The sequence below is a fragment of the Geotrypetes seraphini genome, chromosome 5, assembly GCF_902459505.1.
Source record: "Geotrypetes seraphini chromosome 5, aGeoSer1.1, whole genome shotgun sequence".
NCBI lineage: Eukaryota > Metazoa > Chordata > Amphibia > Gymnophiona > Dermophiidae > Geotrypetes > Geotrypetes seraphini.
In genome coordinates, this window is record NC_047088.1 from 70,801,890 (window position 1) to 71,090,247 (window position 288,358).

Consider the following 288,358-nt stretch of genomic DNA (forward strand, 5'->3'; position numbering starts at 1 on the left):
TTTCCTAATCATGTCCAACTGTGCATACACCTGAAATTCTTAATGAAAGTGGTTTTGGATTTCTACCTGAATAAGAATATAATTCTGCCATCCTTTTTCCCTCCTCCACATACCTTACTAGCGGAACAACGCCCTCATACTTTAGACTGCAGAAGAGCACTACTGTTATCTTCTGAGAAACTGCTTTTCATCACTTACAACTGACCATCTGGGTCAACTAGCTTGTAGGTGAACCATCTCCATGCAAATTTTCTGTCATATCAAATTCTGCTACCAAAGAAAAGATCAACAATTTGCTGGCTGGATTGGCACACAGTTTGTGCTGCAGCTTCTTCAGCGGCAAACCTCAGATTAAACTCGCTGCAGGACATTTTTTTTTTTTTTTTAAATGTGGAACGCTTCACGAATTTGCGTGTCATCCTTGCGCAGGGGCCATGCTAATCTTCTCTGTATCGTTCCAATTTTAGTATATGTGCTGCCGAAGCAAGCACGCAGGACATTTGCAAAGCAGCAACCTGGTCCTCTGCTCATGCTTTCAGTAAGCTTTTCTGCTTGGACCGGGGCCCAGCATAAGAGATTAAGTTTTGGACAGTCTGTCTTACACAATTTAATTTGTTCCTTGTATTATCACCGTCACCCTAATATACATTATAGCTTGGGACTCACCAACAAGTGTGCCTGCATCTTCCCTGCTTATCTCTGAAGAAAGAGGGCTCTCCGTAGCAGGGGAGTGCAGCCACACTTAACCCTTCCACCATCCCCACGGAGGCAAGGGGAGGAGCCTTAGGCAGGAGTGCCTGCACATGCCCAGTAAGCCAAAAGCTTACTGTAGCTAGGGGAGTGCACTGATGCACAGGATCAGTCTAGGACTTCACCAAGTGTGGCTGGTTTCAAGTTTATTAAAATATTTTTTAGACCGCTTATTCTGCTGTCTATGGAGAATCCATGTTATAGGTAAGCAACTTTGCTATCTATTCCTCCTCATACTAGGACTGAGTTGGCCATACCTCCCTCTGGCATGCCTTTATCCACAGTTATGGAGAGGCCAGTTGTAAACAATTGATGACTTGATGTCTCTTTAGGTCTGGTCTGTCTTCAGGCCCTGGTCATACTACTTGCTTATACTTTGCAGATCTGGAGAATCAGAACTTAAGGCATTGCTTCTCAATGCTATCCTGGAAGCACAAGGAGCTAATCAAGATATTGGGATTAATAATAATAATTTTATTCTTATATACCGCCATACCAAAAAAGTTCTAGGTGGTTCACAACAAGGTGAGTTAATACATGGGATACAGATAAAATACAAATTAGAATAATGCACTTAAAAACAGATGAAGAGAGAAAGCATTTACAATATAATGCAGAAAATACTGGCATTGCAGGGAAAGAAGTAATACATAGAACAGATAAAATACATCAAGTTGAATATAAGGAACTTGATTAAAAAAATGAAGCAGAATGCATCAAGATACCAGCCCAATGAATATGTGCAAGAGCTTTGCATATAAGGAAGGAATTTAAACCTTTAAGCACTGGTGCTGAGAATCAAATGTTCAAGTCTGAGCAAACCCAAAAGTAAAAGTACATGTTGTCTCTCTTGTTTTATATGCTTAACTATAAGTCTTCTTGTGAAAAAAAATTGAAAAGCTTATATTTAAAGGTGCAGAAGAACAGTGCTGATGTGTGCGCATGCCCAGGTTTGTCTGGGCATGGGCACAAGAATTTAATGTTAAGTGCAGCTCATGTGCACATTTGCTAGGCATTTCCTCTCCCCTTTGGTCTCAAGGTGTACATATGATTTGCATGTCATTAGCAAAAGGGATTGGGAGGAATTTGATATACCACTTAATGTATTAAGTGGTTCACAGTCAGGTACTCAAGCACTGAGCATTGGGGAGCAAATTTTTTTGCACTGTTCCTGCAGTATGGGGCAGGTGCTGTTTGCTTTAGCATCAGAGCTTCGAGCATGGAGTATCAAAGCGTGATTTGGGGTGCCAATAAACAATGCTTTTTTCGGCCTGTGGTGCCTTGGAGACATCTGCTGGGCACTCTAAAAATTACTGTGTGTGTGTGTGTGCCACTCTAGAAATTAGTGTGTCTGTATTTTTAAATCCTAAATAAGAAAAATTCTCCCACCTGAGGTTTTGCATTGGATGTACCAACCATTTGATTTCTAACTCCTGGTGTTCTAATTGGCTTCTTTCACACTGGCAATACAAACATTTTGCTTCATGAATTAATTTAGCAGGTAATGTTCTGATTTGGATTTCTTTTTCATTACTGAGAAGAGATAATTTGGGGGGGAAGTGGATAAACTGTTTTGGTTGCCATGGTAGCTCATATGAGTGCATGGGAATAAAAACCAATAAATAAAACCTAATATAAGTGAGATTTTTTTTTCCGTTCATTGAACTAACAATATGTTTGTTGACTAGCTTTGAGTCATTTAAAAAGATATCACCACATATAGAAGTATATTTTTAGTATGTTGATAATAATTTGTCTTGTGGTCGTCTTCCCCCCCCCTCTTCAAACTGCCATAGGCCCCTTCTAGTGTGATAATTCAGAAGCCTCACAGCTGAAAGTAGAATGATATGGAGGGAGGGGCATGACAGGATTTAGAACTGATAAGGATAGCCAGTGCCTATGAACAGAGCCAGCCTGCTTCCCAAAGCTCTGAGCCCTATCATCACTGGGTACATATTTGGAGCCAGCCCAACAAGCCACAAACTGAGATAACTGTTGTGTGCTTCTAGTAAAGGATGAAGGACTCCTGAGGAAGGCATTATCAGCCAAAACATGGACCATGTTGGGTCCTGCTACACATTCTACTGTGTATAATTTTTTTTTTTTTTACTGTTAAAATTTTAATAAAAAACATAATTTATATTTTCTTATACTAAAAACTCACCAATACTTTGTTTCACACTTGTTCCTAGTAAAGCCACAATTGCTAGTGACTCTTTTGTCAACACATTGGGCATGCTGAGAATTAGAGTGAAAGGGCTTATTAAATTCTGTTACTCAAGTCAGCCTTTTGTTTTGTTCCAAAATCTTTATGGACCCTGAAGGTTATGTTATGACACTAGAGTGGTAAGAAATTCAATTTAATTGAACTATAAAATGTTGGTATCTCTAGTGTGTTAAAGGATGGGAATTAAACTCTGCTGAGTAAGATGTGTTGTATGGAATTTAATAATGTATATCCAGGAGGAATAAAAGCAAAGTGAAGAAGTTTAACAGCAAATGTTTCATTACAAAGTTCCTGTGCAATCTTTACAAACTGTGTGAATGTAGTTTTCTGGTGTGGCAGTGATGAATTCCCCAATACACAGTGGCCATTGCAGAACTCTGAGTTCACCAGGGCTGTATTGGCTTATAATATGGTGATTCTGTATTTAAATCAGTAGAGCAAAGTATTTTCTCAGTTACTACTACTACCGTGTTTCCCTGAAAATAAGACATTGTCTTATATTAACTTTGGGGCCCAAACAACACACTAGGCCTTATTTTAAGGGATGTCTTATTTTTCCCTGGTGCCCTATACCTTACCTGAAGGTGCTGCAGTAGAGATGACTGACTGAGACAGAGACTAGAGCAGGGGTGTCCAATGTCGGTCCTCGAGGGCCGCAATCCAGTCGGGTTTTCAGGATTTCCCCAATGAATATGCATTGAAAGCAGTGCATGCAAATAGATCTCATGCATATTCATTGGGGAAATCCTGAAAACCCGACTGGATTGCGGCCCTCGAGGACCGACATTGGACACCCCTGGACTAGAGAGTTGCGTGGGGACAGAAATCAAACCCATCCCTGCTGGAATCAAATCCATCCCCGCCCTGAGAAGATGCTGTGAACCTTTTCATAAATTGACCTCGCAACAACCCAATTGCTGTATATAATATAGGTTTATTAGCAGTAGACAAAAGTCAGCTTTCATGGAACAATAAAGTACAGCACATTGAGCCAATGGTTAACATATGGAGTGGCCTGCTCTGATATGTATCCATCCTGAAGCTTAGGCCAGCTGGTATGCTACTTATATACTTTAGTTCAGTAACTTAAAGTAACACCTAGTTACGGATTATATGCTCACTTTTTATTGGGTTGACACATCTAACGTATCTATTGATTGTATAGTCTGCATATTTATCTCGGAGCCGTACTAAAGCATGATGTCACCTAGTGTCAAATCTGACATGCCTCCCTATTTTCCTTGACAATGCATTCTTAATACTAAGTTCAATAATTTCTGAGAGTGGGCCTCCTCCCTTCCTGAGCTTGATTGTTGATTGTCAGCATTTCTGATAACTTTTGGTAGGACAATTTGTTTGGGTTTGTCTTCTGGAAAGTTCTGAAACATTCAGTGCTGCTACCGTCAGCAGATATGTGCCAGTTTCTGGGGCAAAGTTGAATCTTTTACATAGGCTTCTTGTCTCTTGCTGACAGGGAGAGAGATGATTGTTCAGAAACTTGAATTCATAAGCACACTGTCTCTCTTAAAAATATCATCAGGGGGTCTCTTAGGGGTCTTCACATTCATTCTTATGATGGTCTTATTCCCTATTCTTCCTCATCCCCTCTTGAAGCCTAAGGAGGCTTCACCAATCTAGATCAAGGTATAGATAAGGTTATTGTTCCTACAAAGTCGACCACATCGAGAAGGGGGAAAGGAGGAAGGGCCATTATTCAGGAATCAAGCTTAGTAAGATTAAGAAGACAATTGTCACTACCACCCCCAATCTAATAGGATACCAGCTTCATGAGGACTCAGGATAAATCTTGCATATAATAATAATACATGAAAGCAAAAGAAAACAATCAAAAAACATTACGCATAGAAATAGTTAACCAGAAAAATATCTGGAAAATTCTGACATTGATTGCACATTTGATATTTAAGGGCTTCATCTTGTCATAAGGCCACCCCTCTAGAATAAATCAACGAAACTTTTAACTGCAAGCTTGATTATTTCCAGGTCGGTTGAGGTGAGAGATAATCAGGGTATAGATATGGGAGTCTAAACAGAATGAAAAATACATAACAAGGTTTCCCCCCCCCCCCCCCACTGAAAGATGCAATCAGACAAAGCACACGAATCTTGCAATAGGTTTGTTGCTATCATACTATTGCAAACACATGATAATATACATAAACTAACACTGCATAAGTCCAGGAAAAACAACTCAAACTTTAAAGTTCTGTCTTTTGAATTTCACTCTGCCATTTTAGGCCGATGATCTCGGTGGCAATAGTAAATTAGACAATCGGACCTTTTTATGGTGGCTAATGAAGAAAAGTCTCAGTGCGGTGTGTCAATCCATGTTAGGCCGCAGTACTCGGCTATGGACAGTCTTTCCAGAAATCAGGCAGTTGTTAAAGTCTCTTTCTTTGTACCCTAGTCTTCTCTATGTGGGAGAACTTGCCCCTCCTCTGGATACTCTGTAAATGGAAGTCCTCAACAAATGTTAAAAAGATGATTGTATTAAAGAGCAAAAGTGCAAACAGCAAAATTAATTCATCATAGCTATCCTCATCATATTTGAATATGTGCCTCACAGTTGTATAGTAATGTCTCAAAATTTAGCACCTTAAATCTTTTCCAATTGTAAGCAGACTCAACAGACATGCCACCACCAGCCATATGTGATTTGGAAAGGCTGTGTATATCACTAGTGGCATATATTCAACATCTGTGCTGTTTTTATTTTCATTTAAAATTTTTATATATATTATATAATTTAATTCTTGTCTAAAATACTACCATCTTGGTTAGTATGAACAATTAAATTCATATATGAAGCCAAAATCATTTAGCTTGACGTCATATCTTTAGTTAATGCTACAATACAAAACTCTTGAATACATTGGCAGTGGTCACATTTGTAAAGGCCATAGTCTAGCCTAGGGGTAGGCAATTCTGGTCCTTGAGAGCCGGAGCCAGGTCAGGTTTTCAGAATATCTACCATGAATATGTATGAGATGGATTTGAATGCACTGCCTCCATGAGATGCAAATCTATCTCATGCATATTTATTCTGGATATCCTGAAAACCTGACCTGGCTCTGGCTCTCGAGGACCGGAATTGCCTACCCCTGGTCTAGACAATTATGGCATTTACATGTTTATATGGGCTCTAATAGCATCCCAATAACGTTCATTGGTAATTTGTACACATAAATTCTTATTGCTTTACAAATCTTTCATTTGATAACAAGGCGGTACAAGGAAGAAAAAGTGTATCACATGCTTACTTATAAGAGAGGGATAATTTCAAAACATATGGGAGACTCGTAAAAATAGAACAGACCAGGAAATAAATGTTCCCAAGTGAGCAAGGATAGGAAGAAAAAATCTCCTTCAACATTTCAGGCCCAAGGACATACACACTCCCTCCCTATGACCAAAAATTCTCATTTCTTCCATTCCCCTTGTACACAACTATCTCTCTTTCCCTCTCACTGACACACCCACACCCAATTCTCCCTGACAGTGGAGGGAAGGCTTTGCGTCAGTCATGTGCAGATTAGCCATTGTTAGAAACAGGATACAGGGCTACATGGACCTTCAGTCTGCCCCAGTATGGCTATTCTTGTGTTCTTTTAAGAACTCTGTAGTATTAAATATTGCACATATGCATATGGATGGACAGTACTGTTGCAGTAACCTCATTAGGCATTCACATTCCTCACACCATACAAATAAAGAAAAAGATTTTCACATGCATCAGATTGATTCCATCTACATTCTGTCACTTTTATTTTATTTTTTTCTCTCTCTGTTACTCCCCCACCTCCATCTGTTTTCCTTCTCTTCTTTTCAAAGTCCTAGGGTCCCAGAGAGCAATGTAGGAGCAAGATGAGATGCTCTGTCACACTCCACCCCCTACCCTAAATGCTCTTCCAACAGGCATAGCCTGTCTTTGTTTCCAATCTCGGTGATTTATTATTTTGCTGCCGGCTTCTATGGAAATTTTTTTCTCCTTATTAGTATCTCAATAATTTAAGTTCAGCTCAGAAATTTCCTGGAATGACAGATTATGAAAACATATTATGGCTAAGACAAGAAACACTCAAAATCACAAAATAATATTATTCGTAACAATATGAGCCTTCTTTAACATACTGTTGCTTCTATATTACATGTTCTCTGTTTCTCTTAACTCTCCTCTCTTAATCTTTATTCCATTTGTTTTGCTGACTCTCCTAAAGACAGTTTCTTTCTGCCTGTTTTTCTTCCCTCATTCCCACTTTCCCTCTCTCTCTTCATTTTTCTCATTTCAAACAACCTCCCTGCTTTAAATATGCTGCCTGCTTTGTACCCATAAGATGTTCACTCAGCATGTTCAAAGTAAGAAAAGGCACCTGTTTCCTCTGAATCGTACATGCTCTGGTGTACTCCTCTCTTACTTTGCATCCGGATTCAGAGACCAGAATAAACGGTCAGTAAGCAGGGCATTTCATCATGAATCCCACATTTTCTTCAGAGCTCTATAATTCATACATCTCAACCGGATCTTGAACAGAGGGCAAGGTTTCATCTAAGGTTACCTTTGTTTGCAGAATAATCTCTCTGTGCAAGGCCTCCACGTTTCAAGCATGTCAGTTGGAGATTTGCAGTGTGTCCATCCGCATCTCTCTTGCTCTCTCCTCGCACGCTTCCAACTTCTTCCAGCCTGCACGCGGCACGTGACTGACACGACATCGGGGAAAGACTTCCGGTTGGCTATGTGTGCGTGCTGCAGGCAGGAAAAAAAAGATAAGCCTCGTCTGGACTTGAGCTGCCTCCAACCCCGCGGGATGCCCGAGACCACGAGAGGCATCCCCACGACCCGAGTGGGCGTCCCCAAGGGATCCCTGGTGTCCCCATTCAGCTCTCTAACAGAGATTGACTGAGAGCAAGTGGACTCTAGGACCCTGAGGCATCCACCAGGAGCCCCGTTTCAGGCCGTGCTGCAGCTGCTATAAGCAACTGATAAAATTGCTTGTTCTGCTCCCTGTCAGTAGTGGAGACAACTGGGACAAAATGCAGGTTAGAGGGACATTCAGCAGCCACAAGGAAGCTTCTGTGCGGCTGCTGCAGCTGATCAATAGCTTTTCTTGCTTTGTCAGCTGCGGAGACAACTGGGACAAAATGCACGTTGGAGAGACGTTCAGCAGCCAAAGGGAAACTTTTTTGTGCGGCTGCTGTAATTACTTTTCCTGCTCCCTAGCGGTGGCGGAGATAACTTCTGGGACAAGCACAGATTGGAGGGGGCCGAGTCACGCTTCTTCGTAACTAGGGCTTATTTCCAGGGTAGGTCATAATTTCAGGGAAACACGGTATTATTAATTATTTTTATAGTGCTACCAGACATGCGCAGTGCTATATAGAGTCACAAAGAAGACAGTCCCTCCAGCTCAAAAAAAGCTTACAATATAAACAAACGAGACAGACAAACAGGATGACATGGATACAGTTAAGGCAGGGGTCTCAAAGTCCCTTCGTGAGGGCCCCAATCCAGTCGGGTTTTCAGGATTTCCCCAATGAATATGCATGAGATCTATGTGCATGCACTGCATTCAATTCATATTCATTGGGGAAATCCTGAAAACCCGACTGGATTGCGGCCCTCAATGAGGGGTTTTGAGATCCCTGAGTTAAGGGAACCTTTGTTGCCAAACCATTTTTTGTCACCGTTTAAAAATGTTTAGTGTGTACTTCTATAAAGGGTGCCAAAAGTTAAGTAAAGCACGCAAAACACTAATTCTTCTATTTTTTAAAAAAATCTTTATTGATTTTCAAACTACAAATGCACAATAAATGATTCATGTATTTGTACATTATATAATAAGCGCAACAAACCTTACAACTATTACTGCACAAAGAAATTTCCCCCCCTCCTCCCAGTTACTAAACACATTAAATCAAAACCTTCATGAAACTATTCATACATTCCTATATCAATACTATTCCCATTCCCCCACCCCCCACAGGATGTTTATGTTTATATGTCCACAAACTGAAAAATTATTCCTCTTTGCGATATTTAGCCAATAGTTCCCAAACATCCATAAAATTCTTTAATCATCTCTGTTGTATGGCCATGCAACACTCCATTTTATATGTATAACACAGGGATTCCCACCAGAATGTGTAGTTCAACCTATCCCAGTTTTTCCAATTTCTTAAAATAAGCTGCATGGCAACCCCTGTCATTACTAATAGAAGCTTGTTATTTCTCATTGATAATTGGCTTTTAGCTCTCATAAGAGTACTAAATAAAATAGTATCATAAGATAAAGCCAACAAATTCTTCTAACAGTATATGGGCGCTCAGATTCCATGTTAAAATACTAGCTCTTATAAACTAACATTTTGTCAGTTACACATGGAATCCTTAAATGTACTGCATCCCCAATAGCCTAAATTTTGACACAGATATAGTACTGAAACTGTTCTGATCATACTTAGTGAGTTACATTCTCGTTTAGAAAAAAGTGATGTAGCTCTTCTTGTATCATTAGATTTGTCTGCATTCAACCTGGTAAATTAGAACATAAGCGTTGCCATATTGGGACATACCAAAAGATCTTCAAGCCCAGTATCCTGTTTCCAACAGTGGCCAACCCCGGTCACAAGTACCTGGCAAGACCGCAAAGAGTAAAACAGATTTTATGCTGTTTATCCTAAGAATAAACAGTGGATTCCCCCCAAGCCATCTTAATAATGGCTTGTGGACATGTAGGAAGAGAGATGCTAGGGCGTGGGGGGAGGGTAGGAAAGGAGATAGAGATGCCAGACCAGAAAAATGGAGAGGGGGGTGAAGCTGAGATGAATCATGTACAAAGGAGAGTAGGGGGACAAGATAGACAGTTTATTGAAGGGAAATAGAAAGAGGGAAGATGCCTTATGGAAAAGGAGAGGGCGGACACTGGATGGAGAGGGCAGACAGTGGATGGAAGTAAGAGAATGATGAGGAAAGCAGAAACCAGACGATAAAGGTAGAAAAAAAATTTCTGATTGATTGATTTATTTTTGCTTTAGGCTAAAGTATTATTGTAGCTGTGTTGATAATCATTTATTAATAGAAATAAGGTGATACTGTTTATTGGACTAATTTTAATACATTTTTTACTAAGGCAGAGACCATAACTCCTTTCCTCAGGTCAGGACAGGGATACTGTAACAGCAGTATAGTTTACTGACTTGAAGAAAGAGGTTTTAACCTCTCAAAGCTAATTGAGAAATATATTAGTCCAATAAAAGGGCGGGCACTAAATTTTCTTCCCGCCATGCCCCATGCCTCCTACCCAAATGCAAAATATAAATTGGTGGGCTTCCCAAAGCCCTGCCAGCTGAAGATCTCTTCCTCTAAGTAGAAGGGGGGATGTTGCCAGAGGTGATTGGAGGTTGCATAGAAGAAAAACTACACTGGCACTGGTATGGTAATCTTTGTTGTTTGTTTTGAATTTTAAAATAAAAGAAATAAAGTGGAAATAAAGAAGTAAATAAATGGGGGTGGGGCAGGGGATGTGGAAGGGGGTGGGGCATGCGGGTGGGATGGGACAAGGGACCCAGTGGATGTGTGTGCCTAGGGGCCTTTGATGAATTAATCCTGCCCTAGTAACCACCCAATCAACATCCAAGCTTGGAGATGGATCATTACATTACATTAGTGATTTCTATTCCGCCATTACCTTGCGGTTCAAGGTGGATTACATCCAAACTAAAACAAAATTACATTCAAAATCTGAAGGAATAGAATAAGCGATGACATAGAATTTTTAAGGTAATATATATTGGGTAAAGAGTTACCAAAGGGAAGTGGAGGTCTTTAGGAGATAATAATAGGGTGAAATTATGGGTTTTAGATAACATTTGGTAGATAAAAGAGTATTAGAGAGATCTAAGGGTAAATAGAGTGTTGGATATTGGGTTGGGATTGGTTGTGCTGGATAGGTTTTATGCGTTTTTTGAAGAGTATGGTTTTAATGTCTCTCCTGTAGACTTTGTAGTCTGTAGTCGAAGATAACAGTGGTGATTTGTCTGCCCATTTTAGCTGCTTTGGAGGCTATTAGGTTATCCAAAAGAAAACCATATATTGTGTGTCCACTGGAATAGTACCATGCAAAATGTCTTCCAAGAGTGACAGTACCAAAGTCCAGTACAATTGTGCCTTGGGACAGGCCTATCAAATGAGCAGAAAAGAGCCTGACTGACCATAGTTCTGCCAGCAATGGTCAAAGCCAGGCACAAAAAGCTTATGGAGCCACTCTGGACTTTAATGCAACTGATCGAGCATCTTGTATCCATTAAATTTGTTGTAATAGACACCTTTAATAAATTGCAATAAACACTTTCTTGCTGCTTAGTAGTTAAAGATTATCTCCCTCAACACCTGCTCCCACTTTTGTTCAGATGGTCAGTTTGCAAAACTATTATGACTTTATACAAATAGGATATGAGCCCTTGACTTACCCCCATCTGAAACATTTTTACTATGGTAAAGTTTCCTCCTCTCCATTGTAGAAGCAATGTGATTGTCATTAAGGACCTGATTCTATATATCATGCCAAAAATCAGCGCTGACTAGAACAGCACTTAAAGTGATTCTACAAGGTGTGCATACCCCTTATAGAATCGTGCATAACTTTTAGGCACACCCATTTAAACCAGCAAAAACCAGGCCTAAATGCCTGTGCCTAAGTTGTAGGTGAATTAAGCATATTCTATAACAATGTGCATAACTTTTAAGAATGCTCACGATTCGCCCATGCTTTTTTTCAAATTTGCTCACTAGAATTGGTGCATTCTTTTTATAGAATTGAGCTTTCCAAGTTGTGTATAATTTTTAATTAGTGTTAATTATGAAGTGTTAATTGCTAATTATTGGCACCAATTAGACCAATTAAGTTGTGCACACAAACTGGCTTTATATATCAATTTGTGTGCAAAGTTTAAGGCACCATGGGTTAGATCAGACATAGGCAACTACGGTCCTCGAGGACTGGAGTTGCCCATGTCTGGGCTAGATGCACTAAAGTCAGCGATTGTCGCTAAACCTATTTTCACAGCCTTAGTGACGACCGCTGTTACTGATTCGATGCACAAAACGGCCCACTATGTGTTTTTCCCTCAATTGCCCATTTTTGGATCCACCCATGCAAATTGGCTATTTTCCATGGGGTTTTAGCTAAGTGATTGATGCACTATCGGTAACTGTGTTACTGGCAGATCTGCCTGGGGTGTTTGTTTTTTTTTTCCCAGTAGCACAGATATTTTGTGTGTGTTACACATGCAAAATATCTGTCCCATAAAAAAATAAAAAAAGTCCCCCACCATCAATTTCGGCCCTCCCCAATGACCCCTGCCAAATGCGGCATCCCTGAGCCATTCCTCACCCAAACAAATGACGGGAAGGATACCCAATTCCTCCTGCCATGCAGAATGCCCCCACGCCAGGCACCTGTTTGTTGGAAATTTTTTATTTTTTCTATTTTTAATTTTGTAAATCACATTGGATTTGGATACTGCGATTATATCAAATATTTTAAATAAACTTGAAACCCTGGAGCCACTGAACCTCCCAAAAAAATGGCAGGAGGGATGCCCACTCTGTCCTGTCACTGGATACACCCTCACCCACCTTCCTGTACCTTTTTAAAATGGAAGCAGGAAGCCTGCCTGTCTAAATGCCTTCCCCGTGTATCATGTGATGCATGGGGAGGGGCCAAAGGCCCTGATTGGTTCAGATGCCTAAGGCCCCTCCCAAGGGGTGGGGCCATAGGCATCTGAGTCAGTCAGACTTTAGGCACCTCACTCTGTATCCAGGATACTGGAGGAGAATGAGCCTAAGGCCATTATTGACTTGACCAATTAGCTTGACCAATCAGGGCTTTAGGCTCCTCCCTCAGTATCTTGGATAAAGAGGGAGGTGCCTAAGGCCTGACTGACTCAGATGCCTATGGCCCTACCCCTTGGGAGGAGCCTTAGCCTCTGAACCAATCAAGGCCTTTGGACCTTCCCTGTGCATCACATGATGCACCGGGAATGCATTTAGACTGGCGGGCCTGCAGCAGGAGCCTGAGAGTGGGCTTCCTGCTTCATTTTATAAAAGGTACGGGGGAGGTTTGGGGGGTGGGGGGCAGAAGGTGTCAGGAGGGAGTGGGCATCCCTCCTGCCAGGGTAGGATTCAAAAGAAATACTTGTAACCTTGGACAAAGTCCAAATAAAGAAACGACTGCAAATTAAACAAAATAGTTTATTTAGGTCTGCAATGTACCTGTACAAACAGGTAAAAACAGTTTATTAGTATGTGCTATGTACATGCTTAAAGATTCAGATACTATCTTCTATGAATGGCTTCTTGACTATTTCTACAGTACCAACCTGGAGTTTAATTCCTGCTGCTAAAAATACAATTTCTTAAGTCAAGCCTAATCAGTTTCAGTCCTTGAGGTCCACAAACAAGCCAGGTTTTCAGAATAGCCACAATGAATAATCATGAGAGAAATTTGCATACCAAGGAGGCAGTGCATGCAAATTTCTCTCATGCATCTTCAGTGTGGATGTCCTGAAAACCTGGTTTGCCTGTGGCTATCGAGTACCAGAACTGAGTAGCCCTTTCTTTAAGTGATCATATTTGTGGCAGCAGGAATTAATCTAAGGTAATTACCTAGGCTGATTTCATAACTGTCCTGTATGGAAGCAGAGGGCAGATGATTCAGTATCCAAAAAGAAATCTCTGAAATTTGTATAATAACCTCCCTTCTACTTGCTGGGCTATTGTTGCATGCTTTCTTACCCCTTCTGGTCATGCAGGCTGGCACAGTAAATGATCTGATGCCCATAGGAATTGAATGGGCGTTGGAGTACTCAGTTGTGCGGCTTTGTAAAAGGGGGCCTTAATGCCCTGCCTTGGTTTCTTTCTTTTAAAGAAACCTGCTTCTCTTTCTGCACTTGCTCATATTTTCATCCTTGGGCAATTTCTTGGAGTTTTGGTGAGGGTTGTGGACATGATGGAATTTTCTTGCTTTCCATATTTTGGAGTTGGGTGCATACGTTTAATTTAAATCAAGTTTTATACACCCAAACATTCCATTCTTGAATCAAAAAGCCTAAGTCCCTAACAAAAATGTTAAATAAAACGGGGGACAGAGTTGATCCTTGTCACATTTCACCTTTCTCCATTAACATCCACCTTTATAGCTGTAATCATTTAAGAGTTTACCTTCTGGGCCTAACCTTGCCAATTTATTCATCCGTATTGCATGATGTAATCAGTCTTCAGTGCTTATCTCAAACATGAGACTCACTAGTAACAAAAATATGTAACAACCAAGGAAAAATAGTATGTGGATGCCTTAAACACAGTTGTAAGAGAAAATTTCTGTACAAGAAATTATGATTGAGTTTCTGGGAAGAATCACTCATAGATCCAACCTAGTGCCCTTCCTCCCCCCTTGAAGAAATGGTACAGCCTTAAGGACAAAAGGCCTTTCCTGTGGCATAACACACATTTTAAAGGAAGAGTTTGAATATCTAACTGGAATCAGTCCAGGCCACTATAGTGATCCTGTATCACTGATCCAAGCTTAATGCAAGTGATTATCAATGCTGCAAAGGCAGAGAGGACTTCTTCAGTAGGTTAGGGTCCACGGTGGTCTCCAAATTTCCCTTCAGTTCCCCTGTAACTATAATCAGAGAACTTTGAAACAAAGGGAATCGTCTGCTTGTCAGAGGACGGTGGTGTTCCTTTATGCCTATCAGGCAGACTCTTCAAGAGATAAGCTATGAAAATGTTCCTTGGTGTTGCTCATGTCGGGGTCTTCCCGGCCATTCTCCAGGCTTTCTGAGCCCTCATAGCAGCCAGAGTCCCGGGGGATATCCGTGTTGGGATCCATCATTGAAGATTGTGGCTCAGAACTGCTGTTTCTTCCTTCTTCAGTTTCACTCCCAGCTAAAATGAGCAAACAGAGTGAAATAGGATGAGAAACAAGGTTGTCCATTTCTAAATGCAAAGATTCTTGGAGCTAGATACAATTTATGACAGCAGCAAAATGCCAAGAAAGAAATAAAGACCATCATTTTCACAGACTAATTTAACTAATAATGCAACAGATAAAGAGGTAACAACATAATGTAATAAAGGAAATAGTTGACTACCTCCTACTAATTCTAGATAACTAGAATTATCAGGATGTACTGTATATACTCCAATATAAACTGAGATTTTTGGGCTCTAAAAATGGCCCAATAATGGGGGGTGTCTCGGTTTATATTCGAGTCTTTACTCGAGTACTTCTCTAACTACTGTAGTTTAAAAAAATATCAAAATTTAAACCTAGCGAGGGTCTAGCTGTGAGGAATAGAGTTGCAGATCAGGGGCAGGCACGACATGCAGGCAGGCAGCTGATTCCTTCTGGCAGCGGCCGCAGTGGTCCTCCATGCTGTTTACCGGCCACCAGGAGGAGGGGAGAATGAGGTGTCAGCAGCGCGTCTGGATTGCAAGCAGCCCTGCCTTCGGTCCTAGTCCTGCAAAATTGGCAATAATGAAGCCAGATGCCCCGGGGGAGGGGGGCCTTCCCTTCTGCCAAATTGCTATAGGTTCTGCCAGTCTCGATCCCACCTCTATGAGCGTCAGGAGCAGTGCAAAGCATTCAGCATGTTGGCCTGCACTAAAAACTGCTATCGCTGTTCTGTTAAGGGGGGGGGGAAGGGATTTGTTAAATAACATAACCTCTAAATTGTTAATAGAGGGCTCCCTTTCTCAAACCGTGAGCCGGTGAGGTAAATGCTCTGATGCTCACTCAATTCCTATGAACATTGGAGCAATAACCTCGCTGGCTTGTGATTAAAAGATTTCCTGCGGTTGGATAAAAGCCAGCGATAGTGAGCCTAATATTATATACCTTGACAACTGGCACTTCTGTAGTATATTAATGCATTATTGCCTGTAAGCATTCATGTATTTTTCTTTCTTCTTCTTTTACATTGTTGATTGTAGTTTTCTGTGTAGGTGATGATTTATATTATTGATATAATACTATATTTCTCTTGACTCCTTTACACCTGTTTATTATTGTATGTTTCTTAAAAAAAAAAACCAACAACTTTTGAACTAAAAGAATGTAGTTGGGGACTAAAAAGGCAGGACTAATGTAGTCTTTCTAGAGAAATGGATTCACTGGGCAGTTCTGACCAGCTAAACATGTTCACTGTGCTAAACCTAAAGCTCTGCAGGTTTTGTGTGACTATCCTGCAGCCAAAGTTCTGCATTTATTAATGTCATCTTTTAAAGTCTCTATAAAAACTAAGGCCCCTATAATACCAAGAAATTTGCTCCATTAAGCAAATTTTGGGGTCCTTTTACTAAGGATTGCTAGCCGATTTAGTGCGCGCTAAATGCTAACGTGTCTATTATATTCTATGGACGCATTGGCGATTAGCGTCTGGTAATTAGCGCTTGTTAAATCGGCTAGCGCGCCTTAGTAAAAGAGGTGGTTTAAGAAAAACAGAGCTTTATGCAACCAGTGGCTTTGAGGCACCCGAAGATGGCCTTAAAATTTGTTTTTTTTTTTTTTTTTTTTAAATTATTCATTTTTTAATCTTACAAGTGTACAAATAATAAAACTTTTAAAATTAAATACATCACTTGGATTTCTTTCTAGTATAACATCAAATAAATAAATTTATTCCCTTCCCACCCACCCTTTCCTTTAGCATTCAATCAAAAATATACAAATATAAATATTCTTTACGATTGATTAAACCTATAGTAAAACTTTAATTCACCCTCCTCCCCCCATTTGCAAATATACTTTCAATAGAAAATGGTGTCAACTCATTACAGTAAGTCGTCAATGGCCCCCAGATATTTTTAAAATTATTATAATACCCTTTTTGAATAGCAATTATGCTTTCCATTTTATAAATGTGACATAACGAATTCCACCAGAAGGTATAATTTAATCTACTGCAGTTTTTCCAATTACTTGTGATATTTTGAATGGCAACCCCTGTCATAATCACTAAAAGTTTATTGTTGTTTGATGAAATCTGACTTGTTCTCATTGATGTACCGAATAGAATCGTATCATATGATAATGCTGCATGATTATTTTCTGATCAAGCACAATCAAATTCATGGGGGAACCTTCAATTTGCACAATTTTTCCAACTTTAGATTTTCCTGGACACCCTTACTGAATAATCAGGACGTAGCACTCCAGAGATCTATCTCCAGTGCTGTTCCTTAACTCAGTGGTTCTCAAACCATTCCTTGGGACACTCTCAGCCAGACAGGTTTTCAGGATAGCCACAAGGAATATGTACGACAGAGATCTGCAAACCTATCTAATATATACGCATTGTGGATAGCTTGAAAAACTGGCTGGATGAACTTCAGAAGCACTACCTTAACTAGTTACCAATTACGACAGTGTTTCTCAACTCAGTCCTGGAGTACTCCCTTGCCAGTCAGGTTTTCAGGATATCTACAATGATTATACATAAACTTGATTTGTATACATTGCCTCCATTATATGCAGATTTCTTTCATGCATATTCATTATGGATATCCTGAAAACCTGACTGGCAAGGGAGTACTTTAGGACTGAGTTGAGAAACACTGAATTACGAGACCACAAAGCGTAACCATCTGCGGCACTTCCTACCTCTTCTAATCTCAGATGGAGTCTGTGCCGGTAATTAAACTCAACAACAAAATATATCCTCAAATTTGAATATTATGTTTATTTTCACTACCGCTTCATTGCCATTTTGCACACGCTGGTGCAGGTTTTTCAGTGGTTGTGCACCTCCAACTTTTATTATTAGGTTTAGGTTTTTTTTATTTTTATATATACCGCCTACCAAGGTTATCTAAGCGGTTTTACAATCAGGTAGGTACTCAAGCATTTTCCCTATCTGTTCCGGTGGGCTCACAATCTATCTAACGTACCTGGGGCTATGGAGGACTGAGTGACTTGCCCACAAGGAGCAGCACAAGGTTTGAACCCACAACCCCAGAGTGCTGAGGCTATAGCTTCAACCACTGCGCCACAGTATTATATAGGTCTAGATTTTTTTTTTTTTTTTGCATTGGGTATAATAATATTGTTAGTAATCAGGCATCCAGCTTTGCACTGTATGTAGAGCAGTGGTTCCCAACCCTATCCTGGAGGACCAACAGCCAATCAGATTTTCAGGATAGCCCTAATGAGTATGCATGCAGCAGATTTGCATGCCTGTCACCTCCATTATATGCAATATAATATAATATAATATATTACATGCATTTTCATTAGGGCTATCCTGAAAACCTGACTGGTTGGTGGTCCTCCAGGACAGGGTTGGGAACCACTGCTGTAGAGCAGTGTTTCTCAACTCGGTCCTGGAGTACCCCCTTTCCAGTCAGGTTTTCAGGATATCCACAGTGAATTTGCATAAACTTGATTTGCATACATTGCCTCCATTATATGCAAATGTATTTCATGCATATTCATTGTGGATATCTTGAAAACCTGACTGGCAAGGGGGTACTCCAGGACCGAGTTGAGAAACACTGCGTAGAGCACAAACCAGTTAGTAATTGGCTGAGTGAACACTGATAACTGTTATGAAATGAAGTTTGGCTTTTGTGTACTAGCTGGTTTTCCAGGGTCTGATTCAGGATCTCACATGATAGGGCGGGGGGGGGGGGGGGGGAAAAGGAAAGAAAAATTGGTTTGGCTCTTACTGTCGTAATCTAGCAATAGTTCTGCTGCAGTGAGGAGCTTGGCTCGTTGCTGTGGGTCTGTGATGTTCAGCTCATTTAGATGGGTTGTAGTTAGCTCCTTGAAGTCTTCTAAGGTCTGGTACCCATTCACCAAGAAGGTAGAAGTGTGCTCCTATGAGTATCAGAGATGAAAAAGACAAGGTGACAGATGATGCCGATTGAACAAGCATTGTTTTTTCTCCATTACATCTTTGGAAGGTGCGAGTTTGCTTCTCTTAGAGATGCAAAATGTGTACTGGATCAGACTGTCTTTAATCACTCACCACTTTAAACTCCACACTCAACCGAATACTTGTTGAATGGACTAATACTTTTTAAATGGACATTCAGAATCCACCTTTTCATAATAGAACTGATGGTGTTAAGTGGTACTCTTCATCATTCCATCATTCTATTAGGATTATTAACCTTTTTAAAAAAAACTTTTTGTTATTTATTATAAATTAGAATAACTTATCTTTTATAGTTCCTTATCGGTTCCCCTTCCCGATGCGTTTCGCATTTCTTTTTCAAGGTCGGGGGAACAAAAGTTAAGAGTAAACTTTTTCCATTTCACTGCTTCCGCTCGCTATCAGGTTCCCCTGACCTTGAAAAAGAAATGCGAAACGCGTCGGGAAGGGGAACCAATAAGGAACTATAAAAGATAAAAGATAAGTTATTCTAATTTATAATAAATAACAAAAAGTTTTTAAAAAAAGGTTAATAATCCTAATAGAATGATGGAATGATGAAGAGTACCACTTAACACCATCAGTTCTATTATGAAAAGGTGGATTCTGAATGTCCATTTAAAAAGTATTAGTCCATTCAACAAGTATTCGGTTGAGTGTAGAGTTTAAAGTGGGGAAAGATTTATTTACTTGAATGGTGAGTCAGCTAAGTGTGGTTTAATCACTCACATCAGCTAGCTTGCCAGCAGTTTATTATTACCATGGTATCTTGTTAGACTGGAGGGACTTTGAGATCCTTGTGTTAGAGTCATAGGGTTACTACATGGCTCCAGAAAAAGGAGGTCGGATAGAGACATATGAGTTTTACTTCCATGAAAGCAATGGAAGTAAAACCCGGGTGTCTCAATCCATCCTCCTTTTTCTGGAGCCATATGGTAACCCTAGTAAGGCGTGATCTCAGCGCCACAAAATCTGAACATGAATGCCATTGAGCGATGAGCTCCTGCTATTCATCTGACAGCAAGCAGCCCTGTTAAAGTCCACCACCAGCATTGAACCTGGATATTCAAGGCCGGGCCATATCTGGTCACTGGCATTAAATATCTGTTTTATTTTGGGTTTTTTTTTAAGCCAGCTAGTGCATACCCGGTTAACTCAATATTCAGAGGTAACCAGCAATTCGTTAGCACATAAAGATAGGACTGCAATTTTGCAATTTTATTTATACACTAACACTGACAGGTTAGCTCTGAAAATTGGGAGCTCACTGGACTCTGCCCTCAAAATGCTCCTGACATTGGCAGTTTGCCCTTTGGCACTAACTATAACCTGTTAAATGCCACTGAAAATCACCAGTTAGTCAGTGACAAGCAAGTTTAAAAAGTTGGTGGCCATTCTCGGCTGGTTATCTTGTGCTGTGCCAGAAGGTGGCAATAATAAAGGCACATAATAAAGAGGGTTAACTCTCTTATACATTGTTTCAGTTGTTATTTCTATGAGGGGCCACTGAAAAGTTTTTAGCCTAACTAAGAAGAGACTGATGTGGAGCCATGAAACTTACAAATTATTCCATACTTTTCTTGACACTTTTTGTTTCAATGAGGCAAGTATATCTAGTAAATGGGCAACCATGCCATTGTGACATCATCGATGAAGTTGGCTCTTAGGCATTGGTGGAATGAGGCATTGTGACATCACAATACAAGGGGCAGCTGAAAAGTTCTCAGTCCAACCAAGAAGAGAATGATGTGGAGCCATGAAACTTACAAGTTATTCCACACTTTTCATGAAAAAACGTGGAATAACTTGTAAGTTTCATGGCTCCACATCATTCTCTTCTTGGTTAGACTGAGAACTTTTCAGTGGCCTCTCATATAGCATCAAATGATAATTCATTAGCTGACCTGACTGTGCAGAATACCCTGGCCAGGCACTGCCATATTGGGTTTGTGGCTCACCTGCAAGCTGATGCGCTCCAGCAGTTCCTGTAATGTCTTGGCTTTTGGTCGCTTGTTCCTGCCGTGCACCCGGGATTTCTTGGGACGTTCTGTCTCCTCAGGCAGGATTTCTACATAGATAAACTTGAATGATCCCATCTTATTGTTTAAAATTCCCGTCCATGTGCCTACCACAGGCTTCTCTATGATATCTATGACATCACCTTTCTGTTCAGTGAAAAGAAAAAAAAAATATGGTGAAAATTATGAGAAATAATTTCAAGGCCTGCTGTGGATTATTGGATCCTCTAGTTATGTACTTATGTACCGAATGACATTAAGAGCAGGATGCACAAAGCTCTGATAACCTAGTAAAAAATATTAGGTTGAGAGTGATTTTGTTTTGCTGGGCTATGCTTAGCACAAGTAGCATCCAAGTTAAATGCATGCTATTTATGCTGAGTAGCCCTGTAAAAGGGGGAGGAACTGTGCCTGGTGCCTGCGCAGAAGAACTAAGCAGTAGACACAGCTCTTCGGCGCAGACCCAGTACAGCACCCAATTGTCGGAGCTTGTGTTTATTGTTTGTTTTAACACTCCATTATGGACACCACTGTTGTGTGTCTGTTATGTGAGTATGTATCCTTCGCCTAATAGCTGTGTTCCGACTATAGGCATGGGACAGACACTCACACAACAGACACACAAACAGCTACCAGTAGCTCCAGACCTTCCAGAAATTTGACCCAGTAAGAAGTGGGCATTCCCTTCTGTGCATTACAAGGAGTGCTCATTTTAATATTAATGAGCTGCCTGTAATGCATTTGCATAGAGTTCTTGGTGGCTGCTACCGTGATTGGTAAAAGCCCCCGAGAACTCTTTTGTACAACTAGTCTCCTCTACAAGGCAAACATTTGAGCATCGGAGTCATCTTACTCCTGCTCTGTTTTTTTGGGAAGGTCCATTGAAGGGTCCATTTTAAATGTGCAAGTGTGGCTTTGTTGCTATGCACCATTCTAGCTACCAGGATCAGTCGCTGCAGGCTTCCCCTTCTTTTTTTTTTCATTTCTTTTTATTTTGAGGGGGGGGGGACTTCTTACAGTAGTTCCATGGGCCACAAGAGTACAGGCCTATAGGATCTTAGTGACCTCTTGGTCATCTTTTGTGTGTTTATTGGGGGAGGGGGAGTTGGGGTTTGGGGGGTTTTGCTGGTAGGGTGGGGTTGGGGAGCTGAGGGGGGATTGCTGCTTCTGTTTTATTGTCTATTCAACTACGTTGTATTGTTGGATGCTGGTTCTTTTGATTTTGTTATGTTCCTTGCTGTCTCTTGCTTGGTATTCTCAATAAAAAAGATTTGAACATAAATGTGCAAGTGTCTATATGGGATTTTTAAGAGTCTATATGGGATTTTTAAGAGTCTATATGGGAGTCTATATGGGATTTTCTCCCCATTGTTTCCTCTTTCTTTCAGTTCTTATCATTTTCAGTCTATAAGGAATATACATAAATTTCAACTAAGGTTTCCTGCCATTAAAGGGATTCAAACTTTAGGTAGGCTTTCACATTCTTTGCCATTCACTATGGTTAAAATTTGCAATGATCTTCCTTCAGTTATTAGAATTCACTCTTCATTGACCTGCTTTATAAAAACATATCTATTCACAAAATTTCTCACGGATAATTGTTAAAAATCCCTTGCTGACAATTTGCTGACATTTACTGATTCTCCCTTCATTATTATTCCTCATCTATGGTCTTAACATTATGTAGTTAACCGGTCTGAGTCCCTCTGGGAATGACCCGATATATAAGAATAAAGATTAGATTGGAAAATTAACAAAGAAAACACAATGCAACTCCCCCAACCATAGATTTACGAGACGTCCGGATTTACCCAGACAATTCCTCTTTTTAGAGGACTGTCCAGGCATCTGGATGGCTTTTCAAAACCCGGCACTTTGGGTTCTGAAAAGCAGTTGATCTCGAGGCTGAGTCTGGAGTGCGTCTGCGCATGCATAGATGCGACGCGGTGATGTCACATGCATGCGTGCAACATCATGTCACATCTGTGAATGCGCAGATGCACTCCAGACTCGGCCTGAAGAAATGAGGTTTGCATGGGACTGGGGTTTGGGGGACGGAACAGGGGCAGAACGGGGCAGGGCCACACATTCTCTTTTTCCAGATGCAAAATCTGGTAACCCTACCCAACCACCTGGGGTTATGCAAACACATTACATTGCCTATATTACAAATAAGTTGAGATTTCATTCAAAATTATAATTTAGCATTTTGACAATACTAATCTAAAGGATCCCAAACTTTTTTAAACATTGAGAAACTCCTTTTAATTGTGGCGGCAGCCTGAGACATGCAACATTCCACCAAACAGTATTATACTTCCACTTAGATAATGTAGAGGGTAGAGGGTGCAAATATAAGAGACACCATCAACAACTGCTATCATATCAAGCAGCCATATGGGGTAAAGACCTAGAAAAATTAATTATGCACACAAACAACTATGAAGAATTCAGGAAACACCTAAAAACTTACCTATTCTTGAAATACCTAGGTAACGAACCGGAACATCAACCCCCCTCGTAACATCACCACATACCTGAACGTGCAAACTGCTAACCCCAACCCCTATTCGCTAAATATGAACACTCTATGAACTTACGGAATATTTCTACTTCTGTGTAAACAACTTGGCACTTCCTGGCCTTGCAACACACAAACTGACGTTAACATTATTAATGTTATCAGATGTACACTGCTATATTCTCTAATTCGTTGTACGAGATATACACTGCTATACTCTTTAATTAGCTGTTCGTAAAGTTTCTCTTGATTGTATTTACAGTTTCTTTTATTGTAAACCGCCTAGAAGTCGCAAGATTGTTGGCGGTATATAAGAATAAAGTTATTATTATTATTATTATTATAATGTAGTCCATAATGCTATAGCCAAAAGTACATCAAACAATCTAGCCCTTTCTTTCTTTATTAGATGAGATAAAGTAGCCGATCTCCAAATAACCATTTTATCTCATCTGAGGTTCTGCTATCATGAGGTGTCCCTCAGGGCTCAGCCTTATCTGCAACTCTGTTCAACATCTATCTCTCTCTTTTAGGAAAATCATTGGATGAGATGAGTGTTTCTTATAGAATATATGCTGATGATGTTCAATTTTTTTGCAGGATTAAGGAATGGGGGGGGGGGGGAATGACCCTTAAGCTAAATGCATATATGGATAAGATTAATGATTGGATGTATGGTAGCGGATTTACATTGAATATTGATAAAACGGAAATAATGATTGCGAGAGATCAGAAGAAGCACCTATGGCCTCGAGAGGTTCAATTGCATGAGCACCTGATTGTGATCAGAGAGGAGATTGAGGTGTTAGTCTCGATGCAAAATTAACATTGAAATCTCAGGTGGCGAGAGTTGTTCAGCTTGCATATTTTATGATGTGAAAGTTATCTCAATTGAAGAATGTATTATCTACTTGGGATTTTAAACAATGGTTTTGTCAAAGCTTCTAATGGCATCTACTTGGGGATGTCATCTGTCTGTATGAAAGCATTGCAGATTGTTCAGAGCTGGGTATGCTACTATCTTGACGGGGACATCCCATTTGGAACACATTTCTACAATTTTAAAGAAGCTTCATTGGTTGCTGATTTGCTTCTGTTTACAATTCAAAATTCTGAAATTTGTTCACAAGGGGATTTATGCCACTTTACCTGACTATCTGCTAAAGCAGGGGTAGGGAACTCCGGTCCTCGAAAGCCATATTCCAGTCGGGTTTTCAGGATTTCCCCAATGAATATGCATTGAAAGCAGTGCATGCAAATAGATCTCATGCATATTCATTGGGGAAATCCTGAAAACCCGACTGGAATACGGCTCTCGAGGACCGGAGTTCCCTACCCCTGCACTAAAGTGTTTGATATTGTGTAGGCTGACTAGATCGAGATCAGAAAATTGTTTACTATTGGATGATAAACGGGAGGAAGTGAGATATATTAATACAATTAAGTCTTGTTTCTCTATTGCAGGCCCAGTCTTATGGAATGAAATATCAGTACCTTTACAATTTTGTAGAGATGTGTTGCAGTTTAGAAAATTGCTAAAAACACATTTCTTTGTTCAAGCTTTCTATTGATACATGAATGTTTTATTCGCTTTGTAAGATGGAATTCTTTCTTGAAAAGAATGTATGATCAAGATTTTTAATTCTGTTTTATTTTTGGTATTTTTGTTTTATATAGCTGAGAGATATGTTATGGTTTTAATATTATGCATGCTTATTGTAAGCCACTTAGGGCTCCTTTTACAAAGGTGCGCTAGCATTTTTAGTGCATGCACCAGATTAGCACATGCTATAGTGCGCGCTGACCAAAAAACTACCGCCTGCTCAAGAGGAGGCGGTAATGGCTAGTGCGCGGGGAATTTTAACGCACGCTATTCTGCGCGTTAAGGCCCTAACACACCTTTGTAAAGGAGCCTTAGGCATTAAGCAGATTATAAATATGTTAAATAAAAATAAATAGCTCAAATCAGGCCAACTTTCTAATACACTAGTAATCCGCTCCTACAGTGGAACCCAAAACTATATATGAGACAAATGCCCACAGCAGACCTAAAAGACCAGCAACTATTATAACCATTAACATTCAATTTTGTGACTTCTGAAGGGGTCCACAAAGCCCAATGGTCTACAGCAGTGATTCCCAACCCTGTCCTGGAGGAACACCAGGCCAATCGGGTTTTCAGGCTAGCCCTAATGAATATGCATGAGAGAGATTTGCATATGATGGAAGTGATAGGCATGCAAATTTGCTTCATGCATATTCATTAGGGCTAGCCTGAAAACCCGATTGGCCTGGTGTTCCTCCAGGACAGGGTTGGGAACCACTGTTCTACAGCAAGGGTAGGGAACTCCGGTCCTCGAGAGCCGTAATCCAGTCAGGTTTTCAGGATTTCCGCAATGAATATGCATGAGATCTATTTGCATGCACTGCTTTCAATGCATATTCATTGGGGAAATCGAGGACCGGAGTTCCCTATCCCTGGTCTACAGCATAGCACCAGAATACTTTACAATGGAATAAGAAAATGCAGGATGACTGGGGGGACCTGCAAAGGAAGTAGCGGTATTAGACCCACTGGGAAACAGCGATCACAACATGATCCAGTGCAGACTAGAACTGGGATCATCCAGGGTGAAAAGAACCACAACAACAGCGCTCAACTTCAGAAAAGGGAATTATGATGCAATGAGGAAAATGGTGGGGAAGAAACTCAACGGCAGCACAAGGAAGGTAGAGTCCGTAGAAAGCGCCTGGACCCTGCTCAAGCGTACGGTGCACGAAGCACAGAACCTGTACGTCCCCAGGTTCAGAAAAGAGTGCAAGAAAAATCGAATAAAGAACCCAGCATGGATAACGGCAGCTGTAAAAAAGGCGATCAGTAACAAGAAAGCATCGTTCAAAAAATGGAAACAGGATCAAACGCAGGCCAACCAAAAGGAACACAAGGAAAGCCAGAAGGAGTGCCACCGAGTGGTTAGGAGAGCAAAGAGGGAATATGAAGAGAGACTAGCGGGAGAGGCAAAAAATTTCAAATCATTCTTCAGGTACGTAAAGGGGAAGCAACCAGCGAGGGAGGAAGTGGGGCCCTTGGATGATGGGGATAGAAAGGGAGTAGTGAGGGAGGAAAAAGAAATAGCTGACAAGTTAAATGACTTCTTTACGTCGGTCTTCACGAGGGAGGACACATCCAACATTCCGGAACCAGAGGAAGTAGAAAATGGAGATCAAGATAACAAGCTGGTCAAATTAGAGGTGAGCCAGGAGGATGTCCTCAGGCAGATAGACAAGCTAAAGAGCGACAAGTCGCCAGGTCCGGATGGCATTCACCCAAGGGTGCTCAAGGAATTAAGGAATGAAATAGCAGAGACACTTCAGCAAATATGCAACCTATCCCTAAAAACTGGAGAGATCCCGGAGGACTGGAAAATAGCTAATGTCACGCCCATCTTCAAGAAGGGTTCTAGGGGCGACCCGGGAAACTATAGGCCGGTAAGCCTCACATCGGTCCCGGGAAAGATGATGGAGGCACTGATTAAGGACAGCATCTGTGACCATATCGAAAAAAATGGACAGCTAAGGTCGAGCCAGCATGGGTTCTGCAAGGGTAGGTCGTGCCTCACAAACTTGTTGTACTTCTTTGAGGGGGTAAACAACCAGGTGGACAAAGGAGAACCCATAGACATAATTTACCTAGACTTCCAGAAAGCCTTCGATAAGGTACCACATGAGCGGTTGCTCAGGAAGCTATGGAACCATGGGGTGCACGGGGAGGTCCACCGATGGATCAAAAACTGGCTGGCAGACAGGAAGCAGAGGGTTGGTGTAAAGGGCCATTACTCGGACTGGCAAGGGGTCACGAGCGGGGTTCCTCAAGGATCGGTGCTGGGACCGCTCCTGTTTAACATATTCATTGACGACCTGGAGGCGGGAACAAAATGCGAGGTCATCAAATTTGCAGATGACACCAAACTATTCAGCAAGGTTGAAACCACGGTTGACTGCGAGAATCTCCAAAGGGATCTTACGACATTGGAAGAATGGGCGAAAAAGTGGCAAATGAGCTTCAATGTAGGGAAATGCAAGGTCATGCATATAGGGAGAAGGAACCCGATGTTCACTTACAAAATGGGGGGATCAATGCTAGGGGTCAGTAATCTGGAAAGAGACTTGGGAGTGATGGTAGACACGACATTGAAGGCGTCGGCACAATGCGCCACAGCCTCGAGGAAAGCAAACCAAATGTTAGGTATCATTAAGAAGGGTATCTCGACCAGAACGAAGGAAGTCATCCTGCCACTGTACCGGGCTATGGTGCGCCCGCATCTGGAATACTGTGTACAGTACTGGTCACCGTACCTCAAAAAGGACATGGCAATGCTTGAGGGAGTCCAGAGAAGAGCAACTAAACTGATTAAGGGTATGGAAAACCTTACATACACTGACAGACTGAAGAAGCTGGGGCTGTTCTCCCTGGAAAAGCGGAGACTCAGAGGAGATATGATAGAGACCTTCAAGATCCTGAGGGGCATCGAAAAGGTTGACAAAGACAGATTTTTCAATTTGAAAGAAACCACAAGAACAAGGGGTCACTCGATGAAATTGAAGGGGGACAGGTTTAAAACAAACGCAAGGAAGTACTTTTTCACACAGAGGGTGGTGGACACATGGAACACCCTTCCGGAGGCCGTGATAAGAAATAGCACAGTACAGGGTTTCAAGGATGACCTGGATAGGTTCCTGGAAGACAAAGGGATTGAGGGGTACAGATAAGAGCAGTGGAAGGTTTAGAGATAACTGTAGAGGTAGGCAATAAAATTAGTCAGGGACCGCTGACCAGGCAATATGCCTGATGGGCCGCCGCGTGAGCGGACCGCTGGGCTGGATGGACCTCTGGTCTGCCCCGGCGGAGGCGACTACTTATGTACTTATGTACTTATTTAAGGCCACAAGCTTGGAATAAAACATTGTCCATGTCTTTTGGTTATCCAGAGTTGGAGAATCTTTTCAAAAGGTTATTTATTTAAAAATGTGTTTGAACCTTAAAAATTCTGCTAGCAAGAGGCCAATTTTAAAACAAGAGGCAAGTTAGAGGCCAATTTTAACGTCATTTTAGGTATTCTAACTGATTTTGTCCCTCCCTAATGTTATTATCTTACATGTGTTCCTTCCCCTTTTTCCCTTGTTACCATGAGTTTGTTAACTGTCGTCCTATGTCTTTAATTGTTTAAACATACTGTACATATGTCCTTCCTTTTTTTTAAAAAAAAGAATTGTACACTGCTTAGAAAGTTTGATAAGTGGTCAAATCAAATTTTAAATAAACTCGAAACTATGCAAATCAATCTCAGGCATATTCATTGTGGATATCCTGTAAACCTAACTGGCAAGGGGGTACTCCAGGACTGACCTGGGAAACACTGTATGAAGAATGCACATGCGCTGTGTATATGTACACTAGGATGCCACTAGGTCCTTCTAGTACTGCCATATATTCTTCGTGGCTGAAGTCATGCTCTGCCATGGTCCAGAGAAGAGCGACTAAGATGGTTAAAGGGTTGGAGGAGTTGCCATACAGTTAAAGATCAGAGAAACTGGGCCTTTTCTCTCTCGAAAAGAGGAGATTGAGAGGGGACATGATCGAAACATTCAAGGTACTGAAGGGAATAGACTTAGTAGATAAGGACAGGTTGTTCACCCTCTCCAAGGTAGGGAGAACGAGAGGGCACTATAAAATTGAAAGGGGATAGATTCCGTACGAACATAAGGAAGTTCTTCTTCACCCAGAGAGTGGTAGAAAACTGGAACGCTCTTCTGGAGTCTGTCATAGGGGTAAACACCCTCCAGGGATTCAAGACAAAGTTAGACAAAGTTAGAACCGGAACGTACGCAGGTAGCGCTAGTCTCAGTTAGGGCGCTGGTCTTTGACCAGAGGGCCGCCGCGTGAGCAGACTGCTGGGCATGATGGACTATTGGTCTAGCCTAGCAGCGGCAATTCTTATGTTCTTAACACTTTGTGCACCTCTGATTTTTCTTCTCTCAAAGCCGCTGGCAAGGAATTCCCGATTAGGGGGGCCGTGACAGAAAAAATAGTAGATCACCTCATATTAATAAATCTCAAAGATGGAACGGACAGTAGATTTTGATCATTAGACCTTAAAGATCTTGAGGGCGTGTAAGGGATAAGAACTCTGCCTATGAATGAGGGAGGTTTGGTCAATTGAACTTTAAACGTTTATAGGGGGTACTGAGGGAGGTGCTGGGGTGTTGCATAAGTATAGACAGCTCACCAGGTCGTGCAGGTGCAAGGCCGGAGGGTTAGGACTTTGATGGGAAGATAGGACTTCGATGAGAAACCTAGGGGGCAAGGGGGCCCCTTCTGGTGATTCAGGCAGGTCATGACCTGTTGGGCCGCCGCGGGGGGCGGACTGCTGGGCGGGATGGATCTGTGGTCTGACCCGGCAGAGGCACCGCTTATGTTCTTATAGTGCTATTTTTATGTAATTCTATGACTGACTGGCAGCCAGTGCGCGCTCTTCAAAAGGGGTGTTTGACATGATCCAATTTTTTTGATTGAGTAATCATTTTTATTGCAGTGTTTTGGATTATCTGAAGCTGTCATAATTCTTTTCATGTGATGCCCTTGTACAGGGAATTACAATCGATCTTTGAGATTACTAGGGAGTGCATCAGAGTGGTTAGAGAGAGGCAAACAACAGCTCCATTGTATACAAATTGCAAATCTCTTCCATGCGTATTCATTGTGGATATCCTGAAAACCTGGCTCGCAAGGGGGTACTCCAGGACTGACTTGGGAAACATTGCTTTATCACTTGGTGTAAGCGTGGATAACAACTTCCACAGAGGCAGATATTTTGTAACTCGGTGCTGGAGCTAAAGTTTAGGAAAGCTAGAGACCTGCGTTCTGATTACACTAACTGTAGCAATCATCGTTAGCAATTAAGGCAGCACTTATAAAGTGCCAAATATAGGACTCCTTTTACGAAGGTGCGCTAGCGGTTTTAGAGCACGCACCGGATTAGCTAGCCGAAAATCTTCCGCCTGCTCAAAAGGAGGCGGTAGCGGCTAGCGTGCGTGGCAATTTAGCGCGCACTATTCCGCGCATTAAGCCCCTAGCGCACCTTCGTAAAAGGAGCCCATAGTCTGCCAAATATGGCAGATTTATTGACATACAAACTTCCTCTGCAATTGTCTCTTTGCTTGGACAAAAAATATGCCATTTTCCACTTGCTTCCTCTTAAAAACTCTCTTTTCCCCAGTGCATTTCATTTGATATTAAGATATCATCCTTTATTGCTCTACCCGGAGCAATGGACAGTATAACACTGGAGTATTTCCATTTAGTTTGGAATTTTCCCAATTTCTAATATGTCTTATTCCTAACTAATTTTTTGCAACTCTCTCAACTATTTATCTTCAGACATACTATCTTAGCTCTGTTGTTATTTTCTTGTTTTCATCATCTGCACTTTCTTCATAATTTTCACAGCCATCTTGGTGTGGCATCCGGAACTGGGTGTAGTACTTTAGAGGCCCTTCCATTGTGGGGTAGAATGGAAAATTTATTCCATTTACATCACACAGACTTTGCTGCTTTGGATCATTGTTATTATATGAGGGGCTGCCGTAAAGTTCTCAGCCCAGCCAACAAAGTTGGGGCAGTCTCCATCGAGGGCTGTACACCTAGTCCAACAATTTTTTACTTTTTTCACTCCATATTTTTCCGATGGAACAAAAAAAGTGGAAAATCACAGGACTAAGTGTGTGGAGGGGCATAATCAAAAGGGACGTCTAAGTCTGTTTTCGTCTAAGTTGCAAGTTGTCCAAAGTAAAAAAACAGCCTTTTCGAAAAATATGTCCAAAATTTTTTTCTTTCGAAAATCGTCTAATTATACATCCTGAAGATCTGATTGTCCAAGTCACTAAATCGTCCATCTTTATACGACATTTTCGTCCAATTTTTCATCCAAGTCAAAACGCCTAGAACAAGCCCTGTTGGACATGGGAGGGGTCTACATAGTGATGGACTGAACATCCAGACATGGCACCTAAATAGTGGATACCTTACAGGGCACTGCTGTGAACTTCACAAAAAGGGTGCCTTGTCTTCTCCTCACTACAGCTTCCTTATAGGTTATGGTGAGTCCCCCAAACCACCTCCAGAATCCCCTAGACCCACTTATCTACTACCCCAATAGCCCTTATGGCTTCAGGAGCCACTTATATGCCAGCACAAAAGGGTTTTAGGGGTGTATAGGGGAGTGCACATGTTTCATTATCAATGCAGTGATTACAGTGGCTTATGGGCATGGGTCCTCCTTTGCATGAGTCCCTAACCCACCCCCAGGATGGCTTAAGCCGCCTCTGTGCTGGATGACTAGGTTTTCCTATGCCCGGCTGCCAGGTGATGATGGTCTGGAGGCTGAATTTTAAAGGTGTGATTAATATTTTTATGGGGGTGGAGGGGGGGGGTTGGTGATCACTGGGGTAGTGTATGGGGGTCTGTTTTATGTGTTTGCAGTGCTTATCTGGTGACTTTAGGTGGGTTTTTGTGACTTAGACCATGTTTTAGTTCCGTCGATCCTCGGCTGTATAACTTTCTGTTATACATGCTGTATGACTAAGTCTAAGCTGGCCCACGTCTCACCCAACTCCCGTCCTCGACACTCCTCCTGAAACGCCCCATTTAGCTTTGGTCGTTCAGCGGCACTATGAAGGCCTATGTCATTTTTAAATATGTCCAAAACCCGGTTTTAGTATCAGCACTTGGACGTTTTTGAGTTATGGTCGTCCAAGTGCTGACTTAGTCTGGATTTTGGACGTTTTTCTCTTTCGATTATGAGCCTCATGGCCTTCGACAGGGACTGCCCCAACTTTGTTGGCTGGACTAAAAACTTTTCAGCGGCTCCTTGTATCAGAGCTGTATTGAGCAATGGAGATTTAGGACTCCTACAAAGATTTGATGTAGGCATCTGGAAAATTTACTTTTATAGGCAGAAAGTCAATCTTCTTCCTTTCCAGCAGCTTGTAAGCAATGGTCAGTGTACATGACACACTCGGTACTTACCCTGAGTTTGAGAGAATCCTTATCATAGGGGCTTGGTGTGAAGTCTGTATGAACACGAGCTCTACCGCAGAATGGCCCTGTATATGGAGGGATGGTGTCTTCAAGCCTCATGCTGTCCCTATTACTCATCATATATGATGGACTGTATACCTCGCTACCTGTGGGAAAATTCAGAATGGTAGATATTAACTGAAGAAAATTATTTATAATGCCATTGTCTTTAGAATTGGAAATGAGATATCTGTGTACTTTTCCAAGTTATAAAGCATTTACCAAAATATGAGGCTCAAAGTGGATAGACTGAAGAGTATCAGAAGGAAATATTTATTCACCGAAAAGGTAGTGGATGCATGGAAAGAACCTCCCAGTAAATGTTACAGAGATCAAAGCTTTAGTAGAGTTAAAGAAAGCTTGAGGCAAGCACAGAGAATCCTTTGACATTCAATGTGGAAGTAAAGCCTCAGATCTGGATACACTGTGCCTTACTGACTCCACATGGGCTTGGAAATTCTTACTGCCGTCATGATCCAAGTTTTTATCACATTCTACACATATGTTGGGTTTGTGTGCCTTTAGCCTCCAGAATGTACAGTACAGTAAAACCTTGGTTTGTGAGCATAATTCGTTCCAGAAGCATGCTTGTAATCCAAAGCACTCATATATCAAATCGAATTTCCCTATAGGAAATAATGGAAACTCAGATGATTCGTTCTACAACCCAAAAACTTTAATACAAAATACTATGTGCACTTGTATTGCAAGACCTCACTCATTTAGAACAGTCACCACACTCCTGCAGCGTCGGAGAGAGTAGAACCATCGGCTCAGTTGTGATGTGTGTATACTGTATGTACTCATATTGCAAGATATTGCTTATATACCAAGTCAAAATTTATTCAAATGTTTTGCAAAACACTTGCAAACCAAGTTACTTGCAATCCAAGGTTTTACTGTATATGCAAATATGCGATATTCACCAAATGTGTACAAATTCATCTACGTATCTGAAACATGCCATCACTCCATTCTTTAAGGGTGGGAGAGCTGGATATGGTGAAGGGCAGCAAGGATGCAGTCTCTCTTGCATGGCATTTATTTATTTATCTATACCGTTCTCCCAGGAGAGCTCAGAATGGTTTACATGAATTTATTCCTTGTCTGTGCCGGTGGGCTCACAATTTATCTAATGTACCTGGGGCAATGGGGGGATTAAATGACTTGCCCAGGGTCACAAGGAATAGCGTTGGTTTGAACTCACAACCCCAGGGTGCTGAGGTTGTAGCTTTAACCACTGCTCCACACTCTCCCCTAGGGGAGAAGGTAAAAAGGATCCCCCCAGGAACTCATTCAGATAGTAGTATTGTGATCAGTGTGCTCTTGATCCACAAAACAACAGGTTTTGCATTGTGCTCTGTCTAATCACAAAGCTTGGCTTAGCCTTTTTTTTCTTTTTTTATTAATAGAAATAGAAGTACTCATTTTGCCATATAGATATGGGAATTTGATTTGAAAAGGTGAATAATTAAACCTGAGTTTAAGGCAAGAAACAATTCAGGTATAGGCTCATTCCAATTATTCCGAAAGCATCTGAAAACCTGGCTTTTCTCCAAAATGTAAAGCTATCTATCCTCTTCATAACCTCTAATTTCTTATTATGTCCTTCCCTCATTTATTGAATTACCTGTAAACCGTGTCGAGCTCTATCTTTATGGAGATGATGCGATATACAAACTTAAGGTTTAGTTTAGTTTAAATAGAATGTAACTGATTAATCTTCTATCTTTTGTTACTCATAAAGGTGAATGAGTGAAGTATCTAGTAAGTTCTTTTACAAAATTGAATGAGAACATACTGGTGCCAATTTTCAGCTGGCACAGTGAATGGCTTAAGTTAAGTACTGGTACTTAATCCATATATTTAGTGTCACTTTCCATATAGGTATTGAATAAATATATTGGTCAATGACCCTACTGGCACTATCCATTTTGGAATAGTTGGGAAGCAGGAATAGGACCTGGCAGATTTTCATGGTCTGTGCCTCAAAATTTACAGGGAGAGAGAGATTATGTGGCTCAAAAAAAAAATAAAAAAAAATCCAACTACCATCATAAGTTGCCACTTGAATATCCATGTGCCGATTTGAGAAGCTGACTTTCTGGACATTTAGCGAGGCGATTTGTCCGCTGTGCAACAAGAGGTCTAGGGGTATGTTGGGAAGTGTGTTATGGGCATGCTTTGGGGGCACTTAACATAGACGTCTTGCAGCAATAATTGAACCTTTCCCAACACATCCTGGATGGAACTTAGACGTTCAGAGCTAGACCTATTTTAGAAGCGTCTAAGTGCTACAAAGGAACCCAAACTAACCAGATGACCAATGGATACATGAAGGTATGACCCCCCCCCACACTCTCCCACTGATCACTGAACCCCTCCCACTCCCTAAAAAACTCTGAATGAAAAAGTACATACCTGTCTCTAGAACAGCAGTACTTGTTATGGGAAAGCACAGGTGTCTTAAGAAACTTGGTGAATGGGCTAGTGAACCACAGAGAGGAGGACCCAGGCCCATGAACCACTCTAACCACTACATTTATGGTGGGAAGTGTGAGGCCATCAAAACCCTACTCTACTGCTATATAGGTGCCACCTGCAGCCATAAGAGGTACTGTGATAGTAGACAGGTGGGTCTAGTAGGTTTTGGGGGGGCTTACCATAAATTATAAGTGGGTTATGGTGAAATGTACTTCTGTGAAGTTCACAGCAGTGTCCTCTAAGGTATTCTACTGCTCTGTTAGCATGTCTGTGTGGCCACAAGGATGGCCGTTCCCATATCCAAATGGTCTGGATTTGGATGTTTTCAACTTAGATGGTTCTTTGGTTGAAAATGGGGTATAAAGTTGGGCTTCCAAAGGGCTAGATGTCCTGTTGGCCAAGATGTTCAATTAGGCATCTTTCTAGCTTTCGCCGTCACCTTTTCAACCTGTTTGACCACCTTAAGATCATCACAGAGTGTGGTGGACACATGGAACGCGCTTCCGGAAGTTGTGATAGGTCAAAGCACATTACAGGGGTTCAAGGAAGGTTTGGATAGGTTCCTAAAGGATAAGGGGATTGAGGGGTACAGATAGAAGTAGAGGTAGGTTATAGAAATGGTCAGGAACCACTTCACAGGTCATGGACCTGATGGGCCACCGCGGGAGCGGACCGCTGGGCACGATGGACCTCTGGTCTGACCCATTGGAGGCAACTTCTTATGTTCTTATGTGATGATCTTAAGGAGGCCAAACAGGTTAAAAAGGTGACGGCGAAAGCTAGAAGGATGCTAGGGTGCATAGGGAGAGGTATGGCCAGTAGGAAAAGGAGGTGTTGATGCCCTTGTATAAGACTTTGGTGAGACCTCATTTAGAATATTGTGTACAATTCTGGAGGCCGCACCTTCAAAAAGATATAAAAAGAATGGAGTCAGTCCAGAGGAAGGCTAACATAACATAGTAACATAACATAGTAGATGACGGCAGATAAAGACCCGAATGGTCCATCCAATCTGCCTGATTCAATTTAAATTTTTTAATTTTTTCTTCTTAGCTATTTCTGAGCAAGAATCCAAAGCTCTACCCGGTACTGTGCTTGGGTTCCAACTGCTGAAATCTCAGTTAAAACCTACTCCAGCCCATCTAAACCCTCCCAGCCATTGAAGCCCTCTCCAGCCCATCCTCCCCCAAATGGCCTTATATAGACACAGACTGTGCAAGTCTGCCCAGTACTGGCTACTAAAATGGTGTGTGGTCTTCATCATAAGGCGTATGGGGACAGAGTTAAAGATCTCAATCTGTATACTTTGGAGGAAAGGCGGGAGAGGGGAGATATGATAAGAGATGTTTAAATACCTACGTAATGTAAATATGCACGAGTCAAGTCTCTTTCATTCGAAAGGAAACTCTACAATGAGAGGGCATAGGATGAAGTTAAGAGGTGATAGGCTCCGGAGTAATCCAAAGAAATACTTTTTTACAGAAAGGGTGGTAGATGCATGGAACAGTCGCCTAGAAGAGGTGGTGGAGACAGAGACTGTGTTTGAATTCAAAAGGGCCTGGGATAGACATGTGGGATCTCTCATACATATAGCGGCTGAATATCTCTGCTAACTAAATAAATTTTAAAGTCACCCTTGCCCCATTCTAACCCAGCCCACAATTATATAGTTATCATTGGACTGTAACATGTTCTAAATGGCCCAATACTATCTGGATAATTTTTTACAGTAAATTATGTGGATAAGCCAATTATGTATTTACCAGATGCTAGCAAAACATATAATGGGATTTGAATATCAGCCTGATTGTGAATAAAGAGAACAGTAAAACTGAGAAGCTGATGATCACAGAAGGTTCTGGACTGAACTTGAACTGAACTGGTGCAACTTCATCTGGAGTATTGCGTTCAATTCTGGTCTCCTTATCTAAAGAAAAATATAGTGGCGCTAGAAAAGGTTCAAAGAAGAGCGACCAAGATGGTAAAGGGGATGGAACTCCTCTCGTATGAGGAAAGACTAAAATGGTTAGGGCTCTTCAACTTGGAAAAGAGACGGCTGAGGGGAGATATGATTGGAGTCTACAAAATCCTGAGTGGAGTAGAACAGGTACAAGTTGATCGATTTATCACTCTGTCAAAAATTACAAAGACTAGGGGACACTCGATTAAGTTACAGGGAAATACTTTTAAAACCAATAGGAGGAAATATTTTTTCACTCAAAGAATAGTTATGCTCTGGATTGCATTGCCAGAGGTTGTGGTAAAAGCAGATAGCGTAGCTGGTTTTAAGAAAGGTTTGGACAAGTTCCTGGAGAAAAGTCCATAGTCTGTTATTGAGAAAGACACGGGGGAAGTCACTGCTTGCCCTGTATCGGTAGCATGGAATATTGCTACACCTTAGGTTTTGGCCAGGTACTAGTGACCTGGATTGGCCATCATGAGAATGGGCTACTGGGCTTGATGGACCATGGGTCTGACTGAGTAAGGCTATTCTTATGTTCTTATGCTCTTAATAATATGAATTTATTTCACTGTATAACTCTTTTGAAGAAAACCTGCTAGAGTACGCCATTTCCAATCCCCATTTTCCTTCTCAAACTCGTGTCACTGCTGCCAAATTTATATTCCTAGATGTTGGAGGACAGAGCTGGCTCTTAGCATTGCTTTTTCTACTCACCCGCAGATGTCTGTCTGCTCAAGGGACTGTGCAGGCTCTCATCTGACTCTATGAAATACAAAGGCATCTTCTCAAGGCTGTCATCCGGAGAGACTGGTGATGAGGAGCCTTGCTCAGTGCATGAGTCCTGCAAAGAAAGATTAACAACAAAAGATACTATTGTAACATACACAAATACACACATACATTTATATTCTCTTCTTGTTTTTGCATCTGCTTATCCTTTTTGAGTAAACTGTATGGAAACAATGAGGCCTATTTTCCAAACTAACACTTCTGAGGGTGTTCAAAATTTGTAACATTTATTCAGTTGGTGTTAGCACCCTTGTGTTGAGCCAAAAGCTTCCTAGTTCACATATGGGATATATATAAATGAGCTGTGCCACCTACAAATGCATACAAGATCATAGGGGGCCATTTTTGAAAAGGATTCTTTGGGACATTGCTGAAACAAGGCTGCCCTGTGAACTTCTAAAAGCTAAGTTACTCAGCATTTCATATTCTGCTCTTTTCACTGGTTTTCAGCATTATATCTGCTTAATTTCTCTACTCCTCCCTGTTTCTTACTAAAAAAAAATATAAAAAAGCACAAAAAAATAAATCCTTCTCTTTCCTCTGTTAAATCTTATTTCCTCTTCCTGCATTTTTGTTTAAAATACTGTGTTTTAGGTGGTATAGAGCCTATATTTCTGGTGCCTGTGGCTCAGGGTGACTAAAGTAGGGAAAATCCTGTTATAAATCCTGTGTTTTAGGGTAGCACTGATAGAACCTGCATTTTTGTTTAAAATACTGTGTTTTAGGTGGTATAGAGCCTATATTTCTGGTCACTTCACAACCAATCAAGTCACTTCACAACCAATCAAGATGACCTTTATTCTATGCAATCACTGTGGTGCTTTAATTCCAAGACATACTATTTGGAGGCTTAAGGCTTGCCCCATCTGTCTTCAACTTGCCAGTATTAAGGAGGAGCTCTGCAAACTTAAACAGGAATTGAATACAATTAAAGCAGCTTCCATCACTCCACAAAATCATACCAACTTACCACCTCTACCTCAAAGAATAAAACAGCCCAGGAATAAATGGGTCACAGTAGGCTCAGGAAGATTGCGACATATAACACAGAAACATCCACCTTCACTAATATTACCTCTACAGAATTCCTTCGCTCCACTAGTGCACTGCGATACTCAGGAAAACAGAAGGGAGGTGGGACTTGAACCAATGAAGGAAACTCAAGAGAACAAGAGCACCCTAAGTACAAATAAAAAAGCCAAAAACAGAAAACTATTACTGTTGGGGGATTCCATCATCAGAGGCATTAACCTTGGAACACAGGGCAAGGAGACCAAAATAGTGAAATGTCTTCCAGGATCCTCAGCTACCAGGAGTTCCAGGCAAATACTGACTATAATTAAGGAAGAAACTAAGGATTTTAACACTGATGTTGTTATCCATCTGGGAACAAATGACCTGGCCAACAACTCCACACTTGCAGCACAGAAAGCTTTTCGGGAGCTTGGTGAGGGCGTGAAACCTTTTGTAAAGACTTTAGCTTTTTCTGAAATACTGCCTGCATATGGAAAAGGAGAGCAAAGAGTGAAAAACACAGAGGACTTTAATAGATGGCTCAGAGCCTGGTGTCATCAAGAAGGCTTCAGGTACATAGGAGGATGGGGAAATACATGGAAGGACAAGAAGCTATATTACACTGATGGGCTACATATTACTACAGCAGGAAAAAGAAACCTTGCAGAGAAATTTAGACAATATTTTTCTAGGCATTTAAACTAGAAGGTGGGGGTAGTGTATGTACGAAGGACAATTATAGAGACCACCCCCGTCAAAAGAAAAGATGTGATAGTAGTAAAGGCTGCAACATAAGCAATATCAGCAACTCATTTCTTAGTATTGCAACAGAAAGTGAAACGACACAAAAATCCATACGAAAAAGGAGATTATCGCTGAAAAATAGCTGGAAAGCGATGACCACAAATGCTCGCAGTCTAAGCAACAAAGTTCATGATCTGCAAGCCCTGATATTAGAGGCAGATCTAGATATTGTTGCTATCACAGAGACATGGTTCAGTGAATCACATGGATGGGATGCAAACATACCGGGATATAATCTTTTTAGGAAGGACAGAGATGATCATAAAGGTGGAGGAGTAGCTCTCTATGTAAAGATCAATATCCAAGCGACCGAAATGCAAGGGACCTGGGAAGAGGAAGAAGCGATATGGATTGCTCTGAAAAGAGAAGATGGAACTTCTATCTACGTGGGTGTAGTTTACAGACCTCCGACTCAATCGCAGCAAATTGATAAGGATCTGATTGTGGATATCCAAAAGTTTGGAAGGAAAGAGGAGGTTCTGCTGTTGGGAGATTTCAACCTGCCGGATGCGGACTGGAATGTTCCGTCTGCGGAATCGGAAAGAAGTAGAGAGATTGTGGATGCCTTTCAAGAGGCTCTGCTCAGACAAATGGTGACGGAACCCACAAGGGAAAAAGCGATATTGGATCTGGTCCTCACAAATGGAGAGAGTATCTCTAATGTTCGAGTGGGTGCTCACCTGGGTAGTAGCGATCATCAAACGGTTTGGTTTGATATAACGGCTAAAGTGGAGAGCGGCCGCACGATACTTAAAGTCCTAGATTTCAAACGTACGGACTTTAATGCAATGGGAAAGTACCTGAAGAAAGAGCTGTTAGGATGGGAGGACATAAGAGAAGTGGAAAGACAGTGGTCTAAGCTGAAAGGAGCGATAAAAATGGCTACGGACCTTTATGTGAAGAAAATCAATAAAAACAAGAGTAAAAGGAAGCCGATATGGTTCTCCAACCTAGTGGCTGAGAAAATAAAGGCGAAAGAGTTGGCGTTCATGAAATATAAAAAAACCCAAGAAGAGGAGAGCAGAAAGGACTACAGGGTGAAACTGAAAGAAGCCAAGAGAGAGATACGTTTGGCGAAGGCACAGGCGGAAGAACAAATGGCTAAAAATGTAAAACAGGGAGATAAAAATTTTTTCAGATATATTAGTGAAATGAGGAAGATAAAAAATGGAATTGCTAGGCTAAAAGATACTGGGAACAAATATGTGGAGAGTGATGAGGAGAAAGCAAATGTGCTAAACAAATACTTCTGTTCTGTGTTCACAGAAGAAAATCCTGGAGAAGGACCGAGATTGTCTGGCAAAGTTACACGAGAAAATGGAGTAGATTTTGCGCCGTTCACGGAGGAGGGTGTTTATGAGCAACTTGAAAAACTGAAGATGGACAAAGCGATGGGACCAGACGGGATCCATCCCAGGATACTAAGGGAGCTCAGAGAGGTTCTGGCGAGTCCTATTAAAGACTTGTTCAACAAATCTCTGGAGACGGGAGTGAATCCTGGGGATTGGAGGAGAGCGGATGTGGTCCCTATTCATAAAAGTGGTCACAGGGATGAAGCAGGAAACTACAGGCCGGTGAGCCTCACTTCAGTTGTTGGAAAAATAACGGAAGTGTTGCTGAAAGAAAGGATAGTGTATTTCCTTGAATCTAATGGGTTACAGGATCCGAGGCAACATGGCTTTACAAAAGGTAAATCGTCCCAAACGAACCTGATTGAATTTTTTGATTGGGTAACCAGAGAGCTGGATCGAGGACATATGCTAGATGTAATTTACTTGGATTTCAGAAAAGCCTTTGATACAGTTCCTCATAGGAGGCTGTTGAACAAATTTGAAGGGCTGAAGTTAGGACCCAAAGTGGTGAACTGGGTCAGAAACTGGCTGTCGGACAGACGCCAGAGGGTGGTGGTTAATGGAAGTCGCTCGAAGGAAGGAAAGGTGACTAGTGGAGTCCCTCAGGGTTCGGTGCTGGGGCCAATCCTGTTCAATATGTATGTAAGTGACATTGCTGAAGGGTTAGAAGGAAAAGTGTGCCTTTTTGCAGATGATACCAAGATTTGTAACAGAGTAGACACCGAAGCGGGAGTGGAGAATATGAAAAACATAGAAACATAGAAACATAGAAGATGACGGCAGAAAAGGGCCACAGCCCATCAAGTCTGCCCACCTCAACAACCCTACCCCCTTGAATTTACCCCCCTAGAGATCCCACATGTGTATCCCATTTCCTTTTAAAATCCTTCACGCTGCTGGCCTGAATCACCTGAGGTGGAAGTTCATTCCAACGATCGACCACCCTTTCGGTGAAGAAGAACTTCCTGGTGTCGCCATGAAATTTCCCACCCCTGATTTTCAGCGGATGGCCTCTTGTAGCAGAGGGGCCTTTAAAAAAGAAGATATCATCTTCCACCTCAATACGGCCGGTGATATATTTAAACGTCTCTATCATGTCTCCTCTCTCTCTACGTTCTTCAAGTGAATATAGCTGCAATTTATTCAGCCTTTCTTCATACGGGAGGTCTTTGAGTCCCGAGACCATTTTGGTGGCCATTCTTTGAACTGATCTGCAAAAGTTAGAGGAATGGTCTAATGCCTGGCAACTAAAATTCAATGCAAAGAAATGCAGAGTAATGCATTTGGGGATTAATAATAGGAAGGAACCGTATATGCTGGGAGGAGAGAAGCTGATATGCACGGACGGGGAGAGGGACCTTGGGGTGATAGTGTCCGAAGATCTAAAGGCGAAAAAACAGTGTGACAAGGCAGTGGCTGCTGCCAGAAGGATTCTGGGCTGTATAAAGAGAGGCGTAGTCAGTAGAAGGAAGAAGGTGTTGATGCCCCTGTACAGGTCATTGGTGAGGCCCCACTTGGAGTATTGTGTTCAGTTTTGGAGACCGTATCTGGCGAAAGACGTAAGAAGACTTGAGGCGGTCCAGAGGAGGGCGACGAAAATGATAGGAGGCTTGCGCCAGAAGACGTATGAGGAGAGACTGGAAGCCCTGAATATGTATACCCTAGAGGAAAGGAGAGACAGGGGAGATATGATTCAGACGTTCAAATACTTAAAGGGTATTAACGTAGAACAAAATCTTTTCCAGAGAAAGGAAAATGGTAAAACCAGAGGACATAATTTGAGGTTGAGGGGTGGTAGATTCAGGGGCAATGTTAGGAAATTCTACTTTACGGAGAGAGTGGTGGATGCCTGGAATGCGCTCCCGAGAGAGGTGGTGGAGAGTAAAACTGTGACTGAGTTCAAAGAAGCGTGGGATGAACACAGAAGATTTAGAATCAGAAAATAATATTAAAGATTGAACTAGGCCAGTTACTGGGCAGACTTGTACGGTCTGTGTCTGTGTATGGCCGTTTGGAGGAGGATGGGCAGGGGAGGGTTTCAATGGCTGGGAGGGTGTAGATGGGCTGGAGTAAGTCTTAACAGAGATTTTGGCAGTTGGAACTCAAGCACAGTACCGGGTAAAGCTTTGGATTCTCGCCCAGAAATAGCTAAGAAGAAAAAAAAAAAAAATTTAAATTGAATCAGGTTGGGCAGACTGGATGGACCATTCGGGTCTTTATCTGCCGTCATATGTTACTATATGGATATCTAAGTCTGATTTGGATGTTTCCTGCTAAACATCCAAAATTGGAAGCACAGTAAGTCCATTTCAGAAGCTTAACTGCTAGATGTCTAAAAATATATATATATTTTTTTGAAAATTGTCTACTTGGACATCTAAGCCAACAGGATGTCCAACCCTTAGGATGCCTAACTTTATACCCCATTTTTGACCAAAGAAAATGTCCAAATCCAGACCATTTGGATGTGGGAAGGGCCAGCATTGTGATGAACTGACCACACAGACATGCCAACTGAGCAGTGGGACACCTTAGAGGGCACTGCTGTGAACTTCACTTAAAAAGTACCAGAAGTATATCTCACTATATACTCCTTATAATTTATGCAGAGCCCTCCCCCCAAAAAAAAATCACTTTATTCATTAGTTTTCTATACCGTTTTCCCAAGGGAGCCCAGAATGGTTTACATTAATTTATTCAGGTACTCTAGCATTTTTCCCTGTCTGTCCCAGCAAGCTCACAATCTATCTAATGTACATGGGGCAACAAGGGGATTAAGTGACTTGCCCAGGGTCAGAAGGAGCAGTGTGGATTTGAACTCACAACCTCAGGGTGCTGAGGCTGTAACTGTAACCACTGCCCCACACTCTTCACTAGAACCACCTGTCTACCACTCCAATAGCCCTTCATAGCTATAGGTGGCACCTATGTGGCAGTAGAGTAGGATTTTGATAGGTTTTAGTGGGCTCGCATTTTCCACCATAAATGTAATGGTTAGAGTGGCTTATGGGTCTGGGTCCTCCTCTCAATGGTTCACTAGCCCAGGGGTAGGCAATTCTGGTCCGCCAGAGCCAGGTCAGGTTTTCAGGATATTCACAATGAATATGTATGAGATGGATTTGCATGCATTGCCTCCTTGAGATGCAAATCTATCTCATGCATATTTATTGTGGATATCCTGAAAACCTGACCTGACTCTGGCTCTCGAGGATCGGAATTGCCTACCCCTGCACTAGCCTATCCACTAGGTAGGCTCTAGTAGGCCAGTGGTTCCCAACTCTGTCCTGGAGGAACACCAGGCCAATTGGGTTTTCAGGCTAGCCCTAATGAATATGCATGAAGCAAATTTGCATGCCTATCACTTCCATCATATGCAAATCTCTCTCATGCATATTCATTAGGGCTAGCCTGAAAACCCGATTGGCCTGGTGTTCCTCTAGGACAGGGTTGGAAATCACTGTACTAGGCTTTCCCAAATTAAGTGCTGCTGTTCTAGAGACAGGTTGTGGGATGAGAGGAGATTAGTGAACAGTTAGGGAGTGTGGGGTGTCATCCCTTAATGTATCCAGTGGTCATTTGGTCAATTTGTGTACCTTTGTGGCATTTAGACACTTCTAAAACAGATCTAGCTCTGAACATTTAAGCTCCATCCAGGACATCTTGGAAAAGGTTCAAGGTGTCCAAGTTAAGCCTGCCCATAACATGCCCGTTGGAATTCTGGATGAACAGCAGGAAAAATGTCTCACTAGAAGTCCAATAAAAGGGTTTTGATTATTAGCACTTGGACATTCCGGCAAATAGAACATCCATGTGCTGACTTAGGCGGTTGTTTGGACATTTTAGTGTTTTGATTTTGAGCCTCATATTCATATATATATCTGTATTATTTCTCAAGCTAATGCAAACACTTACCTGCTTTTATCTTTGCAATGAAAATTCCTTCAATAAATTTAAAAACAAATCTCAAAACATTTCTATTTAAAGATGCCTACCAATACGAGAGAAATAAGTGAAAGAAAAAAAAAAAGCTTTTAAGAAGCGATATCCCTGTTTCCCTCTTGTTACTTCCCAGCCCTCTACACTCCCTTTTATTTTTATTTATAACTAGCTGATGCCCCGGCGTTGCACGGGTATTTAATTATAGCAATAACACTGTAAATGGATTCAAATAAAGATACTTTATAGTGGTGAATGAAATTATTTTTTTACAGCTTTATAAAAAGTACAATATTCAAATTATAATGTGAAATATTTGACAAAATGAATACAATACAACTAACACAAAACTTGATTATAAACAACATTTTTAGTTTCACCTCCAGGAGCAAGAACATATAAATTCTTGGGTGAAGAGACCCCCAGAACATATCACCCCAGTTAGTGAGGGATCTACATACCAAGTTTCGTTCAAATCGGTCAAGCCGTTTTAGATTTACTGTGAGAATGGCAGCTGTTTACATTTTTTCCATTGACATGAATGGGTGAAATCTGATGTTCTGTTTGTAGCTCCGCCCATGTGTGCAGGTGGGCCGCGAGACCCCCAGGACATATCACCCCAGGTAGTTGGAATTACTGTGAGAATGGCAGCTTTTTACATTTTTTTCCATTGACATGAATGGGTGAAATCTGATTTTCAGTTTGTAGCTCCGCCCACGTGTGCAGGTGGGCCGCGAGACCCCCAGAACATATCACCCCAGGTAGTGAGGGATCTGCATACCAAGTTTCGTTCAAATCGGTCAAGCCGTTTTTGAATTACTGTGAGAATGGCAGCGTTTTACTTTCTTTCCATTGACATGAATGGGTGAAATCTGATGTTCTGTTTGTAGCTCCGCCCACGTGTGCAGGTGGGCCGCGAGACCCCCAGAACATATCACCCCAGGTAGTGAGGGATCTGCATACCAAGTTTCGGTCAAATCGGTCAAGCCGTTTTTGAATTACTGTGAGAATGGCAGCTCTTTACATTTTTTTCCATTGACATGAATGGGTGAAATCTGATTTTCTGTTTGTAGCTCTGCCCATGTGTGCAGGTGGGCCGCGAGACCCCCAGAACATATCACCCCAGGTAGTGAGGGATCTGCATACCAAGTTTCGGTCAAATCGGTCAAGCCGTTTTTGAATTACTGTGAGAATGGCAGCTCTTTACATTTTTTCCATTGACATGAATGGGTGAAATCTGATTTTCTGTTTGTAGCTCCGCCCACATGTGCAGGTGGGCCGCGAGACCCCCAGAACATATCACCCCAGGTAGTGAGGGATCTGCATACCAAGTTTCGTTCAAATCGGTCCCACAGCTTTTTACATTTTTTCCATTGACTTGAATGGGTGAAATCAGATTTTCTGTTTGTAGCTCCGCCCACGTGTGCAGGTGGGCCGCGAGACCCCCAGAACATATCACCCCAGGTAGTGAGGGATCTGCATACCAAGTTTCGTTCAAATCGGTCAAGCCGTTTTTGAATTACTGTGAGAATGGCAGCGTTTTACTTTCTTTCCATTGACATGAATGGGTGAAATCTGATGTTCTGTTTGTAGCTCCGCCCACGTGTGCAGGTGGGCCGCGAGACCCCCAGAACATATCACCCCAGGTAGTGAGGGATCTGCATACCAAGTTTCGGTCAAATCGGTCAAGCCGTTTTTGAATTACTGTGAGAATGGCAGCTCTTTACATTTTTTCCATTGACATGAATGGGTGAAATCTGATTTTCTGTTTGTAGCTCTGCCCATGTGTGCAGGTGGGCCGCGAGACCCCCAGAACATATCACCCCAGGTAGTGAGGGATCTGCATACCAAGTTTCGGTCAAATCGGTCAAGCCGTTTTTGAATTACTGTGAGAATGGCAGCTCTTTACATTTTTTCCATTGACATGAATGGGTGAAATCTGATTTTCTGTTTGTAGCTCCGCCCACATGTGCAGGTGGGCCGCGAGACCCCCAGAACATATCACCCCAGGTAGTGAGGGATCTGCATACCAAGTTTCGTTCAAATCGGTCCCACAGCTTTTTACATTTTTTCCATTGACTTGAATGGGTGAAATCTGATTTTCTGTTTGTAGCTCCGCCCACGTGTGCAGGTGGGCCGCGAGACCCCCAGAACATATCACCCCAGGTAGTGAGGGATCTGCATATCAAGTTTCGTTCAAATCGGTCCCACAGCTTTTTACATTTTTTCCATTGACTTGAATGGGTGAAATCAGATTTTCTGTTTGTAGCTCCGCCCACGTGTGCAGGTGGGCCGCGAGACCCCCAGAACATATCATCCCAGGTAGTGAGGGATCTGCATACCAAGTTTCGTTCAAATCAGTCAAGCCGTTTTTGCGTGATCGCGGCACATACACACACACATACACACATACATACCTCCGATTTTATATATATAGATTGTAATTAAAACTTCCCTATCCCCCAAAACCTCTTGTTTCTAATCAGTCTTAATTTGTCATAGTATTAAGTTTACCCTCTTCTTATTTTATCTCACCTAAATAAAAAATTCTATTAGACTTTTTAAATTTTTAATATTGTAAACCATCCAGATACCAACTGTTACATCGATTAAAATTCTTAGTCACTATTGACCATAAACTTACATACCATGATCAAATAAGTTCCATTGTAAAATCCTGTTTTTATAGATTACGTATGATTCATTCCGTATCAAAATTTCTTGAGCCCAAATCGTTAAACATACTAATCTACTCTAATTATTTCTAAACTTGACTACTGTAATTCCTTATTTATGGGAATTACACAAAAGGAAAAAAAGGCATCTGCAGATAATCCATAACAAAGCCATTAAACTTATCTCAAATGCCCAAAAATTTGACCATGTCACGCCGCTCTTAGAAAAGGCACTTTGGCTACCAATAACTCATAGAATCTCATTAAAGATAATACTGTTATCATTTAAAACACTATCATCAAAAGAGCCACAATTAATAGACAAACTACCTATCCCTTACATGCCTTCCTGTTCCTTTGGTCTATTGACCAACACTTAGGGGTCCTTTTACAAAGGCGCGGTAGCGGTTTAACACGTGGAATACCGCGTGTTAAACCGCCTGCCGCGCTAGTACCTAACGCCTTCATTGACAAGGCATTAGGATTTTAGGCTGCCGCGGGGGTGAGCGCATGATGAAATGTCCGACGTGCTAACCCCCATAGCGCGCCTTGATAAAAGGAGCCCTTAGGGCTCCTTTTACTAAGCTGTGCTAATGTTTTTAGCGCACGCTAAAGATTAGCACGCGCTAACCCCGCACTGCACAAAAATACTAACGCCAGCTCTATGGAGGCGTTAGCGTGTAGCGCGCATGCTAAAACCGCTAGCGCAGCTTAGTAAAAGAAGCCCTTACTGACCATCCCGTTGTTAAAGAAAATAGGTACGCAAAGTCAAGATATTTTCTCTGTTACCACTCCTCAACTTTGGAACAACTTATCAAAATATTTAAGAGAAGAAAAAAAATTTAGACTGTTTCAAAGGCAACTTGAAGTGTTTTTTTTTATATAAGGATGTCTATAATTTATAATACGCTATCGACAGATACTTCATTTCTCTTCATTTAGTCCACTCCTAAGTGTTCTTCCCTTAAATGTTCCCTTTTCTCTAAGGATTGTATTTCTTCCCTTCCTCTCCTTTTGTACCAGTTAGTCAGCATTTTTGTATTTTTAAATTTTGTTATAGTATTTTAATTTGTATGGAACCCAATTTAAACTATCCTTACAGAGAGGGAAAGAAGAACCATAAATCGAAATCCTAGAGACAGGCTTAAACTGACAGAAGATAGGAGGGGTGAAAACGGTTTAGGAGATGGGCCAAGAATTTTAGCTCTCACCGTTTCTTCAGCTAGTGTTTTTACCGCCATCTTTCCCATCTTCCTGTTCATAGTTCGAGAAATCACAGCTCTCCACTTTTTGCTCAGCTTCACTCCTCCACTCCTGCTTGGTTCTTCAGCAGCTGGAATTCCTGCCTCATTTTCTGATATCTGCAGCATAATTAAAGATGATAACATTAAAGTCAGTTTTATTTCTAGGTGTTCAAATTCCTGAATTACAACTGGAGATCCTGAAGCCGAAACTGTCATATGGTTAGAAACATAGAAACATGATGGCAGATAAAGGCCAAATGGCACATCCAGTCTGCCCATCTGCAGTAACCATTATCTAATCCTCTCTCTAATAGATCCCACATGCCTATCCCAGGCTTTCTTGAAATCAGACACAGTCTCTGTCTCCACCACCTCTACCGGGAGACTGTTCCACACATCTACCACCCTTTCTGTAAAAAAGTATTTCTTTAGATTACTCTTGAGCTATCACCTCTTGACTTCATCCTATGCCCTCTCATTCCAGAACTTCCTTTCACATGAAAGAGACTCTACTCATGTGCATTTATACCACGTAGGTATTTAAACGTCTCTATCATACCTCTGCTCTCCTGCCTTTCCTCCAAAATATATAGATTGAGATCTTTAAGTCTGTCCCCATACGCCTAATGATAAAGACTACTTCCCCTGAACCGCAGTCTTAGCAGTTCATGTGTACTTCCTTCTTTCTGCTATTCGGTGTTTGCATCCCAAAAGTGTTCATATTGTTTTGTTTTCTGTGCCATTTATGGCTATTTTCATTTTGGTAGGGTTTTACTTTTTTATTTGCCATTTTGGAAGCAATATTGTTATTAGTTCACACTCTTTCCTAATAGTGCACACGTGTGTGCACTAATTCACTATCTCTCCCTTTTACAAAAGTGTAGTGCGGCTTTTAGCACCGGCTGTGGCAGTAACAGCTCCAATGCTCATAGAATTCCTATGAGCGTCGGAGCTGTTATCACTGTGGCTGGCACTAAAAGCCATCCTACGCTTTTATAAAAAGGGGGGTATAGTATGTATTCTTTTGGAAGTGTGCAAACTATTTACGACAGGGAAAACTCCTAAATTTTGTGGGTTTTCCCATCATTTCAGGCAAAAAAATGACATATTAAATACCTTTAACATTTCCAATTTCTTGCTAATCTATATGTCAGTCTCAGGATAATCAGAATTCAAAAGTTCCCAAGTATGACTTGCTCATATTTTTGTGAGTTTGTTCATATCTGGGTACCCAAGGTCATTATCCTTACTTTCAGTAGACTTCTTCCTAATATAAGTCTCATTAGGCCTCACTCCTTGGAGCTGCCTGGCACTGCTGTTTTAACTTTAAAGCTCCCCCTCTGTGCATTTCATCTGTGTATGCTGTCTTAACATAGAAACATAGAACATGAGGGCAGAAAAGGGCCACGGCCCATCTAGTCTGCCCACACTAATGGCCCACCCTCTAACTACCTCCATGAAGAGATCCCACATGCCAATCCCATCTTTTCTTAAAATCTGGCACGCTGCTGGCCTCAATTACCTGTTGTGGAAGATTATTCCAGCGATCAACCACCCTTTCGGTGAAGAAATATTTTCTGGTGTCGCCGTGAAATTTCCCACCCCTGATTTTCAACGGATGCCCTCTTGTTGCCGTGGGTCCTTTAAGGAAAAAGAGATCCTCTTCCACCTCGATACGGCCTGTGACATATTTGAACGTCTCGATCATGTCTCCCCTCTCTCTGCGTTTCTCGAGTGAGTACAGCTGCAACTTACCCAGTCGTTCCTCTTAGACAGTATGTTTCAGAAAAGTAGGGACTGTCTAAGATGTGTATCAATTACAATTAATGCTTCTCTCCAGCCCCATTTTTCTCAATCCCTTAAACAATTGCAAGCCTGACTCTTCTATAAATGTTATTTCTCAGCACCCATATGACCAGCTCTTCCTACTGATCTACGCATAAGGTGAATGAAAGATTCACTTTTGATGGATTTATTTTGTACTGTTTAGAAGATGGTTGAATGTGGGGTTACCAAATAATCGGATTTACCCAGGCATGTCCTTTTTTTAGAGAACTGTCTAGGCGTCTGGACAGCTCTTCAAAACCCAACACTTAGTCTGAGTTTTGAAAAACATTGAGCTTGGGGGTCACGTCTGGAGGGCATCTGCACAAGCGTGGATGCGATGCTTTGACATCACACATATGTATGCATGTGTGTGATGTCATCATGTTTCATCCACACATGTGCAGATGCGGACCCAAAGAGACAAGGTTTGTGTTGGGCTCAAGTTTGGGGGCGGAATGAGGCAGAGGCAGGGTGGGGCCACATGTCCTCTTTTTGGGGAGAAAAAAATATGGTAACCCTAGTTGAATGAATTTTGAGTGCTTGTGAGAGATGTACAAATGGACAAGCCTTATGGGTGGATCAGCAGGAAGGGGTTCTTTCCTTTAAGAGGCTTAAAGTTAAAACCTAATACAGTGGTACCTTGGATTACGAGCATAATCCGTTCCAGGAGCATGCTCGTAATCCAAAATGCTCGTTTATCAAAGTGAGTTTCCCCATAGGAAATAATGGAAACTCGCTTTGATGCGTTCCCCCCCCCCCCCCCCGAGAACCGGCATTGCTCCCCTCGAAGGCCCCCCCTGCAATCCGGCACCCCCCGCCACTATCCGACCCCCCCGACACGATCCAACATCCCCCCGACACAATTGGGCACCCCCCGCCGCTTCTTACCCTCATCTGGGCACTCTAGAAGATCGGACTCCTCGTCTGCTGGGCCTTGAGCATCTGAGCATGCTCAAGGCCTGCGAGTTCACGTTCACGTTCATGTATTGTGAGTAGAGACAGGAGTCAGCACCTGCTGAGGGTCACTATGACTGGCAGAGCTAAGCCTCAGAGTCTGTATCTTAAGAAGACTGATACTGTTCCGAGAACCTGTCTTTGGGACACACCCAACCAGTCAGGTATTTAGCATACCTACAGTGAATATGCAAGAGATAAATTTGCATGCATTACCTCTATTGTAAGCAAATCTAACTCATACATATTCATAGTGGATATCCTGAAATTCTGACTAGCTGAGTGTGTCCTGAGGACCGAGTTGAGATGACTAGATCACACTTTCAAAGAAACTGGTTGCATCTGCTTTAAACTCCAGCAAGAGTCCTCATTGATCTGTCTTCCATGTTGGGTTTGGAAACCTACCAGTTCATATTCGGCACACAGCAGTCAGCAGTTTTTTGTAAAGCTGAATGCCATGAGCCAAATTAGCCCTGGATATTCAATGCTAGGCTATTTCAGGGCACCTGCGTTGAATATCTGTGCTAATTCATGATATAAAAGCCAACAGAGATAGGGTTTACCCAGACATGTCCTCATTTTAGGGTGACGGGACTAAATCGCGCGAGACAATGGCACGCCGACAACTGAGCACAGACAACTGAGCGCAAGGTTGACGGTGCGCCGAAGAAAAGCACTATTTTAAAGTGCTCCAACAGGGGGTGTGGGGGGGGGGAATCCCCCCACTTTACTTAACAGACATTGCGCTGCCGTTGTGGGGGGGTTTGGGGGGTTGTAACCCCCCACATTATAATTAAAACTGAACTTTTTCCCTAAAAAACAGGCAAAAAGTTCAGTTTCAAGTATAATGAGGGGGGTTACAACCTCCCAACCCCCCCCAACGCCAGTGCGATGTCTGTTAAGTAAAATAGGGGGGTTCCCCACCAACACCCCCCGTCGGAACCCTTTAAAATAGTGCCTTTCTTCGGCGCGCTGTCAACCTTGCGCTCAGTTGTCGGCGCTCAGTTGTCGGCGCGCCGTTGTCTCGCGCGATTTTGTCTATGAACCCATTTTAGAGAACATGTACAGGCATCTGGACGGTTTTGAATGCTTCCAGCTCAGGGCCACATCAGGAGGGCACCTGCACCTCTACGGATGCAACACGGTGACATGATGAGCATGTGTGCATGCATGTGATGTCATCACATCACACCTGCGCCTGTGCAGATGCCCTCCCCATGTGGCTCTGAGGACAAAAACAGAATGAGGGGGATGGGGCTGGGGGGGGCGAGGCTGGGGCCGAACGGGGCACGACTTGGGTAGAACGGGGCAGGGCTGGGTAGAACTAGGCCTGGGGGCAGGGCCAAGGGTCTGGATTTTATAATAGTAAAATCTGGTAACCCAAACAAGAGATAATGTGAATCCCAGCTGAATAACAGCTGGGACCCACATAAGTGTTGTGTCAAAGAGAATCTGTTGATGTAGTGAATAATTTCAGAGATCTCTCATGCTTGAACTGGGAAATGTTCAATTTTTATGCTCATCACAGCTTTGTAAGAGCACCATATATTCAAATGTGCATTTAAAGAAGACTGTAAATAATGTTTTATTGTAAATAAAATTCTGACCCATTTTAGCACCATTGATTTGGATTCTGACTACAGGAATTAGTGCTGCCGCAGATCATGCTTCACTTTGAGTATGTTGAAAAGAACACTTACTCTGGAGAAAAACACCACTTTAAATGAGATGGCCGTATGGCGGGAAAGATATCCAATCAGGTTGTTTGCCTTAGTTGGCTGACAAGTATATGAAACTGGAACTGATGACAGACGCTGTCAAAGAATGAAAATTTGTGGAGCGAAGCAACTATCTTTGAGAAGAGGATAATGAGGAGCGTGTGGTGCAGTGGTTGGAGCTACAGCCTCAGCACCCTGGGTTTGTGGGTTCAAACCCTACGATGCTCCTTGTGACCCTGAGCAAGTCACTCAGTCCTCCATAACCCCGGGTACGCTAGATAGATTTTGAGCCCACCGGGACAGATAGGGAAAATACTTGAGTACCTGATTGTAAAACCGCTTAGATAACCTTGATAGGCGGTATATAAAAACCTAATAAACTTGAACTTGATAATAAGCATTTATTCTATTTACACTTCTCCCTCCGTATTCGCTGCGATAGGGGATTAACAGAACCGCAAATATAGAAAAACCGCGAATAACTTTTTCATATGTTATTCGCTGTTTTCTATTAAAAACCATTGTGAATATAGTGAAACCGCAAATCACATGGTGGGAGACCTGGTCTGTTCCTGTAGGAGAGTTAAAACACGATGAAGAAAGTGCTGGGAATCAGCGATTTTCTCTGTAAAAGCTTGGAATCAGTGATTTTTCTATGCAAGCTGATATAATTTTAGCAGGGGGGGGGGAGGAGGGGGAGAGGAGCCAGCAAGCTAAAACCCATGAATAATCGAAACTGCGATTGCTGAAACTGCGAATACGGAGGGTGAAGTGTAATCATTTAGTTTTGAGTTAGCATCTTTATTACAGTTGAATAAGAGAAATATTTCCTCTGTGCTCCTAAATATATCTTAGATTAATAATTGTTTCTCTTATAGTTTATGATATCAGGAGCTTCAACCCTGAAGAAAAACTATTGAAACATGGACATGTCGGTAGAGGCGCTCCCTGATTTCAGCTATGCATATGCCCACCCACTCGCTTGTCATCCTTAAGGTTGCCAATCTGCCTGATTGAAACATGATGCTTGAACCACAGGGTTCTGTATCTATGGAGTCCTGTGCAGTTCAAATATTTTCAGTTTGAAATGCAAAGGCCCCTGTTGAAACAGGTTGTTTGAACCATGCAAGGTTCCATAATACAGAACCCTACAGTAGAGGTCTGCATGGGAACGGGGATTGCGGGAATCCCGTGGGTCCCGCGGGAATTCCCCCTAACCCATGGGACTCCCATGGGGACCCCTCTTTGGCCCACAGTACTCCCACGGGGACCCCCCTCTAGCCAACAGGACTCCTACGGAGATGGAAGACTTTGGAAGCAGGGTTCGTCCATATAATATAATGGACACGTCAGCCTTAGTAAAAGAGGGGGTTTATAAGATAATTACCGGAACAGAAAACAAAAAAAGGGTTCCACCAAAGAGATTCCACAAGGAAAACAGCAGCACAAACACTAAAGAAACTGTGGAATTGATGATCCTGTCAGAAGTAATTGCTGCTTTTATGGGGATGGGCGGGGATGGAGATAATTCCTTGCGGGGACGGGTGGGGATGGAGAGGATCCTGACGGGGACGGGTGGGGACGGAGAGGATCCTGGCGGGGACGGGTGGGGTTGGGTGGGATTTCTGTCCCCCCGCAACTCTCTACTCTACAGTTCAAACAGATCACATTTTGATTAAACAGTAGGCAGCATTGGAAGAAGGACCAGAAGGAGACAGGAAGCTTCTGTACATGCAGTGGTGTAGCGAGGGTGAGTGGCACTCAGGTGGTGGTGCCCCTCCCCTGCCCTCTTCTCTGTCCCCCACTCCCCTGTGCCGCGTGTGCCCCTTCCTTTCTCCCATACCTCTTTAATTTTCCTCCACATGAGCAGCATCATGAACATGCTGCCCGCGTCGGTGTCGGCTCTCCCTCCGATGTCACTTCCGGTGCTTAGGAAGTGCTATCAGAGGGCGATCTGACACCAACACGGGCAGCAAGTTCATGATTCTGCTGGCACCAGGATTATTAAAGAGGTAAGGTGGAAGGGAAGGGCGCAAGCATGCGGCAGGGGGGTCGGGAAGGAGCAGGGGAAGGTAGAGGAGGACAGGTGCCGACATCCCCACCAAGACGGCACCTGAGGTGGACTGCCTCCCCCTTTACTATGCCACTGTATGCATGACTGCTGCTTTTGGTTGGGGTGGCAAGCCATTATTTTTGGGGTTCTTGCCATTGCATGCCACTCCATAGCCAATGCCTACGTCACTCTCTAAGCCAGGGGTAGGGAACTCTGGTCCTCGAGAGCCGTATTCCAGTTGGGTTTTCAGGATTTCCCCAATGAATCTGCATGAGATCTATTTGCATGCACTGCTTTCAATGCATATTCATTGGGGAAATCCTGAAAACCCGACTGGAATACGGCTCTCGAGGACCGGAGTTCCCTACCCCTGCTCTAAGCCTTTCTGATAGAATTCAGAACCTAATGTAAAGTGAACTGCAGGGTTAGCTCAGTACAGTGATAGCACAGAAATGTGATCTTCCTTTCTTCCTTCTCAGGGGCCTAGATAAGAAATCTAAGACCATCTGTTGCCTTAGTCTTTAATTTCTTTTCTGTAAACAATGGGGTTCCATTAGTGACAAGATTTCTTTTGTATTATTATTAACCTTACTACCAACAGGCTCAGCAGAACTATTATTGGAAACTCATCTCTAGTTCCCCTTTTTTGCATTGCTTAGACTCACAATAGCTTGTGATAATGAGCCAGCTGTGACCTTTTCCTTTAGGGCCGGACCCTCCCACCTACCCTCCAGCTGTCTGTGTTAGCTGGCTCTGTGCTTTGATCTCACTAACACGCTAATAACCCCTCTGTTGAAAAGAGAGACTGTTTCTTTAAATTATATCATTCTGATTTATATTTGATTCATTCTCAGGAGCACGCTGCCTCAATTGCTATTGTCCTTAGGTGAGTTCTGTGGTCTGTGTTGCTTTCCACTGGCCGGGTAGGCACCTCAGCTTTATGTGTCTCAAGGCTGGATTCTTAAAATCTACCGTGCCTTTAATGATGGTCGCTAAATCGATTCCAGCTAGTTTAGTATGACAGTATTTTACCACGCAATTATCAGAATGACTCACTCTGGTCTTTTCTGAACTTCCTAGCAACTTTCAACTCTGCCATGCAAATGTATTACAATGAGGTCATAAATATTAAAATGGACTCATTAATATTTAAATGAGCACTCTGGGCAAGTCTCCATCATCCGGTTGATTCTTCATGTGCGGCATTAGCTTTTGACGACCAAAAATTACCAGCTGGTCCAGAGGTGCCAGTACAGTGAAAAATTGCAAGAGGATCTTGGGAGACTGGGTATCAAAATTTCAGATGACATTTATCATGAGCGAGTGCTGCAAAGTGATGGAAAGATGAACCCAAACTATAGCTATGTGATGCAGGGTTCCACGTTATGAGCCACTGCCCAGGAAAAGGATCTAGGTGTCATTGTTGAGGATATGTTGAAACCCTCAGCTCAGTGTGTGGTGGTAGCTAAGAAAGCAAATAGAATGTTAGGAATTATCAGGAAAGGAATGCACAACAAAGATGAAATTGTTATAATGCCTTTGTATCACTCTACGGTAGAGCTTCACCTTGAATACTGTGTGTAATTCTGGTCACAGTATCACAAAAAAGATATAGCGGAATTAGAAAATGTATAGAGAAGCGTGATAAAAATGATAAAAGGGTGGGATGCCTTCCATATGAGGAAAGGCTAAAGTGGCTAGGGATCTTCAGCTTGGAGAAGAGATGGGTCAGTGAAGATATGGTAGAGGTCTCTAAAATATTGTGTAGAGTGGAAAGGGTAGATGTGAATCGCTTGTTGAAGTTACTAAGTAGTAGATTTAAAACAAACCAGAGAAAATATTTCTTCACACAATATATAATTAAATTCTGGAATTTGTTGCCGGAAAATGTAGCGAAATTAGTTCAGCTTAACAGGGTTTAAAAAAAGGTTTGCATAATATCCTAAAAGGTAAGTCCATAAGCCATTAATGAGATGGCTTGCAAAAATCCACTGTTTGTTCCTAGAATAAGCAGCATAATTTTTTTTTTTTACTCCTTGGGATCTTGCTAGGTGCTTGTGACCTGGATTGGCCACTGTTGGAAACAGGATACTGGACTTTATGGACCTTTGGTCTGTCCCAGTATGGCAATTCTTATGTTCTTATAACATTGGCAATCAGGACAGTGCTTATTTGGCTGATCCCAAAGAACCTGTCTAAAACAAAGGGGCAATGAAAGTGTCCTATATTCTATTGGTGAGAACTCCAAAACAGGAGGAGTACACTTTAGGAGGGGAATTCTGAAAGTATAAAAGGGAGAGCCCAGCTTTAAAATTAAGGCCTGCTAGCTTTAGCTGCCGACTCTGACCACATTGAGCTAGGGAAAGCATTCCAACCTTAGGCCCAGTTGAAATATAGGTAGTCCCCAAGTTACAGACACCTGACTTAAGTACGACCCATACTTAAGAACGCGGTTGTGGCCTTGTTAGATTCACTGAGCAGTAATTCCAGTGGCATAGACTCCTACACTTCTCCTGTAGCAGATTCAGGAATGATGCATGCTATAGGGTTACCAGACATCCGGATTTCACTGGACATGTCCTTCTTTTCGAGGAAATGTCCGGGGGTCTGGATGGCTTTTCAAAACCTGCCATTTTGTCTGGGTTATGTAAAGCTTCCAGGTAGCAGTGACGTCAGGATGGCACCTGCGTATACGCGGATGCAACGCAGTGACGTTATACACATGCGTGCATGCATGTGACATCATTGTGTCGCACCAGTGCATGTGGAGATGCCCTCCCAACATGTGACCCAGGGGGTGGGGCTGGTAGGCGGGGCTGTGGATAGAATGGGGTGTGACTCAGGTGGATGGGGCGGGCCATAGGTCCAGATTTTTGTTCCTGAAAATCTGGTAACTCTAGCATGCCACATTAAGAAAGTGTGTGGTTGTACATGCTGTACCTTAGAGGGAGCATTGGTAGGGACAGTTGGCCCTTTTGTCAGCTGGGAGCAGAGGTAAGAAGCAAGAATCTGAAAATCTACAAGTTCTGAGTTGCATACAATTTTGACTTAAGCACAGCTTTAAAACATAACTCGTTCTTAACCTGGGGCTGCCTGTAATTACTTTATAGCCATTTGGGGAGCAGTTCTTGCTACCCAGCAGTTTAGAGAAGCCACAGAAGAAATCTGAGACGTGTACAGTAGAGAATGACACGGTGACAAAATTCATCACCGTTCCCGTCTCCGCGGATAACCGCGGGAAATAATCCCATGTCATTTTTTTGTGTCTATCTCAACCTCAGTCCTTCTACACCAGCATTCTTCAAAGCAAAGCTTGCGGGTCAGTAGCTGTGCCAATTCATACTCTGATTCTTATGTGAGCCAAGGATAATGAAGCCATTGTGATATCACTGATGTAATTGGTTCTTAGGCACTGGTGGAATGAGGCATTATGACATCACAATATCTGCTCTGGATACCAGAGACTGTCATTCTTTAGTGTCTATTTCAACCTCGGTCTTTCTACACTAGCATTCTTCAAAGCAAAGCTTGCAGGTCAGTGGCTGTGGCCATTCATACTCTGATTCTTCCCTCTTTCCTTAAAGAATGACATGAAGATGGTTTACCGCGGTTATCCGCGGGGACGGGAACGGTGATGAATTTTGTCACCATGTCATTCTCTAGTGTACTGAATCATCTAAGGTGACACTGTTAGTTCACCCTTTCTACCTTGTATCCAAAAGAAAGTGTAACGTTTGTTTTTAGACCCTCAGAGACGCCACCAGAAGATCACATTATCATATCCTCTGGCTTTACGCACCTGATCCTCATCGGGTCAATATATGGTGTGTGTCCATCTCTAATTTTTATCTATTTTTAACTTTTTTTAATTTTAGTTCATTCTAAAACAATAAATAGTTTTAAAGAATATTATTATATGTAGATCAAATACTTAGCTTCGCTGGTGGTTGTTGGTTAGCAAGGGATTAAAGAGCCTTAAAGGCTTAAAGGCTCTTTAATCCCTTGCTAACCAACAACCACCAGTGAAGCTAAGTATTTGATCTACATATAATAATATTCTTTAAAACTATTTATTGTTTTAGAATGAACTAAAATTAAAAAAAGTTAAAAATAGATAAAAATTAGAGATGGACACACACCATATATTGACCCGATGAGGATCAGGTGCGTAAAGCCAGAGGATATGATAATGTGATCTTCTGGTGGCGTCTCTGAGGGTCTAAAAACAAACATTACACTTTCTTTTGGATACAAGGTAGAAAGGGTGAACTAACAGTGTCACCTTAGATGATTCAGTGATATTTCCTTGTAAAAATAACAGATTTGTATACTAGCCAGATATACCAAAAAAATTCTCTAGTGTACAGCAAGCAAAATTGTCACCCAGATAGGGTTTCCAGATTTCCTCTATATAAAAAGAGGACACCTAGCCCTGCCCTGTTCTGGCCCCAGCCTTGCCCCGCCTCCACACAAACTTCATGTCTCCTTCCCCGAGTTCAGGACCACGTCCGGAGGGCGTCTGCGCATGTGCGGATGTCGAAATGACAATGTCATGCATGCGCATGTGATGTCATCACGTCGACATCCACGCGTGCACAGACACACCCTCCAGACGCGGCCCAAGCTTGTCGGGTTTTGGAAATCCCTCCGAGCAGCAGGACAGTCCTGTATAAAGAGGACATGTCCAGATGTTCCCAGATGTCTGGTAACCCTACACCCAAACCTCTGCTCTGTATCGAGTGAAGTGGGAATCGGAGAAACCATGTCACTCCAATTTCCAGACCAAGGGAAAATAAGAAGTAGAAAATGACACGGTGACAAAATTCATCACCGTTCCCGTCCCCGCAGATAACTGCGGGAAACCATCTTCATGTCATTCTTTAAGGAGAGAGGGAAGAATCAGAGTATGAATGGCCACAACCACTGACCCGCAAGCTTTGCTTTGAAGAATGCCGGTGTAGAAGGACTGAGGTTGAGATAGACACTACAGAATGATAGTCTCTGGTATCCAGAGCAGATATTGTGATGTCATAATGCCTCATTTCACCAGTGCCTAAGAACCAATCACATCAGTGATGTCACAATGACTTCATTATCCTTGGCTCACATAAGAATCAGAGTATGAATTGGCACAGCCACTGACCCACAAGCTTTGCTTTGAAGAATGCTGATGTAGAAGGACCGAGGTTGAAATAGACACTAAAAAATGACATGGGATTATTTCCCGCGGTTATCCGCGGGGACGGGAACAGTGATGAATTTTGTCACGTGTCATTCTCTAATAAGAAGGCTGTGCTAACGAACTTATTTCTTTTTTTTATTGTTTGGGCACTCTAAAGTTCCAGTTCTCTTTGAAGGTTAGGAGATAGGAAACTACTACAGCTTTTATGGCTGCAGCCTTACAACTGGGAGATGAAAGACTTCCCATATCCTGCATGTCTACCAGGGCACCTGCTTGCCTGACATCCTTTTGGGATCTGCAGAAGTGTAAGTCTGTTCCAATTTAACATCCTGGGTAGAAGCTGACCAAATTTTGCTTTTGGTTTTGGTTAAGGTGCCCAGTGGCGTAGTGAGAGGGAGAGGCCACCCAGGGCGGTGGCACCTCCCCCCACTCCTTCCCCCTGCTGCACGCGCTTGCGTGCTCCTTCCCTTTCCCCGTACCTCTTTAACTTTTCTGGTGTGAGCAGCGTCCCCAACTGGCTGCCCACATCGGCGTTGGCTCTCTCTGACGTCATGTCCTAGACACGGGACCTAGACGTGATGACCGAGAGAGAGCCGACGCTGGCGCAAGCAGCAGGTTGATGCTCATGCTGGCGACAAGCTAGAGGTATAGTGGGGGCAAGTGAAGGCATATGCGGTGGGGGGAGGAGCGGGAAGAAGCGGGGGTCGGAGAAGAGGAGGGATGCTGGCGCACCCACCAAGAAGGCACTTGGGGTGGACCGCCTCCCCCTTACTAGGCCACTGACGGTGCCAAAACCAGCCCCAAATCCTTTTTCTGCCTGATTTCAGTTTTGGCCAACAGACTATAGGTATGGTTTTGATTTCAGAAGAAACTATCCCCCTCTTTGACAAAAGTGCACTATGCTTCTAAGTGCGTGTTAAACATGCACTAAACGCTAACACATGCATGTTATCCTATGGACGTGTTAGCAGTTAGCACACGCATTGATTTAGCGTGTGCTAAAACCATGCTGAAATGCTTAGCGCGCCTTTGTATAAGAGGGCCTATGTGTTTTTGTCGGAAATTGAAAATTTGTGCTTTGTTTCCCTCCTTCCCTTCTGAACAAGAGTTGCCTTCCCTCCTCCCCTCCCCCCATCTGTAGGTGCTTCCCTAAGATCTATCTTACAATCCCTGGTGGTCTAAGGGTGTAATTAGGTCAAGAGTTATCTTCATTCGCTCCTGCCCATGCTGGTTCTGTTCTTAAAATGGCTGCCATGACCTCTAGTGGCAATGTGCTTTTTTATTTTGGATTGTGCATCAGGCTGGTATAATGCCTACAGCATTTGGACTCTTTTACTCTATTTTAGTAAGAAACTAAATCCTGCAATGATATCATCTGGTTTTAGGGCAGATAAGAGGGGAACTCTAATTTATTTGTATCAAATCTTTAGAGATGATGGAACTTTACCAACCTGTTCTCAATTAAGTACTGATTACAGATGGCCCCATATAGATATTTATTCATATCTTCAATTACAATTTTATGTGTCTTCCTTAACTTCCAAATTTTTAAATTCAAAAGTTTTTGAGACTTTGTCTGAGGTATTTTGGTTGGAGGCCCAGTTAATAGTACCTTTAAAATATTTTAGGTACTTGATGCTGGAATTTTCTTCTAGCATAGATTATGACAAAGTAACTCAAGCTTGGAATGCTGAACTGAAAATCAATTTACAGGGTACATACCTCAAAAGATTTTTATCTTTATTACATGGTCTTCTATCTGACATTTCTTATTTTGAAATGGGTTACAAGTTTCTTTTTCGTATGTATATGGCGCCTTGGAGAGCCTATAGAGCAACAATTGTTTCTGTAGGCTCTTGTTTAAAATGTGATCATCCTAAGGCGACATTATCACATATGTTTTGGGAATGCTCTTTGATATCTCATTTTTTATCAGAATTTTTTTATAGGGTTAGTAATATGTGGCATGTTAAATGGCATTGTAATAGTTATAGCCTATTTTGGCTTTTTGACGTACAACATCCAGTGCATAGTAACATAGTAGATGACGGCAGATAATGACCCAAATGGTCCATCCAGTCTGCCCAATCTGATTCAATTTAAATATTTTCTTCTTAGCTATTTCTGGGTAAGAATCCAAAGCTCTACCCAGTACCATGCCCGGGTTCCAACTGCTGAAATCTCCATCAAAACCCACTCCAGCCCATCTACACCCTCCCAGCCATTGAAGCCCTCTCCAGCCCATCCTCTCCCAAATGGCCATATACAGACACACAGACCATGCAAGTCTGCCCAGTACTGGCCTTAGTTCAATATGTAATACTAGTCTTATAGCCTGTTACATTAACGGGTGCTAGAATATATGTGTGTGTGTTTCTCTTTATTTCTTTTTCTCTCTCTCTCTCCTTATCCGCTTTCTTTCTTTCTTTTTCCTTGGCTGTCCATCACCACCCCTTGCCTGCTCCCCCTGTCCATTCTCCCTTCCTTTTACCTCCCCTGTGTCCACCACCACCCCTTCACAGCTCTCCTTATGCAGCAGCAGCCCTTCTCCCTTTGTTTTACCTCCCCCCTGTCCAGCAGCACCTTTCCCTTCCCCCATACCAGTTCCCTGTGCACCTGCCCCTGTGTCTTTCTTCTTGTCTTTCTGCCTCCCTTCCTCCCTCTGTCTGTGTGTCCAAAGCAGCATTCCCTCCCCCTCTATTTCCCTCCCCCCACACCAGTTCCCTGTGCACCTGCCCCTGTGTCTTTCTTCTTGTCTTTTTGTCTTCCTTCCTCCCTCTGTCTGTGTGTCCAAAGCAGCATTCCCTCCCCCTCCATTTCCCTCCCCCCACACCAGTTCCCTGTGCACCTGCCCCTGTGTCTTTCTTCTTGTCTTTCTGTCTCCCTTCCTCCCTCTGTCTGTATGTGCAAAGCAGCATTCCCTCCCCCCACACCAGTTCCCTGTGCACCTGCCCCTGTGTCTTTCTGTCTCCCTTCCTCCCTCTGTTTGTCTGTCCAAAGCAGCATTCCCTCCCCCTTCCATTTCCCTCCCCCCACACCAGTTCCCTGTGCAGCAGCATTATTGTTTCCTCTACCCCCTTTCCCTTCCCACAGTAGCGACTACAAACGCGGGCCTGAGTCCTTTGGTGGCCCCCCCCTTCCCTTCCCTTCCCGCGGGTCCGACTACACATGGCGATTCAAGCAGCGTGTCCAGCAGTCTTCACATGCTGCTTCGGGTCCTTCTACTGGCCTGATTTACTCTGGCACGTCCGGAGCAAATCAGGGCAGTAGAAGGGCCCAACGCAGCGTGTGAAGACTGCTGGACACGCTGCTGAAATCGCCAGTCGGGGCCGCGGTAAGGGAAGGGGGGGGCGGCAAAGGACTTGGGTGCCGGGCAGCGGAAATCTTCTTCTACCTTGCCTCTCCTCCACCGTCGGGAGTCAGCGCCAGGAGCTTTAACGGCTGGTAGTTCCGCATTGAAAGAATCCCGCGCCTCTTTGAAAACTGTCACGCTGCTGGAGGCGACGGAGAGGGCAGGGTGTGAGCCGCGCATGCGCACTTCCTAGCTACAGCTCACAGAAAACGGACGCACGCTTAGGAAGTGCGCATGCGCGGCTTACCATTTTATTAAATTAAATTAGTTTCTGATTCTAGATCCTCTGTGTTCATCCCAGGCTTCTTTGAACTCAGTCACAGTTTTACTCTCCACCACCTCTCTCGGGAGCGCATTCCAGGCATCCACCACCCTCTCCGTAAAGTAGAATTTAACTAACATTGCTCTTGAATCTACCACCCCTCAACCTCAAATTATGTCCTCTGCTTTTACCATTTTCCTTTCTCTGGAAAAGATTTTGTTCTACGTTAATACCCTTCAAGTATTTGAATGTCTGAATCATATCTCCCCTGTTCCTCCTTTCCTCTAGGTTATACATATTCAGGGCTTCCAGTCTCTTCTCATATGTCTTCTGGCGCAAGCCTCCTATCATTTTTGTCACCCTCCTCTGGACCGCTTCAAGTCTTCTTACGTCCTTCGCCAGATACGGTCTCCAAAATTGGACACAATACTCCAAGTGGGGCCTCACCAATAACCTGTACAGGGGCATCAACACCTTCTTCCTTCTACTGGCTACGCCTCTCTTTATGCAGCCCAGCATCCTTCTGGCAGCAGCCATCCCCTTGTCACACTGTTTTTTCACCTTTAGATCTTCAGTCACTATCACCCTAAGGTTCCTCTCCCCGTCCGTGCATATCAGCTTCTCACCTCCCAGCAAATACAGTTCCTTCCGATTATTAATCCTCAAATGCATTACTCTGCATTTCTTTGCATTGAATTTTAGTTGCCAGGCATTAGACCATTCCTCTAACTTTTGCAGATTCTTTTTCATATTTTTCACTCCCTCTTCGGTACCTAAGGGGGTTAAAGATTTTTTGAAAAGGGTAATTCTCTCTGGATTGAAAGCTATTCTTTATTCATGGATAGGGCCTACAGGACCGAATTATGGTCATTGGAGAGCACGAATGATATATTTGGTGCTTATGGAGGCTATGTCTGTTTCTGACTGGGATACGAAACAAAGTAGGATTTTACTTGTTATTTGGAAACCATTCTTAGAAACATTGACTCCAACTGCTCGTAGTCGTGTTCTCTTATGTAGACCTTAAAAATGTATTTATTTTTTTATATGCAGTCCTGGAAGAAAGGGTGGGTAGTTCAAATTATAATCATAATTAGTCTTTATTTATTTTTTGTTATCCTATTTATATGCTTATTTAATCGGGAAATTGGGTGGGTGGTGAACAAGGAGTTTGTAAAGTATACAGTGGTAGTTGAAATTGAAATTGTTTCAGTTTATTCTTGATTGCTTATTTATATAACTATATCCATTTGTATTTCCACTCTTCATATTACTTGTATTTTCTCATGTTCAATAAAAATGATTTCACCGTTTAGTAAGAATCTATATCATGCTTGTCCTTTAACTAAATACAAAACAGATAATATCTCAATGCTAGTTTTTCTTGTTATTCATGTACAGTTTGAATAAGCATTCAAATCTGGTAATCTTCATCTTTTCTACATGTTCTCACAAGGGTCCTGTCTCAGAGGAGGATGAACTACATCTGCATTGACTTGGGATCCTAAACATGTCAGACTTGAGAAGTACTTGTTAAAATGGCTCTCCCAGTTGTTTTAAATCTACTACTTAATTATTTATTTAAAAAAATGTATATACTGCCTAAGTTCTAAACAATTTCCAAGCAGTAAACATTCATAAAATTAAATGGTTTTTCAGCCATCTTGTCAACATACTTAGTAGCTTCATCGCATGCCCCCTAGTCCTAGTATTTTTTGAAGTGAACAAGCCCAACCAACCTACTTCCTAAATTCTGAGCATTATTTTCCCACTGTAGCTGAAAAGAATGTTACCTTTGCAGAAACGAAATTGTATTTTTGACATTGTTTCAGATCATTGATTGAACCACATCCCCGTCATTCTTTTCTTGGTTGGGCTGAGAACTTTTCAGCACCCCCTTGTATTTCAGTTTAAGGAAGTTTGCTAAGATGAAATGTTAACACACTGTTCACATTCAGCCAATCAAAGTAGAGAATTTATGAAGTGTCTGTAATTGTAGAAGGATGAACCAATCACAGATAAGAAATTTTATAGACTGTAGGCTTAATAGACTTCCAGACTCCCACCTGCCACTTCACCTGTGAATACCTTAATGCTTCAGCCTTTGGGATTATAGCTCTTTTAGCTGTTTTAGTAGTTTATTGTTCAAGTTCCCTGTTGGTTAAGCCTCTTAGGATGACATACTTAAGGATTCTCGTCACTGGCTTGGTAGTGAGACACTATGAACTATGCCCATGATTATGTAAGAGGCTCATTCTGAACAGGAGACAGATGACATTTCCTGAGAAATCATGATGTTGAAATGGTCCTTCTTGTACATAACAGACAAGCTGACTTCCGCACTTATTAGGAAAAATGCTCAGGACCCCACTGTCAAGAGCTCCTCTTACTGTATACAAGACTCATGAGAGGTACTGAAACCTTTTATTGGAGCACATTATCTAAATCGGTGTTTCTCAACTCAGTCCTGGAGTATCCCCTTGCCAGTCAAGTTTTCAGGATATCCACAATGAATATGCATGAACTTGATTTGCATATGTGGCCTCCATTATATGCAAATTTATTTCATGCATATTCATTGTGAATATCCTGAAAACTTAACTGACAAAGGGGTACTCCAGGACCGAGTTGAGAAACACTGATCTAAATCATTGGTGTAGCTAGGACTGAATGGATCCTAAGTAGAAAAATTAAGCTAGACCTCTATAATATTTATTCCAAGGTACTGGGAACTGGAGGGGGTGGGGGTAAAGTGGAACCCCTTTAGATCTTGGGTAACCAAACCCTGCCAAAAAATGCACAGTCCAAACCTCTATAGAAAATTTGTCCTAATAAAGCAGCACTAATGTCCAGGACTCAAATAGAAACAACTCCACCTATAGAAAAAGGTAGTACCCTATAATATTATTATACTTCCTGCTATAAAAACAGAACAGGTCAGACTGCTATACGTAGAAGCTAAACAGTAGTAGAATACTGCACTTTCATCACATATGCAAAACACAGACTGACCCTCAGAAATAGTAAACAAGGACTACGGATCAGTAACATAACTGAAATCATCAAGAAGTCAGACTCTGCATGTACGGCAATACTAAAGAAATAGAAACTGAAATGCAAGCCATCAGAGAAGCATATTTCCCAGAGCTGACACATTTCAATTAATAAATTCAGAATAAAACATTTCTTTTCTATCTTTGTCACCTAGGCATTTTATTTTTCTATTTGTTTTGGTTCAAATGTCTGTTTTCTGTTTTTCCTCTATTTTTCCTAACTTTTTCCAGAGTCTACTGTGCATTTGACATGTTTTCTCTCTCCTTGTCTACTATCCATATTGCTACTGTGTTCCTTATCTGTCCTATCCAGCATCTACCCTCTGTACCCTTGTCCACATGCCCCCATCAAGTTTAGCATCTGTCTTCTCAGTATCTCTATCCTTTCTCCTCTGTCTAGAATCAACCCTCAGTTTCCCTATCCCTTCCCTGTATCCAGCATCAACCCTCATTGCCCCACCCTAGAACTAGTCTCTCTCTCCCTCCCTCCTTTGGTCTAGTGTCTCCCCCCCTCCTCTGGTGTCTTTATAGCTTTTCCCTCTGCTCCCTCCCAGTCCAACATTCATCACCCTCTTTCCTCCCTCCACAGTCTCTTCCTCTCTTTCCTCACCTATAGAATCTAGCATCTCTCTCTCATTCACCCCCCCCCCACTAATCTGCTGCCCACTACAGGAAACTGCATCTGAGGAGGCAAGATATGGCAGCTGGAAGACAAAGGGACTGGCTAGAACAAGTGTATCTTTAATTTCTGCAATTGCTGATGATCCATTCTGATTTTGCAGGGTTATGAGGGAGGAGGTAAAAGATTTAGAGGGAAAAACACTGGACCTGTGGGAAGGGTGGGAAGGGAAAGAGAGTGCATGACCCACAGAAGCTAAGAGCAAGGAGCCAGGAGCAAATTCAAAGAGGAGTGGCACAGCAGGCAGAGAGTTACAATAATCCAGCCTTGACATAACCAGAGAATGTAAAAGAATCTTCACAGAGTTTTGACTTAACATAGACCTTATAGAATGAATTTGGCAAAGTCTAAAAAAAGAGGAAGAGACAACACCAGAAATGTGCGAGTGAAATGATAATAGAAACATAGAAACATGATGGCAGATAAAGGCCAAATGGCCCATCCAGTCTGCCCATCTGCAGTAACCATTATCTCCTCCTCTCCCTATTGGTTAAGGCTCTTTATACCTGCATTGTGATGTCATAGAGCTTTATCCTATATAATAAAACGTTAGTGGTGCATGCGCTTTTAAAAAAGCGTGATCCCTGCCGCTGTGGTGTGTGATCCGTGTCCGTGTTCCATTTTAGAACCCGGCCAGGGATCACTCTGGCCACTCCCCTCCTTCCGCCCTCACTCACCAACCCGAAGCAAGCTCGAACACACCTCCCGCCCTCACCTCACCAACCCGAAGCAAGTTCGAACACACCTCCCGCCCTCGCTCACCGCTGCTGCCACTGCCGCTGATCCTCCTCTTCGGGGCAGCCTGCGATCGTGGCCGGCTTTGGCAGGCCTTGGGGGCTGCTTTACGGTCTCGGTGGCACGTTCCCTCTGACGCACGGGATCGCGTCGGAGGGAAGCGTGCTTCCGGGTTGGGGAGCGGCCTGCGAGGTTCGCTGGGGCCGACCACCACGATCGCGGCCTGCTTTGAAGAGGAGCAGGCCAGAAGATGCCGGGATGGAGGGAGGGTAAGCAGGGGGATCAATACAGGGGCCAGAGGGAGAGGGAAAGGGAGCTGCTTTGGGGGGAGGGGTGTAATGAGGGGAGACAGAAGGGGCCATGGAGAGATAGGGAAAGGGGGCTGCTTTGGGGAGGAGGTGTGCTGGGGACAGACAGTTTTGCTCTGGGGGAAGATAGGGGCCATGGAGAGACAGGGAGAGGGAAAGGGGGCTGCTTTGGGGGAGGGGTGTGCTGGGGGAGACAGAAGAGGCCATGGAGAGATAGGGAGAGGGAAAGGGGGCTGCTTTGGGGGGTGGTGTGCTGGGGACAGACAGTTTTGCTCTGGGGGGAAGACAGAAGGGGCCATGGAGAGAGAGGGAGAGGGAAAGTGGGCTGCTTTGGGGAAGGGGTGTGCTGGGGGGAGACAGAAGGGGCTATGGGGAGATAGGGAGATGGAAAGGGGGCTGCTTTGGGTGGGAGGTGTGTTGGGAACAGACAGCTTTGCTCTGGGGGAAGACAGGAGGGGCCATGGAGAGACAGGGAGAGGGAAAGGGTGCTGCTTTGTGGGGAGGGGTGTGCTTAGGGCAAACAGCTTTGCTCTGGAGGGGAAGACAGAAGAGGGCCATGGAGAGACAGTTAGGGAGAGGGAAAGGGGGCTGCTTTGGGGGGAGGTGTGTGCTGGGGGCAGACAGCTTTGCTCGGAGGGGGGGGGGACAGAAGGAAACAGACAGCGGCCAAGGAAAGAGAGATAAAGAAACACAGACAGACAGACATCTATTCTAGCACCCGTTAATGTAACGAGCTTAAAGACTAGTGGTTATATAAACATAGAAACATGATGGCAGATAAAGGTCAAATAGCCCATCCAGTCTGCCCATCCGCAGTAACCATTATTTCTTTCACTTTCTGAGAGATCCCACGTGCCTATCCTTCTTGAAATCAGACACAGCCTATAATTACACCAAGAATTTTAATTGATGTAGAGTACAACAAAGTTGTACCCTTTAAACTGAAACTTGGGAGCTGACAAATGAATAAAGTCAGACTTGTGTGCAGACTGGGGAGGATGGGCTAAAAAATGAAATAAATAAATAAATTTAATCCAAAGCTATAGAGAGAAACACATAAATAAAACACGGTGCAGTTTTAGACAACGCAGTAAAAAATATGCAAAAGGTGTTTTTATTATTTTTGTACAAAGGGCTGCTGAAAAGTTCTCAGCCCAACCAACAATGCTGGGGCAGTCTCCATTGAGGACTATATACTTACCCCCTCTTTTACAAAACTGCGATAGCAGTTTCTAGCGTGGGGAGCTGCGCTGCTCCCGACACTCATAGGAACTCAATGAGTGTCGGGAGCAGCGCGGGCCATTCAGCGCGGCTCCCCGCGCTAGAAACTGCTATCGCAGTTTCTTAAAAGAAGGCCTTAGTTCAGCAATTTTCTACTTTTTTCATTCTGTATTTTTCCAAATTCCTATGAGCGTCGGAGCATTTACCTTGCCAGCCCACGGTAGAAATCTCTACTGCCATTTAGTAAAAGGAGCCCTAAACCTTTGATTTACCCAAGTACAAAATAAGTACTTGCAACCTGGGTTGGCCATTGTTAGAAACAGGATACTGGACTTGATAGACCTTTGGTCTGTCCCAGTATGGCAACTCTTATGTTCTTACGTATCTAATATAATAAAACGCTAGGCCGCGCATGCGCATTTCCTATGTGTGCGCCGGTTTTCCGTGAGCTGTAGCGACACATAGGAAGTGCGCATGCGCGTGAAACTATCTCTCTCCCTCCCCCGAGGTGGATGACACCGAACCAGTTCTGACACCGCACTGGAGGGGGGGGGAGGCTAAATATTTATTCCGCCGGCCCTCTCAGCTTTTACCGCGTCTGCCAGACAGTTGGGATAGAGGACTTCAGCACGGGACCGCAGCCACCCGCTGATCGCATCCAGAAGCCCGCTCCGCTCCTGCAACAGCGGAAGGCCCCGAGCCCGAGTCAGCTTGCGCCGCCTTCAAAATTAAAAATAAATGGCCCCACACCGCCTCCCTGCTCGCACAGACCTCCATCAAGCAAAAACAGCACTACTGGCCAAAGTTTATTTTAAAGTTTAAAGCCACTGCGGCGGCTCCTATCATGAGGCTTCCGACACAGGCAGTGATAGTGCGAGGAGCTGCCGCAGCGGCTTTAAACATTAAAATAAACTTTGGCCGGTAGTGCTGTTTTTGCTTGATGGAGGTCTGCGCGCTCCTACGGCAGTACGGCTAGCATGAGGGCGCCTCTGGCCGAGAGCTACGTGGCGCACCGGGTGGGCGACGGCGATACGCTGCAGGGCATCGCACTCAAGTACGGAGTGACGGTAAGGCGCGTTAGACCAAATAACCCACCCGGAGGCACTTCCCCCGCGGTGAGGGAGCCCTGTGGAGGTCCTAGACAGCCCAACTTCAAATTATTGACAGAGGCTTCCTAGCCTACAAACACACCGAAGTGGCCTGTTAACAGAGAGAGATCCTGGCTTTGCCTGTGGGTTTTATTTTATTTAAGATGCTTATAAACAGTCTTCCAGGGTAACTACAAAGGTAGAAGTAGACTTGGTTATCCAAGTCATCAACCCCCCCCCAACTCCTCCCCCTCACAAAAAGGCTGGTGTTAACTTTTGTAAGATCAATCTGTTTCTTGAAACATTGCCTTTCAATGGCAGGAGTCATATGTCTCAGATGCAGGAATGTCAGAGCTAATTTGCTTTAGTTAGGTTGGGGGAAGAAAAACAGACCAGTGACTGGATAACTGGGGGCAAAACTATTCTCTGAAAATATAAAGGAAAGGTACCAAATTTGATGTGGTTAAAGCTGCTGCCTCAGCACTGTGAGGTTCTAGAGAATGACACGGTGACAGAATTTGTCCCCATCCCTGCGGATAACCGCTATAAACCATCTGCATTCTTTCAGGAGAGAGGGAAGAATCAAGAGTATAAATGGACACAACCACTGACCCTCAAGTCTTGCATTGAAGAATGCTGGTGTAAAAGGACTGAAGTTGACATAAACACTAAAGAATGGCATGGGATGGTTTCCCACGGTTATGTGTGGGGACGGTGGCAGTGACGGAATCTGTCACCGTGTCATTCTCTAGATTAGAACCTCACAGTGCTGAGGCAGAGAGAAACAATGACAGATGGGGCCAGAGAGACAGACAGAAAAAAAGACAGACATCTATTCTAGCATCCGTTAATGTAACGGGCTTTGAAGGAGGTGGTGATGGACAGGGGGGAGGTAAAACAAAGGGAGAAGAGCTGCTGCTGGATAAGGTGAGCAGTGATGGGATGGTGGAGGACACAGGGGAGGTAAAAGGAAGGGATAATGGACGGGGAGTAGAATACAGAAAGCGCTAAGGAGAGAGAAAAAGAAATAAAGACAGACACACACACATATATTCTAGCACCCGTTAATGTAACGGGCTATAAGACTAGTATACTATATAAACTGCTTTGACTGTAACTACAGAAAGGCAGTATATCCAATCTCTTTTCATTTCCCTGGCATCATATAGAACTGCTTCTTTGGGATAGGCATGGTAAAAAAAAAAAAGTGCCAACTGCCCTAGTTATGATTTCAGTGTTCATTCCTGGAGCAGTGTAAGTGCAGATCTGGCCACCTTGTTGGACAGAATATTTTTATGTGTTTCATTATGAGTGTTGAAGCATCTCCTTTGGCTTCCTATACAGCAAAGGGTACAATATGAAGTACAGTACTCCCCCGATATTCACGGGGGTTCCGTTCTGGGAACCCCCCGCGAATATAAAAAAAACCCGCGAATACAGTTTTTCATCTGGGGAGGCAGGAGAGGGCAGCTGGAGCGGCAGGAGAAGCCAGCTGGAGCACCAGCGAGTGAAGGAAATCACTCGCAGTATGCTCCGACTGCCTCTTCCTGTACTAAAGCTCTTCCTGTACACCAATCAGGAGCTGTTTTGACATGCAGTGTATTGTCTTTTAAATAAACACTGATCAACAAGCATTTTGCTACTGGAGTTCTGTTACCTGTACCTTAACAAGGGCCACATGCTGACTAAATCTGAAAACAGTTTTTTTCTATCACATCCTGTTTTTAAGTTATGCATTAGTTTGTGTTTATATAAGTTATGTCATAATGCTGCCATGAAGAGTCGGTATTTTACTGTTTCTGTAACACAATATTGCATTTTAGGACAGCTCATTGATCACATACAGTATACCAGTAATTTGAAAGTTTATACTAAAAAGTGATTGTGCTGTTTTTTGTTTTTTTCTTCCTGTGAATTTTTATATTTTGTTTGGTTTTATCTAAGATATTATAATTATTATGAACAGACGAGGTTGTGTTAACCGTCCAGATAATTTCTGTTATGTTCTCAGACAATTTACTGCACAAGGTCAGCGAAAGAATCTGTCCAGTAGACTTCAAAGTGCGTACAAGTGTTATTTTGGCTGTAAAGTTGGCGACCAAGATAAAGCGTGGGTGTGTGCTGCATTGTCTACTATTCTGGATTAACACTGTGGCTGAATGGGAAATGGAAGAAGATGCCTTTCACTGTACCCATGTTGTGGCATGAACCAACAAATCATCATTCAGACTGTTATTTTTGCATGACAAAAATTGCTAGATTCACAAAGAAAAATAAATCAAAAATTGTGTATCCTGATTGCCCGTCAGCAATTAAACCCGTTCCTCATGACTCGGAGAATCCAGTTCCAATTCCTCCTTCCACATCTGCAGCACAATGTGCCGAAAGTTCAGATGAAGAATGTGCCTCTGTTGCTGTGGAGGAAGTGTATGAGCCTGAAGTGGATGAAAAACAACCTCACCTGCTAACTCAAGAAGATCTTAATGATCTGGTTAGAGACTTGTCACTGTCAAAGGGGAAAGCAGAATTGTTGGGTTCAAGGCTGAAGCAATGGAATATTTTAAGGGAGAACACCAAAATATCTTTTTTCTGTGATCGTCACACCATCCTGGCTTGTGCCGATATGGCAAACTGTCTAAAAAAAAAAAAAGTAACGTGTACCTCTGAAAGCTGATGTGCTAGCTGAATTTCAATTACAGATCTGAAATCAGCATCATTAAATTAAGCAAGAACACTTCTTAAGTTCTCAGTAGCAAAGAAAAACTTTTTTGTTTGTTGACCAGTGTAATTTTCCCCTTCCTTTACAAAGCCGCGCTAGTGTTTTTAGCACTGGCCGCGACAGTAACAGCTCAGACGCTCACAGAAATTCTATGAGCATCAGAGCTGTTACCGTCGTGGCCGGCGCTAGAAACGCTAGCGTGGCTTTGTAAAGGAGGGGGTTTGTATGTTGACTGTAAAGTGTAGTTACTTACCTGTAACGTAGGTTCTCTGTGGACAGCAGGATAGTCAGCCACATATGGGGTGTTGTCCCAACACCTCCCAATTTGCGGATAAGCTCTCCAATAGCTCAGAGAGTTTTTTTTTTTTTTTTCCTCTGAGCATGTGCAGTGCCCGGGCCCCACTGGGCATGCCCGAGCCCTACCCATTTTCACCTGCTTCCCCCTAATCCCCAGGATGTTCCTAGCTGTGGCCGGGTCGGCCGTATGGGGAGGCGGTTGGGTTGTGTGGCTGACTATCCTGCTGTCCATGGAGAACCTACGTTACAGGTAAGTAACTACACTTTCTCCTAGGACAAGCAGGATGAGTCAGCCACATATGGGTGACTCCCTAGCCGAAGGATGTACCGACTGGACCTGCGCCTTAGCGCTTTGTGCATCCCTCGCCTGGCTGTGGAGGCCGAGCCGGGCAGGGTAATCAGGCAAAGCAGGTAAAGTTGTGGAAACAAGGTTTTAGATAAAGTGCTGTGTTAACTGAGCAATAATACTCACAGAACAGTGAACTGGTCAATGACAATCAATGAACAGTGAGAAACCAACTGGTCCAAAGTGACAATTCGTACTTGCATGTGAGAATTCATACTTACCTATTCCACATTCAGTCTAGACAGGAGTGCTGGAAGACCTACTTAACTCACAGAACAGCGAAACTGGTCAATGACAATCAATGAACAGTGAGAAAACCAACTGGTCAACAGTGACAATTCTTAACTGGTCAACAGTGACAATTCGTACTTGCATATGAGAATTCATACTTGCCTATTCCACATTCAGACTAGACAGGAGTGCTGGAAGACCTACTTAACTCACAGAACGGCGAAAACTGGTCAATGACTATCAATGAACAGTGAGAAAACCAACTGGTCAACGGTGACAATTCATAACTGGTCAATAGTGACAATTCGTACTTGCATATGAGAATTCATACTTGCCTATTCCACATTCAGACTAGACAGGATTGCTGGAAGACCTACTTAACTCACAGAACAGTGAAATTGGTCAATGTCAATCAATGAACAGTGAGAAACCAACTGGTCAACAGTGACAAATCGTACTTGCATGTGAGAATTCATACTTGCCTATTCCACATTCAGTCTAGAAGGAGTGCTGGAAGACCTACTTAATCAATATCTATAACACCCTACTTGAACAGTGTTTGTCGATATTTATAACACCCTACTTGATCAGTGTTTGTCAAGGCTGTGCTAGTGGTTGCTGTCCCTCCCGGGAGGGAACCTGTGCTTGGTGAAGGTGTGCATGGAGGACCAAGTGGCTGCATCGCAGATGTCCCCTATTGGTGTGTGGTGCAGATGTACCGTTGTGTTGGCTATGGTTCTGCGCTGGTGGGCGTTGGCTCCCACCTGCGGTTGATGCTGCGCTTTTCTATAGGTGAAGGGGATGCACTCTTATATCCAGCGCGCGCGCCTGCGTTTGGTGGCCGGAAGTCCTGGTCTGTTTTGGTCGTAGGAGACGAACAATTGAGGCTTGTCTAATCTGCTGCATAGTCAGGGCCTGCACACAGTCCAGGAGGTGTTGCTGAGGTGGCAGTGTGCCTCCCTGTGGGGAGATGTAGAGTGCCGGGAGGCATGCTGAAGCCGCCTTCGGCAAGAATCGGGGGTGGGTTCTGGGTACCACCCTGTTCTCATGAGGGAGTGTGTCGGTAGACACGATGGTCAGGGTTTTCCCAGCCAGGAATACGGGATCTGCCTCCCCCAAAGGTTTGAAGGGGTCGAGGTGAGATGATGCGGCACCAAGTTGAGGTCCCATCCGGGCGGTGGTGGTCTGACCGGTGGGTGCAGATTGGACAGTCCCTTCATGAAATTTTGTGATTACTGGATACCTCGACACTGGTTTGCTGTCTAGGCCAGCGTGGTATGCCGTGATTGCACTTAGGTGGACCTTGATGGAAGTGGGTTTTAGGTCCCCCTGAGATAAGCTCAGTATGTACTGCAGGATGTCCAGTATGGGGCAGTTGTAGGGGTCTCGCTGCGTGTCTGTGCACTGGTAGCGGAACCTTCTCCCTTTCAACCCATAGCGTTTTCTGGTTGAAGGTCTTCTGGCTGCCATAAGAGTGTGCTCCACGTCTTGTGGTAGATTCATCCTCTCATCATCCATGCAGTCAGGGCTAAGGAACGCAGGTCGTGGTGGAGGGGGTAATGAGAACTGCACTGATCTGGAGCGGGGAGAGGTGGGTGAACCGCTATCCCTTGCCGGAACGGGAACCCTGGTTGCAGGAGCCCGATCAGGGCAATCATGATCACCGTTGCTCTGTCCTGAAGAATCTTCTGCAGGACTTAGGGTGTTCCAACTCACAGACAGACCGTCGGGGCTGAGATGGCGATGGGTTGATCTCTTTGCGCAGAAGGTCGAGTATTTTGAGTTCGGTTCGGTTGCAAACAGGTCGATGCCCGGTGTGCCCCAGGTGCTGAAGATCTTCTTCATCGCCGCTGGGTTGAGACACCACTCATCGGGATTCAGCTGGTGGCTGAGTCTTTCTGCCAGGTCGTTCTGCTCCCACAGGAGGTAAGTTGCCTGGATGGTGCATTGAATGGAGTTGGAGAACTCCCACATGTGGCAAGCTTCCTTGCATAGCGAGGTTGACCCTGTCCCTCCCTGTTTGCTGATATAGTGCGAGGCCACCTGGTTTTCTGTTTGGGTGAGGATTGCCCTGCCTGTTTGAAGGTTTCGAGGGCATTCCCTAAGGCCCTGAGCTCCAGTGGGTGGGTGGTCAGAGGTTGGGTACACTGGTCCCAGTGATGTCTGAGGTGCCCTTTCAGGGATCACATGAGTAGTCTGGTGTGCTGCACAACAAAGACCGGAGCGTGCTGATGATGAGCTGCTGGCAGGGATGCACTGGGCCAGGGATGTCATGGCGTCGATCTGGTAGTCCCGTAGGACGGCCTTGGTCTGCGTGGTGTCGATGACTGCCCAGATGAACGATATCCCCTGGGTGGGTTTCAGGTGGGGTTTCATGTAGTTGATGAGGAACCCCAGTTCTTGGAGGAGGGTTATGGTGGTTGACGGGGCTGCCAGCTGTCGAGATAAGATAGGACGTGCACCCCTTGAAGGCGAGGATGTGCCACTGCCACACACTTTGTGAACGCTCTTGGAGTCGTTGAGAGTCCAAGGGGCAGGACCTTGTACTGGAGGCGTCTGTCTTGGCTTTAGAAGCGACGATGCCTCCTGTGGGCTGGGTGCATGGGATACTAGCCAATACTCGGGCTGTAACAGGGCCAAGACTGTACCCAGAGAGTGCATCTGGACCTTGTGTATGCATCTGTTGAGCTTACAGAGATGTAGGGACGAGCGTTGTCCTTGTCCATGCTGACGCGGGGGTTCCTGGAGTAGAAACCCCTTGGTGATTTCCTCTGTTCGTCACCGCCTCTATTGATTCTGCCGAAGCAGGTCCTCTCCTTGCTGCAGGAAAGTTGGGTCGTCAGATGGAGGGTGCCCCGCCCACTCGGGGGGGGGGGGGGCGGTAGTGGAGACGAATTTGGAATCCCTGCTTGATGATGCTGAGGGCCCACTGGTCGATGGTGATCCTGGGCCAAGCCTTCGCAGACAATCTGATCCTGCTGGGCCGGAGGGTGGTCAAGGTTCTGTTTTTGTCTTGGGGAGAGGGCTGCCCTTGGATGCCCCTGCCCCTCGGGCGGTGCTTGTTTGCGTAGCAGTTATGTTACTGTTGCGAGCGCTGGGGCACAGACTGCTGCCAGTGTGGACTGGCTCAGTTGTGAGCTGGAGTCTCTATTTTATTTTATTTATTTATTTCCTCTCACTGGCCTCCTGATAAAGCCACATCTGGAACTGGAGCGCAGCGATTCGTGCGCTCAACATTGCGCCCTCGAAGGTCTTTTTCCCCGTCAATCCCAGTCTCCTTGATGTTGGTTGCCCTGAGGAGGGAGTCAGCAAAATCTCGTCTCTGCAGTCCAGGAGGTTCTTGTGGACTGGAATCGCCACTGCCTGCGTGAAGTACTGGTACTGGTAGTTCAGGCCTTGTAGTACTCTGTCTTGGGTACTTGTTGTCCACCCACATGGATCTTGAGAAAGGCTGTGAGTTTCTGGAGGGACTTGGGGTGAGTCCTCGTTTGTGGGTTTTTGTTTTTTTTTTTTAGTAAATATTTATTTATTTTTGTGGATGGTGACTCGGGGCGTGGCTGGAGGCTGGTGTGTAGCTTGTTCCTCCGTTGCTTGGGTGCATGGCATGCTGCTGAACCGCGCCATGTTGTTGTGCGTGGCTCCCTCTAAAGGGGGGCATTGTGGGGAGTGTAGCCCGCTGAGAGAGGAGTGGGTCAGCAGGAGGATTAACTGTGGCTGCTGGTCCCACTCCTGGTGGTTCGCAGGTTCATGTGCTGCTCCACTTGACTGGTTGGGTGGCTCCATGTACCCCACCGCCCTTCTCTGTCCTTCTTGAGAGGGGGGAGAGCCTGCAGAGAGGGGGCAGGATGCACCCCTTCATCTGTGCCAGTGCTCCTGGCTGCGTTTCCCACTGTGCCTGGAGGCAGAGAAAGAGGAGTGATAATGCCTCTTGAGTGGGCTTCTCCTGCTGTACTGCCTATTGTATATTAAACTGTACAGCGCTGCATATGCCTTTCAGTGCTATAGAAATCATGAATAGTACAGAGTCCCTCATGCTAGCTGGAAAAGCACTCTGCCTAGGTTTTATGAAGAGCAAACAGCTTTTTAGACTGAGGAGTTTCAAACCCCCACCCTTGGAAAGGCATGGTCTGGCATGTCGCATCTCTGAAGATATCAGCACCCTGCTGAGAAAGGCAGACTCCTCGTTCCCAACCTGAGAGGGGGAGGGGGGCGGGGTGGGAAAGGTGTGAATTGTAGACTCTGCAGGACCCCAAGAGGGAAAGAAACATCGAGGTTTTTTTTTTTTTTTTTTTTCAGCATGTCCTTTATAAGCTGAACTCTGGGGCAGCATGTCTCCTACTGGGGGGAGAGGTCTGCAGGTCCCCTCCAAGGGAAAGAAGCATGGGAGATTCTTTCTCCTTAAATTCAGATTGGGAGGAGGGTGGGGCAGAGCCCTCGGGGCTGCAACAGATTATCAGAGGTTTTCCCAAAAACAAGCAGATAGGACTTACCTTTGAACCCCAATCGGCTCCCTTCAGAGGCTGGCTTTAAGAGGCAGCATGCCGTCTGGAGGGTGAAAGCCCCGATCTGTTGCTTGCAGAGGCTGTGGATTTACGCAGCAGCATGCAAGACTCCTATCGGCTGCCCTGCAGAGGATGGCTGCATGGCAACATGCAGGGATTCCTGGAGAGATCTCTCGGTCTGGCGAGACTCCTATCGGCTGCCCTGCAGAGGCTGGTTCTAAGCGGCAACATGCAGGGACTCCGGGAGATATTTCTCTACCAGGCCAAGTGCAGGCGGGGGGATTAGCTGAGCCAGGGCATCCTGGAGGCTCCTTGCCACTGTAGCATGTGGATCCCCCGCTGCTGCATTCTGATGAGGATGGCTGCTGGAGGAAGATTCTCGGGCCTCACTTCTCTTCATGCCCTGCGGAGGCTGGCTGTAAGCAGCAACATGCAGGAACTCCTGGAGAGATCTCTTGGTCTGGTGAGACTCCTATCGGCTTCCTGCAGGGGCCGACGGCTAGCGACAGCATGCAGGACCTCCGGGAGAGATTTCTCGACCGGGCAAGTTGCAGTTGGGGGGGTTGACTGAGCCAGGACGTCCTGGAGGCTCCTCACCAGATTCGTCTGTGGATCCCCCGCTGCTACGCTCCGATGAGGATGGCTGCTGGAGGAAGATTCTCGGGCCTCACTTCTCTTCAAGAAGTCTCTCAGTGCCCTCTTCCTTAGCTTGCGTGCCCGTGGAGACAGACGGACGCAGTGCATGCAACACTGTTCCTCGTGTGCTGTGCCCAAGCAGCGAACGCACAGGTCGTGAGGGTCCAGTGTGCTCATCCTTTTCCTGCAGCCCGGACATTTCTTTGATGTTTCTGGCATCTTCAAGATGATAAGTAGAACAAGTTTTGTTTGTAGAAAAATGGAGAGCTGTGGAAAAATCTGACCGATGGGAACGGGCGGAAACTAAAGACTGGGGATTAGGGGGAAGCAGGGGAAAATGGGTAGGGCTCGGGCATGCCCAGTGGGGCCCGGGCACTGCACATGCTCAGAGGAAAAAAAAAAAAAAAAAATTTCTCTGAGCTATTGGAGAGCTTATCCGCAAATTGGGAGGTGTTGGGACAACACCCCATATGTGGCTGACTCATCCTGCTTGTCCTAGGAGAAACTGCTAAGTTTTGTAAGCAGTATATAAATTTTTTAATAAATAATAATGTACATCGATGGATTGATTTTCTTCATATGTAATCTGCTTTGAGTCCGCTTTTGGGGAAGGAAGGTGGTATATATAAACCAAAACAGAAATAGAAGAATGAACGGACCATGCATGTTTTTATCTGCCATCATTTACTGTTACAATCTCTCCCTCTGCCTAAAATCTTCTGTGCCTTTCCTGAATTTACAGTTCTCATATTCACCACCTTTTTTTGTAAATAAATATTTCCTTAATTACTCCTGGTATATATATTGGGGCTCTCTGCCACCCAGATCTCTGTTCTTGTGCAATATCAAGCCTGGATTTCATTTAGAATGACAGATGAAAAGACTCACGTTGGCCTCCAGGTTGAACTCTTTGTTGCTCACAACAGGAGAGCTGGGCTTTGATTTTGCAAAGTCTTTGAAGCTGCTGGACCGCTGAAGTGAGAGCTAAAGCAAGGAAAGAAAAGAGAAGGATCTCAGGCATGGTAAAAAAAAAAAAAATAAAAGTGCCAACTGCCCTGGTTGTGATTTCAATTAGAGAATAACACGGTGACAAAATTCATCACCGTTCTCGTCCCCGCGGATAACCGCGGGAAACCATCTTCATGTCATTCTTTAAGGAGAGAGGGAAGAATCAGAGTATAATTGGGCACAACCACTGAGCCACAAGCTTTGCTTTGAAGAATGCTGGTGTAGAAGGACCGAGGTTGAAATAGACACTAGAAAATGACATGGGATTATTTCCCGCAGTTATCCGTGGGGACGGGAACGGTGATGAATTTTGTCACCGTGTCATTCTCTAATTTCAATGTTCATTCATGGAGCAGTGTAACCTGCAAAGAATGGCAAGTGCAGAATGGCAGGACCAGATGAATTCCAGTCTAGAATTCAAGAAATAAACCAAACCATGTCTCATCTATTGAATTAGAGTTTCAATTTGAGGTTCTTCACTGTAGATTTTTTTTTAACTTTCAGAAATGAATATATCCTTTTTGGTGAGAGACCATAGGATTCACTCACTTGTAAAACAAACGTATCATTCAACATTACAATCATCTGCACTGTTATTAAAGCAGGGCTAGCCAACCAACACCAGAATTCCTAAAGGTTTACTTGCATGAGGTACTAGTCTAGGTTATGTTATATTACATAATTTACTTATCTTCTCTGAGAACCAGAGCACTTGAGGCAAATATTTTCCAAGTTGTGGAATGATGATCGTTATAACTCTGGAAGCTTAGAGGAGAAAATAAAAAGATAGAAACCCTTGAGATGCAATTCTTAGACATTACTTCAGCTGGTAGACGGCGGGATTGGGGGCGGGACTGGGGCATAATGGGGCGGGGATGGCGGGAGGGTCTGGGGGGGAGGGTTCGGATTTTACTATAGTAAAATCTGGCAACTATATGTTTATAGAATCAGGCCCCCTGTCTCTCACACAACAAAAAATTAACCCTTTCCTTTGCAAAGCTGCACTAGTGTTTTTAGCGCTGGCCATGGCGGTAACAGCTCCGACGCCCATATGAATTCTATGAGTGTCAGAGCTGTTACCACAGTGGCCAGCGCTAAAAATGGTAGTGCCGCTTTGTAAAGGAGGGGGTAAAAGAATAAAGCATTTTTATATTAAAAATTTTCCCCCCAGTCTGTGTTGGCTCAGTAATATCTTCAAAATGAAAAGCAAAGTGTTTTGTACTAACCTGTTGAAAATAACTTAAAAATATTCTATGTCAGTGTGAACAAAAAAAAAATTGTTTCTCTGAGGCATATGTTGTCATGCACTTCACCAGACATCTGACAAACGGAGCCTGTCAGAGGCCATATTGGGGTATAGCAATGGAGCCCTCTTTAATATACTGTAGCTTTTTAAAGCTGACAGTTTCTTTTTTAAGTTCTCCTTGTCATGCTTGGGTTGGGTTTTTTTTTAAATGGCACTCTACCACATGGCAGAAACAAATGTGCAATATCAGTTCAGCAGAGCACATTTTCTAAAGAGTAGAGGCAGGAAGTGGGTATCAGTCAGTGGACTGCCACACGGCCACAAGCTGCACGATGCCAACACCTTGAAACAGAGCTTAGACCTGTAAAATTCAGATCTTGATTAGGCCTAGGCAAATTTCTTCACATCCTTGCCTGCATGTGCTTTCTCAGTAGCAATGAGAAAAATGTGCAGAAAACATTGTTTGAAGGGGGGCAGGGACTCCCGTTTCCATTCTGTAGGTGAACTATAGGAGAAGCCTTCACACAATCAGCCTCCAGGAATACAACCTTCCCCACTCACAGGTGTTTTTTTTTTTTTTTTTTTTTTGCAGCAGTTTGGAGGCAGCATCTGCAGCAAGACAGAAGTGAAAAATTCTGCAGCAGTATTTCTGAAATTTCCACATCTGGCATATTTGCTACTTATGTTCGGCTGAAAATTTGTCTACAGATACCCTGATGGTCAAAACTGGAACACTTATTGGTGGTGGGTCTGAGCTTTATTTTCCTGTCTGTGCCTGAGGCAATCAGCACTCAGGCACCGATGTGAAAGTAAGGCTACGATAGCTCAGATCCTTCCACTAAATATCAGCCCCAATTCCACGTAAATGGAAGGACATTCCCTTTGGGGAATCACCCAGGGAGCTCATTTTAATCATCTTGACATTATAATACAGTTTTAATATTAATGACCACTGGCTCTAACCACTAGGCCCTAGGATGTAGCAAGGGTGAGAGGCGTCCGGGGCATTGGTGCCCCTTCCCTGCCCTCTTCTCCTTCCCCCACCCCCTCTTGCCATGCATACCCCTTTCCTTCCCCCGTACCTCTATAATGCTCCCGGTGCGAGCAGCAACCCCAACCAGCTTCTCGCACCAGCGTTGGCTCTTCCTCTGACATCACTTCCTAGGTGCGTGTCCAGGAAATGATGTCAGAGGAAGAGCCGACACTGGCATGAGTAGCAGCTTTGGTTGAAAGAAGAGATGTCTAGGGTACCTCTTCTCTCTCACCAACCCAACCACCCTGTCCTGTCAGAAGGGCTCTCTGACCAACCCCCCTGACTTGACCCCCGATTGGACTGGACCAGAGAGGGCTGGGCCCCCTATCACAGCTCTAGTGATCTAGTAACATTCAACCCCCTGACCTTCTGGACCAGATTAGGCCTTCTAACTATCACTGCCCTGGTGGTTTAATAACTCAAACACCCTCCACCCCCGGCCCCGACTCCTCATCCCTGCCTGGTACATCCTGGGATGCACAGTGTGGGGTCTAAGTACCATATAAGGAGATTTTTTTTCCCTTCTATTCTAGTGTTTTCTATTTTGCCTCTACCTAACCAGTTCAAGGATGGATAACAAACCTAAAGAAACCCAGACCAATTTTTCTAGGAATTACATACAAAGTTAGAACACAAATGTACTTTACCATAATTAAAACCCAATTAAAATCAATCATGATGAAAACAAAAATGATTTAAAAAGTTTCCTAATCCAGAAATAATACTCTCAGATGCGCAATCCCAAAGGGAGTTGGTTCCAAAATCTAACCAACTGATATTGAATAGGCAACAAAAATTATCTGATAGCTTTCACTTTCTTTACCGAAGGAAATTTCATTTGGAAAGAATTTCTCATTTGATTTTTTGAAAGTGGATTATGCAATAAAGTCACCAAATTAATCAAATACTGGGGAACATTACCTACTAGAATCTTGAAAACTGTGACTCCTAATTTACCCCCCCCCCCTTTTACAAAACCACGATAGCGTTTTTTAGTGCAGGCCGGCACATCGAATGCTCACAGGAAATTCTGTGAGCATCAGGAGCAGCGCAGAACATTCAGCGCACCGGTCTGCGCTAAAAACCGCTATTAAGGTTTTGTAAAAGGGGGGTGGGGTTAAAATTTAATCTAGCTTCCAAAGGCGGTCAATGAAGTTTATTGTAACAAGGTTGAAGATGTTCAAATGTTTACAAGTCAAATATTAATCTAACAGCTGAGTTCAGAGCCAGCTGTAGTTGATTAATAGATTTGGACCAGATAACCAAAACTAACTCCCCCCCCCACACTTTTTACATACCTGTAGCTCAGTTTTTAGTTCTATGAGCGTCATAGCTGTTGCCACCACAGCTGGCGCTAAAAAATAAGCTATTGTTTGTTAAAAAAAGGTGTGTGTGTGTAAATTATAGTAGTCTATTCTGGACAGAATAATGGACTGCACTAAAATTTGAATAGGTTCCATCTTTAAGTATTTCCTAATGGACCTCAGTTTTCTCATTAACAAATAACATTGTTTAATTATATGGTGTACATATGTTTATGATAACACATAAACAAGTTATTGTCAATTTCTACCCCCAAAATTCGTGAGTGCAAATCCAAAGGATAAGTATTCCCATCTATAGAAATAGTTGTAACATATCTTGAATCCTTCTGAGAACCTAACCACCAAAATTTGGTTTTGTGTTTGTTCATGGAAATCCAGTTTTCAGGAATATCAAGATCATTATTTCGGCGAGAGTATCCATTAAGCACCAGGCAGGGGCAGGGCACCACAATTTTGAAAAGGATGGCCCAGAGGCAGGAAGGAGTAGGCATCCATCTTGCTTCCTATGTCAAAGGCACATGGATCACCAGAGCCAAAGGGGGATTTGAGTCATTAGACCACCAGGGCAGGGAGGGCGCTAAACCACTAAAACTGTGATAGAACACTAAACCACTAAAACTGTGATAGAGGACCTGGCCCAGCCAGGCTGGGAGTTCAAGTTGGGTCAGGTTGGGAGGGGTTTGGTAGTCTGCTAGACCTGCAGGGCAGTGGTAGGGGGTTATGCTTAGCCCTGGTGATTCTGCTCAGGCTCAGGGAAGGGGCTAAAATATCTGGAAAAGTTAAGAGAGGCTGGTTGAGTAGTCAGGAAAGCAAAGATGCAACTGGAAGAAAAAAATAGCCAACACGGTAAAATGGGGGGACAAGACTTTTTAGATACATATTAGTGATAGGAAGAAGTGCAAAAGTAGCATTGTGAGACTCAAAGGTGATGATCTTATGGTGGCCAACAGGTTGAAAAGGTGATGGCGAAGGCTAGAAGGATGCTAGGTTACATAGGGAGAGGTATGGCTAGTAGGAAAATGGAGGTATTGATGCCCCCTTATAAGACTTTGGTGAGATATAAAAAGATATAAAAAGGATGGAGTTGGTCCAGAGGAAGGCTACTAAAATGGTGTGTGGTCTACGTCATAAGGCGTATGGGGACAGACTTAAAGATCTCAATCTGTATACTTTGGAGGAAAGGCGAGAGAGGGGAGATATGATAGAGACGTTTAAATACCTACGTAATGTGAATGCACATGAGTTGAGTCTCTTTCTTTTGAAAGGAAACTCTGCAATAAGAGGGCATAGGATGAAGTTAAGAGGTGATAGGCTCCGGAGTAATCTAAGAAAATACTTTTTCACAGAAAGGGTGGTAGATGCATTTGTATAGTCTCCCAGAAGAGGTGGTGGAGACAGAGACTGTGTCTGAATTCAAAAGGGCCTGGGATAGGCACGTGGGATCTCTCGGAGAGAGAAAGAGATAATGGTTACTGTGGATGGGCAGACTAGATGGGCCATTTGGCCTTTTTCTGCCATCATGTTTCTATATTTTTGAGCATGTACCACCAGGGATGGCAGTAGCTTTCCCTATTTCTATCTCAATAGCAAACTGTGGACTTTTCCTTCAGGTATTTGTTCAAGTCTTTTTTAAACCCAGACACATTAACTGCTATTACCATATCCTTTGGTAAAAACTTTCAGAGTTTACTAAAAGATGAGTTTGAGGCATGTCCTGAAAACCCGCATTATTTTAATAATGCACTAATCTTAAATCAGTTGAATTACTATAATATTTTCTATAATGGTTTGAAAGATGTATCACTGAAGAGACTTAAATTAATATAGAATATGGTTGACCATATTTACTCCCTTCCTATTGACCACACAAGTCAACCATAACTTATATTCTTAAACGCTTATATTCAACGTCCAACATTTGGTCCATTGAATGATGTATGCCAGGTTTCTTAAGGTTTGCTCATATAGATCCCCTTTTCCAAAGCCGTAGTAGTTCCGGTGAAGCAAATGTTCCGGTGCAGCAAATGTGATGTAGTCCATAGGAATTGAATGGACTTTGTTGCATTTACTGTGACTTTGTAAAAGAGGCCCATAATTCCTTGTGCTCACTTTTGACCTTTGTGGTCACCACAGAATAACTGTTTGACAATGTCCTCACCAACTATGCTGGGAAATAACTTTGTGCATCTCCTTTAGTTACTTTGCCCCCTTCTTCAGCATGAGCGTCCTGTCACCATGGAAACCCATGCAATGGGTGTTGTACCATAGGGTCTGTCAGCACATGTATCCAGGAAGGCCTGTGCTAGAATTACTTGCAGAAGAAGTGCTGCTGTGGTTGTGGGGTGATCTTTGTCACAGCCAAGCCAGTCCTGGATCAAAGCACAGCAACTGCAGCAATGCTCTGGTAGCCAGTGGCGTACCAATGGGGGGGTGGTCCGCCCCGGGTGCAAGCCCTGAGTGGGTGCTCCCGGCCTTGAGGCCATTGGCATCCGATTCCCCCCCACGTCTGGGTTTTCCCCCGGCCCCCCCGCACCATTTGCAGTGGAGAAGCAGCCTGCAGCAAGATCGCAATGCCAGCGATCCCTTCGCTGCTTCGGCGCTGCTTCCTCTGCCGTGGTCCCGTTCCTCCTCTGATGTCAGAGTAGGGTTGGGACCACGGCGGAGGAAGCAACGCCGAAGCAGCGCAGGGATCGCTGACATCGCGATCCCACTGCGGGCTGCTTCTCTACCGTAGGTGGTGCGGGGAGGCCAGGGGGATGAGCGGTCCTTCAGGGTTGGGGGGCGAGCGGTCCTTCAGGGTGGGTTGGGGCATCAAGCCTTTAGGGTGGGGGAGGGCAGGCAGGCCTTCAAGGGGGGGGGCCAGGCCTTCAAGGGGGACAGACAGGCAGGCCTTCAAGGGGGGACAGGCCTTCAAGGGGAGGGGGATAGGCCTTCAATGGGATCAGGCAGGCAGGCCTTCAATGGGGGGACAGGTAGGCAGGCCTTCAAAGGGGGGACAGGCCTTCGAGGGGGTGCAGGCCTTCAAAGGGGGGGACAGGCCTTCAGGGGTGGGTGCAGACCTTTAAGGGGGGGACAGGCCTTCAGGGGAGGGGGGACAGGCCTTCAGGGGAGGGGGCCCTGGTGTAGAAGTATACGGAGGGAAGGGGGGTTCAAAGAGACGCACATATGCTGGACTTTGGGTGGGAAGAAATAATGGGTCTGAAAATAGAGGAGAGGGAGAGGAAGAGAGATAATGGACCATGGTTTTTAGGGAGGGAAGGAACAGAAAGGGAGAGAAGTTGGACACAAGGTATGGTGTGGAGGGGGGGGAATAGAGATACTGGATAGGAAGGTAGTTGGGAAAAGAAAGGGAGAGATAGTGGACCCTGGGGTGAGGGAGAGATGCTGGATGAAAGGGTAGTTAAGAAAAGATGGATCTGTGGAAGGAGACGAAAAAAGGAAAGATGCCAGACATCCTGGGGAGGGAAGGGAAACGGGGAGGACAGAGATGGCAGATGGATGGTTAGCATGCAGAAAGAAGGAAGAAGGAGACCCTGGCAAGCAAGTTATCAGAAGACAACCAGAGCCTTGGACCAACAAGATTTGAAAAATAACCAGACAACAAAAGGTAGAAAAACTAATTTTATTTTCTGTTTTGTGGTTACAATAGGTCAGATTTGAAATGTATATCCTGCCAGAGCTGGTGTTACACCGCAAACGTGAGCTAGGATTTAACAGAGAGAGGAAAAGTCCTTTTTGTTTCTTTATTTTATTTACACCACAGCGCCAGTGTGGTTAGGAGAAGCCAAAGGGGGGTGAAAAAGTTATAAAATAAACCCACCAGGATGCAGTGGCATACCTAGGGTATGTGGCACCCGGGCCCATCATTTTTTGACACCCCCCCATGTAATAAAATATTTTTTATAATAACCATGAAAAATAAATGGTCATAATAGAAACAGGCACTGAAAATTTTCTTTTATTGAACCTCATATATGTAACCATTATTCCAAACATAACATAAATTATGTCTGAATTGTCATGACATCAGAAGTACATATGGAGTAGTTGCAGGTGATGCTTGGGACAGTTCTGATTGTGTTAGTTCGGTTTTATGTGTTTTTTGAATAGAAGGGTTTTTATTTCTTTTGTGAAGGTTTTGTAATCTGTGGTCGAGATCAATAGGTTGTAGAGTTGGAGGTCGAGTGTTAGGAGGTTGTCAAACAGTTTTTTTCCTTTTGACGATTTTGGTTGGAGGGTGTGTGAATGGTGCGTGAATTCTCCTATGTCTGGTTGAGGTGGATTTAAGTATTTAGCTGAAGAAATTAGTTACCCCCCCCATTCCACACACATTAATTCTCTTCCATTTTTGTTCCCATTCTAAAAAACACTGATAAGTTCCCAGAAAAAAAATACATTAAAATAAGAAGTGAAAATAAAGGCCCTTACAGATGAGAACATAACATAAGAATAGCCTAACTGGGTCAGACCAATGGTCCATCATGCCCAATAGCCCATTCTCATGGTAACCAATCCAGGTCACTAGTACCTGGTCAAAACCCAAAGAGTAGCAACATTCCATGCCACCGATCCAGGGCAAGCAGACACTTCCCCCATGTCTTAATAACAGACTATGGACTTTTCCTCCAGGAATTTGTCCAAACCTTTCTTAAAATCAGCAACGCTATCTGCTTTTACCATAACTTCTGGCCACTTCATTTTTAAGCTTAGATCTTTCCTTCCAAACAGAGACCTTGCTAGATGTCAAATACAGAAAGAACAAGGTAACTGCACAAGGACTTAGCTGTGCAGGAAATGTGAATCTCCTCATACATCCACCATATAGTGCAAAAATGTGCAAAGGTCTGGTTTTTTCTTTCGATCACTACATAGCCTAATGCCACACAAGCTAAGGTTAACAAAGTTTCCTTCCTTGGACTACAAGGAGAGACTGACAAACCACTGGAAGAGATCCCAAAACAACTACCCAGGCACAACACCCAAAGACCCACTCAGTGTGAACCAGTTGAGTGGAGTGGACTAACTGGGGGGTGGAAATGGGCCTGGAGTTTGCTCAGCAGAATTTCCCAGACCACCTCTTCCTCTCAACACATTGACACGCTGCCACCACCACCACCACCATTAGGAACACCTCACCGGGTAAGCCAATAATGCTTATAAACTTTATAAAAACACATTATTATATTTTCTTATAAAGCACATATTTTAACTGAACTCTCTTACATCCTCAGTCTTGCCATTCACAAAAATAGAAGGAAGAAAAGTTCCCGTTTCCTACTGTCTCATGTCCCCGGCCTATACAATATTTTTCTTCTGCAGACCCTTCAAAAGTCTGACCAAATCCTCGTTTCACTTGCATTATAAAGTACTGAGGATGCCATCTCTCCCCCAATCCCAAGTCCTAAAGTCTAAGACAGTAGCGCAAACTAGTGCTGCCCGATTGGGGGAAAAAAATAAATTTGATTCGATTCAGCCCATTGAATTGGTTTTTCGATTCGACTTTCCTGCCCAATTGGGTGTTTGTTTTTTTTTTTTTTCAAACATCCAGGCAGTAGCGTACTAAGGGGGGGGGAGCAGGGGGGGGGAGGTCCGCCCCAGGTGCAAGCCCTGAGGGGGTGTTCCCAGCCTTGGCGTTCAATCCCCCCCGAAGGACCGCTCGTCCCCCCTGGCTTCTCCACACCACCTACAAAGCAGCCCGCAGCGGGATCGTCAGAGGAGGGGCGGGACCGCGGCGGAGGAAGCAGCTCCGAAGCAGCACAGGGATCGCTGGCATTGCGATCCTGCTGGGGGCTGCTTCGTAGGTGGTGCGGGGAGGCCAGGGGGGCGAGCGGTCCTTTGGGGTGGGTCAGGGCATCAGGCCTTCAGGGTGGGGTGGGCAGGCAGGCAGGCAGGCCTTCAAGGGAGAGGGGGGTAACAGGCAGGCAGGCCTTTAAGGGGGTGGACAGGCAGGCCTTCAAGGGGGGGCAGGCCTTCAAAGGGGGGACAGGCAGGCAGGCCTTCAAAGGGGGGACAGGCCTTCAAGGGGGGGGGACAGGCAGGCCTTCAAGGGAGGGGACAGGCCTTCTGGGGGGTGCAGGCCTTCAAGGGGGGGACAGGCCTTCAAGGGGGGGGGGACAGGCAGGCCTTCAAGGGAGGGGACAGGCCTTCTGGGGGTGCAGGCCTTCAAGGGGGGGACAGGCCTTCAAGGGGGGGGGGACAGGCAGGCCTTCAAAGGGGGGACAGGCCTTCAAGGGGGGGGGACAGGCAGGCCTTCAAGGGAGGGGACAGGCCTTCTGGGGGGTGCAGGCCTTCAAGGGGGGGACAGGCCTTCAAGGGGGGGGGACAGGCAGGCCTTCAAGGGAGGGGACAGGCCTTCTGGGGGGTGCAGGCCTTCAAGGGGGGGACAGGCCTTCAAGGGAGGGGACAGGCAGGCCTTCAAAGGGGGGACAGGCCTTCAAGGGGGGGGGGGACAGGCAGGCCTTCAAGGGGGGGACAGGCCTTCAAGGGGGGATAGGCCTTCAAGGGGATCAGGGGGGATAACTAATTTCTTCAGCTAAATAATTAAATCCACCTCAACCAGACATAGGAGAACTCATGCACCATTCACACACCCTCCAACCAAAATCGTCAAAAGAAAAAAAACTGTTTGACAACCTCCTAACACTCGACCACCAACTCTATAATCTATTGACCTTGACCACAGACTAGAAAACCTTCACAAAAGAAAAAGAAACCCTTCTATTCAAAAAACACATAAAACCGAACTAACACAATCAGAACTGTCCCAAGCATCACCTGCAACTACTCCATATGTACCGTACTTCTGATGTCATGACAATTCAGACATAATTTATGTTATGTTTGGAATAATGGTTACATATATGAGGTTCAATAAAAGAAAATTTTCACTGCCTGTTTCTATTCTGACCATTTATTCCGTTTCATGGTTATTACAAAAAATATTTTTTTATATGGGGGGGGGGTGTCAAAAAATGATGGGCCCCGGGTGCCGCATACCATAGGTACGCCACTGCTGGTAGTTATCAAAATCTTGCATTGAAGGAAATTGTCTGTGTTGTTTACGCCTAAATCTGGGCCTGTGTTTTATCTGCTATTTGTATTTTTAATTTTATTATGCTTTGATGTTTACTAAGGAAGGACAGCTTCTCAATTTTTAAAACATTTCAACAGCATACATGGAACATAAAGTACAATGAAAACAATAACTTCCCATTTAAAACAATAAAAAGAAAAGAGAGAAAATTAATTTTCAAAGTAAATAACAAAATGAGAAATCCTATTAGGTGCCTATCACAGTGAGGGGAACAAGAAACAAAGAATTGAGAAGAAATATATCTTTTTTAATCAGTAAAAATATACAAAAGCCATCTGAGATAAAAATTAAAAGGCAGGTAATTTGTCAGTGAGAAAGTATTTCAAGTGGTTGGGTAACCAATAAATATATCTATTCCCTTGATATTTTGATACACACTTACTAGGGGATTCTAAGAAAAACTGAGCACCACACTGAAAAGCTTTAGACCTGAAAGCCAAAAAATGCCTTATGTCTAGATTAAGAAGGCCTTATTATATCAGGAAAAATGGAGAATTTCAAACCTAGAAATAACAAAGTTCCCCATGAGAGACTCCTGAGAATGTTAAAGAGTCATGGAATAGGAGGCAATGTTCATTGTGGATTAGGAATTCAGTTGTGGATAAGTAAATCACTGAATACCTCTAAACGGATGGGAAAAGGGGAGAATGTCTGGAAAGCAATATATTGTAATGCTCGAAGTACAAGATTCTGGATCTAGAAGCTGTGATGGAAGAAGAAGAGTTGGATATAGTGATGATCACGGAGACATGGTTCACGGAGAGCTATGACTGGGATATTGGACAGAAAACAGATGTAGGGTTAAATGGCCATTTTTCTCAATGGAAGAGGGTAAATAGTAGAGTGCCATAGGGATCTGTACTGGGACCAGTTCTATTTACCATATATATAAATGATCTGAAAATTGGAACGACAAGTGAGATGATTAAATTTGCAGATGACACAAAACTATTCAAAGTTGTCAAAACACATGAGGACTGAGGAAATTGGAAGGCTGGGCATGCAAATGACAGATTAATTTTTAATATATATATATTTTTATTGAAAATGGCAGATGGTCCAAACAGGAAATTACAAGGAGCAAAAGAACAATGTGAACAAATGCAAAGTAATGACCCTCGGGAAGAATAATCCAAATCATAATTACCTGATGCTAGGGTCCACCAAAGGAGTCAGCACCCATGAAAAAGATCTGGGTGTCATTGTAGACACTGCACTGAAATCTTCTGCCCAGTGTGCAGCTGTGGCACAAAAAGCAAACTGGATGCTAGGAATTATTAGGAAAGGGATTGTAAATAAGACCGAGAATATTTTAATGCCTCTGTATCGCTCTATGGTGCATCCTCAGTTTGAGTACTGTGCATGGTTTTGGTCACTGTATCTCAAAAAAGATATGGTGGAATTAGAAAATATTCAAAGAAGAATGACCAAAATGTAAAGAGGATGGAACTCCTCTTAAGTGAGGAAACACTAAAGAGGATGGGGCTCTGCAGCTTGGAAAAGAGATGATTAATGGGTGATATGATTAAGGTCTACAAAATCCTGAGTGGTGTAGAATGGGTAAGAGTGAATCGATTTTTCACTTTTTCCAAAAGTGCAAAAACCAGGGGGCACTCAATGAAATTACATGGAAATACTTTTAAAGCAAATAGGAGAACATATTTTTTACTCCAAAAACAGTTATGCTCTGGATCTTGTTGTCAGAGGTGGTTACAGTGGTTAGTGTAGCTAGGTTTAAGAAACGTTTGGACAATTTCCTGGAAGAAAAGTCCATAGACTGCTGTTGAGACATGGGGGAGGCCACTGCTTTCCTTGGTTTGGCAGCATGGAATGTTGCTACTATTTGGGTTTCTGCCGGGTACTATGATCTGGATTGACCACTGTTGGAAACAGAAGACCGGGCTAGATGGACCATTGGTCTGACCCACTATGGTTGTTCTTATGTTTTTATAACATTTCTCAAAGACCATGGATCTATAGAAAGGCATAATGACATCTGCAACTTTGTTCTTCATCCTTTTTTGGAATAATTCTACATTCTAATTGTTTTGGGGTTATCTATCTATCTATCTCTCTATCTAACTATCTATCTATCTCTCTCTATATCTATCTACTTTTGACAGCCATAGCACACTAGGATGGAAATTTTAACATATTGTACATAATGACTTGAATATATTCTTGAGTGGTAACTCCTAGTACTACACCCACCATTTTGTAGCTGTACTTTTTAAAGTTTGGTATGATTGTTCTCTTTTGTTGTGCCTGAATCTGGTCTTATATCTGTTTGCAGTTTAGTGCACTTGGGGCAATTAATTATTCCTGAATATATATTTGGGCTTCTTTTTTAATTGCCATTTTTTTCTATCCTTTAATTAGTCTGTACACCGCTTTGACCTTTTGGAAAGGTGACATAGCATGTCTTTTAATAAACAATAATTAAATTTTCCCTATGAGCATTGCTGTACACTTGTCCACATTAATCTGTTTTTGCTCAAATGTTTATTTTTACCCTAGATTTCTGAAACAGTTTTGGAACACGGGGCAAAAATGGGTTAAATTTTATCCACCATTTAGATGCTCAGTTTTCTAGTTTTACAAGATCCTTTCGTAATTCCTCACAATCTTCATCTGTTTTAACAACTTTGAATAAATTTGTGTTATTTGCAGATCTGATCATTTTACTTGTTACTCATTTCTTCAGATTATTTATGAATATATTAAATAGCACAGGTCCTAGTACAAAGATCCTTGGACACTCTATTATTCAATAATACCATTCAATAATATTCTGTTTCTTGTCTTTCGGCTGATTTCTAATCCACAATAGTCTATTGTCCCATGCCATTTAAGGACATAGGAATATTTAATTCCTTGAGGAGTCTTTCTATAAGGACTTTGTCAAACATCTTCTGAAAATCCAAACATACCACATCAACCAGCTCCTTTAATCACATGTTTGTTTTCACTCTCCAAAAAACAATCTAATAAATTGGTAAGGCAAGATTTATCTTTGCTAAATCCACAGTGACTGAGTCCCATTAAACCACATCTGTCTTTAATGATTAGTAATTGTATTTCTTTAGAATAGCTTCTATTATTTTGCCTTGTCTAAACCTTTCTGGATCATTCCTGTTGCCATTTTAAAAACTAGTGTTACATTGGTCACCTTCCAGTCCTGTGGCCATTTTAAATGATAGTTTACAGATTAAAAGCAACAGGTTACCTATTATAGAAACAATATCCTGGAGGGTCTGGATTTCAATGTTCTAATGTTCTACCTAGAATTTTAAATTTGGCTTCCAGAACCTCTGTCTTTCCTATATAACTATCTCTCTCTCTCTCTCTCTCTATATATATATATATATATACAGATAGCATTAGATTAGATATATGAAAATGGAAAATGATGTTTCTATATACAGTATATATAGATACTTAATAGATGATTTAGGATAATAAAGCTAAATACATTGTGGTTGATATTCAAATGATTTATCTGGTAAACTTTGGGAGTTAACCAAACAAATTACAAATTAAAAAAAAATAATTTACAGTACTGGTTAAAAGATAACCTTTGTCTAAGAACTCTATATTTGACAAAAAGGTCATACATTTAAAGAAAGAAGGAATCAAAGTCATGTCAAGGGTTGGTTAGAAATTTAATTGGATAGCATCAATTTTCAGCATTATCTGGTTAAAATTAACCGGTTAAGTGGGACTTCACGAACAGTAGTTCTGAGTTTACTGGATAACTTTAACCAGCTGTATTCTGTGGTGGCAACTTAACCAGTTAAGTAACTGAATATCTGGTTAAAGTTAATTGCATGTCTGATGCCAGTGTGGTATTCATTGCCAGTCCTCAAAGGCCATCAACAGGTCAGGGTTTTAGGATATCAATAACGACTATGAAAGAGTGAGGTCTCCATCCAACGGAGGTAGTATGCATGCAAATCTCTCTCATACATATTCATTACCACTCAAGTAGTCGGGATCAAATACAGTTCACTAAATAGCTCCTAATGCATCAATTTCAAAATATTCAAGAAGCTATTATTTTAATACTTTATATTCCTTTTAATTTACACTTGTTTAATAATAATGTATTATCATGTATCACAAATCATATTCTTACCACACACTAAATATCAAACCATATACCTCCATGAGCCCCCTCCCCCCCAATCTGAATAATAAATTATAATACAATACATAAATAGGACAAATGTCCATTAATTGTCTCTTTCAGTACTGGAATGCAGTATCTGTCACATCCCCTTGCAGGTCATGGTGAGCCCCCCAAAACACCTCAAAGAACAAATATAGATGTGACAAATACTGCATTCCAAGACTGAAAGAGAAAATTAATGGACATTTGTCCTGTTTATGTATTGTATTATAATTTATTATTCAGATTGTGGGGGGCTCATGGAGGTATGTGGTTTGATATTTAGGGCTCCTTTTACAAAACAGCGCTAGAGATTTTAGCGTGTGCTTAGCACACTCTTAAATTTCCGCACGCTAGCGAGCTGGCGTTAGTTCTAGCCATGTAGCGTGGGTTTAGCATGTGCTAAAATTCTGTGTACGCTAAAAACGTTATCGCAGCTTTGTACAAGGAGCCCGTAATGAATATGTTTTGTGATATGTGATAATATATTATTAAACAAGTGTGTAATTTGAAAGGAATTGAAAGTATTAATATAATAGCTTCTTGAATATTTTGAAATTGATACATATTCTTTAGGGATCTCCTGAAAACCTGACCTGTTGGTAGCCCTCGAGGCCTGGAAGTGGCAGTTATGTCATCTGACTTCATTGAATTTAAGGCTGACAATGACTGATAAAAGACCTGCTTTTGTGAAAAGGAGCTTTATCTTCCATAGGACAGAGTACAATATTTCGCTTTAGATTCAGACCTGAAAGAGAGTGCCTCAAATATTCTGCTTCTATGTTAAATTTTGACTTTTATTTATTTGTTTATTTGGGACTTACTGTATCCTTTTTAACTGAATAGCAGGGGAAGTGGGGAATAGGCTAAAACATATACCCCCTCTTTTATCAAGCTAGAGGTTTTTAGTGTGGGACAATGAGGTAAGGTAAGTGCTCCAATGATCATAGGAATTCTATGAGCATTGCAGCATTTACCACGTCTGCCTGTGCTAAAAACCTCTAGCGCAGTTTGATAAAAGCTGGCCATGGTGAAAATAACTACAAAAACAAAATAGGAATGGAGCCACATTTCACTAGATTGACATTATACTAAATTTTCATCACAAAATACATAAAACAGATCACAGGAAATGGTCCACCACACGACCAACTATAGTTCGAAAGCTAAGTGGGATAGGCTTGATGGGAAAAGCCAGGTTTTTATGCAGACTTAAACTGTTTTAAAGATACAAAGGGGTGCTGACAAGTTCTCAGCCCAACCAACTTCCTAAATTCTAAGCGTTATTTTGTCACTGTAGCTGAAAAGAGTGTTATCTTGTTTCGTTAAGTGCCAATTTGCAGAAACAAAATTCTGTGTTTTTTGACATTGTTTCAGATCATTGATTGAACCATAGCCACCATCATTCTCTTCTTAATTGGGCTGAGAACTTGTCTGCACCTCCTCGTAACTTGCTATGAATGGCTAACAGTAAGTTGTTCCAAAGAGAAGGGGCAGTAAAAAAGACGCACTGTGTCTGGTAGATTCTAATTAGGCAGTTTGAGGCCCAGGGAGAACTATATGGTGGTCATTTAATGATCAAAGGCATGAGCTGGAGTGTATGGGATGGTCAAAGTGCTCAGATATTGGGGAATACCCATTCTAAATGCCTTAAATGAAAGAAGCAAGACCTTAAATTTGATTGACAGGAAAACCAATGATGATTCTTGAGTATGGGAGTCACAATTATATTGTGATATTTTTTAATGGAGATCCTTTCTGAAACCATGCTTTCTCACAGGGAAGGAGCTTTTAGTTAATTCTCCAAAGATAGAAACATAGAAAGATGACGGCAGAAAAGGGCTACAGCCCATCAAGTCTGCCCACTCTATTGACCCACCCCATTAAGTCTGAATGCTAATGACCTAGTTTCCTCAGACTAGAGAAGACAAAGTAATGTGACGAAAAGAGCAGAGGAGATTCAGACAAAGAGTAGAAGATACCAGTCAGGGCTTATCTCAACTGTGGTGATCATATGTAAAAGTGAATGAAAGAAGCATTGCTTTCAAAAGCTCCCCACAAGAGTTGGTGTAATAAATGCACCACCTACAGCTTGTTTCTTTCCAAATTGGAATAACCTGATAATCTCACTTATTCCCCCAAATGAGAAAAGGAGATTTTGATGTTGGTAGTCTGTTCTAAAGTCAGAGTTTTAAAACCACTAAAGTGCAACATTCCACTTATAGGATAATCCCTCGTTCTTTCTTAGAAGAGAGGTTTAAAATAGGATGCACTAAATAATCCGGGCTCCTTTTACAAAGGTGCGTTAGGGCCTTAACGCGCGGAATAGCGCACGCTAAATTGCCACGCCCGCTAGCATTGAGCTGGCGTTGGTTCTAGAAGCGTAGCACGGGTTTAGGGTACGCTAAAATCCTGCGTGCGCTAAAAACGCTAGGGCACCTTAGTAAAAGGAGCCCTCCGCTGTGCAGTGATACGCTGCACCCTGATGCTGGAACTAAGAGGGGCTTGTGAAACTTAGTACCAGGGAGCATTCCTGCTGGGGATCGCTTCAACCTGCACAACAGTAAAAGGAACATAAATCTGGGAGAATAAAGGAGTAAAAAAAAAAAAAAAAAAGCAAACGTTTGAAACAGTGAAAACAGTCGAGCAGAACATGCTGATTATTAAATGGTCTTTGGAGGTTAATTTGAGAGAAAAGGGAGGGATGTTATCTCCCAGTGCAATGCATGGATAAAATAATGTATTTTAGAAGTGGGATGGTCAATGGAAAAAAATGGTGTAGTGTTGATTTGAGTCATCTTGTAATTGTAGTACCCCTCCTGAAGAAGCCAGCGGGTGAAACCTAGGTTGGGGGGGTCGGTATTGTGAATAAACGGAGGAGCCCGGAGCAGTTATGTGTATCATCCACACCATTCAAAGTTAAGTTGCTGTCAAATTTATTATTTTATTTTCTTCAAGTTTATGTGCTGTTATTTAGTCTTTGTTTGGTGGAGGAGACTGTGAACAACAATGATGGTCTCCTTAATAGCTGCTCCGTGAACTTGTTTCACCGGACCTCAGCTGTGGGTCTGAGTGTTCACTTAACCACATCAACTTGTGTTGTAATTTGTGCTTGAAGTAAAACAAAGGTGATTAGTACAACAATGGAAAAAGTCATAACATTTCTGGCCAGCAATGAGGAGCTGTCCTTAAAAAAAGAGAGAGCCAGTAATGTCTTCTGCATAGGTAATTGGTAATTTGATACTTAGCTGAATTAGACAAGGGGGGGGGGGGAGAATATCTCTTGTCGAGCATCCAGTCCTGAAGCCTAAGGATGTTTCACAAAATTCTCACATAAGAGCAGGTGGAGAATACAGTACAATAGAAATATTTCTTGCTGCTTACCTTCTTTTTTTGGGTGGTTTCTTTGTCCGAAGCATTGGATGGTTTCCTCCGTAACATCTCTCTCTTTTTCTTTTTTCTTTTTTTAAGGGGGAAAAAGTTACAAATAAAAGGGGCTACAAATGCTTGCTCTTTCTGTTTTTCAGAGCAGAAAGAAAAGTGTCACAAACTTTGCAGAAGTTTCTGCAGAAAATTACAGGAAGCCGACTCACGTGACCTGTAGTTACTGCAAGCGCTGTTAAAGTCTCCTGATGCAACCCCAGACGAAGATGCTGGGACCTGTGAACCAGGAAAGAAGCAACAGCTTAATGCGTTCAGACAAAGAGTCAGAGAGAATAGGAAGGAGAGAGGGCTAGAGACATTGTTCAGCAGGAATATTATTATCCTTTGGCTAGCATGCATTACCAATTCTCTGCAGCGGTTCACTTCTACCTGTAAAGCCCTACTCTTTGCATATCCTTTCTGTCATTTCTGCTACTATGCAGGGATCCAGTCTGGAGCAGGTTCAGGGGTGCCGTTACAGTGCCAGCACTTGTGTTTTCACTGTGGCTAATGAATAGAAAATGTATATCTACATATTTTTAATAATACTTAATATACCAAACTCAATAAAATTTCTTGAACAACAACAAAAAATAATAATAATAATAACAACTTTATTTTTGTATACCGCCATACCCAAGGAGTTCTAGGCGGTTCACATTTGTTTATCAAAAATATTACAAGTGGTTCACAACAATTGAACAATATTAGAAGCGACGAAGTAGTTGAGGTTAGAGAGAGAAGGGAGTGTGTAGGTCAGGGGGGGGGAGGATTGAGGTGGGTAGACTGGGTAGAGAGGTGGAAGGGGAAAGGATGAGGTTGTGGTTCATTGAAGAGGGGTGTTAGGTGTCTTGTCCATGGAATAGGTGAGTTTTGAGAGATTTTCTAAACCCGAGGTAGGTGGGGGCCTCAAGGACAATTTTGGCTAGCCATGGGTTCAGTTTGGCAGCCTGGAAGGCGAAAGTTTTGTCAATGAATCTTTTGGAGTGACATAGTTTTAGGGAGGGGAAGGCGAACAGCTGAATTCTGCGGGAGTGCTTGTTTATGCGATTCAGGTAGAAGTGAGGGTTTAAGTAGCTTTGGGATAGGCCAAATACTGTTTTATAACAGAAGCAGGCGAATTTGAATAGGACTCTGGATTCAAAGGGTAGCCAGTGAAGTTTATGGTAAAAAGGGGTGACATGTTCCCATTTTTTCAGGCCGAATATGAGGCGGACCGCAGTGTTCTGGATCATTTTAAGTCTCCTAGCGGTTTTCTTCGTGGAGCTCAAGTAAATGATATTGCAGTAGTCTAGTATGCTAAGGATGGAGGATTGTACTAGCAGGCGGAATGAGGTCTCGTCAAAGTAATTTTTAATGGTGCGGAGTTTCCAAAGCACCGAGATGCTTTTCCTGACTGTGATATCTGTGTGTTTCTCCAGGGATAAATGTTTATCTAGTGTGACTCCCAGTATTTTTAAGGTTTGTTCGAGGGGGAAAGTAGATCCTTTCACTTGAATTGTGGCGTCTTTGATTTTGTCATTGGTGGTAGCTAGTAAAAATTTTGTTTTGTTGGGATTTAGTTTTAGTCTGTAGGATAGCATCCAGCGTTCTATCTGAGTTAGTATACTTGAGAGTGAGGTAAGGAACTCTGGTGTGAAGTTGGTTAGTGGGATGACTATTGTGATGTCATCCGTGTAGATGAAGAATTTGAGTTTGAGGCTTTGCAGGAGGTTTCCTAGGGAGGTAAGGTAAACATTAAATAGGGTGGGGGACAGGGGGGAGCCCTGTGGAACTCCGCAGGAGTTGTTCCAGCTGTATGAAAGAGAGTCGTTCTTAAATACCCTGTATGATCTGTTTTGTAGGAATCCATGGAACCAGTTGAGAACTTGGCCGGAGATGCCAATGTATGCAAGGCGGTCTAGTAGAATGGTATGGTCGACTAGGTAGAAAGAACTGCTGAGGTCAAGTTGGACGATCAGGGCACTAGAGCCCTGGCTGAAGAGTGTTTGAAGGTGGTCAAGTAGAGAGGCTATAATGATTTCAGTGCTGTGATCGGAGCGAAAGCCTGATTGATTGTCATTTAGGATATTCAATTTTTCCAGATGTGTGGTAAGTTCGGCATTTACCACCCCTTCTGCTATTTTGGTGAATAGTGGGATACTAGCGATCGGTCTGTAATTAGATGGGTCATTGGGTGGTTATTTCGTGTTTTTTATTAATGGGGTTATCGAGATGTGGCCCTGTTCTATTGGGAAACTACCTGTGGATAGTAGAAGGTTTACCCATACCAAGATATTGGCTTTGATGTGGATTGGTGCAGTTTTCATAATGTTTGGGGGGCAGGTGTCCAGTCTGCAAAAGGAGTTGGTGTACTTGTTGTAATATTTGTTGAAGGTTTGCCAGTCTATGGTTTTGAATTGGTTTCAGCTTAGGTCTGTTCTGGACCCGAGGTCCGGTTTAGACATGTCGGTGTTTGGGAGTATTGGAAAGTCCTCGTGGGGATTGGCTGGGGCAGTTATAGATAACCTTAGTTTCTGTATCTTGTTGTTAAAGAAGTCTGCTAGGGTGTTAGCGGTTAGTGTGGATTCTTCATGATTATCAGTGAGCGTCTCGAGATTGTAAAGGTCGTTGACCAGTTTAAAGAGGTTACTACTGTTAGTTGTAGCGTTTCCAATTTTATGGGCGTAGAAATTTTTTCATTTTTCCTTGGTGAGGTATTTGTAATTTTAAAATTTGAGTCTCTAGGCCACTCTGTGTTCCTGGGTTCCAGATTTTATCCAAAGTTTTTCAGATTTTCTAAGGTCCCTTTTTACCAGTAGTAGTTCTGAGTCAAACCATCCCTCCAGATTAGGAGTTCTGATTCTGTGAGTTTTTATGGGAGCTATTTCGTTTAGAATGTTTGTGCTGTCTTTGATCCAGGAGATCATAAGTTGATCTGTTTCTTCATTTTGTTCTGTGATGGTTTCATAGTGGGACCAGAATACTATCGGGTCAATTTTACCTCTAGTATTGTGAGTTTTTTTGTTTCTTGGTGGCTTTTTGTTGGCAGTCAATAGAGAAGCTACATAGTCTGTGGTCAGACCATAGGGAGTCTGTCCAGTTATCCTGTTTCCAGTAGAATTTGGAGTTGGTTGATTCTTTGGCGGAGAATGTCACCAGGTCTAGCTGATGGCCTTTTTGGTGGGTTTTGATGGGTGGGAGTTTGAAATAACCTAGTTGGGAGATTAGCAGCCAGAAGTCAGCTACATCTGGTTGTTTTGTTTGCTCTCCCCACATAGTTGTTTTGTTGATGTCCCCACATAGTAGGTTGTATGGACTTGCTAGAGAGTTGGTTAATAGGAATTCTGCAAAGTCCTCTTTGGCTAGGGTCCATTTTTTTGGTGGGATATAGAATAAGGTGATTGTTAGGGAGGAGGCAAAGGAGTTTGAAGTTAGAGAGATGGCTAATATTTCTGAATTGGGAGAGGATTTGGTGTTGAGTACGGCACAATTTAGGTGGTCTCTAAAGATTATTGCTAGCCCTCCTCCCCTTCCTCAGGTTCTGGCTGGGGAAGGGGAGGGTTTTGGTGGAGGGTAGTAAAATCACACTTCTTTTGAGTTTTTGTGAGAGACAGGCATGTTTCATGCGCGCTTGTTAAAAGTCAACGTTTCTTCTTGAGTGCATGTATGATACCCTTGTCTTGTGTGTTTCTGGCTGTGGGTCTTGATTAAATTTTACATTAAACCTTTTTAGGAGGAAATGGAACAGCAGAGAAAAACGCTCTGTCTATAGCTGGGTCAGGGTATGGAAGAGTCAGCAGCTCATTTGCTGGGATCCCCATTGATTGGCATATACTGTTGTCACTTCCTTTTCAAGGTCTTTCTGAGCTCTAGGACAGCAAATCTTTCCATGGTACTGTTGGATGATGGCACCAGTGTGTGACTGACTCATCCTGTTTCTCATGGAGAACCTCTTTAACCTTTCTTCATAGGGGAGTCATTCCATCGCCTTTATTTGTGTCCACTTTTATCTCAATAGTTCACAGACAAATCTGATCAATTTCTTTGACTGGGTGACCAGGAGAGGGAGTGCGCTAGATGTGGTGTATTTAGATTTTAACAAAGCCTTTGACAGTGTTTTACTCAGATGTCAAATAAACTGAGTGCTCTCGGGATGGGCCCCAAAGTGATGGGCTGGGTCAAGAACTGGTTAAGTGGAAGATGACAGAGGGTCAATGGAGATTGCTCTGAGGAAAGGGATGTTACCAGTGGTGTGCCTCAAGATTCTGTTCTTTTTAACATTTTTATAAGTGATATTGCTGAAGGGCTATCAGGTAAGATTTGCCTCTTTGTGGAAGATACCAAAATCTGCAAAAGTGTAGACATCCCAGATGGTGTAAATAACATGAAGAAAAAAATTAGCGAAGCTTAAAGAATGGTCTGAAATTTGGCAGCTAAAATTTAGGGGGTGAAGAGCTTATGTGCCTGACAGAAGAGCGGGACTTGGGTGTGACTGTATGTGATGATCTTAAGGTGGCCAAACAGGTTGAAAAGCTGATGGCAAAAGCTAGAAGGATGCTAGGGTGCATAGGAAGAAGTATGGCCATAGGAAAAAGGAGGTATTGATGCCCCTGTATAAGACTCTGGTGAGACCTCATTTAGAATATTGTGTACAATTTTGGAGACTGCACCTTCAAAGAGATATAAAAAGGATGGTGTTGGTCCAGAGGAAGGCTACGAAAATGGTGAGTGGTCTTCATCATAAGGTGGATGGGGACAGACTTAAAGATTTCAATATGCATACTTTGGAGGAAAGGCAGGAGAGGGGAGATATGATAGAGATGTTGAAATACTTACGTGCCGTAAATGTGCATGAGTCAAATCTCTTTTATTTGAAAGGAAGCTCTAGAATGAGAGGGCATAGGATGAAGTTAAGAGGCAATAGGCTCAGAAGTAATCTAAGAAAATACTCTTTTTACAGAAAGGGTGGTAGATGCATGGAACAGTCTCCCAGAAGAAGTGGAAGAGACGGAGACTGTCTGAATTCAAGAAAGCAGGGGATAGGCATGTGGGATCTCTTAGAGAGAGAGGAAGAGATAATGGCTACTGCGGATGGGCAGACTGGATGGGCCATTTGGTCTTTATCTGCCATCATGTTTCTATGTTTCTATAATCCACTTGTACAGGAATTAGGTGATGGTACAGACAAAAATACATCTCCAAAAGCAACATACCACATTTAAAGAAAGAACCCCCCCCACCCTCCAAACTGTTTCATATCACCTCTTATTAATCCAACAAAAAAGGAGAATAGAAGTCCGACAGAGAAAAGAAGGACTAGTTCCAGGGAAATATCAAAAAAGAGTTTCAGAAGGTGAAAGAGCACTCCAGCCTATTCAACCTCCTATACAACAAATTCTGAGTGAACTAGGAATCTAAATGGACTGGATGACATAACCAAAGAAATGTCACAGTGAGAGAGAGCTGTTGCAAGTCTAATACTATTCAATATACAGTGTCTTAATACTAGGGTAAGTTCCTCCATCCTTCTTGTTTGTGGTTTTTCAAGAGCACAGGGTGTGTCTATAACTCTTCTCTTCTCGGGCTTTTCTGGGTGACTACCTTAAAGACATCTTAAAATATATTTTCTAGTTTTCTTTTCTTTTTTTACGAGTTTTATAAACTTGTGGTTAAGATCAAAAACTTCTCTGTGCAGAAAGCAAACAGGAAATTGAGCTGAGAGAGCTGTAGCTGGTTTGCAGTTTCAGGGAAGCCGAGATGCTGTGAAACTCTATCGAAAATAAAGTTCAGTGAGCTTTGCTCCCACCATACATTTCTACAGTGCTGTGCACCATCATAAACACTGCAAACATTAGTGCTGTTTAACTATCAATGCGTGATATTTAACATTAGTGCTGTTTAACTATCAATGTGTGCTGTTTAACTATCAAAGCGTGATATTATGTTCCCCATTGTTTAAGTTGTGATACCATTTTGCTGTGTATAACTATCAATAGCATTACAAGCATTAGAAACCTCAAATATGCTCAATTTAGCCATAGTTAATATTTGCATTTCTTTTGCATTATTAGAACATGATATATCAACATATATCATGTTCTAATTCTTTACGAGGGGGGCGCTGAAATGTTCTCAACCCAACCAAGAAGAGAATGACGTGGATATGGTTCAATCAATGATCTGAAACAGTGTCAAAACAGAGAATTTTGTTTCTGCAAATTGGAATTAAGATAGCACTCTTTTCAGCTACAGTGGCAAAATAATGCTCAGAATTTAAGAAGTTGGCTGGTTGGGTTGAGAACTATTCAGCACCCCCTTGTATATCACACTCTATTATGTTTTAATAAAATGTTTTTCATGGCACATGTGACCTTTAACAAATAATGGCCCTCTTTTCCTAAACCGCAATATAAGGGGCCACTAAATCAACCAACAAAGTTGGGACAGTCTCCATCGAGGGCTATACACTTAGTCCAGCGATTTTCCACTTTTTTCATTCTGTATTTTTCTGACCGAATGAAAAAAGTGGAAGATCACTGGACTAAGGGCCCCTTTTACTAAGCTGCGTTAGTTCTAGCTGCATAGCATGGGTTTAGCGTATGCTAAAATTCTGGGTGCGCTAAAAAAGCTTTCGCAGCCTAGTAAAAGGAGCCCTAAGTGTATAGCCCTCAATGGAGACTGCCCCCAACTTGGTTGGTTGGACTGAGAACTTTTCAGCAGCCCCTCATAGAAATTTCTACCGTGGTCCAGGGCGCTAAATGCTCTGATGCTGCTCTGACACGCATAGGAATTCTATGAGCGCCGGAGCAGCGTTGGAGCATTTAGTGCTCCAGGCTGCAGTACAAACCTCTATCTCGGCTTAGTAAAAGGGGGAGATATTATTTCCTAGAAGTTCAATAATTATATTTTCAGCTATGCGCCCTGAAACACTCCCTTGTTCTTTTCTAAGGCCTTCAATACCAACCATAGAACGAGTGCCAGAACCCTTCAGAATATTAAGCCAAGGGTTCATTGACATTTAGAACTGCTGAAGAGAAAGAGTAGGGAGATAGCATATAGTCATTCCCGCTGCCGGGGGGTGGGGGGGTTTTGGTTGGCAGCAGGAGAGAGTGGACATCTCTCCCGCTGTTGTGTTTTTTTTTTTTTTTTTCCTTTTGCATTTATTCTGCACCAGTGTTGGGCTCATGCAAATTTAGCGAGTCTTCGCTACTCTCCGCTAACCTCATTTGCATGAGTGTTTTGTGGAGAATAAGTCGCTTTTTTAAAATTGCTACCAGAACGGCTGCAGAGAGCAGCCCATCATTTTTTAATGCTTTTTTTTTTTGAGAATCTAGGCCTGAGTGGAATGTAATGGATAGACATAAATCACTTGTTTACTCTTTCCAACAATAATAGGACTAGGGGGCATGCAATGAAGCTATTAAGTAGTCAATTTAAAACAAACTAGAGAACATATTTCTTCACTCAATATATAATGAAACTGTGGAATTCATTGCTGGAGAATGTGGTAAAGGCAGTCAGCTTAGCAGGGTTTAAAAAAAAGGTTTGGATAATTTCCTAAAGAAAAGACACACACACACACACACACACATATTCTCTCTCTTACATTCTCTAAGCCTGCTTCACCTCTTTATAATTGTGCATTCCATGTGTTTGCTTGGAGTATATATGAGGGTAACCAGATGCGTTTCTCCTCACAAACAGAATGAATTTCCATTGGCAGACTAGACTGGACATTTTGTTATATATCCGTCATTATTTGCTATGGGGGGGCGGACTGCTGGGCGGGATGGACCTCTGGTCTGACCCGGCAGAGGCACTACTTATGTTCTTATGTTCTTATATACATTTATTGGCAGCCAATAAACATTTAACTTCCTTAACTTTGTATTTTAACACAATGGAGGCAATTCTGTAAGTCAGTGCCTCCATGTTACACACTGACAGTCTATTATTAAAACAGCTTATAGGGTCAAAACTCCATTATAGAATACAAGCGTCACCCAGTATCGGCATGCCTAATATTCATGCGTCCAGCAATTACATCAGTCATAGGCTCCTAAAATGTAGCAAGGACATATGCAATTTATTGTATTTTGTAAGTTTGTGCATTGTGCTAGCTCCTCCTCTGCCCCTACCATGTCTGCCCATGTGGCCATCCCCTTTGCATTTACATGCTATGTAAATTACACATGCCCTTACAGAATGGGGCTCCATCGATTTGCTGCCACTTATGTGAGTATGTGCCAATTTTTTTTGCTTGGTGATCCAATCTAATCTACAATTTGTGAGTCACTCTAGGTTCAAGGTGATTTACAATTCGGGTAAAGGCTGGGAAGTAAAGGGAGGAGAGGAGAAGAGGCTGGAAGAGGGGAGGAAGGGAGGAAGATCTAAAATGAGGTAGAGAGGAGAATTGGTGAGGTGATGTCAGGCAGTATCTTGGTCAATCTTGTCTTTTTACCTGGTCATGCTCCAGTGCAGGAAAAACAAAGAGATAAGATGGATCCTGAAGATCAGATACTGACATAGCAAGCACAGAACAAAGATTGCCAGAGTAATATTTATATCAAATTGAAAATCTTAAGTCACTCAAAAAGTCTTCCAATAAAAACCAAAAAACTTGAAGAGTAAACTTGTACAATATTAACTTTACTACAGGACCTCATCCACCAACATGATGTGTGTTTCAGAAGAATATGTATATAGAAGAAGCACTTTTCTTTGGCCTGACAGTTTGCTAGCACTGAACGCCAAGGAAAGAAAATATAATGCTTGCAGGTTGAAACAAATAGCATGAAAATTTTGGCTACAGGGATGTGATGTGAAGCACATACACAGAGGAAGCAGTACAGCCCCTGATGAAACCAAGGAGTGAAACGGTTGAGTAAACGTCGGGCCAAAGATAAGTGTTTCTTCTATATACTTATTCTTTTGAAACACACATCATGTTGGTGGTTTAGCCAAAAAAAAAAAAAAAAAAGGGAAAATGATATAAATAGAGGACCAATGATGAATACACCACCCCAGTAAGGCTATGAAAGAAAATCAAGTAATGCCCCGGGCGTATGAGGTCCTGTAGTAAAGTTAATATTGCACAAGTTTACTCTTTAGGTTTTTTGTTTGATTGGAAGATTTTCAGGGTAATATAAACCACAGCCAGATTTATTAACAATGACCTGACACAGCCATGTTTCAGCAGGTATGCCTACATCAGGTGCCAAATAGGAAATTCTTGGAAACAGTCAACCTCTAATATTGTTTAAAAAGCAAGAGAGACACTTTTTCACCTTTTAATTATTGATGCACCAGCTTGGTATGACACAGTGATTATTTAAAAAAAATAAATAAAAAAAATCAAAGTCTGATCTGCGCAGAGTCCATCCTTCCTCTTTGCTCCAGCCTTGAGCATCAGAACATCAGAATCATTATGGTGCACTGATTGCTGCTTTGTTCTATGGTGTCTTCATTTAAAGCAACAGGGGCCCCACCTAAATTCTTTTCTGGCAACCCTCATCCTCTACTGAGAGGTGGCTACATAGGAATAAAGGAAAATATTTTCTCTTGGGCTTTATCCAGCAGCTGTGGACACTGAAAGCTTAGGGCCCAATGCAGAAAGCTATAGCAAACAGAAGCACCCTGTTACCTTGAGACTTAAATGGGTGCACAGTGCACAAAGGGGTTCAGTGCAGAAGCTGATTTGCATGGTACACATGGGCATACAGTATATTACAATGGATGGTAATGAGTCCATTGGGTATTCCATGGAATGCTGCACAGAAATAGAGGATTTTAAAGCATGCATAATGTCTGAGGCAGCGTAGAAGGATTAAGTAAGAGGATTTAATGCCAGTTTTAACTTTGTTCTGTCACCATAACCAGTGTTAAGACAAAAAAGCACAAGGGGCCTTCAAGTTCCAGGCAATCAAAATCAAATTTATTGGACCCGACACAGGCCGTGTTTCAGCATACTCATCTGCTTCAGGGGTCTGCAGAGGAAAGATATATAATCAGCCCCTGCTAGTCAGCACTTCCAGTCCACAGAGCAAGGTAGTACTTCTTCGTTAGAACTGGCAGCATTTTTACTCACAGGTAGTAAGGAGCAGTGAATACATAATGAATGTCTGCAGCTTTATAAGACAGAACAGGTGGAACAGCTCTGTGCACATGTCTGAATAAAATGAAAGTGCAGCACACATCTACGCAAGAATTAGCCTCGCTAAACATTTATGTGCATGAAATTTTTTCAAGGTTAATGTTTGTGCAGAACAAAATCCCGTTTCATGCACAGATATGTGCTGGCACTTTCATTTTGTTTGGACTGTGAACAGTGAAGTTGCCCTCACTGCGGACCCTTTCAAGATCATGAAGGGCATGGAGAAGGTAGGCAAGGATAGATTCTTCAAACTACGGGGAACCACAGGCACAAGAGGGCACTCGGAGAAACTGGAAGGGGAGAAGTTTAGAACAAATGCCAGGAAGTTCTTCTTCACACAGAGGGTTGTGGACACATGGAACGCGCTCCCGGAGGAAGTGGTCGGGCAGAGTACGCTACGGGGATTCAAAGAGGGATTGGATGGATTCCTGAAGGATAGGGGGATTGAGGGATACAGATAAGGGTAGATAAGAGTATGGAAAGAGTATAGATAAAAACAAGGGGGCTATAGGGCTAAATCAAGATAACATGACAGGTCATGGACCTGATGGGCCGCCGCGGGTGCGGACTGCTGGGCGCGATGGACCTCTGGTCTGACCCAGCAGAGGCAAATTCTTATGTTCTTATGACCCTTTCTACGAGGGGGTGCTGAAAGGTTCTCAGCCCAAGCGAGAAGAGAATGATGTGGATATGGTTCAATGAATGATCTGAAACAACGTCAAAACAGAGAAGTTAAGTTCCGCAAATTGGCACTTAACGAAATAAGATAACACTCTTTTCAGCTACAGTGGCAAAATAATGCTCAGAATTCAGGAAGCTGGTTGGTTGGGCTCAGAACTTTGCAGTACTCCCTCTCCCTGTATATATGCATCAAATAGGCTTTCTCTGTTTAGTGCACAAGTTCTGCATGTTTTGAATTTATATCTCATTAGCTTACCGCAGTGTTGGGGTTTATTTTCTTGCTCAATCCGCTTATATAGGAGCGACACAATGAATGTCTACAAACCAACTATATATATATGAAACCTGGGTAAATATTACAAAACCGAATACAGTACTCAATTTAGGAACAGAGAAAAAAATACCTCAGACATCCAAACACAAATCAATGTGTTTTACTGGGGTCCTTATATCTTTCATCAGTCAAAAACCTCTAGTCCCCTCATTTTTAAAAAAACTTTTATCTTGCAATGTTCACAGTGCTATTAACTACAACCTGTTGCAAAATATATCAGTGTACAGAGCATTTATGTGAACCCGATGATGGACATGCTGTTTCACTCAACTAGCTTATTCAGAGGTAGTGTTTATTCATTCATAATGTTGCAGAAACTCAAACTTCTAGCACTTCACCTTTAATACTGCAAGCTGGACCAAGGCCCAATTTTTTAGCGAGACACAGGGGCATTCGTTCAGTCATTTTTCTGGCTCCCCTTTTAAGCCAGACCTTAGACAGTGAATATGAAAGAAGCCATATGAAATCAGGTCCTAAGTCTTTTAAAATTTACCCCATGAGTGTTATTAAGGGGATATTTTATTACCATTATGTACAAGTTCAAAAGAATATAAGATGTGCCTTGCTGAGTAAGACCAAAGATCAATTAAACCCAACACCTTAATCTGACAATGTCTAATCCAAATCACAAGTCTTTGGCAGTGTCCCAAAGAGTAGATCCATTTTCTGGTGTTCACCTCCATGGCAGTGGCTTTCCAAAATCTATGTGATGAATAAAATTTATAATTTTTTTTTATTCTGGAACCTGTCTAAACCCCTTTTATACCCTGTAAATGTGCGGGAGTCACATTTTTTGAAAAATAGAATATCCAGTACATCTTGCCTATTGGAGAGAGGAGGGAGAATATAACATGCCATGTGCAAAGAAAGGATAGGTTAAAGCAGGGGTGTCCAATGTCGGTCCTCGAGGGCCACAATCCAGGCGGGTTTTCAGGATTTCCCCAATGAATATGCATGAGATCTATTAGCATACAATGAAAGCAGTGCATGCAAATAGATCTCATGCATATTCATTGGGGAAATCCTGAAAACCCGACTGGATTGCGGCCCTCGAGGACTGACATTGGACACCCCTGGGTTAAAGGTTTACTGTAGTTGAGGGGCTGCGGTAAGTTAGGGTATAGGACCATGTAGGAGGACTGTGACCCAATGGTGAAAAGGGTCCTTGCACAATATTTTCTACCTACTGAGCTAAGCTCATTTCCTGTCCCTTTCTTTTTGCCCGCTAGCCAATCTGTCAGATCAAGACCTTTTGCAGGAACACATTTGCCAGCAAGGTGAAAGTCATTAAGCCCATGGACACTGTGGCAAGAGTCCCCTGAGAGAATGGCTCTGTGTTCCGCACCAGCCATGTGTACTCCTCCTCCAGCTTCTGCTGCTGAAGCTCTGGTCCAATGATGTTGCGGATGGTTTGATAGTAATTGTTCAGGTAATTAATCTGTTAATAGAGAGATGGAAGGCAGTGAGAAGGATGCATGAAATGGACCTAACATACCTCTGAATTCTATACCGGTCGCCAAAGTTGGACACCCAAATCTGGGCATCAATCCCAGAGGCGTGTATAAACAAATTAGTCAATTAGGTGGTAACAACCAATTATTGGTGTTGCATGGAGCTAATTGGCATGTAACTGGCAGCAGTTACACATGCATCTGCCCTACACCCTATTCTACAACATGTGCACCTAAATTTCATAGCATACAACTCAAAAGGGGGTGTGGTCATGGGAGGGTCAAGGCCATTTCCAGCAATTAGACACAATGTTACAGAATACTAAGATTGACACGCCCAACTGCCACACGTTGTGCATAAAGGTTTACATCAGGTTTCAGCAGGCGTAAGTCCTCGCGTCCAAAGCTGGGCATGGGAATCTACATTAAGCGCTATTTTATAAAGGTTGCTTGCAGTGGATCTTAAGGCACCATCTACTGAATCCGGCCCATAGCTCCTGTACCTCTTTGGACTCCATCTGCTGGGTAGAATCCTATGTGAACTGACCTGTGTGGCAGACATGATAGTGATGTCAATGAGCTTCTGGTCATAGGGCACCAGGGTGACTGCTTCAAAGGTGAGGTAAGGCTGCCCTCCAAACATATGCTGTGAACCAAGGAGACGAAAAGAGAGTAAAATTGAGAAAGACAGAGAAAGAAGGAAGAGAGGAAAAGTTTGTGTGTTTGTGAGGGGCAAAGAGAAATAACAGAAAGACAAGTGAGCACAATCAGAATCACACCGTGTATAAGCCAAAGTTTTCATTTTCTACTTTGAATATCAGACCTAAAGTGTGTGACAGAAATACATAAAACCAGTGGCTTATTCTTATTAACTTAATTTTATTGCAAGATTTATATTCTTCCATTACACACTGAATTATATATAAAACTATAAATACACAATCCGTTTTTCAGCCCGAGTCTATCCATATAAGTTTTGAAAATACAAAACTAGTGAAGTTACGTGTAAGTTCATTGGCCCCTATTGAACATATAACTTCTTTTGAAGATCAACATTATGGCTCAGAAACATCGTGTCACCAAAGCTGTTGCCCCTGTTACAATGTCTGCCGCTGTACAGAAAGAAAATATTACCCAATGAAATGAGCTGGTTCCATGTGCAAGATGTCTTCAGCTTGAACACTTCATGAAGGAAGTGAAGGAATTGAGAGAAGAGGTGGAAAACTTGAGTAGCATCCGTGAGAACAAAAGGCACATTGATGAAATGCTTCATAAGATAACAAAGATTTCCAGCATTGGGGAAGAGGAGGCCATGCTGAGGAAGGACAGCTGGACTCAAATAATGGGACCCTCTCTGGCCCACTTAAATCATTCTGAATATCGGAGTCCAAATATATCTACTCCACCCCCACCCTGATGCAAAATGATGCATGTGGGAAAGAGGAACTCGAACTATAACTATGTGATGCGGGGTTCCACGGTAAGGGTAACCACCCAGAAAAAGGATCTAGATGTTATGAGGATACATTGAAACCCTCTGCTCAGTGTGCGGCGACAGCTAAGCAAGCAAATAAAATGTTAGGAATTATCAGGAAAGGAATGGAAAACAAAGATGAAAATGTTATAATGCCTTTGTACCGCTCTATGGTACGCCCACACCTCGAATACTATGTGCAGTTCTGGTTCCGTATCTCATAAAAGATATAGCGGAATTAGAAAAGGTACAGGGAAGGGCAACGAAAATGATAAAAGGAATGGGACGACTTCCTTGTGAAGAAAGGCTAAAACAGCTAGGGATCTTCAACTTGGAGAAGAGACAGCTCAGGGGAGATATGATAGAGGTCTATAAAATAATGAGTGAACTTGAAAGGGTAGATGTGAATTGCTTATTTACTGTTTCCATAAATACTAGGACTAGGGGGGCATATGATAAAGCTACTAAAGAGTAGATTTAAAACAAGCTGGAGAAAATATTTCTTTACTCAATGTGTAATTAAACTCATTGCCAGAGAATGTAGTGAAATCAGTTAGCATAGCAGGGTTTAAAAAAGGTTTGGCTAATTTCTTAAAAGAGAAGTCCATAGGCCATTATTGAGATGGCTTGGGGAAATCCTCTGCTTATTCCTAAGAAAAGCAACATAAAATATGTTTTACTTCTTGGGAATTTGCCAGGTACCTGTGACCTGAGTTGGCCACTGCTAATTCAAAGCTTTAGGTTAACACTGCAGCTTCTAGTCTTTATTGTGACCACTAAGAAATAGAAAGCATTTTGCTCCACAGAAAAAGGAAAATGAAGCAGACATGAAAGTAGAAAATGTCCTCAAGCAGACAGCTTTCTGGGCTCTGGAACAAGAGATAAATTATATATAACCTTATGATTAGGATTTGTTGATCATTCATTTCCAGATGCCATTGGCTTGTCAGCTGTTATTTATCATTGCATTCTCTATTGATTCATTCTCTTCCACCGCAAAAGCAATAAATAGAAATAAAACAAATAAAATAAAATAAGATGATGCCTCATTTATTACCTTTAAAAGTAGAATAATATAGCTACCCTACCATTTCTCCCAGTATGAAAAAGAAACCATATCACCTTTGTCTGGGCTTCTATCACGAGGGCCACATCTTCGATGCGGATCCCAAACCCTCCATCATGATAATATCCAGGTTCTAGAGGAAATGAAAGAGTAACAAAGTAAACCTACTGCTCCAGAGGTCTAGATCTGCATCACAGAATAAACAGAGACTACCCAGGATCCTGCTAGGCTGTCACTGGCTCTCTCTGTGTATGCAGGGCAGGATTAATTCGTCGAGGGCCCCTAGGCACACAAATACACTGGGCCCCCGCCCCACCCCACCATGTGCCCAAGTGGAAACAGGAAGCTGTGTCAGAGGGAAGCTTTGGGCAAGCAGCACTGCTTGCAAAATTACAGTTCCTGTTGCCTCTCTTACCCGTGTTGCTTGCTTGTCTTACTTTCCATCGATGGAGGGGGGGCCCGCGTTGCCAATCGGGGGGGGGGGGGCAGTGTTGCCAATCGGGGGAGCCCACGTTGCCGATCGATGCTGGAGGGGCCCATTGCCATTTGGAAAAAACAATGTTGATGCCCTCCTTCATCGGGCCCCTCTGACCATTTTGGGCCCTAGGCACGTGCCTACTGGGCCTATTGGTTAATCCTGCCCTGTGTGTATGTCTCTTCTCCACTTCCTTTACACGTAACACAACCATGATCTTCTCAGGATTCCAGATGTGTTATGTAGTACAAAACTTCCCTTAATTCTGTATACATTTGGGGTAAATATTTAGCCAGTGGTTTTTTGGCTGCTGGTGGTGTTATGCCCAGAAATTCAATGCTAGGCCATGTCCAGGCACCGGCATTGAAATCCAGGTTTATGCGTCTGGCTATTTCTTTTTTGATTAAGTGCAATAAATGATACTGGCTAAATATAGTTTATGTTGTACGATTTGTCCTGTTAGCTTAGGCCATTAAGGCCCGGATTCTATAAATGGTGCCGTTTATAGAATCGCAGCTGTTTTTAAAACAGGCACCTTAAATGTAGATCAGCATTATATAGACCTACATTTAAGTTGTGTCTCAGCTCCAAAGTTCCCCACCCACCTCCTCCCGGTGCATCCACAAGCAGGCCTGCTCCTGGGAGTAGAATGGAGGGTTCCCAGGGCAGGCCTGCTGTTTGACGCTGCATGGCAGCTGCCCAAAGATTTAAAGCATAACACCAGGAGAAAGGTTGGTGGGTGGGAGGGCTAAAACTGGCAACCAAAAATTTTTGGGGAGGCCATGGCCCCTGAGGTCTTCCCCTTTCTGATGCCTATGATAGGGTTCCAATATGGCTCCAGAAAAAGGAGGACGGATTGAGACATTTATTCATTTATTTGGTTAGTTTTATATCCCGTCCTCCCCCATGAGCTCAGAATGGGTAACAAAGTTAACATAGATAATGCATAGACAAAGAGATTATACATTTACATGTTTACAGTTTAATTTTGAAATGCCATTGAACCTTGGAGCCTGAGATTTATGGAGCACTGCTTCAAACCCAGTAATACAAGACTGATGGAATCATCAGGCAGGGACACAGATGATGATCTATGATCTGGGATAAAACAGGGAGGCTAGCTAGAAAGAAACATGGCAAGGATAAGGTCCGGGATTTACTTCCATTGCTTTTAATGGAAATAAAACCCAGAAGTCTCAATCCGTCCTTTTTCTGGAGCCATATGGTAACCCTAGTTTAGCATCTCTCTTGTACCTCACTACCCTCTCTCCCCAGGTGGCCAGCATCCCACTTCCCCTCCCTCCCTTCCTCCCCAGGTGACTAGACTGCCCCTTTTCCATTCCTCCGCATCCCTCATTCATCTTCTCTTTTTGTCCCATAACCAGCATTTCCCCCTCTGCTCTGCTGCCGTGGCCTATCTGTTCCTCTGCCCAAGCTGACACTGCACTTTAAACCATTAAACACAGGCCTGCTGCATCCCACTCTCTCTGTGTGTCTCTAACACTTCCTGTTGGAAGTAGAGAGTAGCGTGGGGACAGAAATCCTGCCCGTCCCCACCCACACCAGTATCCCACTTGTCCCTGCCCATCCCCACCAGAATCTCCTCCGTCTCCGCCCATCCCAGCGAGGAATCTTCTCTGTCTGCGTCCATCCCCCCATAAAAGTTACCTGTCCCCATAAAAAGCAGCAATTACTTCTGACAGTTTTGATTTTTTTTTTTTTTTTAAAGTCTTAGGCCCTCTTTTACTAAGGTGCGCTAACCGATTAGCATGCGCTAATCAATTTAACGTGTGCATGTTAGTGTATGGACATGTCAGTGTTTAGTGCACGCTAATTCAATTAGCATGCGCTAATCGGTTAACGCACCTTAGTAAAAGAGGGGGGTTAGTTTATTTAAACCAACAATAAAATATAATATAAACAAATAACAGTGAACAGAAATAAGCAATGCATACATCACTGGAAAGAATTAGAATAGACATTAGGTCACCACAAAATCTTCCTGTATTAGAATGCTAAATAGTGCTCAGAAAAAGTCGATGAAAGACCAAACTGGGGTCAAGCCAAGGCCATTTTGAATTGCATCGAATGCGGCGAGAAGTGGACCGAAGGTTAGCGCACCTTAATAAAAGGACCCCTATATTTGTAGTTGGTTGGAATTGATGAGTGAGCACGGTATTAATAACATAAGAGCTGAATATTGAACATTACCTATAGAAGTAAACATTCCTTTGGCCATTGGTATATTGTTGGATTGAAATCCTACTGGCCCTAAAATAAAAGCAGATTATAAATGAATTATTCTTGGTGAATTGATACAAAATGGTCAATAAGACTTTTCAAGAGAGGCATAAAGCAGAACTATCAATTAGCATATTTACCAGATGGCTTTAGATTATCAGAGAGCAGTTAGGCCTCACTTGGTAGAAAATGCTTATACGCGATTATAACAGATGACACCTGTAGGATTACCGTAGTCAGATGTATGAGATAATATCGAATGTGTGCTGGAGAAGAGGTGGGAGCAAAGGGAGTTTTATGGTGGGTTGCAAGGTAATCCAAGACCTTTGAGATGAGTTTGCATTCTTAAAGAAGTTGACAAGGCTGCTAATAATGAAAGAACCAATATCTCTTTAGTGCTTTTGCGGCTAATCGCAGGTAGGGCTAGTCTCAGTTAGGGCGCTGATCTTTGACCAGAGGGCCGCCATGTGAGCAGACTGCTGGGCATGATGGACCATTGGTCTGACCCAGCAGCAGCAATTCTTATGTTCAATGGGAGATAACTGATTATCTCTTACCATATGGCTCTGAAAAAAGGAGGATGGATTGAAACATCCGGGTTTTACTTCCATTGAAAGCAATGGAATTAAAACCCGGATGTCTTAATCCGTCCTCATTTTTCTGGAGCCATATGGTAACCCTGCTCCTGCAGAATATTCACATATAGTGTCTATTGCTAACTGGATATATTGCCTGACTTATCTAGTTAGGCACTGATATTCAGTGCCTAAACAGAATAGTTTAGTGCTTAAGTCTGACTGCATAAATAGCAGTCCTGCCCTTTAAGTAGGGCTGAATATTGAGTCAACCAATTAACTTTATAGTGGCTTAAAAAAAACCCTGGATATTCAATGCTGGCAGCCAGAAGATCCAGGCATTGAAGATCCAAGCTTAATATCAATGGTGGACAGTAAAAGTGCTGCCCACTGCTGGCGGAATTGTTGTTGTTCTTAGGTGCCATCAACTTGTGAAGACTGCCGCTGCTTTGTGGTGACACATAGACTCTCCTCCCGGAAATCTATCCCGGTAGCTTGGCTTTAAATCTGCAGGTTCTTGCGGTGCCTTCCGCACAGGCATATGTCTTCACCGAAGGAGCACGCTTAAGCAGCAATACCTGCTCCATAATGCGCTCCTTCATGCGCTTTCTTTGAGCTTTTTCTGAATATACACATCACCGAGCTAAAATGCTTCTATTTATTTCATCTTTGTTTTTTCTTCTTATTTACTTTTCTTCCTCATCTACTCTCACCATCTGTATAACTATGGAATCACAGATCTCAGTTATATGGGGATGATATCCTTATATATAAAAATAATTTACTTTACCCACTTCCAGAGGCAGATGCTTACAATCTGTGCTCCTCACTTCCTCTATTCCCCAACATCACCTGCTGGGCGTAATAGAAAAACTAAATTTGGGCTAAATGTTCGTTCAATTAAAAACAAACATTATCTCATACAGAATCTTATCATGCAACATGAATTCCATATCTTCTGTCTTACTGAAATTTGGCTGTCAGAAGGAGAAGAAGCCTATCTCAATCAAGTTTGCCCCAAGGGATACTCCTTCAAATAGCACTGTCACGAACGCAAGAAAGGTGATGACCTTGCAGTTTTATACAATTCCTCCATTCCCCTCAAATTTGAGCCGCAATGCACATCTCAGCATCTTGAACTCCTTCACTTCAAGATTTCTAATGTCACCCTCCTAAATTTTCTGTTTCTTTATTTCCTTCCCCCAATTCCCAAAGACTCACTTATGTCCTTATAATCTGCCATCCTAGGCTTTTGCATATTGAATAGCAATCCAATAATTCTAGGAAACTTCAATATACATTTTGATGACTTAAAAACGTCACACAAGTCAGATATCCTTACACTAACCTCAAACCTTTCTTTCATTCCGCTAATTACCGCCTCTACACACTCTGCAGGTCTTACAATTGATATGACCTTCGTGCCAAAAACTTTCTCTTCGCTGTTTTCCATTCAACAAATTATCCCTCTTCCGTGGACAGATCATTCTCTAATTACCTTCTCTTTCTATACTTCACTTGTTTGCATCCAATCTTCTCCTAAAACTTACCTCTCTAGGGATCTCAGTAAAATTAATTCTTCAGCTATCAATGAATCATTTAATCTCAACCTTGAAGAATTTTCAAAACTCTCAATAGAAGAACAATCATTCGTATGGAACTCCTCAACATAAAATACAATGGATAAGATAGCGTCACTAAAACACCATATCACTTTCTCCTCATCCAAAAAAAATCCATGGTTCTCTCAGGAATTGTCACTTATTTGTCACCAACTTCATTTGTCGGAACAACGCTGGAGAAGACGTCACTCTCTTTCATCATTAAACCAATACAAAGAAAAAGTATCACTCTATAAACTCTCCATACAAACAGCAAAAAAATAAATAAAAAATTACACTAAACATATAACAAGAGCCCATTATACCTCTACTCTCTATGCAATCCTAAGATCACTTACTTCACAAAATAGTCAAAAAGCGAACAGCCTGACTAGACCATCTGCCCAACTTAGCAAATTATTTCAATATTAAAATAAAAACAATGCGGAACTAACTTACTCAGCCTTCTACTTCACAAACTCCAAGTTCACCCAATAATTCCATACAGTTATCATTTAGCAGTTTTTCAGAATTTTCTATACCATCATTATCGGATATCGAACGGACTCGTCAGAATACCAAAATGTCCAATTACACCTCAGAAGCAATACCTTCTTCTATTCTTAAACAGCATTTCAACATCTTTAGCCCTTTCATCTAAAAGATGATCTATAATAGTCTCTCCTCTAACTGGAAATGTGCCACCATTCACCCAAAACTTAAACAATCAAATTCCTGTGTCAAAGAATGTACAAACTATCGACCAATAGCCAATCTTTCCTTTGTAGCAAAGATAACAGAGAAAACTGTATTCAATCAATTTTCCTCTTTCTTGGAAAAAACAAATGCTTTTCATCCTAATCAAACAGGTTTTAGACCTCACCACTCTACCAAACTCTCTTTGGTCAGACTAACTACTGCAATTCTATACTTCTTAGATCGCCGAAATCTGTACTCTTAGTCTCGCTTGATCCCACAGCAGCATTCAACACGATCGACACTTCCTATAACTACAGAGGCTACAAAATTTAGGAATTTCAGGCACAGCCTTGAACTGGTTTACCTCTTACTTCAAAAATCGTTCCTATCAAGTGAAACTCGAGAACTCTGCCTCTGAAATCTTCTCTCAAAAATTTGGGATACCACAGGGCTCTATACTATCACCAATACTCTTCAATCTTTTCCTTGCCCCATTACTGACTCTCGCTCAATCCATAGGCTTTACCATCTTCACATACGCAGATAACATTCAAATTTTGCATCCTTTGAATCCTAATTCTCCAGGAGAAATTCAAGAAATAAACCTAAAACTCAACCAAATTAGCCAATGGTTTAATAAAAACATGCTTGCCTTAAACATCCAAAAAACTAATGGGTGTTTTGTTTCCAAATACCGATAAGGAAGATCTAACTATTCCCATCTGCATTTGAATCCACTCCATGAAGATTAAGTTATTGTGAGCAATCCTAGACAATAAACTCACTTACCATGAACAAATAAGCTCGGTAGTTCAGAAATGCTTCTACAAATTAAAACTAATATGTTTAATCTCTATCCTTCTGGAATCCACCTCTCTTAATATTCTCATTCATTTCTTGGTCATTTCTCACCTTGATTATTGTAACTCCCTATATCAAGGTATAACTCAGAAGGAAATTCATTGGTTACAAATACTTCAAAACACAGCAATAAAAATTATTTATAAAGCCAAAAAATTCGACCATGTGACTACCCCTTCTCCAAGACACTCATTGGCTTCCCATTCCACATTGCATAACCTATAAAATACTACTTCTGACCTTTAAAACTAGACTTGAACACTCACCAGCTTTCATTAACAAAGTCCTTACCCCATATATCCCATCGAGAACACTTAGATCAAACTCCCAAAATCTTCTAGTAATCCCCTCAGTCCGCCAAATTGTATACAATACAACACGTAAAACAATCTCTTCTGTTATGGTCCAATCACTATGAAATGCAATGCTCCAAGACCTCAGACAGGAATCCTCTTTGACAAAATTCAAATCCAACCTCAAAACGTTCCTATTTAAGGATGCATTCAATACATGAGAATAAACATTTCATTTGAGGATAACTTATTCTTCCTAATCTATTGTGTCTCCTCTATTTCTCTCCCTTTAAAATTTTTTTTTTAATGTAATGTATTCCCTCCCCCTCTTGGTCTCATGTTGGTATTGTCTATGCAACCACTTTTATATTTTACAAATAGTTTCTTATTTATTTATATAACTTATTTTTATTGTAAACAGTTGGACAGTAGAATTTCTGACTTTTTTTTGTGTGCTAGGGGTCCAGTAGTTACAACAGTACCTTTTTAGAGCCAAAGAAGCCTCTAGCAATGCCCGGTTCCTCACACCAATGGAACACTATTCCTACAATGCAGTGAACTTCCTCACACTCATGGAGGGGCATAATCAAAAAATACATCTAAGTTCATTTTGGGTCTAAGTTGTTAGTTGCCCAAAGTCAGACATGTCCAAAGTCCATTCTCGAAAAATACGTCCAAAATATTTTTTTTTTTGAGAATTGTCTACTTGTACGTCTAGCTGTTTGATCGTCCAGCCCACTAAGTCATCTTTCTTTATACCCCATTCTTATCCAAAAATTCATCCAAGTCAAAAATGCCTAGAACAAGAAGTTTTGGTAGTGGGACACCTTACAGGGCACTGTTGTGAACTTCACAAAAAGGGTGCCACATAAACATCTCACCACAACTCCCTTGCAAGTATGGTGAGCCCCCCCAAACCTGCTAGACCCACCTGTCTACCACCCCAATAGCCCTTATGGCTGCAGGTGCCACCTATATGGCAGTACAATAGGGCATTGGGGGGTTTTGGTGAGTGCACATGTTTCATCATGAATACAGCGGTTAGAGTGGCTTATGGGCCTGGGTCCTCCTCTCCATAATTCACTAGCCCATCCCGCAGACTACTTAAGCCACCTCTGTGCAGCTCTACTAGGTTTTCCTATGCCAGGTGCTGATGTTCTGGAAGCAGGTATGCACGTTTTTATTCTGATTTTTATGGCAGTGTGAGGGGGTCAGTAATCACTGGGGGAGTGTGTGTGGGTCTGTACTTTGTGTCTGCAGTGATTATCTGGTCACTTTGGATACTTAGACCTGTTTTTAGATCGCCTAAGTCACTACGTATAAGTTCCGTCTAGGCTAGGGGTGTCAAACTCAACCACATAAGGGGCCGAGATCTAAAACTTAGGCTAAGTCGTGGGCTGAATTTTTTATTAAGATATTGAGGGGTCCTTTTATTAAGGTACACTAATAGATTTAGCACACGCTAAATGCGCACCTTAATAAAAGTAACCCTTAGTCGTAGTAGAAGTATAGGGTTACAACCTCTCCAACTCCATGCTGGCTCTGTGATGTAAACAAAATAAATAAAAAAGACTTTTCTTCTCTCTTTTAGGTCCTAGTTCATGCTTGCTGTCTAACACCAGCTCTGGCAGGATACACATTTCAAATCTGACATATTGTAACCACAAAACAGAAAATAAAAATATTTTTTCTACCTTTTGTTGTCTGGTCATTATTCCAGGCCATAGTGTGGTGGGCCCGAGAGGAGCACAAACTGAGAAGGTGGTACTCTTGGACACAGAAGGGTACTATACTACATAGTTCAAATAGACTCTATTTAATAGAGGAAAAGACCACAAGCGACCAGCTCCCTGACAAGGACCAGGTGGATGTACATGTGGAAGAAAATCAATAAGACTTAACACTAGCTGCCAAAGCCAGTTTCTCGCTATCCAGCAAAATCCTTCACGGCTACATCCATCCCATTACAAAACTATCAATCTTCCCCTTTCTTTGCCAGGCACCAGACCTTCCGTTCTTACCCTTTCTGGGACCTGGGTCATGTTTCTCTTACCAGTGACTCTCACGTTTCTCCCTGCTACTCTTAACACAAGAATTTTCAATTTTTAGCACCAACGTTAATGAGGCAACGGCCCAATGTCAGTCTGGATGCTACACACCTTGGGGGCGGATCAGAAAGTGTAGGAGGTAGACTAATACTACCAAAGGGGTGCTCGGTATTATTGTCTATGTTGCTGCACCTGCAGCCATAGTTTTATTGTAATACAATGGTTTTTGGTCTGATTCGATATAGGGGTTTTTTTGTGTTTTTTTTTTTTTTAAACAAAGCTTTGTCTGTTATGTGTGCTTCTGCCGGAGGGCCAGTTTCAGTGCAAACTGGTAATTCTTCTGGCGGGGCAAATATTACTACACCGCGGGCCAGATTTGGCCCACGGGCCAGAGTTTGACATGTCTGGTCTAGGCAGTCTCGTTAAACTTTTGGTTATATATACTTGTAGTACGACTAAATCTAGGTCAGCCCACATCCCGCCCAAATCCCACCTTCACCACTCTTCCTAAAACACCCTTTTCAGCTCTGGGCATAGAGCGGCACTGAAAAGGCCTATGCTGTTTTTAGATATGTCTAAAACCCGTTTCGATTATCGGTACTTAGATGACCTGTCTTTAAAGGCAGGATTTTAGACATATTTCTGTTTTGATAATTATTAGTTCCATATTCTATCCTCTCTGCTTTATGATGCTCAGACTAAAATGGTGAGTGGGACCTTGAGAGACTGACACAATTTTTGTGCCGTTTTGGCATCAATTCTGCAGCTCAACTCAGCAAAGTCACATACACTCATGAATAGATAAGAAGTTGCCAATTCCATGTCCAGTTCCATGACCATAATTCAGTCCAACTTCCCAGAGGGGTTTTCGTGCAACCATCTCCAGATTTCTCCCTGCAACCAGAAGCAGTAAAACCTTTCAGACAGTGAGTATGAAACTATGGGTGGAAGATATACAGAGTTTCATAGCAAAATTTAAGCCCTCTGCTGACAGGGCCCAGGGGAGTAATCGTGAATCACTAACGGTAAGAAATGCAGCATTGTTTGACTCATACACCTACCTGAAGATTCTGAGGGAAAGATGAGTGTGGTCAGATCAATATTTCCCATCAACACTCGCGTATAAGCCTCCTGGTAGGAGCAAAGAGAAAGCAAGACTGAGATTCAGTCTTTAAACAGAGATTTAATCTGTGTATGTTTGTGTTTTTTGGATTTGGCTTCTTTGTGTAGTTTGTGTGGGCGTACTTTATTGTAGCTGTGTGTATGAGTATTTGTGTGCATATTTCTATGTGGTTATATTTCTGCTTGGGTGCTTTTGTTTGTGGGGGATGTATATTTATGTATATATGTGTTCTCTGTGGGTCTGTTTCCATATATCATAAAATTTTAAATCACTGCAATGCTACTGTATATACAGACTCTATATGCTAAAAAAAGTCCACTTTATTTGATGTACAATATGTATTGAACCATCAAACATTTGCATAGTCAATTATATGTGTTAAAGTATTGTGTTCAGATCCACATATCTCAGTGCTCAAAACGAAGTCAAAGTGATATGTAATGTAATGTAATTTATTTCTTATATACCGCTACATCCGTTAGGTTCTAAGCGGTTTACAGAAAATATACATTAAGATTAGAAATAAGAAAGGTACTTGAAAAATTCCCTTACTGTCCCGAAGGCTCACAATCTAACTAAAGTACCTGGAGGGTAATAGAGAAGTGAAAAGTAGAGTTAGAGGAAAAATAAAAATAAAATAAACATTTTAACAAGACAGCATTGATCTAAATACTTTGGAAGGTAGAAGAGAGGAGAGAAAGGAATAGAAGCAGAAGGGGGAGCCGTTGAACAGTAGAATTCTGGAGAAATTTAAATGATAGAAATAGAACAAAACAAAGACAAAAGGCAAAACAATAGATAAGATTAAAGATAAATCATAAGCTGGAAAGAAAAATAAAATAAAATAAAACTTTGTCTTTAATCCACGGTTTCAGCGTCAGTGATGAAGTGGAGCAAGTAAGTTTAGGAGGAGCGATTGACGTTTCCAGAAAGGGCTTCTTCAGGGAAGAGACTTGGCAGACAGTCCCAGGATGCCTATGTCTCCTCCCCTGCGATGTTCTCCCATCCATGCATTCCCTCCCAGACACACTGCCCGTGCCCCAACCGCTCCAAGGAGGCTGCCCCAGATGAGGCCCACGGTGAATGCAGGACTCTCTCCTCTGCGGGAAAGCCGCCCGGAGCCGACAGTCGATCTTCTTAGCATGATATCTAGAGCAAAGGTTGCTACATGATCATAACTTATACAACCCAGATAAAACAATATATAGATCACACCCGAAGTTGCCTAAACCTGGTCCCGGCCCCTAAACCTGGGTTTAGGCAACTTCGGGTGTGATCTATTGATTCTGTGGTGATTTCAGTTGATGTTGTTCACTTCTACATCAGAGAAAACTAATTAAGAGAAAGGTTGCATCGCTCCCAGATAAATACTGTATATTGTTTTATCTGGGTTGTATAAGTTACACACAATGCATTACATGGGGCTATACTGTGATTATGATGGTCCCATCTAGCAACCCCTGCTCTAGATATCACTTTGATTTCATTTTGAGCACTGAGGTTTGTGGATCCCGAGGTGCCTCAGCCAATCAGGGACTTCCTTAGGGAGGAGCCTAAGGAAGTCCCTGATTGGCCAAAAACAAACATTTTAAAAGTTTAGTGAATCGCGTCCCTGCCTACTTTGCATGCGTTTCCCCTCATTTGCATGCACAGATTTGAAGCAGAGCCGGAGGGAAATCTGCTTGCTAAGGGCTCGCAAACCGATCGGTTTGTGAATTGGGCCGGAGGGAAATCTGCTTGCTAAGGGCTCGCAAACCGATCGGTACAAGATCAATTTGCTTTGTGAATCTAGCCCTTAGTCGTTGTAAGGGGATATGGAGATACAGGAGGGGTTGGAAGAGATTGCACTGTTGCATATAATGAAGGTTGAAGTGAATGCTTTAGCTCTGTGTTTATAGAAGAGTTTAGATTATTGAGTGCTTTGAAATGAAAGGAGAGAGCATAGACTAGTAACCAGAACATGGAGTATAAGATGGAAGAAATGCATTATGAGAAATCATTGAATGAAACAAAAGATGTTTTGGGGTTAGGGAATATAGTACATAACAACAACAAACCAAGAGAATTGATTTCTTTGGTGAAATGTATTTTGGTACCCCTAGCCTCTGACAGTAGATTTGCATTACTTCAAGTAGTATGAAGGACTGGTGAAGATTTTTCTGGATAAGGTTCTGCCTATTTGGCAAGACAGGAGTGTGTTAGAGGTTGGTAGTGTTGAAGATGAGGGAGAGGATGTTAGGTTATGGGAGAAATGTTATGGGAGGTTTTTCAATTGATGGATAAATCTCAGATAAATGAAGGTATTACATTTATGAGGTCAACTATTAGTGTGGATGGGAGGAAGAAGGAGCGGATTGGTTGGTCTGGATGCTAAGTAGATATATGGCTATATGATCATTGTTGAAAAATAAAAAAATTGGAGGCAGGGTTTTTCTTAAGTTATCATCTTGTTGGAATTTTCCATGTCTAGATCAACTTACTGAGAAGGTGGCAGTTCATTGGTTGGTTGTTTTTATGGATATGTATGATTTGTTGGACCTGAAATAGTGCTACTTTCAGCACTGGGTGATTTGTTGCAGCTGACATATAGAGGTAGGAGTGCTGTTCTGCTCATGATCAATGACAATGTAAATTCTTGTTGCAGAGGTTGGGGGATGGGAACGTGGGCACTAGAGGAACAGTTTTGTATTGATTTCAATCTTGGCTGGAGCATGTAGTGCAGAAGGCTGTTCTGGGTTTGTTTATGGAACTTATAGGGAAGGGGTCCACACAAGAATCCATTTTATGTCTGTATTTAATTTGTATATTTGACCACTATGTAAGAAGCTTGCTGTAGGTATTGCCTGTGGGAGAGCGGAGTGATAGAGTGGATATACTGAATAAGTGTTTGAAGTGACTTGTTAGTTGGCTAAGTCAGTATAGTTTGAGATTGGATATTTTGAAAGCAGAGGTGATGTAGATAGGGACGGTGGTCTAGACAGGGGGCAGGAAATATGACTGTAGGGGACACAGATTCTTTGGATAGCCTAGATCAGGGGTGTCCAACCTGCGGCCCCATGAAGTATTTTGTGCAGCCCCGGTCGAGGGCGATGCAGTGTTTTCCTCTGCTGCCCCCGGGTGTTTACCATCTTGCCGGCTCCCTCCTCTGTCTTGCTGCGGCGTTTGCGTGTTTGTGCAGCCCCAGAAACATTTTTTTCAGCCAATGCGGCCCAAGGAAGCCAAAAGGTTGGACACCCCTGGCCTAGATGATGAATTATAGATTAACTCTGAATTATGGTATGTCCCAGGGCGGCAACACTTGCCTGAGGGAAACAAAGTGCTAGTGATAATGGGTGTGGCAGAGGCACAGTAGGAAAAGACGGGTGAGGTAGAACTTTTCAATTTTGAGACTCAAATGGTCCGCGTTACTTGATATTAGATTAGTGATTTGCAGTTCTAATGACTGGTTAAGACCTAGTTATTAAGCAAGTAGTGACAGAGAAAGGGAAATATAGAGCAAGGACTGTGGTAGAATTTTTCTGAGGCAGTGCTGGTTAGGAAATGAACTGTTACTGCATTTGAGAAGTGGATTGCAAGTGTTATATGGAGGTTTTTGAGGCCTGTTATAAATTGCTCTGAGTTTTTGGAAGTAAGCGATTCAAAAATATTGAATAAACACACAGAAACCAGAAAATGTATTGGCTAAATAGCATGATCAAGGCCATGTGGGTTATGTGATCCTCCCCCACTGCAGGAAACATAACTCACTTTCAGTATTGGGTCACATAGTTTGCAGATAGCTGCAATGTTGCCATAGACTTGAAATAATCTACTGCTTGAGGGAAGCTTAGTAGGCCTCATCCATTCTCTAATGCTGTATACCAGTGGTCTCAAACTCAAACCCTTTGCAGGGCCACATTTTGGATTTGTAGGTACTTGGAGGGCCTCAGAAAAAATAGTTAATGTCTTATTAAAGAAATGACAATTTTGCATGAAGTAAAACTCTTTATAGTTTATAATTTGTATATTGATGCACATATATATACCGAATCTTATATTTTTGGATCTGTCTTTTCACTTTCATTCTTCTATGATACAGTTTTAGAATGTTTTGATTTTTGTATTGCTTGATTGATGACTTCTTTTTCTTTAGTTCTGTTTTCTGTTACATATAAACTCAATAAAACTTATTGAACTAAAAAAAAATAAATCTTTCCTTTTGGTTAAGTTTTAATAATAATATTGTCATTTATAGCTAAAGAGACAGATGATTAAGAAACTGTTTTATATTACTTTTGTGATTATGATAAACATACCGAAGGCCTCAAAATAGTACCTGGCGGGCCGCGAGTTTGAGACCACTGCTGTATACTGAATAGTAGAAACACAGGTACTGCTATATGTGTCTGTTTCCATCAGGGCTGAGATATAATTGGCATGAAGAGCACAGAGGTCTTGATACATACCTTTTCAAGTGCTGTGGGTGTTCCCCAATGCAAAGTACGAGTGATATCGGTTGTTCCATCCCTGTAACAATCACATACAGAAGATGGGAGAGAGGAAATATACCAGAAAGAAGAAGCTTAATGGAAAAGATAAACAAGCTTTTAAAACAAAATGGCATCAAACCAGTGTCCTTCAGAGCAAAAGAGAACAGGAATATGTCAGGTAATAAGTATTTCTTTAATATTTCTACAAATTACACTGTATAGAATTAAACACTCAACAGTTGGGTGATGCCATATGATACTGACTGCTCTCCCTCAGAGCTTGGAAAAATACAGATTTTTCAATGTTTGAACAGGAGTTTCTGTACAGCTGCCCTCTCAAGAGTCCACCATTCTTTTTATCAAAGCTGCAGTGTGAACACGGTATTACGTGCGTTAAACCGCTAGCGCAGCTTGATAAAAGGAGTCCTTTGACTCCGTGCTATTTTTGTCTCATGGTAGGAGCCTGCCAGCTTATCCTACTCCTTTTTTCAGACCCAATTTTCAAATAGCCCATTTACCCAGAATATTCTTGGAGGGGTGTGTTGGGGAGGAGGGCACACGTGAAGGTTTGCCTAGGATACTAATATCCATGCACCAGTCCTGTTCTCTCTCATATAGGCCCCTTTTAACAAGCGCTTTAGGGTTTTTTATTGCCAGCGTCGGAGCTTTTACCGCAGCAGCCGTTGATAAAAAAATAACCCTAACACAGCATGAAAAAAGGGGCCTTAGATATTTATTTATTATTTATTTGGATTTGTTAACCACCCATTGGAACAACATGGGGCCCCTCAGCCTGTTCTGCCTGGGGAATGCCCCCTGAGCTATCCTAATAATTAGTGCAGGCCAGTTAGGTAGGTGCTCTGCAAAATGGTTGCCCTCCCCAGCTACAGCCCTCTGATCCCGAGGCTGTATCTTCTCCCAGGCAGAGCTGTCCCAGAAATCCTGGGAACCTCTGTAGCACTAGAAAGCCTCAAAAGTTGGATAAAAGACCTGAAACTAATAAATCAAATGCAGAGCAGATGAAAAGACACCTCAACTCGCTTGCAGAAGGAAAAACTGAGGAGCTGAGGCACTGCCCAGTGACACAAGGAGGCGGAGTTAAAAAATGTGGATGATGCTTTCTGTAGTCCTTGTGGGTGAAGGAAATAAAACCGATTGGATTGAATTGGATGTATTACGAGGATATATCACTTGTATGTGAGTATTAAACGATTTACAATACTAATACATTAGAAATGAGGTTACAAAACCAATTACATTGGAGATAAAAGTTACGTTTTTTTAATCAATCTAAATAACATAAAAAAATGAATCAGTATTTCTCACAAAACTACTGACTGGAAGAAAATGAGCCTATACTCACAGGTATTGTCCTCCAGAATCAATAAGGTACATTTCATCTACAGTAAGTTTCCTCTTGGTCTTATTTGAAGGACTGAAATAGGAAAGGAAGCAAATAAATAGGGAAGCTCAAAACACAGCTATCTTTACCATCACTCTCCTCAAACATCATCAGCCCAGATGACCCTCAGTGCTGAACTTCCATAAATACCCTTCATTGCTGACCTCCCTAAGCCAAGAGTACAGATATCCCCTGACTTTCAACTTCTGCTATTATCCCAGCAGTAGAGACACTGTTCAGTGCTAATCTCTGATATCCCAGCAGAACCCAGCAGCTCAACGTGCAGCAGAACCCAACAACTGAGATGCCCTTTGGTGCTGAACTGATATGAATAGCCCCACTGGGTCAGACCAATGGTCCATCAAGCCCAGCAGCTTGCTCCCATGGTGGCCAATCCAGGTCACTAGTACCTGGCCAAAACCCAAGGAATAGCAATATTCCATGCTACCGATCCAGGGCAAGCAGTGGCTTCCCCCATGTCATTCTCAATAACAGACTATGAACTTTTCCTCCAGGAACTTGTCCAAACCTTTCTTAAAACCAGCTATGCTATCAGCTCTTACCACATCCTCTGGCAACGCGTTCCAGAGCTTAACTATTCTCTGAGTGAAAAAATATTTCCTCCTATTAGTTTTAAAAGTATATCCCTGTAACTTCCCAACAATAAAAACATTCCTAAATGGCAATCCTCTGATACCCAGAAGGAGAATCACTTCTCATGATAACCATCAACCCCCTCCCCCCAACTCCATGACAATTCTTTATTCCAGAACAAGCACAATACCTGTAATGGGCAAGAGCAGCATTCAGGCCACTTGCAGAAATGGTTGCAAAACTTGGTCCTGCAGAATGTTTCTGCTTCCTGTGGAAGTTCAGAGAAAAGTAGCAATATAAGAGAAAAGGGAAACTGGGCAAAAGAAGGTGTCAGCAAGGATGACTTTTCTTTTTTTTCTTTGATCAGCAATTGCGTTTGAAGGAGGTATTCTGGTGGCCCTGGGCAGTGATGTAGTGAGGGTGAGAGTTGCCCAGGGTGGTGGCTTCCCTCCCCCGCCCTCCTCTCCACTACCTCCACCACTCCTTCCCTGATCCCACCAGCCACACCTGCCCCCCTTCCTTTCCGTTTCCCCTTACCTCTAGTTGAACTTGTTGCTCGCAGCAGTCAACAACGTGCCTTCGCAGCCCCATTGGCTCTCCCTCAGACGTCACTTCCTAATGATACCTAGAAGTGACGTCAACGGGAGATCCGACAGGGTTGTGAAGAGCACGTTGTTGACCACCGCGAAGAACAACCTCCGCTAGAGATATTTGGTAATGGAAAGGGGGCACAAGCATGGAGGGGAGGAATGGGAAGAGGTGGGAGGGGTTGGATAGGAGGAGGGGTGTCGGTGCTCTGACTAACATGGCACCCAGGGTGGATCTCTCCCCTCGTCCCCACCCTTACTACGCCATTGCATGTACACTTCACCCCCCTTGTATTTGCTGTGATGGGGGATTAACAGAACCGCAAATAAAGAAAAACTGCAAATAACTTTTTCATATGTTATTTGCTGTTTTCTATTGAAAACCATCGGGAATATGGTGAAACCGCGACTAATATGGTGGAAGATCTGGCCTGTTCCTGAAGGAGAGGCAAACACGGTGAAGAAAGTGCTGGGAATCGGCGATTTTTCTCTGTCAACGCTTGGAATCAGCGATTTCTCTATGCAAGCTGATGTAATTTGGGGGAGGAGCCAGTAAGCTAAAAACCGTGAATAATCGAAACCGCGAATACAGAAGGAGAAGTGTACATAGGAAAGACAAGACTAGCAATTGCATTCCTTTTTTATTGCACTGCTTTTCTCCATAGGGTATATATACACAGGGGAGAGAGAATAGGCAAACAAGCCACTATGCCAGTGTTATTTTCAAATATACACTGACCACCTTGTAAGAGTTGCCTCCTCTTTGTCCTGGTTTTTTGTTTTTTTTTAAGATACTGGGCTAGATTCCTTAATATTGGTGGTACAGGTCGCTGTCGCAGCTGCACATGTAACAATTTCAAAAAAGACGGGTCATTCTCAAAAAACTATATATGCATATGAGGTTCACGGAGGGTCGCCAAATTTACATGAGATGAGTCGCTGGTGATAGCGATCTGCACAAGCACAGAATAGATCACTGTAAGAGGTGTGCATGTGCGCATGCGCCAGGAAAAGTTACGCCGTAGGCATTCATATCGTGTGCATGCCTTTTCGGAGCACAATATATATACACATCATAGGCGCACATCACATAGAAGGCATGGGTGGATATGAGGGGCGGAGAACTACAAGCAAATGCTACGTCGCTGTGTCAGTCATAGATGTGCCAGCGCTATTGGATGAAGAGGAAGGGAGGGGAGGGGAGGTGCATGCACCAGCTTTCAACAAGCTCACATAAAACACACCTTTAATATATGCGCTCAAGAAGCGTGCTTTCGAAATTTTTTTTTCCCCCCCAAACTACTATTTGTGAATAGTGTATTTTTAAATTTTTATTTTATGATGAGCCACAGCCAGAAACACATGCTTGAGATGTGCATTGCACAGTATCAGCACCTCTGGACCAGCCGGTAATTTTTGGTCGTCAAAAAGCTGGCGCTGTGCTAGGGGAATCACCCAGCAATGATAGAGAATCGCCTGAAATGCTCCTTTAAATATTGACAAGCCCATTATTACTACCAATTTAATATTTATGACCTCGTTGTAATACATTTGCATGGCATAGTCGGAGTCTGCCAGGAAGGTCGGAAAAGACCACAGTTCTGATAATCAACTGGTAAAATATTGCCGGTTTAGCAACCATTGTTAAAGGTACAGTAAGTTTTGAGAATCCTCCTCTCAGAGTTATAACTTCAAGTACATAATGGTTGCAAAACAATGAATTAACCTGTGGAGTCGTAGCCTAGTAGTTAGGGCTGCTGCCTCAGCACCCTGAGGTTGCAGGTTCAAACCAAGCACCATTCCTTGGGCAAGTCACTTAACTTTCCATTGCCTCAGATACATTAGTCAAATTGTGAGCCCCTCAGGATAGATAAGGAAAAATACTTGAGTATCTGAATGTAAACCACTTAGGGGCTCTTAATCAAAATGGAAACATGTCTAAAAACTGGCCTAAATTGGCACTTAGACGATCAGTGAGACAAGTCATCCAAGTGCCGATAATCGAACCGGGTTTTAAACATATCTAAAAACGACTTAGAACTTCACAGTGCTGCAGTATGCCAAGAGCTAAAAGGGGCGCTTTAGGAGGAGTGGTGAGGGTGGGATTTGGGCGGGACATGTATAACCGAAAGTTTAACAACATTGCCTAGACGGAACTTGGATGTTGTGATTTAGGCCATCTAAAACCAGATCTAAGTCACAAGAATGTATCCAAAGTGACCAGATAACCACTGCAGGGACAAAGTACAGACCCCTACACACTCCCCCAGTGATCACTGACCCCCCTGCCATAAAATGCATAATAAAAATGTCACATATCTGCCTTCAGAACATCAGCACCTGGCAGCCTGGCATAGGAAAGCCTAATAGAGCTGCACAGAGGTGGCTAAAGTGGTCTGGGGGTGGGGTGAACCATAGAGAGGAGGACCCATAAGCCACTCTAACCACTGCATGCCGGGTGAAACATATGCACTCCTCAAAACCCTTATGTACTGCCATATAAGTGACACCTGCAGTCATAAGGGCTATTTGGGTGGTAGACAGGTGGGTCTAGTAGGTTCTGGGGGGCGTTGGGGGTCTCACCATGACCTATATGATTGTTGTGGTGAGATGTGTATATGGTACCTTTTTTGTGAAGTTCACAGCAGTGCCCTGTAAGGTACCCCACTACTCTGGTGCAATGTTTGGGTGCCCAGTCCATCACTTTGCTGACCCCACCTACATCCAAAAGGTCTTTTTCTAGGCGTTTTTGACTTGGATGAATTTTTGGATGAAATGGGGTATAAAGATAGATAACAGCGATCTGGACGATCAGACGGCTGGACGTACAGTTAGGCGATTTTATTTTATTTTTTTAAATTTTGGACGTATTTTTCAAAAATGGAGTTTTTCCATGTCCAGCTTTGGGTGACTAGCGACTTAGGCCCAAAACAGAGTTAGACATATCTTTTGATTATGCCCCTCTTAGGCTATAAGTGGTCTATAAATACTAAAAATAAATAATCCAATTTTGGTTGATCTAGATGAGATGGCTACCCTACTGGAAAAGAAGAAGGAGGTAATATTCAACGATTGTGAATCCTTTTAAAGAAATTTGGATTTCTCTGAATATCTTAATGTGGATATACAAGGGTGGTTTGAAATGTTTGGTAAAAAGGTAAGTTAATCAATGTAGTCTCCATTGAGGGCTATACACTTAGTCCAGCGAGTTTCCATTTTTTTCGTATCATAGGAAGAATAGCTTACAAAAATACTGGAAACTCAATTGTTTAAGGGAAGATTAGGTTCTTACCTTGATAATCTTCTTTCTAGTAGAAGGGTTCTCTACTGGATTTCTAGACATCTTTCTCAGAACGTCCAAACTCAGACTTAGACGCCGTATTGAAAATGCCCCTCCATGTGTTTAGTAATTTTTTCTTTATAATAGTCTGAACTATTTTGCCCTGCACTGCCGTCAGGCTTACTAGTCTATAGTTTTCTGGACCACCCTGGAACCCTTTTTAAAAAGTGACATTATGTTGGCTACTTTCAATTTTCAGATAACAAGGGTGATTTAGTGATGTTAAAAAAAATTACTAACAGTAGATTTGCAATTTCATTTTTGAGTTTTTTTTTCCAGACATTTGGGTTATATACCATCCAGCCTAGGTGATTTGCTGCACTGTAGCTTGTTGGATTGTTAGATTTGGCCTATTACATCTTCCAAGTTTGTTTCAGTTCTTCTGTCATCACTTTTAAATATCATTTCTGGTATGGGCAGATCCTATAGAAACCTTATGGCAGATAAAGTCCAAATGGCCCATCCAGTCTACCCATTTACAGTATCCACTGTCTTCATCTCTCCCTAAGAAATCCCATGTGCCCGTCCCATGCCTTCTTGAACTCAGACACAGACCAACTTCCTAAATTCTGAGCAACTGTAGCTGAAAAGACTATTATCTTATTTCCTTAAGTGCCAATCTGCAGAAATGAAATTCTGTTTTGACTTTGTTTCAGATCATTGTTTGAACCATATCCATGTCATTCTCTTCTTGGATGGGCTGAGAACTTTTCAGCAGCCCCCTCGTATGCCTCTTACCCTCATTTTACTAAGTTGCGGCAGAGGTTTCTACCACAGCTAAATGCTCCAATGCTGCTCTGATGCTCATAGGAATTCTATGAGTGTCGGAGCATTTAGCGTTCCAGTTCCAGGCCATGGTAGAAACCTCTACCACAGCTTAGTAAAAAGGGGTGTGTGTGTGTGTGTGTGTTCATTTTTCTGCTATAGCCTTATCCTCCCTAAGCATCCCTTTTATTTCTTGATGACCTAATAAGGGAATGGGACTTTTATACCACTTATTTTGTGGTTACACATTCAAAGCAGTTTACATATTTACAGGTACTTATTTTGTACCTGGGCAATGGAGAAATAAGTGACTTGCTATAATGCTGTAACTGACGTCTGCACATGCTTTTTGCTTCTAATGTACCTGAAAAAGGTTTTCACAATGAGGTTTTGCCTCTTCAGCAAGCTTATTTTCAAATTCTCTTTTAGCCTTCCTTATCAATGCTTTGCATCTAATTTGCCAGTGCTTATGCTGTTTCCTGTTTTCTTAATTTTTCAATTTTATGAGAAATGTTCTTTTTGGCTCCAATAGCTCTAGTGTTTCAATCTTCATCGCTGGAATATGTTTCTTTTTCCATGTTCATCCTATTAATCTGATTTGTTTTATTTTATTTATTTATTTATTCATTCATTTACGAGGGAGTGCTGAAAGGTTCCTAGCCCAACCAACCAACTTCCTAAATTCTGAGCATTATTTTGACACTGTAGCTGAAAAGAATATTATCTTATTTCATTAAGTAATGTAATGTAATGTAATTTATTTCTTATATACCGCTACATCCGTTAGGTTCTAAGCGGTTTGAAGAAAATATACATTAAGATTATAAATGAGAAGTAAGAAGGTACTTAAAAAATTCCCTTACTGTCCCGAAGGCTCACAATCTAACTAAAGTACCTGGAAATTAATAAAGAAGAGAAAATAAAGATGGTTGAAAAAAGAAAAATTCTATGTGAACTTATAGGATGGAAATTAAACTGACAGTGAAGAACTGTATGAAAAATACATATGGAATGCAGTTAGAGAGGGTAGGTTACAATCTATTTATGGTATTTGTTTAATTGGAAGGTGTTAAGGTGGGTAATTTGGGGGAAGGTTATCTGAAGGTAGGTGAATCTTCTGGAGGTAAAAGAGGAGGGGTTAAGATATTTGGATGAATTTTTTGAAAAGCAGGGTTTTGATTTCTTTTCTGAATGTTTTGAAGTTGTCTGATATTGTCATAAGATTGGAGATGGAATGGTTGATTTTTGCTGCTTGTGTTGCTAGAAGGTTGTCAAACATTTTCTTGCGCTGTGTGCCTTTGAGTGGGGGGAAGGCGAAAGGGTTCGATGTTCTTCTGTGTCTTGAGGTGGAGATTTGGTTTAAGCGGTTATTTAGATAGGAGGGGGAAGAGCCGTGTAATGCTTTGAATATCAGGCAGTAGAATTTGAATTGGATTCGTGCTTGTATGGGTAGCCAGTGAGAGTCTAAGAAGGCAGTTGTTATGTGATCATATTTTTTGAGTGAGTAGATCAATCTGAGGGCGGTGTTTTGTATGGTCTGGAGTTGTTTTATCATAGTGGCTGGACAAGGAAGATATAGGGAGTTGCAATAATCCAGCAGACCTAAGACTAGGGATTGGACGATTAGTCTAAATTGTGCTTGGTCAAAGAATTTTCTGATTTTACGGAGATTTCTCATGGTTAGAAAAGCTTTTTGGGTTGTTTTGTTGATCTGGGGCTGCATTGTGCAACATCTGTCTATCGTAACTCCTAGGAGTTTTAGTTCGGGTTGTATTGGGTATTTGGTATTTTTGATTTTCAGTTCAGTGATGGTAGGAGTTTGGGCTTTTTCGAGCAAAAGGAATTTTGTTTTTTCAGAATTTAGTTTTAGTTTGTGATCCATCATCCATTTTTCTACTGTGTCTAAGGTTGTTTCTAGCTTTGTTGTGGTGGTGGTCTCTGATGGGTCGAATGGGAGGATTATGGTGATGTCATCAGCATAGCTGAAAGATGTGACATCTAGGGTATCTAAAGTGGCTCCTAGGGAGGAGATAAAGAGGTTGAAGAGCGTAGGTGAGAGAGGTGATCCTTGTGGAACTCCGCAGGGATTTGTCCATGGTTCTGATTTGATATCATTGTATTTTACCCTGTAGGTTCTAGATTTGAGGAACCCCTGAAACCATTTGTAGACCTTGCCTGAGATTCCTATGGCGTCGAGAATTTGTAGTAATAAGGTGTGGTCAACTAGGTCAAATGCTGCGGAGAGGTCTAATTGTATTAATATCATTTTTTTTTCCTTTACTGATGTGTTGTCGGGCTGTATCTAGTAATGTGACAAGTAGTGTTTCTGTACTATGGTTAGTTCGGAATCCTGATTGTGAGGGGTGGAGTAGGTTATGTTTTTCCAGATATTCGGTGAGGTATTGTGCCACTAGGCCTTCTATTATTTTAACGTACAATGGTATTGAAGCGATAGGTCTGTAGTTGGAGGGGCTATCTATTGGGCCTTTGTGATCCTTTATGATTGGAGTGATTAAGATCTCTCCTAGGTCCTGTGGGAATTGGCCTTCTGTCAATGTGGTTTGAATCCATAGCATGAAGTTGGTTTTGAATGTGGTGGAGGCGTTTGATAATATGTAGGTGGGGCAATTATTTAGGTCACTGGAAGCATGGCTGTATTTATTGTAGAGTCGGTTCATATCCGACCAGACTAGAATTGGGAAATCGGACCAGCTTCTGTCTGCTACGATGGCTTCGCTGGTTGATGGGTTTGTTGTTATCTTTTCTAGATGGGTGTGTGTGTTGATGAATGTAGATCTGATATTGGTGATCTTGTTTTTGAAATGGTCTGCTAGGTGGATGGCTGTTGGTGGGTGGATACCTTGGGTGGAGAGGTAAGGTTTGGTATCTGTGAGGTTCTTTAATAGATTAAATAGCTTTTTTGTGTCTGGGATTTTTTTGCCTATCATATTGGAGTAGTAGGTTTTTTGTTTTTCCTTGAGTTTGGTTTTGTATTGATTAATTTGGTATCTCCATGCAGTTTTAGTGTGTTCTAAACACTTGTTTTTTTTCCAGACTCTTTCTAGTTGTCTGCAGAGCTTTTTAGATTGGAGAAGTTCGGCGTCGAACCATTTATCAGAAGGTCTGCATATTTTGAATTTTAGTTTTTCTGGGGTTAGCTCATTTAGAATGGTTTCGCTTATGGATCTCCATTGGGATATAAATTCGTTGAGAGCTATGTTGGTGGTGGCGTGGTCTGCTTTATCCCAGAATATGGAGGGTTCGATTTTTTGGCGTGTTTTGAAGGAGGTTTTTATTGGAGGTTGTTTGTTAATGTTTTGAGGCCAGTTGATGTCAAAGGTGTATTTATAGTGATCTGACCAAAGGGAGGGGTGCCATGCCCCATTAGAGATATTGATTTTGGGTTTGTGAAGATGTTGGGTCATATAAGCAGCAAGATCTAATTGGTGTCCTTTTTCGTGTGTGGATTGGGGATTGAGGATCTGGTAGTTTAGTGCATTGAGGTATGAGAGTAAATTTATTACTTGTTTTGAGGTGTGATCTTCTAGATGGAGGTTTATGTCTCCTAGGAGAAGGTTATGAGGTGATGTTAGGGAGTTCTGGAAAATAAATTCTTCAAGCGCTTGTTTGTTGTCATTCCATTTTCTTGGTGTTGAGTAACAGAGGATGCATGTTAGAGTTTCTATGAGAGAATCATCGGATAGTTGACAGGCTAGGAGATCTAGGTGGGGAGTGGAGTGTTTGTCTAGGGTCTTTATATTGATGTTGTTTTTGAGTATGATGGCTAGGCCTCCACCACGTTTTTTTTTCCTGCAGATTAATTCAATTTTATAACCCATTGGGCAGAGTTCTGTGATGGAGGGATCGGATTCTGAGGTTAACCAGGTTTCGGATAGGAATAAGCAGCTTAGTTGTTTTTTAATTATCCAGTCCTTAATAAGGTCTGCTTTTGTGCTTATTAATCTGATGTTCATATATGCACAGGATAATGTAGTGTTAAGTGTTTTGGGAGTGGGTGAGCAGTTTGGGTGGAGGAGATTTTCTTTGGTTAGTGGGTGATAGTTGTGGTTTACCGATTTTGGTTTTAGGGTTGGTCTATTTCTCCAGTTGGTTGGTATGCTGATATGGTTGAGTGAGGAGCAGTCTATCAAGTTTCTGGGTGAGTATAGTTTTCTGGTAGGTGGATGGAATCTATGGGATTTTGTTAAGGTTGGGATAAAGGATGTATGATATCCTTCTGCTTTTCTGTTGGTTAGGAGTAGGAAGAATATTAAATGTAGGAGTGTGATTGTAGATAAATTGGGAGGCATAGTTATTTTTGTTTAGGGAGTCAGAGAGTCTGGAGTTAGGTACTTGGTGTGCGGCTATCAATATTATATAGGGTATTGCTGGTTCATGGGGAGCTAACAGTGTTAAGTAGGATTAAGGAGATCTATCAGTGGGATATAAGAGTATCGGCAGTAGCAATTTGTCTATGCTTGTCAGGTGGTTTTGGAGATAAACAGTACTATCAATTTAACAGGATCTATGAGGTAATGCAGAAATACAGTACTATCAGCTTGACAGGTTATATAAAGATATATGGTTATTTAGAGGATATCTAGTATTAATAGCTATCAGGCTCTAAGAGTGTATGTAGGTTCTTTTGGAGGTAAATAGTATTATCATTTATCAATCTATATGTAGAATTATTGGTTATTAAACAGTATTATCACTTATCAATCTATATGTAGAAATACAAGTTAATTAAGTAATACTATCACTTATCTAGCTATATGAAGAAATACGTCTAGTAATTGTATGTCTCTAATGGAAATATATGCTTAACAGTTATTTATGCAGGTAGGCAGTTTTATTTTCAAGTCTATGGGCTCCTGGTTGTAGCTACACAGCAGAAACAAAATGTTTTGACATTGTTTCTGATCATTGATTGAACCATATCTACATCATTCCCTTCTTGGATGGGCTGAGAACTTTTCAGCACGCCCTCATAGCAACATTCCACAGCTGAAATTGTGATGTTATAATGCTTCATTCCACCAATGCCTAAGAGACAAACTCATCAGTGATGTCACAATGGCTTGATTGTCATATACTTGGCTCACTTTTAATACATACGAGGGGGTACTGAAAAGTTCTCAGCCCAACCAACCAAAATCCTAAATTCTGAGAATTATGTTGCCACTGTAGCTGAAAAGAGTGTTATCTTATTTCATTAAGTGCTAATTTGCAGAAACAAAATTCTATGTTATGATATTGTTTCTATCTTTCTGTCCTCACCACTCTATTTGTCTCCTTAATATATCACCACCACCCCTTTCTACAACAAGTAGCTAGGGACTTGCCAATAAGTGTGACTACATCTCCCCTGCTTGTCTCCGGAGAAAATGCAATTTCTTACTTGTAACAGGGGTTCTCGGTAGACTGCGGGGGAATATAGTCACACTTACCCTCCCTCCTTCCCCTCTAAGTTATATATACAGTATCACTTCTTCAGCTAGAGACAAAACTGAGTAGCAAGGGGAGGGGCCACTGAAGGCGGGAATCCCTGCACATGCTCAGTAAGCCAAAGGCTTATTTTGGCTATGGGACAACATCAACACACAGGATCAGTCTAAGGACTTCACCTTGCCTGATAAGGCATATCTGATAGGGTCTAGCTTGCCTGTATCTTAATCTTATCCTGCACAAAGCCAGTTAACTGCACTCAAGCTGGACCAAACTAAGCCTAAAACCATATAAACCTACAGCAATTTTAACATCTGTGTGTGTGACTTAAGAAAGTCATCACATGTAAGGAGAATAATACACCTCCAGGCAGGGGCATAATGAGGGTGAGAGGCCCCCAGGTGGTGGCACCCCTCCCCGCCCACTCTGCCCCCCTGCTCCTTCCCCGGCCTCCCTGCCATGAGTGCCCCTTCCCCCATACCTCTTTAACTCTCCTGGTGCGAGCAGCATCATGAACTTGCTGCTCGCATCGGCTCTCCCTCTGCCATCACTTCTAAGGTGCGGGACCCGGATGTAATGTCAGAGGGAGAGCTGATGTTGACACGTGCAGCAGGAAGGAGTTGCTGCTTATGCCAGCGAAAAGCTAGAAGTACGGTGTGTGTGTGTGTGTGTGTGTGTGAAGTGAAGGCGTGCGCATGGCAGGGGGAGGAGCGGGGGGCGGGGTGGAGAGGAGGATGGATGCTGGCGCCCCCACCAAGATGGCCTGGGGCAGATCACTCCCCAGCCCCCCCTCCTTTACCATGCCACTACCTCCAAGGCATTTTGGTAAAGTAGTGAAGAATTGTACATCTTGAAGTGTATATGAGAGGAGATAAGAAGATTTTCTTTGGGATACACCATTATGAACCAGCCTCAGAGAGTAAGTAGCCATCCTTATGCTCACATTTCACTGCATGACACATTTATGCCTGTACTATGTGACTCTAGAGGGAATTATTGGGAGCTGAGTTCCTTGTGAAGGATTTTCAGGTATACCTCTCTATTACTTGTTAGCCATCTCTGTATTATCAGGGTGGCTTATTCTATCGTGTCTAGTGAAAAGATTACAGGTGTCATGCATCTAACACATGTTTAATGCAAGTTTATATCATGCCCATTGATCAGCTCTCTGCTGAACACATGCATATAAGAACATAAGATTAGCCACAGATTCATCTAGCCTAGTATGCTGCTTCCAGCAGTGCCAAATCTAGGCCACAAGCACCTGGCAGAATCGCAAAGTACGAAGATTCTATAAAAGCCAAAAAAACCCATCTTTTAAAGAACAGAAAAAAAAAACAGGTGCAAAGTACTGATAAAGAAAATAAAAAAAAGAATATGAAGAGAAACTTGCCAAAAAGGCAAAAACTCTTAATAATAATGTGTTAAGGTACATCAGAAGCAGAAAACCTGTGAGGGAATCCATGAGACCCTTGAATGATCAAGAAGCAAAAGGACACAGGCAAGATAAGGCCATAGCAGAGAGACTGAATGAATTCTTTGCTTCAGTCTTTATGGAAGAAGATGCAAGAGATCTACCTGAACTGGAAATGGTTTTCAAGGGTGATGATGTAGAGGAACTGAAAGACATCTTGGTGAACCTGGAAGACGGACTAAGCCAAATTGACAAACTAAAGAGTGACAAATCACCTGGACCGGATTGGCAAACATCCCAGGGTACTGAAAGAATTCAGACATGAAATTGATGAATTGTAACATGTTGCTAAAATTGTCTGTAGTACCTGAAAATTGGAGGGTGGCAAATGTTATGCCAATTTTTTAAAAGGTTTCCAGGGAAGATCTGGGAAATTACAGAATGGTAAGCCTGATTTCAGTGCCAGCCAAAATAGTGGAAACAATTATAAAAAATAAAATTGTGGAACATATAGACAAACATGATTTAATGGGACAGAGTCAGTATGGGACTCATAATTAAAACTTAAACACATCTAAAAACTCACCCAAGTCAGCACTTGGATGGCGAAAGACAGTCATCCAAGTGCCGATAATCAAACCTATTTTATGGATGTATCCAGGGACTTTTTAGGCCTCTGAATGCCGCTGTGTGCCCAAAACTGAAAGGGGTGTATTTGGAGGAGTGGTTGGGGCAGAATGTGGGCGGGACGTGGGCTGACCTAGACTTAGTCGTCCAAGCTGTTTTACTAGACTTTCTGGATGGAACTTATACGTTGTGAGTAAAACCAGGTATAAGTACCCCCAAAAGTATCCAAAGTGACCAGATAACCACTGCAGAGACCCCCACATACTCCCCCAGTGTTCACTGACCCCCTCACACCCACGCAAAGATCGGAATAAAAAATGTACATACCTGTCTCCAGAACATCAGAACCTAGTATGGGAAAGCCTAGTAGAGCTGCACACAGGTCTCCCAAATAGCCTGGGGTGTGGGCTATTGAACCATAGAGAGGAGGACCTAGCTCCATAATCCACTCTAACCACTAAATGTGGGTGGAACATGTGCACCCCTCAAACCCCCCAAAACTCTACTCTACTGCCATATAGGTGGCACCTGCAACCATAAGGACTATTGGGGTTGTAGACAGGTAGGTTTTGGGGGGCTCACCATATCTTATAAGGGTGTTCTGGTGAGATATTTATATGGTATCCTTTTTGTGAAGTTCACAGCAGTGCCCTGAAAGGTACCTCACTACTCTGTTGCCATGTCTGAGTGGCCAGTCCATCACAATGCTGGCCCCTTCCACATCCAAAAGGTCTTGTTCTGGGTGTTTGGGACTTGGACAAAATTTTGGTAGAGAATGTGCTATAAAGATAGATGACCTGGTGGTCTGGAAGAATGATAGCCTGGACATCCAGATAGATAATTCTCGAAAAAAAAATTTTAGATGTATTTTTCGACAATGGACATTTTTCCGCTGCCGACTTTGGGCATCTAGCACCATACATCCGAATCAGACTTAGAAATAACTTTTGATTATGCTCCTCTATGTCTTCAGCCACGGGAGGTGTTGCCTCACCAATTTGCTTGATTTCTCTGACTGTGTGAATAAACATGTGGATAAAGGTGAACTGGTTAATGTAGTATATCTAGATTTTCAGATAGCTTTGACAAAATTCCTCATGAGAAGCTCCTGAGGAAATTAAAGAGTCATGGAATAGGAGGCGATGTTCAGTTGTGGATTAGGAATTGGTTATCAGACAGAAAATAGAGGGTAGTGTTAAAAGGCCATTTTTTTCAATGGAGGAAGGTAAATAGTAGAGTGCCACAGGGATTGGTACTGGTTCCAGAGCTATTTAGCTTATTTATAACTGATCTGGAAAGTGGAAAGATGAGTGAAGTGATTAAATTTGCAGATGACACTAAACTGTTCTAAGTTATTAAAACGCATGCAGACTGTGAAAAATTGCAGGCAGATCTTGGGAAATTAGAAGACTGGGCATCCAAATGGCAGATGAAATTTAATGTGGACAAATGCAAAGTGATGCACATTGGGAAGAATACCCGGCCAAAACCCAAAGAATAGCAACATTCCCTGCTACTGATCCAGTGCAAGCAGTGGCTTCCTCCATGTCTTTCTCAATAAAAGACTGTGGACTTTTCCTCCAGGAAATTGTCCAAACTTTTCTTAAGACCAGCTATGCTAGCTGCTCTTACCACAACCTCTGGCAATGCATTCCAGAGCTTAACTATTCTTTGAGTGAATAAATATTTCCTCCTATTGGTTTTAAAAGTATTTCCCTGTAACTTCATCGAGCGTTCTCTAGTCTTTGTAATTTTTGATGTTGATCCACTTGGACCCGTTCTACTCCACTCAGAATTTTGTAGAATTCAAAATTTTAAGTATCTCCCCTCAACTGTCTCTTTTCCAAGCTGAAGAGCACTAACCTTTTTAATCTTATACAAGAGGAGTTCCATCCCCTTTATCATCTTGGTCACTCTTTGAATCTTTTCTAGTGCCACTATATCTTTCTTTTAGAAAAATGTACAGGGCACAATTTGGACGTTTGAGATTAGACCTATTTTAAAAATGAATAAGTGCCAAAAAGGTGCCCAAAATGACCAGCTAACCATTGGAGGGATGTATATATACACCCCCTCTCTCAGTCAGGGGTCACTAACCCCCTCCCACCCACAAAATATATAAACGAAACAATTCATGCCTGCTGCAGATGTTATGGGCAATCCTAGTGCAGTAGGTCTCTAGAGTAGCCTGGTGGGCAGTGCAGAGGACTCCAGAGAAGGGGGGGACCTAGGCCCATATCCTACTCTACCTACTACACTTGTGGTAGAGAGTGTGAGCTCACCTAAACCTACTGTACTATCATATAGGTGACACCTGCAGACATAAGGGTTATTGGGGCGGTAGACAGGTGAGTACAGTAGGTTTGGGGGGTGTTTTGGAGGGCTCACCAAATACCATAAGGGGGTTATCAGTACAAGTTTCAAAAAATGTGACCCAAGGAGTGAAAAAGTATCAAAAGTGGGGTTAAAAATAACAGAGAGATCAGATTTCAACACACATTACAGATCCTCACAACAGCAAAATCTAAACCTCAGCTACTACATCAAGGCAAAAAATTTTTCATTGTTCCAGATCTGGCTAAAACCACAGCCTTGAAGAGAAAGGCTCTTCTCTCTCACCGGCAAGAGCTCAAAGACATTGGAGCCAAATACGGTCTTATGTATCCTGCCAGGATGAAAGTTACTTACAATAACCATACCATTTCTTACACTGATCCTGATGAGCTGACTGCATTCCTGGACTCTCTGAAAATGCGCTAACATGTTGAGCTACTGATGTCTATGCTTGCATCTGTTTCCTGCTGTTAATGTTCTCTGCTGTTAAGATTTTCTGCTGTTATAGCTTGTTAATACAAGACTGTACAATTTATTGCTTAGTGTGAAAAAGCACACCACTTTCATGTTTCTCAAATTGAGTGAGTGTGAAATAATGTTAGCTGTTCCATATGAGTTATCTCTCCGTGCTCATAAGAGCACTCTTAAACTGTTTTCTTCCATACATGATATTTTGGTCTTTCTTTTTTCTGACCTTGTATTATGCTGCCACTGCTAGTCTATTTGCTCTTTATCTTATGCTTTCTTTATTTCTACCTTCTGGCAGAAGTGTCTGTCTGATATTTTGGTTAAGAAGAACACCAGATTCATCTGGTGTGATATAACATTAGCTGAGCTGATGTCACCGGCTGGTAATATTTATTGAGTGATGGGGGCAGGGTGGACAGAGGGTAAAGGGAATATATGAGGTGTTATCAAGGGTCTGTAGAATAAAGATTGACAATTTTATAAGAGGAAGTAAGAAAGGGTTAACAGACAGAGCTTGTAAGAAAGAAAAATGATTAGGGAGGTTTCTAAGGTGATGGGGTGGAGCAGTCACGTGATTGGTTGGATGTTGTGGCAGTTTGGAGTGAATTCTGTGAGGAAAGGGGAACAGTAGAGTAGTCTCTTCAGGAAAAGATTATTCTCTTCAGAGTATATTAATTCTTACTAAGAATATTATTCTTCGTTGTGATTTTAATGTTAAGAAGTTTGTTTTATTTTGAGTAAGGGAATTTTTTGCCTTGTTAACTTTCTCTGTGTCTGTGTTTTAGTCAGAGCAGGCTATTTTGTCTGCCAGGTGCTGGATTTGATGCCTGATTAAGCAGAGACTGCAATGGAGAGGGGTAGTTTGGGCTCTTCTGTGGAGGTTTCACAGCCTGGCAATACAACAGTCCCCTGTGTGGAGCAGCAGTTAGCGTTGGGCTGCCATTTGGTGAGTTGTCTGCACGACCGTGGGCAGAGTGGGTTGGCTGTGAGGGAGATGGGATGTATAAGGTGTTTGCTCGCTAATGTACAGTGTGTCAGAGAGGGACTTACCTGTTGGGGTTATTTTGTGTGACACAGAGAGGTCTTTCTGTTGAGGTGTAATTTTGCCAGGTTGTTTCTTAGTAGGCTAGTTTAGGGGAGCTGGCAGGTGGTTGGTCTTTAGTTCACGAGGATAGTGACTGGCTGCTCTGTGTGCCACACGGTTGGGCACTTATGGAAAGGTTTGATGATTTGACGTGAAATTCTGGTGTTAGAGGTAAGGAGGGAGTTGGGAGGTGCTGATGCTGCGTTCAGGTGTTTGTTTTTTACAGCTAGGCAGAGTTGTGGATTTGCGGCCTTCGCAGATTTGGTGTTCCCGTGTCTGGGAGCTGAGGAGCACTGGCAGCTGCCATTGCAATAGTTATGTGCTCAGCGGCTGCATGACTGTACGGCATCACTATTTTCACAGCATTGTGATTTAAAATGTTGTTTGGAGTGTCAATAGGGGCCATTTTCCTAATTTTTCTTTTGTGCTGTGGCCTTTCTGGTTCTCTTGTATCTTCCTGTGACTGGCATTCTTTCTGTGTCGATTCAGCTTGGTGTCAGCTGTCCTGACTTGTTAGCTTAGCTGGAGATGACCTATTCTTGGTGTTTCAGGTACATTCATATTATGTACTTGTGGGTTGTTGTTTTTTTCTAGGTTTGTGGTGTGTGTGTGTTAGGGGAAATAGATTTCTTGGTGTCTGTCTCTGTGGAAAGGGGGGCATTGTAATAAAAATGAGGGTTTGGTTTATTTGTGCTGGAGAAATTAAAGGGAAAAGTTTTTATGGTGTTAGTGGGGAATCATCTAGGTAAGTAGTGAGCAAATTTGAACACAGTTATTGTGTATGTCATGTATAGGAACTACTGAGTGGAGTGCAGAGAAAAGGGTGGATGTGAATTGCTTATTCACTCTTTCCAAAAATATTAGGACTAGGGGGTGTGCAATGAAGCTATTAAGTACTAGATTTACAACAAACCAGAGAAATATGTCTTCACACAACATGTGATTAATCTATGGAATTCATTGGAGAATGAGGTGAAATCAGTTAGCTTAGCGGGGTTTAAAAAAGGTTTGGATACTTTCCTAACAGAGAAGTACATAGGGCCTTATTGAGATGGCTTGGGGAAATCCTCTACGATAGGCAGCTTAATTTCTGTTTTATTACTAGGGCATGGAATTTGGATTATAGGATCTCACTAGGTTCTTGGGTCCTGGGTTAGCTACTGTTGGAAACAGGATACTGTTCTTGCTGGACTTTTGGTCTGTCCCAGTATCACAATTTTTATATTCTTATGAGGTGCAAGGCATCAGAGGCACTATTGGATAGAGTTAAGGAGGGGTTAGTCGAGTAGTCTGGAAAGTGAAGATGGAGATGGAAGGATAAATAGCTGCCACGGTAATGATGGGGTACAAGACAGTTTTAGATTTATTAGGGATAGGAAGACATGCAAAGTGATATTGTGGAACCCAAAGTAACAGCTGATAAAAAGATAGCTGACTTCTTCACTAATATTTTCTGTTCTGGGTTCACAGCTGAAGTGTTTGGGGATTAGGGTGTACAAACACCTCATGTGACTGGGGCAGGAGGTGTAATAAACCCTGATTGATTTTCAGTGGCTTGGGTTGTGAGGGTTCGTTAGAACTACGGGTGGATACTGCGAGGTACATCCAAGGGTAATGCAGGAATTTGGGGGTAGTTCTGGTGACTCTGCTGACTGACCTTCTCACTGCTTCTTTAGAGTCGGGAGTGGGTAATGCAGGAATAGAGCAGGGAGGATGTGGTTTCTCTCCACAACAAATGGAAAAAAGGCAGCACTAGGGATATACAGGCAGGTAAGTTTGACTTTTTGGTAAGTAACTCAATAGAAACACTTTTACAACAGAGCTTGGGGATTCACTAGAGATGGGTTTGGATAAGGAGAGTGTGGTGAATATGGTGTATTTTGATTTTAGTAATTTTACCATTTTCATAGGCATATCGTACTCAGTGTTCTCGGTATGGGGGGCTCCACTGATGGTCTGGGGCAGGAACTAGTTGGTCAGTAAGGTGTCAGTGGGTTATGGTCCCAGGAGATGGCTATGCCAAGGGGGGATCTTATCAGTAGTGTGTTTGAAGCTTTGTTATTGGGCTTGTTCTTTTCACAATTTTGTAAGTGGGATTGTTGTAGGGTTGTAAGTAAGATTTGCCTTTTTGTGGAGGAGGCCAAAACAGTAATGGACCAGACAGTCCTGATGGTGTGCCTAACAAGGATGGGCTTAAGTTTGTAGAATGGCTTCCTATTGTGCAGCTCAGATTTCATGCTCGCATGGTGTGATTATGGGATGAAGAAAGACCTTGGTGTACGAATGAGAAGTGGGGTTTAGTGTGATTATATGTGATGAGCTTCAGGAGGCAACCAGGTTATAATAGTGCTAGCAAAAGCTAGACAGATGTTTGGGTGCATGGGGATCTGTATGGCCAGCAGGACAATGGAAGTTTGCTGCCCCTGTAAAAATTTTGGTAAGACCTCCTTGTGAATTTTGTGTACATTTAAGTTCAGTTCAAAGGAAAGCTACTAAAAGGGTTGATGGTCTATGTCCTATAGGCATATGGGAACTGAGTTCATGATCTCCATCTGTATACTTTGAGGAAGGGCATGAGAAGGGAGATAATAGTGATGTTTAAATACCTATGTGGCCTAACTATACATGAGATGACTCCCCTTTTATTAGACAGCAAATCCAGAGTAAGAGGGCAAGGGATGCAGTGCAGCAGTGCTGGGCTCTGCAGTACTGTATGGCACTATGTTGTTACAGAAGGTGAGGTAGATGCATGAAATAGTTTCTGAATTGGGGAAGGCATTGGATAGGCACATGGACTCTCTGGGAGAGAGGAGAAGTTAATTGTTGCTGTGGAGGGATATACTGGCTGGACATTTTGGTCTTTATCTGCCCTTATGTTTTTTCTAGGTGGCTTTGCTTATGTCCTCAGACTGGGTTACGAGGAACTGCAAGGCGCTGGCTAGGTACTGGGAGCCAAACTGCTTTTTTGTCTCATTTTCTGCAATTTTTGGGTGCCAGAGGTGCGTTGCTCTTTTCTCATATGAAGCAGCCGAATGTTCTATTAGTTCTGTATGGTTTGTTTGTAGGATGATTTTGGAAGATGGTTCACTGGACATTTGCTGGTGTGGGAATTTTATGGAAGTTATGAAATTGGTACTGAAATTGGTTGTGGGTGTGTGTGATCCAGTGTCCATGTGCAGGGTTTACTTGTTTGTTTGTTTTTTGTATGAGGGTTTGGTGACATTTGTTTGCAGTATTGCCTGATGTGTGCACTTCATGATTTGTAGTGGTGCTCTGGCGATTAGCCTTTTTGTGGCACTTATCAGCTTATCGAGTGGGTGAGCTGGCACCTTCTCAACCTGCTATTGTGTTCAAGGGGTAGCTGTTTGAAGATGTTGGGTTGACTGCAGGTTAAATGCAATTGCCTATTCCCTGGTCACCTGCTTGGAAGGATCAGGAATTTGGATTCTTTTGTACGTGTGTGTGGAGTAACGGGAATGTGCAGTATCTTGTGTACCATTCTAGTGGGCTGGGGAGGATTGTCTTAGCTGTTTCTGAGTCCAGTGGGGCATGGACTATAGATTTTATGGTTAGGTGAATGGAGCATTTGTTGGGAATGACTCTTGCTAATCCTTTTACAGCAAATCCAATTTCTTAATCTCCTATTCTGTTTCACTTCCGATTCTTTAGATGGGTTGTGACATTTGTTCAGCAAAAGGAGAGGATTTCATACTGCCCCTGAGGCGGGATCTGTGTCTGTGTTTTCCCTAATGCCCTCACCCCTTTTGTTTTGTTTGGTCCTCTATTGAGTGTGTAAGGAGGACTGGGACATGGTTGCTATTGAGTGGTTGCATAAATGGGTTTAATACTAAGCTTTTGGAGTTACAGATAGCTTTTGGGGGTTTAGAGTGGCTTCTCATGAGTTGTTGCAGCTATTTTCCCTAGACATTATTGTCCTGATGCTGTCTACTTTTCAGGCATAGGTTTGGCCAATTTTATTGGGGTACTCTATAGAATTTGTTGGAGACTTGTTTTAAAGATGTTGGCCGCAGCTTATGAGGTGGGGGGAGCGGTGACAAGCTCGAGGCTGTCACCGCTTGTGGCGGAAAATGGGGTTTGGCCCAGTTGGATCTGGGAGATGAGCAGTTAATAAATAAATAAATGTAACACTCGTATGCGATACCGCTGCGAGGGGAAGCATGGCCTTGCGTCACCGTGGATCATGTTTGGGGGGAGGGGAAGCATGACCTGGCGTCACCGTGGGTCATGTTTGGGGGGAGGGGAAGCATGACCTGGCGTCACCGTGGGTCATGTTTGGGGGGGAGGGGAGGGGAAGCATGGCCTTGCGTCACCGTGGGCCATGTTTGGGGGAATGTTATAAATTAAAGACTTAACTGGAGCTAGTTTCGACACCGAATAGCTCCCTGGGGATGTGTGAAATATGCATTGGGGGTTTGTTGGTTTTTGGACACAGATTGTATTGTAAGTGAAGATAATATTCAGATAGATAATAAAGCTGCGGCCAAATATTTATTCCAATAAAACTGAGTTGTGTGATTATTGATTGATGGTGATTAGCTTTCAGTTGCAGGTGACGGGAATGCGAATGCTAATGTTAAGAAGAACACCAGATTCATCTGGTGTGATATAACATTAGCTGAGCTGATGTCACCGGCTGGTAATATTTATTGAGTGATGGGGGCAGGGTGGACAGAGGGTAAAGGGAATATATGAGGTGTTATCAAGGGTCTGTAGAATAAAGATTGACAATTTTATAAGAGGAAGTAAGAAAGGGTTAACAGACAGAGCTTGTAAGAAAGAAAAATGATTAGGGAGGTTTCTAAGGTGATGGGGTGGAGCAGTCACGTGATTGGTTGGATGTTGTGGCAGTTTGGAGTGAATTCTGTGAGGAAAGGGGAACAGTAGAGTAGTCTCTTCAGGAAAAGATTATCCCTCCCTCCCTCCCATTTGTGCTGGTGTTATGTTTTGTGTTAGTGTTGTGGGGTGGGGTGGGGGGTGTACATGTTATATGTCGACTTGGGTGGATTTGGTGAAGCTTATGGGGTTGGGGGAGGTGGTCGCAGCTTTGGGTGGGGCGGAAAATGGGGTTTGGCCCAGTTGGATCTGGGAGATGAGCAGTTAATAAATAAATAAATGTAACACTCGTATGCGATACCGCTGCGAGGGGAAGCATGGCCTTGCGTCACCGTGGATCATGTTTGGGGGGAGGGGAAGCATGACCTGGCGTCACCGTGGGTCATGTTTGGGGGGGAGGGGAAGCATGACCTGGCGTCACCGTGGGTCATGTTTGGGGGGAGGGGAGGGGAAGCATGGCCTTGCGTCACCGTGGGCCATGTTTGGGGGAATGTTATAAATTAAAGACTTAACTGGAGCTAGTTTCGACACCGAATAGCTCCCTGGGGATGTGTGAAATATGCATTGGGGGTTTGTTGGTTTTTGGACACAGATTGTATTGTAAGTGAAGATAATATTCAGATAGATAATAAAGCTGCGGCCAAATATTTATTCCAATAAAACTGAGTTGTGTGATTATTGATTGATGGTGATTAGCTTTCAGTTGCAGGTGACGGGAATGCGAATGCTAATGTTATGTCATTTACTTTTTTCTTATAAAGGTGATATCTGCTATGCTCTAACACCACATATAATAGATTATGGCTGACTTACATATCCTTTCTTTTAATGTGAATGGTTTGAACCATCCTATTAAAAGAAAAAAGATAGCCAACTATGTGTCTAATAAACATCCTGATGTGATATACTTACAAGAGACCCACCTCCCGCCCACTGCCTCCTTGAAATTTAAATTGAAGGGATATTCCACTCATTTATATTCTCCTGCAACTCAGAGAAAAAAAAAATGGGATATCAATACTTCTCAGTGACAAGCTATCCCCTGTTGTTCACTCTATTAAAACGGATTCTGACGGTAGATGGTGTCTAGTACATGCTGCGTTGCACTCTGTAGATTTTGTGTTCCTTAATATTTACGCTCCTGTCTTGGACCACCCAGATTTTTTTAAAGACCTTCAGCTGGCGTTAGTTGAACACGATTCTTGTTCTCTGATACTGGGCGGGGATTTCAATCAAATTCAAGATACTTACATAGACAGATCATCCTCTTGCAGACCCTCCAAATCCAAATCTTTTGCAGCTCTACATGCTTTAAAAGAAGCCTTCTCCCTTGTAGATCCATGGCGCTTATTAAATCCAAAAGGTAGGGAATATTCCCACTTTTCACCGCCACATAACACCTACTCGAGGATTGATTTCTTTCTTCTTTCCTCTCCTCTCATTCAAGATGTGACAAACGCTATCATACACCCAATATCTCTTACAGACCATGCAGTTATTTCTTTGCATTTATCTATTTCTGCTCCGCACAAAAAATCTCCTTCTTGGCGACTTAACAATACCTTACTCTTAGATGAGATAATAGTGGACAAAATCAAATCCTTTACTACAGAATTCTTCGAATTTAATACAAAAGATCCAGAAATTTGTCCTTCTATCATCTGGGAAGCCTACAAAGCTTCTCTCAGAGGTGAATTGATTAAGCTTGCTTCCTGGAAAAAGAAACAATCCATGCAAAAAGAAAAAGAATTGGAAATTTCTATTAAAAACCTAGAATTACAACATATGTCTACTCATTTACATGATCCATCCTTATTCCAACGTATTCAAAACCTTAAATATGAATATAATACTTTGGTCTCTTGCACGGCCCGAAGAGATATCTTTATCTCAACTTCTGGTCACTATATGGGAGATAATCTCATGGGTCGCCCTTTAGCTAGATATCTCAAAACCAAATCAAAACGTTTACACATTTCAGCTATTCAAGACCCATCAGGACAATTAGTAAGAACCAGACCGTTGATTTCCTCCCAATTTGAAAAATTTTATACTGCCCTATATCATTCTGAGTCTTCGGCCCCTGATTCGGACATAGATTCTTTTCTTGCTTCTTTAAATCATCCGACTATATCGGAATCTATTAAAACAAAACTAGATGCTCCTATAACTACAAATGAGATTGAGACTGCTATATCTTCCTTACCCGCTGGGAAAGCCCCTGGACCAGATGGTTTTACTGGTGAGTTTTTTAAAAGTTTCCGAGCTCTCTTGGCACCTCAACTTCTAACATATTATGATTTCCTCCACTCCACTCCGGACAAACAATTTAACTTCACTGAGGCCACCATTGTAGTTATTCCCAAGCCAGATAGGGATGCTACTATGGTTAAAAATTTTCGTCCTATCTCTCTCCTCAATTTGGATTACAAAATCATGGCGAAAATTCTATCACTAAGACTTAACACAGTGATCCCAACCCTCGTACATAAAGATCAAACAGGATTCATCAAACAAAGATATATAGGAGATAATATACGTTTATTTCATCATATAAATGCTCACGCTAAAACAATGTCGGAGCCTGTGATTGGCCTGGCCATCGATGCTGAAAAGGCCTTTGACCGAGTGGAGTGGCCTTTCTTATTCCGAGTACTGAAATGGTACAACTTTGGTTCCTTTTTCACAAATTGGATAGAAACATTATATCGTCAACCCACGGCCCGTATCCTGATTAATAACTCTCTCTCTAATAGATTTTCCCTTTACAGAGGTACCCGTCAAGGCTGTCCCCTTTCACCATTATTATTTGATCTAGCATTGGAACCTTTATTATCTGCTATCCGACAGTGTTCCCTAATAAAAGGTATTCCCTCATCCAATCGAGACATTAAATTGGCAGCTTATGCCGATGACGTTCTCCTCTTTCTCAGAGATCCCCTTTTCTCTCTACCCCATCTCATTCACATAGTTTCCCAATATTCTCGTCTCTCGGGATACTCTGTCAACTGGGAGAAGTCGGAGATCTTTCCTCTCAATGACCATATTTCCTTCTCAGATCTAGCTCACTTCTCTTTTCCATGGTCTCAAGGAGCTGTGAAATATTTGGGAATCCTAATTCATAAAGATCCAGATCATGCTCAGGATCTTAACATAGCCAAAATCAAAAATTTAATTTTAAATACTACAACGCGTTGGTCTCCGCTTTATCTGTCCTGGTGGGGTAGAATAGCCTCCATTAAAATGACTCTGGCTCCACAAATTAATTACATTCTTTCTATGCTTCCCCTTTTATGCCGGAAAAAATTCTTTCATTGGCTTAATATGAAAATTTCTGAATTTATTTGGAACAAGAAAATACCTCGTATTGCTCTCGCCAAGCTGAAGGCCTCTAAGATTAATGGCGGCCTAAATCTACCAGATTTTTACTACTATTACATTGCATCATTAGCCAAATATGGAGCTCAATGGATAGTTGACTCGAACCCTCAAGATCAACCAGCATGGTTCGAAATGGAACGCTTTTTATGTACACCACTACACGTCTCGTGCTTTCTTACAGTGTCAATACCTAGACACTTGAGAAGGTATTCTTTATTATGTGCAACGCAGCATGCTTTACGCCTATTAGATGCAGCGGCTGAAATTCACGCTGATGAAGGCCCACTCATGTCCCTTTGGAATAACTCTAAAATTCAGATCAATGGAAGATCCCTCTCTTGGAAAAGGTGGCAGCGGGCGGGTGTGTGGTTTGTTCATCAATTGATCTCCTCTAATTCTTTTGTCCCCTTTGATATTTTCCGTTCCACATACTCACTCCCATCCTCTGTACGATCACAATGGCTTATGCTTACTGGAATATTAGATAATATACATACACGCCCTGATTTTATGACCTCTATTCATACTGTTCGTCATTGGTCTACTCTGGCTTTACTGAAGGGTAAGGCAATATCTCTTTTTTATGGTATACTAAGAGATCACTTCTTCACTTTTTCAACTCAATCTATGAACCATTGGGACTCTATTTTGAAAACCACGCTTTCTGAAATAGATTGGGAACTCTTCTGGTCTTCCACAAATCGTCCTCTTTTATCATCCAGAGTTTCACAATCAATGTACTTTGTTATGTGGAATGCAATATGGACTCCATATCGTAAGTGGAAAGCGAATCTACAACAAGATTCTACCTGTTGGAACTGTCTGAAAGCACCCGGAACTCTCGATCACATGCTTTTCCACTGCAATATGGTTCATTCCTTTTGGCTTCGTATTTGGGATACCATAAAATCTATCACTAAATGTTCAGAAGTGATCTCCATGGATATTATAATTCTTCGTTCTCAACACCCATGTTTTGCACAATCAAATTGCCCGCCTAAACTCATTGACACCATGTTCGTGACAGCTCTAATGCATATTCTGAAAAACTGGAAATCATCCTCATTGCTAGACTACACTTTTTGGTGGAACTCCTTAAGTATGTACCATAAATTTGAATCTTATGCATATGAAAAGAAATTGTTTTCTCGATCTTCCACAAATTTGACACGAAACAAATCACCTTGGACATTCCTAGATTCATATGTTCGTTCTGCTCTATAGACACTTCTGCCTCTCTCTTTCTCTCTCTATATCTCTCTCTATTTCTCATTCTCTTTCTCTTCCTTTATATTTCTCTCTCTTTCTCTTATCCCTCCTGCTTCTCTGTCTTCTTCTATTCCTTTTCTAAGCAGTTCCAGATACTCTGGATCCTTCTCATTAATCTAGTTTTATTCAAATGATTGTAGATACGAATATTTGATACATGATTTTTATTATGATCTATATGTTTGAACTGCTTTCTGTTTATAATTCCTATAATATTCAATAAAACCATTGAACTAAAAAAAAAAAAAAAAAAAATAAAAACAGAGAGAAAGGCTATAAAAGGTTAGAGGGGCAACTTTTATCTTTGAAAGTTTTGTGTACTTTAGAGCAGTGTTTTTCAACCGCTGTTCCGCGGCACACTAGTGTGCCGCGAGATGTTGCCTGGTGTGCCGTACGGTCAGGGCCGCCATCAGGGCAGTACCACCAGTCTAGGGAGAGGGGCGGTCCGCCCCACGTGGACAGGAGAGAGCTGGACGGGGGACCCGTGGAGTTTAATACATCTCGAGCCGCGAGGCTCGTCTTCTGTTCCTGCCTGCCCTGCAGCTAACATATAGCCGATCGCAAGCGTTCCCCGATGTCAGCGCTGACGTCGGAGGGAGGGCTTAAGCAAAGCCTGCCCTCCGACGTCAGCGCTGACGTCGGAGAATACTTCCGTTCGGCTATTTGTGTGCGGCAGGTCAGGCAGGAAGCAGAAGACAAGCCTCGCGGCTTGAGCTTCGTTTTGCTGAGAAAGTTGCAAAGATGGGCTGGTAGGCAAACACGGAACACAAAAGGGGGGAGGGAGTGCGTTTTGGACACAAGGCATGAACTTGGGAGAGAGGAAGGGAGGGAAAGAGATGCTGAGGTGGGGGAGGGAATGCGTTTTTGGACACAGAAGAAATGGACTTGGGAGAGAGGAAGGGAGGGAGAGAGGAAGGGAGGGAAAGAGATGCTGAGGTGGGGGAGGGAATGCGTTTTTGGACACAGAAGAAATGGACTTGGGAGAGAGGAAGGGAGGGAAAGATGCTGAGGTGGGGGAGGGAATGAGTGTTTGGACACAGAAGGCATGGACTTTGGAGAGAGGAAGGGAGGGAAAGAAATGGTTGTGTACACGGGGAATAGAAGAAAGGAGAATTTTTGGTCATAGGGAGGGAGTGAGGTACAGATAGTGGCATACCAGGGTGGGGGGGGGCGGTCTGCCCCACCCCGGGTTTACGTCCCAAGGGGGTGCACAGCTGGCCACCCTCCAGTGTTGTCCCTAGGCCGGCAAATAAACACATTTAACCATTTGAGTGCCACCGCCGCCAACGGTGTTGTTGGCGGTGGCAGCATTATAAAATACTTTCTTTGTGTTTATTTGATTCCTATTCAAGAGAATTACTTTATATATAGTCAATATAGGCACAGAGTTAAATTTTTTAACATTTTCTAATGGTGGTGTGCCTCGTGATTTTTTTCATGAAACAAGTGTGCCTTTGCCCAAAAAAGGTTGAAAAACACTGCTTTAGAGTCAGTAGAATGGGACTATGCAATTTTTTTCCCCACAACTTTAAAGTCTGCAGGTACCTAAAGTGGGGTATGTGATTTCTGGGACTAATTACTTTTTTTTCTTGATAAATGTTTCTCATTTTTTAAAGATGTAATTAGTCCATACCTGAGGCTGAAATTTGGCAGGATTATGCAGTTGATATCCCTATATCTTGTGGTATAAATAAGTCACATACCCCTCTTTTGGTACTATTTATTCATTCATTCAATTTTCTATACTGTTCTCTTAGAGGAGCTCAGAACAGCTTTACATGAATTTATTCAGGTACTCAAGCATTTTTCACTCAGCAGGTCACAAATAGTTCTTTAGGTCTTAGCTCCAGGGCCCAGAGGGAGAATGCTATTGCTAGCAAGTGACTGAGAGTTTACTGTACCATAACTGACCCTCGCAGGCTGTCCACATAACTTGCAGAAGACATTTCATCCACTGTCCCTTTTGGGACATTCTTCTCTAACCAGACCAGGTACTGGATTACAGCCACAGCATCCCGAATCTGAGAAGGATCAAATAAGACACAACAGTGACTCAGAGGCCACAGTGAAAATGTAGTAAATCTTCATCTTCTCGGTAAGCATGCTATTCATTTCCAAAAGATGGCAATTTAGAAATACTTTCCAATGGGCTTATGAGAAATATAATATCTCTTAATACAATACAATACAGTGCAATATTAGGGGCATTTTCAAAAAAGGAATATGTCTAAAAGACGGCATAAACCAGCATGTGGCCATCCTAATCGCCAGGACCTCCAAGTGCCAATTTTTAAAAACCATCGTATTGGACGTTTTGCGAACCATTCTACTCACTGTGTGTCCAAGACTAAAGGGGAGAGAGTGTGTTGGAGGCGTGCTTTGGGTGTGCTTAGATTTGAATATCTTGCAGCTATAATCAAACATTTCCCAAGATATCCTGGACAGAACTTAAACGTCCAAGGCTAGACCTGTTTTTAAATCATCTACGTGCCAAAAAGGTACCTAAACTGACTAGATGACCCCCTGGAGGGACTAAGTTATGACCAATCACATTCCCCCAGTGGTCACTAACCCCCTCCTGCCCCCCACCAAATGTGACTGAAACAGTACATACCTGTCTCTAGAACAGCAGTACTTAGTATGGAAAATCCTAGTAGTAGCCTGGTGAGCCTGGTGAGTGAGCCAGTGTTGCACTAATATTCAATCAATGGAACAAGTCCTCACCGTCTCTCAACCAACCAAAATCAGGACTTATACACACAACTGCCCCAACAAATGTGTGATTTACCACACAAAAAGCTCTCAGATGCCTGCGCTGATAATTCATAAAGATTTAAATCAGCTATTAGCAGGTGTGCGGTATCTTTCATTGAGCTTGATGCGTTATGTTTTTATGTGATGCTAATGCTTAATTTTCACACCAACTTAATGGCATCGGCATAAATATTCAAAAATAATAAACAGAGTCCGGCACTTATCTTAAATATGTCAGCCGGTAGCTCTGTCTTGAATCTTGTAGCGTCAGCTGATGGCCCAATGGGACCCGCTTCGCCTGGTTACTGGCTTCTTCAGGGGGTCTACGTTCCAGTATGGACAGCTTCGCTTGCATTCATAAGCAAAAAAAAATGGCGACGGCATTAAGTTGGTGTGAAAATTAAGCATTAGCATCACATAAAAACATAACGCATAATAGCTGATTTAAATCTAAGTCTATATTAATAACCAAGTTTACATCGCCTAACTGCCTCACTCTACATCAGGGGTGTCAAACTCAATTACATAAGGGGCCGAAATCTGAAAAAAAGGCTAAGTCACGGATCAAATTTTTTATTAAGATACTTAGGGGTCCTTTTATTAAGGTATGCTAACTGATTTTGCGCACGCTAAATGTGCACCTTAATAAAAGGATCCCTAAGTGACTAAGGCTTAGTCTTAGCAGACATATAGGGTTACAACATTTCCAACCCCCCACTGGCTCTGTGGTGTAAACAAAATAAATATTGTAATCACAAAACAGAAAATAAAATTATTTTTTCTACCTTTTGTTGGCCCCAGGCTCTGGTTATCTTCTGATAACTCGCTTGCCAGGGTCTCCTATCCATTTGTTGTTTTCTTCTTTCTCCGTGCTAACCATCCATCTTCCATCTCTGTCCTCCCCTTCCATTTCCCTTCCCTCCCTTGGAGGTCTGGCATCTTTCCTTTTTTTGTGTCCATATCCGCAGCTTCGGCAATGGACCCCACCATCCCCAGATCCACCATCTGTCCTTTTCTCAACTACCCTTTCATCCAGCATCTCTCCCTCCTTCCCCACCACCCCAGGGCCCATCATTTCTCTGTTTCTCTTCCCAACTACCCTGTCCTATGCCACTTCCAGAAACTGTATACCTCCCCCTTCCATCTTTCCCTTCACCCCCATTGGTCTGTCATCCATCTTCTTCCATTCCCTCCTCCAATGATCTGGCATCTCTCTCCTCTCCTCTTCTTCCCTTCCCTCTCCCACTTCCACACCACCATGGTCTGGCATTTCACTCTCTTCTCTCTCTTCCCCCTACTTCCATCAGCATCTGCTCCCTTTCTTTCCCTCCAGCCTAAATCCTTCCATTATCCTTCCTCCTTGTTTTCCCCCTTTCCCTGCACACCAATTCCATCAACATTAGCCCCATTTCTTTCCCTCTGACCTAAATCCTTCCAGTATCCTTCCTCCTTGTTTTCTCCCTTTCCCTGCACACCAATTCCATCAACATTAGCCTCCTTTCTTTCCCTCCAACCTAATTTCATGCAGTATCCTTCCTCCTTGTTTTCCCCCTTTCCATGCACACCAATTCCATCAACATTAGCCCCCTTTCTTTACTTCCGACCTAAATCCATCCAGTATCCTTCCCCCTTATGTTTCCCCCCTTTCCCTGTACACCAATTCCATAAGCATATGCCCGATTTCTCTCCCTCCTCCACCATTTCCACACAGCAATGGCAACGGGCCCCCACCTGGCATCGACGATGACAACAACACCGCCCCCGGTATCCACAGAAACCAATGCATCAACGGCAACACAGCCATTTTTTTTCAGATGGCAACGGGCCCCCCCTTCCCTCCCTGCATGGCAACGGACCCCCACCCGACGACGACAACAAAGCCAGCCCCACCCACAGAAACGGTCCCCTACCCGACAACAACATTGGCCCCCCACCCGGCATTGACGGACGGCAATGCAGCCAGCACAGCTCGAAGGAGGTCCCACGATGACTGCGTCTGCCGGAAGAAGTAAGTGACGTCGGTGGGGGATGGACTGGTAGATGCAGTCATCGTGGTACCTTCTTGGAGCTTCATTGGTTGCATTGCCGTCCGTCGACGCCGGGGAGAGGCTGACGTTGTTGTCGTCGGGTGTGAGCCCGTTGCTGTGTGTGTGTGTGTGTGTGGGGGGGGGAGGGGCAGCATTGTTGTCATCGGGAGGAAGCCTGAAACCGTGTGAAAAAATATGGCATGGTAAGTTGTCCTTCAGCGATTTCGGGCCCTAGGCACGTGCCTAGTTGGCCTATTGGTTAATCCTGCCCTGCCCATGTTCATTTTGAAGCCAAAAGCTTTGAAAAGGCTAATCCACCAAAAAAGAAGGAAACCTTCTTGAAACATACATAACATAACATCTTATTTTTATACCGCATAACCATAAGTTCAATGCGGTTTACAAAAATTACATAATCTACAAGAAAGGGCCATAGCCAACTACTCAGACAAGTACTTAGGGAAAAGATAGTGTTTGAAATGTTAAAGCTCGATGCTCCACTATTCATAATTGTTTTTCGTATTCAGCCCTCTGATCTAAACTGACCACAACCTCTCTCCAAAAGCCAGGTATGAGGGATAAGATCACAAGCAGCCATTAAGGGCTCCTTTTACTATGGTGCGCTAGCGTTTTTAGCACACGCAGGAAATTACCGAGCGCGACACTTCTAGAACTAATGCCAGCTCAATGCTGGCGTTAAGGTCTAGCATGCGCGTCAATGTAGCACACGCTATTCTACGCGTTAAAACCCTAGCGCACCTTAGTAAAAGGAACCCTAAGTTGAGAGAAATATGTTACAGAATAGAGACTAGATATGCACACAAATCCAAATTGATGCCAATTAACTCCAGTTAACGAATGCTGATACCTCGTTAGCACATTAATTAATTAAATTAGCTTTCTATCCATTCATCCCCAAAGAGCTCAGGATGGGTTACAGGTTAACATACACTACATAATATACAGTCAGGTTACAATTTGTCAAAGTTATAGGGTTTTTTTCTACAAGATTTTGTCCTAACACAACACATACTAGGAAACTAATACCCATATCTGTAATATACAGTTTACAGGTTAAAATTTTCACAGTTAAAGTACAAGATTTGCACACACATCTCCCCTGTGTGCCCAAATAAGCTACATGTGTATCTCTAGCTCTTAGACCAGGAGTAGGGAACTCCGGTCCTCGAGAGCCGTATTCCAGTCGGGTTTTCAGGATTTCCCCAGTGAATATGCATTGAAAGCAGGGCATGCAAATAGATCTCATGCAGATTCATTGGGGAAATCCTGAAAACCCGACTGGAGTACAGCTCTCGAGGACCGGAGTTCCCTACCCCTGTCTTAGACACACACATATGCCAACTCTTAGCTGACTTAAGTGCTTGTGACTAACTTACAGGCATGTATGGAAAGTAGGCATCCATGCTGCTTTATAGAAATAGGCTTTATAGAAATGGCTGCCCTGGGGACTTACTTTAGGTCAAATTTAATTTTGTTTTGTGATGATTAAGTATTGCATATATTTTGCAGCTTTTCATGTTTGTATATCCTTTAATGTTTTATTTTAAGACACTTAGAAAACATTGATTGGCGGACATATATCTTTTAAAATGAATACATAAAACGCAGCAGAGGGAATCAATGCAAGCATAAGAGCAGGGTGGTGAAACTCTGGAGATGTAGAATGGTGGAAAGGTAGAGTATGAGGTGGGGAGGGGAGATGGAAAGCAGGGGGAAGAGGAAAGGTAGGAGCGGGTCAATGGAACAGTATAGATCGAGAACAGCACAGAGCCAGAGTGCTAGAGAGGTACTCTGAAAGACTGTATGTCATATCTGTCTGTCCAAGTTAGATTGTAAGCTCTTCCGAGCAGGGACTGTCTATAAATGTCAAAATGTACATACGCTGCATACTGTGGCCACCACTATAGCCCAGAACAGGGCTCCGTAGAAATCCTGGTGGCTACAACAAACAATGCACTGGCGTGTGACCCGGCATGGAGTCACCCTGCAGGACCGGATTTTTGGAAGCAATGAAGTGTTTGTGGCTTGAAGCCAAGTCCACCTGCATTGATTCAGGATAATTGGATTCACAGCCAGTACAAGCTTCTTGGAAGTCCATAGGCTCCTCGCTCAGAAGTGGTAAGTCTTCTGCTTGTTCCGCCTCAGTCCATTCCATCGGTATAGGTCTGCTGTCCTTGTTTGACCCAGGTTGATCCCTAGGGAGGCAAGACCCAAACTTCCTCCCTAACCGGCTTGCTGGTTTGAATGCCACTGCTGGCTTATCTACCCTAGGGGCATGCCCTGTTCTGATTGTGTCAGCAGAAGTCCAGGGGCCTCTTGAGCTCCCCTGGTGGTGACTAGGATAAAACTCACTCCCTTCTTCCTCAGATAAAACTGGCTCCTCCTGGTGGTCACTGGCATTATCTCCCACAATATACCTCTGGGAGATCCTGGGTTTTTCCTTCCGGGATTTTGCTTTTACTTTTTCCCCCAGCTTATCTGGGACCATGGCAGGCATCGTGTCTGACTGGTCACAATACGCCTTTCAGCGCTTTATAAGAGATTAGTAGTAGTAAAGAGTGGAGGAGGACTGAAATGGTAAAGATGTAGAATATAGCAGAAGTCAGATGATGGAACGATGGCCAGGTGAAATAGCAAAGCAGTGGGAGCGGGAGTAGGTGGAGCACAGGAGAGATGGAACAGTGACCTGTGGATCCCCCTCTGGAAACTTACATGCGATTTCCTCATTAGTTGTTGCTCTTTTTGGTTTTTTACTGCTTTGTTCTTCATCACTGGAGAGTAATTGTCAGTCAAAAGTTTCTCCTTTAGGTGCAGGAAAAAAAGCAAAATGCAATATGGTAACTAACAACATACACAAGAGGAGCTATTCGAAGGCACTAAAATCCAGATATAATTACTAGATGGGTAGGCTAAAAATTCAATGAAGTGAAATAAATTAGTAGACCTGCTATTAGGAGCAAGAGATATCATATGCCCACACACACACACAAAAATCATCTCAGATGTAAGACACAAGAGACAAGTGTTTATAATCCAGTGATAAACACAGAGAATACAGGTGAGGGTGTACACTAGGGGTGTCCAACCTGTGGCCCGAGGGCCACTTGCGGCCCTGTGAAGAATTTTGTGTGGCCCCGGTTGAGGGTGATGCAGTGTTTTCCTCTGCTGCTTCTGGGTGTTTACCGTCTTGCCGGCTCCATCCTCTGTCTTGCTGCAAAGTTTGTGCATTTGTGTAGCCCCAGAAACATTTTTTTTGGCCAATGCGGCCCAGGGAAGCCAAAAGATTGGATACCCCTGGTGTACACAGAAGCTCTTACATGACAACTTGGGGACACTGACAATTAGGCAAACTAGGAGGGGCGGAAGCTTTATGGGGTGCCAAACAACAGCTATAGTCAAAGCAAATCAATAGATCTCCATATCTACACAAACTCAAAGACCCACGAGGGTGTAGGTTTGCCTGCAGGGAGGGTGGGTAAATTTCAAATCGACCTCATTGGGCCAGATTAAGTAAAAGGCACCCATAGTTAGGTGCAGAAAATATTCATGCTAATCTCTAGTGGCGCAGTAAGGGTGAGCGGTGCCTGGAGTAGTGGCGCCCCTCCCCTGCCCCTTGATACGTGCGCGCCTCCTTCACTTTCCCTGTACCTTTTAAACTTCTCCAGCATGAGCACGCAGCATGACCAGGTCGGTGTTGGCTCGTTTTTTGACATCACTTCCTAGGTGCGGGTCCCAGAAGTAATGTCAGAGAGAGAGAGTGCCAATGCTGTTGCGGGGGAAGTAAAACAGGTATGGGAGAAGGCAAGTGGGGAGTGGAGAGGCGGAGAGGAGGAAAGAAGGAGGGGTGCTTTGCCTTTAGGAAGACCGTGCTTGGGGTGCACCACCCCCTCGCCCCCACCCTTAATACACCACCGCTAATCTCATATTCTATAAAGGTCACTTTGCGCTATGTTATCGGCACGAGACGAGCAGAAATATTTTCAGTAGCTGCGCCTCAGTTATGGAATTCTTTTGCCTGGATATATTAGAGGAGAATCCGTTCTAGATAAGTTTAAAAATTTTTTGAAAACGTTTCTTTTTAAAGATGCTTTCAAAAATTAAAATTCACCAATCAAATTTATATTTGTAGGTCTTTTGTTTTTAAACATTTTTGCTTCTGCTTTTAGCCCCTCCCTATTATGTAACCCTTCATTGTTATCTTTTTCTACAAATTTTGGAGTTCCATCCCCTCTCCCATTGTTGTCTGTAAGCCTGTCCATTTTTGTTAACATATGTGTGAAAATGTTCCTGTTAACCCTTTTTATATTTGTAATTCGCTTTGAAACTATCTTAGAAGCGTTTGCATCAAATTTTAATAAACATGAAACATGAAACGTGCCTGTTATAGAATAATGCTTAGAGAGGATTCTTGCACCCAACTTTGGATGCAAGGACTTACGCCTGCTGAAGCCTGGTATAGATTCTGCTGCCCAACTGAGGGCAGTTGGGCGTGCAAATCCAAGTACAGTAAAACCTTGGATTGCAAGTAATTTGGTTTGCAAGTTTTTTGCAAGACAAGCAAAATATTTTATTAAATGTTAACTTGATATACAAGCAATGTCTTGCAATACAAGTACATACAGTATACACACATCACAACTGAGCCGATGATTCTTCTCTACCTGACGCTGCAGGAGTGTAGTGACTGTTCTAAATGAGCGAGGTCTTGCAATACAAGTACATGATAGTATTTTGTATTAAAGTTTTTGGGTTGTGGAACGAATCGTCTGAGTTTCCATTATTTTTTATGGGGAAATTCGCTTTGATATACGAGTGCTTTGGATTACAAGCATGCTTCCGGAACGAATTATGCTCGCAAACCAAGGTTTTACTGTATTCTATAATATCATGTTTCATTTCTAGGCATGCCCCTAACTCACCCATGCCCCTCTCATGGCAATGCCCCCTTTTCAGTTGTAAGCTATGGAATTTAGGTGGCCAGATGCTTGTGCAAATCCAAACTATGCCAATTAACTCCAGTTATATGATTGTTAACACTGCAAAGCCTCATCTAGCCTGCATGCCCAACTTTGGGTGACCTTTACCGAATCTAGGGATTATATATGCCTTTATTAAGTTAAAGGTATGCAAGTCAATGTTTAAAAGCACTTGTAGAATCAGCATCATGTGTTAAGCCCATAAATGCTTTGCTTTTAAAATTTGCCATTAATAGATACAGTTACAAATACAGTATTATTTTATGTTGATGCCGCCTAGTGGCTCATTGTTTTATCTCACTGTTTTACTTTCGCGGTTGTACAACACAGTTCCTGCCCACCAGCTGCATTTAGGGCCGGATTCTATATAGGACGCCCAGTTTCAGGAGCTGACTAAGCGGCTTTTGAGAATCACACATGGGCATCCTACATAGAATCACGTCTGTCCTGGTGGAGGAGAGTGTGGCGCAGTGGTTGGAACTAAAGCCTCAGCACCCTGGGGTTGTGGGTTCAAACCCCACACTGCTCCTTGTTACTCTGGGCAAGTCACTCAGTCCTCCATAGTCCCAGGTATGTTAGATAGATTGTGAGCCCACCGGGACAGGTAGGGAAAATGCTTGAGTACCTGAGTGTAAAAAAAACGCTTAACCTTGATAGGCGGTATATAAAAACCTAATAAACTTGAAATGGACAGATGCCTAACCACCTCGATTCTCTAACCGACATCCCTGTCACAGGCGCCGGTTAGAGAATCATGTTGCTGTTGAGCTGATTGTGGCATGGGAATCTCCCTGCCACGATCAGTTCAGTGGCCATGGCAGGAAACCCCCCCAGCCATGATGTCTGCTGGAGGGATGCCCAGTTCCTCCTGCTGGAACTCCCTAAGCCCATCCCCCAATGTCCATGGCAGGAGGAGTGCCCAGTTCCTCCTGCTGCCAGCCCCTGAAGATCACTGGCAGGAGGGATACCCAGTCCCTCCTGCCGAAACCCCCCCTGAAAACATGCCCCCACTCCGACACCCTCAAGCCCACCCAGACTCCTCCCCAGTACTTATTTCTTGCAGGCCGGCTGGAGGGATGTTTACTCCCTCTGGCTGGCAGGCCCACCTCCACAGAATGGTGTGCCATCTCCTGCCTGGTGCTCAACTGTGAGTGGCCTTATACATCTGAGCCAATCAGGGCCTTAGGCCCCTCCCCGTACATCACATGATGCACCGAGGAGGGAAGTCCACCATTTAGGATCAGTGGACCTTTGAAGAAGGAGCGACTGTACTACCCTCCTCCTTCCAATGTTAAAAGTTACTATGGGGGGGGGGGGTTTCGGGGGAGCATCTGGTGGCAGGAGGGAATGGGCAGCCCTCCTGCCTTTTTTTAGGGGGGAGAAGGGTAGGGTAGGGGATGGTTCGGGGGGGGGGGGGCTCCATTGGCAGGAGGGAGTGGGCTTCCCTCCTGCAAAGTTTCTTTCATGGAGGGGAGAGGTCGGCATGGCAGGAGGAAGTGAGCACTACTTTTTCCATTTTCACTAGGTGGGGAGGTGTCAGTTTACGATGCCGGTTCATGGGGAGGGCCATCATCAGTGAGGAGGGAGTGCTTTTTTCTTTTTTTTTTTGTAATGGGGCAGATATTGTGTGTGTGTGTAACAAGTACAGCATCTGTGTCCATTAAAAAAAAAGAAAGAAAAAGATTCCTGCCCCAAACTGCTGAGTGGCAGGAGGCTGCTTGTGGGGCTTCCCCTGCCTCTCAGCTGTTTGGGCTTTCCTTACCAACTCTGCGCATGTGTGAGAGTCGCTCTCACAACGATCAATCGGAGGCCGAGTCAGGGATTATGATGAACATCCGCATGAATCATTTGCATGCAAACTTTTTAGTGCATCAATAGCTCTTTTTAAATCGGACAAAAAATCGGATCGGTGCAGACCCACACGGTATTACCAATCCTCTTAGTGCATTTAGGCCTGAGTATCAGCCGGTACCTGGTTAACTTCCAGGTCAGTGGACACACCCAGGTATGCAATACCAGGAACTGTGCATGCCCCAGAAATGAATATCTAGGGTTAGCTCAGCCTGCAAGCCGCTTACCACTGTGGGCTAAACATTGACCCCAGTGTGTTCCAGCAACTCTACAGTTAGTTTACATACTGCAGGAAGATTTGACCAGGCTTGTTTTTTTACCTTTGGGATCACTTCATAGAGCCCATAAGTGGTGTATTCCATGCCAATCCAGACTTTGACTTTGCCTTCAGTGTAGTTTCTCACATTCTCTTGGACTTGGTTGTAGTCTATAAGTTGAATACAAAGAGGTCCTGTGCAGTTCGTGTTCAGATATTTTTGAACTTCTGGTGTGATTCTGCTCACATTTACAAACAACCTTAGAAAAAATGAGACAATTTAGTTGCTCTCCAATGATTTTAGCGATTAGTGAATGCATTGCGCACTTCTCTGAATTATACTCTACCTCAGTGGTTCCCAACCCTGTCCTGGAGGAACACCAGGCCAATTGGGTTTTCAGGCTAGCCCTAATGAATATGCATGAAGCAAATTTGCATGCCTATCACTTCCATCATATGCAAATCTCTCTCATGCATATTCATTAGGGCTAGCCTGAAAACCCGATTGGCCTGGTGTTCCTCCAGGACAGGGTTGGGAATCACTAAACACAGATAACTGCAAAAGCCAATGAGCTTCTAATTGTTCCATTTATTATAATGTATTGACAGTAAATTAGGTCATATTCAGCACAAAAACACCCAGTCTCACCCACTACCCCATGAAAGGCATAATAGTTAACCTCTAGGGGAATATTTCTTCCTAAATCCAAGCAACATGCAAACTGTATGCTTTTAAAACACAGTGATGGCTTCACCCATGCTCTTCTATAGTGGATCTTGTGGTGATAAAGGGATCATTTTATAAAGTAGGCTAAATAAGAATAACATTTGTGTGTCAATTGCGTACATAAGAACATAAGTATTGCCGCTGCTGGGTCAGACCAGTGGTCCATCGTGCCCAGCAGTCCAATCACGCGGCGGCCCCCAGGTCAAAGACCAGTGCTCTAAATGAGTCCAGCTCTAAATGAGTTCAGCCATATTATCTCGTGTATAATGCGCACTTATTTTCCATCCAAAGAAATATCAAACTGTGGGTGTGTATTATAACTGGGCTTGGTCAGAAGGTGTTGAATTATACTATGGTATTACTTTAATGTTTGTAAATTATAGAATATAATATCTAGAACTCATATCTAATACTTACAGGTAGTTCAATGTGTTCTGAATTTAAATTCCCTATCCAGTAATCGTAGCACTTGTCAAAGATTTAACATATATAGCTTATGCTGTGCCGCATTTACATTAAAGGGACATTGACAATTATGCCTGTGCATTATACATAGGTATACAGTTTTTTGTATTATGTTATTTTTAAAAAGTCAGGGTGCGCATTATACATGAGATAATATGGTATATGCCTGGAGTTAAGTGCTTGTGTCTAACCACATATGCATGTACAATATATTTATTAGATTCAGATTTATTAATTACTAGTTGTTTAGCCCGTTACATTAACGGGTGCTAGCAGCCCTTCTCCCTTATTTTTACCTCCTCCCTGTCCAGCAACACCTCTCCCCCTTTCCCTGCTCCCCCCATATAGCAGTAGCCCTTCTCCTTTTATCTCCCCCTGTCCAGCAGCACCCCTCCCATTCCCTCCTCCCCCTGTCCAGCAGTAGCTCTTCTCCTTTATGTCCTGCTCACCCTCTGTCCAGCAGTAGCCCCAGGAAAAGAGTGAGGATCACAGGACCAAAGCTTTTACTGACATCCAAGTAGGGGAAATCCACTCTCCCCACCTCCTTGCTCCTGCTGCACTTCCTCCTTGGCTATACACACGCGCGCGCACACACTTACATACAGCTCTCCGGCTCCTCGCGCCCCTCCTCCACATTCCACTTCTTCGGCGGGGGCCAACGTTTTCTTTATTTTGTTTTCTTTTCACGTGTTCCTCCTTCATGGAAAAACAGCACTACCGGCCAACTTAGTCCCTTGCCGCCCCCTTCCCGCGCCGCACAACCACCTTTCCTTCCCTCCCTCCATCAGGTGCAGTGAATCCACCAATGTTAAAAGGAGCCACGTCGAAATCGGAGGCCTGCCACTGCCGTAGCACTTTCCCCTCTGCCTTGGCAGAGAGGAACGTGTTACGGTGGCGGCAGGGCTCCAATTTCAAAGCAGCTCCTTTTAACATAGGCGGAGTTGAACTGACCTGATGGAGGAAGGGAAGGAACGGTGGGGCAAATTTCGGCAACAGCAGGAATTGTTTGGCGGGCCAAGCACCGTGAAACTTTGTTTCTTTAGGCAGCCCCGGGGGGGGGGGAGGGGGTTGAATCGTCGATGTGCAGGCCGCTGAGACGGGAGTGAGCAGTTCGGCTTCCCCTATCTGGGGAAACCGGGGAAATCGCCGTGCCGAACTCAGCTGCGCGTCGGGAGTGAGTTTTTCGACTTCCCCTATCTGGGGAAACCGCCGTGCCGAACTGAGCTGCGCGTGGGGCCGTAGTAAGCGCGGGGCATGCTGCAGTCTTGGCGGCCACGGACATACGGATCATGGAAGCACGCTGATAAGACTGCGCATGCGCCGCCTACGGTTTTATTATATAGATAAACTACTTATTACTAAGTTGAGTACAAAAATCAGATACATAGGGCTCCTTTTACAAAGCCACAGTAAATGTACAGTAAAGCCACAGTAAATGCATCGAAGCCCATCCAATTCCTATGGGCTTTGGTGCATTTACCATAGCAGCATCATTACCACATCTTTGTATAAGGGGCCCTTAATAATTAAAAACACAATAGAAAATTTATAAAACATACACATACTAATACAGAAACATAACAACAGCACATTATCTGCTCTTCTATTAATGTTCATCCACGATTAAAAATAATTTATACTTATATACTCAGTCACGCTAGTTTTATGCAAAAGGAAAATAGGTACCTACTTTTCTTATAGGATAGGCAGAACATAGTCACTCGGTTATAGAATTATCCCCTAACTGTCCCTCAGACTAGCTTCAACCATGGTGATGATCTGATAATTTAGGGGGAAATTTTAAGCGCTCTGCAGGCAGGTGCAAATTCTGCTAGTACTTATTCCCAAGGACACTGCACCAAGCCTCAGCAGGAAAAACATTTTCATTTGGAAAATTATCCAAGAAAAAGTGCTGGCAGAGATTTGCACTTGCTTCTTCCACAGGGCTTTCTCCACAGAAAATAATGCACTTGGACACCTTCTTGATTTGGGAAGAGGGAAAGCAACCAACTTTTGTCCCTGCTCTTCTAAGTTCTCTAGTTGCTGATTTCAGGTGGGGCAAAATGTTGGCTGGGCCATGGTCCCAGTGGCCAACCCCATTCCACTGCTTACAATTATTATCTCCCTAACCTAACTATGCCCTATGTCAACATTCTTTTTCCCATTGGTGCATGTGTTGCCGATCCGTAGGGAAAGGGTGGGAAATTTTCAGACAACATCTTTGCTCACTTGGTATTTTCAATGGGGCTCATCTAAAAAAACCCAAAACATCCAAAAAGTGGCAGTTGGATGTTTTTCTCATCAAACCCTTTCAATTCAGTATTTTTGAAACCCATTTTGTAGACAGATTTCTATGCTATTCATTTGCAATGTGTCTAAATCTCAAGAGGGCATGTAGGAGGTATGGTTTAGGTGGGACTAGAGTAGGCTTATGCTTTGGATGTTGTCCTGCAATAATCAAACATTTTGGAGAACATCCAGAGCACTATTTGGACATATGGGGCAAGACCTGTTTTAATAACATATAAGAGCTGAAAAGGTGCCTCAACTGACCAGATGACCACTAGAAGAATGAAGGCATAACCTCTCCATACTTCCCCAGTGGTCACTGAACTCCTCCCACTCCCTAAAGATGTGAATGACTATATGACAGTTTCAGATGTTATGGCAATTCTATTAGAGCAGCAAGCGGGTTCCTGGAGAGCCAAGTGGGTGTTATAGTGAGCTATAGAGTTCGGGACTCAGGCCACAACCCACTCTATTACACTTATGGTGAAATATGTGAGCCTTCCAAAATCTACCCTAATCCCACTGTACCTACATATAGGTGACACTTGCAGGCATAAGGGATATTGGTGTGATGTTGAGTCCAGTAGGTTTTGGAGGGTTAACCATACAATATAAAGAGGTAACGGTAAGATATGCACCTGAGACTTTTAATGTAAAGTTCACTGAAGTGCCCACTAGAGCGCCCCGCTGCTCTGCTGGGATGTCTGTGTGGCCATTCTACTAAAACTGATTGCTGCTCTTACATCCTTATGGCCTGTTTTGTACAATTTTCTTTGGGACAGGTTTTAGTTTTTTTTATGTTAAAAAAAAAAAGACACACTGACCTGGATTCTGTAACCAGTGCCATTGTTGGTGGCTGCCTTAAAAGTGGCCACTGATCACATATCAATCATGTGACAGCACTGGGCACAGATTCATACCTCTGGCAAAGGTAGGCACGGGAAATATAGGCTGAGGTTTTCCTGGCTTACATTTCCGGCACTTACCTATAATGTGAATCGCACCTCTGTAGACGCTTTACACCGCCTAACGTCACTTCCAGCATTAGCCATTCCCACAGTGGCATTAGGCAGCCCAAAGTGCCTATGGAGGCACAATTTTGACACTAATTTTTGTAGGCGCCTTGAAACTCAGTTATAAACATCATTTTGTAACTCATTTTGGGCACCTACCAGCGACGTTTAGAGAATCCGGGCCACTATGCACATACACATCTAAGAAATGGCCATTTTTGAAACAAAAAGATGGATGTTTTCCTGTTTTGAAAATGGTCCTGTTCACTACTGTATTTTCATGTATTTTTCTACAAAACGTCCAAACTCGGATTTAGGCGTCATATCGAAAATGCCTCTCCATGCCTTCTAGTAATTGTTTCCAAACCTGTCTCAAGGAACACCTAACCAGATGGTAATTCAAGATACTCATAATGAATGTACAACAGAGAGATTTGATATTTATGTATATTTGCAAAAAACAAAAAACACCCTGGCTTGATATAGGCAAATATATCTCATGCATTTTTGTTGTTAATACCCTGAGGGCTCATAATATCTGAGCAGGAGAAGGGGGCGTGGTCATTGAGGATAGGTTTAAGAACCATTCTTGCAGCTTATTTCACTGTATAGGTCTGTCAGTAGACTTGTAATTTTTTAAAAGTGGTCCCATCAGCGTGCATTCACCAAATCACTCTATATTTGATTTGCTTTCATTGTTTGAAAGTCACTACTTTAGTCCACTCATTTTACAGTGCATCTTCAGAAGACAGAGTAAAGTCCTTGTGATACTGTATCAATCAACATTCCCTTTAAGGTGCCCTTTAAGTTGTGTTCCTACTGAGGGATGGTCCAGCATTAGCTCAGCTTCAGTGTATGGACCAGATAAGTGGCATGGGAGTCTGGCAGAATTTCCCTGCCTCATGTGATTGAAACTGATGATATCGCTGCACCAAATTTGGTGATAGGAATGCTGGCAGTGGACACCTGAGCACCTTAGAGAGAATGTTGGTATCAGCTTCATAAAGGATTCACTAAACCTTTTCTCAGGCTATCCCGGGAACAAATTTCTACCTTGTCAGCATTTTTTGAGAATTCATAGCACTGCCCTTGCTCTGACGTTTAGTAGGCAAAGTTCTGTAAACTGAGATATACTGTACCTGATGAAGTCATGGCTCAGCAATGTATAGGAATAAAAGAAGGGGTTATATGGGATGTCCTTGCCTCGCAGATTAAAGAGCCCTGTGGGAAGCATTGGCAGAAAGTTACCGCGAGAACTACTCAATCTACAAATCTCTCAGTTGTCCCATCTTCTTGGCTTTTCTTACAATAATTTTGTGCTATCCCATCTCTTTATAGTCTATTCCATTCCTTTGGTTTACATTCCATTCCTTTGGGTACATCCAGCCAGTTGGATTTTCAGAACATCCACAATGAATATACATGAGATAAATTTGCATGTACTGCCTCCATTGTCTGCAAATTTATCTCATCCATATTCATTGTGGAAATCCTAATAACTTGACTGTCTGGATGTGCCCCAAAGATTGGGTTCAGAATCACAGGTCTATTCTAATAATTTTAAATTCAGAAGAGTGTGAGATTGTAGGTCTCTATCGAATTATAAATGAACAGTATTACTATAATTGTGAGTCTAGGAGGTCTAGTGTAATATAGAGTGTTATGGAATTCAAGTTGGGGAAGGAGTGAGTTGAGTTATGAGACACACATTAATATGAAGCAATCTTAAGGGTGAGAGAATACTAAGGGCTCCTTTTACGAAGGTGCGTTAGGGCCTTACCTCTTGAGCAGGTGGTAGTTTTTTGGCTAGCGCATACTTATCCGGTGTGTGCGCTAAAAACTCTAGCGTACCTTCGTAAAAGGAGCCCTAAGTGATAAGAGAAAGCAAAGTTTTCTGAAGTGTTCTTTGGGGTAAAAATAGGAGGTATTCAGTAAGGCTGATTTCATCTGCAGTTTCCTGGCTTTGGACAATTTAAGTGATTATTATTACTAGCTTCTCACATGCAGATTCATCTAATGCTGAGAGCAATACTGCTGTGGGCTTCTGAAAATGTTGGCTCATCTGGCTCCGAATACTGGACACCTTTTCTTGCCATGTGCTCCCTGAAACCCAAGAAAAAAGAGAAGACATCATGAGCTCTATCTCCATACTGCATTTTTTTTTGTGGCACTAACAGAAGGATGAGCTACCTGTGAATTCGTGATTGAGTTCATAGATTTCATCGCTGGGAGGAGGAGGTCTTGTACTCCATACTGTGTCCACAAGGTTTGTTGTTATGGAGGAAAGCATTCTACCAGCGCTTGTTATAGGCTCAGAGTAACTGTTCCAGTCCTCTGTGAAATGTACAAGTGGAAGAAAAACTGTTAATACCATATCATCCCTTCCTCTTGTACTGTTAAATGCAGATTCAGTTGTAGGTGTAGGGTTTCAAATTGAAATTTTCATGTTTTACGTTTACCAAAGATTTTCTGTTCATTGACAGCAGAAACAGGCAACTCTTAATGATGCGGTACCACTACATTTCAGATGTACAGAACACTATAAATCAGGTTTACACAATTCTGCTAATTCTATATGTATAAATATGTACAAGTCCATTATAATACAATAGATTTGACATGAGCTCCTTCCCATGCTGACTTACAGTTCTGAAGAATGCAGTATGCAAGGAATCGATGGTTGCCTTCCCGAATATATACTCAAGATAAGTTGCAAACGGCAGATGAAATTGAATGTGGACAAGTGCAAAGTGATGCACATTGAGAAGAATAACTCAAATTGCAGCTATATGATGCTAAGTTCCACAATTTGTAGTCACCCCCAAAGTGCAGCAAGAGCCAGAAAAGTAAACAGAATTAAGAATAGAGAAAAATACTGTAAAGCTCCATGCACCTTGAATATTGTCTGCAAGTCTTCTCACCGGTGACCCATCAAATGCGCGCAGGACCAGAGCACTCTGACAAATGCGCCCTGACAATTAGGTGCAAGACAAATACGTGCACTGAATGGGAGGACGGACGGGACGGACTTGTGGGTAAACTTGCTACCCCACAAATGTCCATCGGCGCATTGAATGAGAGGACGGTGGATACTATTTTGTCTTTTTGAGGGTTACAAAGTAACCCTCTTTTTTGAGGGGGGTGGGGAGGGAACCCAACCCAACCCCCTCCATTACACTTAAAATATTCACTTTCTATCTAGTGTTAGGATAAGGTTTACCTCGTGATTATGGGAACCCTTTACAGAATTAGATATCTGGAAGGCCCTGATTTGCTGAGACTCCTCAGGCCCCTCAAGCCCCTCCCAAGGGACAGGGCTTGAGGAGTCTCAGCAAATCAGGGCCTTCCAGATATCCAATTCTTGTCCGTGTGCGCACTTGTTGGGGCGCATTTGTCGGAGTGCTCTTGTCCTGCACAGATTTGTCGGTGTACCCTTCTCACCATATCTCAAAGTAGACATAACGGAATCAGTAAAGATACTGAGATGGGTGACCAAAACAATTGAGTAGATGGAATGATAGATAGGGAGGTTGGAGGCTCATCAGTTTAGAGAAGAAATGGCTGAGAGAGATATGACAGAGACAGTGGTATAGCGAGGGTGAGAGCCTTGGGTGGTAGCACCCTCCCCACCCCCTTCTCCGCTGCCATGCATGTACATCCCTTCCTTTCTCCCGTACCTCTTTAACTTTCCCAGCACACGCAGCATCACCAACTTGCTGCCTGCATCGGCTCTCCCTCCGATGTCACTTCCTAGGCACGGGACCCGGAAGTGACATGAAAGGGAGAGCTGATGCTGGCGCAAGCAGCAGGTTGGAGTTGCTGCATGTGCTGGTGAAGGGATAGAGGTATGGGCGGGGGGGAGTGAAGATGCGCACACGGCAAGAGGAGGAATGGGAAGAAGTGGGAGGGCGGAGAGGAGGATGAATGCTAGTGCCCCCGCCAAGACAGTGTCCATGGGGGACCACCCGTTTCCCCTCCCTTACTACACCACTGGATAAATATAATTCTGAATGGAATGGGTAAACACAAATCAATTGTTTATTCTTTCAAAAAGTGCAAGAACTAAGGGACAGGGCATGAAGTTATTAAGTAGTACAGTATTTCCCTGGTCATTCATGGTTCGCGGTCCCGGTCATTCGCGGTATTCTCCGACCGGGACTTCCTGTGCTAAAGTTGGACTTCACCAATCAGGAGCTGCGTGTCAAATCAGCTCCTGATTGGTAAAGCCTGACTTTAGTGCAGGAAGAGGCGGTCAGAGCATTTCGCGAGTGATTTTCTTTACTCACCGTCGCTCCAGCTGACCTATCCTGCCTCTCCAGCTGCCCTCTCCTGCCTCCCCAGGCGAAAAACCGTATTCACGTTTTTTTGATATTCGCGGGGGTTCCTTGAACGGAACCCCCGCGACTATCGGGGGAGTACTGTACATTTTACCAAATTGGAGAAAATATCTTTTTACTTAAGCTCTGGAAAATGAGGTAAAAGCAGGTTATTGTAGCTCAATTTAAAAAAGGTTTGACAAATTCTTAGAAGAAAAGTAGAGAATGACAAAGGGACAAATTTGTTCCCGTCCCCACGGGACCCAATCAAGAAGCCGCTCAGCGCTGAACAGGAGTGCCAAAGTGCGCTCCTGCTCTTTGCTGCTCAGCGGAACAAGAAACTGGATCCCACGGCTACCGCCGCCGACCGGGTTAGCAGTGGGGCAGGAGCACAGAAAGCTTGCTCCTGCCTGCTGCACCTCTGGATCACCAGGGATCGCCAGAGGAGGTAGGAGGGCAGGGAGGGAAAACAGGGTGCACAGCCTGGGAGGGAAGGGGGTTGGGTTCAGAGCCTGACAGGGGAGGGAGGGGGGCTGGGTGCAGTGCCTGACAGGGAGGAGAGGGAAGGGGGCTGGGTACAGAGCCTGACAGAGGGGGGAGGGAAGGTGGCTGGGTGCAGAGCCTAATAGGGAGAGGCTGAGTGCAGAGGGTAGGGAGTTGGGAAGTCAGGGAGGACAGATGCTCAGGGGGTTGAGAAGACAGATACTGCACATATTGGGAGAGGGTTGAGAAAGACAAATGTATGGGCTGGGGGGTTAGGAAAAGAGAGATACTGCACAGGTGGAGTAGTGGGAAGGGAGAGAAAGAAATGCTGCCGGTGGGGGAGGGAAAGGAACAGAGAATTGTTGGACATAGGTATATGGTGTGAGGGAAAGAGAGATGGTGAATATGGGGAAAGGAAGAAAGAGGGAGACTTGCTGGACATGATAGTGGTGGAGAGGAGGGAGGGAGAAAAGTTACACTGGTAAGGAGGAGAGATGACCCAAAGAAGGGAGCGATGTCAGACCATTGAACATAAGAACATAAGAAGTGCCTCTGCTGGGTCAGACAGAGGTCCATCATGCCCAGCAGTCCGTTTGTGCGGCAGCCCAACAGGTCCAGGACCTGTATAGTAGTCTTCTATCTATACCCCTCTATCCCCTTTTCCTTCAGAAAATTGTCCAATCCCATCTTAAACCCTAATTCCGTACTCTGTCCTATCATGCCCTCTGGAAGCGCATTCCAGGTGTCCACCACCCGTTGGGTGAAGAAAAACTTCCTAGCATTGGTTTTGAATCTGTCTCCTTTCAACTTTTCCGAATGCCCTCTCGTTCTTGTAGTTTTCGAAAGTTTGAAGAATCTGTCCCTCTCTACTTTCTCTATGCCCTTCATGATCTTGTAAGTCTTGGAATGGGAAAGAGATATGCCAGACCACAGAATGGAAGGGAAGGAGGGGAGAGATAGATGCCAGACCACAGAAAGGAGAGGAGAGAGATGTTAGACCTCGGGAAGAGGGAGGGAAGGAGAGAAAGATGCCAGACCATGGGAAAGGAAAGAGATTCCAGGCTATGGGAAGGAGAAAGATGCTAGACCATATGAGGGGAGAAGGGGGAAGACAGAGATGTCCGACCATGGGAAAGAGATGATATGGTACTTAGGGATGGAGGAGAAAGTGAGACAGAGGGAGGAGATGGTGTACAGCAATGGGTGCAAGAGGGAAAATATAAGAAGAAATGCTTCTTATGGATAGATGGGAGTAGGGGAGAAGAAAGAGGGAGGAGATGGTACACATGGATAGATGGGGAGAATAAAGAGAGAGGAGATAGTACACATGGATAGATGGGAAGGGAAGGCATGGAAAAGTAGATTTTGAGAAGAAAGTTGAATGTTAAAAGTTAATGCTAAAGATGGATGTATGAAATATGAACAAGACCTGACTATAATGTAAATATAAGGTATGCTCAGAAAAGTGAAACTCTGAAGAGGGAGTGAAAACCCTCTCTTAAGGTAAGAGTTTACCGTCCAGTCATTGCATATGTTGTTCAAATAATCACTCTCTAAGAACTAGTAAAAATCGTAAAAATGTCTTGATGCTTTTAGACTTGATCAATGTAAATTCTGAGTCTCTTAAGTACAATAAATCTCACTGGAATACTGATGCACTTATCTTGTAGAGATAAACATTTTTAGGGGTCTCAATGTGGCCCCGTTTGGTGGTCTGCTTCAGGAGACCCAAAAACAATCTTTAAGACATGCTGTGATACATTTCCATGAGATGATCGTTTGCAAGATGTGTTCAAATACTCCAAATACTTAAAATGTTTGGAGTATTTGAACACATCTTGCAAACGATCATCTCATGGAAATGTATCACAGCTCACAGCATGTCTTAAAGATTGTTTTTGGGTCTCCTGAAGCAGACCACCAAACGGGGCCACGTTGAGACCCCTAAAAAAGTTTATCTCTACAAGATAAGTGCATCAGTATTCCAGTGAGATTTATTGTACTTAAGAGACTCAGAATTTACATTGATCAAGTCTAAAAGCATCAAGACATTTTTACGATTTTTACTAGTTCTCAGAGAGTGATTATTTGAACAACATATGCAATGACTGGACGGTAAACTCTTACCTTAAGAGAGGGTTTTCACCCCCTCTTCAGAGTTTCACTTTTCTGAGCATACCTTATAAGTGATTTTCACTCTTTCTGCACTGGTTTACATTATAATCAGGTCTTGTTCATATTTCATATATATATTTTGACTGACTTTTGCTATAATATTGTCCCTGTGTGTGGTTTAAACAAAGATGGATGTATGGCAGAAGGTGAAGGAGAGAAAAACAGCAAATGGATAAGGTGGCCCTGGATACACAGTTCTGAGCACAGACAGAAGGAAGTGCAGCCAGAGACTGGGAAAGATGGTTTGAAAACCAAAATCACCAGGCAACAAAGGTAGGGGAAATGATTTTATTTTCAATTTAGTGATTGAATTGTGTCAGTTTTGAGAAATTTCATCTGCTGTCTACTGTATTTTGCACTGTTCAGGAAGAAATGCATTTGTTTCTATTTCTCTGAGGGTAGTATGATTATGGGGGTGGGGTCTGGGGCAGAGCTTGCGGCCTCCCCCCCAACAAAAAAGCATTCCACTGCCTATGTCTTCCATAGTGTGTATTTTACAGTTGGGTGTTCACGTGAATGGAGTATGGGTGAGGCTTATATTTATACACATAAAATAGAATACTTTTAGTTAGGCATATATTTTTGACATTTAAGTGTGACCATTTACATTAGCTCAATGGCTTGTGTCTAAGAAATGTATATACTGTACTAGGTTATGGCAAGAGTGTGGTGCAGTGGTTAATGCTACAGCCTTAGAACCCTGAGGTTGTGGGTTCAAACCCACACTACTCTTTGTGCCCTGGGCAAGTCACTTAATTGTCCAAGGTACACTAGATAGATTGTGAGCCCACTGGGGCAGACAGGGAAAAATGCTTGAGTACAAGAATAAAATTCATATAAACCATTCTGAGCTCCCCTGGGAGAAAATTGAATAAATAAATACATGCTAGCATTCTATAAAAGAAAGAACATAGGTGCCCTCTAGGAGTTCCTTTATAAATTGCCTTCTACTTAATGATGATTACCGTAATTCATTCAATTTATGTAATTTATTGATATTTTCCAGGTAAATCCTTTTTAACATGTGTGAGCTTCCTTCCCTGATTGATTGCGAATAGTTGAGCTCCAGGCCAGAGAAGAGATAACTTACGGATAGAGAAGAGGAAGGGATCAAAGCCAATTGTCTCTCCAGGTGGTATTTCATTGAGAAGCCACTCCACAATGGAACTGATCCAGGCTGTAAGAAACAAGAAATTGTAAAACTGTTCATAAAACATATAACCTGCCCTATGTCTCTTCTTATTATGTATTTTTCATATTTAAATGTGGAAGGTAATCAGTTTTCGAGGGACCTGGTAAAAACAGAGTCCACCAGGACAATCTCCTGCTATAAATATAACCAAATACTATGGCACAAAGCAGGCTCTTACATAACATGCCTTTCCATGATATATGTGTGAATGTCCCAATGAAGTCATCAGACTTTCTGGGACACCAGGCTGCTCAGTGGGACAAATTGTTATCTGGATTTATGAATAAAAAAACAAGGACTGGTCTTAGGGACATTTGGAGCATTGAGATTAAGCATCAAATTACTGCATCTCAATGGCCACGAATTTGATCTTGGAGGATGAGATGTACAGTGTTTGCATTTATGAGACAAACCTGGTTTTTTCTGTTACATAGAGCATTTTGGACCCTGGTTCGTTTACAGAAGTTAGATAGCTCTAAATCTAATAGATGTTGGCACTGTCATCTTGAAGCTGGGACATTAGATCATTTGTTATTCTATTTTCCATTCATTCTTGCTTTTTGGAAATCAATATGGGGTCAAATAAATAATTTGTTAGAAAATCCAGTGGCATTATCCTATGACACCGTATTGTTTGGCATGTCAATTAGGACTAAAAGCCAAATATCCTCTAATAACAACAGGCTTCTGCTCATTATGACAGGGGTTGCCATATAACAGATTTCGAATAACTGGAAAAATTGGAAGAGGCTGAATTACAGCTTTTGGTGGAACTCTTTATGCCACATATTCAAAATGGAAAGGGAATTTTAAAAAAATTTCAGGTTATTTGGGAGCCATTAACAAGATACTGTAAAGATTGAAATTATTGCATAGAATAAATATTAATTCCCTTTTGTTCATACACGTCCAGGGTGGGATGGGTGGAAATATTTTATGATTTCTTTTGTTTATGATTAATTGTTGGATATAAGGGAGGGGGATATTTGATGAAAGCTATAATTTAAAGTATTATAACATTAAAGTATAAAATGATTGTATTTGTGTTATACTTATTGTGAGTTTTAAAAATATGATTAAAGATTTATAGATTTCTGTAGCCCTAAAAAAAAAAAAAGTTATCAGGAGAGGACAGAACATAGAGTGAGTGGAGACCTATCTCTAAAGGAAACAGGAAGTGAACAGGTACTGTGTAAGGCAGTGCCTGTGTGGAGTGTTCCAGCTTGGCGGGAAAGATATGGTGGTTTTGGGCTGAGGTGGGGCTCAGGAGAGGTTCACTGTATATATATAGGGAGGATCTGAGTGCACACAATAGAGGTGTTTCTGAAGTGACTTCGTTCTAAACCATTGTAAAACCAGTTTCAATATTCCCACACTTGAAGAAGTTGTAGTTTATATCTTGATTCTTCAATTGAACCTGAGCCCTGAGTGAGTATGATTGAGCTCTGGGATTGTGATCCTTCTGGAGCAAGACCAGCTCTAGCCTATACCCAGCTCAAGAGACTTTAAAAGAACATCCCCACAGAAATAAATCTCTTTTTGTGAGCCCTAGTGGGGGGGGAGGGGGGAGGGATAGCCTGACCCACAGAGCTGGCTTGAGCCCATGGACTGAGCATGCACAGGCTTAATGCTGTGCCAGTGAAGTCTCTTTCAAAATCATGAGGCACAGATTTATTAGGGCTGGCTTCTGGCCAAACCAAAACACAATGTCAACTCCAACCCACTCACAAAGAAATCCAGGTTCGGGTCTTTACCTCCTACCTTGATAATCTTTTACTATATAGACTGTGGAGTCCTAAGCTTGAGACTGTTCCTTTCTTCCCAGCACTCCCCTTCCCGGTATTGCAGCCTGTTTGCAGGATTCTTTCCTTGCGGCCTCTCTATTTTGTTCCCACTCTGGGATTTTAACTCCCTGCTCTCTGCCTGAACCCCACCCTCCAAGCTAGGTAGGCTAACTAACATTCTGAAGGTGACCTGGGCCTAGGGTTACCAGATTTTACTATTGTAAAACCTGGACCCATGGACCTGCCCCCCAAGCCCGCCCGGTTCTATCCAGCCTTCCCTGTTCCACCCAAGTCTGTATCAGTCTCTCCCCCCAGCTCCACCCCCCATCAACCTGTCCTCGTGATCGGCGCTGTGTCGGGAGGTCATCTGCGCATACTCAGGTGTGATACAATGATGTCACACACATAAGCATGACATCACCATGTTGCATCCTACTCCCCACTGCCCTCTGACCCAGCCATGCTGTTTGTCTGTCTTGCCTATTTAGATTGTAAGCTCTTTCGAGCAGGGACTGCCTTCTTTGTGACTCTGTACAGTGCTGTGTACATCTGGTAGGGCTATAGAAATAATTAATAGTAGTAGTAGTAGTAGTTTTAATCAGAACTGCCAGGCTAGGACAGCAAATGACCTGCGACCGAACCACTACTCAGCTCAGATTTAAATGAGATCTGACTGGCTTGCCTGATGTCTACACTGATTAAGAGAAGCTGGCTAATGTGTTTCCTGGCAGGGATGTATTTACGTGTCCTCTGCAGCTCCCAGTTACAGTCCATCTGCCGTTCAGCCTCTGTCCAGTATCGACTATCTGTCCATAGCGCAGCCTTGGTCATTGTCACCACAGCAGTTCCTGAAATACAATAGCAAGGACATCATCATCACTCATTATACATAGAAAGTCTGTTTGACTGAGGGAAAGTTAATAAGCTACTGTCGTTCATCAATTAAAAGGCAACTGTTCTAACTTTGTTTATGTTAAAAAATTTTTCCTAAATAAAAGCAAGTCAAACATACGTCCTCAACAAAAGATAGCTGGTAGCCTCTTTGTAATTTTAGGCAGCTTTATGTTATCATTATTATGTTCTATTGATGTTCTATCTGTTGCAATGTATGTGATTCTGTTTTTGTATGTACTTTATTGTGACCCGCCTTGGGAAAGGCGGGGCTTAAATAAATAAATACAAATAAATGTAGGAATTGCCCACTGAATGGCAATACACTGTCCAAACTAACACCTCACAAATTAAAACCCCAATTACTGTCCCCAAGTGGGTTATTGGGCAGGTGGGGGGGGGGAGTGTGGAGAGAATGGCTTATCAAGTAACATACGGGCCCCTGGCCTTGAGAATAAAACCACAGAGACAGTTCTGCGAATAAAAGGCCACAACTTTATTAACAATATGCATGAAATAACACCCTAGGAAGCACCCGAGCCATAAGCCCTCTCCAGGACGTGCTCCCCGCCTTGACCTCCAGCGAGGGAGTATGCGCTTCAGTCCATTCCGTGACCTGCCATCCTCCTTTCCTGCGAGGCCACTGCAGCACTCCATTATTCCACCTGCCATGCAAGCCAGCAAGGCGGACAATGTCTTGCTCGCAGGCACAGTATGCTCTCACCGCGAGAGTCCAGTCTCAATATTTTGCGGGAATTTTCAGGTCTCGGGTGCATCTGCTGTTATGACAAGAACAGTAAGAGTATAACCCAACAACAGAAAGTTGTAGTTTATATATTGATTCTTCTTCTTAACATTGCCGCTTCTTCTTACCATTACATAGCTGACTCTGCCAATCGCCATAAGAAAATACAGATTATTGGCATACTTCTTATTAACATAGACTCCTGCCTACTAAAGAAAAAAGAGGAAATTAAGTGGCGGGAGCAATCTGAATGCTGGGAGCACGGAGAAAAGGGCTGATGTTCCCAAGCGTTCAACATTTGAATTTGCCGTTGCCGGGTAGCTCCGCCCCTCATTCCCGACCCACCAAATGCGAGGGAGCAAACTCCCTTGACATCAGAGATGATGTTGGAGGGGACAGGGGGAGAGCTGAGGAAAGGGGATGGAGCAAAGGCCGTGCTCCCTCCGGGCAGCCGCCACGTTACTAGCGGCATGCTCGGAGGGCCATCGCTGCCGGCATGACTTACTGTTCAATTTTTGAATGACTTTTAAAGTAGTGCCTTTAGCAAAAAAACATAACAAAACAGGAAATGGACTAGTGGTTAGAGCAATGAACAGAGGGGAAATGAGGATTCAAAATAAATCTCACTTCCTCCACTGAAACTCCTTGTGACCTTGGTTAAAGTCAGGCTATCTCCTTTTGCCTCAGGTCCCACTTAGACGTAAGCTCTTTGAAGTGAAGACTTATTGTACTTGAATTCTAATAATGCTGTAAATTGCCAAGAGCATCAGGTAGAAAAGTAGACATAAAAAGAACAGCAGATGAAAAAAAAAAAAAAGAACCTAATATAGTTTTACTTTGATTTATATTTCAACAGTGAAGAAACAGAAACCTATACAAATATCCTGTTGATACATATGAAGCCCCACCCTGCACAGGACATCTGATTTGGATTTTCTGCTGCTGAATTGCACTCTGGTAAGGGCAATTGGAATTTATCATATGATCTGTTGCTAGATTATAAAACAGCTTTTGTTTGTGGATGAGCAAAACATAGCTCCAGGAAAACTAAAGGCGTAGACTTGTGCCAGTTCATTCTGCCTGGGTATTGCAGTTGTTCATTAACCCAGGGCTGATAAGCAAGATGGTTGGGTATCTATTTTTATTCTTTCCAATCCAATGAAACTTGGAGAAATTATACACAAGGGGGTCGAGATATCTGTCCATCTGTCTGCATCGCTGGGACAAAGGGATCTTGGTTTTAAGATGTAACTATTCATTTGTAATTCAAGATATTTGTATAAGTTTTGTTTGTTTTATTTTATGTATGTTATTTTTGTAATGCTGCTTAGGAATAGGTGATTGATAAAAATTTTAATTAAATAAATTTGATATGCTGCTTTTCTGTAGTTACTATCAAAGTCATTTACATATTATATACAGGCACTTATTTTGTACCTGAGGCATTGGAGGATTAAGTGACTTGCCCAGAGTCACAAGGAGCTGCAGTGGGAGATAAATTTCCAAAATTCAATGGAATGAAATTTGGTATGAGGGAAAAAACTGTAAAAAGAAAATAGGGCCAAAAATGGGCCAAATTGGATTGGGGGGGGGGGGGGGAAGGGGGGGAGGTCCAGGGGAGTATGTTAGAAAGGGATTCAGACTTATATACTGTACTGCTTTTTTGTAGCTTTACAACCACACTCAAAGTGGTTTACAATCAGTTACTTCAAGTATTTTCCCTATCAGTCCTGTTGGGCTCACAGTCTATCTAATGTACCTGGGGCAGTGGAGGATTGGGTAGCTTGCCCAGGGTCACAGGGAGTAGTGTGGGGTTTGAACCCACAACCTCAGGCTGTAGCTCTAACTACTGTGCCACACTCTGCTTCCCCCTCCAAATGTCCCATTTCATTCCTATTGGAAAAGGAGTTCCATCTTCTATAGCAGGGGTAGGGAACTCCAGTCCTCGAGAGCCGTATTCCAGTCAGGTTTTCAGGATTTCCCCAATGAATATGCATTGAAAGCATTGCATGCACATAGATCTTATGCATATTCATTGGGGAAAACCCGACTGGAATATGTCTCTCGAGGACCGGAGTTCCCTACCCCTGTTCTATAGCATAGAAACTTAGGGCTCCTTTTACCTTAGTAAAAGGAGCCCTATTCCGGGCTTTAACACGCGGAATAGCGCGCGCTAGACGCTAACTCTTCAACTGTCAGCGCCTGAATGCGTGAGGCTGTGCTCCATTTTTAAACCTGAACGGATCAACAACAAATATACAAGACTTCACTTCTCTGCCACTAATACTCTGAATGAGAAATCCCTGAGGATTCATTTTAACACATTATAATATATTGTTCAACGGCAATAAACTATCTTAATTGAATGTTATCTGCTCTTTTTGATTGAAATGCTTGGTGAGCCTGTTGTATTCGATTTCCTTCGCGACTGGCTAAGTCCAATTGGTGGGCAGCTGTGCAGTCTGATATAGCTGGGGTGATGGCGCATATGTAAACACTGACAGTTTTGAATGGATAAAATACTTCTTAGTGACATAATACGATGCATTCAAGATTCAACGAACAAAAACTTGTTACCGTGACTATCAACGAGTGTTCTCACGTGTTCATTCCTAGCTTCAAACTTATTGCTCGGATTACTCATCCTTGCTTTCCCACCGAATCCCGGGAGGAAGAAGAAAACGGGACATGAACCATGCTGATTCATCGTGGACTGCAAAGAAGACTTTACAGGTCAGCGAAGGAAGAAGTAATTCCACGGGTAAAGTTCCCTTTAAATGCTGTAATTGTAGCATAAAGGACCCACTGACATCACGTGCCTTTTGAGAGATTCGAGACTATAAACGGCTTGACGGTTAGCGGAAAGACAATAGCAATATTGTCGTAACTTTAGAACCACTAACAAAATTCTCGATAGCAATACGGCAAATTTCTATGTTCTATATTTCATTTCAGGTACCATATCATCTCAAAAATCTTTGTACCGAGGCCCGGATTTTCTCTCGGCAGCCCTGGTGATACCTCTGTCATTCCTGGTGCTTTTCCATGTCTCGCCCATGCTGAGAAGCCACCACCATGTACTCTTTTATGCTCTCTGAGGATGTGAAGGGAGGGAAGATCATCTGTGCTTGAGCTCTTTAATCAGCTGCAGGACATGGAGCCACCGTTGGACTTCAATTCCTCTCCACCTCATACCCCACTCCCCCACAGATGACTCTGCTTTGGTGTTCTGGCACTTTTCTCTGTAGAACATAGGTTCTCCACCTAGTCCTCAGGACACATCAAGCCAGCCTGGTTTTCATGATATCCACAACGAAGGATGCATAAGATAAATTTGCAAAAAGAAAAATACTGCAGACAGATGCATAAGATGCAGGCAAAGTTTATTTTAAACAAACAAACAAACAAACAGATTGTTGCTTACAGAGGAACCACTTTATGTTAAAAATGATACCCAACACAGTCCATGTTTCAAACAAACACTCTTCCTCAGGGGTCCCAAAAAGCAGTGGTTATAAAAGACACACAACAAATGCCTGATCTGTATGTTGTGTACTTACATAGAAACATAGAAATAGACGGCAGATAAGGGCCCACGGCCCATCTAGTCTGCCCACCTTAATGTCCCTCCCCTACCTTTGCCCTGTGAATAGATCCCATGTGCCGATCCCATTTGGCCTTAAAATCAGGCACGCTGCTGGCCTCAATCACCTGTAGTGGAAGACTATTCCAGCGATCAACCACTCTTTCAGTGAAAAAGAATTTCCTGGTATCACCTCGTAGTTTCCCGCCCCTGATTTTCAACGGATGCCCTCTTGTTGTCGTGGGACCCTTGAAAAAGAAGATATCTTCCTCCGCCTCGATACGGCCCGTAAGATACTTGAACGTCTCGATCATGTCCCCCCTCTCTCTGCGCTCCTCGAGCGAGTATAGCTGCAATTTGTCAAGCCGTTTTTCGTATGGTAGATCCTTGAGTCCCGAGACCATCCGGGTGGCCATTCTTTGCACCGACTCCAGTCTCAGCACATCCTTGCGATAATGCGGCCTCCAGAATTGCACACAGTACTCCAGGTGGGGCCTCACCATGGATCTATACAATGGCATAATGACTTCCGCCTTACGACTGACGAAACCCCTTTGTATGCAGCCCATGATTTGTCTTGCCTTGGACGAAGCCTGCTCCACTTGATTGGCAGACTTCATGTCCTCACTGACGATTACCCCCAAGTCTTGGGCGGTGATGCTGCATCAGCTGAAGTTGTGTACTTGGGCAGTGATGATGTTCTACTGAACAGCTGTTCAGTAGGACATCATCACCGTTCAAGTACACAACATACAGATCAGGCATTTGTTGCGTGTCTTTTATAACCAGTACGTTTTGGGACCCCTGAGGAAGAGTGTTTGTTCGAAACACGGACCATGTTGGGTCTCATTTTTAACATAAACAATCTGCTTGTTTGTTTAAAATAAACTTTGCCTGCATCTTGTGCATCTGTCTGCAGTATTTTCTTTGTCTTTGGTTTATCTTATTGTTTACTGCAGATTTTTTTGAATTTTCTTTTTGTCCTTAAGATAAATTAGCATGCATTGCCTTCATTATAGGCAAATCCCTCTCAGGCATATTCATTGTGGGTGTCCCAAGGAGTGAGTTGGGAACCCCTGCTCTAGAAAAAGGCACTGCATGCTAGACTGGTGCTTACAAGACAATTTACTGGTTATTGTCAATGTTTCCCAAAGAGAGGATCATGCGCCCTGAAAATGTTAGCAGTTTGTCTACAGTAAACAAAAAGGGCCATTTAATGGATCTGAAGAATTATTGGCCTAATTCCAATGTCCTGTTCTTAACAAATATATCAAAAAGTGGTTTCAATTCAATTGTTAATAAATAGAAATAACAACTCACTAACTAAAGTAACCCACAAATACGAGATATCTTAAAAAAAAATAAAAAAATAGAATCCTGGATGAAGGACCATAGTCTCAAACTAAACACAGAAAAAACATGGTTCCTATTAATGGAGAATGATAAACAACCTACAGCAACCAACATAAACAGTAACTCCCTAACTTACCCACTAGAGCAGGGGTAGGGAACTCCGGTCCTCGAGAGCCGTATTCCAGTCGGGTTTTCAGGATTTCCCCAATGAATATGCATTGAAATCAGTGCATGCAAATAGATCTCATGCATATTCATTGGGGGAATCCTGAAAACCCGACTGGAATACGGCTCTTGAGGACCGGAGTTCCCTACCCCTTCACTAGAGCCTGCACTAAAAGTATTAAGTGTCACTGTATAGATAGATGTGGCTCACTTCAATTACAGATCAACAATGTCGCCTGAAAATCCTTCATAACAATGCGCAACCTAAGACACATAAGCAAATTTTTTGAAGAACCACAATCTCATCTCCTAGTATAGGGGTAGGCAATTCCGGTCCTCGAGAGCCGGAGCCAGGTCAGGTTTTCAGGATATCCACAATAAATATGCATGAGATAGATTTGCATCTCAAGGAGGCAGTGCATGCAAATCCATCTCATACATATTCATTGTGGATATCCTGAAAACCTGACCTGCCTGTGGCTCTCGAGGACCAGAATTGCCTACCCCTGTCCAAGTACAATCCCTAATCTTGGGAATGCTAGATTATTGCAACATCTTCAGATGTCGTCAGAATCTTAGGTGCCATATCGGATTATAGAATATTCTGGAAAGAAATCAAAATAATGTTATTTAGGAAATATGTCTTGCAATGCTAATTCAATGTCTGTTTAATACTAAGCTCTGAAATATAATTCCCTGGAAATGTCCAGATACCTCTTATTGTAATCTGCCAAGAACTAAAAGGTTAAGGTAGAATAGAAGTCAATAAATATAAACTAAACTAAACTAAACCTTAAGTTTGTATACCGCATCATCTCCACAGAAGTAGAGCTCGACACGGTTTACAGGAATTACAAAAGAAAGAAACTCCAATGGGAAGAAGAAGAGCTTGGTAAAAAGGGGAGAGAGAAGGGATTAAGTGTAGAGGAGAGGGAGGGAGTGGTTACATTTTAGAGAAAAGCCAAGTTTTCAAATGTTTTCTGAAGCGTTGGAGGGAGGTCGCACTCCGGAGAGGGGCAGATAAGCTGTTCCACAGCTCGGTGATCTTGAAGAGGAGGGATGTTCCAAGTTTTCCTGTATGGGATATGCCTTTTAAAGAGGGGAATGATAGTATGAATTTCTGAGAGGATCTGGTGGAGTTGGGATTCGCGGAGAGCCAGGATAGTGGAAACAGGGGAGGAAGGATGCCATGTAGAGACTTGAAGGTTAGGCAGGCGCATTTGTAGTGGACCCTGAGGAGAACTGGGAGCCAGTGAAGCTTAGATAGAAGCGGGGAGACGTGGTCAAATTTGCTTTTTGCGAAAATTAATTTAGCCACGGTATTCTGAATCCGCTGGAGTCTGAGAAGACTTTTCTTTGTTAAGCTTAGGTAGATGGAGTTGCAGTAATCCAGTCTAGAAAGAATAATGGATTGAACGAGGACAGCGAAGTGTTGTTGGTGGAAGCAGGATCTGACTTTCCTTAGCATGTGAAGATCGAAAAAGCATTTTTTTACTAAGGAGTTGAGGTGATCGTTGAAGGACAGTGTGGAGTCCATGATGATTCCCAGAACTTTGCTTGTGTGCTCAAGCAGCAGTTTGGTGCCTGAGGATAGTGGGATGAGGGTGGGCAGCTGATCTAATTTTGGGCCTAGCCAAAGAAGTTGGCTAGGCCCAAATATACAGTGGAAATATACAGTGGAAACTTGGTTTACGAGCATAATTCGTTCCAGAAGCATGCTCGTAAACCAAAATACTCGTATATCAAAGCGAGTTTCCCCATAGGAAATAATGGAAACTCGCTTGATCGAATCTCGGCTAGAGGGAGAATTAGAAGGCCTTGAGCATATGCAGATGCATGCTCAAGGCCCGGCAGAGGCAGGAAGTTCTTCAAGTGGCACCGGCACATCCTGTGGGCTGCGTGCCAGACGGGGGGGGGGGGGGGGGGGGGGGGGAGGGTAAGTTTCAAGTTGTTCGGGCAGGGGTGCCGGTTCAAGCGGGGGGTGGTGGGGCTTTTGCATGCGGGGGGGGGGAGCGATGCTGGTTCTCGGGGGGGGGGGGGGGGGTGCTCGCAAATCGAGTCAACACATTGTTTGCGAGACAAGTTTTGTGAAAATGTTTTTAGTGAACATGACCCCTAAGGAACCCCCAATTTTCATTACTTTTCGCCCCCCTAATTCGCCCCTCGCTCTTACCCTCCTCCATGATAGCTTCTCTTTTCCCGACCTCCCCCAATCTCCCTCCCTCCCTCCTCTATCAAGTTCAGTTAAATTTGTTATATAGCTGATAAATTGCTGTAAATCTGCTCTCAACGCGGATCCTATTCTAACTGATGTAAACCGCCTAGAACTCGCTGGGTATGGCGGTATATAAGAATAAAATTATTATTATTATTATTATCTTGCAAAACACTCGCAAACCGGGTTACTCGCAAATCGAGGTTTAACTATAATATAAAAAAAAAGAAAGAAACACAAGATCACACCTTTTTACTGAACTAAGGGCTCCTTTTACTAAGCTGCGCTAGCGGTTTTTGCGCACACTTAGCGTGCACTGCAATGCCGCGCGTGCTAGACGCTAATGCCTCCATTGAGCTGGCGTTAGTTTTTCCACATAGCGCGGGGGTTAGCATGCGCTAATCTGCAGCGCATGCTAAAAACACTACCGCAGCTTAGTAAAAGGAGCCCTAACTTTTGAAGGCCGGAACAGTATAATATTGTACAATACTATTCTGAACGAGGACGAAAGTTTGGTCTTCGAAAGCGAGTCAAAAATGTCTTAGGGCTCCTTTTACTAACATGCGCTAGCGGTTTTAGCGCGCGCTATAATGCCGTGCGCGCTACACACTAATGCCTCCATAGAGCTTGCGTTAGTATTTTTCATTTAGTGCATGGTTTGCGCGCGCTAAAAACGCTAGCGCACCTTGGTAAAAGGAGCCCTTAGTGTTAGTTCAATAAAAAAGGATCATCTTAATGTTCTGTTTTGTTTAATTCTGTTTATTAACCTTTAAAGCAGACTAAGACAGCAAGCATACGATTTAATTCAATTGTTAGAACTCCCGGAAGATAAGGGTGAAATGGACCATTTCTCCTTATGGCTTTGCTGGATGATGTCCTTGAATTCGACCATGGTAATCAGAGCTCACTTCAGGTTTTTACACAATTAATTCTACTATCTTTTCTTGATGGGCTACCGCAGTCTTTAATGCTTGCCGATTTCTCCTTAGACCTGTGTGCTGTGAATTAAGGAACATTATGGATCCCCCTCATCTTATTGTATTGATATACTGACTCATTGCACAAAGGGATTCAGAGCTGTAGCAGCGGTCAGGTGGCTTTGGCGAATCTAATCAACTTATCACCTCCTATTTGGGTGCTGCTAAGAGCTCCTGTGTTAACTCTGCATAACCCAAATGCACTAACTGGGAAACGCTTCCGTAGCCATGATATGCCCCCTCCTGAAAAAATTTACTAAAACATAAATCTGCTGGGAAGCTCAGTCGATCTTTTGTTTTCAAGTTTGTAGAGATCTGGAATGAACTTCCTGACACCATTAGGCCAGCTGCAATTATTTCGTAAATTCCTGAAAACTTTGTTGTTCTCGCAATTTTTAAATGGTTTAACTACAGCCTCAATGAAATGATATTATAATTATCTTTCTTATGCTTTTCTTATGTACTTTAGTTTCTGATTAGTACTTCCTTCTCCTATGCTTTCTGCTATGTACTTTAGTCTTAATTATATGTGAACCGAGTTGAGCTCCACTGGGAGATGACCTGGTATATAAACCAAAGATTAGATTAGATTAGATTAGATTAGATATAATGGCAGGCACATTGCCACAAAACACTTCTCTTTTTTTTTTTAAATTCTTTATTCAGTTTAAAACTAACAATAAGTGCAACATAATTAATAAAAACATTTTACACTTTAACAGCACTTAATATTCTATCAAATTATATTACATATCAATTATATATATCAATCCCCCATTATACACCCAACAATTACCCTCAACCATAAATAGATCAAAGTATCCCCCCACCCACCCTGGACATGTATATTCATAAACTTTATTGATTTTCAAACTTTGACAGTGCAATACAATTAACTGAACATAAATACTACATAAAATGCACTATTAATTACACAAATAATATATAAAACAATCATTTTCTCCCACCCTCCTCCCAATTATTAATTCAGTGGGGGGGGGGAATGAAATGTATTTTGAGGATTAAAATTACTTATTTATAATAATGTAGCCACAAAACACTTCAATGCGCTTTGCAGTAAACATTTTTTTCCCCAGGTTAAGTGTGTGTTAGCCCTTAATGTGGTATAGTAGAAGGTAGTTGTAGGAATAATTAAGTCCATGCAAATAAAAATAAAGGCAGTGATTAGGGTTAATGAGGACATGTATACAAAACAATAGAAAACCGAATTCTAGGTAACGGTTTAAAGTGCTTCTTACCTGCTGAGCCTGCGAATCCAGTCATATACTCTCTCCTCTTATCACGCAATGCGATGTACTCGCTCTGAGAATCAGGGAAAACACAGTGGGTAGTACATTCTTCATAATGAAACTATAAGATATGACTGGGAACACAGAATACATGCCCTAATGCTGAACAGCAATACTCTAAGAAGATAAGCTAAATGATCACTAAATCGATCGGATCTCAAACGTTTCTGTGATTATAATTAGCCAATCCTGTGGCTCTGGCTATGCTTCCTGTGTGCAAAATTTCATATTCTATATATGCTGATGATATACAAGGTTTTTTCTTTTTTTTAAATCTTTATTAAATTTCCAAACTACCATTGTGCAAACAAACAATTTCAATATACATACTACAAGTTTTATTGCCTGTGATTGAGACTGTATCTGAGACTTTGATATGGTTAAACAGCTGTTTGATGGGCTTTATACCTCGATATTTGAGAATAATTTGACATTAAATGTAAAAAAGGCAGAAATTCCTTATGTGTTGAGGAATAGTCTGGATATATTTCTATGTGAAGTTTACCTGTCTCAAGAAGTATTATCTGTGTCATCTCAGGTGAAATATTTGGGAGTTATGTTGGACTCTGAACTAGAGAATGACATGGGGACAAAGTTTGTCCCACTAAAAATTAATATTAGAGGATTAGGGCCAGAATATATCCTTTACTAACTCAAACCATGGACAAATGATACACACACCCAGCAACACTACAAGGCCTTAAACTTACACCCAACAGCATTCACACTCCCACAAGAAAAAGGGAAAAGAGAAAGAAAAGAAGTGGAGGAAAAGGCCTCAGTTTGGCTTCATCTGGCCAAAAAAACTCCACTCCTACAAAAGCTGTTCTATATGTAAATGCAAAAAAATAGTCCAAAAACGAGACAACTAAAGTAGCCTGCCAGGTGGTATCAACCAGCACGCCTAGTACAGATGAAAATCAGTGGGTGAATGTAACAAAAGGCAGTATAGTCCAGCTCATAACATCCACAGTAGAAGCAAGAAAAAATAACTTAGCTGCTAATTGCTTCCAAATCCAGGCCGGGCAGTCCTTGCACCCAACGGGGAACCCTCCGTTTCGCATGAAAATGCTGCGTCAGGGGTGTTCATATCATTGCTTCACATCCGGATATTCCAGACCCACCATACTCCTCAAACATCCTTACCACTTCATCAAACAAAGTTTGTCCCCATCCCCACCCCGTCCCTATAGAATCTGTCCCCACCATGTCCCCACAGGTTCCATCTCTGTCTCTGCCCCATCCCCGCAAGCTCTGGCCCGGACCCTGCTCCATCCCACGGACTGTGTCCTCATTTGCACAAACCTCCCCTGAACTGACCCCTCCCCTTCCCCAAAAATCAGCAGGAGGAATGCCTACCCCATCCTGCTGCCGTGAACCAACCCCCTCACACTGACTCCCCCGCCATGCCCCCCAACCAACCCCTCCCCTTCCTAAAAAAACAAAATCAGCAGGAGGGATGCCCACTCCCTTCTGCCACCGGATGCCCCCAGCTCTCCCGAACCACACTTGTTCCTTAAAAATAGATGACAGCAGGAAGGATGCCCAGTCCCTCCTGCTCACAGGCCCGCCACTCCAAAATGGAGGGCCTTCCCCTTCCTGGTGCATCCTGGGATGCACAGGGAGGAGCCTAAGGCCCTGATTGGCTCTGACGCCTAAGGCCCCTAGTTTTTAAAGCTCTGGACTCAGGGGAACCATTTTACCTACCATGTTTTCTGATTCCTTAGGCTTCCTCAAGAAACCTCAGATTTGCACATCAAAATCAATTTGTATGCCCCCACATAATGAGATATAATCCATGAACATATCTGCAAATCTATTTTCTTGGTTCGTGGCCTCAAACTCTGGAACTCCCTTCCATCAACCCTCCTTCTTCATACATCGGTAAGTTCAAGACAGATCTTAAAACTTTCCTGTTTAAAAATGCTTACTCATAGTCTTCCCTAGCCAGTTTCAGATTTCCTTGTACCTGTTCATCTAGTAAAATTCCTTTTCACGTCTCTAGGCCTGGGAACTGAAGACTGAATTGAATCCCATATGTAGTAACCATCACCCCTACTATCCTATTATATTTTGGAATTCTACCCTCCTTACCTCACATTCATGTCCATGTCTGCCCCTTTACACTCCTTCCTCCCTTTGACCTCATTATAAATTGCACGCCATGTAACAGGTTAGTCTGATATGTGGGATAGTAAATCCAAAATAAACTTGGAAACTTACCATATGTGCATCCGTGGCTGGGATGATATATGCACTAATATTTAAGTTTCTCATTTCCTGGCGTAAAGCACTCAGTTGCTGTGATGTGTTTACCACAGTGGGGGGCAGGATCTGATCACAAAGAGAAACATCTGGTGTTAGTGAAGGTTCCCTTTCCAAGGATATTGTCTATGGTAATACCTGGATTACTCTGGGGAAACTATATATGGTCATTGTCAAACAAATCATTTAAAGATGGGGTGGGCAAAACGTTTGGCCAAGAGGCTTCATTGAAATGCATGTCAGGGCAGGGAACAGCAATGCAGTTTGAAAGAGAGGGGAAGGGTGTATTCTAACCCCAGCAGGGTAAAAGAGTGAGCTTTATCAGAACTGCATAGAGACAAGAACAGAGCCTGATCAATCCAGAAGCGAAACACTAGCACTTAGTTGAATTAATAATTATACAATCCAAAAGGACTTTGCTTGTTTGATACGTGGAATACATCTGGTCTGGGCTTCCATGATGGTATTTTTAAATAACATCCATGCCTGGTTTACAGTCCTAACCTTTGCAACTGATCCTTTTAGCTTCTTTTTAACCATTTTCCTCATTTTATCATAGTCACCCTTTTGAAAATTAAATGCCTCTACAGTAGATTTCTTTTGTGCAGACCCAACACAGTTAACTCCTGTATTATGCCTTGCATTCCACTAAGGACCACTAAGGATTAAAATAATTGTCCAGCATATTTGCAGAGTATCATTCACATATGTAGGTACTAGGTATTCTATAATCTGAGAATGCAAATAGCACTTATGTGCTAGATCTATAGAATGAGGGGGCTGGAGTCCTGCACACATCAATGATTTTTGTAGCAGATATCAGGATGTGCCTCTTATACTAGCATTCTATTACAGCCATCACAAAATTGTTCATTCCTAAGATTCCTTAATGCTTGCTCTCTATGACATAAGGGCTATTTAGTTTTTGACCTATCTTCTGCATATAACCCGGGCATGTTTGGCATATCTGAAATGTGGCTAAGTGATGGTGATCAATATTTAGTCCAATCTTGTCTTAATGACTTTTCTTCCTTTGCCACTCATCATGACTCAAACAAGATCTTGAAACAGAAGGAAAGGAAGAATGGCTAAGTGCTCCTAAAGTTTTAGCTATACGGGTTAATGTTTTCTAACCTTACATAAGAACATAAGAATTGTCGCTGCTGGGTCAGACCAGTGGTCCATTGTGCCCAGCAGTCCGCTCACGTGGTGGCCCTCTGGTTAAAGACCAGTGCCCTAACTGAGACTAGCCCTACCTGCATACGTTCTGGTTCAGCAGGAACTTGTCTAACTTTGTCTTGAATCCCGGGATGGTGTTTTCCCCTATAACAGCCTCAGGAAGAGCGTTCCAGTTTTCCACCACTCTCTGGGTGAAGAAGAACTTCCTTACGTTCGTACGAAATCTATCCCCTTTCAATTTTCGAGAGTTCCCTCTCGTTCGCCCTACCTTGGAGAGGGTGAATAACCTGTCCTTATCTACAAAATCTATTTCCTTCAGTACCTTGAATGTTTTCATTATGTCCCCTCTCAATCTCCTCTGTTTGAGGGAGAAGAGGCTCAGTTTCTCTAATCTTTCGCTGTACGGCAACTCCTCTAGCCCCTTAACCATCTTAGTCGCTCTTCTCTGGACCCTTTCAAGTAGTACCATGTCCTTCTTCATGTACGGCGACCAGTGCTGGACACAGTACTCCAGCTGAGGGTGCACCATGGCCCGGTACAGCGGCATGATAACCTTCTCCGATCTGTTCGTGATCCCCTTCTTTATCATTCCTAGCATTCTGTTCACCCTTTTCACCGTGCCGCACATTGTGCGGATGGCTTCATCGATTTGTCGATCAGAACTCCCAGGTCTCTTTCCTGGGAGGTCTCATCTATCTGGTCTGTTTTCAGGATATCCATCATGGGTATACATGAGACAGATTTGCATACACAAATTATGCAAATCTGTCTCACACAGATTTGCATATTCAGATTATGCAAATCTGTCTCATGCATATTCATGATGGATATCCTAAAAATCTGACTGGTTAAATGCGCTTTTGGGACAGGATGAAGAAACATTGACATAGGTAGCTTTTTTCTTACAGACTAGGTTAGATAGTAATTGAGTGTATAAAGAGATGTTTATGCCAGTTCAGTGTCGGAACGTATCACAAAAGCTGTAAATAAGAAGCAGCAACTATTCTTGACTGCTCACTGGAGGGCTGGAAGTGCAGTTCCTTGTAGTCTCTTTCTCAGAGCTGGGCTGCTTGTACAGGCCTGCTGCATATCCTAGAAAAACCAAGGCAGAAAGTGGCTTTTTTAAAAGCAGTTGCACTAGACCTTGTGTTTAGGTTTATGCTTATTCAGATGTTGATATACTGCTCAAACTGCACAGGCCAAAGCGGTTAACAAAACAAATAGGTAAAAAGCAGAAAAGAATGCCATTTGATTGATAGGATAGATATCTACACGTAACACAATAATTTCACAGTGCACAGAAAATACTACAGAATATATAATAACAAAATATCTAAAATATCTAAAATACTGAAAACGTGGCTGTATATCTCGGTCACTGTTCTGCATCCAGGTGCTGCTGTCTGAATGCTAGACCAGGGGTAGGCAATTCCTTTCCGCGAGAGCCGGAGCCAGGTTAGGTTTTCAGGATCTCCACAATGAATATATATGAAATGGATTTGCATGCACTGCCTCCTTGAGATGCAAATCTATCTCATGCATATTTATTGTGGATATCCTGAAAACCTGACCTGGCTCTGGCTCTGGAGAACCGGAATTGCCTACCCCTGTACTAGACCATATTGATTACAGAAAGATCCTCCTAGTTTTTGGCATTAGAGGAACCAACTCCATCGTTTAATTTTATTTGAGGTTTGGGAGGTTCGTACATTTCCTAGACGAACTTGTCTCTTTTTGAAAATTTGGGACCCCTATATTTAAAATCTTTCTTCTAGAGCATGAAGTATGATTCTTAATGTTTTATATTGAAGCTTTGGAAACATTTATTGCATTCCAACATCTGGTAATTTGTGTCACCTTCCATTCTGGGGGAGGGGAGGGAATAGGGGGGGATGATAGTAATATGTATGGAAATACTTGAATTGTATATATGCTTAATTCCTTCATTACAATGTTATAATTGGAAATAAAAACAATGGGGGGGGGGGAAGGGAAGGGGGAAGGGGGAATGGAACAAGAGGAGTGCATAGAGTGAAATAGGATATATGGAAATATATTTTGGAGGAATGATAGAAATATGTATGGAAAAATTAGAATTGTGAATATACAGTGGTACTTCGGTTTACGAGTGCACTGGTTTGCGAGTGTTTTGCAAGACGAGCAAAACATTTTCAAAATCGACGCCTCGGAAACCAAGCATGGCTTGATTTACGAGCGCCCCCCCCGCGATCCCGCACCCTCCCCCCGTGATCCGACACCCCCCCCCCCCGACATGATCCGGCGCCCCCCTGCTGCTTCTTACAGTCATCTGGGCACCGGCACTGGCATGTCCTGTGCTTGGTGCCGGTGCCCGAAGATCGTCCTCCTCCTCTGCTGGGCCTTGAGCATGTGCGCATGCTCAAGGCCTGCGAGTTCACGTTCTGATGCTCAAGGCCCAGCAGAGGAGGAGGACGATCTTCGGGCACCGGCACCAAGCACATGACATGCCGGTGCCGATGCCCAGATAACTGTAAGAAGCGGCGAGGGGGTTGCCCGATCACGGCGGGGTGGGGGGGGCCTGATCGCAACAGGGGGGTGCCCAATTGTGTCGAGGTGGGTGCCGGTTCACGTCAGGGGGGGGGGGTGCTGGATCGCGGGGGGAGGGTGCCAGATCGTGGGGGGGGAGGGGGTGCCGGATCGCAGGGGGGCCTTCGGGGGGAGCAATGCCGGTTCTCGTGGGGGGGGGGGGGGAGAAACGTATCAAAGCGAGTTTCCATTATTTCCTATAGGGAAACTCGCTTTGATAAACGAGCATTTTGGATTACGAGCATGCTCCTGGAACGGATTATGCTCGTAATCCAAGGTACTACTGGTATTTGTAATGAATATCTTTTTGTATTATCTTATTGTATATTTATTTGATTCCTTTAATAAAATGTTTTAAATTAAATAAACGTCATTTCAATACACATATTTTCAAATGTGTGCTGTAATGGAAGAAATTGCAGATAATTACATATAAATGAATTATTGTATTGCATAACAGTAAGTTGCGCAGACAGGATAATATAATAGAAAATTTGAAGAACAGAAAGAAAAGAAAGAAGAGCCAAGCCTTGGACTACTATGGAAAGAACAACAAAAAGAGGCACTGGAGATGGCACAGCCAACTGATGGATATGAGTCTTTTATTCAAACTAAAACGACTGAAATAAGTAAAAACAAGCAAAGTCCAAGGATCCAAGTTTCGGCGACAGGGTTGCCTTCATTTGCGAAATAGAGACGCCGACATGTTTAATATTGTCCCCAGAGGAAGGCGACGCTGTTGCCGAAACTTAGATCCTAGTTCTAGATTTTGCTTGTTCTTAGAACAGGAGTTCTCTGCCCAACCTGCCAGGTTTTCAGAATATCCACTATGAATATACTTGAGATAAATTTGGAGGCAATTCTTATGTTCTTATGTCTTGCATATTCATCATGGTTATCATGAGAACCTGACTGGCTGGGTTTGTCCTGATTTTGGGTTGAGAACCCTTGCATGAAAAGTAACTACGGACTCTGTTTCTTCTTCTGTGTCTTACATCCAACTGTTTCAACTTCTGGAACCTGCAAGACACTTTACAAAGCCCCAATTTTCTTCCTCCTTCAGGTTTTTTGAACCAACCATGGTTATCTTTGCAGACAAATCCCTTTTTCGATTCTGACTTCATAAGTGGCACGCCTCCTCCAAAAGAGTTTCTCTCTCCTTGGCCTTTTACTTTGCTTTCATCCATTTCATTCCCTCCTTCCCTTTGCATCTTCCAGCCACTCCTCTTTCTTTCTTTCTTTCTCTTCTCAGAATGTATTATGATTTCTTTTGGTACTTCTGCAGTGACACAGAGGTTCCTCATTTTCCCTTTTAAATGATTCCCACCTATCTGGAAGCTACTGTTTCAACAACTACTATTTATCATTTCTATGTCTAAGACACTTGTAACAGTTAAGAGGCCCGCCTCAATTAAGTAGGAAATGAGTTTTAGGTTTTAATAGTTTTCCATGTTTTTGAAAAAGTTAGCATGAAATGCTTCATTAGATACAGGCTTTTTACTAACTACAGTATTATTAAAGTAATACACAATAATAAATAGGCCCCATGTAATGTGAAGCCCTAAGCTGAAGCTTTTCTAGCTTATATATAAACCCAGCCCTGCCTAAGAGACAATCCCTGCTCAACAAAGCTCCATTATAAACTTTAAAGCAGACAAACTGGAAAAATAAGATATTAGGAGATTTCATGTATTATGGGGAAAGCTAGCATGACTGGAATGTGGTGGATGGGACCCAATAGCAAACCACAAGAATGTAGAAAAATTTAGTCTGGATCAAATCCAAATGATTGGAATGGGGAGAGGATGGACCCTCTCTCAGGTGTTTAATTCTCATTCTTGTTAGTACAGTAAATCATCAGGGAATTAAAGAATTCAAGATAAAAGAGTGTTTTATTTTTAAAGTTTGTGAGAGTTCTGAGCCTGCAGTATAACAGCCAGGTTTTTTTTTTTCCGTCTAGCTGAATGTTTTGGGTTTTAAATTTGCACTGAGGGAAGAAGCACCTCATCCAGCTGGATATTATTCATCAGACTGGAAAAAAATCAACAAACAATACAAATCACAATTAAAGGACAAGAGAAAAGCACACTACACCAACCTAATAGGCACTGAAACCCAAGACACCAAAAAACTTCCAAATTCTAAAAACCCTAACCGACACCAAACCCTACCTGACCACTAACAATACTACCCCCCCTCAGCCATTCAGCAGAACACTTCCAAAATAAAATTACCAATGCAAGAGCTCCCCTCAATGACACCTCTACCCATCCTAACGAATTCACAATTCTCCCCATAGATAGAGATTCTACTGCAGCAGATAGAATATGGTCTCAATTCCCCAACATACAATGGCCTGAATTCAACAAATACTACAAAAAATACAGCCATGCATCCTGTGACCTCAACAACTGTCCACCATATCTCCTAAAAACATCCAGCACAAATTCCGCGCTCTTCTTCTAAACTGGATACAAATCTCGCTAATAAACGGCCACTACCCTACCAACCTCAGCGAAATCATCATCACTCCGATCCTCAAAGACCCCAAAGGACCAATAGACCAAATAGCCAACTACAGACCCATTGCCTCTATTCCACTCTACGTCAAAATAATAGAAGGACTAGTTGCCAAATTCCTCTCCAATTACCTAGAAAACCATAACATACTCCATCCCATACAATCCAGCTTCAGAAACAACTTCAGCACGGAAACACTACTAGGATTTCTCTTGGACACAGCCAGACAACATCTCAGCACAGGAAAAAAAATGATGCTCATACAACTAGACCTGACCGCTGCATTCGACTTGGTGGACCATAACATTCTACTACAAATCCTGGATACAATAGGTATCACAGATAAAGTATACACATGGTTTGAAGGATTCCTGCGGAGTTCCCCAAGGATCCCCTCTATCCCTGACTCTCTTCAATCTCTATACAGCCTCCCTCAGCTCTCACCTGGACAAACAAGGCATAACCTCCTACAACTATGCCGATGACATTACCATTCTCATACCCTTCGATCAACCTGAACTCTCCATGACGAACACAATATACCAAACACTAAAATCAATAGCAACCTGGAAGAAAGATCACAAACTGAAATTGAACACAGATAAAATGAATTCATCCTCCTAGAAAACAACAAAATACCAACCATAACCAACATTGAAATCAACGCAATCAACTACCCCATACAAACCACCCTAAAACTGCTAGGAATAACTATCGAAAGATGCTGCACCATGCAACCGCAAATCAATAAAACAATACAAAAGTCATTCTTAGTCATGAGAAACTTAAGACAAGTTCGGAAATTCTTCGAGAAAACTCAATTCCAGCTCATAGTTCAGTTCTTAATATTAGGCCTACTTGACTACTGTAATATCCTCTACCTCCCATGCCCTACAACCATAACAAAACAACTACAAACTATCTAAAACACAGCACTAAGACTCATCTACTCATTAAAGAAACATGATCACATTACAGAAGCATATCTCCAATCACACTGGCTTCCGATCCCAGCAAGAATGCAATTTAAATTCTACTGCCTACTATTTAAGACTTTATATGGAGACAGTCCAAACTACCTGAATAACCGCCTCATCCACAACACCGCAACCAGACATAGGAAAACTCACATTCTCATACCCCCCAATTAAGGAGGTCAAACGGAGAAAACTATATGATGGCCTCCTGGCCACTCAAGCAGTCAAACTAGACAACCAAATCGCCAATCTAATGACAGCATCCCTCGACTACAAGACTTTTAGAAAAGAAATAAAGACCATACTCTTCAAGAAAACTCTGAAAAAAGAAATAATACCGCAAGTCTCAAACTCCATCTCTCACTAAAGCCAACTACCCCAAACAAATAACCTTACCCATTTCTTACTCTTTTTGAAAATGACCAATTTTTTTTTTTGTAAGTTCTTGTTGTAATACATCTTGGATAATTCTTTTGTAATCCGCCTTGAACTGCAAGGTAATGGCGGAATAGAAATCCCTAATGTAATGTAATGTAATTTCTTCATGTTCTTTTCCTTATTACATAGCTGTTTTGCTATATCTGTGCCCATGGCTAAGTGCTTATTAATGTTGCAGGATGAAACATGGCATACTGCTGGCCCAGTGGCTCAGGGTATCTGCAGAATGCTGTGGAGGCAACATTTACTGCCCCTGGTGGTGGGGAGGGGGAGGAAAGAGGGGATCTCTGCCATCACTCAACAGTGATACCTCCTAGCCAGACTCAGAATCTTTACTACTGCTACTACTTATTTCTATAGTGCTACTAGACTTTTATTTGTTTTTATTTTATTTATTCAGTTTTCTATACCATTCTCCCAGGGGAGCTTAGAACGGTTTACATGAATTTATTCAGATACAAGCACTTATGCAGCACTGTATATATTATATGCAGGTACCTGTCCCTAGTGGACTCACAATCTAAGTTTTGTACCTGAGGCAATAGAGGGTTAAGGACTTGACAAGGTCATAAGGAGATGCAGTGGGAACTGAATCCAGTTTGCCAGGATCAAAGTCTGTTGCCCCAACCATTAGGCTACTCCTGCACTCCAAATCAAAATGGTTTACATATATTCTACAGTGTATGTACAGTACAGTAACAGGACTTTTTCTTTTTCATGGGATCCAGAGAGAGCCAGGATTTGTGGCCTCCATTGTGATGGCTTTGATAAACTGGAGGGGACATAAAAGGGCAACGCAAGTGGAAGCCCCAACCATGTCCCTCCTTCGCTCTGCCTATGTGAACATCTCTTGCAATTACACGCTATGGGGCTAATTTTCAAAAAATAAAAACAGCCAAAAAGTGACATAAAGGGGCAGAAGGACAATTTCCCAGCAAACCTTTCCAATTAACTCTTTTCAGAACCTCTTTTCTAGACGTACATCTATGTTGTTGATCAGTAGTTTGTCTAAATCTCAAGGGGGCGTGGTATAGGCATGATTTGGGCAGGTCTAGGGTGTAAATCACTTAGGCCAGGGGTGTCCAACCTGCGGCCTGAGGGCCACATGCGGCCCCGGTTGAGGGCGATGCAGTGTTTTCCTCTGCTGCTCCCGGGTGTTTACCGTCTTGCCAACTCCCTCCTCTGTCTTGCTGCAGCGTTTGCGCGTTTGTGCGGCCCCAGAAACATTTTTTTTTGGCCAATGCGGCCCAGGGAAGCCAAAAGGTTGGACACCTCTGACTTAGGCTATAAGTGGTATATAAATACTAAAAACAAATAAATTCATAGGTGTGCCTTGCATTTCATAAGTTATAGAATACTAGCACTTATGTTCACAATTGCAATTTAGATGTGCTCACGTACATCAACCATTTGATTGGTGTTAGTGCTTGGACCTAAAGTTGAGCAAAAGAATACCAGTGTACACTAGTGTTCTATAGTGGCAATTGTGAGTGAAATTGCCATTATAGAATTAGTGCTTAGGGGGAAATTCATCAAAGGGCTCTATGGGCCTGATTCTGTATAGGATGCCAGTGTCAGCAGCCACCTAAGAAACAGCCACTGATTGAGTGTCAATCACACAGCGGCATCCTATTCAGAATCAGGTCTGCACTCCCGAGCGTTTTGCAGGCCTACATTTAAGGCATCTGTTTCCCATCTGTAAAGATATGTACTGCTGCTTAAGCTTTCTCAAGGCCACTTCTGGGTGAAACCATGCCACGCCACACCTTGGGCATGCTTAAGCGTACCTGCGCATCTCCATAGATGCCTGCCTTCCTCGTAGGCGTCCTTTCTCAGCAGCATTTTTTCTAAATGTCTCCCGATTGGCTGCCGGTCGGCGGTAGGATGCCTATCGCTACCTAAAATTGGGACGCATGGTTCAAGAATCAACCCCTAAAGGCTAGATTCACAAAGCAAACTGATCGTGTACCGACTGGTTTGCGACCCCTTTATGTCCATATTTCCCTCTGGCCTGATTCACTAACCTCTCCTGTGACCAGCTTCCAATCCATGCATGCAAATTAGGGGAAACAGCATGCAAAGTAGGCAGGGACGCCAATTCCTCCTGCATTCTCAAATACCACCTTGCCGGGCCCGACCCGGCCTGGCCCACCTCCCTCCCTGTAGTAGGCTAGCCGGGCCTGGACCACCCCCTCTCCGTATCTTTAGAATCGTTGGGAGCAGGAAGGGTGTCCTGTCCCTCCTGCTCCTCAGGCCTCCCGTTATCTTTGGGAGCAGGAAGAAGCCCAAAGTCCTCCTGCTTCTGCCACTCTGCCACGATACTGGCCTTAAGCCACATTCCGATGCATCATCTGATGCACAGGGAAGGGCCTAAGGCAATGATTGGCCAATCAGGGACTTCCTTAGACTCCTCCCTAAAGACGACCCTGATTAGCTGAGGTGCCCCAGGCCTTTCCCAAGGGAAGAGCCCGAGGTACCTCAGCCAATCAGTGCCTTAGGCCATGCCCCATGATGCATCGGGGCATGGCCTAAGGCCAGTATTGCGGCAGAAGTAGGAGGACTTTGGGCTTCCTCCTGCTCCCTAAGATTACAGGAGGCCTGAGGAGCAGGAGGGACTGGGCACCCCTCCTGCTCCCAATGATTCTAAAGATACGGGGAGGGGGTGGTCCAGGCCCGGCTAGCCGGTTAGCCTACTACAGGGAGGGAGGTGGGCCAGGCCGGGTCGGGCCCGGCAAGGTGGTATTTGAGATTGCAGGAGGGAGTTGGCGTCTGTCCTGCCTTGTGTTCGGTGGGGCATTGTATGGGGGGGTGCGCAGGGCATTTTTTAGGGGTTTGGGGAGGGAGGAGGCACTTTGGGGGGCTTTTTAATTTTAACCGAGCAGTTATTTTGCTTGTGTAATACACGCAAAATATGTGCCCGATTAAAATAAAATTTTTTTTAAAAAGCTGGCAGAAGCCCTGACAGCAGTGACAGGAGGCTGTTTCTCCTGTCACTACTGTCAGGGTCTGCGCATGCTCTAGGATCGCTCTCTGGCGATCCTGGCCGTGGGTGGGCGGCGTGTCACTGATCGTCCCCATTTGCATGCAGGCCTTTTGTGAATTCGTCGGCCTGCATGCAATCGGGAACGGACCGGAGACAGAATCGGTTTTAGTGAATCTAGCCCTAATTGTGTTAGTGTGCGCTAATTACATTTGTATACGCTAACAATTAGCGCATGCTTAATACTAAAGACGCCCCTAGGATTGTAATGGGTGTCTTTAGTGTTTAGTGCATGCTAATGTACTTAGCAACCTTTGATGAATTCCCCCCTTAGTGTCCTAATTTCTGGCACGTATTCTTGAATTTACCCCAATGCACTTAATGTGTGAATTAGCGCACACTGTTTGACCACTGCGGGAGCAGTTAACACCCACTAGTTCATGTATTAACTGCTTAACACACTTTAGTAAATAATATCTAATGTGCTGAGCAAATCTACACAAAGGAAAAAGGAGCGAGAGAACTGGAAGACAGGACAGCAAGGCCTATTCTGACAAACTGTAGACATGATTTTAGAATATAAATACTGTCTTCAAATTCTACTAACATCACAAATTTATTTTACAGCAAAATAGCAAGAATTCCATCTAGGGCATCAGGCTGATAAAATAAATTCTTGGTCTTCTCTTGTGCCATGAACACTTTCCTTGATACGAACATGAGTGACTACACTACAGTGTCTCTGAGAAGGGGAAACAGGGGACACCATAACAGCATCTCAAGCTTGCTAGTAGATTTCAGATTTAAATACTTTCCCAACATACCACAGAGGATAAACATCCAGGCGCTGAAACTCCAGTGAGAAGGTGCCATGGTAAGTGTTCAGCTCTGCTTCACCCTACAGCAAGGCTTTAAAAAGAGAGAGACGCGAGCAGACCTATGCAGGTTGACAAGAAGTGTGTGGGTGTGCCTGCTTTGTGTCAGCCCGCCTCATGTCACTCTGGATGAACTTTTTCCACATCAGCTGCTGGTGCTAGCTTTGCATCCAAATTCTTTTCTCGTTGGTGTATGTCAGAGTTTCATGCTCCTACTTGCCTCACAGGAATGCCTGGAGCTGTGCGGGTCATAAGATTACTGTGCTCTTCCGATAATGAACTGGAAAATGGGCATTTGCCAACGTCAGTCCAAAAGTTCAAAGATCTATGGGACAAGTGACTGAATAACTTTTATTAGCAGCTGGATTCTGACACACATGGGAAATAACCATGCAATCCTTCATCTACAAGAGAGATAACATCTCAGAACAAAAGCAAGCTATCTCGTACATGCAACGGAGATAACCTATGTTCCCTCTAACTGGAGCATGTGAGTGATCACTCCCATATACTCTAGTAGCATCGCTCACAGATTTTACATGGTCGCTCACAAAAATAAATGCAAAAGATATAAAAAGGATGGAGGCGGTCCAGAGGAAGGCTACTAAAATGGTATGTGGTCTTTATCATAAGGCGAATGGGGACAGACTTAAAGATCTCAATCTGTATACTTTGGAGGAAAGGCGGGAGAGGGGAGATATTGCCCCAGGTACATTAGACAGATTGTGAGCCCACCGGGACAGACATGGAAAAATGCTTGAGTACCTGAATAAATGCATATAAACCGTTCTGAGCTCCCCTGGGAGAACGGTATAGAAAATTGAATAAATAAATAAATATGATAGAGTCATTTAAATACCTACATAATATAAATGCGCATGAGTTGAGTTTCTTTCATTTAAAAGGAAACTCTGCAATAAGAGGTGATAGGCTTTGGAATAATCTAAGGAAATACTTTTTTACAGAAAGGGTGGTAGATGCATGGAACAGTCTCCAGGAAGAGGTGGTGGAGACAGAGACTGTGTCTGAATTCAAGAGGGCCTGGGATAGGCACGTGGGATCTCTCGGAAAGAGAAAGAGATAATGGTTACTGCGGTTGGGCAGACTAGATGGGCCATTTGGCCTTTTTTCTGCCATCATGTTTCTATGTTTCTAAATCTAGAAAATTGTTGGTTTTTAGAACCTGTTGCTCGTGTGCGAAATAATTTTTAGAACTTGTTGCACACATGAAAAAAATTTGCACCAGCTGGCCAATTCTTAGAGGGAGCATTGGAGATAACATTGGAAGGAGACTGGTCAGCAAGGGTGTCTGTAATCCCTGATTCCACTCATTGAAGTCAGCACTGCAGGTCCCATAATGCCATAGGATATGACTTCCAGAAATCCTGATTTAGAATCTTCCTCCTGGAAACAGGTAACTCCACAGCTTTACAGATGACTCTTATAGTCTCCAGTTCTTCCTTACCCTTTACTCCTGGTGGAATTCTACACAACTGCGCAGTGCAGAATTTGCACAGAATTCCTCAGCACACAGAATTCACCTGTTTGTCTGCAGAATTTGAGTCACAGTGGTGCAGTCAATGGCTCTCCCTCTTCTCCATTGATGGCCTGGCATCTGTCCATCTGTTTCTGAGCCCCACCCTTGGTCTACTGCATAGGAATTGCTGCTGGTGACAACTTTAGGCATCTTCAGGCTCCCTTCTACTGTGTTCCTGACCATGATGATGTCACTTCCTATTTCTTCACAGGCAGGGACGTGGTAGAGAGAAGCCTGCAGAGGCGGCACAGGTTGCCTATAGAAGTCACCATCGGCAACATTTCTGAGGTACATTTGGGGGGGGGAGCCTTATAAAGAGATGGACAGATGGAAGGGCATGGGCCTCTGGAGGAGCAAATGCTGATGTGGGGCAGAAGAGAGGGAGAAAGAAGTAGGGACAGGGGATGAAAGGGAAGAGAGAGGAAGTGATGGATGTAGGGGTGGAGAGGAAGATAAAAAAAAATTGCATGCATGTACAGGGTGGGGGTGAGAAGGGCACACTCAGGTTATACCTGGGCCCACCCAAAATGGCAGGTCTGGCAACGCCTCTAGTTATAGCAGGTAATGAGACTACTGACTTCACTGAGGCACTGCAGGTCAGACCCCTCCTTTGCTCCATCTGTTAAACAAAAAAGTTACTGTGGCAAGCGTAAATGCACGTGGAGTCTGAGAGGAATCAGAAAAGATTACATTACATTTCATTAGTTTCTTTTATATTGGGTGGATTACAAAAGGAAGAGATTCTGGTCATTTCCAGAACATTACAGAGAAGCTATTGGTTGTAACATTTGGAGTCTGGTGATGAAGTGAGTTTATTGGTTGTATCAGGAGTTTGTCTTGACATATTTCTTGAAGAACCTGGTTTTTATTTCCCTCCTGAAGGCTCTGTAGTTTGGTGCTGAAATCAGTAGATTGGAGATGTGGCTGTCTAGTTTTGCTGCTTGTGTGGTGAGTAGTCCAGGATGACACGAGAAAGAGAACCCAGCTGCCGAGTTGCATATGGTCAGGCACAGGGAGGTACTCCTTACTAACGGTGATAGGCCACACTTCCCTGCATTTCCATCAAATCCCCCTTTTAACTTGAAGGACTGGATTTACAACAAAAAAATAACAAGTAGGCATTCGAGGTGTTCAGATCTCAGCACTCTCCGTTGTGCTATGATTGGCAGCGATCGACTCTCCATGGGTCCAGCAATTTATCCAACACTCTTCCAGGTCCTGAAAACAGGTATTTTAACTTTTTGCCAACGATTAATTCAGGCCACCAATGGACCGTTTTTCTCTTGGCCATCTCCCGCCTCCTTGGATAGCAACTTCCTGTTGTTGCACAGGCAGGACTGCATTAATCACAGGTGCCTGGACTCTGATGGAGGGACTAGGGGGTAGGACAAACTGCTGGACCTGTGGGAGGAGGAGAGAGGAGGCATTTCAATTAGATGACATGAGAATGTGATGGAGGCATTGGATACTAGTGGGTCAGGAGCATCACTAAGCGAGAAAAATTTGAAGGTTTTTTGTCTTGCAGAATTTGCAAATTTTGTGCACAGAGTTTAGATTTTTTTGGGGGACAGAATTTTGTTTGGCACAGAATTCTGCCAGGAGTAACCCTTTTTACATAAAGTAAGCTAGCTTTGAGACATATTCTTGTGCCATCAGCTTTTAGAGCTCTTTTTTGGGAGATTTCTGGTAGCAGCCCACATTTAAATTCACTCAGACCATGGAGTGTTTCTCATACTCAGGAATATTAAGGGCCTGTTTTACAAAGCCGCGCGGTAACGACCCCGAAGCCCATAGAGATTTAAAGGGCTTCGGGGCTGTTGCCGCACAGCAGCTGCTAGCGCGGCTTTGTAAAACAGGTCCTAATTGTTGCAATTTGCATCCTGTCCATCTATTTATTTATTTAACATATATTTATGAGAGACCACTGAAAAGTTCTCAGCCCAACTGAGAAGAGAATGATGTGGAACCATGAAACTTACAAGTTATTCCACACTTTTCTTGATTGGTGTAGCTCGACTTTACTACAGGAAGATGCGGTGGGAGCAGACCGTGAATTGAGAGTCCACGATTAGCGAACAGCGAATTTGCTGGGGAACACTGTATATGAATAAAAGCTATATTTTTATACATTGTACTATTATAAACACCTTTACATTTTAAATATCTTATGAGTGTTCAATAGTTTATTTCTTAGATGTTTATATTATGGATGTTTTCAGTTACAACAAGGGAGTCCAGGTGGCTGAGGCAGGAGGGAGTTGGCATCCCTCTTGCTGATCTTCACGAGTAGTGGAGGTTTTCTTTTTTTGTTGCATCCCATGCAGGCCCAGACAGTGCACCTGCCATGAAGTTTGTGTCCAAAATGGCAGAAGGCTCAGCTGTGAACACTCCTGCACCTCCTTGTTTAGCTGTATCTGATTTGGGCACTGCTGGGAGGCTGACACCAAATTCATCCAATCACAGTCTTCTGCTGCACCCTGCAGATCTTCTTCCCTGCTGAAGTGGGACAGTAAGATCCTTCCCTAGAAAGCTTAGATAAGCTAGTAAAGTAGGCAGGAAAACAAAGATGCAAATGAAAAACATATCCAATTTAGTAAACTAGGGGGAGAAGAAATGTGTTTTGGAGGCCGCACCTTCAAAAAGATATAAAAAGTTTGGAGTCGGTCCAGAGGAAGGCTACTAAAATGGTATGTGGTCTTCATCATAGGGACAGACTTAAAGATCTCAATATGTATACTTTAGAGGAAAGGAGGGAGAGGGGAGATATGGTAGAGAAGTGCATGAGTCAAGTCTCTTTCATTTGAAAGGAAGCTCTGGAATGAGAGGGCATAGGATGAAGTTAAGAGGTGATAAGACTCAGGACAAATCTAGGGAAATACTTTTTTTTACAGAGCAGGTGGTAGATGCGTGGAACAGTCTCCCGGTAGAGATGGTGGAGACAGAGACTGTGTCTGATTTCAAGAAAGCCTGGTATAGGCACATGGAATCTCTTAGAGCAGGGGTGTCAAAGTCCCTCCTCGAGGGCTGCAATCCAGTCGGGTTTTCAGGATTTCCCCAATGAATATGAATGAGATCTATTTGCACGCACTGCTTTCATTGTGTGCTAATATATCTCATGCATATTCATTGGGGAAATCCTGAAAACCCGACTGGATTGCAGCCCTCAAGGAGGGACTTTGACACTCCTGTCTTAGAGAGAGAGGAAGAGATAATGGTTACTGCAGATGGGCAGACTGGATGGGCCATTTGGTCTTTATCTGCCATCATGTTTCTATGTGTGTGTGTGCTGTTTTTTTTTTTTAAGATTTGTTCATGATAGGAGGTAGTACAAAAGTAGCATTGTGAGACTCAAAGGTGAAGAGGAGAAATATGTAGAAGCTGATAAAGATAAGGTAGAATTGCTTAATAAATATTTCTGCCCCCACAGCCTCCGATCCTCAGTTGTGACCTGTCATTAAGTAAAGGTGGCAAGACCAATCTTCTTACACCTGTGCTGGCTACCTGGAGAGTCTTTCCCTGCTTTTGTGTTCAAAATTTTCCAACCAGGAACGACTTAAAGCATTTTGAATTAATGCAAACTGAAAATGAGGATTAGATAAGGCAAGCAGGAAGGAGGGTGGTTCCTAAGTTCAACTAGGCTAGTCTTCATATTCTTTGGGATAAATACAAGCCATTTGTGTCTTGATCTTTTTGGCAGATAGGCAAAAAAAGAACACCTCGTCTTGAAATATCAATAGTATAACCGAAAGATTTTTTTGTTAAACAGCTTAAAATTTTTTTTTTTAACGGGTATTCTCGAACCTGCCAAAATTGAGATTTCCTATTCTGCATAGAAATCCAGAGAGGGAGGGAGGGAGGGGGGGGGGTGTTGTTTATTTTGTGTTTCATGCATAATATATAAGTGTTTTTAAGGAATGTTAATGATGTTTATTTTGTTGCATTTTCTGTAAGATGTTTTTACACAATCAATAAACAGTTTATTAAAAAAAAAAAAAGTTAAGGGAGGCGTCCTTTCAGTCAAAAACCACAGTCTTTATTCGAAAGTACGGTCCCAACAAGGATTCTAGTTTTGGCATATGAACAACTCCTTCCTCAGGGAACACTAAATAGATATACAAAACAAATATAAAATACATGTAAAATATAATTGAAAATAATTCCAGATTTGCACATGTAATAAATTTACAATTTTTGTGAATTTTTCTACTATTATTTGAATAGGACTCCTCAGTGAAAGCTGATTATCTCCGCAAATCTGAGTAAACAGCATATGGAACAGTGAGGAGAATAGAGTGAGCTGAATCATTTGGCAGTGATACTCCCCTCTAAGAGTGACCATAATGGTATATAACCCAAGCATGGATCAGAGTGTCCATGAGGAGATTCTCATGAATGTAGTCTGGGGAGGTGGTGTGGAGTGAGAAAAGAAGGAAGGCCTTGTTGCACCATTTAGCTGAATTAAATGAATATTAATTGTCTAAATACACTAAAATTACAGCTGTATGCTAAATATCGCAGAAGAAACTTGACTGGTTGCCTAAAAAGAGAGTAACAGCAATAACCTTTAGAAAAGAAGGCTACGGTTACTGAGAGATTGCTGCCAAAATTGGTTAAGGTGTGTCACTGGCTGGGGCACTGAAACTGCAAGTGCTTTGAAGAGACTAGAAACATAAAACACGAGACTGGAAGGGGCCAGAAAAAGGTTACAACACCACAGTCTGATAGGATGAGAATGGCTCTAGAGAGTTGGAAATTAACTACCACTGACATCAATAAGTCACTGGTTGAAACAGGGGTTTGGTATGAGGCCAGACAGTTCACTGGAGACTAGTGAAAGCAGGCCTGTGAGCAAGAATTCCCAGGAAAAAGCCCTTCCTCAACACAGTTCAGCATCGTAAACGTTTGAACTGGGCTAAAAAGCATGCCAGCTGGATCATAGAGCAGTGGAAGAATGAGACCCGAATCTCCATATTTGGTAGTGACAATGTCTGCTATGTTTGTCGGAAACCAGGCGAGGTCTGCTTGCCAGAGTTTGCTACTGCCACCATGAAGCATTCTCTGAGTGTGATGGAGTGGGACTGCATGTCCAGACAACGTTGTGGGTCGCTTGCAGGTGCTTGATGGAGTGATATGTAAATGCTGACAAATACATAAAGGAGGTCCTTCAGCCCAAGGTCCTCTCCTCAGTCAGAGACATCTTTGGTGTCCGTCGACCATTCATTTTTCATTATGATGGTGCCCCATGTCACACAGCCAAGAAATGCCTCACCTGGTTCAAAGAGAACAAGGTTGAGTTGCTGAACTGATCAGTAAATAGCCAAGGTTTCAACCCTATTGAGAACCTCTGGGCTAGATTAAAGAGAACAGCAGCAGCAAAGTGATCATCCAACAAACATGAGCTGATAGCAGCAATAATCAACTCCTGGTTCCACATAATAACACCTATTGATCTTCAAAGATTTGTGGACAGCATGCCGAGAAGATGTAAGGCAGTAATCATGGCCAAGGGATATCAAACGTGCTACTAGTGAGACTGATGAAGTCATTGGATAACTGGACAAATTATCCTTATTAGCTTGGGTAGATTATGAACAGCATTATTTTTGTGAAATGTGCCAAATATTATGCTGGTCTTGTTAAGTGATTACAGAGATTCTGTTTTTAGTCAAAAATTTATGCATTAAATACTAGTATGATGTTATATCCATGTTTTTTTTTTAAGCATAATGCTTAAAATGCTAGGTGTTTCCACAATTTTGGCTACTACTGTAGGTGTATCTAATTTATGCCAGGGTTTTCATCGCCTACAGATAGGTGCTGATATCAGAGCCTAATGGCAACTAATTCACAAAGAGATGCCTAACTCAAAATCTTGCCCATGATCGAGGAGAGGTGAGTAGTGTGAGAGGGGAGCAGAAGAGGCGCTAGGGGAGCAGAAGCAGGAGAGGCAAGGCGCTGGAGGAAGAGAAGGCAACAACAGGGTAGCGGCGAGAGTAGCTCCGCCCACCCCATCACGTCAGCAGCTAGCGACTGGGCTCCTCCATAAAAGGAGGCAAGCCAACGGCGCACAGCCGTTCGGTGCGCGGTGAAGGTGAGTGGCAAAGGCGCTCACCTTAGCGAGAGCGCCTTTGCGAAAAACCTTAAGAAGAGCCAAGTCGCAAGCGGACCTAGGGGGCAGCAAGGTAAGTAGTAATAATAATAATTTAAAAAAAAACCCACAAAAAAATCAACACACAACTACCAGCAACAGTTAGTACACAGACTAACCAATACACAGCAGACAGTTCACACACAGCAGCCAGACTAGCACACACAGCATCTGTGAGCACATCGAAAAAAATGGGCTGATGAAAGCGAGCCAACATGGCTTCTGCAAGGAAAGATCGTGCCAAACAAACTTACTGCACTTCTTCGAGGGGGTAAACAGCCATTTGGACAAAGGGGAACCTGTAGACATCATCTACCTTGACTTCCAAAAGGCCTTTTACAAGGTACCCCATGAGCGGTTACTTAGGAAGCTGTGGAACCACGGGGTGGAAGGGGACGTACACAGATGGGTCAAACACTGGTTGGCAGGCAGGAGACAGAGGGTTGGAGTGAAGGGTCACTACTCGGGCTGGAGGAAAGTCACGAGTGGAGTTCCGCAGGGGTCTGTACTTGGACCGCTGCTGTTCAATGTATTTATTAATGACCTGGAAACGGGGACGAAATGTGAAGTTATAAAATTTGCGGATGACACTAAACTCTGTAGAAGGGTCAGAACTACGGAAGAGTGTGAGGACCTACAAAGGGACCTAAGCAAACTGGAGGAGTGGGCGAATAAATGGCAGATGAAATTCAATGTAGGGAAATGCAAGGTCATGCATATAGGGAGAAAGAACCCGATGTTCAGCTACCAAATGGGGGGATTAGTATTAGAGGGAAGTAATCTTGAAAGAGATTTGGGTGTACTGGTGGATACAACAATGAAGTCAACGGCGCAATGCGCAGCAGCCGCGAAGAAGGCGAACAGAATGTTGGGTATTATTAAAAATGGTATTACGACCAGAACAAAAGAAGTCATCCTGCCGTTGTATCGGGCAATGGTGCGCCCGCACCTGGAATACTGTGTTCAGTATTGGTCACTGCACCTTAAGAAGGATATGGCAATACTTGAGAGGGTCCAGAGGAGAGCGACACGAATGATTAAGGGCATGGAAAACCTTTCATACACTGAAAGATTGGAGAAGCTGGAGCTCTTCTCCCTGGAAAAGCGGAGACTCAGAGGAGACATGATAGAGATCTACAAGATCATGAAGGGCATAGAGAAAGTGGAGAGAGACAGATTCTTCAAACTTTCAAAACATAAAAGAACAAGAGGGCATTCGGAAAAATTAGAAGGGGATAGATTCAAAACAAATGCTAGGAAGTTTTTCTTTACTCAGCGGGTGGTGGACACCTGGAATGCGCTTCCAGAGGATGTAATAGGGCAGAGTACGGTACTGGGGTTTAAGAAAGGATTGGACAATTTCCTGTTGGAAAAGGGGATAGAGGGGTATAGATAGAGGATTATTACGCAGGTTCTGGACCTGTTGGGCCGCCGCGTGAGCAGACTGCTGGGCACGATGGACCTCAGGTCTGACCCGGCAGAGGCATTGCTTATGTGCTTATGTGCTTATGTTACACAGCCGACACACTAGCCAATACTAGCCAACACACAGCAGGCAGTTAACACACAGTGGACAGTCCAACACTCACAGCGGATAGACTAATGGGAACATAGTAAACACCCGGCACATAGCTAGACAGCATCAGACAGCACCCAGCACACAGAGAGCAGACTAACAAACAAACAGCAGGCAGACTAATAGCAAGCAGGCAAACCTACACACAGCTACCAATCTAACAACCGGAGACTAACAACAGGCAGAAGGGCAGACTAACCAACACACAGACAGATTAACAACCGGAGACTAACAGCAGGCAGGAAGGCAGACTAACAACCGGAATACAACCGTAGTACAAACAACAACCAGAGTACAAACCCAAGTGAAAAGACAGGACCAAGAATGGCAGGGAAGACGAGAAGCACCAAGACTATAATCAAGGTCAACCCCCCAGCCGCCAAAGAGATCCAGATGAAGGCCACAGTCTCCGTGCAGACTGAAGAGAACCCCCCGATGGAAGGCGGAGATCTCTTTACAGACCGAAGTTGAGCCCCACCTGAAGACTTCAGTCTTTGTACAGACAGAAGATGGCCCCCAGCAACAACTCAACGGAGACATCCTGCAGGAACTGACGAGTCTGAGGGAAGAAGTGCAGCGGCTGAGAAGTATCCAGGAGAGCGAGGCATTAATTGATGAAGTCCTCCTAGAACTGTTTCAGGTCTCCGAACAAGTGAATGAAGACAGACACCTGAACCAACCGGACATGCAGCATTGGAAGTAATGACTGGGGTACAAGAAGAGACTCGGGATGATGAGACCTGGCAACTAGTCACTTCTGCAAGCAAACAAGAAGAGATTCGAGATGAAGGAACCTGGCAACTAGTCACATCTGCAAGAAAACAAAGAAAACAGTCCTCTACTTGGGTATCTTCAAGCAAGCACAGCAACCTCAGCAACCTCACATCGACTCCGCAGATCCCCCTGAGCAACAGATTTCAACTCCTACAAGAAAGACCCGCCAGTGGAACTCAGGAGGATATTCAGGAAGACTTCTAAGAGTGTAATCTTGAAACCCGGCAGACGACAACTCAAGAAGCAACGAATCAGTACCCCTCCATGCTGAGGGGTACCGAGGAACCGGTATGCAGACCAGATTTACAAGCAAGAAAGATCTGCTGTCTACCAGGAGCCAAGATCAAGGACGTGACTACCTGTATTGGTAAAATAATCAAGCCCCAAGATCACTACCCAATGCTTCTCATTCACATCGGAACAAACGACACCGCCAGGAACTCACCGGAGAAGATACAGGAAGACTTTAAAGCCCTAGAAGAAAAACTGAAGCAACTGGAAGCACAGGTGGTCTTCTCCTCCATCCTACCGGTAAGAGACAAAGGAAGAGCCAGGGAAGAACAGATCAAGAGGACTAATGAGTGGCTCAGGGGATGGTGCAAGGAGATGAACTTTGGCTTCCTGGAACACGGAGATGCACTTCAAGGACTGCAGGGACTGGATGGGCTGTACCTAATCGGAAGAGGGAAGAACGTCCTGGGATGACGCCTGGCTCACTTGCTATGGAAGGTTTTAAACTAGGTGAGCCTGGGGACGGGATCCACTCTCACTCAAGTTGGGTAAGTAACTCGGAGGTAAGTAATCGCATGAATACTGAAGGGGTCAGAGGAAGGGAGGGAGATAGAGCGGAAGACACAGACTTAGAGGTAAGCAATCATGTCGGTAGAGTGGGAGACAGAGGGAGAGATGGAGACTCCATCTTGGGGCCAGGGAGGAAAAAAAATCGCATGAACAGGGGGTCAGAGGGGATAAATCACGTGGACACTGATGGAGACAAAGGTAATAGTACGGATGACAAAGGCAAAATTGAAGGCACGATTGAGGGGGACAAAGGCAGAATTGGAGACAAGATTGAGGGGGACAAAGGCGAGAATGAAGGGAACAAAGGCAAAATTGGAGGCAAGATTGAGGGGGACAAAGGCAAGAATGAAGGGAACTAACTATCTCAGTCAGAAAACACTCCATGCAAAAAGATAGAATGCTAATGCCCGTAGCTTGGGCAACAAAATACTGGAACTAGAAACGGAAATAAGAAACGCCGACCTTGATGTAGTGGCGATATCAGAAATGTGGTTCTCAGACTCCCACGGATGGGATATGGTCATACCAGGATATAACTTACTCCGTCGAGACAGAGGGCAAATCAGGCGGAGGGGTAGCTCTATACATTAGAGATGACATCAAAGTAACTAAAATCACAGACATCAAGTATACGGGAGAATCCCTCTGGGTGAACCAGGGGCAATCACAAATGCCTATATCTTGGTGTTGTATACAGACCACCAAGACAAAAGGAGGATGCAGACGACGAACTAATGGATGACATAGAGACCATCACACTACGTGGAGATACAGTGCTGGTGGGTGTCTTCAATATGCCCGATGTGGACTGGAACAAACCTTGCGCTACAACCAGCGGCAGCAAGAGGCTACTTGCCTCCATGCAAGAAGCACACCTCAAGCAGATGGTATCGGAACCCACCAGGGACCAGGCAATCCTGGACCTGTTGCTCACCAACGGAGACAGTGTCGCAGAGGTATCAGTGGGGGACACCTTGGCATCCAGCGACCACAACATGGTCTGGTTCCACCTCAAGAAAGGATCCACTAGGCCAAACATATCAACTAAGGTCCTAAATTTTAAAGGAACTAACTTCCAGGGCATGAGGGACTATGTCTACAAAGTGCTGCAAAACCAAAACACAAGAGACAAGGTACAGGAACTATGGTCAACTCAAAAATCTACCCTGCAAGGAGCAACCAATATATACATCAAAACCGAGAGTAAACGACGCAGAAAAAATAGACCACAGTGATTCTCCGCGGAGATCTCAGAACTAATAAGGCAAAAGAAAAAAGCTTTCGTAAACTACAAGCAATCACAACGACCGGAAGCTAAAGAAACCTATCTGGCCAAATCCAGAAAAGTTAAAAAGACAGTCAGAGAGGCCAAACTCCGGATGGAAGAAAACATAGCTAGGCAGGTAAAAAAGGGGAGAAATCCTTTTTTAAATATGTTAGCGATAGGAAGAAGAACACAAGTGGTATTGGGCGCCTAAAGAAATCTGACGGCAACTTTACAGACTCGGACGCAGACACAGCTGAAATACTCAACAACTACTTCTGTTCAGTCTTCACCTGCGAAGCACCAGGATCCGGTCCTCAGCTGCAGACAAAGGGGAATTTGAAGGACCCATTCCGGGACATGGAATTTACTGTGTGCGAAGTCTACCAAGAATTATCAAAACTAAAAGTAAACAAAGCTATGGGCCCAGACAATCTATACCCTAGAGTACTTCCAGAACACCGGCATGTCCTGTGTGTTGGTGCCGTTGCCGAGTGCCAGATGGGGGGTAAGTGATGTGTTCGGGTGGGTTATGGGTACAGGGATGATGTCAGATCGTGGTGGGGGGGGGGCGATGCGAGCGGAGGGGGGATACCGGATCGCGGGGGGATGGTGGATCACATGGGGGGGGCCTTTGTGAGCGGGGGGAGCAATGCTGGTTCTCAGAGGGGGGGGGTAGAGCAGTGCCACTAGCCTCGAGAGGGGGTGGGTGGGAACGAATCAAGCGAGTTTCCCTTAATTTCTATGGGGAAACTCGCTTTGATATACGAGTAATTTGGTTTATGAGCATGCTTCTGGAACAAATTATGCTCGTAAACCAAGGTTCCACTGTACATAAAATATAAAAATCAAATGAACAGGGTACAATGTCATAATAATAATAAATATATGTACATATGTAATAATACACCTACATGACAGAGACAATAGGGAAGAGGAAAGAACTACAATGTATAAAGAAAAAGGAGGGAGAAGATCGGAACGTAAGGGAGGGAAGACATAACAACCAACAGTTGTTCAGAATAAAGTGCATCAAGAAATGATTAAAACATCCTAAAAAAGACGATTATAGTCCCAAGGCATCTTTGAACATGAATGTTTTTAAGCTGATCTTAAAGGTGGTTAGGTGCTGAATTCCAAAGCATTGGTTGGTTTCTCAAACACAGTAGTAGTGAAACTCCCATTTTCACAGGCGATCAAAATATCGAGAATAAGCATTCATTTTCTCGATATTTTGATCGCCTGTGAAAATGGGAGTTTCACTACTACTGTGTTTGAGAAACCATCTGACAGAAACGCATTCTTGTCGTATGAAAGTTGTCACCCTTTACATTTGAAGAAAAAGTTTACCTTTCTCCCAAATGCTCAGAATTTGGAGGAATTGCTGGGAAGGGGTAAAACGTGGACCTCACAGACCTGATGGACCTCGCGGATCTAAAACCGCATGTCCTTAAAAATCTGAGGTCCATGCCACTTATAGTTAGTTTCTGGCTCTGATAGACCTCGATAACAATTTAGCGCTGACGGATCCGTCTCAGCATAGGGAGGGAAAAGTATTAGGATCTGTCAGCACTAAAATGTCATTGAGGTGTGTCAGAGCCAGAGACTAGTGCTGGAGCGGCTCTAAAATGGATCCTTTAAACCGGTTTCCTGCAGCCCCAGTAAATTTAAAAATCTGAGGTTCGCGGCTCTGAGATACTTAGGCCCTCTTTTACTAAGGTGCATGTTAGTCTATGGACACGTTAGCAGTTAGCGCACACTAATTTGATTAGTGCACCTTAGTAAAAGAGGGAGTTAGTCCTAATTTGCCAGCATCAGAAAACACATTGGTATGTGGTTTGCCAAGTCATTTTAAATGCGTTTTTTGCAGCATATGTGAAATCACTCTACAAATGAAACAGGTCACAAGCCCATCTGATCGGAAGGTGTTTCGTATAAAGCATTTGAGCACCTATAGATTGAGTTTTGTGATATACAAGGAAGGGCATTTTCGATAGAGCGTCTAAGTCTGATTTTGGACTTATCCCGCAAGAAGTCCAAATGTTGGGGCTGGGAAATATCCATTTTCAAAACCACTAGACATCCCAAAAACATTTTTTTGGGAAAATGACCTACTTGGACATCTTAGCCCTTAGGATGTCTAACTTTTTTTTTTTTTTTTTGCTGTTTTTGAATAGAAACATGTTCATGTTTAAAACATCCAAATCAAGACCATCTGGATGTGGGAGGGGCCAGCATCTTAATGGATTGGCCACCCAGACATCCCAACAGGGCATTGAGGCACTTTAGGGGGCATTTGCTATGAACTTCACATAAAGACTGCCAGGTACATATTTCATCAGAACCCCCTTTCAGTCTCCTCTGTAAAAGCCAAAAACAATTTCCTTCTCACATCAAGATAAATCCATATCTTTTGGCCACAAAACAACTGTGAGTTACGGAAGAACTGTTTGAGAACCAAATTAAGGTCACTTTCAGAAACAAACAAGAAGAGAAACTTCAGATAATTATTCCTTCAATACTGCCAACAAATCCTGCAGCATATCTTCTCTCACTTGGGTCTGAATTCCAACTTCTGAAGGAATCCCTGACCCCTAACCCCTGACCCTGAAATGTGTTAAATTTAGGGTTGAAATATGTTTTCTTTGAAGCATATCCAAAGTCTTTCCTGGAAAGTAAACGAGACATCTAAAGTTTGACCATTTGTGTTAGCTCGGTTTTTTTTTTTTCTTTTTCATTCTGTCTATTGGCTTTTTCCTAGAAATATATTCCTTATGTTTTCCTGTAAATTATTTCTCTTTCTCTATTTTGTGGTCTAAGGTGGAGTGAATGTCTCTTTATTTCTTTCCCTTAAGAAAAGATTTAATTGCTTTCTTGTATTTAATTTATCTCTGTTTCATAAACAAGTCTATTGCTTGTAATTTGTTTCAAATGTATAAATAAGAACATAATAGCCTTACTGGGTCAGACCAATGGTCCGTCAAGGCTAGTAGCCCATTCTCATGGTGGTCAATCCAGGTCCCTAGTACCTGGCCAAAACCAGGAGTAGCAATATTCCATGCTACCAATCCAGTGCAAGCAGTGGCTTTTCCCTTGTCTTTGTCAATAATAGACTACGGACTTTTCCTCCAGGAACTTGTCCAAACCTTTCTTAAAACCAGCTACGCTATCCGCTATTACCACATCCTCTGGCAACACATTCCAGAGCTTAACTATTCTCTGAGTGAAAATTTTTTTCCTCCCATTGGTTTTAAAAGTATTTCCCTGTAATTTCATCAAGTGTCCCCTAGTCATAGTAATTTCTGATGGAGTGAAAAATTGATCCACTTGTCCTGTTCTACTCCACTCAGGATTTTGTAGATTTCAATAATATCTCCCCCTCAGCCATCTCTTTTCCAAGCTGAAAAGCCCTAACCGTTTTAGTCTTTCCTCCTTCTGCACTGTGTTGCAATTGCTTCCGCATACTACTACATGGGCTTCTTATTCTGTAAATCACCTTGAACCTGTTCTGAAAAAGTGTGATTAAGAAATCCTGATTAGATAATGATAATAATCATAAAAAACAAAAACAAGAAAATAAAGGAGAGGTAAGAGAAAGACCAAAGGGAATTGCAATAAGTCCAAAAATAGGTGAGCCGGGAAGGGCATATTGCTTGACAGTTTTCTCTTGCTTGGGATTCCAGCTTGATTCGAATCAGGGTTGGGATTTAAATACAACATCTGTGTCATGGAGCCTCACAACATCTAATAAAGGTTCTGCCTACTCTCTATTCCCCAACTGCCAAACCAACTCAAGGGATCACACCCACAAAACATTTGTTTTATTTGGGTTAAGTTTCAGAGAATGTTGGGATATCTAGTTGGTAGCACTTAGTAACAGCACTTAACTGTTAGTGCGTTAAAGTTCACTTAAGCTGTGTTCTGTAATAACAATAACTGGGCCTGCAGATGCCATTATAGAATGTGCATTCTGTGTTCTGCATTTTAGCCAACAAACATGGGCAACCTTTATGGGATTGATCCCTAATATTCTCCCCCTCAAAGCATTCCCAGTCATAGTTAATCCAGAGAACAGAAGACATGAGCCAATTATCAAACTCAGATTATCCACATGTAGGGTTACCATGTGGCTCCAGAAAAAGGAGGCTGGATTGAGATATCCGGGTTTAACTTCCATTGATTTCAGTGGAAGTAAAACCCGGACGTCTCAATCCGTTCTCTTTTTTTCTGGAGCCATATGGTAACTCTATCCACATGGCAATGAGTTGCGCTCCCCTGAATTTCAAGATGGGCTAAAAACATGGACTATGGTAATGGAGCTTGTATTCCACCAACTCTCTGAAACAAGTTCAAAGCAGATAACATAAAAAAATCTTAAAGAACATTAACATAATAATAAAAACTGCAAAACAGAATTTTTAAAAAAATAGATACGCTTTCAACTGTTTTCAAAATAATAAAGAAGAGGAAATCATCCTCAGTTTACCAGGTAAAGATGCCAAGCTGAAATGGCTTGATATGGAAAGGAGGCAGAAAGGGATTTTAAAAAAATATTTAATCCTAAATGAAGATGGAATATAGATCAGACAGGAATCTCTCGCACGGAGTATTTTGGAAAATCAGTTGTGGCAACCCATCTGAAAATCCTCATATCCAACCCCCTCCTGGATCCCAGTCACTGCAATCCAAACACTGCTCCTTATGGTTCAAATCTGCTCTTTTCTAAGGGCTCCTTTTACTAAGCTGCGATAGCATTTTTAGCGCACGCAGAATTTTAGCACACGCTAAAATCGCGCTACATGGCTAGAACTAATGCCAGCTCAATGCTGGCATTAGAGTCTAGCATGCGTGGCAATTTAGCGCACGCTAAAACCGCTAGCGCAGCTTTGTAAAAGGAGCCCTAAGTGTTATGGTTGGCCTAATGTTGATTTAGGTTTATGGTATAGATTTGTATAGCAAATCTGTCATCTTTCGCTCCAAGCATTACCTTGTACAATACGCACAGATGAACAAGCTTTATAGAAAGAGGAGATTATAATCAGAAGATAAGAGGAGTGAATCTTAGGCTCCTGGCACTATTGGACTTTGGATAAACTGCTCTCTAAACAGCAATGGTGACTAATTTATACAGCAGACAAGTAATGATTCTCCACACATATCAGCAGCAGATATTTAAAGCCAGGATCTGTGTGGGCTTTGGCTTTGAATATCCAGTTACTTTTAAGTCGGCTAACATATAGACACTTAAGTCAATATTCATCACTTAAGTGACAATGGGTTACTGCATAAAATAGGGTAGCCATTTCTGCAATTCTCTTTGTGCACTAACCCTAGCTGCTTAACCCATTCCATACCATACCATACAGATTCTTGATTCCCACAAATGTCGACTAGGAATCATTGCAGCTTACATAATATTAGAAATGATACAGAGGTGTATACCACATGTACATGAATATGTTGTAACAGATCAGTGTAGTGAAGAAAATTGATGTGTTTTCAGTGCCTTCCTGAATTGGAAGTGTGTGGTAAGTCATCGTAGGCTGCTTGGGAGTTCATTCCAGACTTTGGGTCCTTGGAATTCAAAGGTGGTCTCGAAGAGAGCTTTCCTCTAGACCTGGCGTGGGAAGGGGAATGGTAGCTTCCAGTGTTGAATTGTCCTCGAGTCATTGAAGGACTGTAAGACTGGGATGGCAGAAGTAAGACTGGCTGAGTTTATGGACCATATATGCAATTTTAAACTGAACCTTGCTTTTAACCGGTAGCCAGTGCAATTCCTTAAGCAGTGGGCTTGCCCTCTCATATTTGGTTTTGAAAAAGGATGGGTTTTGAAGTACCTGCAGTTTCTTAAGGTCTTTCTCTGCGATGTGGCAGTAGAGAGAGTAACAGTAGTCCAAGTCAGTGAGGAGGATTGCTTGGGCCACTGTCCTGAAGTTTTTCGGGCATAGGGCTGACTTGATTGTTCTCAGCTGTCTTAATCGAAAGAAGACCTTCTTGACTAGTGAATTGACTTGATCTCTCATGGTCAGTTCTGAGTTGAGTATTATGCTGAGTACCCTTGATGTTCTGCTTATAGCCATCTGCTTGCCCGTGTTCAAGGTGATTTCCTGTGGAGGTGGTGTGTTTTGGCTGCCAAACCAGAACACCTTTGTTTTCTGTTTGTTCAATTTGAGGAAATGCTGGTGAGACCATGAGTTTAAGTCTTCTATTAGTAATGTACTGAATTGTGTCTGGTACCAAGTCTTTAGCCACGCATAGGAGGTAGAGGTCATCTGCATAGGAGAAGGTGTGAATGTTGACCCAAGGCACTTACGTAGGTATTGAATAGGAATGGTGAGAGAGGGGAGCCTTGAGGGATGACACATGATGCCTTCCATGGTTGCGATTTCTTTCGGCATCTCCTAACTTCATAGGTTCTTAGGGTTAGGAATTCCGCAAACCATTTCTTCACATTCACATTAAGTGCTGAATATCAGAACTTAAGCGGCCAAGTGCTGAAACCATCCCTGGAATACCCCCAACATAGCTGGCTTTGTGTTTGGTGCTAACTGTGATATTCAATGGCACTTAGACAGTTAAGTGACTAGCCCCGACCAAGCAGTTTAATCAGTCAGTGGCTGGTTAAATCATGTTGAATATCAGCCCCCTTTTTAAAAAATTCCTCCCCTTTATTGCTGAGAAGAAAGAAGGAAACAAAGCTTCTCCTTCTGACCCTGGGCAAGTCACTTAATCCTCTACTTCCCCAGTTACATTAGATAGACTGTGAGCCCACCAGGACAGATAGGGAAAATGCTTGAAGTACCTGTGGTTGTAAAACTTCAAAAAAGCAGTATTCAAGTTCCATTCCTTTTCCCTTTCCTATCTGAAGACCCCATTTACATCAAGTGGGAGAGTTAAAGGGATTTATAAGCTGGCTAAATGGTACCTGAAAGAAATGAAGACAGGGTTGCTATTAAAAGGCATTTACCAAGTGGAACTTCTAAGATTGCAGATATCGCTAGAGCAATTTAAGGCTGACTTGGACATTTCTCTTTGAGGATGCTTTCCACTGATTCTGTCAATCTCTGCGAATGCCGGTTGTGAGTCCCTGGCAGCACAATCTGCAATCTCATGTATTCCTCCCACTATTCTATCTTCAATATTGTAGATCTCTCCTCCTTCCTTCTTCTTTTGGATTGGACTGGATTTATTAATTTTATATATCGTAAGCTTACCACAGTGTCAGTCTCGGTTATCAGTCTCCTTATATCGGTGGCGTAGCGAGGGTGAGAGGCACCCAGGGTGGTGGTGCCCCTCCCCTGCCCTCTGCTCCACCCCCCACCTCCACATGCTCCTTCCCCACCCCCTCCTGCCATGAATGCTCGCTGCTTCCCTTCCCCCCCTACCTCTGTAACGTTCCTGGTGCAAGCAGCAACCCCTAAGCTGCTGTCATGCCAGTGCTGGCTCTTCCTCTGATGTCACTTCCTAGGTGTGGATACAGGAAGTGACGTCAGAGGAAGAGCCACTGCCGGTGTGACAGCAGGTTTGGGGTTGCTGCATGTGCCATGAATGTTGCAGAGGTACAGGGGAAGGGAAGCGGCATGCATGCATGGCAGGGGGGCAGGGGGATGGAGAGGAGGACAGGTGCCTGCACTCTCACCAAGATGGTACCCGAGACAGACCATCACCCTGCTCCCGCTTACTACACCTCTGCCGTATACTATTTTGTTTTTTAGATTGTAAGCCACCCAGATGGCCCATCTGATGGACATGGTAGTACAATAAAAATAAACTTGAGAATGTAGTGGAACAAGCAAAGGAGCCCAGCTAAGAAAGAGAAAGATTGCACCAAGAAATTCTAGACAGAATTACAGACATTATTTTATTCAGCTAAGTTCTGCTAACCAGAATGGTTGTGGTCAGGATTTCAGATAATTTTTTGTTATGCAATAAAGTTATGATGGGGCAGCAGGGCCTAATTTAGTACTTAGTCCATTCCAAAGCCCCTGAAAGAATTCTCCCCCCCTGCCAGTGGGAGAGCCCACAGCTAACAGAGATGCCAAATTACCCATTTCCTGGCTGGAAATTTGGGGACAGTCCTGAATTTCTGACCACCTCATCCTGATGCATTGAATGACTGGTGGCACTGATTTCAATGGGCAGCATCAGGTATCACAAATCCCACACTGCTTTGGGATGTAAGTTTAAAACCAGGACTGGCCAAAAGTCTCCAGCCTGGACCTTGGTAACTTGGCATTTCTGAGCTAGAGTTTGTAGGATCAGCTGGTAGTGAAGAAGAAAACCAGCCCTAGTGTGTGAAGTGGCCCTGTTTCATTACAAGCAGAATATGAAGAATGTTCTGAGACAGACATTGTTTCCTGCTCTGCCCCTCTTTGCATCTTGAATTCTTTCCTTTCTAAATGGCTGCAGTCTAGTGGCTGTTTCCCTTTTTGCAGTAGTTAGCAGCTAAGGCAAATTGACAACCACTTTTGTTTTTTCTCCACTGCATATATTTGGTAGCACTATACAGTACAAATAAGGGATCACTCTCCTATCACTGCAGCTGTAGCACCTGGGAAACATGAAGAAATTCAAAGCAATGCCAGCATTGAAACTGTGTGCAAATCCTGGTACTTTAGTGCCCCCTGCTGGGCCATGAAAATAGTTCTCTTTTCATGTGTGCCTTCTCTAAGGGTTATTTGTTTGATATTAAAACTCATCTACAGGAAGCTGTTCAAAGAAATGGAAAAGTTAAGCATCCAGCACAGTTAGATGACCACAGAATGTCCTTTTTTAAAGTTCAGCAGAAAACATTCTTGGAGGCATAGCCTTGAGGTGCATAAATTGAAGTTGTAGTCAAAGAAGTATCATGCAGTTTCAGTCCAACCTGCACAATCTGCTGGAGGCAGAGAAATATTAGTCAATTATAAGCTATATCTGCTCTTATGCTGGTAATTTCACTATAAAAGTTTGGAACCTCTGCCTCTATCAGCTGGTAAGTAGGCATAACCCATCTGTCTAGCTGGATGAAAAAAAGAAAAACTATTGTCACTTGAAATCCTTAGGCAGACCTTAGCTGGGTTACTTCAGATAGTTGCACACAGATGTTGAAACTAGTTGATGTCCCAAACATCCAGATTAATTCTGGTCTGTTCTCTTTTCAAACCTTTTTTCCTGATTAAGTAGCTGGCAATGAAGCAAATCAACTCCCAGATGCTTCTAAGCAGTAGCAAGTCACAAGACTTCTTGCCTCTGGACTCAAGAAGTAGGGTCTTTTATAGTTGTTCTCTCTAACACAAAGGAAACCTCCCACTTATTGGGACACACATCTTGGCCAATCCTGCATTATACATCAGTCTTAAAATCAGCGACTCCAGAAATCTTCATTACAAAGATTAAGACCCATTTCTGGGGCGCAGATATACTTTCAAGTACAAAAAAGAAAAAAAAGAATTGGCGTTGGAAGTTCAAGATAAAAGTAATGGATCTCAGATACAGAAGAAAAGTCAGTCAGATAGGTGGAGCCTTATTCTGCATGGGAGCAACCTTAAAGGTCAGCAAGGATTTATTGTTATGGATTTGTCTATGACTTATACCCCTCTATGGCAGGAAGTTTCCAATTCCTGGAAAAGTTTAGAGTCTTGAGTAGTGAAGGAAAAAATATGGACTTAGACTAGTCCAGATGAGTTATTTTCCCCTGCCAGCAAATGGAGCCAGAGAAACAGCTCAGAGCTGCGTTCACTTCCTTTATAGAGGGTTAGTGCTGCCTTCAGCAACTTAGTATCCTCTATTGAAATTAATGCAACTGAAGTTGTTTTGAGTATCCAGTTCACTACTAATGCTAAAACTGATACATTTGGACATATAATTTCATAATCACTAACCCAGGAATTAGAATTCCATACACCGTGGATACAACTTCCTTTATCAGAGCAAGAATTCTTGACTGCCACGGCTTCGATGAATAGGTCCTGGACTAGTCTGACAGTATACATAGAAAGCAAAACAAAGAACAACTGCAGATAGAGGTACAAGATGCAGGCTTAGTTTATTGAAACAATTAGGGGTGCGGTTAAAGTCACCACCTTTTACAAACTAGGGGACATGACACGGTCCGTGTTTCGGTTAAGATGCCTTCATCAGGAGACCCTAATTTGAAAGGTATCAAATGAAACCACAACAAAAATAAACTCGTGCCTGATTAAAAAAAAAATGTTGCTGGAGCAAAGAGTCCGTGGAGTAATTGCTTTTTTGCAATTACTCCACGGACTCTGCACAAGTTTTGCTTTCATTGTTTTTTTTTTTCTGCAGACTAGTTGGATTTTGCTTTTGTTTGCAGTATACAAAGAAAGGAAATTAATAAGCAAGCCCACATTTCCCTTTTCTTATTGTCCATGCCAGTCCAATCCAGATAAGTGAGATTTGCCCAAGATCTAATCTGGGGAGGAGGTCACCAGGATAGCTCTCAGGTAGGGTTACCATAAGGCTCCAGAAAAAGAACGGATTGAGACATCCATTGCTTTCAATGGGAATGAAACCCAAATGTCTCTCTCCGTCTTCCTTACTTCCATTGCTTTCATTGGAGGTAAAATCCAGATATCACAATCCATCCTTTTTTTTTTCTGGAGCCATATAGTAACCCTACACTCAGGACTCTTAAGGTGCCAAACCTCCAGCCATGCATACATACTCTAAGGTACTTGGAGAAGGGGTGCAATTGAGGCAAGGACAATGCCCTGCCATTTTCCTCTGGAAGATAGATCCAAACTCTACCCTTGAGGCTCCTGTGCTCTGACTTGCCAACTCTTGTTAGTGTGGTCTTAAGTGATCATCTCTTTTGATTCTTCTTGAAATTGATGCCTTGAAAGACCACTATGCCTTATTAGGACATATCAATAGATCAAAGACCCATATGGGTACCAAAATATTTCAAATATGACTGATAACTGACTTGAGCATGGCCACCCCTGCCTTATCTTACCTGATTTATTATCAGAAGAGAGAAACCTTGATTTCACCAGAATAAAATACCACCCACAGAAGGGGGAGAGTATTTCGGAAAGGGAAAGAAAATTCCCAAGTATCAATAAATGCAATCAGAAACCAAGAAAATGCAGAAGAAATACTCAGAAAATGATCCCAGTTGTATTGGGAGACGACCTGATTAAAGAGAGTTTCCACATGTATCTTGATATGTTGCCAATGTATATCATTATATTTTTATTTATTTAACAGATTTGCTAGACCACCTTTTAAGAGGCAAGAGCCATCAAGGTGATATACAGATGGTAATTAAAAACCAATGAAACAAAATTAAAACAAAAGTACCCTCGGATTTTCCTGGAATGAAAGTAAATTGAAATATAGGTCCATCGCTGAGAGATACTGAAAGATTAAATTCTGAATACCTATTAGATATGCTAAAAGACTTAACACATAGATAGTCACCACTTAGAATCACCTGGTGGGGCCGTCTTGCTACAATAAAAATAATGATCCAGCCTAAAATATGCTACGTGTTAAGCATACTGCCTTACCTTGTACATAGGAAAATATACAACAGTATAGAACAACTCCTGAGCAAATTTTTATGGAATAACAAGAAACCATGAATTGCAATACACAAGTTTAAAACCGGAAAGTCAAATGGAGGCATCAATTTTCTAGATTTCTTTATATATCATCAAACATTTATAATGCGACAGGGCTCCATATGGATTTGCAGTAAAACCTTAATTAATCCCCCATCATGGTTAGCACTGGACAAAAGATTACTTTGTGCCAACATGCTTGCACTTTCTCTATCAATCTCTCCCTCTCCAAAACTACAAAAGCAAATGAATAACATTCATCGCTCAACTATGTCGGTATTATAACAATTCGACAGTGCTATGCAAATCAAATGGAATGACACCTCAATGATCTCCTTGTGGAATAATGATACCTTTAAAATCCAAGGCTTTTATTTTTAAAACAACAGAATGTAGATATATGCTATATCCAAGAGATTTATCTATCAGCTTTAGAGTCCAAAAAACTAGAAGGAGATTGGATAAAACATTGGTTTTTTTTTGCCCCAACTGTGGGAAACAAGGCAGGTGTAGAAACTTTGGTGAATAAAAAATGTAGTGCTATATTTAAGATGATTGCTGTTGATCCTTCAGGGAGGTGGTTACATTTAGATATGAGCCTGGGAAATATTATGCTGGCGCTTTTCAATGTATATGCACCTAATTTGAACCAATTTGAATTTTTTAAATCTCTACAACCATTGTTGCTACCACTGGCTGCTTCTAATTTAGTTGTGGCTGGGGATTTTAATGCTGTTATAGATCCTTTAATGGATAAAAAAAACCTAGCAGAATTATGAAGTCATTAGGATTAGAGAATTTGATACAAAATTGTGATTTGAAAGATATGTGGCGAATATTTCATTTTAATGATCGGGAATTTTCTTTTTGCTCCCATGTTCATAAATCTTTATCCAGAATAGAATATATATTTGTTTCAGATATGTTAGTTCAACAAGTAACACAAGCCTCCATAGATCCAATTATTATGTCTGATCATGGAGGGGTGTGGATTAAAGTTAAAATAAGTGATCAAGATAATAGTAGACCTGTATGGAGATTTGATAATACATTGCTTGCAGAACCAAATTTCATTGAGGAAATTCAGATAAAAATAAATTATTATTTTCAAATTAATAATACGGAAGATATCTCCATGGAAACTCTTTGGGATGCTTTTAAGGCAACCATGAGAGGCCAAATTATTTTTTTTTCAGCATATATTAAAAAAAAAATTAAAAAAAAAAATTTCCAGTTTGGAACTAGACATTAGGATTTTAGAATCAAAATTGATAAATGGGAATATTCTACACTACAGGACCTCTTAAAAGCTAAAGGGAAAAATAATGAGATTTCTTCTAAGCTGATAAGAAAAGATTTATTTTCTCAACAGGCATTGTATTATGGAAATTCAAATAAGGCAGGAAGATTATTGGCAACTATCTAAAAGCAAAAAAACAAAAATAGTGTCAGTAAAAGATGAAAAAGGGAATACTCATACTCAAATTGGTCCTATTCTAAAACAATTTTTAAAGTTTTATATAGTTCTATATTCTTCTGAGCCTTATTTAGATAAAGAAAAGGATGGATTTGAATTTTTAAATTCAATTAAGGGACCAAAATTCCTGAATATATAAAATAAAGTTTAATGCATAATGAGACTCCGTGCCTGGTCCCTCTCGGTACAGATGAAACTAAACGAATCTAAAACAAAACTACTCTGGCTCGGCCCAAAATTCGAACACCTGCCCACACTTTTCACACTACCCACAGGTGATACACTACAGCTCGAGATCTCATGCAAGGTCCTTGGTATTCCTCTCTCTCCCTCAATGACCACCTCAACTTCTTGGCAAAATCATGCTTTTTCAGCCTTCACATGCTGAGGAAAGCTAGATCCTACTTCAGCCAACAACACTTTGCCATCCTTGTCCAATCCATCATCCTCTCCAAACTAGATTACTTCAACGCCATCTACTTAAATCTATCAAAAAAAAGTATTCTAAGACTCCAGCTAATCCAGAATACTGCAGCCAAACTGATCTTCTCAAAAAGCAAGTCTGACCATGCCTCCCCACTCCTTGCCAAACTTCATTGGCTCCCAATAATCTCCAGAATCCATTTCAAATGTTCCTGCCTGGCTTTCAAGATCATTCACGGAATCCTGCCTCCTCTTATCCCACTGTCTTTCAACTCCTCCAGTCCCGACTCCTCCAGAACTGCCCAAAGGCTTAAACTAGCCTTCCCCTCTCCACGCGGCATCCACTATTCAGGCAAACTGGGAAAATCCCTTCTCTTCAAAATCACAAGTCTTTGGAACGACCTCACCACCCCGCTGTGGAACCTGAGTTCCCTTCAGTTATTCCGCAAACAACTGAAAACCTGGCTTTTCAGCAAATTGTAGCTCTATCCTTCCCCCCTTTCTCTCCCCCCTTCTACACATAAGTTCATGTAATCCTTTTTCTTCTTCTCTACCCACTATTTTAAGTTCTTGTAAACCGTGTCGAGCTCCATTCTCATGGAGATGATGCGGTATATAAACTTAAGGTTTAGATTAGATTAGATTAGATTAGAAAAGCCAATATCACTAAAAGAATTGCAAACAGCATTGAAGTCCCTTAGAGTTGGATCCACTCCAGATGGAGATGGTTTCACGTTAGAGTTTTATAAATCTTTTCAAATTACCCTATTACCATATTTGTTAAATTTATATCAGACTCAACTTACTAAAGGTTGCATTACAGGTACTATGGCAGAATCATTAACTATAGTTTTGCCAAAGCCAAATAAAGATCCCACATTGGTTTCAAACTACAGGCCTATTTCTTTAATTAATGTAGATGGAAAACGTTTAGCTAAAACTTTGGCTATACGCTTGGCTAAGGCTCTCCCCTCTATTATTGGTATGCATAAAACAGGATTTGTTGCTCAGAAACATTCTTCTAATAACACCAGGTTGGCTTTACATATGTTAAATTTGTCAAAATCCATAAACGATCCGGCCTTTTCTGTATCCTTAGATGGAGAGAAGGCCTTTGATCGAGTGGAATGGACCTTCATGTATCAAGCATTGGAGTGGTTTGGTATAGGGCCAGGATTTATACAAATGATTCAAACATTGTATAACTCCCCTGTTGCTAGATTATATATTAATAATAATTTCTCAGAATGTTTTAGAGGGGTTGTCCCTTGTCTCCTTTGCTTTTTGATATTGTATTAGAACCCTTATTATTAGCTATTCAGCAAGCGAAGGAGATACAGGGTATTCCTTATTCAGATCGGGAATATAAAGTCTCTGCTTATGCAGATGATATTTTGCTTTATTTGAGAAATCCTGAAACAGCTATTCCATGCTTGCTTGAATTGATAGAGAAATTTGGAAAATTTTCAGGATATAAAATAAATTGCAGCAAATCAGAAGTTCTTCCACTTAATGTCCATTGTACAAAATGTTTATTTGATTAATTTCTCTTTCTATGGAAAGAGGATGGAATAAAGTACTTAGGTATTTGGCTAAAAAATACTCTGGAAGAAACAATGAAGATAAATGAAAAATCTTTATTACAGAAGATAACGGAAATGTGTGAGTAATGGAATCCTTTACATCTGTCTTGGTGGGGAAGAGTCCAAACTATTAAAATGATGATTTCCCGTGTGGTTTGTTATCAAATGGGTATGATACCAGTTTATTTCAGGGTTCCTTCTATAAAAAGTTAAATTTTATTCTTACAAAATTTATTTGGCTGGGCAAAAAGGCTAGAATTGTTTTAGTATCTTTACAAAAACCGATTACAGAGGGTGGGGTAAATTTTCCAAACTTTTATAGGTATCATCAAGCCTATATTATGCGCCAGTGTATGTATTGGATCCTCCCAGAGCCCATTGACAATATCCCAGATTGGTTATGGTTGGAATGGCGATTCATGTTTCCTCTGCGATTGTGCCATGTTCTCAGTATCAAAATGCCTAGATTATATAAAGACAATAAAATATTAGTAGACACTTGGAAAATATTAAGATATGTGAGTAATATAACACTTATTCCAATTCACAAATCAAACTATATGGCTGAACTCCAAGATTCAAATTGGCGGATTTAAGGTCATCTGGAAGCATTGGATGATTGCAGGAATACGTGTATTAGAAGACGTTATTTCCAATGGTAAACTGCTTGAGTTTTCACAGTTGCAACATAAATATGGCCTTAATAAATCACAAAGTTTTAGATGGATGAAACTGAAACAGGCCATTAAGGTGGGGTTCCCTGAGTGGAAAAATCTAAATAATCAATATACAGTCGAACCTCGGTTTGTGAGTAACCCGGTTTGCGAGTGTTTTGCAAGACGAGCAAAACATTCTCGCAAAACGTGTCTCTCAAACCGAGTGTTGAGTCGATTTGCGAGCACCCCCCGATAACCGGCATCGCTCCCCCCCGCTCGCAAAGGGCCCCCTCCCGCTCGAATCGCCACCCCCCTGCGAGAACAGGAACCCCCCACCCGACCAACTTTAACTCACCCCCCCTTTGGCACCGGCACGCAGACAACAAGTGCCGGTGCCGCTTGAAGATCTTCTTCCCAGTCTCTGCCAGCTTTGAGCACGCATCTGCGCAGATGCATGCTCAAAGCCGGCAGAGACTGGGAAGAAGAAGATCTTCAAGCGGCACCGGCACCGGCACTTGTGGGCTGCGTGCTGGTGCCAAAGGGGGGGTGAGTTAAAGTTGGTTGGGCAGGGGATTCCTGTTCTTGCGGGGGGGGGGAGGGGGTGCCGATTCGAACGGGGGGGGGACCTTTGCGAGTGGGGGGAGCAGTTCTCGTGCCGGTGCCAGATGAGGGGGGGTGAGTTAAAGTTGGTCGGGTGGGGGGTGCCTGTTCTCACGGGGGGTGCCGGATCACGTGGGGGGGAGGGGGACTTTGTGAGTGGGAGGGGGGGAGCAGCGCCCTGGCCTCGGGGGTGGGGGTGGGAACGTATCAAAGCGAGTTTCCATTATTTCCTATGGGGAAACTCGCTTTGATAAACGAGCATTTTGGATTACGAGCATGCTCCTGGAACGGATTATGTTCGTAATCCAAGGTACCACTGTAGTTTGGAGTTCTTATGCTTTCATGTGGACTTCCTAGGACACCAGGCCGCTCAGTGGTACAAATTAATATCTGGATTTATGAATAAAAAACCAAAGACTGGTCTTAGAGACATTTGGAGCATTGAGATTAAGCATCAAATTACTGCGTCTCAATGGCCACGAATTTGGTCTTGGAGGATGAGATGTACAATGTCTGCATCTATGAGACAAAAGTGGTTTTTCCTGTTGCATAGAGCATTCTGGACCCCTGTTCGTTTACAAAAATTAGATTGCTCTAAGTCTGATAGATGTTGGCACTGTCATCTTGAAGTAGGGACTTTATACCATTTATTGTTCTATTGCCCATTTATTATGGATTTTTGGAAATCATTTTGGGGCCAAATTAATAGTTTATTAGAAAATCATGTGGCATTATCGTATGATACAGTATTATTTGGCATGGGTATGAGGGCTAAGAGCCATATATCTTCCAAAAATAATAAACTTTTACTTATTTTAACAGGAGTCGCCATGCAACAAATAACATGCAATTGGAAAAATTGGAATAGATTAAACTACAGTTTTTGGTGGAATTCAGTGTGTCATATTTATAAAATGGAAAGAACATTAGCTATTCAGAAAGGAAATTTTAATAACTTTCAAGATGTGTGGGGGCCATTAACAAATTATTGCAATGAATAAGTATTATTTTCCCTGATTTGTACAAATGTAAGAATGGGGTGGGGGGAGGGGGGGTTTATCATATGGTATAAGCGTTATGAGATGTTGAAAGGATGGGAGGGAAAGGGATAATTCTATTTAATATGAAGAATTGTAGAATTTCAAGTGATATATTTAAATTAAAATGATTGATACCTTTTGATGCACTTGATGTAAGTTATATAAATGAATAAAGAATTTAAAAAAAAAAAAATAATAATAAATTTTATAAACAAAGCCCTGCCGGGGCTGAACATCTCTTTCTCTAGTTCAGCAGCCAGAACTCTGATTTATAAAGAAGGAATAAGCTAAATATTGCAGTACTGAGGCTTGTATGGATGCTGCGGAGACAGTGGTCGCGGGGACGGGGTGGTGACGGGGATAAATTTTTTCCCAGTGTCATTCTCTACAATGCATGTCTGCATTATGGAGAAAATAAACCATTGAAAAAGAAATACATATAATCCAAATGAAATACATATAATCCAAATCCATAATAGAAAAATACACAGCTGAAAGCCGATGAGAATAATCAAAAACTCATGTAAAGAGAAGCTATGTTTTTCTAAAATAAAAATAATTTGAAAACACTCTTAAACAGATTCAGAGCCCTAACATGCAGTAAGGTACTGTACATGAGGAGGATGTACTTGAACAGCCAAAGCATGAATCTGGGTCAGAACAGTGGTCCATCGTGCCCAGCAATCCGCTTCCCTTAGGTCAAAGGCCAGTGCCCTAACTGAGTCTAGCGTTACCTGCGTACGTTCTGGTTCAGCAGGAACTTGTCTATCTTGGTCTTGAATCCCTGGAGGGTGTTTTCCCCTATAACAGCCTCCGGAAGAGCGTTCTAGTTTTCTACCACTCTCTGGGTGAAGAACTTCCTTACGTTTATACAGAATCTATCCCCTTTTAACTTTAGAAAGTCAACTACAAAGTAGAGGGAAATATAAAAGTTCATTTACAATGAATTACATTACAGTTTCAGAAGTAGCCCTAGAAAGATGAGAGCTGCAGACGGTGAGAGAGCTGTGGTGGAGTAGAGAGTGAGAAGTATAAAAGCCAATTTACAATGAACTACAACCCACAGTTTCAGAAGGGGGCCTAGAAAGATGAGAACTGCACAGGGTGAGAGAGGCGGGTGGTGGAACAGAAAGCGAGAAGTATAAAAGCCAATTTACAATGAATTTTGGAGGAATGATAGAAATATGTATGAAAATATCATAATTGTGAATCTATTTGAAATGAAAATCTATTTGTATTATATTATATTTATTTATTTCCTTCAATAAAATGTTATACATTAAAAAAAAAAAAAATCCAAGGCTCTACTCTGAATTGGCAGATATTGCAAAATTGTGAGATCCATACCTTACAAGATCTTCTTGAGCATAATTGCTGGATGACTTTTGAAGAAATATGTAATAAATTTTGCTTACCAGTTAATCAACTTGACAGATGGCTCGAGTTAAAGCAATGTGTTAATACAGCACTTCCAGACATGTAAAAATCAAAACCCATACCTGATCTCCTTCATCAATGTACTGTCACTGCTCCTCTCAAAGGAGCTTCCAAATGAGATGATTTGTTGTGTCAAGGGCAGCCTGTCTCCATGCCACAATTGATGAGTGCTTGGAATATTGACTTAGATATTACTGCAGGTGATTTTTATCACTGTATTTTTTATCACTGTACTTTTTAAATTGAATTGTCATGATTTTATATGTCAGTGTTTAATAAATTATCTCTAGAACATCTCTATCCACAGTTTTTGTTTTCATCGGTGGATTGTTTTCACTGTGGATCATTGGGGCTCCCCATTTTTCTTTGTTGTGTTCCAAAGCTTTTATCTCAATTAGATCAGCTTCAGCTCTTCAGTTAGTATACTTCTTCCTACATCGAGCTGATTGGATCCCATATAAGCTTAGCAAATTCTCACACAAAGTTTCTAATTTATGTTGGTCCTGTGGGATATCAGTGGAATATTTAAATGCAGTCATCTTACATTTTACTGGGATAAGGTTTGGCATACCATCACATCCATATTGAAGATCCACGAACCGTTACATCTTAAAATTATTGTCCTTGGCCAACAGGGCCTTGCGCAACCTCTTTCAGAACCAAATGCTCGTCTCCTCAATATATTATTATTTTTAGCTATTAAGAACATACTGCATTCATGGAAGAATTTTTCCAAAGTAAACTTCATGGTCTGGTGGAACACTGTATGCATCACTACCAAGTTTGAAGGGGCAATCAGAGGAAAACATCAATCCACTGGTGCATTTCTTAAAATCTGGAGCCCTGTCCAAAATTACTGCATTTTGGACCATTGACATACAGTAATTTAAAACATATTGTTTAATACATATAATGATTACTTTTTGTTGGGTTAATATGATGCTCGTTGAGTGTACTCCATCATATTCATAATATTTCTCCTAAGGATAATGTGTGTACTGACTCCACTATGTATTACTCCATGTATGATATTACATAATCATGATTTGTTCAGTTAAATGATAAGTTTGTTCATTTATATCATAATATTAATAAAATCTATTTTTTTTAAAATCCAAAATAAAACAAAAGTAATTCTTACGAGTAAGAAGTCAACTTTTCAAAATTATTGGGCTGCCAAACCCAACTAAATTACCTCTCCATGGACACAGTCTAGGAGTTTGTTAATAATTGGGGGTGCTCAATCACCCACAGAGCTGGCTTCTATTATGAGCTCCAGATGGAGGCGCTCTTTGAAACAATGCAAGTATTGAGGTGAGTATTAGAGACTGACATAATCTCTAACATATGAGCATATGAGTAGAGCATATTTCTGTCATGGCACGAACAAACTTTTTGACCTGAGCCCAGGGCCAAATTAAGTCCAATGGATGCCCTCAGCCCCTTACATTTCTTAACTGACAAGACTTTAAGACCCAGTAAATGCTGAGAAATATAATTATTTTATGAAACAAAATATCAAATATATTTACAATGATTAGAAAACTGAAATTCATGTTGGATAATGGGTATGGCAGAAAGACGTGAAAGAGTTAAGGGCACGATAGCTAGGGGTGAAAAACTCCGTGGTACCCCTCTTACTTTGGTGCCCTAAGCATGTGCTTATTTTGTTTAATGGTTAATCTAGGGCAGCCTGATCCCCCATGGTTTGATTGAATGCACAAAATTAATTCATTTGAAGACTTCACTTCAGGAGAAGCCTACATACAGTTCTTAGATCCAATCTTTTTTTTTTTTTTAAATCTGTATGTATTTGATTTCTGCCACTTTTGCCCTTTTGCTTATTTTGTAAATACTTTATGTAACCAGGGTTAAAAGTTTAAAAGTTACCTGAGTGAGAAAAACAGGTTTTAAAGAAGATTTTAAAGGGGTTTTTAAAGTAAAGAAAGTCTGGAAGGTAAGATCTGTGTTTTTTTCCTATTTTGAGAAGTTTGGTTTGTGTATTGTTTGTATTGGTGCAGTTTTGAGGTTTTCTGTTGCTGATCTCTTGCACAGGTCTGCTGTCCTCATGCAGAGATCAGCAAGCAGTGGCTCTTGTGAAGGTAATTATTGATGGGTTTTTTTTTTAATCTAGAAGAAAGTTTCAGTCTGCTATTCTGTGAGAATCTTCTGGGAAATGTTTGAGAGATTCTCTGAGTAAGAAATTTATGTTGCTGATTTTTGGAGATGATTTTTTTTTCCAAGGTCCTATACCAAAATGCTTTTTACTTTGGATAAATTCTTGACAGCAAGCTATGCAAAATGCTTTATGGGATGAAAGTAGCATTATTTGGAAATGCTTTCTGCTGGGGGCAGATGACTTCAAATGGAGAAGATTTTTTTTAAAAGGTCCTATGACTGATTCATGTGAAATGTTGTAATAAACTATTGGTGAAGAAAAGTTTGTAAACTGCTTCGGAAACCTTTTTCTGGTAATATTTGCTGTAAAGTTTATTGAGAATTTGATTTTTTTTGTGTGTGATTTGAGATATAGGAAATTCTGGGGAGGGAAATAGTATAGGGAACATTCACGTTTTTTTTTTTTTTTCTAGCTTAGAAAGTATGTTAGGTATCTGTGGGGTTTATAGATGTAGAAAATGGTTTTCCCTTATTGATTTGGTTTTATAGTTAGAGTAGTAGATTGGTTTCAGGAAGATAGAGTCTGCTAGCAAGAGAAAGTCTGCTAGCAACAGCGCGCCAACGTGGTACCCTATACAGAAAAGACAGAAAGCCTCAAATAACCTAACCTGAAAAAAAAAAAAAAGAAGAACTGTACAGAGGGGAACTAAAATTACATTGTCTAGATTTGATATACAGCATTTTATTGTTTATTGTTTATTTAGTTATTTGATTAAACGCTTTATCGATTCTACAAAGCGTTGTACAGAGTAAAAAATTTTTCCTTTAGACAAACAATATTACAGTTAATACATACATTCTAAAAACTACAAAGCGAACAATAATACATGCAAAGTTATTATGGACGAACGAACAAAAGACACACAAGGTAAAGAGGGAAGAAATACAATAGCTATAGTAAATGGAAGAAACATTAATGGCAAGTACAAAAGGGCAGGGAGTTAAAAAAAAGAAAAAAAAAAAAACCTAAAATAAAACATCAGTTAAAATCAACTTTGAAATAAAATAAAACGTCAGTTAAAAGCATCTTTAAAAAGGAAGCATTTTAAGTTGCTTTTGAATGTTTTTAAATTATTTTCCATCTTTAAATAAAGCGGAAGAGAGTTCCAAATCGTTGGGGCTGTTACAGAAAAAATGGTAGTACGGCATGTGCCAATTATTTTTAATGAAGGCATATTAAGATTAAATTGGGATATGGGTCTCAAAGATCTCGGTGGGTCATAAGGGATCAATAATCTGTCGATAAAAGCTGGAAAATTAGTTTGCATGGTTTTGAATGTCAGAAGAGCTATTTTATAAGTTATCCTATGTGAAATTGGCAACCAGTGGGCATCTTTTAGCAGAGGGGTAACATGATCGTACTTTGATGCTCTTGAAATTAACTTAATGGCCGTATTTTGAATTAACTGCAGACGTTTCAAGTCCTTGTGATATATTCCTTTTAAGAGTGAATTACAATAGTCTATTTTTGAGATTACAAGTGAATGAATCAGAACGTTAAGGGAACTGGTGTCAAGAAGAGGGGCCAGTGATCGAATCATTCTTAGTTTGTAAAAGCAGTTTTTAACCAAGGCGCTTATTTGTGGACGGAAAGTAAGCCTACTGTCTATAAGGACCCCTAAGATTTTTATAATTGTAGTTGGTGTAAGTGGGGTGTTATTGATAATAACTGGGGAGATTAGTTGAGCCCCCTCTTTTCCAGGGAATAGGAGAGTATTAGATTTTGAAATGCTTAATGAGAGCTTATTAGAATTTAACCAGTCATGAACTATGCTGAGTTTATGGTTGATTGACTGAATCTCAGATTGGTCAGTTGATTCGATGGGGTGCAATAGTTGGAGATCGTCAGCGTAAGCATATACTGTGAACCCTATCAATTGGCAGAGAGTCAGGAGAGGGGACAGATAGATATTAAATAATAAAGGCAATAAAATAGAACCTTGAGGAATGCCAAAGTTTGAATGAAAAGGTTTTGATTTTGAATTATTAAATTGAACTGTCACGGCTCGCTCAGAAAAATATGATTGGAACCATTCAAGGGCGTGGTCTGCTACACCTATAGAAAGAAGATGATTTAATAAAAGGTGATGGTCGATAGTGTCAAATGCTGCAGCGAGATCTAATGAAATTAGAAGAACAGATTTGTGATGATCAAGATAATAATTTATGGATGTAGTGAGACCGAGTAGTGAGTACTCTGTGGAATGGTTTATGCGAAAACCGGTTTGATTTGGGTGAAGAACGTGTGTTTTGTCGAAATAATCGGCTAGTTGTTGAAATACAATTTTTTCAGTTAATTTACATAAAAAAGGGAGGTTTGCTATTGGTCTGTAATTGGAACAATTGTCCAGATTATTTTTTGGATCTTTGATAATTGGAAATATAATAGAATGTTTCCAATCAGGAGGGATTTTGGCTGTAGACAAACTGGTGTGAATAATTTGGAGTAAATATGGTCCAAAAACAGTAAAATGGCGTTTCAGAAAAAATGGAGGGATAGGTTCTAATTTGGAGCCTTTAATGTTAATGCAGTGTAGAATGTTTTCTAAAGCTTTCAGAGTTGGAAGGAGAAAATTAGATAAAGTAGTATGAAATGTCTGTGAACTAGTTAGCGTTTTGTCATTATTGGTCGGGCTTGGTAAATTGACGACAGAGGATGTATTATTGGAAATTTTGGATCTGATTAAGTTAATTTTTTCTTGAAAATAGTTTGCTAAAACTTGAGCTGTTGGAGTATCCTCAGTTAAGACTAATTTTTTATTTTTGAAGGAAGTTAGTTGTTTAAGAATTTTAAACAGGGCTGATGAGTTTTTGGTATCAGAAATTTTTTTCGTATAAAATTGTTTCTTAGTATTGATTTATTTATTTATAAATTTGTTTATTAAATTTTATTTCTATTTCAAATTTTGAATCCTTAGTGCTTCTTTATATCTATTTTGTTTATGGTTTAATTAACATTTTTTATTTCCAGTTTACATTACATTTTATTATTACATTCATTATTATTTTTTTATGTAATTCACTCCTTCTCCTTGGGAAAGATATCAGTTTACCCCTCGGTGTTCACAACTACAAAATAAATCTTGGTTCAAGAGGGATACTTTTTACTTCAGTCTGAGAAGGAGGGGGTTACGTAAAATGGTTTGATTGAATTCACAAAATTAACTCATTTGAAGACATCACTTCAGGAGAAGCCTACATACAGTTCTTAGATCCATTCTTGGGTTTTTTAAAATCTGTATGTATTTGATTTCTGCCACTTTTGCCCTTTTGCTTATTTTGTAAATACTTTATTTTGATTTTGCGAGGACTCTTCTAACAAAGATGCTTTAAGAAACCCCTAGTTGAATTTTTGAGTGTGAGCTTTTTATATAATTTTGTCTCAAATTATAAAGCACTCAGGGCCTTGGGAAATCAGTGTCCTCCTGCCCCCACCATCCCTTTTCTGTACCCTCTGGGATTGGCAAGCGAACCGCAGGTTACACTCAAAATGTGTTGTCACAGACCAGAGCATGAGCAGTCAATTCCAGGCTGAATGCCTGGGAGGCAGGGGGGTCTGAATCACTGGTAAATGTCAATCAGAATAAAGCATATACGCAGAGACAGAAATAGATCCTTAGGAGCTAAGTTGTACCTTGGATCTATGTGAGGTTTAAATCCTGGCCAATTACTATTTGCAGTGGATGTGGTCACTCTGTATCTGCCTTGAGAAAGCCAACTTACAGCTGCAGTCTCCTCTGTTCATTCACATTTTCTGGTCCCTTGCTTAGAGAGCCACTCAGCCTCTGAGATTCATAATTCAAGGGTTATTATGTCTGACAGTATAGTGGAAATGTAACTTTATCTCTCTTTCTCCAGTGAGTGACACTGCTGCTTACAGAGTCTGTCATCTCAAATTTCTAGTTTAGCTTTTGCCTGCATCTTTTGTTTTTAATTTGTGGTCCCTTTTTCTGTATTATGCAAGGGTTGGTCTATGTATGATTGAGATGAGGGATTCTACTAACCTGCAGTTTCTGTATAGCGATGTTCTAGGTACCAGTCCAGTTTATTCTTTTTCCCAGAAGGGGTGTTTTGATATCTCTCAAACTTTCTCGAGCCGGGGCACACTAAAGGTAGTAGCCATGGCTCGAGGCACCCGGAAGTGCGTGTATGTCCCCTTGATGACATCATACACATGTGTGACATCATCATGTCAACATCCGTGCTTGCACAGAGGCCCTCCAGATAGGCCCTGAGATGCCAGTAGGGGGTGCCAGCAGGGAAGAGGGCCAGAGAGAAGGAGAGGCGCTGATTGCTTACAGCAATGTTTCTCAACTACTTCAAGCTTATCTGTCTAACAAATAACTATTCATTTTTCATATACACACAATATACACAGCAGATATAAATTCTCAATCACTATATTGAAAATAAAATCATTTTCCCAACCTTTGTTGCAGTGGGGTACCTAGGGTATGTGATACCCGGGGCCCATCATTTTTTACACTTCCCCCGGCCCATCATTTTTTGACACCCCCCAGGCCCATCATTTTTTTGACCCCCCCTGCCCTTGGTACACCACTGCTATGGTTCGAAAAAGGCTAAGAAGCCGGCGGGAGCAGCGAAAGTGTCCTTTAAGGAACACCCTTCCGATCTGGCTCTATCCCGCCCCCTTTGTGATGCCACCAGTCAGCATTCTCAGCCCAGGCTAGATTGACCAATGGCTGAGAACGCTGTCCAGTGGTGTCACAAACGGGGTGGGATAGAGCCAGATTGGGAGGGTGTTCCTTAAAGGACTCTTTCGCCGCTCCCGCTGGCTTCTTAGCCTTTTTTTGGCTGTGGTTTTGAAAAGCTGTCAGGACTTCCGGACATGTATTCAAATGGATGACATGTCCAGGGAAATCCGGACTACTGGTAACCCTACGCTTAACACCTCATAATTAATTTCAATTAGCAGTCAATTGGTAGACATGATTCTCTAAAACTAGGTGCTTTATCCAAAGCAGCTACCTAAATATGGGTGTGGTTAGGGGGCATATTGTGGGTGCGTTTTGGATTTAGGCACCATTGTGCACCTAATTTAGATGCACACATTTAGGCCAAGAAAACTTTGGCATAGATATGTTATACCTAATAGGATGCTTAGCAATGCTTAATGATTTTTAGACAGCACATAAGAACATAAGCGATGCCTCTGCTGGGTCAGGCCTGAGGTCCATCGTGCCCAGCAGTCCGCTCACGCGGCAGCCCAACAGGTCCAGGACCTGTGCAGTAATCCTCTATCTATACCCCTCTATCCCCTTTTCCAGCAGGAAATTGTCCAATCCTTTCTTGAACCCCAGTACCGTACTCTGCCCTATTATGCTCTCTGGAAGCGCATTCGGGCAGAGTACGGTATACATGATTCCAGACAGTGTATTTAACTTTTATAGAATCATGCTTAGCATCGCATTAGTCGTTGCCGAGGCTTTTGAGGCTTTTGTGTTGTCAGAATGTACCTATTTTGCCTATGACTTAATCTGGCTATGTCAATTACAGCTCGATAAATATAAGTCTTGTCCAGGGTAGAAGTGAGGCTTTTATTAAGGTCCTAGGATCTCCCCATTTTCAATGCTCATAAACATCCTTAGAGTATAATAAAAATTGTCATATACTACTCATAGATTCAGCCTTGCTTAGGCATGTTTCTCTAAGAAGAAAGTGCCTATTGTGTCCATCTGTTTGCACGTGTGCAAATATAATGATTAGTACCAAATTCATGAAAAATTAAAGGAGCAGTGAGCCAAGGAGTGGCAGGGAGGACAGGCCCCATGACCCAAAGGTGAGATGGAAGTGGTAGAGAATGACGAAAACATGAGGCCAAACTTCCACTATGCCCAGTACTAGAAGAAAAGTGGTGTGGTGCTGATATTAGTGTGTCAGTGAGACTTAATCAGAAGAGGATTTGCTACAGCCTCAGAAGAAGAGATATCACAGCAGCACAATGAGTAGTATGGTAGTGGAGTCCCCAACCTCTGCCTGCCAAAAAGGCTGTGAGGCAGCTGAACATAAATGGTGTTGGCATGAGTTGAAGAACCAATAGTTTGTTATCCCTCTACTGGCCAAAAATAATGGTCAGACCTCAATTAGCTAATATCATTGATATACCTTTAGTTGTGAAATTAAGTGTCAGTGATAACCTAATTTATTTGTTCAATTTTCTATACTGTTCTCCCAGGAAAGCTCAGAATTTATTCAGGGTCACAGGGAGCAGTGTGGATTTAAACCTGCAACCTCAGAGTGCTGAGGCTGCAGCTTTAGCCACTGCACCACACTCTCCCCCTTAATTGAGAGAAGGGGAAAGGAAGTCCTGGGACAGGAAAAGGAAAGAATGAAGAAGGGCTAATTCACTCTCACACCTGCTCCAGCTTTCAGTCACAAATTCTTATGTTTTCCAGCACTCCTCACCCCTGTTCTTATAGGCATACCCCACACACTTCATTCAGAGTCATACCTCACACTGACAGACACACTTGGTGTACTCACATCACACACTGGCATTGACACGGGCCCAACACCTCCCACCTCTTCTGCACTTCAACACAAGCCAAACTTCCAAACACTTTCTAGCTGCATTCATACACACCCCACATCTCCCTTATTTCTATAGCCACTCAGGTCACACACCTACCTATTCAATCAGTGACATGTGCCTTTATGCAATGCTTAGATGATACACACTTTAAGTCCACCTTCGAGTCCCAAGGCCCTATAATTTGGAACTGCCTCCTGACCTGTTTATGCCAGATCCCTTCCTACCTTCAGCGTAGGAATGCTCTAAAAATGCATCTATTCTCACTATTGTCTATACTGTCTGACTCATAATGTTCCTGTTTTAAGCCTTATTAGTCTTATGTAAGCCGCATTGATTCCTAATAGACAGTTGTGGGGGGTATAAGAAACAATATGGTATGGTATAGTACGGTACCCTTTCAGCTTCTCTTAACTTATTTTGTCTCTCTAACTTTGTTTAGCTCTGGCACACTCAATAGAGCACATGTTTTTCACGGCACATTATAATTGAAATAAAATTGCAAAACCAACAACAAATTAAATTTCAGAGTATTTTATTTTTTTTTTTTAAAGTTTTAAACTGTATTTTATTTAACAAAATGAAAAACAATACACAGGCAGAATGCCAACAGCAAATCAACAATCTCCCACAAAAAAACACCCCCCTCCCCCAACCGAGTGACATAGGATAATACAAAGACAAAAGAGGAATAAAAAATCAGGTAAAAAACAAAACATATGCAAGATTTAAAAAAGGCCCCTCCAGGAGCCATACCTATGCCAAATACGACGAAACGCACCACAAGTGTCATTGTTCAAAGCAGTTCCAAATAAATCTGGACATCAAATAAATCTGATCTACCTTATACAAAAGATCAGAACGAGTAGGCAAATAAGTACGTTTCCAATAAGTGGCCACGCAGTCTAGCCGCCGTAGCAACCAGGGCCACAAAGTGGGTCTGATCGCTATCCAGGCTCCCCAAAGGATAATTAAGTAAAAACACTTCCATGCGCAATAATATGGGTATATGTAATACATTAATCACCAGTTGTTGAACCATCTTCCAAAAAGGTACAATCTTAATACAATCCCACCAGATATGCCCAAAATTGCCTAGACCTCCACAGTTACGCCAGCAGCGCCCATCTCCACAATGATAGAAACGGTACAACTTTTCAGGCGTAAGGTACCACTGAAATAACATCTTATAACCCTGCTCAACTAAGGGGGATGCTAAAGAAACCCTAAGTAAAGTACCATAAAGGTGGTCCCATTGCTGAAAATCAAAGGTCTTACCCAACAAGGTTTCCCACCTATGTTCATATGTGCGAGCCTGAGGCCTGGTGTATAAAAGAGCCCTATACAAACGGGAAATAAGGCCCACCCCAGATCCCATCCTAAAGACTTGAAGAAAGGCAGAATCCGCCCCTTCCCATTCAGGAATCACCCTCTTTTTCAGAAAGTCCCGAAGCTGAGCATAAGCGAAAAAATCCGTCGTCGGTAAGTCATATAAAGACTGTAAGGCCAAGTCCACCCAATACTAATTGACCCAGCACCCGGAGACCCTCCAATTCCCAGCGTCGAAAAATCCCAGTATCTCTGGCAGGCAAAAAACCAGGGGCAAATCTAATGGGAGTGGCATAAAAATAACGCTGACGCGGAAACCAAGTACGACGGACCTGGCACCAAGCCTGCAGAGTACACACCATCCCATAGGAAGCCCCGTTCTGCAAATCCCGAAGGATCTCAAAAGGTAGCCAAGGCAGGGCTGCTAATGGATAAGTCGGCTGCAGGGCCTGTTCTAAAGATACCCAGCGTTGAGAGGGATAAGCCCAATGGAATAACACCTGCAATTGGGCCGCAAAATAATAAGTGAAAAAATCAGGAACACCCATTCCCCCATGTAACCTGTCCCAATACATACGTTCCCTCTGTACCCTAGGTGGTTTATGTGTCCAAATATAAGCAAAGGCCCGCCGTTGAAGCCTAAGTAAGAACTGTTTAGGAATTGAGAGAGGCAGGCAGGAAAACAAGTATAAAAAACGAGGCAACACATTCATACGCAAAGCACTAATCCTACCCATCCAAGATAACCGTAAACCTTCCCAGCGATCCAGATCCGCAAAAACAGTCCGTAACAGCGGAGGGTAATTCAATTCAAAAAGATCAGAGAGCTTTCGAGATATACGAACACCAAGGTACCTAATAGACTTAGCCGCCCATCGGAATGAAAAAGTGGCACGCAAGTCAGCTACCAAGGAGTCCGGAAGCGAAACATTAAGCAATTCAGATTTGTCGATGTTAACTTTAAAGCCGGCCACCTTACCGAAGAGGTCCAAAACACGAAGCACCACAGTCAAAGACTGAAGCGGGCGAGTCAATGTAAACAAAATGTCATCAGCATACAATGAGATCTTATGTTCTTCACCACCCACCACAATCCCCTGAATATCCACATGTGCGCGAATAACGGCTGCTAAAGGTTCCAAAACCAATGCAAAAATCAGTGGTGACAAGGGGCAGCCCTGTCTGGTACCTCGATGAATCGAAAAAGAGGCGGTATATCTCCCATTAACCCTTAAGCAAGCCTCCGGGTCAGTATACAATAAAGTCACCCAATGTAAAAAAGCCCCCGAAATGCCCATCCTCTTCAAAACCGCTAGCATAAATGACCAATAAACCCGATCAAAGGCTTTTTCAGCGTCTACTGATAATAAAACAGCTGGTACAGAATACTGATGGGCCACTCCAATCAGAGTAATTTTTTTTAAAGTTCTTTAAGCTACAGTATGTATGGGTAATTGTAACAATGGTAAAACTAAAGTAGATAGAACAGAATTTCTAATCAATGCAATGGATATGCTTGTTTTTGAGTGCAAATTAACTGAAAACATGGCTCGATAGTCAACAAGCATACATGCATTTCATCATCCACCATCTGCAGTCATTCTCTTTTTTTTAAATTTAATTTCTGTCAAACAAAGAATTAATTTATGTCCAGCAGAGGCCAGCATAGGACCAGCTCTGCAGAGTCATATAGGAGAAGGCCAGCACTGCAAAGGAGCCAAAATTATCACATTTTCCTGGAATTAAGGAAAAAAAAAATTACTGTAGAGGAAAATTAATAATTGATGATATTAATGAATTGGCCAGAAACAAACACAACTGAAAATACAAGAGGATTAGGCCATTTCTTTGTAGATGCTAATCAACTACCAAAAATAATTCCCTAGATTTACCAGAAACAGTTTCTATGTTCTGACTGAAATAATTCATTTTTAGCTGCCATGCTTCAAAAGCTATTATCTAAGCATTTTCACCCTTTTCTCTTTAAGATCCGTACTTCACACTTTTGAGAATGTAAAGCTGAAGTATACTATGGTATCTTGGTACTATACCGGGCCTGAGATAATGAAGAATGCCATAGATCAATAGCATCAGTATCAAGGCAAGATATTTCTTTGCCTGATTAATGGTGTTGCTCAGATAAGACACCTGCTGGAGTTTCTACTGCCTGAAAGAGGAAACTCTGGCAACACACTGTGGGAAACATGGAAGCCATATAAAGCAGGGGTGTCCACACTTTTGGCTTCCCTGGGCCGCATTGGCCCAAAAAAATGTTTCTGGGGCCGTGCAAACGCTGCAGCAAGACGGAGGAGGGAGCCGGCAAGACGGTAAACATTGGGGGAGGGGGGGGGGGGGCAGCAGAGGAAATCATTGCATTACCCTTGACCGGGGCCATACAAAATACTTCAAGGGGCCGCAGGTTGGACACCTCTGATATAAAGGGTTGAAAATTTTCATTCAATCTCCTATCAGATTTGTGCCCGGGTTTCTACCTGCTCAGAACACTGGAGTATATAGGCGTTGGGAGAATGGAGGATTCCGTGTGCTGGAGCAGATGGTGCTTCAGGGGGAGTTGATCCATTTTGCAGCAGATCTCCCGGCCACAGACTTCTTCGCTCTGTGATTTTTTGCAAAAGAAGGTTTTCCAGAATGGGAGGGGGTGGACTCAGCATTTCTTCAGGTGTTCCGTATAGGGTCTGGTGTAGCATTAATTTCTCATTTGTATAAAGCTCTCTTGTATAGTCGCCCCTGGTTAGATTGTATGAGCACAAATGGGAGGACCTTTTGGGGAAGCCTGTGGAGTTTCAGCAATGGGAGCAACTTTATAGTGCATTGCTTCGGGTCTCTTTGGCCAAGCTGCTGATAAAACAGGGTTATAAGATGTTATATCGGTTCATAGTCATTCATGTGCGAGACTTCAGTGCGCCGACATTGCAGCGCAGACAATTTGGCACAAGACCCCAGCGCCACCTAAAAAGTGACTTTTAAAGAGCTCCGATGCGGGGTGTGAGTGGGGAACCCCCCAGTTTAACTTCATACTCTTCACGCTGCCGTTGGGGGGGGAGGTTGGGGGGTTGGAACCCTCCATTATAGAGTAAACTTAACTTTTTCCTGATTTTTTAGGAAAAAGTTAAGTTTTCTCTATAATGTGGGAGGTTGCACCCCCCCATTCCCCCAATGGCAGCGTGAAAAGTCTGAAGTAAAGTGTGTGTGTGTGGGGGGGGTTCCCCCTACCCCCCCGTCAGAGCTTTTTAAAAGTCACTTTTTTATGCAGCGCGCTAGTGTCTTGCACTGAGTTGTTGGCGCTGCAATGTCGGCGTGCGGAAGTCTCACGCGCTTTTGTCCCGTCACCTGTTATATCAGTGGTACTACACACCAGAGAAATTGTATCGCTTATTTAAACATGGAGATGGGCAATGTTGGAGAGCTTGTGGGGGGGAGGGGAACCCTTAGGCATGTTTGGTGGGATTGTTTTAGTGTTGTATTACACCTCTCCCTCCGTATTCGCGGTGGATGCGTTCCGGCAATAGGCGCGAATATGAAAAAAAAAATGCAAATAACTTTTTTATATGTTATTCGCAGTTTTGGGGAAAGTGACATCATTTTTTCTATTAAAACCGCGAATAACGTATCAACTGTTATTTGCGGTTTTTGAGGAAGAAGAGGAAGAGGAGAAGGCATCGGATGCGGGAGCGGAGGGAGTCTCCAAGGCAGATGCTGGTGCTACGGTTGAACCGGCACTACTTAAGGTTGCAGCTTGCTTGCTTCCAAGTGCCGGTCTCATTGTTTGGCGAGCTGCGAGAAGAGAAGGAGTTAGAGGCTCTGGAATGGCACTAGGACGCATGTGTTTGTGTCCACTCCTTTACCCTGCCGGCATGTACTGCAGCTTCTCTCTGCTATGAGCCTTGGCTACAAGGAGGACTTTGCGGGTTGGCACTCTGGCCCCCTTCTCCTTCTAGTTCTGGGAAAGTACCATGCCCTGCTTCCCTTGTTTCTTCCTTGATTGCCTTCCAGCTCCTTTTCTCTGTCCACGGTCTTGTGGTATACATACAGCTGTGCTACCCCTGTGATAGTGAGTGGGCAGCAGGGTTAGGCCGGCAGCGGTTTTCTTTTGGTGGGAACAGGCTGGACCTTGTCCTGCAAGAGATTCCATTGGCGTTAAAATAAATCTCTACGTGGCAAGATCGAGGACAGTAAAAGGAAAAAAGTTTAATGATGATGTTTTTTGGGGGGGGCGGAGTTAGTGGCTGAAAAATCATGAATAATCGAAACCGTAGATACAGAAACCGTGAATACGGAGGGAGAAGTGTATTTTGGAAGATGGTTCAAACTATAGTGTCTACTATATTGCACACTGATGTATTGTTGCAACTGGAAGTTTTCCTACTGAATAAGCCTGCTCTCGGGCTGGAGCATGGACAGGCTCATTTTGTGGTTTTGGTTGCTATGACGGCCAAACTCTGTGTGGCCTCATTTTGGAAACAGTCTATTCTTCCTGCACGGACTGATCTTCATATCAAAGTGGATCGTATCTATTTAATGTCTAAATTGACTGCATTGAGGACTGATACCTGTGGTTCTTTTTGCCAAATTTGTCATTCCTATGGATGTTGGAGAGGTATAACGTAATGACTTTGGGATGTTCTCTGTACTCATGTTTTTCCTGCTCCTGGACTATTTATTTTGTTCTTTTGAGCTTGTAACACTCGGGGGAGGGGGTTGTTGTTTTGGTGGGTGTTGCTTATTTGGTGTTGGCATTCAGCCTGTGTATTATTTTTGCATTATTGAATAAAATTGTTAAAAAAAAGAAGAAAATTTTCATGCAATAGAAGGGGTTTTCAGCCTGTGGCCTGGCTGCCCTGCGTAGGCCCACTCTTACTTTTGGAAGCTAAGCAGGGTTAGACCTGCCTAGTACTTGGATGGGAGACCACCTGGGAATACCAGGTGCTGTAAGTTGAAGGGCCCTATGTTGGGCAGTAGAAGGGTAGAAGGGCAGTAGTAGTGGGCATTCCTGTTGAGGGATGTCTTAGTGACAGTAGGAGGAATTGGGCACTCCTCCTGCTGCGGATATTTGGGGGGGGGGGCTTCGGGGGTTCTGGCAGGAGGGAGTGGCATCCCTTCTGCCAGTCAACTTTGAGGGGGAAAACGGGTTCCCTGCCGTGTCTGCAGTGGCTAAACTGATTGCTGCAGGGAGACTCCCTTGCGGCGATCAGCTCTTCGGCAATGCGATTCACTAACTAGCGCCTGTGACATGGAGAATCGGGGTGGTTAGGTGGGTTTAGGCAATTCTATATAGTACATACATGTGCGATTCTCAAAAGCCGCTTAGGTGGCTATTGAGACTGAGCGTCCTATACAGAATATAGTTCTAAAAGGCATTATTCCTTGTTGTTTCCTATCTCACTCTTTTAACTGAGGGCAGAACCAACCTATTGTCCTGAGCAGATCTAAGAGCTCTAGCAGGTATATAGAGAACTAGTGTTTTAGCCCGTTACATTCGTTACAGTAACGGATGCTAGAATAGCCCCACCTATACCCTGACCCTGACTCTGACCCCACCCATGCCCCGCCTTTATCATGCCCGGACCCTGCCTCCCACTGATCCCAGTCCCACCACCTCACCTTTCACCATTTCCTTTGTACCATTTTGGCCCTCCTAACAGGGTCTTTACTTAACCGAGGTGGCAGCAGCAGTCCTGATGTACCAACCTTTCCTCCCTCTGCCCCAAAGCAGCAGTGGTCCTACCATTTTCATCTCTCCCTTTCCCCCTTTCATAACCTCTACCATCTCTCTCTGACCCTGTTTCACCTCTTTTGCCATCTTTCCCTTTCCTGTCCCCCTCTGTCCTTCCCCAAGACCATCTCTCTCTCCTGCCCCCTCCACACTCCCTGAAGTCTATCTCTCCCTATCCCCTACCATCTCTCCTGGTCCCCCTAGTAGCCCCTCTGTCCTTCTCATCCATCTGTCTCTGTCTCTCTCTCCTCACCTCCTGCCTCTGCGGAGCTCTCGCAGCTCCTCCTCGTCCTCCTCCAGCCAGGCTTCAGCCATCTTCCGCCGCGGCCTGCAGCCGCTGACAACCGCCGCGGCCAACATCCACCTAGGGGGATTCTCGCGCATGTTCACTCCTACCTGCGGTGCCCTACAGTGCACGGAAAACGGGAGCACGCAGGTGGGAGTGCGCATGCGCGCTTAGGGCTTTATTATATTAGATAGTAAGCGCGTGAAGATAATCTGGTGAATATGAAAACAGAGCTTTATGCTTCAGCATAAGTACTTTAAATGTGTCCTATAAACTTTTGGAAGCCAGTGAAATTGTAGAAAAAGAGGTATAACCCTGCCAAACCTTTTTCTTAATATCCTAAGATTTCTAATGCCATATTTTGAATAGTTTGAAACCTTTTGAGGTTGTTTCTTGCATTGCCTAGAGAAAACTAAAAAAACTCTGTGGAGTGATGATGTTCCTAAATGGACTTTATTTGAAAGTGTCAAAGTTCCAAAGGTACACTGAAATCATCCATGTAAAATAATTTCATCCAAATAAAAATAAATGATCCACATAAAAGCCTTAAAGGACCTAGTCCGCTAGGGATACAGGACCCAACATGGTCTGCGTTTCGACAAAAAGTCTTCTTCAGGGGTCCCTGGGGGTCCTATAAAGGTGAGTACGTGGGAAACAATTGTGTGGTGAGCCGGAAGTGAGACACTGCTTGCGTTTGCAATAGAAAGGGCATTGCTTAATCAAGTTTTGATATTATTGTGAATGCGTGAATCAGGGTATGCAAGTTCTTTTCTTCAAATAGTCCTTTAATTGCTCGCATTGTTCTAAGAGTATAAAAACAATATTTAACCAGTGCAGAAGTGGGCTCCTATGGTGTAGGACAGGGGTGTCAAAGTCCCTCCTCGAGGGCCGGAATCCAGTCGGGTTTTCAGGATTTCCCCAATGAATATGCATTGAAAGCAGTGCATGCAAAGCGATCTCATGCATATTCATTGGGGAAATCCTGAAAACCCGACTGGATTCCGGCCCTCAAGGACTGACTTTGACACCTGTGGTGTAGGATGTAGGATATTTTACAAATAATAAAATATTCGTGTAAAAAGATGGCTGTAAAACACGTTTTCCAAATCACTTGGCAACCTTAATTCCATACCTGGGAGATAGGGAGGGTGGGTAATTACACAACCTACTTGATGCTACTTATGCAACCTACTCGACAACCTTCTTATGCATGCTTGGGACATATATGGAAGACAGTAAGATCTTACATGTATCTAATTCTTATATATGACTTAATTACTTTCATTTGCTTTGATGGACAGAGTTCAAAAAAGCGTGGGATGAATACAGAGGATCTCTAATCAGAAAATAATGGTATATGTTGAAGTACTGGGTAGACTTGTCACGTATATGGCCATTCAGTTGAGGATGGGCTGGGATGGTTAAGAATTTCAGGGCTGCTTAATTCCGATCCTTGAGATCTACAGCCAGGCCAGGTTTTCAGGATATCCACAATGAATATGCATGAGAGAGATTTGCCTGCACTGCCTTCTGCCTTCTGGAGTGAGCTTCGATGGCGACTCCAGTAGATGCACAGTACCGGGCAGAGTGCTGGGTTTCTGACCCAGAAATAGCTAAGAAAAAAGAACAATTTAAACTAAATCATTCAATTATAGAGAGTGTATGTTTGGGCAGACTGGATGGACCATTCAGGTCTTTATCTGCCCTCATTTACTGTGTTACTAAGTTACTATGTGCTGTCTGATGAAAATAGGAAGGCCTGTGTTTGCATTCCATGCAGTATGATGTGCAGTGACAGCACAGTTAATGATGGACAGTGAAAGAAGTATGGCGGAGAAAATGGGAAACAGGGCTTATGTTTTCAGGCTTTAGTGACTGTCAGATCTCTTCTCTGATATGACAGGTGAAGTGCAGCCTTAAGTTTCCACTGTTTGCTCAGTGGCTTAAGTTCAATCTGACCTCAGTCACAACCCTCACAAGCTAAATTCCTTACATTAACTATGTGTTTATTGGAGAGCTTTAAACAAACAGATAGAGAGCTGAGATTCCTTTTAACTATCTTGGCTTTCCCAAAGAATATGCATAGAAGTTTCCTCTGGAGACGTGAGAGGAGGAGGAAGAGGTGGTGTGGTTTGCTGATGGGAAGTTACCATAAACTACAGCTAAAACTACTTTCTTTGCATGGGCCTGTAGAGGAGCTATGCAGACATCTTTTAAGAGATTCTGCAAGAATCCTGCTGATTTCATTAAATCAGAGTCTCTCACACTGTGTGCCACAGCACAGTGGTGTGTCCCGAAGAGATTCCGGGTGTGCCACAAGAGATTCCAGAATTTTACTTTATTTTTAAAAATTCTCTTCATAAGTATACACTAGAATAGATGATATGTACGTCACGTACGCAAGAGTCTGTCAAGGTGATGAGCGTCTGTATGTGTAAAGATACAACTGCCCAGACACACATCATCCTTTGACGTGATTGGTCCTTGAAAACTAACGGCAAGTAATTTTATTTTTATCCTAACTTGAGCAACAAAGCAATCAAGGCTTTGTTACCGTTTGGATCTTCTTATCTTTGCAAACTTGAATTTTCAGCTCAGACAGAAATTAAATCGAAAAAAAGAGGATGACTGCAGATGGTGGATAATGAAATGCATGTTTGCTTCTCAACTAGTATCGAGCTGCTTTTTGAGTTAATGTGCACTCAAAAACAAGCACATCCACCAAATTGATTAGCTATTATTTCTACTTTAGTTTCACAGTTGTTACAATTACCCATACATAGCCGGTACATACATATATATATGTTGTTATTTCAGGCTCAGGATATGATCCATGTACATACAAAATACAACTAAATCATACAGTTCAACCAGTAAAATGTGTATGTGAAGTGTTCAGAGCACAAATCTCCTGCACATGTGCCGCCATAGAGACTGTTGTGGGACCATCATCACACTTCTATGCAGTGGCGTACCTAGGGTATGTGGCACCCGGGTCCCATCATTTTTTGACACCCCCCCATGTAAAAAAATATTTTTTGTAATAACCATGAAACTGAATAAATGGTCATAATAGAAACAGGCAGTGACAATTTTCTTTTATTGAACCTCATATATGTAACCATTATTCCAAACATACCATAACAACATAAATTATGTCTGAATTGTCATGACATCAGAAGTACATATGGAGTAGTTGCAGGTGATCATTGGGACAGTTCTGATTGTGTTAGTTTGGTTTTATGTGTTTTTTGAATAGAAGGGTTTTTATTTCTTTTTTGAAGGTTTTGTAGTTTGTGGTCGAGGTCAATAGGTTGTAGAGTTGGGGGTCGAGTTTTGCAGCTCGAATGGCTAGGAGGTTGTCGAATTGTTTTTTTCTTTTGACGTTCTTGGTTGGAGGGTGTGTGAATGGTGCGTGAGTTCTCCTATGTCTGGTTGAGGTGGATTGAATTATTTAGCTGAAGAAATTAGTTACCCCCCCATTCCACACACATTAATTCTCTTCCATTTTTGTTCCCATTATAAAAAACACTGATAAGTTCTCAGAAAAAAAAATACATTAAAATAAGAAGTGAAAACAAAGGACCCTACAGATGAGAACATAACATAAGAATAGCCTAACTGGGTCAGACCAATGGTCCATGATGCCCAGTAGCCCATTCTCATGGAAGCCAATCCAGGTCACTAGTACCTGGTCAAAACCCAAAGAGTAGCAACATTCCATGCTACCGATCCAGGGCAAGCAGATGTTTCCCCCATGTCTTAATAACAGACTATGGACTTTTCCTCCAGGAATTTGTCTAAACCTTTCTTAAAACCAGCTACGCTATCTGCTTTTACCATAACTTCTGGCCACTTCATTTTTAAGCTGAGATCTTTCCTTCCAAACAGAGACTTTGCTAGATATCAAATACAGCACAAGGTAACTTCACACGGACTTAGCTGTGCAGGAAATGTGAATCTCCTCATACACCCACCATATAGTGCAAAAATGTGCAAAGGTCTGGTTTTTTCTTTCGATCACTACATAGACTAATGCCACACAAGCAGCGCTGTTACAAACATATTCTGTAGGTCAGTGCTAAGGTTAACAAAGTTTCCTTCCTTGGACCAGAAGGAGATACTGACAAACCACTGGAAGAGATCCCAAAACAACTACCCAGGAACAACAGCCAAAGACCCACTCAGTGTGTGAACCAGTTGAGTGGAGTGGACTAACTGGGGGTGGAAATGGGCCCAGAGTTTGCTCAGCAGAATTTCCCAGATCACCTCTTCCTCTCAACACATTGACACACTGCCACCACCACCACTAGGAACACCTCACTGGGTAGGCCAGCAATGCTATAAACTTTATAAAACACATTATTATATTTTCTTATAAAGCACATATTTTAACTGAACTCTCTGACATCCTCAGCCTTTCCATTCACAAAAATAGAAGGAAGAAAAGTTCCCATTTCCTGCTGTCTCATGTCCCCGGCCTATACAATATTTTTGTTCTGCAGACCCTTCAAAAATCTGACCAAATCCTCGTTTCACTTGCATTATAAAGTACTGAGGATGCCATCTCTCCCCAATCCCAGGTCCTAAAGTCTAAGACAGTAGCGCAAACTAGTGCTGCCAGATTCAGGAAAAAAACTTTCGATTCGATTCAATTTTCCTGCCCAATTGGGTGTTTTTTCAAACATCCTGGTGGGTTTATTTTATAGCTTTTTCACCCTCCTTTGGCTTCTCCTAACCACACTGGCGCTGTGATGTAAATAAAATAAAGAAACAAAAAGGATTTTTCCTCTCTATGTTAAATCCTAGCTCATGTTTGCGGTCTAACACCAGCTCTGGCAGGATATACATTTCAAATCTGACATATTGTAATCACAAAACAGAAAATAAAATTAGTTTTTCTACCTTTTGTTGTCTGGTTATTTTTCAAATCTTGTTGGTCCAAGGCTCTGGTTGTCTTCTGATAACTTGCTTGCCAGGGTCTCCTTCTTTCTTCTTTCTCCATGCTAACCATCCATCTGCCATCTCTGTCTCCCCTTCCGTTTCCCTTCCCTCCCCCGGATGTCTGGCATCTTTCCTTTTTTTTGTCTCCCTTCACAAATCCACCTTTTCTTAACTACCCTTTCATCCAGCAGCTCTCCCTCAATCCCCACCACCCCAGGGTCCACCATCTCTCCCTTTCTTTTCCCAACTACCCTCCTAACTAGTATCTCTATCCCCCCCTCCACACCATCCCTTGTCCCCCCTTAAAGGTCTGCATCCCGCCCCTGAAGGCCTGTCCCCCCCTTGAAGGCCTGCCTGCTCCCCTTGAAGGCCTACCACCTGAAGGCCTGTCCCCCCCCTTGAAGGCCTGCACCCCCCCAAAGGCCTGCACCCCCCCCGAAGGCCTGCACCCCCCCGAAGGCCTGCACTCCCCCGAAAGCCTGTCCCCCCTTGAAGACCTGCCTGCCTGTTCCCCTTGAAGGCCTGCCCCCCCTGAAGGCCTGTCCCCCCCTTGAAGGCCTACACCCCCCCGAATGCCTGAACCCCACGAAGGTCTACACCCCCCTCGAACGCCTGTCTCCCCCTTGAAGGCCTGTCCCCCCCTTGAAGGCCTGTGCCCTCCCTTGAAGGCCTGTCCCCCCACCGAAGGCCTGCACCCCCCCGACGGCCTGTCACCCCCCCTGAAGGCCTGCCTGTCCCCCCCAAAGGCCTGCACCCCCCGAAGGCTTGTCCCCCCTATGAAGGCTTGCCTGCCTGTTCTCCATGAAGGCCTGTCCCCCTGAAGGCCTGTCTCCCCCCCGCCACAAGGTCTGCCTGCCCGCCCCACCCTGAAGGCCTGCTGCCCCCCCCACTACCTCGAAGGACTGCTCGGCCCCACCACCACCACCACGAAGCACTGCTCATTCCCCCGGCCTCCCTGCTTCATTTCCCTGGGGAAACAGCCTGCAGCCTGCACGATGCCAGCGATCTTTGCTTGCTACGGCTGTTTCCTCCACCGCGGTCCCGCCCCTCCTCTGACGTCAGAGGAGGGGGCAGGACCGTGGCGGAGGAAACAGCCGAAGCAGGCAAAGATCGCTGGCATCGCGATCTTGCTGCAGGCTGTTTCCAGACGCGACACCCGGCGCAGGGGGGGGAACCGGACCGGACCGGGAGCACCCCCTCAGGGCTTGGCACCCGGGGCGGACCGCCCCCCCATACCCCCCCCCCTTGGTACGCCACTGCTTCTATGTTCCAATCCATGAAAATTAAAATAAAAAGAAGCTGGTGCATGACACTTATCTGTTTGGATGCAGGCTCTACAGCGCTCCAGCTGAAATATGGAGATCTATTTTCGAAGTGGCACTGCAGGAGAACCCAACCAAGTGGAACTCACCTCAGGCTCATAATCCGAATGCTGCAGTGTTCCGATCCCCTCTACCCCAGTGGTCTCAAACTCAAACCCTTTGCAGGGACACATTTGGGATTTGTAGGTACTTAGAGGGCAATAGCAGTTTCTAGCGCGGGGAGCCGTGAAAAATGGCCCGTGCTGCTCCTGACACTCATAGGAACTCAATGAGCGTCGGGAGCAGCGCAGGCCATTCAGCGCAGTTCTTTGTGCTAGAAACTGCTATCGCAGTTTCATAGAAGAGTGTAACAGAAACAGAGCTGTCAATGTACAGGAGCTCTCGTGAGTTATATCAAAGGGAAATGAGGGTCCCAGTGTGCAATGCAGTCGAATATTCTTCCAAGGACAGAAACAAAATGGTCAATATGTTGACCCCCCCCCAAATGGAAAATCCATCTGATTCACAAACAAGTGGTGATGCTGCAGAAATTCTGTGGCATCCTTGAGAAATTTTCTGGCAGAATTTCACATGGAGAGAAGTGGAAAGCACCTGCAGGTGATATGCAGGTGAATCCTTGAAAAGAAGAGGAATGCAGATCTTGGTGCCAAGGAATGCCACTCACAACCGAGCTCTGAGTCATATCCCAATCCTGATGTATCCCAATGCACGAAAGGCTTCAACCTGCCTCTGCATTCGTCCTTCTGCGCTCTTCACTGTTCTTCTTAAAACAAAGCTAAGAGCCAAACAAAACACCACGGTAAACAGGACTGATCCAGGATGGAATAAAAACAGTGTTTTGCAGTTGTTTTTCCCCTCCCTTATTAGCTATTTCCTCGTCCTCCGTGCAGTTTCCTCGAGGTCTGCAGGTTGGTCTATGACTTATGGAGAGAATGAGCGACATCCTCCTTTTGTTTGTTGTGGACACATTTCCGTCACCTGCAACAAGCAACTCATCCAAAAAGATTTCTATTCATATAATAGCTGTAAAAAACACAAACACACATCATAACAAACAAACAAGATGCTAGCGGAGGAAGATGAGAAGGGGAGCCAGAGATGCTGAACTGACAGTGCATCCTGGGCTCTTTTGTATTCACTGCTGGATGTGAAGGGAATTTATGTGGCCAACAAGTGTATAGAAACAAGACGGCAGATAAAGACCAAATGGCCCATTCAGTCTGCCCATCCACAGCATACACTATCTCCTCCTCTCTCTAAGTGATCCCACGTTCCTTCCCAAGCTTGCTTGAATTCAGATATAGGGTTAGATTCACTACGCAAATCGATCGGTTTGCGACCCGTTTGCGACCCTGAACTGATTCACTAACCTCATGGCCAATCCGATTCTAATCTGCGCATGCAAATGAGGGTAAGCAGCATGCAAAGTAGGAAGGACGTGATTCACTAAACTTTTTCAGCAACACCGACTGGGCTGGCCGATTTAAAAATTTCAAGTTTCAAGTTTATTAAAAATTTGTTAGCCCGCATTTTCAAAATTACAAAGCGGCTTTCCTGCTCTCTGTCGACTTCTCCTGCCTTTCAGCCCCGACTCGCCTGCCCTTACCCGCAGTGTGAGCCCGTGGTTTTAACCCGCGAGTTTAAAGCGGGTTAAACCCACGGGCTCGCGAAGTAAAAAAAACAGTCAGCTAAGTAAAAAAAGTAAAAAAGCTCTGCCGGGCACAAAGGGCCAGTGCATGCGCAGACCATCTACAGTCAAGGAAGATGGTCTACGCATGCTCAAGGATTACTCTCCAGCGATCTGTGCGGTCGGTGGGAGGCATGCCAATGATCGCCCCTATTTGCATGCAGGCCTTTAGTGAATTCGTCGGCCTGCCTCCAATCGCCCACGGATCGGACACGGATCTCCAGGTTAGTGAATCTAGCCCATAATCCTTGTCTCCACCATCTCCAATGTGAGGCTATTCCACACACCCATCACCCTATCTGTAAAAAACATATAACCAGAGAAAAATGAAGGCAGGGAAGCACCATATATCCTATTTCATCTGCTATCTATTACATTTGCTATTCCTTTCTCTTCCTTTCCATAAAAAAAGTATTTCCTTAGATTATTTCTGAGCCTATAACCTCTTAACTTCATTTTATGCCCTCTCATTCTGGAATTTTCCCTCATTTAAAAAAGGCTCACCTCCTGTACATTATTAATGTCATGGAGATATTTAAATGTCTTTATCGTATCCCCTCTTCTGTCTTTCTTCACCTGGTATTTTTGTTTCTGCATCACAATTTGGCTCTATGTATGCATGCTTGAGCCATACGATGGCAGGAAGCTCGGGAGTCTCACGGGACTTGAAACTGTGAGACTAATCTGAACTTCCTGTTCTGGGTGGCTCAAGTTTACATGAGAGCCGAATCACAGAGGGTGCTAGGAATCATGCTGTTTCCTCAGCAAAGACAGCCTGCGAGGTGAGGAAAATACCATGTTTCTGCTGCACAAGGGATGGGAGGGAGGGAAGGGGGAACTGCCGGCAAATCCCGGGACTAGGGCTTATTTTTGGGGTAGGGTTTATATTAAGACCTACCCCGAAAATCCTGTTAGGGCTTATTTTGGGAGTAGGTCTTATTTTCAGGGAAACACGGTAGGTAGCAATGTTAGAGAGAGAGAGAGTGAGTGAAGGTTGGAGGAGTTGAGAGAGGTAGTGGGTGAATGCTGAGGGGGGGATTGAGTGAGAAAACTAGGTGAAGGCTGCGGGGCAAGGGTGCAAGAGACTGGGGGAAGGCTCAGAGGGAGGGCAGAGAGGGAGGCTGGGTAAAGCAAGGAGGGCAAACAAGAAACTGGGTAAAATATGGTGGAGGGTGAGAGACCGAGTGAAGGCAAGGTGGTGGGTATGGGTGGGTGAGTGAATGAGAGAGACTGGGTGAAGTCTGTGGGGAGCAAGAGAGAGACTGGTGGGGACTCAGGTTTTGATGACATGTGAAACAAAGAGCAATTGCATCATTTGAAAAAGAAGACTACTGGCTTTTGCCAGTGAGTTGCAGAGACACTGTAAGAAACGTAGGCCCCCTTTTATCAAACCGCGTTAAGGTTTTTATCACCGACGCTCACAGAATTCCTATAAGCGTCAGAGTTTTTACTGCAGCGGCCAGCGATAAAAAAAAACCCCTAACGCAGTTTGATAAAAGAGGACCTAATTTACTAAAGTTTCTTTGTCCATAGACACAAAATGGGAAAAGAGCCCTTAGTAAGCCAGTTTCTAAAAGAGCTACTGCGGATCTGGGAGGGTATTTCACCCCTCCTCCACCCCCCTTCCGCAACTTCACTGGGGACAAAGTTGGAAGGATGGGGAGGGAGAAGTAAAGAGGTATCTGTTGCTGGTTCCTAAGTTTTGGGGCTGGATCCTAGATTTTGTGAAAATTTGTTAGGGCCTGCCATAATATATGCACTAATATTTACATATTCTCTCAAGTGAACATTGTATTCACATTGCTTATGTTTAGTGAAAGCTTCTATACTGCTACTAATGACTGGGGAGTCAATTCAGAGCGGTTTACATGAGCTTCTGTAAAAGTATTACAACACAGTTTTAGTGTTTTTTTGAGATGTTGTTCAGTGCAGACATATTTATACCATAATCAGTCATCCTATGTTTCTGTACACATTTATACCATAGTCCAGTGTGTCGCAAACTTTATAAGCTGCGGCACACTCGGGGCTGCGGCTGGAAGGCACATGGGCGGACATCGACGCGATGACATCACGCACATGCGTGATTACATTACATTACATTAGTGATTTCTATTCCGCTTGTGCCTTGCGGTTCTAAGCGGATTACAAATTAGAGGATATCTGGACATTACCGAGAAAATTATATAACAAAGATTCAAGTACATTACATGATACAGTTGAGAGTTACAAAATTAGAGGATATCTGAAGTTATCTGATGGAATTATATAACAAAGATTCAAGTACATTACAGGTACCGAGAGAATTATTTAACAAAGATTCAAGTACATTACATGATACAGTTGAGAGTTACAAATTAGAGGATATCTGAAGTTATCCGATGGAATTACATAGTAAAGATTCAAGTACTTACAGGAAACAGTGGAGAATAACAATATATTCGGGTAACTCAAGAGGATTACCTAACATTGAAGGGATAAGTTTATTGGATACATGTGGTAGATGCTTGTTTAGCGGTCTGGATATTTTTTTGGTAGGTATGATTCGAGGAATTGACTAGTGTGTTATTCACGGGGGAAAAGCATGTACGAGTGGGAGGAGATTAGTGAGTAAGGACGTGTTTTTTGAATAGAACTGTTTTGATTTCTTTTCGAAACACTTTGATGTCAGTTGTTTCGGTCATTAGTTTGGTGATGGTGGGGTCAATTTTCGCTGCCTGTGTCGCCAGAAGGCTGTCGTAAAGTTTCTTACGTCGGGTACCATTATGTGGGGGGAAGGTGAATAGGTTCCGAGTTCTCCTTGATCTGGGTGAGTGGTAGCGGTGTAGGCGGTTGTTTAGGTAGCTGGGGGCAGTGCCATGGGTTACTTTAAATAGTAGACAATAGAATTTGAATTGAGTTCTTGCTTTTATCGGAAGCCAGTGCGCGTCTACGTAGGCGGGAGTGATGTGGTCAAATTTGCTAAGTGAGTAGATGAGTCTGATGGCTGTGTTTTGAACAGTCTGTAGTTGTTTTATCGTGTTGTTTGGGCAAGGTAGGTAGAGGCTGTTGCAGTAGTCTAAGGTGCTAAGTATGAGGGTTTGAACAATGAGCTTGTAGTGTTCTTTGGTAAGGAATTTTCTTATTTTTCTTAGGTTTCGCATGGTGAAGAATACTTTTTGTACGATTTTGTGGATTTGTGTCTGCATTGTGCAGCATCTGTCTAATTGTATTCCTAGGATTTTGAGAGTGCTCTGTATTGGATATTTGGTTGCGTTTACTTCCAGTTCTGTTAGGGATGGTTTTTGTTCCTTCTCTAGTAGTAGGAATTTGGTTTTCTCTGCATTCAGTTTCAGCTTATGGTTCTTCATCCATTTTTCTACTGTTTCTAGTGTTGTTTTCAGGTGTCCGTTGGAGATGGGGTCTTGGATGTCGAAGGGGAGTAAGATGGTTATGTCATCCGCTTAGCTGAAAGATGTTATATTTAGGGCATCTAGGGCTGTGCCTAAGGAAGCTATGAAGAGGTTGAAAAGTATGGGTGAGAGAGGGGATCCTTGTGGTACTCCACATGGGTTTGTCCAGGGGTCGGATAGAAGATCCTTTGACTTAACTCTGTATGATCTATTTTTAAGGAATAATTGGAACCAGTTGTGGACTTTACCTGATATTCCTATGGCATCTAGTGTCTGGAGTAGTATTGGATGGTCAACTAAGTCGAATGCTGCTGAAAGATCGAGTTGGATGACTAGCAACTTATTTCCTTTGCTGAGGTGCTGTCTGGCTATATCTAGTAAAGATACCAGTAGTGTTTCTGTGCTGTGATTAGCTCTGAAACCAGATTGAGTTGGATGCAGAATGTGGTGGTCTTCTAGGTAATTGGTGAGATATTGTGCTACTATACCCTCTATGAGTTTGACATATAGTGGGATAGAAGCGATTGGTCTGTAGTTTGTTGGGTTGTCTATTGGTCCTTTGAGGTCTTTTAGTATGGGAGTAATTATGATTTCACCAAGATCCTGAGGGAACTGACCTTCCCTGAGGGTGGTTTGCAGCCATAGCGTGAGACCTGCTATGAATTTAGTGGACGCTGTGGCTAGTAGATAGGGAGGACAGTTGTTCAGATCACAAGAAGATTTGCTGTATTTTTTGTACAGTCGGTCGAGGTCTGACCATTGTGTCGTTGGGAAGTTGTTCCAGGTCGTATCTGCTGAGATGGCTTCGTCTATTGTGGGATTTATTAGTATCTCTTCTATGATGCTTTGAGAGTTATTGAATGTGGATCTGATTGTGGTGATTTTATTTTTGAAGTGGTCCGCTAGTTGAGAAGCTGTTGGAGTCTGGGTTCCTTGGGTGGCGAGGAAGGGTTTGGTATCTGTGAGGTTTTTTACAATGCTGAAAAGTTTTTTGGTGTCCGGTTTTTCGGTGCCAATGAGTTTGGAGTAGTAGTCTTTGCGTTTATCCTTCAGTTTGATTTTGTATTGTTTGATTTGGTATCTCCATTCTGTTTTATTGTGGTCTTGTTTCTGTTTTTTCCATGTCCTTTCTAATTGTCTGCATTGCCTTTTTAGGTATAGGAGTTCGGCGTCAAACCATTTGTCTGATGGTCTGCATATTTTGTTTTTTGTTTTTAGTGGTGCTAGTTTGTTCAAAGTGGATTCACTTGTGGAACGCCAGATGTTTATGAATTCTTTGGGGTTGTTTAAGTCTATTGCTGGATCTACTGTGTCCCAGAATGTATTAGGTTCGATTTTCTGTCTGGACTTGAAGCTTGATTTGAGTGGAGTAGGTTTGATGCTATTATGCTCCCAGTTGATGGTGAAGGTGTACTTGTAGTGGTCGGACCATAAGGTAGGATGCCATGAGCCGTTGGTGATATGGATGTTTTGTGTGTTGAGGTTGGGAGATGTGTAAGCGGCAATATTGAGTTGATGGCCCTTTTCATGCATGGGTTCTGGGTTGAGTATTTGGTATGATAGGGTGTTGAGGAATGTAAGAATATCCATTACTTGTTTGGAGGTATTATCTTCTAAGTGGAGATTAATGTCTCCTAGGATCAGATTGTGAGAGGACGAGAGGGAATTCTGGAAGATAAATTCTTCAAGTTCTTGTTTAGAGGTATTCCATTTTCCTGGTGTGAAATAGCATAGAAGGCAGTTCAGAGTTCCTGTGAGAGTGTTGTCAGAGAGTTGGCAGGCTAGTAAGTCTAGGTGAGGGTTGGAGTGCTTGGTAAGGACTTTAATGTTGAGGTTATTTTTTACAATGATTGCTAGCCCTCCACCTCTTCTGTTTTCTCTGCATACTAGCTCTAGTTTGTAACCGTTTGGGCAGAATTCGGTAATGCGAGGGTCTGAGTTGGAAGTGAGCCAGGTTTCGGCTAGGAAGAGGCAGCTTAGGTTGTCTTTGATCAGCCAGTCTTTGATTAGTTCTGTCTTTGGGCTGATAGATCGTATATTCATATATGCACATTTTATTGCTGTGAATTTAGTGGGAGAGTGAGTAGTGAGTGTATTGATAAGTGTTCTAGATGGTGTATGAAGTTTTTGTGTGTTTGCCTTAGTTTTTGTTGGTGGTCTTTTTCCCCAGATTGTGGGAATGTTTTCTTGGTTGGATGAAGGACAAGGTATCAGGGTTCTGGGGTTTTGGGGTTTCCTATTGGGTTGAATCTGTCTGTGTGTTGTTGTGAGGATAGGTATAGAATGTGTGTGGTATCCTGCTGTTTTCCATTTTTCTATGAGAAGGGAGAGCAGTAGTAGGACTAGGATGAGTTTGGGTGTGCATGTTGCCATTTTTGTGTATGGATTGGGGAGTTAGTACTAAAGTTCTTTGCTCTGTTGGTGTTATCTGTCTTTTTGAAGGGCCTATGCCTATGCCTATAGGTAGGGTTCGTGTAGGAATTTTGAGTAAGTTGTGAGAGTGGGTATTGGGACTTGTTCTTGGTGTTTATGGATGTTTAAACTGGATGGTGCAAGATGTCTATTAACAAATAAAATATTACAGGTATTCCAACACTCGAGAATAACCAACTGTTACAAGATATTCCAACAATTAAGTATAACCGACAATTAAGTATACCGACTAATAGGTATAACAATGTATATCAACAATTTGATATAATAGGTGTACCAAAAATTTTAACAAGGTATAACAGTGTATACCTACAATTTAATATAGTGAGTATACCAACAATTTTAACAAGTATATCAAGGTATACCAACAATTATGTCTAACGATTATGTCTAACTGGGTACCGCAACTAATTGGTAGTGGGACAAGCTAAATAATTACCTTTAGTTGGTGGGGTTTTTGTTTTTTTTTAGTTTAATTTTTTTTTTATTTTTTTTTATTTCACCACCGTTTTGTGAGCTTCAGAACCCTACAGTCTTCACTGCAGGCGCTTCACTGCAGGCGCTTCACTGCAGGCGCGCACTAAGGCGCACGCGCCTTAGCCATGCGCCTTCACCGGCGCACCGAACGGCCAAGCGCCGTTGGCGCGGTTCCTTTTGAAGAAGCTCCCCCGCTGGAAGGGGGAGGAGTGGAGCTGTGTTCAGCTCCCCAATGCATGTGCCGAGCCGCCGGAAAATCAATGCGGCCTCGGCGCGGTTCCTTTTGAAGAAGCTCCCCCGCTGGAAGGGGGAGGAGTGGAGCTGTGTTCAGCTCCCCGCTGCACGCGCTGAGCCGCCGGAAAATCAATGCGGCCTCGGCGCGGTTCCTTTTGAAGACGCTCCCCCGCTGGAAGGGGGAGGAGTGGAGCTGTGTTCAGCTCCCCGCTGCATGCGCCGAGCCGCCGGAAAATCATTGCGGCCTCGGCGCGGTTCCTTTTGAAGAAGCTCCCCCGCTGGAAGGGGGAGGAGTGGAGCTGTGTTCAGCTCCCCGCTGCATGCGCCGAGCCGCCGGAAAATCAATGCGGCCTCGGCGCAGTTCCTTTTGAAGAAGCTCTCCCGCTGGAAGGGGGAGGAGTGGAGCTGTGTTCAGCTCCCCGCTGCACGCGCCGAGCCGCCGGAAAATCAATGCGGCCTCGGCGCGGTTTCTTTTGAAGAAGCTCCCCCGCTGGAAGGGGGAGGAGTGGAGCTGTGTTCAGCTCCCCACTGCACGTGCCGAGCCGCCGGAAAATCAATGCGGCCTCGGCGCGGTTCCTTTTGAAGAAGCTCCCCCGCTGGAAGGGGGAGGAGTGGAGCTGTGTTCAGCTCCCCGCTGCATGCGCCGAGCCGCCGGAAAATCAATGCGGCCTCGGCGTGGTTCCTTTTGAAGAAGCTCTCCCGCTGGAAGGGGGAGGAGTGGAGCTGTGTTCAGCTCCCCGCTGCACGCGCCGAGCCGCCGGAAAATCAATGCGATGTCATCACATTGACATTCGCGCAGGTGTGGATATCCTCCAGCCGCGGCCCTGAGCCTCCTATTACCGCTGGTGGGGGGTGCTATGGAAGGAGAGGTGAGGAGAAAGAATAGAGGTGCTGGCAAGGAGGAGAGGCGCAGGCGCCGACTGACTGACTACAGGATGTGCCTTTCGCCATGAGAGGCGCGTCTTGTAAGCAGTCAGCCAGCGCTGGTGCCTCTCCTTTTCACCGGCATCTTGCGGCACACCTGGAATCTGTCGGGGCACACAGTTTGCGATACACTGCCATAGTCAATCATCCTACGTATATACTTACCCGAGGTGGCAGCAGCAGTCCTGACGTACCAACCTTTCCTCCCTCAGTGCCCCAAAGCAGCAGTGATCCTACCATTTCCATCTCTCCATTTCCCCCTTTCACACCCTCTACCATCTCTATCTGACCCTGTTTCACCTCTTTTGCCATCTTTCCCTTTCCTGTCCCCCTCTGTCCTTCCCCAAGACCATCTCTCTCTCCTATCCCCTCCACATATAATACTAGCATCATGAACTATGTTCACGTAAAGCATTATTATGGTTTATCATTTATTGAAACTGTCTATATCATCTGGCTGTGAGTGATCACAGCAGTTTACAAAGTAGAATAATACAGTAATTCAAAATAGAAAGGAACACCAGAGTAAAATAGGATAGAGCTACATCATTTGTACAAGTGTATCGTATCTTAAGATAGAGCATCCTACAGATACCCCACTATCAGTCCCCTTCCTCTTCCCCTAGAATGTCAGGGATGTAAGCATGACTCCACCCCCAAAGATGTGAGTGAAACAGTTCATACCTGCTTGCATGATACCTTCAAATGTTATGGCCTGACCTAGTAGCAGGCAGGCTCCTGGAGTAGCTGGTGGGTGGTGTAGTCAAACATAGAGATGGGGACCTGGGCTCATGCCCCACTCTAACCACTATGTTTATGGTGGAATTTGTGAGCAGGCATAAGGGTTGTTGGTGCGGTGTTCAGTTGGCTACAGTGGGTTTTGCGTAGGATTTGGAGGACTATGGTGAGATGTGTACCTGGGGCATTTTATGTGAGATTCACTGCAGTGCTCCCTAGGGTAGGGTTACCAAACATCCGGATTTCCCCGGACATGTCCTCCTTTTGAGGACATGTCCAGGGGTCCGGATGGCTTTTCAAAACCCGGCACTTTGTCTGGGTTTTAAAAACCTTTCCTTCATGCAGGAGGGCATCCGCGCATGCGATGATACGATGAAATAACCGTGGCGTCATTGCATCTCATCTGCACATGCGCGGATGTGCTGCCTGATGAGAACAGGCAGCAGGGGGGCAGGGCTGGGGCGGGTTTGGTGGCATGACGGGGCGGAAGTGGGGCATGGAAGGGCAGGGATGGGTAGGACTGGGTGAGCTTGGGGGGGCGGGTCTAGGGGGGTCTGAATTTTCCAGACCCCACTGCTCTGTTGGGTTGTCTGTTTGGCCAGTCTACCAAGAATGCGGGCCCTTCCTACATCCCAATGGCTTGGTCTGTGTTTTTTTGCTTTGACTATTTATTTCACAAATGGTTCAAAAAGATAGATGCACTGAGCACAAATACATTCATTAAAAAAACCCCAAAAACAAGATAGACATTTTGCAGTTTTGAAAATGGGCGTTTGGCACTGTATGTGTTCCGCATAACATCTAAACTCGGGTTTAGACATCATATCGAAAATGCCCTTCTTCATATAATAATGTCACAGTAGGCGCCTTCCTGCTCTCTTAATTTAGGTATCCACGGAAAAACGACTCAGAACTAGAAAATTATTTGCATGGATTATGCTTCTACTTTGCAACTGTATAGGCCTTAATGAAGCCACACTTGTATTTCCTTGTCATAAAACTGCAGCACTGGCCAGGTAAGTCAAAATACCCAGCTGCATCCTGTCTATGGCTTCCTTTTTAGCTTGGTATTGAAGGGCCTTTATATGTTAGTTGTGATATGCAAGGTATGCCTGCTAGGGCTGTTCCTAATAGAAATCCCACTGTTAGAGCAGAGGATGCTCAAGCTGCTCTATGTAATCCACAAGATATCCTTTTGCCTACTAGTACTCCTGTGTCCAGTAGGGGGAGTGCAAGTGCCAGAAGGCAGATTTCCCTTCCCCCATTTAGGAAGGGAAAGGAAGTCAGGATATCCGGCACACCTGAGCGTTTGGGGCGTGGTCCCCAGCTCTTAAACCTCAGGTCTGCATGGCTGGAGGGGGAGAAGCAAGCAGGCAGTGAAAGCAAGCAGTCACCAAGCTCAGGGCTGAGAGCTCTGCAAAACTATGCTGTTCCTAAGCAGATGGAGCTGGTAGAGGCTGGGGCAGAGGCACCTGAGAATCCTTGCGAAGAGTTCCAAGATATGGAACTGGATTTTGAACCGGAGTCTTTCACTGAGGTACCTGCCAGCACACAGCCCATGGAAGTCTGCTAGCCAAAGGCAAGTGCCTAATACTATAACTATGGATTACAAATGTACAAGTTTTTGTTTTAAGGCCTATTTTTGAGCAAGTCTGCCTGTGTTTGTTTGAAGGTGGTGGGGGTTTGCCCACGTTAAATGTGGAGGGATAGAGGGCCATATTTTGGCAATATTCCAGCACGTGGAGCACACCACCTTCCCCAGCACTACTGCGGCTGGAAGAATCAGTGCCGTGGCACTGGTTGAAACAGAAGTCTTTTTGGTAAAGGCTATGGACTTAGGCTGAGACTATATTTTGAAGGTACAGAGAACCTTTCTTGTTTGGAAGTCTGGCTACAAAGAAAAATAATCCTTTTTGCTGAGATTTAAGGTTTCTAGTTTTGGAGTTTTGAAACCTCTTTTCTTTTTGAGGAATATTACACTGCACTAGAACTGTTAAGTTTACTTAAACCTGATATTCAAGGACTTACCTATTGGTGGCTATTACCTGACAAAGTTTAGTTTCCTTAATTACTTTATGTTGAAGACTGGTGGCAAGTTGATATGTAAAGCAACCATTTTTGTTTTGGAAATTGCACAATTAAATCCAGTCTAGTTTTTTTAATTTTCTTATTTACCGTCTTTGCAGTGTGGTTTTTTTTTCTTTCTGTTTGGCGAATCCCTGATTTATTTATCCCTGTGTTGCTAGCCGCAGCTCACAGGAGCCAAAACTTCTGTGTCCCAGCGGCTCGGGACCCATTGCCCTGACCCCGCTGGTGACATAACGCCTAATGCAGCTTAATGTGCATGTGCTAACCGCGCTAAAAAAAAGTTTAAAGTTTTTTGGAGGTGTGTTTGGTGGGCAGAGAGTGGGATTTTCTGCACTAGTCAATATAGCTACATTACTGTGTACTGATTTGCACAGGAATGGTGCATGAGCCCTTAGGTCCTAGTTCTATGAATGGCGCCTACCTTCTAGGTGTCATTGAGCATAATTGTCAACCATCAGCTAGGCGCCATTTATAGAATCACACCTAGCAATGCCTAAGGGGTCTTAGGTACTGGTAGGTGTTGAAACCTTAGGTGCACTCCCATTTAGACCAGGATTTTCTTGGTCTAAATGAGTGCGCCTAAGATATTTTTGGATATATGTGATGCTTTTGATATTACAAGATTTTGAAATTAGGATTGCCATGTCTTCTGCATAGGGTGAACCAGGCCTAGTTTTCTTATGAAACTGAAATTACAAATCTTTATCTTTATTGGAATCTTCTATACTGCTCCTAATGACTGGGGAGTCAATTAAGAGAGGTTTTCAAAGACATCTCTAATGGATTTTAAATACAGATTCAGATGGATTCCATGGAAAAAAGATATGGGTTTGAGTGCTCCTTTCACTATAGATAATATCCATCTAAACCTGGTAACATCATTAAAAATACTGGGTGTCATCATCGATGAAAGATTTTCTTACCATGAGCATATAAACAATACTGTTAAATCTTGCTTTTATAGGCTACGAATGATTCGCTCGATTTCTAAGTTTCTAGAGCCAAAATCATTAAATATACTTATTCACTCTTTAATTATCGCTAAACTCGACTATTGTAATTCCTTATTAATAAATATTACACAAAAGAAAAGAAGCATTTTCAGATAATCCAGAATATTGCCGTTAAATTGATTCATAATTGTAAAAAATACGATCATGTCACTCCTCTTCTGATTAAATCTCATTGGCTCCCAGTTAATCACCGTGTCACTTTTAAAATTTTACTTTTAGTATTCAAAACTCTTTCTTCTAATGAACCTCAATTTATCATAGTTGTCCCCTCCTTGAAAGTTATTGGAACACGACGACATGATATGTTCTCAGTAATGGCTCCGCAACTATGGAATACTTTACCTCAATATATAAGAGAGGAAAATAATTTGACCCGTTTCAAAAGTAATTTAAAGAGTTTCCTTTTTAAAGATGCTTTTAACCTTTAAATCATATTCAAAGTTTATTTTAGCTCTTTCGTAGTTTTTACTCTTCCCTCCCTAATGTTCTTTCCATTTATGGTTCTCCTTGCTATCCTAAAATATTGAATTGTAATTCCTCCCCCTTTTTACCTTGTGTATCAGTTAGTCTGTAGGTCTGCAGGTCTAACCCATTATTTTAAAATTTAAATAGTATATTTACATACATGTTTATACTTTTTATTAAAGTTGTATCTCGTTTAGTGAATCTAAATAAGCGATTCATGAAATTAAAAATAAACTTGAAACTTGTCGGCCTCTAGCTGCTTGGCTAGTGTATCATGTTTGCATTTGTATTATCAAAACAAAAGAAAAAAACTACAGATATGATGTACAAGGTGTAAAACTATGATTCATGTGAGTGGGATAAAATATAATATTGAACAATCTATAAAAATTTGGGGGGTAACTTTGGACAAACATCTTACTTTGGAAAAACATACTGACTTGTTTAAGAAATGTATTTCGGTACTCTGGAAGCTTCGCACCATTAAGAAGCTTTTTGACGAAGCTTCTTTTCATCTGTTGGTGTAGACATCCATTTTGAGTATTCTGGATTACTGTAATATTGTTTATCTAGGGGCTTACAAGAAAATACTTAAAAAACTGAGATTGGTTCAGAATACGGCTGTCCGCCTTATCTTTGGATTAAAAAAATGGGAGCATGTTACGCCTTTTTATCAAAAACTTCGCTGGCTGCCGGTAGAGTCCAGAGTCCTGTTTAAGTTTTCTTGCATTTGTTATAAAGCTGTTTTCGGTATGTCACCAGGCTACCTTGCTCCTCATTTTTCTCTGAGTCACTCTAATAAGAATACACATAGGATAAACTTGTTTAATTATCCCTCTATAAAATCTTGCCATTGTAAGAAGTTCTTTGAGAGAACTTTCTCTTTTCAGGCTGCTAAATTGAATATGTGACTTGGAAAAACTATATTAGAGGTTATCTCCTATTCTGATTTTAGAAAACCGTTAAAGACACGCCTCTTTGATAGGTTGGTATCTTAATGCGTCCTGTTTTTAAATCATTTTCTTTTTAATTGATCTGTTTTTATTATACCCGCCTGTTTTATCTGTATGCTATTTCATTTCCACTGTATGAATTAATTTTTCTTGCTGTGAACCGCTTTGAACCTTTTTGGTATGGCGGTATATAAAAATAAATTATTATTAAGAAAGATTCAATGTAGCATTCAAAAAAAAAAAATTATAATAATAAAAACAAAAAAAAAAGATAAAAAATAGTTCTCAGGTGTGAGTCCACAGGACCCGACGGTTAATTTGTTTTTATTTTATTTTTTAGAATGCTACATTGAATATTTCTTAATAAAGATTAGTTTTACACCTTGTGCATCATATCTGCAGTTTTTTTCTTTTGTTTTGGTCTTTCGACTTTTAGCTGCAATTAGTTTGGATATCACTTTTTTTTTGTTTTTGCTCTGCATTTGCATTATTACACTATTATATATGTATGTATTGTATGTATGCTAGGTTTACACAAGATTACAGTTAACCATTCTAACTAAGGGCTCCTTTTACTAAGCTGAGGTAGTGTTTTTAACGCACGCCGCAGGTTAGTGCGCGTTACCCCCCGCGCTACATGCCAAGAACTAACGCCAGCTCAATGGCGGCATTAGCGTCTAGTGCGTGCGGCAATGCAGCGTACGCTAAGTGCGCGCTAAAACTGCTAGTGCAGCTTAGTAAAAGGAGCCCCAAGTATGCTATATTTACACCCTCTTATATAGGTTAACCGTTACAACTAAGTAATCTATATTTACTTGCATCCTAAATAGCTCTAGCAATGTTTCCAAATTCATCCTATTTACTCTCATCCTAGTTAATTCTAGTTACACTCATTCTAATTTTATTTAGTTCTGTTTACGATATTCACCATATCTTAAACACGTCATGTCCTATCCTCCTATTGTGTTCCTAGTGGGAGTCTGCTATTTTCCTCTGTGTTGCTTCCTCCCACTGTTGGCTCACAGTTTCAGTTGAAGTAATCTGAAAAAATCTTTATCCCTTTCTTGAATTTTCTGGTGTCCTTTTCTAGCTTTAATTCCTTCGGTAGGGCGTTCCACCATGTTGGAGCCATTACAGAGAACATTATTGCCCTTGTGCTTTTGTATTTGATGTCTTTGAAAGAGGGTATTTGTAGTAGAGACTCCTAGTGGTGGAGGATGGTTATGTATCTGGTCACAAGATATTGTGGTTCTGACAGGTGAATGGTTTTATGTGTCAGCAGTAAGATTTTGAATTTCACCCTGCTTTCAGTAGCGCCTGCCTTGATTTTCCTAGCAAAAACCTTACTGTGGCGTTTAAGTCCATAGAGGAACTGCCATAAAAACAGACTTATTCAGCCTATGCCAGTGACATGGAACCCAGAACTGACTCAAGAGTAGTAGATGCCCCAGGCAGACCCTCAGTCTTACACCCCCTCTCAATTAACTTTTTCAGACCCCTAGCCTATAGCTCCTTCCCCATCACGATTAAACTGAACAAGTATAATAACTACACAAATATCCTATTTTTTTAAAAAAGCAGGTTAAAATATTTGCTGATTATTATTTGAGTTAGTGAGGCTAGCTGCTTTTTGCTGACCCCCCAAAAAACTGCTGCCTTAGGCAACTGCTTGGTCTTGCCTAATGGTTGGGCCTGTGCTGATGGAACTAGTATCTCATTGATGATATCTATATATATAAAATCGGAGGTATGTATGTGTGTATGTATGTGTGTGTGTATGTGCCGCGATCACGCAAAAACGGCTTGACCGATTTGAATGAAACTTGGTATGCAGATCCCTCACTACCTGGGATGATATGTTCTGGGGGTCTCGCGGCCCACCTGCACACGTGGGCGGAGCTACAAACATAAAATCAGATTTCACCTATTCATGTCAATGGAAAAAATGTAAAAAGCTGCCATTCTCACAGTAATTCAAAACCGGCTTGACCAATTTGAACGAAACTTGGTATGCAGATCCCTCACTACCTGGGATGATATGTTCTGGGGGTCTCGCGGCCCACCTGCACACGTGGGCGGAGCTACAAACATAAAATCAGATTTCACCTATTCATGTCAATGGAAAAAATGTAAAAAGCTGCCATTCTCACAGTAATTAAAAAACGGCTTGACCGATTTGAACGAAACTTGGTATGCAGATCCCTGGGGTGATATGTTCTGGGGGTCTCGCGGCCCACCTGCACACGTGGGCGGAGCTACAAACAGAAAATCAGATTTCACCCATTCATGTCAATGGAAAAAATGGAAAAAGCTGCCATTCTCACAGTAATTCAAAAATGGCTTGACCGATTTGAACGAAACTTGGTATGCAGATCTCTCACTACCTGGAGTGATATGTTCTGGGGGTCTCGCGGCCCACCTGCACACATGGGCGGAGCTACAAACAGAAAATCAGATTTCACCCATTCATGTCAATGGAAAAAATGTAAAAAGCTGCCATTCTCACAGTAATTCAAAAACGGCTTGACCGATTTGAACGAAACTTGGTATGCAGATCTCTCACTACCTGGAGTGATATGTTCTGGGGGTCTCGCGGCCCACCTGCACACGTGGGCGGAGCTACAAACAGAAAATCAGATTTCACCCATTCATGTCAATGGAATGTAAAAAGCTGCCATTCTCACTGTAATTCAAAAACGGCTTGACCGATTTGAACGAAACTTGGTATGCAGATCCCTCACTACCTGGGGTGATATGTTCTGGGGGTCTCGCGGCCCACAACTCTATGTTGCTTGCTCAAGGCTGGGTTCACCCAAGAATTTATATGTTCTTGCTCCAGGAGGTGAAACTAAAAATGTTGTTTATAATCACGTTTTGCGTTAGTTGTATTGTATTCATTTTGTCAAATATTTCACATTATAATTTGAATATTGTACTTTTTATTAAGCTGTAAAAAAATAATTTCATTCACCACTATAAAGTATCTTTATTTGAATCCATTTACAGTGTTATTGCTCAACACCGGGGCATCAGCTATATGCTATATTTCACAAAGCAGTTACTGCTAGCAAAATGCATGTGGTAACATTTTTCCTGTGTATTCCCATATCAACTTAGTGATTAAAGAGTCAATTTATAGGTGCTTTTGAGCTATGGCCTCTCAACTTCATACCCTGAAATAAATCCAGTTTTAAAGACCCTCCTCTGTCAGTGCTGGTGATTTAGACACATCACAGACCTGAGAATCAGTCCAGAGGAAGAAATATATGTCCAGTGGGAGTAATTTATGGATAAATACTTCTCCTACAAACTGAGCTTGCTACTGTACCATCGTTAAACATAGGAAACACAGCTGTCAGATATACCCTACTGTAACAACCAGTGGGATTCGCTCTTAGATTAACCTCACCTGTCTTTGTACCACCTTTAAACAGAAAACAGTGCCCATGATCAATCCTTAGAGACATTTGTATGCAATACACATCTGTAATGAATTTAAACAGATACCGCAGAGCATCACATCTCAAAGAAGAGCATTAGCAAGAGATTTCTGTGTTGAATTCATGGAAAACGAACTGAACCAGCTGTTCTCTTTAGTATGAATCACATTTAAGTACAACTCCAGGCCTTGGCCTGGCGATTCACTCTCCCATCTTTAGAATAAGTTGAAGAATTATCAGGATAGGCACAGGACATCAGAAGAAAAGCTTTGTTAGAGCTTCCCTCCACTATGCTGGCAAACCAATAGTTTAGTTTTCTGAATATCCGTAAGGAATACCTGAGAGAAATCTGCATGCTCTGTGGCATTGTTAAGGGTACTGACAAATTTTGAGCCTTGCATGCCCCCACTTCTCTCCTATTTGACTAACCTTTATAGCAGCAGGTCCGACAACAGTGATTCCAGCACAGCATGCCTCCTCTCTTTCTTTTTGCCTTTACAGTCACATACTTTCTCTATCTCTATCTCTATCTCTATCTCTCTCCCCTCCCCCATCACCAGCCCTGGTCCAGCATCTCCCTTTCTTTCTCTCTTCATCTCCAATATCTTGCAGCAGCATCACTGTTTTGTACACAACGTTTTCCAAATGAACAGTGGAGAGGTGTCCCTCCTCTCTGATTATTGTTTGCCACCACCAACCCACTATTTCTCTTTTTTCGTTTCCATCCTTCTTCCTCATTTTCCACATCTATTTCTCTTGCCTCTTTCTCTGTCCCCAGCATCCATGCTCCCTGCTTGCCCTGTGGAATCTACCCTCTGCAACTTCCTTTACTCCTCTCAGCATCTGCCCTACTGTTTTCTCCTCCTTCCTTCAAGTAATGTCATAAGAGCATAAGAGCTTTTTATTTATACCTTAAGCCAACAAACAACTCATAGACCTCGGCGGTGCTACTGCATGAATTTAAAGTTTCACACACAGCAAATCTGCACCAAAATTGTCATCGGTCTCCAGGTATTATAAATGCACTTTTAAATATACTTAGGGGCAAATTCTATAAGAAGCTCCCAAAATTAGGCAGTGATATAGGCACTGTTCAAGTACAATTGGGTGCAGATTAATGAATCGCGCTGAGCAGCACCTATTTTGGAGGTACCCAATAAATAGGCCAGCTCCAGGCACAACTAAAATGTATGCTTAAGCATGCTTAAGAGCAGCGATTCTGTAACAAGGCGCCTAACATGAAGCCACGCCCACGCCTAACATGTATAGAGCCTATTTTTCTTAAAGGCCGCCTAAATTTGTAGAGGCTCCTTGTTACAGAATTGCTCTTTCTTGATAGGCGCCTGATTGAGACATGATTGAGACGTTTAAATTATCACCGGACGTATCAAAGTGGAAGATGATATTTTCTGTCTTAAAGGACCCACGACCACAAGAGGACATCCGCTCAAAATCAGGGGCGGGAAATTTCATGGCGACACTAGGAAGTATTTCTTCACGGAAAGAGTGGTCGATAATTGGAACAAGTTTCTGGTACAGGTAATCGAGGCCAACAGCGTGCCAGATTTTAAGAGTAAATGGAATGCCCATGTGGGATCCCTAAGAGGGTAGAGTTAAGGAGTTGGGTCGTTAGGAGTGGGATCTCTAGGAAAGCAAACCTAGGGGGTGGGTCAGTTGGGTGGGCAGACTTGATGGGCTATGGCCCTTTTCTGCCGTCATTTTCTATGTTTCTAAGTTTCAATTAGTGCTGATTAAAAAGCTTAATTGGGCTTGTTGTTCAATTTAGATAGGCGCCTATCTAGTTGTGCGCCTCCAAAATAGGCGCCTAACATTAGGCGCTGGTTACAGAATTTGGGCCTTAATGTTTTAAATTTAATATAAGAAAATACTCATCTTAGTCTACGCGGATAGGGGGTAGTGTTCCGACTTAGAGCTATGTTTCGCTGAAAGGCTGTATCAAGGAAATTCCCCCTGCAAAATAAGCATTAGCGACTCACTATTAAACTCACTATTATTATAGTTAAATCTTAACTTTTATTAATTAGTTTTTAGTTATTAATGTTGCCTTAGTTTGACAGTCCCATGTTTCCCGTGTCACTATGTTTAGAACAGAAAACATGGCCGTGGCTTTTATCTTTCTTTTTTATACGGGATATGGGAGTTCAGGCGGCTGAGGCAGGAGGGAGTGGGCTTCCTTCCTGCCAATTTTTTTTTTTTTTTACTTTGGGGGTGTGGGTTATCATCATGAGGGGGGGGTGTCCCAGCACAACTTTTTTAAAAAAAATTGGCACAGTTGTTGTGCGTGTATAGCACATGCACATCTGTGCCCGTTAAAAAAACCCAAAAACAACAAAACCCCTACTCTTCCTGTCCCAAACAACTGAGTGGCAGGAGGCTGCTTCAGGACTTCCCCTGCAGGCTCTGTGCATGTGTCAATCACTTTCTCCGATGACTGATCAGATGGGATTACGGTGGAACTCTGGGAAACTCATTTGCATGCCAAATTGTTTGAACATCAATCGCTGTTTTCAAATTGGACAATTAATTGGACCCACAGGATTTTAACGACAAGTTATGTGCATCCGGCCCTCAGTCTTCTGTCTCCAGATATCTAAACTTTGCTCTGGAGACTGTGCTTGCTCTGCTCCCCTCCCCCCTTCAGCCACTTTAACCTCCTTCTCTTCTCTGTCCCTGCTAGCTCTCCTTTAGCTTTTTTTTTCCCCCAAGCCTGGCTATTTTTATATCCAGTATCTCTCTAGTAAGCAGGATTAAAGGGAAGTGCAAAGGAGTTTCTTTGAAATAGCTCACATTCTGAGTATTACCTGGGGATATCAGTTTTATCCAGGTGTGTTTGATTCCTCCAAGGATCAAGGAAGCATTTACCAGAATCATGTGCATTAACACATCCAAACATCTAGGTATGCTGGGACCATCACTCACTGGAGACAAATGATATGGTTACATTTTTGGTTCCTGCCATCTTGCCCTTGTCAAAACTATACTCCCTCTATGGTGGTGCCAGAGGTAGGGGTGAGGTGGAGGTGGTGGTGGGGTTCAGGAGCCACTGGAGGTCCTTTATTGGAGGGAGAGGGTCAGCTAGCTTGTTTAAGGGGTGGCTACCTTTCTGCCTGTTTGTTAGGTTGTCTCAGATTATGTCATATTGGGGGAGGGGGATGCAGAAAGCTACTTGGTCATTTAGATCTCCTTGTTTGCTGCCTCAGACCTGGTGACAGTTTTTTGACATCGTGCTTGCACAACTATACATTTCTGCAGATTACTAAAAATCCTCCTTCCCATACATTTTAATATGCTGCACAGTGATGTATATTGTATAAATTAACTTCGATGCTGGGACCCCTCTTTCACCCTGTGGCCAGTAATGAGCACCTAGACCAGGGGTGTCCAATGTCGGTCCTCGAGGGCCGCAATCCAGTCGGGTTTTCAGGATTTCCCCAATGAATATGCATTGAAAGCAGTGCATGCAAATAGATCTCATGTATATTCATTGGGGAAATCCTGAAAACCCGACTGGATTGCGGCCCTCGAGGACCGACATTGGACACCCCTGACCTAGACCATTTGTTAACCACACACTTCTGTCCATGGTAGCTTTCTGATTGGCCTCTACCTGAGTATGAAAAAAACTAGCAAGCAAATAAAGCTGAGTGTTTACTGTATGCGCCACCATATATAGTGACCAGTGGCCCTGGGTCCCCGGATAAAAGCTAAGTACCTTTATGCTTTATAAGGGTTTAATCCATTTATCCGGTGCTACATACTTCTCCAGGTGCAAACTTAAGAGCTTTCTTTTTAAAGATGCGTTCAATACTTAATTGAAATGTTAATTTGCTCTTTCGTTAATTGCTCTTTTGTCTACTTTTATTTTACCTATTTATTTGTCCTTCGATTCCTGTTGTGTTTTACCTTTAACTGTTGATTCTTTCCTATCTAAGATTGTATTTCTATCCCACCTGTCCTATTGTATTCTTGTCTTATCTTAATTAGTTTGTTTTGTGACTTATCCCCTTGTTAATTATATGGTCTATTTTATGTATATTTTAGACAATTTATTTTACCAATTTGTACATCGCTTAGAATTTGGAATAGGCGATTAATCAAATAATAAATAAACTTGAAACTTGAAACTTGATAGGTTGCTTGATTTTTGACAAATTAAAATCAGCTAATTAAATAAAAAAGTTTATTTAAAGATTATCTGAGTATAAAAATTAATATGACATTTTGGACCAGTGACAGTTCACTTTAAGTCCTTCTGTTTGGATATATTCCATTTTCAGCTGGATGTGAACACTTGAGGTCCTTTTGTTTATATCTGAAAAGAATTTCCTTCTATTCTCATCTCACCAGGAAGTTTTTTGGTCCTAGGACTATATATTTTGGGGTATTGTTGATTTTTCTTCAGCATAAGTGCCAACATTTTGAAATGATTGGGAGTGCCTAACACAATACAAATTGCCCATCCCTGGGCACAGTGAAGGAGTTTGCTCAATATGGCATTACAAAAATTTGTCCTCATAGATTACAATTAATTCAGAATACTGCTGCGAAGCTGATCTTTGGAAAATATAAATTTGACCATGTGACCCCTCTGCTTCAGAGTCTTCATTGGCTCCCGGTTTATTTTAGAATTCAATTTCTTTTAAAATTCTACATGGTATCTTTAATCCTCTTATTCCTTTATTTTGGAATGTTTACTGATTCTCCTTTGCAAGAGGTATTCAACAATTTAAACTCTCCCTTCCTTCTAAAAGAGGGATTAAAGGAGTCAAGATCTTCAGTCAATCTTTGGTCTTTAAATTCTATCAACTCTGGAATGATCTCCCCCTTTTTTTTTTAAAGAGTTCCAGTTCGTTTCAATTTTTCCGTAAATCTTTAAAAACTACTCTATTTGCCAAACATTTTGAAAATTAATTCTTTTGAAATTTTGCTATTATCTTCTATTTATCGTTTGTAAATCATTCCCTGTTTATTTAATTGCTGTAAACCGAGTCGAGCCTTCTCAGAATGATGACTCGGTATACAAGTTAAGCTTTAGTTTAGTTTGATACCTTCTCAACTCCCCGATAATAATGTTTGCCCTTTAAGAAACATTTTTCCATACATGATTGCTGGAGTTTTCTGCATTGAATCCCAGGGCTGCAAATGAAGCAGTGTGACAGCTGAAATATTGGCAGCCATTTTTAGTTTCTTGCCATTAGATTGTACTGACATCATGGCCCAAGAATGCTTAATGCAATTGCCCAATCTTTTCTATTGAGGATCAGATCAATTTTGCATGTCTGAAAGAGGATAAGGCTTAGGCATAGGAAAATAAACAGCTGATATATTCCCTGACTTGGAACAGAATAGACTTAAATTGCTTTATTACCTATCTTCATCCAATTAGCTGCTATTTCTCTAGTCCAGCTATTTTTTTTATCCGATCCAACCCAATAGATATTTGAAAAAAAACTATATATAAAACAGTTAAGAATGCCTGCTCATCCTTCTATTAGTCTGTCTGTCTGTCTGAGGACAAAATAACTGTCTGCCAATTTAACAGAAAAGGGCCAAAACTGATGTGAAGGAAAACCTGATGAAAAGCTATATTGAGTTTGAAAATGGGCAAAATTGGACTAGGGGTTCCAGAGAAATAAAGACTCCTCCCTACCCCCCAAAAGAATGGGATAGTGGATTTCTATAGGACATGGAGTTTCAGCATCAGAAACACCAATCTTTTGAAATACAGCAGTTAGAGAACTGCACATTTTTAACTGCCTCTCTCTTCACTCTCTGTCTCACCTTCACTTACACACAAATGCAGATTGAAAATAATTCTGAGGTATGCTCCAATGTTTTCTCCATTATGTACTCTATTCCACTATATCCAGTTCTTGCTGGCCTGTGTATTTCATTTTCTTTATTGTAAATTCTACTGTGAAACCTAGTGACTGAACTACAGCCTTTGTAATGGTTGCTATGAATTGTGAGACCTAGTGACTGTACCATGAAAAGTTCTCAACCCAACCAATAAGGGAATGACTGAGCCATGAAACTTACAAGTTATTCCACATATTCATCCCTAAGTTCAACACACTTGGCATATCATGTCTGAAGTTTCTGTAACCCTTCAAAAAAATACTGATGTCTTGTCACTGAAATACTGCTCTGCTGCTGCAATCACTTCTGAATCACTCAAAAATTGTTGCCCTTTCAAACTCTTTTTAAGGTTTGGAAACAGAAATAGTCAGATGGAGCAGGGTGAGTAGGGTGGATCAGTAGGGCAGATGGTCTATGCACTGAAACCCCAACTATCTCATAACATCCATTGTTTTGCTAGCCTTGTGAGCAGGTGCATTGTCTTACAAAAAGAGGACTCTCTTCCTCAGCTTCCCTCTCTTTTTTTCTTTCAATGCCTCCTTTAATCTGCAGCAAGTTACAGTAGTATTCTGCATTACTGTTTGGCTTCTTGGAAGATAGTTATTAAAACACCTTCCTGAGTACAAAACACTGTGGCCATGACCTTTCCTGCTGACTTTGAATTTCCTTGGTCTTGGAGAACTTGAGTGCCGCCATTGCATGGACTGTTGCTTTGTCTCAGGATCTTAATGGTATAACCAGGTTTCATCAACAATAACTAGTCATTCCCTGGGAATTAGATTTTCTAACCTGGACATTAAATTTAATAGTTATACAGACAATATAACTGCTGTGATTCCTATTCCATTTTCTTTGTCTCAAGTAACACAGTTAATATCGACTGTAATCTCCACTATAGAGTAATGGACGAATGAGTTCAAACTGAAACTCAACACAGATAAAACAAATTATTTTCTGGATACTCCAAGTAGGAAGAAGGTAGAACAGAGCTTAAATTTGAATGGAACTTCATACTCAATTAATTCCACAATCAGAATCTTAGGGGGTCATCTTAGACCAAGATCTATCAATGAAAGCTCACACCAACTTTCGGGTTCGAAAAAGCTTTTACACATTATGGAAATTACAAACCATCAGATCATACTTTGATACCTCAACTTGGAAGTGTCCACTCAATGTCATTTCTCATCCGCATTCAAACATTTGTGCACCCACTTGGCTGACAGCTTCTGTATACCCAGCACATTCTTTGGATATCTGTAGTATCTCAACAATTATTGTAGACAATATTTGCCGATCTACCAAAATCAGGTCATGGATATGGTCAACAGTTTCAGGAGTTGACACTGTTTGAGGTCTCCCAGACTTTGCTGCATCTTCAGTCTCAAAATCTCCATGTTGAAAGTTTGTACACCACATCTTTACTGTGGAGTACGATGGGCATTTGTCACTCAAAGTTTGCATCACACAGTTGGAAAATTCCACACTTTTCATTGACATGCTTCAATCAATTATCTGAAACAATGTCAAAACATAGCATTACGATTCTGCAAATTGGCACTTTCCAATATAAAATAACACTCTTTTCAGCTACAGTGGAAAAATAATACTCAGAATATAGGAAGTTGGTTGAACTGAGAACTTTTCAGCATTCCCTCGTATGTTGCTATTGGTTGTTATATGTACTCAGTAGCGTAGTAAGAGGAGCAGGGAGTGGACTTCACCAGGCACCATATTTGCGGGGCGCTGGTGCCTCACCTCCTCTCCACCCTCGTGTAACTCTTTAAAGGGTCCTTTTACTAAGGCGCGCCAGCTGTTTTAGTGCACGCTAAATATTAGCATGTGCTAAACGCTAATGCGTCCATTATATCCTGTGGACATGTTAGCGTTTAGCATGTGCTAATACTTAGTGCACGCTAAAACGGTTAGTGCGCCCTAATAAAAGGACCCCTAAATGTTTGCTGGTGCTAGCCATATCTTCCACTTGCTGCCTGTGCTGTGCTGGTACCAGGACATGACATCAGAAGGGAGTTGAGGCTCGCGTGAGCAGCAGGTGGAAGATGCGGGAGGTTAGGGACGCTTAAACAGCGCAGAAAAGTAGGGGAGCACACGGCATGGTGAAGTTACAGAAGCACAGTAATACCTGTTAAGATGAGGCATTAGCACCCTGTGGTAAACTGTAAAATTCATCCTTTGAAATCTTTTGATAATGACATGAAATGGTTAAATAATTACCACATTTGATTTCATTTTATTATTCTTTTCGAACCAACAGAATGTTTGGATATCACTCTGTTCTAACCATTTCTTTCTTCTGCTCTCCATATCAAAGACACATACACACACACAGCATCAAGAGAGATACAATATACACACACTTGCACTTGTGTATACAGAGGGGTTGGAAAGAATTCCATGAGCCATGCTTTGCATGCTTTCCCAACTTGTTTAACTTTTATGGTGAAAGCTTTGGAGAACCTGGATTACGAGGAAAGACTTAAGAGACTGGGGTTGTTCTCCCTTGAGAAAAGGAGACTACGAGGGGATATGATCGAGACATTCAAAATACTGAAAGGAATCGACAAAATAGAGCAGGAAAAAACGTTATTTACAATGTCCAATGTGGCACGGACATGAGGACATGGGCTGAAGCTAAGGGGGGACAAGTTCAAGACAAATATCAGGAAGTTCTGCTTCACACAACGAGTGGTGGACACCTGGAATGCTCTCCCAGAAGAGGTAATTGCGGAATCCACCATTCTAGGATTTAAGGGTAAGTTAGATGTACATCTCCTTATGAGTGGCATGAAGTGACATAGGTAGGGGTAGGCTAGATGCACTTCTCTTTAGGAGAAGCTTGGAGCGATATGGGGACCAAAACTATGCCAGGGTACACCTGGCGGGGCCTCCGCGTGTGCGGATCGCCGGACTTGATGGACCTAGGGTCTGTTCCGGAGATGGCGCTTCTTATGTTCTTATGTTATGTGTGAGCATTTGCAATACAGCAGTAACATAAAATATTTGAGATAGAATAAAGAAAGCAAACACAGTATATTGCAGCATACACTGCTCACAGTTTTATGTATTTACTTTGTGTATAATCTACCTATAATACTAAGTAGAGTACAATGTCATATACACTATGGAACATGATTTTTGTTCCTGGGCAGTAAGGGCCGGCTTCTCAAAAAAGTCGCTGAAAGTTAGGTGCCAAGAGGCGCCTAGATCATACCTGCTGGCACCTAACTTACCCACCCTTTTACAAAACTGCACTAACATTTTTAGCGCTGGCTAGGGTGGTAACAGCTCCAATGCTCATAGAATTCTACGAGCGTCGGAGCTGTTACCTCCGCAGCCCAGTGCTACAAACACTAGCACGATTTTGTAGAAAGGGGGGAGGGGGGAGGTTACTGTTTTCATTGGCTTTAAGTGGTGCAATACTTGATTGCACTATTAAAAAAAAATCTAGGCACCACTAGGCACCTCCGAAATTGGAAGCTAACACCTGGGCACCTAGCAGCATTTAGTGATTCTGCATGCCTAAGTAAAAATGTTTAGGGGTGGAGTTGGTCTTAGGAATCACTAAGTGCAATTAGGCGTGATTCTATTACGAATC

At 42.6% G+C, this 288,358-nt stretch overlaps 2 protein-coding genes, 1 long non-coding RNA gene and 1 other non-coding gene across 6 annotated transcripts; all 4 read right to left on the minus strand.

The window, feature by feature from the left end:
• Nucleotides 1-384: 384 nt before the first annotated feature.
• On the minus strand, nt 385-491 carry LOC117361683. Its single transcript, XR_004539718.1, has one exon. It is a non-coding gene; the product is annotated as a U6 spliceosomal RNA (small nuclear RNA).
• A 4,568-nt stretch (nt 492-5,059) lies between these two features.
• On the minus strand, nt 5,060-8,155 carry LOC117361257. Its single transcript, XR_004539617.1, has 2 exons — nt 7,555-8,155; nt 5,060-5,460 (listed from the first exon to the last, which is right to left on the minus strand). It is a non-coding gene; the product is annotated as an uncharacterized LOC117361257 (long non-coding RNA).
• A 5,106-nt stretch (nt 8,156-13,261) lies between these two features.
• On the minus strand, nt 13,262-99,425 carry SASH3 (SAM and SH3 domain containing 3). Of its 2 annotated transcripts, XM_033944363.1 has the most exons (8): nt 99,291-99,425; nt 80,922-81,017; nt 48,838-48,987; nt 37,771-37,897; nt 32,559-32,716; nt 20,893-21,099; nt 18,726-18,876; nt 13,262-14,945 (listed from the first exon to the last, which is right to left on the minus strand). In XM_033944363.1, exons 1-8 carry the CDS (start codon nt 99,345-99,347, stop codon nt 14,752-14,754), a joined length of 1,140 nt encoding a protein of 379 aa, XP_033800254.1. In that variant the 5' UTR covers nt 99,348-99,425; the 3' UTR covers nt 13,262-14,751. The 2 variants fall into 2 exon arrangements, with proteins under 2 accessions (XP_033800254.1, XP_033800253.1); XM_033944362.1 differs by lacking the exon at nt 80,922-81,017 and having other exon boundaries at nt 99,291-99,406.
• An 11,138-nt stretch (nt 99,426-110,563) lies between these two features.
• Nucleotides 110,564-208,018, minus strand: XPNPEP2 (X-prolyl aminopeptidase 2). 2 transcript variants are annotated; one of them, XM_033946147.1, is made up of 21 exons: nt 207,739-208,018; nt 198,453-198,526; nt 196,214-196,324; nt 193,940-194,003; nt 183,495-183,599; nt 180,866-180,952; nt 174,992-175,135; nt 174,803-174,904; nt 173,941-174,022; nt 168,372-168,567; nt 163,937-164,026; nt 158,334-158,443; nt 131,042-131,119; nt 130,219-130,290; nt 128,832-128,892; nt 124,325-124,394; nt 124,053-124,157; nt 117,157-117,216; nt 114,527-114,603; nt 112,478-112,576; nt 110,564-111,917 (listed from the first exon to the last, which is right to left on the minus strand). In XM_033946147.1, exons 1-21 carry the CDS (start codon nt 207,785-207,787, stop codon nt 111,717-111,719), a joined length of 2,037 nt encoding a protein of 678 aa, XP_033802038.1. In that variant the 5' UTR covers nt 207,788-208,018; the 3' UTR covers nt 110,564-111,716. The 2 variants fall into 2 exon arrangements, with proteins under 2 accessions (XP_033802038.1, XP_033802039.1); XM_033946148.1 differs by lacking the exon at nt 207,739-208,018 and having other exon boundaries at nt 198,341-198,478.
• Between the last annotated feature and the right edge of the window lie 80,340 nt (nt 208,019-288,358).

Bases quoted from the DNA above. Each gene is read 5' to 3' on its own strand.
- SASH3 (XM_033944363.1), bottom strand. From the start codon at position 99,347: ATGTTACGGAGGAAACCATCCAATGCTTCGGACAAAGAAACCACCCAA. The intron at 37,898-48,837 runs GTGAGAGCTAAA...CTTTCTTTGCAG, and splicing joins AAACACTAGCTGAAGAAACG to GACTCATGCACTGAGCAAGG. The intron at 18,877-20,892 runs GTGAGCCACAAA...TGATACTCATAG, and splicing joins TGGAGCGCATCAGCTTGCAG to GAGCACACTTCTACCTTCTT.
- XPNPEP2 (XM_033946147.1), bottom strand. From the start codon at position 207,787: ATGGCACCTTCTCACTGGAGTTTCAGCGCCTGGATGTTTATCCTCTGT. The intron at 198,527-207,738 runs GTATGTTGGGAA...TGGTTTTTCTAG, and splicing joins CTGGATGTTTATCCTCTGTG to GATATGCAGCAGGCCTGTAC. The intron at 114,604-117,156 runs GTAATGTTCAAT...CATTTCCTCTAG, and splicing joins AGGAATGTTTACTTCTATAG to AACCTGGATATTATCATGAT.